Source organism: Bombyx mori, chromosome 26 (genome assembly GCF_030269925.1).
Source record: "Bombyx mori chromosome 26, ASM3026992v2".
NCBI classification, from domain to species: domain Eukaryota; kingdom Metazoa; phylum Arthropoda; class Insecta; order Lepidoptera; family Bombycidae; genus Bombyx; species Bombyx mori.
In genome coordinates, this window is record NC_085132.1 from 3765187 (window position 1) to 3975521 (window position 210335).

The 210335-nt window shown below is 37.3% G+C and overlaps 5 protein-coding genes and 1 long non-coding RNA gene across 10 annotated transcripts; 4 read left to right on the plus strand and 2 right to left on the minus strand.

Moving 5' to 3' along the window:
- Positions 1-3018: 3018 nt before the first annotated feature.
- LOC101740520 (protein phosphatase PP2A 55 kDa regulatory subunit) lies at positions 3019-49065 on the plus strand. Of its 3 annotated transcripts, XM_021352466.3 has the most exons (11): positions 3019-3246; positions 22328-22483; positions 31828-31982; positions 34915-35115; positions 36436-36572; positions 37866-38040; positions 38376-38439; positions 38782-38929; positions 39779-39985; positions 40933-41062; positions 42120-49065. In XM_021352466.3, the coding sequence occupies exons 2-11, from the start codon at positions 22348-22350 to the stop codon at positions 42243-42245; spliced, it is 1479 nt and encodes a 492-aa protein (XP_021208141.1). In that variant the 5' UTR covers positions 3019-3246; positions 22328-22347; the 3' UTR covers positions 42246-49065. The 3 variants fall into 3 exon arrangements, with proteins under 3 accessions (XP_021208141.1, XP_004933053.1, XP_004933054.1); XM_004932996.5 differs by lacking the exons at positions 3019-3246; positions 22328-22483 and adding an exon at positions 24940-25237; XM_004932997.4 differs by lacking the exons at positions 3019-3246; positions 22328-22483 and adding an exon at positions 24940-25143.
- LOC101740387 (cytochrome b-c1 complex subunit 6, mitochondrial) lies at positions 17347-23981 on the minus strand. The gene is made up of 3 exons (XM_012696194.4): positions 23757-23981; positions 19447-19492; positions 17347-17516 (listed from the first exon to the last, which is right to left on the minus strand). Exons 1-3 carry the CDS (start codon positions 23778-23780, stop codon positions 17356-17358), a joined length of 231 nt encoding a protein of 76 aa, XP_012551648.1. The 5' UTR covers positions 23781-23981; the 3' UTR covers positions 17347-17355.
- Positions 49066-49727: 662 nt separating the features above from the next.
- On the minus strand, positions 49728-89379 carry LOC101738280 (facilitated trehalose transporter Tret1). Of its 3 annotated transcripts, XM_062676301.1 has the most exons (12): positions 61805-61881; positions 61623-61714; positions 60434-60586; positions 58565-58767; positions 57722-57908; positions 57115-57279; positions 56382-56518; positions 55987-56079; positions 55420-55531; positions 53356-53470; positions 51591-51743; positions 49728-49815 (listed from the first exon to the last, which is right to left on the minus strand). In XM_062676301.1, exons 2-12 carry the CDS (start codon positions 61690-61692, stop codon positions 49788-49790), a joined length of 1416 nt encoding a protein of 471 aa, XP_062532285.1. In that variant the 5' UTR covers positions 61693-61714; positions 61805-61881; the 3' UTR covers positions 49728-49787. The 3 variants fall into 3 exon arrangements, with proteins under 3 accessions (XP_062532285.1, XP_062532286.1, XP_021208155.2); XM_062676302.1 differs by lacking the exons at positions 61623-61714; positions 61805-61881 and adding an exon at positions 89224-89379; XM_021352480.3 differs by having other exon boundaries at positions 61623-61876.
- On the plus strand, positions 83256-110926 carry LOC101740751 (homeobox protein slou). Its single transcript, XM_004932998.5, has 3 exons — positions 83256-83793; positions 104795-105114; positions 107232-110926. The coding sequence occupies exons 1-3, from the start codon at positions 83499-83501 to the stop codon at positions 107478-107480; spliced, it is 864 nt and encodes a 287-aa protein (XP_004933055.2). The 5' UTR covers positions 83256-83498; the 3' UTR covers positions 107481-110926.
- An 11424-nt stretch (positions 110927-122350) lies between these two features.
- On the plus strand, positions 122351-122964 carry LOC134201499 (uncharacterized). Its single transcript, XR_009976838.1, has 2 exons — positions 122351-122692; positions 122765-122964. It is a non-coding gene; the product is annotated as an uncharacterized LOC134201499 (long non-coding RNA).
- Positions 122965-197353: 74389 nt separating this feature from the next.
- Positions 197354-200466, plus strand: LOC101740893 (uncharacterized). Its single transcript, XM_004932999.5, has 4 exons — positions 197354-197551; positions 198474-198617; positions 199402-199611; positions 200149-200466. The coding sequence occupies exons 1-4, from the start codon at positions 197468-197470 to the stop codon at positions 200392-200394; spliced, it is 684 nt and encodes a 227-aa protein (XP_004933056.1). The 5' UTR covers positions 197354-197467; the 3' UTR covers positions 200395-200466.
- Positions 200467-210335: the final 9869 nt, after the last annotated feature.

The following is a 210335-nucleotide window of genomic DNA, read 5'->3' on the forward strand; positions in this document are numbered from 1 at the left end:
CCGAGTTTCTCGTTGGGTCTTCACAGTGGGTCGCGATTCCAACCCATGTGCTTAGTGCGAGTTTTTTAACGTTCTCGATAAAGTAAAGTAAACTCAAATTTGTAGGTACGTATGCGGTTGAAAACGTTTGCCTAAGTTAGGTCATATTTGTATGGAATGGGATCGTTTGCCTTCCTTTGCCGTTAGGGCTGCTGTTCCAGCTGCATACAAATTTGAGTTAACTTTTACGCTATCGAGAACGTTGCAAAACTCGCACTAAGCACACCGATGGTAGATTCTGCGAAGCACTGCTCTTGCTAGGGCTAGTGTTAGCAAATTCTCTTAGCTTGAGCTCGTGAGCTCGCCTGCTCGTCCGGGCGTATCTGAAATAGCTTCTTAGGCTACCAGCGAATAGGTAGGAATTAGAGGTGGCTAATATAACCAATAACCAATAAATTTACCGGTAAAAAAAATTAACACTTCTATTCGATAAATAAAATTACCCAAAACGGTTAAAAATACCGTTTACCAAACACACTGCGTGTAGTGGCATAGGCAATTATTGGAAATTATATTTATGCAAGTTTCAACTTTATTTCAACACGTAAGATTCATTTTCGCCTTGCAGATGTCTTCAACTTATCATGTAAAAAATATTGAATTTTATGATTTCATTGTATGCTCTATACCCCTCAAAATAAAGCACAATATTTAAGTTGGTGTATTTTACAGTTAATGATAATTTTTTTCGTTAAAAAATTGAAATGAAACGATATTTTTACCGAACGCGAAGATGACGTGATTGGTTGATTTTTTAAACGTAATATTTTGTTTGGTACTTGACATTTTGGTGGCTCAGTGCATCTTTTCTATTATTTTGGTAAAGTTGTGTTTTTGTATTTTAAGAGATTTGTACTTTGTGTTTGTGTGTTTTGACTTTGTTTTTGTGTGTTTGAGACTTTGCTTACTTTGTTGTTGTGGATTTTTAAATTGTATATCTAATTTAAAATGCCGAAACGCAATGCAGAAATATGGGATCATTTCGAAAAGTGCTAGTACCATTCAAGTTTAACATTAGCAAAATTAATTTTTCAACGAAAAGATTTACCGGTATTTTCAACCAATAAAAATATCGGTAATTTTTTTTATCAATTACCAGTTAACAGATAAATAAATTCAACCGTTAACGCCATCTCTAGTAGGAATATGAGATGTTTTGTTACACTGATATACATCTCGGACTAACATTTTGTGCTTGGTTTATTAAAATTGGTTCATAATCACAGACATGCATTGCATGCGTACCATTATTCATTAGGCCCGCAAACTGATTTAATTAAAATTAAAAATAATGTAATATTGCTTTACATAATTGTGTAAAATATAGTGGGGACTTCAAGAAAGGCCTTAGATTATTGCCTCGAAGTTCTGGTATTGTTGGCCTAGATTATTTACTCTAGCCCTGTTGTAAGCCCTCTCAGAAATGTATACCAGGGTCTTGACTTTAATTCAATGCAATTATATGAAGGTGAACACTCATTTTGGAACGCTATGTTCCGGTCATTCAACTGAGCCGAGTAAATAAATAATACTAGTTTCTAAAAACCTAATACCTATTTTTCTATTGTTAATTTGCTTAAAGAATTAAATACCGTTAGCTCCACAGTCTTCGAAAAACAACAGTGTTTAGACGTCAACTAGAAACAATGATTGACATAGTTTAACTTGTTTTCATAAGTTTAAGATCTGTCAAATATTCTTATAGTAAAATCTAGGTTTCATACTTCAATGGTAAAATCAAATGTGTTATAAACGTCATTATTTTGTTTGATGAACAAATGTTGGAGAAAATTTAACACAAAATAAATAAATAAAACTGGTCATGTTATTGACTTTTCTTGTATAGTAGACATACGAGCTCGTAGCTTATTTCATGGATTTCGATAATGCCACGGATACAGCCGTATCAAGGCTGCTTTTCGACCTTTTTTGCGTAAACCTGACGTGTGTGATAATAGTCCATTGCTGAGCCTAATGATATGTGAAAAACATTGTTATAAGAATCGGAATGTGGATCATAGATCAATAATATTCGAGACTGGGAGAATCAGGCGGATCTGAGTCATTAAGATCAACTATTCCGAATATAGGGTCATTTAGGGTCATGGTAAAACGTGGGAGGCCATGGCTGGGTTCTGTGACTTGGTCATGGCGCTTCGTGAGGCTGAGGAGCGCGAAAGGGAATGGGATCCCTCTTCGGCTCCTCAGCGCAGAAGGCGGGGTGGACGGCGCGTGCGAGAGGCCGCCGCTCAGCCCTCGTAGGGACTATCGAGTGCCGGGTGCGGGGGCGCCCGGCACTCGACTGTTGGTCCGGTGGTGAAGCGGTGCAAGGTGGCTCCTGTGCGCCGCTCATGGTGTGTCTCCCGAGACGAGGTTCTACGGGATTTTCCCGGGGATGAAATCCCGTCTTAACATCAGTACGGGTACCGCCTAAGGCGAGACTTTCGGCGCGCATCGCGGTACCGTAAGTTTCGTGTAGTCGGTGTGGTGGAGCTCGATGGGGTTTAGTCGGTAGTCGTTCTACGGGGCAAGTGCTTCGCGCGCCTTTTTCAAGGCGTAGTCTCCTGTGAGAAATTGGGGGAGGTGAAGGACCTCGGTCCTTCTCTTCTCCCCTTCTTCCTCTCAGGAGGCGCCGGAGTCCGACATAACCCGGTCCGTTACCCCCCCGTTAGCCGTAAATGGATTCCCCAAAAAAAAAAAAAAATGGTAAAAAAGAGGTGATGAACCAAAATCAAAGTGTACGTAAATTTATGTGACTATTTCAGTAGAGAAATGCGACGAGCTTCAGTAAAATTACCTATGGAAAGCGTTTGTTTAACGACGAAGGTAAGGGTGCTTGTATAGCAAAAAAATTCATTTTCCACAATGTTTAATATTAGGTCAATCACACAGATGGCGCTACTCTGGTCTCATCTCCGTTCAATAGCCTTTTGATATCAAGGTTCGCGCCACTCGGTTTAAGTAGAAGCATTCTGTAGATTTGTTTTGTATTTATTCACGCATTTCTGTATTGTGTTCCGTGGTGAATGCACGCGAATCAATAAATCGAAATTAATTCGTTTATTTAGGAGGGAATAAATAGTATTTTGTATATTTTAGACATTGTGAAATATGTGGACAAGTTTGTGTTGAAAAGAAAGTGATTTTAGGGATATTATTCGAGAGTTTATTAACTGAAGTTTGAAAATAATTTTTTGGCTCCAGTATGTAAGTATTTAAATTTTTTTATTTAACTAATAAGATTTTTTGTAGAATTTACTGGTTGTAATACTGTAATGATATTATGTTTTTTGTACGAATAAAATAAATACTTTTCGCGGACTGTTTTTTTTTTTTTAATTTAATGGTTCTACCTTTATAGGTACATATCATTCAATATTTTCTAATGAATAAATGTTTCATGAGTATAATGAATAATGTGAACAATTATTTTAATTTATGAACATTTTTAAATGTAAAAGAATTTTATTTTATTTTAAACTTATACTATACTAGCCGTACTCGCCCGCTTCCCTGGGCATTTAAAATTAACATTATTATTTATTGTCATTATTATTAGGGAGTCCAACACTCATATAAACATTAGCCTATCCATTAAGTAAATGTATTTTCAACATGGATACCAAGTTTCAAGTTAATCGGATGCATGGTTCAGTAGTTAAAACGGAACATCCGTAAAAACCACTGTAGATTTATATATTAGTATAGATTTGTACGATCAAGTTTCAAACAGCTTCATTGAGTTACCTACTTATTACGACATTGCATTCGGGGCCAACAGTCATGGCAACTCAACCGGTTTTTCATACCTTGTAATACCAACTACGTCTTGCATCCGGAAATGCAAGGAAGTCGCTTGAGTCTTTTCGCACGACTTATTACTGTAACATTTACGTTAAACTAATTTTTTTTTCTACCTAAGCTGATAGCCTGAGGTGAGCTCACGGGGCTCAAACCTGACGACGTCGCTAACACGAACCCTAGCAAGAGCCGTGCTTCGCAGAATCTACCACCGGATCTGAAACGCGACCCACTGGGAAGATCCGGCGAGAAACTCAGTGGGCTGTGTCTGAGGCTTAATTTACTCGTCGAGCCCTTCGTCACAAGCGTTACGCGACGGGTTCGGCGAGAACGATGACCGGTGATTGAGGTACCTAAAAGCACCGTTAGTGGATCGGGAGGATCCGAAATGACGTGTTTTGGGCGACGTCGACTGCTTGCCATTCTGTCCGCAGGATCGGTAGTTAAACTATACATTAAACGCCTATCGTTGGATATAGGAAAATATAGCTGCTAGTTGGAGTTTAGTACCGCGTATTAGGAAAAGCCTAAGTCCATTTAGGATGCGTGTGGCTGTTTGAAGATGATGATGATACAATAGTCGGAGACTTTGCTGTGCCGGGTAATCCGGTAATCCGCGTAATCCGGGTAATCCGCGGACAGGCAACAAACAGTTGTACCAGCATCCGTCAAACAGTACAGTAATGTTTCTGTGATACAAACCGTGAAGGACAATAATTTTAAATCTAGCACGCTTTGACGAATTACATTTAAGAAAATTAATAAAGTCGAACATTCCGGATCAGCAGTGGAGTGTTTCGGCTCGAAAAATGTGACAACTATGGTACAATCGAAATTTCGACTTCGAGTTTTAAGGGGACATTTACATTGTGATATCTAAATGCCGGTATTAAGATTTTACAGGTGAACAATAATCTCGATCATATTTCAATGCAAAAAAAAAGGACTTATTGGAAGGCAACTAATACGGAAATACTTCGTGTATCATCAGCCCTATATGTCAACGCACATTTTCTATATTAGTAACCGGATAGATCCGCTTATTACCAGTTTTTGATCAGTCGTGACTGCAGCGATTTATACTTACAACACATATGTGGTTGGAACGCAACATGCAGAAAAATGTTACGACTTTGTACGTACTTTTAAAAGCAGATTTTCAAGACCAGTGAGCTTAGTGCGAGTTTTTTAACGTTCTCGATAGCGTAAAAGTTAGCTCATATTTTTGTATGGAATGGGATCGTTTGCCTTCCTTTGCCGCTAGGGGCGCTGTTCCAACTGCATACAAAATTGGGTTAACTTTTACGCTATCGAAAACGTTATAACACTCGCACTAAGCACACAGATAATAAAGGTCTTCATTAAGGAAATATAAGTAGTAGAGCATTTTGGATTATAAAAATAGATATATGAGTCGTCTATTATCAAAGGTGGCAATCTGTGCATTTGGACAAAAAAAATTATTGATATGTCAATACAGATTGATTTGAATATAATCGTCTCCTTCAAAGAATACGGTTCCTGCATATATACCTGCATTAAATAAAGGTTAATACTTAACCTGTTATTTATCTAAGATGTCGTTCAGAAGAGTTTTGTGACTGCCAATGGAATACAAAGTCAATAATTCGTTTTTCTGATTTACCAATAATTATCCAAAAGTCACATTGCCGGCTTTGATAATAGTCGACTCATATTAACTATAAAAATGATTGTTATTAATAATATGCACTTCAGTGATCACGAAAACTAAAGTATTCGAAACGTTAGAAACAATGTAATGACAATAAAAAAGGCTAGATTAAACCGTCAAAGTTCATTTAATTAAATAATTACATACCTTACGTTCATAATCATTTGGGTTGTATTTTACTTGACTCCGATTTTTCCATTGATAAATTAGCGTTTTTTTAGCACGATTTGGTCAGCTTGACATACATTTATTTGTGTGACGGAATCTTTTTAAGTAATTTTCCCCAGACCATCGATAAACTTGAACATTCGCATTCGTATCAGGGACCGTTGACAACACAACAAATTTTATTACTTTGGTCTTCATTATCCTGAGCAGAATCACCAATACGATTAAAGAAATCCGCTTAAAGTTTAATTTTTGAAAAATATCATACCTAAAAACTTCTTCAGTTATTTGAATGGTACCCCAACTTAATTGAAATCCAATCAAAAACCTCGAATTCTTGATGCTGTTACCAAATATCGTATCGTATCGTATCGACGTATCGATTTTCCATTTCTTTTATAAATAAGTCTTTAATTTGTCATATAAGGACAAATAAATACTTCAAAACAATATATACAGTCCACGCTCATGTACCACAACGTAACAGTGCGGGCTTATCTGAAATAACCTTTTAGACTATCAGCGAATAGATAGAAGGAAAAAAAGGGTTCCTGGTTAAAATTCAGAATTACAATCGGGTCGGGTCAGTGGCAATTTAGGTAATTCAAAGTGTACACGTGAATGGCACGTTTATACATTCGCCGTTTTGAGCGTTCAACACGTGGGGATTGATAGGACGCATCAAATTACACCTTATATAAGAATAGGAAGTACGGTGCTACTTATACCTTACTTATACCTAACAATGATTATATCTTCTGACTCAAGCCTCACGCATTATACTCTCAACTTAAAGCTTCCATATTTGAAACTATACCAAATAGGGATTTCTTATCGTGAACATTAAAGAACTTACGTGCATTAAACGGCCGTCTGGTGTAGTGGTAAGTGACATGGTCACTACACAAGGGGGTCGCGGGTTCGAATCCCGCCAAGGGAAGATATTTGTATGATAAATATAAATGTCTTTTCCAGGGTTATGGATGTATATTAAATATATGTATGTGTATAATAAAAATCTTACATTTATATCCGTTATCTGGTACCTGTAACACAAGTTCTTGACGAACTTATCACGGGACCCGTTAACGTGGCGTGATTGTTAGTAAATACTTATACTTATACTTATTTGTCATAAACTGTTTTTGTTTTATATTTCTGTGTAGTAATTTATTTAGGTGTTTGACCCTTTCTATTCGTCTTCGATTTTCGTATAAAACTGTAGTGTTTACTTCATGATCTAGCTTGGTTGTCTGGCTTTCGTTATCTTATTGAAAGCCTTCTTCTTCATTATTCCCTTATCCCACATTAAGTGGGGTTCTTGCATCATGCTGTAATAGGGATTCGGCATGATTTTTACGACTGGCCGTCTGTCTGACTTCAGCCTTGCTAGGACTATATCTCCGGTAGTATTCCAACATGCCGTATGGAAGACCTTTACTGTTTCTTCATTTGACGTTTCTTTTACATCTTTACGTTTTTCATTCTATTTATCATAATCAGCTTTTGATTTATTATATGTATAGTATGTTAGTATGTATATTGGTATATAAATGAGTTACTTATATATTTCATATTATATGTAAATGATATATATCTGTTTATTTTATGTATATCTTTTCTTTAATAATGTATTGTCTATAGTACACCGCAACATACCTGTTATATTTTTAAATTTTCCAGAATTTCTGTAAATTAAACGGCTGTCTGGAAGAAATCGCTTTTAGCGATAAGACCGCCTATTGTACAAATGTATCTCTGATCTGCTTTTTGACTGTTTTTTTAATGTAAATTGTGTTTTGGTGTGCAATAAAGTGTATCCTCTCTCTCTCTCTCTCTAAAAAAAAATTAAAAACATCAAGTGTTTATTAATAGTTTTTTTTTCGTATTTTCATAGTAATATTGAAACGATGTTATTGCGAGAATACTTTTTTTTTTTTTTTTTTTATTGCTTAGATGGATGGACGAGTTCACAGCCCACCTGATGTTAAGTGGTTACTGGAGCCCATAGACATCTACAACGTAAATGCGCCACCCATCTCGAGATATAAGTTCTAAGGTATCAGTATAGTTACGACGGCTACCCCACCCTTCGAACCGAAACGCATTACTGCTTCACGGCGGAAATAGGCGGGGTGGTGGTACCTACCCGTGCGGACTCCCAAGAGGTCCTACCACCAGTGATTACGCAAATTATAATTTTGCGGGTTTTGATTTTTATTACACGATGTTATTCCTTCATCGTGGAAGTCAATCGTGAACATTTGTTGAGTACGTATTTCATTAGAAAAATTGGTACCCGCCTGCGGGATTCGAACACCGGTGCATCGCTACATACCAATGCACCGGACGTCTTATCCTTTAGGCCACGACGACTGTACTGTGAGCAATATAGAGGTTACAAAACTCACGTGCCCGCGGTCCGCTAATAAGTGAGTTTATATGAATTGAAAAGTCATCACAACGTAGCGTGGGTCGTGTTCGCACGCGTGGCTCAGGGTTGGCGGAAAACGAGACAATAATTTATATATAAAACTAGCGACCCGCCCTCGCTTCGCTTCTGAAACTGTAATTTATTATTGATTTCTTCACTATTTAATGGATATTATTATAAATATAAACCTTCTTCTTCAACCACTCTATCTATTAAAAAAACCGCATCAAAATCCGTTGCCTAGTTTTGAAGATTTAAGCATACATAGGGATATAGGGACAGAGAAAGTGTTTTATACTATGTAGTGTTTTCAATTCTACTACGGTCACAATAATTATATCGATGCTAAATTTCATCTATCGATTTTTATTTGTGAAGCGTGAGATTGGAGTATGGGAGGGTTATCAAAAAAATATACACAAGCCCAATGTAAATAGTTTGTATATATTTTTAAATAAAACCAATCTGTATTTTCTCACCGCAAACCATGAAAATTACAATGAGATGCTGTAGAATTTAATTGAATAGGCAAAGGCGAAGCAGTTACATTCTTTTAGCTTATATTTCTTTGTCTTCTCGGTCTTTTGATTATCTTTTTTCTTTTTTTTGCGTGATTTAGTGTTTTTTTAATTTGTTCAATAGAAGAAAAATAATGTAACCATATATCATGTAACACATAAAAGGAAGCATAATCTTTAGGCATCAGTAATTAATGTCGAATCTCGAATACACAAAAAGAATACTAGTCCCAAGTAGTTTGAAGCTAGACGAAAATATCACTTTATTTTAATATTTTAAATGCATATATTGGTATCGTGACAATTCTTAGACGTGGCGCATATTATGCAATTTAAAATGTAATGTTATAAAAATGATCTTTAAATAAAAAATTAGAATGTCGAAGATAAATATGTTATACAATAATAATTGAAATGTCATGAGATGAATAAATTTATTCAGAGTATTGATGGTGACGAAACTAGACTTAGAAAACTAGAAACTAGACTAGAGTCCGATTTTATTCGTAATGTTGTGTATTTTTTTCGAAGGCTGTCGAGCTAACTGCGGTCCGAGTTATTGTGGATGGAAAGTTTCTATCTATATTTTTTATGTTTGAGAATTAGTAAATGGTGGCCCGGAGGCCTTTCCAGATTTACCAGGACAGGTTCAATCTACTCTCAATTTAATTAAAAATACATTGACGCTTTAATATAGGGTTTTTATTGTCATATTGACTCTCGATGGATACAGGTAGCCCAAAATAGAAACAAATAGAAGGACTTGGAGGAGGCCTTCACCATTTTTTATGGGTTCCTGCCAAAAATTAGAATAGAAAAATAAAATTATTAAATACCTATTTACTTTGTAGTTTAGCAGGAAATAAAAGGCTTTTTATTTATTTAATTTATTATCGTATTATGGATACTCAGCCATCTATAAGGACTGCTTGAGGCCTCACCCAATCCAGTGTGCTCATGCAGCCAAATCCGGTTAGGAGACTCAAGAAAGGCCTAGTACAGGGAAGCTGAGCATTGGCTCGACCTCTCGCCACTCACCTACCTGATCACCTCTCGGCGACTGATCGCAGGTCTAAGACGTAAAATATATATGTATATATATCTACATACATATATACAATTTCCGAAGTTTCGAATACTTAAAGTTTCGGTACGAAAACGCGAAGATGTTTGATAAACCTTCCCGATTTAATCTAGAATCTTCGCGTTTTTGTAAAATAAATCAATGTCCCGCGAAAAATTAGTAAAATTCTCTCTATCTTTAAACTTTACTGGTTGTAAAACTCTAAATTTTACTGGTGGTAGGACCTCTTGTGAGTCCGCACGGGGAGGTACCACCACTCTGCCTATTTCTGCCGTGAAGTAGTAATGCGTTTAGGCTTGAAGGGTGGCGCAGCCGTTCTAACTATACTGAGACCTTAGACGTTTCTCAAGGTGGGTGGCGCATTTACCTTGTAGATGTCTATGGGCTCCAGTAACCACTTAACACCAAGTGGGCTGTGAGCTCATCCACTCATCTAAGCAATAAAAAAATAATAAAAATATCTATCTTTCTCGTGATGATGTTAGATACTCTCATACGATAATAACATACACTGCTGCTATTCGGTTTCTTTTATCCCATAGATCTGTTACTAAAGTCACTTGGTTTAAGTGGCTACCGGAGCTCATAAACATGCCAATCCGAACGCCGCTGCCCACTTTAAGACATGAGGGCGAAGGTTCCTATATCAATGAGCGACAATAGCCGGTTTCGCGGCAAAAGCAGGCTAAGCCGCGCGACATAACGCTGCAATGCTATCGTGCTGTGAAAGGGCAGTAATTTTTTTATTTATTGCTTAGATGGGTGGACGAGCTCACAGCCTAGTGTTAAGTGGTTACTGGAGCTCATAGACATCTACAACGTAAATGCCCCCCACCTTGAGACATAAGTTCTAAGGTCTCAGGTATAGTTACAACGGCTGCCCCACCCTTCAAACCGAAACGCATTATTGCTTCACGGCAGGAATAAGCAGGGTGGTGGTAACTACCCGCGCGGACTCTCTAGAGGCCCTCCCACCAGTCCAAAGAGGTCCTAAATATTTCAATTTTAGATGTAGAAATTTCATACCAGCGTGCTTAGTGCGAGTTTTTTAACGTTTTCGATAGCGTAAAAGTTAGCTCATATTTATATGGAATGAGATCGTTTGCCTTCCTTTGCCGCTAGGGGCGCTGTTCCAACTGCATACAAAATTGGGCTAACTTTTACGCTATCGAGAACGTTAAAAAACTCGCACTAAGCACACATATCTTGAGTGTACTTGGCGCAAAAACTACACAGAGAATTTCCACGATCAAACCGTAAGAATAATCAAAAGACTAATCATAATGAATATACCCATTTTAGTAGAACGTTAGGACGATTAATGTATATCTCGTTAAGCTATCGGTCACGTAGGCACATGTCAAATGTTATAAGATCGATTAAAAACGTATTAGCGTTACATTTAACGGTCTAAAATATATGATAATGTTGAGAGAAGAAACTTAAGTATACATTATGTGTCCTACATTCTTGTATTGCGTAGTTTTTCCTTTATTTTTTTCCTATTGCGTCTCATTTCGTGCGTACTTCAGACGCTTGTACAGTCTGGAAAAAGTCTTGAAAAAAAAAAACCCAGGGCCATATCGTAGTGCAATTTATCAATAGTGGATCTACGCTGTCCATCCCACTCGAATGCACGCAAATAAATAGACATGCTTTAACAAAAACAGACTTCAAATAGAAGACAATATTCCAAAACAAATTAATATACACTAAAAACAATAATTATCGATTTTTTTTTCCTACCTATACTGAGAGCATTGAGAGGCTATTTCAGGGTAACCTTAACTAGTAGGTGAGCTCACGGGGCTCAAACCTGACGACGTTGCTAACACGAACCCTAGCAAGAGCCGTGCTTCGCAGAATCTACCACCGGATCGGAAACGCGACCCACTGAGAAGATCCGGCGAGAAACTCAGTGGGCTGTGTCTGATGGTTAATTTACTCGTCGAGCCCTTCGTCGAGAACGATGACCGGCATCGAAATCGGTTGAGTTATTCATCTATTGGTCGCGCACGTACTTAATGCAAATTTAAGACTTATATGGTTTTCTCACAGATATCATTATCAGAACTGGGCTAAATTGGGACCACACGGGAAGCGCTAGCTTCCTAATAAAAAATAATCATCAAAATCGATTCACCCAGTCAAAAGTTATGAGGTAACAAACATAAAAAAAATATATTCGAATTGAGAACCTCCTCCTTTTTTGAAGTCGGTTAAAAAGTGACAATTCGCTTCGGCTTAGCGGTTTTTTCGAAATACCATTAAATAATCTTAATTCGAAACAAACCCATTTTGTTCTATAAGACATTAAGTGGTTATAGCATAGACGTAAAATGTGCGGCTTAGAATGATCCTATAGGCTATAATAATAACACATGATGGATCGTACTCACAAGGTCGTTGACCTTGCGCCAGCCTTGAGCTGACCACGTATATGAAATAAGTACACGCATGCAATTTTCGCTTCCGGGTAAGGTAACAACTATGTACCTACTAACTCCGTCGGTGTTTTGTTCCGCGCATTTGTCGCCTGTGGCACAGTGCCAGATTCAGTTTTGACGCTGACAATGTACGTTGTCAATGAAAATTAGTTTCGCTAAGTAATTTTGCGGTATTTGTAATGACAGGAGCTGATCGTGTACAATGTTTTTGTAGTAAAAAAATAGTACTAATACATCGTCTTCTCGCATTAAAACTGTATAATCTTAAAACTTACTAATTTTACAGGAGAGTGTTTTAAAGGTTTAACATGTGATATTTTTAAATATTAATCATCTTTGCAACGTTTATTTTTATTTTTTACCAGTTACATTATTTGTCTTTTAAAGTAAGATAAAATTATGTATTCATTTTGTTAATAGAAGTCAAAGCATCGTAAACTAAAAAAAACTAAGCTCTTTTGACAGTATTTAATTTATTAGAAAAATACTGGTGATACCAAAATAAATGATTCCGCATAATAACTCAATTTCGAATATTTTTAGAAATTGTACACTTTTAATGCGAAAAAACCACATGTCTTAGAATATAGCATGACAATATAGCAATGAACAACGGCTTGGCTGTGTTCTGGGCACTACTGATCTGCATGAGCGACGGTGATCACATACCGCCAGGGGGGTCGTCTGCTAAATAAGAAAATAAACAATTTCTACAATACTGAAGATGATTTCTTCCTTGATTTGAAAAATTCACAGTAATTTAATTTATTTAAACACTTCGATACGATTTATTTAGACAATACTATCTACTTCCCTACCTGCTTCAAAACAATCGTTGACAACATATTAGCGCCATTTATAAAACGCTCTTGAAACATTTATCAAACAACAAGGAAATGTATAAAAGGAAATCCATCATGCACTACTGACTGTCACTTCTCTCTAACCAACGTGACCTTGGAATTTGCAGTACAAACCTACAAACGAAAATGAACCATAATTTCATCTACAATCACGGTCCGAAATACAATGTACATTAAAAAAGAACATAGCAGTTTAACAATTACAAGATTAACGATGTGAGCTGTATGTATGCTATTTAAGGTGCATATTCCTTTGTGACGCCAGAGTGAACTTGGCCCAATAACTCGACAATGTCACGGTCGCGAACTGACCGTGACGTGGTCGGTACTGACGTGAAAAATGACCGACTTTAATTTAAAAAAGACAAACAATATTATAAATGTAGACACAGCATTATTTGTCTTTTTATTTAAAAATGAAATCGTCGAAGTATGTTTGCCATCTTCCGAAACATTTTATTTATTTAAATTTGATTTTTTCATTATACCTAGCTTAACTTAAAGCTAATAATAATTGTATGTATTATTATAATGAAATTGTTAAAATTTTGGTGAATATCAAATCTTAGGAAACATTATTAATTTTTTTCATGTTACCTTGGTTATTTTGTTTGCTACTAGATGTGCGCCGTGGTTTCGCTCGCTTTATTTTCTTATTCAGAAAAAAAATATCCGTTACATTTACAGTGTGCTTAGTGCGAGTTTTTTAACGTTCTCGATAGCGTAAAAGTTAACTCAATTTGTACGCAGTTGGAACATCACCCCTAGAGGCTAACGTAGGCAAATGTTCCATCTTCATACCCATTAGAGTTAACGTTGACGCGATCGAGAACGTTAAAAACTCGCACTAAGCACACTGGTTAAAGATGTGCTTGCGTTTTTTTTCTCCTTCCTATTCTAGTAACCTCGAGGGGCTATTCTTTTTTTTTATTGCTTAGGTGGGTGGACCAGCTCACAGTCCACCTGATGTTAAGTGGTTACTGGAGCCCATAGTCATCTACGACGTAAATGCGCCACCCACTTTGAGACATAAGTTCTAAGGTCTCAAGTATAGTTACAGCGGCTACCCCACCTTTCAAACCGAAACGCATTACTGCTTCACGGCAGAAATAAGCGGGGTGGTGGTACCTACCCGTGCGGACTCTCAAGAGGTCCTACCACCAGTAATTCTAGATTCGCCGAGCTAGTAGGTGAGCTCACGGGGCTGAAACCTGACGATGTTGCTAACACGAACCCTAGCAAGAGTCGTGCAGGCCGTGCTTCGCAGAAGTGGTTCACGAAGGAAGTGTGTCACGTTTCCGATCCGGCGGTAGATTCTGCGAAGTACCTACTCCTCTTGCTAGGGCCAATGTTAGCAACACCTCCGGTTGTTACAGCAACACCACACGCTAGGGTAACGCTGATATAGCCTCTCAAGGCTATCAGCATAGGTAGGAAGAAAAGTCAATTGCGTCACCATAAAACGTATTATATGTTAATTCAGATTACAAACTATCATTGTCTTAAATTTAATTCTCAACCGTTCCCTCATTTTTTGTGCTTTGATTCAGTTACAAACATACAAAATTACACATAATTCGTATAGATGGTGTTGAGCGGTCGCTCAAACACACTATGATGTTAACGACCTTCGAGATCTAAGACTAACTAGAAGGCATGTTCGTTTTGCGGCAGAAATAGGCCGAAGATAACCGTACTCTCCCTTGCTGTCTCACAATTAGATGCTAGGCTAACACTGCGAAAACTAATTTCACTAATGGCAGGGCGTATTGTCAAGCCAAACAATCACCACCCCGCCTATTTCTGCCGCGAAGTAGTAATGCCTTTCGGTTTGAAGGGTGTCCCAGCCGTTGTACTATATAATTAAGGCTAAGACCTCAAGGATCCGGTAACAAATCAGCACCAGGCGTTCCGTGAGCTCATTCATCCGTCGTTATACTAAAGAGTACATAGATATATTTGGTGTCACGAATTTAGGACCGTTACTTACGTGTCTACTGATAAAACGTAATTAAATTAGGGTGACCAATTTGTCTAAAATATAAAATTTATTATTATTTATTTTCACATTAACAAAATTTTGTTTCGTATTTTATAATAAGACGTTAAAGTAATAATATTTAACTTTTTAAGAAGATATACGTATAGTTAGGTAATATATTTAAAAAAACCAATTCACTTATAATTTCTATGAGGAAATAATTATATTTATAATAATTACCTCAAGTCTATGTCAAATTTCAAAATGGGTGTCGACGGTATACTAATATATAAATCTACAGTGGTTTTTATGGATGTTCCGTTATAACTACTGAACCATGCATCCGATTGATTTGAAACTTGGTATCCGTGTAGAAAATACATGTACTTAATGGATAGGCTAATATTTATATGAGTGTTGGACTCTCTACACCAGTTGCGGGGGCGTTAATGATGAGAATGTTTATGGGGGTGAGAAATAATAATGTTAATTCTAAATGCCCAGCGAAGCAGGCGGGTACGGCTAGTAAATTTATAAATGTGAAAGTGTATTTGTTTGTTTGTCCTTCTTTCACGTCGAAACGTAGCAACAGATTGACATTGCTTTTTTAAAGTGATATTTTTAGTTCAGGGGAGTGGCGCAGGCTACATTTTATCCCAAAAGACCATCTCATTCCCACGGGAAACTACACTGACATTTTTCCTTGACCATGCGGGCGAAGCCGCGGGTAGCAGTTAGTAATAAATAAAGTGAAATTGCTTAATTCTCTTATTCTCGACCTTAATGGTTACCCTAAGTTCATTAGATCTCACGAAGTAGGTCGGGATCGTCAGAAATGCCGTCCATAATGGTCCACACGTCGGAATGTTAAAGTATGGCTTTATCAATATCGGCGGTTACGACTTTCCTTAAGTTACAACGCACAATATTAGAAGGGCTTCGTTTATAGAACGACATAAATCGCGTCGTATTTAAGGCTCAAATCTCTGAACTCTGTTGCTGTATACTTTGAATGAGGTCTTCATATAATTAAGAACCTTTATTCGTACTATATAGGTATAGAATACTATAATATGTGTTATTAATGGGTATGTGAGTTATGGTTATTTGTTTGTTACGCATTCACCACATCTGATGACATTTGATGCCAAGTACACGTTGCCGTGAAGGATCAGAGGGCTGAACACAGAGCGCCGTGGCGCGTGGCATATTCAATTTGTTCAAACTTAATCAATAGCGCGAACCCTAATCCAACACTTGATATTATCAGATCGCTACTTTACGTATATATGACCATGTGCGTCACTTTTTTTCCTACCTGTGCTGATAGCCTTGAGAGGCTATTTCAGCTTCTCCTTGACGTGTAGGTGAGCTCATGGGGCTCAAACTGGAGGGTTGCTAACACTGGCCCTAGCAAGAGCAGTGCTTCGCAGAATCTACCACCGAATCTAAAACGCGACCCACTGAGAAGATCTGGCGAGAAACTCAATGGGCTGTGTCTATGGGTTAATTTACCCTTCGTCGCAAGCGACGGATTCGGCGAGGACGGTGACCAGTGCTTGAGGTACCTAAAGGCACCGTTAATGGATCGGGAGGATCCGTAATGACGTGCTTAGGACGACGTCGACTGTTTACCATTCGGTCCGCAGGATCGAGTATGTGTGCGTCACGTGAAGCTATGGTAACCGTGGAAACGGTGCTGATGCATAAAAAAAAAACATACTCGCAAGTCATAGCGCCGTATATTCGGCCCCCCGATCTTTCATAGCATCGTGTACTCAGCCATAAATGTAGGTACATCCCCACGGCGCCATGTAGTTGGCATTAAATGTGGTAACTGTGTGTTTATCGCTCATCATAAAATTTTGTATAAACGTCAGGCATTTTTGTAGAGTCACGGCCCACTTGATGTTAAATAATCACGCCATCAAAACGTGAATGATGTCACCCCCTTTAATTCGAAGTCGAAGTCTCAATTGTATAAAGGCTGCCACCGTCTTTCGAACTGTATGTACCAATGTAGATTTAACATGATGGTGGACGGCACAAGACTGCGTGGGAGGTCTCCAACCAAATCAGAACTGGGGTACGAGATAACTTAACGAAAGCAGTGGAATGGCCTCGAGCGGGGAGGAATCGCAAAACGGGTAAAATCGGCCTCCTCCAAGGCTACATAACGATCACTAACAGACTGTCTAAAGTGAAACCATTATAATCGTATGCTTTACGTACACTGCTGATTTACCTCTCGTAGACTTCCAGAGCGATAAATCAAAAGCAGCCTGCGTTATGTTGCAATATGAAAGAAAAAAAAAACGTTCAAAATTTCATGCAAATTTAATAAAAGCCTTATCGCCGACGCAATGATCTATGGCTTCAATTAGATCCACAGTTTCTTGGTGGCACGTCTCCGCTGTGTAAGTCTTAGACTTGATTCTGTTCTGACACTCCTTTAGCGTCATAAACACTCGTCTTACGTCACAGTTCTCTGAAAATAATACCAAAGTCTTCAAGAGCTATGTGAACCGTCACTTGACCAACGGAGCGGATTTTTAATAGGTACGCTTTTATTAGCTTCAGACGTATGTATGTATGTTTGTAACGGAATTTTTGAACATGATTTTGACCCCTTTCAAAACGTCGGATTAACCCGAAATTTGGTGTACTTATTAAGGACCGATGAAAATTCGAAAATAAAAAAAAATAAAAAAATTGCAATTCAACTAAAAAATTAAAAATAAATAATAGTTTAAAAAAACTAACAAAATACGCTTTTATAGAAAATCCAACTAAAAAATAGAAAAAAATAAAATAATAAATTTGAATTAAAAATAGTGTAAGACCTATACTACTTTTAACTTACACTATTTTTGATTCAAATTAATAAAAAAAAAATCAATTTTTTTCTTTGATTTTTTATAAAAGCGTATTTTGTTAGTTTTTTAAACTATTATTTATTTCATTTGCCTTCAAAGTAGCTTTTGTCAGTGACGATAACATTTTTGCCTCATCTCATGGTAGGCGGCATATTAAGACCCGAAGTTTTGATTGCATTGCATAAAGATTGCCCATCCTTGAAATAGGAACACCTAAACGCTTCACATTAACGTAAAATAAAACGAATTACAGTATTGAAAGGTTGCCAGCAATGTGCAAATCGCCAACAAAGCTGTAGTACTAGTAACGCATGATAATGATTATCATCGATCGATCTGTTGCCAATTATTTATTTTGATACTGTGCCATCATCGGTATCGAAATCGGAAAGTTGAACTTTCGTCAAATGAAAATAAAGTCTGAAATAGTAAGACGCTAAAGCTACGTTTTCAAAAACATCCATATCAAGTCAATCGACACGTATTCTTACGAGTATTTATTGCTTAGAGCGAGCTTACGAACGTCTCATGTTAAGCGGCTGCCGGAGCCAACAACTTAGATGTAGCTACCTCACTTGAGACACGAGGTCATAGTTTCAATTGAAGGTGGAAAGGCATATTTTATAATCAAAACATACAAAGAAACTGTGTTTTTTTTTTAGTTTAATAATATTTATTACTAGCGACCCGCCCTCGCTTCGCTTCGGAAACATTAAATTTTATTATTGATAGCTTAGTCCCGCGATGTTACCCGCGGCTATTGTCGTACCGCGAGTAGCCTAAGCTACTTCTTATATCATCAGCTACCTATCGGTGAAAGTCTCGTCAAAATCGGTCTAGCCGTTCCAGAGATTAGCCGGAACAAACAGACAGACAGACAAAAATTGTAAAAAATGTTATTTTGGTGTATGTACCGTATATACCTGCATGTAGTAAAAAGCGGTTATTTCAATATTACAAACAGACACTTATATATTTTATTTATATGTATAGATATTCATAGTATTTAATTAGTAATATAGAACCCAAATAATTTCTCGCCGTATCTTCTCAGCGAGCATTGATGCGGTGAGAAAATACCGCGAAGTAGGTGGTAGATTCAGCGTAGCGCATCTCCATATAGGGCTAATGTTAGCAAGTCTTCCCAGATTAAGTCCTGTGAGCTCTCTTACCAAGCTCAATTACTGATGGTAGGACCTCTTGAGAGTCCGCGCGGGTAGGTACCACCACCCTGCCTATTTCTGCCGTGAAGCAGTAATGCGTTTCAGTTTGAAGGGTGGGGCAACCGGTGTAATTATACGAAGACCTTAGAACTCATATCTCAAGGTAGGTGGTGGCATTTACGTTATAGATATCTATGGGCTCCGGTAAACACTTAACATCAGGTGGACCGAAGCTTGTCCAACCATCTAAGCAATAAAAAATATATACTAAGGATACATAGTGGGGAAGTAATACGGTATTCGAGAAGGTATACCAGGATACAGATTACAAAACTAAATTTAGTACGTGTACCCTGCAATATAAATTCTGAATACATACTTTCCATGCATATCCCGCGTTCCTTCGTCAACTGATCTGTGGCGCTCTGAAATACGATGAGAAATATTAATAAAGGCAAAAAACTCCCATTAAACTTCAGCGCGATTCGGTTGGAATCGGTTTGGATCGGTCTCGTTTAATTAATTCGCGACTTACATACCTTTTGTAGGACGAATTTTTGCGTTCGACCTCTAGTCGACTTAGCGTTACATTTTAAAAGAAAAAATGAATGGTTTTTCTGATTTTTCCTTAATATTCGTATATTTATATAGGTACTAGCTGTACCCGTCCGCTTCGCTGGGCATTTAAAATTAACATTATTATTTCTCATCGCCACAAAGATTCTCATCATTAACGCCCCCGCAACTGGTGTAGGGAGTCCAAAACTCATATAAATATTAGCCTATCCATTAAGTACGTGTATTTTCTATATGGATACCAAGTTTCGAGTCAATCGGATGCATGGTTCAGTAGTTATAACGGAACATCCGTAAAAACCACTGTAGATTTATATACATATTAGTATAGATAAGTCGTGGATAATGACTCGTGTTTTATTTAGACATTGTAAAGGTTGTAACGCCATTATAAAAGGTAGGTAATGTCGTGAAGAAATACCGCTGTAATAAGATCTTGTTTTTGATTCTTTTTGAAACGAAATGTGATAATTTGGTTGTTACTGTTATTCTCTAGACTCAAAGACGTGCGGTTTGAGAGACGTGACGTTGGTATGAAAGGGTGGCACGTGGACAGAATCGACATTCAAAACGAAATTATCGGTTTGTCTTGTGCTCTTGAGAGTTATTTTACTAAGAGAGTACTTAGCACATTAGTCGTGCGCACACGGATTTTGTTACAAGGCAGATTTTTTACCTGTTGTTCTTTTTTTGTGTATCTTTTTTTTTAGCTCGCAATGTGTATTGTGTGTCTAATAAATAAATGAATAAAAATATGACGCAATTTATTCTTTAAAAGACTATTTTATTACAGTGAACACAGTTCCACCGAATATGAACTAAGCATCCTTGACGCTGTCCATATTGGCTTAGGTATAGGCCGGTATTCCTTTAAACCGTGGTTTTATTAGAAACTGGTCAAACGCAGCTAGAACTGTGACTAAACAATAAATGAAATCAGCTATCAGTTAAAACTATAAACATGCCACTTATTTACGTTGATAATACTATAACAGAAATTTCCTCTGAAGTATCGACAGCATCACACATGCTTGATACTTATTTCTGCATCCATGGGACTTAAATCCCTGTCAGTGTCCATAATTTTTGTTCTAGAACTATTAATAGTTTTATTAATTATTAATAATAGGCAATGATGCAGTTTACGTAAGTAGCTGATGTAACCATCGTCATAACAATAAAGGAAAGTTCACACGAAAAAGAAAATGTATCCGAGTCGTGGGATTAACATATAATTATAATCAGTTGTATTAATGAAGTCACAATTTAAAACCGGAAAAATTGCGGAAAAAACTGCTTCACACGATAATTATACCGTCTTGAAGGTCAAGAAACCAAAAAAAAATGTTTTTTTCATGAATTTACACAACAATGTGACGTAATAATGCCTAAGAGTTCGCAAATTAAGAAGCTAAAACGACATAACTACATATTTACGGTTGAGATAACAAATTATTACCGGTTAGTTTACCTCCCGCATATCATGGGCGAAACTGACAAAGAAATTACCTACTTCGGTAGGTAGGATATTAGATAACTGTATGATCCTGGTAGGAGCCTGTGCCTAATTAGGACATTCTTCACGAGCGTATTCTTTGAGATACACTAAAACGTATTTAATCAGCCAGATTCCATTTTTTTCTTCCTATGTTGATAGCCTTGACAGGCTATTTCAGCTTCTCCTTGACGTGTAGGTGAGCTGACGAGGCTCAAACCGGGAGTGTTGCTAACGCTGGCCCTAGCAAGAGCAATGCTTCGCAGAATCTACCACCGGATCGGAACACGACCTGCTGAGAAGATCCGGCGAGAAACTCGGTGGGCTGTATCTATGGTTTAATTTGCTCGTCGAGCTCTTCGTCGCAAGCGACGGGTTCGGCGAGAGCGGTGACTGGTCCTTTAGGTACCTAAAAGCACCGTTAATGGATCGGGAGGATCCGTAATGACGTGCTTAGGGCGACGTCGACTGTTTACCATTCGGTCCACGGGATCGGGTATGTAATTACCGACGGCCGCGACAAAAGGGTTTTCATGTCGTGCCGCCTTCTCGAAGTGCAGATTCATTAAACCCAAGGTCCGGTTCACGTTTATTTGTTAACTAAGACAGCATTGCGAGGATCCCGTTGCTCGGACTCTGTATTGAATTAATGCCACGATAGCATTAGTACATCGGCCGCCCTTTAAATCTAAACACATGATTGCTCCGAGACACAAACAGTCACGAAAATTCTAACACATTGCTAACAGCCTTTGAAGTCGTCATGGCCTAAACTCTAAAGGATAAGACGTCCGGTGCATTCGTATGTTGTAGCGATGCACCGGTGTTCGAATCCCGCAGGCGGGTACCAATTTGTCTAATGAAATAAGTACTTAACAAATGTTCACGATTGACTTCCGCGGTGAAGGAATAACATCGTGTAATAAAAACCAAACCCGCATCTGCCGTGAAGCAGTAATGCGTTTCGGTTTGAAGGGTGGGGCAGCCGTTGTAACTATACTGAGACCTTAGAACTTATATCTCAAGGTGGGTGGCACATTTAAGTTGTAGATGTCTATGGGTTCCGGTAAACACTTAACACCATGTGGGCTGTGAGCTCGTCCACCTATCTAAGCAATAAAAAAATTAAAAAAAGCCTTACAAATTTTCTAATACAAATTTTAACGGTGACAATTAATTTTGTTCTCAGATCCAGAATGAGGTATTGAAATGGCAACGACAACAATGGTTGTGTCACCGTTAGCAGCGCAGCCGTCCACGAAGAACAAACGGCGCCTTTTCGCCGAGGCTCGCCAAACGAGTCTTCAAAAGCTCAGCATTATATTCGATCATGGTCACAAAAACGGTAAGGACGTATTGCGTATATCTGATAAAAGTATGGTCGAAGGATATATTGTGACTGCCGATCTCTTGGTCTAACTCTTCACATAAAATCGACTTGGGACGAGCCATCAGATATCTTCCTACCCAATAGCGTACAGTGAAGCAACTCTCCGGATTTTCGTGACACATAAGTCAAATTGATGGGATTACCGTCCGCGCTAACACACACAAACACACAATATATCTATTTCCACTCCACAATTTAGCTAATTTACAAGTACCTATACTTCTAAATGCATTTGTGTTAAAGGGACTGGAGCCTAAACTGGATAACCCTGTAGTTCAGGATTTCAGGCTAATTTAATCCGCTTGTCTTATAATACTAGGTTCAATCTTCGTGGAAAACCACGCATATCCTCACCATACAAACAAGGGTGGCTGATCCAAATCATTCAATTAAAATAACGAAAAATGTGATCATAGTTTAGAACGACAGAGATCGTGTACTTCTTTGCATACTAGGGTTAAGTATTTAACACAACGAAACTCTGCCCCCAGAGAGATTACGGCAATCCATAGACATCAAAATGTATGTGGTCAATGCTGCTACCCACAATGAGACACAAGTTACTTGTAAAACCGTGGGCCCATGATCAACAACAGAAAAAGGTAGAAAAAACATACGAGACTTTAGGGATGAGACATACTTGCAAAATTGAATACCAGGGCTTCTTAGTACTAGTACGCAAAAATACTAGGGTCAAAAACCAGGTTTTAAAAATACTTGAAAGTATACGTATGTACTGCTTGAGAGGCAGCGGTGTTTAAATTTGAAAATACTTGCATAGGAATTCAGCCCGTATTTCACGAGCAATAACGAGCAAAATCCGACTTCAGCACAAATACTTTTATACTTGCAAGTATTTTTTACTCGTACCAGGGCGCCGCCGCGCCGCCGTACTTCGAAATTAAAACCTGGTAGCGTAAATAAGCTTCATCTTTACGAGACTTGGACGTGAGAAAGGCACTACCTCATCGTGCTATTAGATTAAATTTTATTCAGATGTGACGATTAATGTTATGAACTACCTATCGCCATATTTTAAACCAAATCATGCTACGGATGCGGGCAGCGCAAACAAGCAGTCCGAACCTTGAATTGTGGCGAATAATGGGATAGGCTTATGTCCAGCAGGCGTCAGGGCTGACAAATAAATATAAAAAATAATGTACTAATAGAATGATAAAGTAGAACTAATAGAATAATGAAGTAGAAATAATAAATATCGACTTACTGAACTATACATATCAGCACTCATGGTGGTGAAAATGCCGTCAAAATATATTATGCAAAAATGTTAAATTACACGTAATCTTTGTATGTATACTGTATCAATCTTGTATTCTTATACTTTTTAAAGTGTCACGTTTGACAATGTAGTAAAAATTTGAACAAATATTAATAGTTGTGTTGGGAACTGCTTTATGTTGGTGATACTGGTCAGGACATTGGGTCAAAGTAACTGGTAAGTGGTAAGTAGTTAAACAGATACAAGTAGAGCGGTAAAAACGGTAAAGAGGAGAAGATGTATGTAAGCCTAGAAAAGAAATTTAAAGAAACACCACAAACAATTCCCAAGAACAGTTCAATTTATTTACCTACTTGAATAAATAGGTATGTACTGTTCTATGCTATTTATTTATTCAGACGAAAATAAATGGGTTGCTTAAAAAATTTAAAATCCTAGATGGCAGCACTAACGTCTATAATTCAAACGATCAAAAATGTATTCCGAACTGTTTTGCGAGCAAACGTTAAGTTTTGACAGAATGCATCAATGTTACCATGTTTAATATTTACTCACCAAAAAGTAATAATTTACAACTACATTGGCAGCTGATTTCGCAGTCTCCTTATTATAAAAGTGGTTATCCGACTCCATAGACAACATAAAGTGAATCTCGCTACCTACATTAAGATATTAGATCAACAACTAAATTGCCTGTAAAAATGATTATCCCACAATTTAACATAGAACTAGAATGCTGTTGAACAGAAATAGGCAGAGCGGTGTTTTCAACTCACATGGACACTTAAAATACCCAACTAAATGTACTGAATATCGGAATTCAATGGAGGAGCAGAAGAAGTCAAGTAGGGAAAGAGATTAACACCCAGGCCGATGCCTGATGTTGGGAATTCTGTAGACTATTATTTTTATTTAATTTTGAGATTCTCTGGGCATACATTGGGGAAAAAATGTATGTATTTCGTAAGTTAGTAATGAATTGAGACCATTTTGAATAATTTTATAGAACGATTTTGTGTTCTTTGAGAATCATGCTATATAATACAATACAAGTGTTCTATAACTATTTTTAAAATATATATTTATTATTGACTAAAATTATTTTATTCAAAGTCATTATCTGAAAAAAGTTGGAAAGGAAATTCGACATTATAGTAGTTTTTCTACCAGTGTGTTGACAACACAGAATACTGTAGTAATAATTTGTATGTGTTTCTGACCGCCATTGCTTTTTTACCGATGTAAATCTTGAAATGATTGTAATCCGTTTTCATCGACAAATTTGTGTGATGTTTTAACAAAACATTTAAGTGATTGTGTACTAAAACTATCGAACTACTTAAAGTTTTTGTGCTGGGCTTTGTCATGGCCGGTAAGTGGTGACTTTTTGCGCCCGCTAGTCAAGGGCGAAATCGGATTTGGAAATCGCAATAAGTCGAAGATGTTTTATCGTTCAAACTCTGACGGTAAATGCAATGTTATTGTCATTAGCTTGGTTTTATAATTGTATTGTTTACGTATTTTGATTATAGCTTGTTGTTTGACACTGTTTGGTTATCACTACATAAACCAATATTTTAACCTTTTTGCTCATATTTCATAGTTTGGTCAGTTATTCTCATCAAGAACGGGTCGTTGCTATAGACCTAGTGTATCTTTTACAATTGAAACTGCGATTTTAATGCGAGAAAGCTGGTTACTAACAGACTAACAAAATCTTGAACCAGATGATCGCAAAAGCATCGGTGTTATTCATAGTTAGCAACAAATGACGCACATTAACGGGTATAGAAATGGAAATAGACGCTTAATAGACGCGATCTGAAAGTTAATAAACGGTTAGCACGGTGTAAAATACGTTAAGTAAACTTTTTTAAGTAGATTTGATGTTCAAATGATGCGGTTACCCAACCAATTAACTGTCGTTAGTGTATTTATTATCTTTAGTATTTCAAAGAAAAAGTAGGAATAGATATATGTAGAAAAGTGCCTAAATCATTTGCTGTTATTTGCCATTGAAACAAAAGCAGGTGTAAATCCAAAGTAGTTCAATGAATTATTATACAAAAATAATTTCAAACTTGATTTTTGAGTAATGTTACTAGTTCATAGATAATTCATCATCTAGTGTCAAAGTAATGAGATAAGATTACAAATATTTTTTTCCCTTTTTTGTTCTCAATCATATAATAGTAAAAATTACATAATTTGAAATAGAACAGGTACCGGTTATATTTATTTTCATTTTAGTGTTATAGTCTAACAGAAACATATGTTGGAACCATTGAAATTGGCGTTTCTTTTCTGTAGTCTTTGATTGTAACTGCGACTAGACAACTTAGACAAAAGAAGCTTGTATCTGGTATTGGTGACATATATGTGCAATAATAACGCTGTCCATCAAGTGGGCGTTCTGTATTCAAAGATAATAAATATAAAATGGATTTTAACTGATTTTTTTGATAGTCGCAACCATTGTAAATGATGAAATGTATCTTAATGCAACATATCTCTCTTATTATTAGGTACTTTGTCTTTGTTTCTTTGCCTCGTCTGATAATACAGTGATAAAAAAATGCTTGCTCCTTTATAAACACACTTCAGACAGAATTTTCCTATACCACTTATATACATACCACTACAATTAAAAGTCATGCAAATGTTTTGGGCCGTGCACTAAATAAAAATATTGATTTGTCATTGATTCTCAAAATTATACTACACATAAACAACAGTTAGATAATGTTTTAGATTAGGGGATAAACAAATTGATTAAATTCTTTAGGTCAGTAGCTAATTAATTTCACAAAAAAATATAGAACAAGAATTGTTTCCTATGATATGAACATTTGAAATGTTGATTCTTCTGTTCATAAAAATTCACATATTTTCTAAGTCACTAATGTGTACATAAATTGTAAATATATAAAATTGTATTTATCTGTACTTCAGTACAATAGTACCTGTCATGGCTATGCATATGTTAGAGATAATGACAAGTTGTTGCTTAATTACCATTAGCAGCTGAAACAGCAGACTAGAGCCACTTGATAATTTGTACCTAGAATTGGATTATGCGTGTTAAAATATATAAAACAAACAAGAAATTGGAATTTTGACCAAATTTAAAACATCCACATTTTTTAAGCCAAATTCATCCTTATGTTTTCTTGGTCTCAAATTTTGGATTGTAAATTTGGCATGAAATCTTTGTCCTGCTTAAGATAGTTATTTATTGTAATAAATTAAGAAAACACGATTAATTTTTCTTCAATTTAATAAGTGATACAGAACCCTCTGACACACCTAGTTGATAAATTAACTTAAACATTATAGATACATTATTTATCTATAAATAACAGGAAGTACTTTTATACAAGGATATGGCATCTGATTGACATTCTAAACATACATTCTGTTCTTGGTGTTATGCCAAATTAGATCATATCATGCTTTTATAAGTTTTCCTTCACAAGGTATAACAATTTTCACAATGATTATGTATGATCTTTATGTACTTAATATTTTATTAAACGTACAATAAAGTTCAATAGAAGTACGCTGAAGATAAAAATGCAAATTGGCATAATTTTCAAATAAATTTTTGTTTGTAATTCTTTATTTTCACAACTAATATTATGCTCGAATTTTTAAAGTAGTATAACATGTTTTTATTGTATAAGCCAGTATTATACTAGAATAACATGTTTTAAATTTAGAAAATAGGCTTTGGCTGTATGATTTAGGTTGAATTTTTTTATGCATTATAATTTATTCAATGTACCACAATGTACAACATCTATTTTATTTTCAATAACGTTGCAGTCTGCATCCCCTTTCCTGGATGTCACTACACCTTGATCCTTTGATCATTTGGATTCATTATTCTAATTGTTTTAATTGGAAGACATATAACTTGAATTACTTAATGGCATAGGGTAGGCATGTGTGAATTTTCTGTAATATTTCGGAGATTATGTCCGTAATATAATTCCTTGAATTTATAGGAGCTTTGTTTAAAAACAAACAAAGATCCTCTATATACCCACATTCGTAACTATGAAAACCAATTTTTGCCTAAACATCCTGCAAAATTCCTATACTGAACAGCTGTGATCTACTAATATCTCTTGACATCTTGGTTTAACACAAAATTTATTAATTATATTTGGTCCCTGTATTTGTAGGTGTGCCTGATTTCAATTACGACAGTAGTTTACATAAAAAATCTCAGCTTATGTGCATTGACAGTTCTCACTTAATTCGATTATCGGGACAGTCAAGGCATGAATTCAAACAAAATATTAATATAAACTCAAATTCAAAATTTTAGATAAAATTATTAATAATAATATACTAATTATATACAGTTATACCATAACATAATAATAGTCCACCCATCTAAGCAATAAAAAATAAAAATAGAAATAAACAAAAGCAAATAGCTACCTTGTATAATATAAAAATATAAACTTTTATATAAAAAAATTTTAATTAATGTATGTTTGTCCTCTATGCACTTCTAAATCATTCATCTGATTGTGACGAAAGTTTTAATATTTTTTATAGCACTATCAAAACTTCATAAAAGTTTAAGTTTAAAAAAAAACAATGTTTTCATACAATTCACAGCGGAGTATAGCCGGGTCACTAGTAATTAATAAAAAGAAGAAAAACACCAAGCTTTTTTTATTAGGACTTATTAATCTAGGTGCCCAGCACATAAAATAATTTTATTACTACTGGAGAAATTAAATAATTTTTTGCGTTCCTCTGAATTTGTCCACGAGTGTAGTAAAAATCTCTACTGTACATTCCACTACATAGTAATGTTGTTAATAGTTTTGAACTACTTTAGGTAAGTTGTACAATATTTTATTGCCTTCTCTTACATGTATAAAATTCTTGAGACCTGGCTAGTGTACAGATATTATCATCTAGTCTATAATATTGCTGTATAGACATTTAAAATAAGTTCAAAGATAATATGAATTAAAATAAATCCATTAAACCTATTTCTGTAAAAATAAAATTATTTTTGATAGTTGTAAATAGGCAGCTCCATTCTGTGCTGATATTAAATTGTCTAGTTTAAATCAAATCAAATCAAATCAAATCAAAAAATTTTTATTCAACATAAATGAAAGTACATACTTGTTGAACGTCAAAAGAACTACCGCCAATTCACAAGAACTAGCCTCCGTCCTGAGAAGAATTGGCAAGAAACTCAGCGGGCATTAAGGGTCCGTCCCGCTTTTAAAACAGGCACCCATGACTGCTATGCGGCAAAAATAGGCCGAGTGATGGGCGCCTCACCGCCAATTTTTATGTAAATTATAATTTTAGCGGGTTTGAATGGTATTGCATATTGTTATTTCTTAATTGTTGAAGTTGTTTATGAATACATGCTTAGTACGTATTTCATTAGAAAAGTTAGTACCAGCTTTAAAGATAATATAAAGATTTAAAGCTGCATAGTCGCATTGTTCACACGCGTTCCCCCGGACGTCTTATCCTTTATGCCTAGACGACTTCAAAATGGTTCGTGATGGTCAATGGTGAATTTATGCTAGAGGCAGTCAGGGCGAGTGCCCAGGGCGGCAAAATTTTGAAAATGAAAAAAACTTTTTGTGCCTTATCAAGATTGCTCAATATAATTAATTAATTTTATTTATTAACAATTTTCTGTTTAATTGATAATTCAATTCATCCGTTATTCGCGCCCAGTAGTGGCATTAAGTTTAAATCCAGTCATGGTGATAGTTGAGTATTTTCTTCCTAATTGCTCTTCGTTTCTGGCTAAGTGCTTTTCAGCCATTTCTTGTTTTCCGCTCCGCTTTGTGGGGAACGAAGTTCAAATCTAAGTTCTTACGCCTCCTATTATTTTGTAATTTATTTCGATGTTGGATCCGATTCAAATTAGCTTTACTTAATTGCCTCGACGTCATGGTTCAATCTTTTCCTGGTCGACGCTTCAATCATGGCTACACAGGAATTTCAGTGGTGGAAGTGAGCCTGAATATACGTGCGCTTTCGCATTATTCCTAACGATCGTTTAATTTTATCAATTTTCGTATTTTTTTATGACACGAGTTTCATACTACACATTGATAAATATTAGTTCAGAAAAAAAAGCAACCGTCTCAGTTTTTGAACAGCAGTAAAAGTTATATTATATTCACTTGCTAGTCACTGGACTTTTATCTATTAGGCCACAGAAAATTCATTACTAGTGTATATAGTCAAACCATTGAAACTAGATTTATAGTTTAAGTACGGAATGCATCTGAATGAGTACATTATAATTGTCAGCTATTTATAGCATTCAATTACACGGCCGTTTCATTTGCACTTCTTTCGGAATGCGTCACATGTCGCTGTGCCTATTGTACGTGTTTCATTGTTTTAAACCACCCTACAAAACGCGCACAAAAGAGTATATAGTATTACCGTAAGAATATACGCTTTTATGTGTATGGTATAACGAAATTGATGAGAAAACAGGTTGGGAAATGCGACTTTTAATCATCATTTACCTTACAGGCATGCCTTAAAGCTGTACAGGAATAGTGTTCCTAAAATATATATATATATTGTAAAATGTGCATTAATCTCAGACTTACTATGTCGGAGTGTTATTAATAAGTTTTAGTTCAATGAAAATGTTAAAAAAGAAAGAAGTGCCCTGGTATTCAAATCGTCGTATAAGGATACAGGATAATATTGCAAATTGGAGGCATTCATCGTGTCGTCAACATTGGAATACACTATGTGACTGTATGTAGTTACCATGATATGAAACTATCAAATATGTAGTAGCTTCTGGTATTATAGTGTATTGATGGTATATTTTGTAGTGACCGTAAATGAAAAAAGTACTAAATGAAATTAAATGATGGGGTAACACTAGGTACTAGTTTTGTTGAGAGTAAGAATAGTGTTGCAAGAACCTTTTGCGCTTTCTCATATGCTCTCAACTAACATTCCTTCGTTTTAAATTACTGATTACCGAATTTTAATGTGACTAACAGTTTTGTATTGTGTGACCAATAAAACAGTAGAAAATGTCAATATGTTGATATTGTTTTTAATTTTCTATCTTTATTTTCATTTTAACATAACATGGATTTTGGAGGGAATTAAAATTTAATTTTTATATGTAAACATAAACGTTTCCCTTTAAAGTCTATGTATATAAATAACATCATAGTTCCTTTTTATAAATTTATATCTTAGCATACATTGCATTTACAGTTTTATCTTTACTAACATCTATTGATTCCGATATAACTAGTTTTAAGTAGTAGTTGAATAATTTTAATTATTATTTAAAATTTGGTTTTGCATATTTATAATTCACCAGTATTTAATGTATAATTTTAGGTAAGTTAATTCAGTTGTCCACAAGTAATATAGTATCATTGAGAAATTAGCTGGTTTATTGCCCACCTGATATTAAATGGTTACTAGACACTATAAATATCATAATTTGAAAGCCACCACCCACTTTGTGACACAAAGGTCGACCTTTCAGTTGTATTGAAATAAAGAGTAACCTGTCTTTAATTAGACCTCAGTGTAGGGCATTTGGATAGACCCTACACTCAGTATTGGGTGAACACTGGTTGAAGAAGGTAGGGCTTAAACAACTATTATACTTTCACTAATGAAAATTGATATTATTTCAAGTCGATTGTATTTTTATTTTTATTGCTTAGATGAGTGGACGAGCTCACAGCCCACCTGGTGTTAAGTGGTTACTGGAGCCCATAGACATCTACAACAGACGCGCCACCCACCTTGAGATACAAGTTCTAAAGTCTCAGTATAGTTACAACGGCTACCCCACCCTTCAAACCGAAACGCATTACTGCTTCACGGCGGAAATAGGCAGGGCGGTGGTACCTATCCGCGCGGAATCACAAGTGGTCCTACCACATATAACATTTTAAAGAGTAGAGTAAACAAGCTACTGTGAATTCCTTTTCAAAAACAATTCTCTAAAAAGGGGGGTAGAATGTCCTAAATGTAACAGTGTACGTTTTTCTTGTTCTAGGCAATGGTGGGGAGACGACGTGGTGTTTTAGTCAGGTGAAAGGCACCCTCGAGGATGACGTGACGGAGGCCGACCTGATATCCTGTGTAGAGTTCAACCACGACGGCGAACTGCTGGCCACCGGCGATAAGGGCGGCAGAGTTGTTATATTTCAGGTAATTTTACTGGTACTGGTATTTTACTGGTGGTAGGACCTCTTGTGAGTCCGCGCGGGTAGGTACCTTCCACCCTGCCTATTTCTGCCATGAAGCAGTAATGCGTTTCGGTTTGAAGGGTAGAGCAGCCGTTGTAACTATACTGAGACCTTAGAACTTATATCTCAAGGTGGGTGGCGCATTTACGTTGTAGATGTCTATGGGCTCCAGTAACCACTTAACACCAGGTGGGCTGTGAGCTCGTCCACCCATATAAGCAATAAAAAAAAAACAGGTAATATACCTGACATCATATTATTATATCATATATCATTACAGAAGGAGACTCGAACACGAGTAGGTGACACTTTCTCGATATGTATTGTGGTTATTAGTGACTGATTGTATGAAATCTTTATGGCTAGTATAAAGTACCATACGTTTTGAAACTATTAAAGCGTGTGCCTAGCCGACTTAACCTAATAGGTGTATGGCTCTAATAAAGAATTAAAAAAAAATTAATTAAAAAAAAAAAAAAAAGCGTGTGCCGTCTTTTAAATTAAATTTTGATTGATACCAGCTTTATCATCGTGTAAACAGCTGAAAGTGAGAGTCATATATTGCATGATAATCGCATACGATAATCTCGCCGCTTGTATTAGAGAACTTCAATTTTTTTTTCTTCGTGCATTTGTTATTGTATCGACACCAGACGAGCTTGTATTATACGTATGTAGATTATGCTAATATTTAACACTCTTTGTACTAATTTTAAAATCGTGAAGTTTTTAGTCTCGGTTGCATTGATAAAACATGGGTTCCACATCAAGTACTGATGATACTGGAGTTGAAGTTGAGGAATATAAAAAAAAATTATTGACGATACCACTACAAAACCGACAATGAGGTTATATAGTAGGAGCAATAGCCAGATAAAGTATATAAGATGCTCTGGGTTGAAGCGTGCTGAATACATTTAAAATTGATTGCGTATCTAATCATAATGTATCAAAGCTAACATTTACATAACAATGACTGTATGTTGCTGGTTCGTGAGCAAACCTGGGTTGTTGAGAATTATTCTTATCTATATTATGTTTTTTTTTTATTGCTTAGATGAGTGGACGAGCTCACAGCCCACCTGGTGTTAAGTGGTTACTGGAGCCCATAGACATCTACAACGTAAATGCGCCACGCACCTTGAGATATAAGTTCTAAGGTATCTCAGTATAGTTACAACGGCTGCCCCACCCTTCAAACCGAAACGTATTACTGTTTCACGGCTGAAATAGGCAGGGAGGTGGTACCTACCCGTGCGGACTCACAAGAGGTCCTACCACCAGTAATAACGCAAATTATAATTTTGCGGGTTTCATTTTTACTACACGATGTTATTTTCCTTCACTGTGGAAGTCAATCGTGAACATTTGTTAAGTACGTATTTCATTAGAAAAATTGGTACCCGCCTGCGGGATTCGAACACCGGTGCATCGCTACATACGAATGCACCGGACGTCTTATCCTTTAGGCCACGACGACTTCAAAATGTAATTTGGGTTGAATTTTTGCAAGTCGAAATAAGTTGTACAAGTGAAAGTTTTTGAATTCAAGTCAAAGATTAAACACACAAATTCTTGTTTCAAATGATTTGATATGCCACTTCTTATATTCAAAGGATTTAATTTTCTGCGTTTTGTTATAAGATTTTAATACGAGCATCTTGTTCAAATTTCTATCGTTTTTTTTTTTAAATATAATCCATTCAAATAATATGCCATTCTTAAATAATTCGAAAAATCAGGTTTTGTCCTTTAAATCATAATCCGTTGGTGTGTAAAAAAATGTGTTAATGAGAATGCTTTGATGGGAATATAACAAAAACATTCTCTAGAGTAACAAAAAGCATTATACCAAGTTCCATTATCATCCCATGGATGTTGTAGGAAGGTATAGAGGGCAAAAATTCATTGGTGTAGATACATAAGACTAACATAAGCAGATAACAAATATTAATTTGCCAAACTAGATACTACACATGCTTGCTTTTTTATAAATATATTAAAATTCATTCGGTGTGATAAACGGTAGTAGAATAAGACTTTTAGACAGCAATATTGAGACGTTATTGTGTGAAACCTTCACACTACCCACCCGTCTTAAATTAGGAGGATGGTTATATTACTGCATTGTACCCTGCGTGAAAAATTATTTTCCTTACTATTTGTTACTAAGTTCTTGTTCATTGTAACAACAAAAAAACGTTGATAAAATAAATATACAACTACTTGGTAACGATGTGATCACGATAGTTTTAAATCAAGATAAATATTTACGACACGAACGTCGGAAAACGTCGTAAAGTCGATTCTTTGAAGTGAACGCGTGTAGTAACTATTTTTAATTACGTTATCCGTCATCTCTATGAAGGAGGGCCACTGAATTTGAAAGCATTTTTTTTTGTAAGATTATTTCTTCTATTACATGATAATAATATATGCTAGTTGATATATTTACGATCGATTTTCTACAAATGTTGTATAGCTTATTTTACATCAATCACCCCGGTCACCGTCCTCGTCGAACCCGTCGCTTGCGACGAAGGGCTCGACGAGCGAATTAATCCATAGAAACAGCCCACGGAGTTTCTCGCCGGATTTTCTCAGTGGGTCGCGTTTCCGATCCGGTGGTAGATTCTGCGAAGCACTGCTCTTGCTAGGGTCAGTGTTAGCATCACTCCGGTTTAAGCCCCGTGAGCTCACCTACTAGTTGGGTTACTGAAATAGCCTCTCAAGGCTATAAGCTTAGGTAGGGAAAAATACAATCTTGGAAAAATAATTTACGTAGGTCAAAGCACAATCGAAACAGTACCTATAGTGAATTAAAAAAAAAAACAAATTTAGTAGATGAATACATTTTCTCCACATAATTTATCCTTGATATAATTAAATTTCAGAGAGATCCAGCATCAAAGCAGTGTGTACCCAAAAAAGGAGAATACAACGTTTATTCGACGTTTCAATCCCACGAACCAGAGTTCGATTACCTGAAGTCCCTTGAGATCGAAGAGAAAATCAACAAGATCAGGTGGCTGAAGAGGAAGAATCAGGCCCATTTCTTACTGTCCACCAACGATAAGACTATTAAATTATGGAAGGTTAGTGCATCCCTGTGAGTTTCTCTATATAGCATGTTAACGTGTTTATAAAAAACTAGCAAACCGCTCCAGCTGCGCTCGGGTCTTTAACAAAATTTTCAACGATATTTGACGTTGTTTTATTTTTTTAAATAAAAGAACACTTATTGCGGCATAGGTAACTATATTAGTTAGACATATGCTGTCGCGACACTTTTTGTAAGTAATTATGTTTTCTACAAAGTCGTAGTACATTATTTTATTCTATCACCAATAGTTTTCGCAGGGCACGCGATGTAAAGAATATTTTGGGTAATCTCTTTACACCTTGAGTTACATTATTGGAGTTTTAGTAAAGTCCCTAATTTTTTTCAAAAAAGATTATTATAGCCTATGTCACTCGGGTATAGTGTAGCTTCCAAACAGTGAAAGAATTTTTCAAATCGGTTCAGTAGTTTCGGAGCCTATTCAATACAAACAAACAAACAAATCTTTCCTCTTTAATTATTAGTATAGATTAGTATAGATAGTATAGATAACAACTCCATTTTAAACACACACTAGAGAATAGTTTCTAAATTGGTTGTCGGGATAATATCAGTTCGATTTCAATAGGGCAATTTATGTTTTATTGTGTAAAATTTGGACCTTGAGATACAATGGTAATTGCAGAATAATGTTTGTTTACAAATGCTCGTACTTCCGTTTACGTCATAGATCGATGTTGATGGATTAATGCGACACGAGATAAACGTTTTAACTCACTTAGATTAATCGAAAAGTACAATAAAAGTTCTGGTTTTCTTTTTTTCGTGATTCAATAACAATAATCCTCATCACAGCAGCCTAACATGAAATTATATCCATAATTGAACAATTGTCTTCTTCTGTAGATAGTCATTAAGTATAGAGAAGTTCTTTGTATTCATGGGATTCATGTGGCCTTGTGAAAAATGCTGTCCTCCAGTGAATGGATGTTGATCGCTTAATAATTAGGTTAAATGTCAGCTCAGCTTGGTAGCATTAAAAAATAGTACAATCTGTGTTTTTTTAGTGCTTATATGGGTAGACGAGCTCTCAGCCTACCTGCTGTTAAGTGGTTACTGGAGCCCATAGACATCTACAACGTAAATGCGCCACCCACCTTGAGATATAAGTTCTTATGTAGTTACAACGGCTACCCCACCCTTCAAACCGACACGCATTACTGCTTCACGGCGGAAATAGGTGGGGTGGTGGTACCTACCCGCGCGGACTCACAAGAGGTCCAACCACCAGTAAACAGTGTGACAGGAGGAGGCCCAGAAAGAAAAGGAGCTAATGTTTATTTGCTGTCAACAGGTTTCGGAAAGAGACAAGCGCGTTACCGGATACAACACGCGCGAGGAGGGAGGGCGGCCGCGCGACCCCACGCGGATCACCTCCCTGCGCGTGCCCACCGTCAGGCCGGCCGAACTCATGGTAGAAGCTTCACCCAGGTACACAACCCCCAATCAATCAATGAGAAAACGAACCAAACTTGGAATTTTTTATGAAAACTAGTGGTCCCGCAGTAGTCTAAAACCGACTATAATTAATTGAAATTATAAGTTGAACATTATTATGGTTCTAGTGTCAAAAACTTATACGTTTAAAGGTGAACAATATTAATCTATTCTCAATTTTACTGCAGACTTTAAAAGATAAAAAAACTTTGACAATAAACACCGAGTATATATAAATGTATGTGTTATGTCAAATACACGGTAGTGTGTGTATTGTTTTTTTTATGAACAATAAAAAAAAACAGATTTTGCACTTTTTCTCTATATTCTGTATAAGTGTGAGAAATTTCGTACTTCTCCATCCGCTTTTCGTAAAAACGGGTACAAAGTTTTTGTTTCACTTATTAATATATAAATAAGTTTTCTATTAAGATTATTCTATTTTTATACGTCGGAGAGCTACCTATCGATCAACCACGTGTTGAATCGTCAAACACATTCACGTGAATATGATTAAAACAGCCAGAAAGATAAGCATATTACACACAGCAGTAAACGTACTGGAACATTAAATAATAATAATAATAATTTTCATAATATATCGTGAGATAAAAAGCAACCTTATTAAAACTGAAGTGGTCAATAAAGCAAAGTAATAAAACGCGCTATCTGCACAGGCTCAACCACCTCAGTTTGTTCAGGGAAGATAAGCGTTGCTAATTAAATGAAACCAGTAGTGTTTAATTGTCTGGCTGACTTAATGACAAAAGATAGGCTTCGTTTTGTTAAAATCTATAACTACCGCAATACCTTTCTCTGCAGCAGAAGCATAAAGTCTTATGCATTTTAAAAAGTTTTTTTTTAGTTGCTTAGATGGATGGACGAGCTCACAGCCCAGCTGGTGTAAGTGGTTACTGGAGCCCATAGACACCTACAAAGTAAATGCGCCACCCACCTTGAGATATAAGTTCTAAGGTCTCAAGTATAGTTACAACGGCTGTACCCGCCCTTCAAACCGAAACGCAATACTGCTTTACGGTAGAAATAGGCAGGGTGGTGGTACCTACCCGTGCGGACTCACAAGAGGTTCTATCACCAGTAGTAACCTAGTAGCTTAGGTAGTTCCTAATCTTTCTCTTGAGGACAACTTCTTAACTGATTTAGATTAGTCATTAAAATAAACATGATTCCAAAATCGTTGTAGGATATTATCATTAAATTTTTGACATTCGCATATTATAGTACTTTAATGATTAATGTTTTTTAATTTAATTAAATTAATTTCAGACGGATATTCGCGAACGCTCATACGTATCACATAAACTCGATCTCTTTAAATTCTGATCAAGAGACGTACCTGTCGGCGGACGATCTGCGCATTAACCTGTGGCACCTCGAGATCACAGATCAGAGCTTTAACATTGTCGACATCAAACCCGCCAATATGGAGGAACTCACCGAGGTAATAAACTTGAGGATCTTATTAATAGACGCGAATATCGACCCCTGAATGGTAAGTGGTTAGTGTCGTTTGTGTGCCAGTACCTGTACCAGTACACACTTGGTATTGTGAAGTCTGCGTTTAAGGATGACGTGATGAGATTGCAGGTTTTAGGCCATTTATAATAAATCAATGACAACTGCACAATATTATCCATTATAAACTACCTTTTTTACATGTTTAAGTCGGTAAATAAACGATGCCCATTGATTAAAGACTAACGGAAAGATTTGGTGATATTTGATAGAAATTTATTTTATAAAATTTTTGTTAAATTATTTTTTGGGATTTTTCAGGTAATAACGGCTGCCGAGTTCCACCCGACTGAATGCAATCTCTTTGTATATTCTAGTAGTAAGGGTGAGTGCAATATTGATGTAGGAAAAATTATAATAAATCTATGTGCATTGGCAACTCGACCTTTTTTTAGCCTTTCTTAGTCTGCCTATTTATATGTAAAAAACCTAGACCAATTGTGAAAATTTAGCATTTATTAGTTTAGTTTATAATTTAGCAATAATTATTTAAAAATGCTGTTTTTAAAAAAAATTAAATGGATAGCACGAATAAGCATGAAAGTAAACACATTTAAATATTTTATTTATTTACGATTTTTATTTCAAAAGTATTTAAAAAGTGCGCTAAATGTACCGTCTCAAATGAATGATTTGGCTCCCAATTAAGTACTCCCGCGTGTTGCAGGCACCATCCGGCTGTGCGACATGCGCGCGGCGGCGCTGTGCGACCGGCACGCCAAGCTCTTCGAGGAGCCGGAGGACCCGCACGCACGCTCCTTCTTCTCGGAGATCATCTCCTCTATTAGTGACGTCAAACTCAGCAATTCCGGACGGTGAGTGTTTCCGTACTTGATTACGTCAACCCGTCCTGGTGAAACTGGAAAGAACACTGGGCCACCAGTAATCCTTCAATCCTAAAAAAAATATCCTGGCTGAGCCTTTGCTTGCCTAACAGTTCTGATGAAACTGGAATGACCTCCATTCCACCAGTAATCCATCAATCCTAAAAAAACCCTGGCTGAGCTTTTGCTTGCCCACCTATCCTGGTGAAACTGGAAAGGCCCCCGGGCCACCAGTAATCCTTCAATCCTAAAAAACCCTGGCTGAGCTTTTGCTTGCCCACCTATCCTGGTGAAACTGGAAAGGCCCCCGGGCCACCAGTAATCCTTCAATCCTAAAAAACCCTGGCTGAGCTTTTGCTTGCCCACCTATCCTGGTGAAACTGGAAAGGCCTCCAGGCCACCAGTAATCCTTCAACCTAAAAAAAAAACCCTGGCTGAGCTTTTGCTTGCCCACCTGTCCTGGTGAATCTGGAAAGGCCTCCGGGCCACCAGTAATCCTTCAATCCTAAAAAAAAAACTTGATTACGTGTGAGTGTGCAAGGCCTCACTTATCGACTAAAAGATACGATAGATTCTGGAATTGAATTAGTGATCATAGTGAGACATGTGGGACATCTCTAACCTAATATTGTCTCAGATCATCTATTGATCGTTTATTCATTTGAAAACAAAGTTTTGTGTAATATGCAAAAATTATTCATAAATAATTTAACTGATTAAAACATAGTGCAGTGCAAACTCGGTAGTATTGAATTCATAAGAAGTAGCTAAACATATCTTGTATTTTAATTTCTTTGGTGGTAAATAAATTTTTATTTCAATTGAGTAATTACTTTTTAGGTACATGATGTCACGAGACTATTTAGGTTTAAAAGTATGGGATCTCCGTATGGAAACGAAACCTGTAGAAACCTATCCCGTACATGAGTATCTACGTTCAAAGCTATGTTCGTTATATGAGAACGATTGTATCTTTGATAAGTTCGAGTGCTGTTGGAGTGGGGACGACCAGAGGCTGATGACCGGCTCCTACAATGGATTCTTTAGGTACCTTGACTTGTTATTATTTATTATATAATAATAATAATAATAAATATTTACTAACAATCACACCACGTTAACTGGTCCCATGATAAGTTCGTAAAGAACTTGTGTTACAGGTACCAGATAACTTAAATAAATGTAAGATTTTTATTATACACATACATATATTTAAGATACATCCATAACCCTGGAAAAGACATTTATGTTTATCATACAAATACCTTCCCTTGGCGGGATTCGAACCCGCGACCCCCTTGTGTAGTGACCATGTCACTTACTACTACACCAGACCGACATAAAAGTATATATACTCATTAATACACTACTTACTTATATCAAAAGGGAACTGTTCCCAAAGACAAATGTAGATTGTGGTAGTTATTCATTGCTAACTTTTATGACTGAATATGTGTATTGAATTTGAAATCTTCATACTGTTGTGTGCTGGGGTTCACGATAAATAAAAATTGTACCGAAATACGAATTAAAACTGTATTAGCACTTAGAACACTCACAGAACATTTTAAAATTCTTAATTAACTTCTTCCACTTCGCTTCAAGTGATTCATTCGCTGTTTCGTGTCGAGTAGTTCCGATTACTAACTGCGTGCCATCTCTGCAACGCTTTTATAGTCGATACGACATCCCTAGAATCGTCGAGAACATTCCTTACATGTCGAGTGCCTTCGACGTGTTTTTCCGATATCTGACAATAGATGGCGTTGCACTTCTCGAGCGTTCTAGATGCTACTAGATCCTTCGATATTCGTTCGGCTATTCGGCGATAGATGGCGTTACTCTTACCGGCATTCCTTAGTATAAGGTCATTGACATTAATGGGAAGGGGGATTTATTGTGAATTGCAATGATTACCTACTATTGGATTAATTATTGGGCACACGAACCTAGTTTTATTTGATTGAGTGTGTGACGAATCTGTGTCGGAGCAGGATATTCGAGCGCGGGTGCGGCGCGGGCCGGCGCGGCGAGCTGACGCTGGAGGCGTGCCGCGACGCCGCGCAGAGGCCGCGCCAGCCGCTGCGGGCGAGGCGCGTCGCCGCCTCCGCCAAGAGGAAGAAGGTACGCGCACTCACTCTCTCTCACTCGCTCTTTGTAGCGCATTATTTGTCTGTTGTTTCTATACTAGATTTCAGTCTTAGTCTTTCTTTGATTTGACTTTCAATCACAACTCAAAAAAATTTCGTTCTTTGTCCTAACGTTTATACTAGGTTTTTCCGGTTAATTATTCACAAAAACGAAAATAAAATACCTTTTTTTTGGTATAAAGTTTGCTTTTGTGATATTTATAGTAATAATACTCATTTTTCAATTTTTTTAAATTTTATTTAATTTTAATACTTTCAAAAAAAACGCGCTAAGAGAGTGGGGTGTTTACGTTTACACATTGCCACTAGATTTCACTCGAGTCATAAACAACGATCAGGTGTTTTTTACAAGCCCAGAAAAACTTAAAATGTCACGAAGCAAACTGTTTCATGCCATGTATTTTTTTTTCATCTAATTCCGATCTAAAATATCGAAATTTTATGCTTTGCAATCAAAGTCAAACTTGGTGTTGACCTGTGTTATTCATTAGTCCCGACTGTATGCGCTGCTGAATGTGAGATTTAGATAGGAAGAAATCACCGATAGTTATTATATCATATACGTTTATTATATACTTCGCTAACAAGTAACTAATTCTATCTATGTATTTTGATGTGGTGTGTACCGCTGTATATGAGTGCCGAGCGTGTACTGGCGCTTTATAACTACGGTTTGAGTAAAGCGATGTCAAAGTGCTGATGTGAATGCGCGCGTGCCCTGTACACCGACTAAATAAAATCATAATTACAAATTACCCAGTAGCGTAAAAGTAATTTGTTTTTTATCCAATTCAAACATGTACAGTAATTATAATGTTTATTTGTAATGTTTACTGTATGCACTAGGTTTGTGTTCCTAATTCTTCTTTCCTTCTGCGGGCCCACTGGAAGAGATTTCAACATGAAATAAGTAGTGCCCTTATTGTCGTGTTTCTTCTAATAGCTGTGTATACAAAATATATTAAATAAAAATAAAATAAAAAAATTATATTTTAAACAATATTAAATACTTTTTTAAATCTCTCTCACAGGACGAAATAAGTGTAGACTGTCTAGACTTCACTAAGAAAATACTTCACACTGCGTGGCATCCACACGAGAGCATCATCGCGGTGGCGGCCACCAACAACTTGTTCATATTCCAAGACAAGTTCTAGCAGCCCTTTAAACGCTTAGCTCAAGCCCTGCGGATGCCCTGTAAGTCTACACTGGCCTTGAATAGCATTGCACATGTGACAATATCCACCTTTGGGCCTATTCTAGTCCACTCCGGGATAATTATTAGTGAAAACGCCTGATGCCAACGTATGTTTAAATTTTAGAAAAGCATTGTCACAATAGTATACCAGGAATCCATGCTATTCGAAAACGGATTTAACAATGTATACAAATATCGTTTCAAGCTAAGCGCTTAATTTAGCTTCTGGTATGTGATAAGTATTTTAACGAGGAATAGTGTAAACTGCGAATCGGTTTTTAAATCTCGAAAATGATTATAGCTTTGTCATTTTCAACAACGCTGTTTCCACTGTGACGTCCATTCCGCCCGCTGTATTACTTATATACATTACTGTGAACACTTGTATTGTATAAACGCAATGCCTTAGTTACAGAGGCCAGTGTCATTAATGTCGAGTTATAAAATAATTATGGTGGTTGTCGATGAAACTTTATAATTAATTGCAAATGTCTATTTATGAGAACCTTTCAAAATTTAAGCCTTTTTTAAAAATACGTTTACATTTGACATTTGAAGAATAAACCATGAACTTTGAATTATCGATAATCACAATGAAAGTGAATTTGTTTAATTTTGTTCAAACGTATTGAATCATTCAAAGTCCAATGTGATTATTTTTCTTTTAAACCTAAATCCGATAATGCTATCTAACTAATTGAATTTGCTAGAATTAATTATATAACTTGTAACGGAAAGCTAGTCCTAGTCTATTGTTTTCATAAAATGCAATTGTGATTTGAATGTTTACCTCACAACGTTTTTATCGCCAGCCACTATAATTGTCGCAGTGTAGATATATTGTGTGTGCTTATTGATATTTACAAAACCTACATGATTGTATTTATTCTTTTTTCGTAATTGCAAAACATTAACAATTGAAGATAAGAATATTGATATTCTTTTTTTAAGTTAGTTAAATAGAAAATTGTGAACAAACTTAATACCAGATTGAAAGTCTAATGATCAGGATGACTTTTCAGTTTAAAAAAATAATATAGCCTTGTAATGGTTACCTATTCCCTGCCAATTAGTATTAAACGTGTAATATTTAATATGGTACAAATAAGCAATAATGTGCTTTAAATATATATTAATGCAATATCTAACTATATAATCATCAGATGTATCGCAGTATCGCGTGCACACAATATATCGATACAATGTAGGAAGTAAGTCAATAAAAAAAAAACTTCTGATATAATTTATACGCTTTTCATACTTCATACATAAGGTTCTAAGCGAATAATTAAGTATTTATTATGAGAAACATACAATATAAGGTGACACGTTGACCTTATTTATATGAGATTAGTTAGGAATATATCAAATGGTGTCGATATTACAACTAAAAATACAGGCAGACATTTGTAATGTGTGAAACACTAAAAACATTTCTAGTGTGCAAAGAATAATGTACCTTAATAGTTTGGAATACAAATTGTTTTAATATGATGTGGAATAAGTCGATAACATTATGTTTGTTGAGATGCAGGTATCTTACTCTTTATACATCACCTAAATCTTGAAATTCACTTGAATTTTACTGGTGGTAGGACCTCTTGTGAGTCCGCGCGGGTAGGTACCACCGCACTGCCTATTTCTGCCGTGAAGCAGTAATGCGTTTCGGTTTGAAGGGTAGGGCAGCCGTTGTAACTATACTGAGATCTTTGAACTTATATCTCAAGGTGGGTGCATTTACGTTGTACATGTCTATGGGCTTCAGTAACCACTTCACACCAGGTGGGCTGTGAGCTCGGCCACCTATCTAAGCAATAATAATAAAAAAATGTATTGTTTCTTCACAAATTACAAATGTCTCAAAATGATTGAGTATGTATGTATGTATTAGCAACACTTGTTTTTAACGAACCGTACAGGAAGATCACACAAAATTGTCCATTGTAATAAAGCGAGAGTATTAAATACAAGTTAGATATAAAAATGTATAGTTTATAATAAAAAAATGTGTAGAAAATGAAATGAATTCCAGCGTAATCATGTTGATTGTTAATGTCGCGTAGTCTCAATGAAATATGTAATATAAAAAAACTGTAATCCTATCACGGTCTAGTAAATGAAGCGAAAATTGTTTTTGTAACTTTAACACATTCAAATGTTGACCTCGGAGTCGTGATGATTCAGAATTGTTTTAATACCGATTCATGTAGCTTCGTTGTCTGTCTTTCCGACTTCGGCTCAACGTACTTATAATTTTCAGATTGATTATGTTCAAGGAAATATAATGGTCTCATATCTATATACTATATTAGAACGTATCGAGTGTTGAAAGGCTATTTGTTTTAAGCGACATTACTTGCAACATTACAGGAGACCCATTTATAGTATAAAATTTGGATTTTTTTAATAACAAATCCTCTATCTGTCTATCTATATATATAAAAATGAATTGCTGTTCGTTAGTCTCGCTAAAACTCGAGAACGGCTGGGCCGATTTGGCTTAATTTTGGTCTTGAATTATTTGTGGAAATCCAGAGAAGGTTTAAAAGGTAGATAAATATGAAAAATGCTCGGAATTGATTAAAAATAACAACTTTGTTTTTCCTATGATGTGTCCCCCGTCAGACGTATTTCTTTTGTTTGTTTTCAGTTTATTTTATACAAACGTTTAGGTCTTTTATTTATCGACTGAGGCACTACGAAGTCTGCCGGGTCAGCTAGTTTAATGATAAAGATAAATGTCGCTTAATTAAATAGCCTTTCATCTCTCTGTATTATAATTAGAAATGTTCAATTTGTATGTAAAAACCGTGGGTCTACAAATCCGATGTTGTGTCGCGTTAAACAAGTCTCGTGTTTATAGAAAATACGTTGTTATTGTCTTGCAGACGAGCGAAATACTTTTATACCAGAAGTACGTAATCAAATAACCTCGATGTGATTATATTCAAAACAATAGTTTAGCGATTCGTCGTGCCTTGGGGGTGTAACGTAATAAAGTTTATTAGTTTTACTGTTATTTCTGTTCCTCTAGTGGAGGGGGCTTGGGGGGGTGTGGTATACGACCCCAACCACCGTCCAGTCTTTGATCAGCAGTAGGGAAACTGTTATTAAAAAATGAGACCGGTAGTGGGTTGGACCCATCCCAATACTGTTTGTGTACAATAAATAAATAAACCCAATTTAATGGGTTTTTTTAAAACACATTTAATCGCTGTCCAGCAATTTATATGAACGTTTTTGTATTTAATTCCTCAACGTCGACAAAATATTTGATTTGATGCTGTTTTCTCACTAGAGGCACAGAATTGCAGAGAAATTCGTGATAAATATTTTTTTAAACTGAGTATTTGTGATTGTTTATTTTTTTTTTAATCTTGTTTATTGATTTCAATGAAATTTTGGGAGTTTTAGTTCGTCTTGATGGGTTTGATCATGGTAATATCGTTTTGACTTGTAATATATTTACAGCTGTTTCTTTTATTCTTAATAAATTGAACGTTTACTGTTGCTAATTGTTGCCAAATTAATTCTGCTCGTGATCTTCGCTCGTTTATTTCCTAAATATGCCTTATTCAGTGCTAAACCTGATCACAATTGTTTAAGTTTGTTTTATAACGAACCTGTTAATGATTCAGCTTGAGCTAAATTATGGCTTAATCTTTGTGGAGCGCCATCTGTAGTAAATTGAGGGTAATTAAATTTGAAAAATTCATGTAAACGCCAACAAGGGAACTCAATTGCATTAAGTGTGAACGCCTAGATGACGAAAACCATTATACCTCCATGGTTTACAATATTACGACCACCTAATTCACGTGTTTGCTGTTAATTATTATGGTTTCATTAAAAATAATATAAAAATTAAAATGGTATAAGCGTTTTTAATTTCATTATACTGAACAGTGACTTCAATATTCACATCATCCAGGCAAAGTTTATGTCGAAGCTTTTTGCGAGAACGACACAGCGTCCTGTCTTCATCCCCGCAAAATACTTCTATATTAATTAATATACATAATTCTTCAAGAAATGGTTTCCAAGGATTGTTCTTGAGTTCTAACCATAGCCTATATGGACTTCAGAATGAATAATAAGAAGAGAGACTAACTTTATGGAACTGTTTCAAATGGGGTGGCATGCTCACGGTGGTGCACTTTAGGCATGAAATTACAAAATATGTTTTTTCCTAGAACATTGACTTAATATACTAAATATATATTAATATATGTATTTCATTACAACAGCGAGTTCACGAGTTGTATTAATTGGCATTTTGATCATTACATAGACTAGATCTTTACGTCGGCAACGAACCCTTTTGCCACTTTGTACTTAATAGGGAAATGAAAAAAAGTTTAAAAAAAATGTAATTGTGTTCCATTTAGTCTTCCGCTTTCTGAATAATAGTTTCAAGCCATTTTTTTCTTGCCACATGTTCAAACCAATCAAGTTCGCAACGGGATAGATTGGGCATAAACAACGTACTGTATGTGAATAATTAATGTGATTTTAGTTCTTTTTTTTTTAATTTGATTATCTGTACCTATCTATTTAAGGAAGCTTTGTAATGAAACAGTAATGTTATAAATAAATGTAAATATAGTATAGTAACGGAGGCCTGAACAAATTGAGTATATAAATAAATAAATAATAAATATTTTGTCACAATGTAAGTAGTTTAGGGTCAACCGAATGTTTTGCTCCAAAAATCCGCAGTGATCTACTTGCGGACGATCCTTAAATGATATAGATAAAAAAAAGTGTGTGTGTCCGCTCCGACGCACGACTGGAGTTTACTGGATATAAAAAATTAAACGAAACAATACGAGAAATAGTTCTATATTACGACAACACGATACACTACAGATTATTAACAAATTAACGAGACACAAAACAAACGACTAACAAATATATGAAAATACAATAATGAGAGAAACGCGCGATCAGTACGAGGCTTTGTGGCGGACTGCCGGCGCAGCAGCCCGGCGTCACCTGCGATAACGCATTTCGTGTGACATGCGCAATCAGGCGCATAACGCATTTCGTGTGACATGCTAGTACGATTTTGGTCCCCATAATTTTCATACCCCGGGCCTATATATGTAAATCGATTCTAAAGGAGTAAACTCCAAAAAAAAAAAATTAATTATTTTCCGCCAACGATTAACGCGGTTTGTAATGTCAAATGTGCTTTTTTATTGTTTTATTTTCGCGTTTCATGCCTTAGAAATACACTATAAAACTTAAAAAAAATAGGACCTATAAAAACTGTAAGTTTTCTTTACCACGGTAGAAGATTGTAAAGATTATTGTTTTTGTTTATTACAAAACTTTTCCCACCTAATTAATACAAATATGATTATGTTGGTGTATTTCTAACAAGGGATCGTTGTCGTTTTGTGGACTTTAAATAAAACCAGCTGTTTATCATTGAAGTTATGTCATTTTCGATATTACAAAGTATCTTTGCAAAATTCTTATGGTAGGTCATGGTAACGGACGCGTGTGCTTTTAAAAAAAAACCTACAACATGTAATCGGGCACTTCCAAGTTTTTTTTTTTTTTTTTCTGTCTTGGTTATTATTAGTCTTAATGTTTCATTTTGTTAACGATCGATTCTGTATAATAGGTTACGTGTTAAGTTTTTCTTTTTGTTCTCATGTAAAGGGGCCGGCTCAATTCCTTTGTAAATTTTTAATGAAATTATTACTGATTAGTTACCGACTATATGACATATATACATAGTTATTCTTATCGCAGCTAATGTCTTGTGTGTGACCGTTGTTTTAAATTCACGATCATTCGTTTTTTGGACATTACGGTCTTAACATGCTTGAAAGAGTCAATTTAGCGTAAATATTAAATTCGAGCTTTTGCGCTACGTTCAGCGTTTACGAACGAACTAAGAATAGTAATAAAAATGCTTGTGAAGCAACAAAAGTGAATACGGAAACGGAATTGAGTGACCCCTCGATGGATATCATTGTAAAAAAATTAATAATAATATCGTGAGCTCTGTATAATGTGCGAGCGTGAACGGAATGTGTGAGAGAAAATTAGAGTGAGAATTTTAATGTTAAGTCTAGTTTATAGTTAGGCAAAGGAATAACTGTGAGAGAACGCAGACAGAGAAATCAAGTGTTTTTTTTTTTCTTTCCTGCATCGGGGGATCAACGGAGCGTTGCTTGTTAAATGTGATAGTCGCGGTAAGGAGTTGTTGTGGGGTCGGTGACGACTTGTATGTGCTAAGTGTGAAGTACCTCGGGCGATTGTTGACAACGAAAACACGTGCTGTATGTAGGCTGTATAACGACACGCTGTTTCGTGCTGCACGGTATAGAGATGAATCGTGTTTTTAATGCGTGTACCGTCAGCATAAAAATTAATATAAGTCTATTGGTTTATAAAGTATTATAAATTGAGTAGTAGTATTATAAAAAATATAAATATGGGAGTATAAAGGTTTGTCAATTTTGTTAAATTGAAATCTAATAATTGCTACTTATTTTGTTGACGGTCGCATATGGACATAAAAAGCTGTATATGTTGCTTTTTCGTGTTCTCCTTGCTAAGATATGGGAGATGATAGCGTAGAAATATTCTTCAGATGCTTGTAAGAATTTGACTATAAAATTTTGGTCACATTATTTTTGTATCGTTCAGTTTGTTACGTACGTGCCATGCTTCGTGCAGAATGGAACAGCTGTCGGGCGAGCCCAAAAAGAGTTGTTGTTGAATCCAAAATATTTCCTATAATAAAAATTTTTATATCTGAATTCCGTGTTTTATTTGGACTTCAGTTAAAAAAGCATTATTAATCCTACAAAAAAGTGTGAAATGTTGTGAGGATGCTTGTGACCCAATCATCAGTAAACCGTTGAACAGATTTAGATGGAAATTGACACATATCCTAAATTTAGATTATTTTATTCCAGTAGATATTATTTTATTCCATTTAGATTATTCTATTACGCACGTACTGTGCTATAGATTATTTTAATCAAATTTTAGTTCCGAACTCCATTGACAGATGGCACTACGTTAACCATAAAAACGTAATCCCGATAATGTTAGAAAATAGTTAAATCATAATGTTATTTTAATTTGGCAGAATTATGATTTTAGTATTGAATATCTCATAAAATTGCGTTTGCGTAGTTTAGATTGCGCTATGATTCCATAACCCTAATTTTAGTAGAATTAAGGTTAAAGCTTCTTTGTTCTAAAGAAATTAAAGGTTGGTTATTGTGATTAATGTGATATTAATGTAAAATTCTTAGATATGACCGGCCTTTTGCTTCGTTTTGAAATTTTAAGTAAAGTTGGTGATTGTACAATCACGGACAAGCATAGTATAGGACAAAAAAGCAGAGCAGAGGACACTGGTAAGTCTCTCCCGGTGAAGATCATGGGGTTTAGTTTTACAAAAACAAAACAATTCATCAAAGACATTTTATTATTTACAAACATGTGGTGAATGAGTACATCTTGGTCGTGTTCAAGCGCCTGGATTACCTTGTTTCGTCCTGTGAAACAAAATATTATTCAATTTACACGCAGTAATACGAAAAAATATTTAAAATGTATCTGGTATTATCTATATATATTTTATACGTATTTAAGTAGGGATGACTTTTTGGCGGGAATGCGAGGAGTGAGGTTGTGTGATTTGTTTTATTTTGTCTATTTAGTGTTTCTTCAGGTTTAAATGTGTAATAACGGTGATTTATTAACTGTTTAATATCTGTGAAAGTGCACAAATGTGGGAAAAAGAAACAAAGCCGCTGGACGTAACTTCTCGGGATCCTCCAAAAAGTCCACTGAAAAAATATCAGTAAATGACCACCATTTTACTGAGATTATATTTCATCCTATATCATCTTATCTCATTTAATTTAATTTCATCCTAGTTGATTAATGCCTCAAATTAATCATTTTTGTTTCATTTCATTTCACTCCATATTATAAATTTTCATAAAAATACGAATATAAATTAAAATAAGACGTGACCTAAAGATCTTAGTTACCAGGTCATAAAATATTAAAAAAATATTTAAGTAGTATGTTACAGTATGTATTTTTATCAGTCTTTGGTAGCCAATAACACGGAATCTTTATTGGTCTCTGGTAACCAATAGAATCCTATTTTTTGGGAATTGGGAGTTATTCCCAGTTATTATAATTATTTTATCGAGTTTCAAAGCGAGCGCAACGGTGGCAAATAAATTATGGACGAACGTTGTTAATGCTGTAGTAGAGGTCTAAGAAAGATGACCCTCAGTATGAACTGTAGATTAAATATATTAAAGCCAGTTCGTAAAAAAAAAAGTTTAAAAAGTAACGAAATACGCTTTTTCAGAAAATCCAACTAAAAAATAGAAAATAAATTTGAATTAAAAATAGCGTAAGAAAAAAATAATTTATTGTAAAAGAGCGTGGGGTGCTTTTCAGGATATTATCAAAATAACCCTTCTATTCTTAACTGTTCATAAAATATTTATAACTACTGATACCATGCACCCCACGCTTTTTTTACAATAAAATCATTTTTTCTTACACTTTTTAATTCAAATTTATTAAAATTTATTTTCTATTTTTTAGTTGGATTTTCTGTAAAAGCGTATTTCGTTACTTTTTTAAACTATTGTTTATTTTTCATTTTTTAGTTGAATTTCAATTTTTTCATATATTAACTTAATATTGTATAGTCATCACTCCTTAATAAGAATACCAAATTTCGAGTTAATCCGACGTTTTAAAGGGGTCAAAATCATATTCAAAGATTCCCTTACAAACATACATACCTACGTCTGAAGCTAATAAAAGCGTATTAAAATAACCTTGAAACAATCAAGCCTTATTATTAAAAATGAACACGAATTCATTATCGGCTATAAAACCCGCAAAGTGTATGCACAATAACTTTACCGATGGCATACTGTGAACACGGCTTGTCTATTCGTGTCGCGAAGTCATTGCGTTACCCAAACTAATATTCGTATCCTCAACTTTCAATAGTTCAAAGGCTTTGCCAACATATTTTGAGGTTAGTTTTTCACGGCACTTTTCGTCTGGTTACATTTTATGAATCCCACACGACTGTTCATTGTGTTTAGTGCGAGTTTTTTAACGTTCTCGATAGCGTAAAAGTTAACTCATATTTGTATGGAGTTGGAACAGCGACCCTAGCGGCAAACGTGGGCAAACGTTCCAACTCCATACAAATTTGAGTTAACTTTTACGCAATCGAGAACATTAGAAAACTCGCACTAAGCACACAGTTCACATAACGCAACAATACCTATTATTGAGCAAATCCTGTATCTCATCGAACGTTTTCCCTTTCGTCTCCGGCAGTAGGGCGACAGAGAATATGAACCCAATCCCACAGCACACAGCTAGGATCCAGAAAGCGGTGTAGATGCCGTAGGAGGCGGCCACGTCGCGGAAAAATCTGCCAAATGGTTTCGCTAGTTTAATTTTTCTTTTTTCTTTTTTTAACTGGTCCCGTGATAAGTTCGTAAAGAACTTGTGTTACAGGTACCAGATAACGGAAATAAATGTAAGATTTTTATTATACACGTACATATTATTATAATTATTATATACATCCATAGCCCTGGAAAAGACATTTGATATTTAATTTTATCATACAAATATCTTCCCTTGGCGGGATTCGAACCCGTGACCCCTTTGTGTAGTGACCATGTCACTTACCACTACACCAGACGGCCATTAATTGTTTCAGTACTGGTGGTAGGAAGTGTTTTAAGCCCGCACGAGTAGGTACCACCATCCTGCCGTGAAGCAGTAGTGCGTTTCGGTTTGAAGGGTGAGGCAGCCGTTGTACTGTAAAAACTGAGATCTTAGAACTCATGTCTCGAGGTGGGTGGCGGCATTTACGTTATTGATGTCGGTAGGCTCCGGTAACCACTAAAAACATGGACGGCCGTGAGCTCGAACTAAGTAATAAAAATAATGCAATAAAGCCATCATAATAGTTAATCACACACCGACAAAAAAAAAAAGTGTGTGTGTCCGCTCCGACGCACGACTGGAGTTTACTGGATATAAAAAATTAAACGAAACAATACGAGAAATAGTTCTATATTACGACAACACGATACACTACAGATTATTAACAAATTAACGAGACACAAAACAAACGACTAACAAATATATGAAAATACAATAATGAGAGAAACGCGCGATCAGTACGAGGCTTTGTGGCGGACTGCCGGCGCAGCAGCCCGGCGTCACCTGCGATAACGCGGCCGCGCGTTGGCTCCTGATTGGCGCGCGCACGCATCACGCAATCAGGAGCCAATCAGGCGCATAACGCATTTCGTGTGACATGCTAGTACGATTTTGGTCCCCATAATTTTCATACCCCGGGCCTATATATGTAAATCGATTCTAAAGGAGTAAACTCCAAAAACAATATAATTCGCACTTCTTGTAAGGAATGCTAATTAGATTAAATGTTAAGCAATTTAATTCGAAGCCATCGAGGCCTGAAACTTCAATGTCTTACGGTGAAAGCGGTATTATTTAGTAATGTTTATAAATCACTTAATACTAGTTGTGCCGTGAGCTCCTTCGCCGATCTACAAATAAATAAATAAAAACTACCCACCCGGTCACTATTTTTGGGAAATATTAATGACTAGCTGATCTTTAGTTAGCTGGCTTTATGAAAATGTTATATTGCTTTACTTAGCATCTTCAAAGATGAATATTTGAAGTGTGAAAAAAAGTTATTAAGTTATTGCGTTTTGTTCGCTTTACATTGAAAACAATGCAATTAGTAAAAAAAGAAACAACAAAACATATAGTGAGATTTTTTTTAAATATTCACTTGTGTGGCCAGTTATCGTCGAATTAAATATAAATATAGTATTAAAGAATTAATTAAATTAAATATTAATTAAAGAAGCCTCTAAAAGTAACATTTTTTTTAAGCCTGGGGAATGCATTTACGTATACCAGGTCGAGGGGGGCAGTATTAGTGATTAATAATTAGTATAATAATTATTAGTATTATTATTAGTAGTAGTACAACGAACCTGGTCCATATGAATCCAGCGAGCCAGCACATGAACGAGCATATCCCGCTGGCGAGGCACTTGGTTTTCAATGGGAACATTTCGGCCACTAAGATCCACGGCACCGGACCAACGCCTAAAACATATTCTTAGATGCACAATTGTGTTATGGTTTAGTAGAATTGCATTGAAGGACAGCTAGATGGTCAGTTCTGGCAAGATAAGTACTTGGTGGTAGTCTGTACCATGCGGTCCATGCCACCCATGATCGAACACAGTGGAAGAACGTCACATGTGGTCGCGATTCTCAGCAGTGAGGAGACGATATAGAAGAGAAGCATTGAAGAAATAAGTTACACTTCGTTCTGATTACTCAATGTAACCATTTCGGCAAAGCGGCACGACACGAGAACCCTCTCATTGTGGCCGCCGGTAACTACATTGCTGATTCTGCGAACCGAATGTTAAGCAGTCGACGTCGCCCAAAACACGTTATCTCGGATCCTGCCGATCCACTAACGGTGCTTTTAGGTACCTCAAGCACCGGTCATCGTTCTCGTCGAACCCGTCGCTTGCGGCGAAGGGCTCGGTGAGTAAATTAACCCACAGACCAAGCACATTGAGCTTCTCGCCGGATCTTCTCAGTGGGTCGCATTTCCAATTCGATGGTAGATTCTGCGAAGCACTGCTTTTGCTAGGGTTCGTGTTAGCAACGTCGTCAGGTTTGAGCACCGTGAGCTCACTTACTACTAGCCCGTTGACGCTGATATGGTCCCCTAGACCATCAGCTTAGGTAGGAAAAAAAACTCAATATTAATTAACAAGCAACGTTTAGATTGTGTGTTAAATTGTTGTGTTCCTGAACGTGAGTTGGAATTAATGTTCAGTGTGCTTAGTGCAAGTTTTTTAACGTTTTCGATAGCGTAAAAGTTAACGCCAATTTGTATGGAGTTGGAATGTTTTCCTACGTCTGCCGCTAGGGGCGCTGTTCCAACTCTATCCAAAATGTTAAAAAACTCGCACTAAGCAAACAGATAGGCAATACCGTCTTTACCATAAGGGCACACGGGGCCCGTGCCCAGGGCCCCCATTCTCAGGGGGCCCCGAAGGACCGACAATTTGGTTACCAATCGTAGTCGAGAGCGGTCATATTCGCAGCTTAAGAGAATAAAAAATGAATTGCGAACAACAATGTTACAAGAAAGGCTGAGTAATTTGACAATGATGGACATAGAAAGTGATGTCCTTCAAAAAATTGACTTTAAAGATATAATGGAATATTTTGCTCAACAGAAATCCCGAAAGAAACCATTATCGTAATCGTAACCAAAAAACCAGCAGCATTCTAATACAATTAATATTATTATATCATACTGTATTTGATTACCTATAATAAATGGTCATAGCCAGTAAAAAAATGTTATTATAATTACCTTTTTTTACTTTCCAAAAGGGCCTCAAATTCTTTTGTGCCTAAGGGCCCCAGCCTAGTTTAAGACGTCCCTGCAGATAGGTACTTTACGGCGGTGAGTGTGACAAGTTCACATTTTCAGAGTTAATTAATGAAGAAGCGAGATTGTTGAGCGATTAAAAAAAAACATACATTTATTAACAACGTCTTTTCTTATATTTTACTAAAGTACCTACGTACTTAGCTCGCGTCTGTGAGTTGCTCGTGTCACTAATCCGTACACAACTAATCGATCTGTCGATTTATCGGTGCGTAGCATTACGAGCCAATAAAGAAATAAAAAGCCTTTGTCAATAAAAAAGTGTCTTATAAAAACAAAATTAAATCAATGTGATCTATGGGATTAATTAACTAACAATTGTGTTTGTTGTTTAATATTAGGTAGTATTTCCACTTGCAAGAACCACCCCTCGGGTAAAGGCCTCTTCTAAGGATAGCCAAACTTCTCTAGATTGGGCAATCGTAACCCAGTTTGTAGTTGCCACTTTCTTTATATCTTTTTCCCATCTAGTATATGTTTTCCTTTCTTTCTTTTTCGTAGTGGGCACTTACATAATATAATTTTTTGTAACGTTTTAACGAGCCAGAGTATTAATCATCAATTGTTTACTTACCTAAAGTGAACAATATCATATAAACAATTAGACACAGCAGCGGAAGGAAGGTCACGGATGTGACGTCATATTTATAGTAATTGTCCAGAAGGGCGTAAACGCCGATTAAGGTCTGAAAATGAAAAAGAAACCAAAAAATAATTCTTCGGTATTTCTTTTTTTTTTCGACATCCGATAAATACTTCTTTGTTATTTTCTTTCCGATATCGGATTATCGATTCGGAGTAATTTGTTAGATAATAAAATGAAATTCGAATAAATACTTCTTCGTTATTTTCTTTTCGATATACGATTATTGATTTAGAGTCATTCGTTCGATAATTTAAATGAAATAAAGCTTTATTGGTCTAAAGTCAGTTACATTAGTAAGTTAGTAAGCGTTGTTACTAAGTAGGTACTAAATATGTCTCGTATTCGGATCGTTATTTCGAAACACATTATTCTCATTCTCTATCTACACTCTATGATATCTTCCACTGAAGTCATGCAACGTCCGGTTAGAAAGTTAACTCCTATAGAATTTCAAATCATAAAACTAGCTTTCAGACAACCGCTTCAAGTCCTTACCAGAAATATAGTAAGTCCAAGCGAAGTAGTCCACATGAGAAGTTTCCGACCCAGCCGATCCACGACCATCGGAGTCACACAGCTCGTCGCCACCTAACGAGTTCCAATACATTCTTCATAACCACATAAATATACAGTTTCTCGCCGGATCTCCTCAGTGGGTCGCGTTTCCGATCCGGTGGTAGATTCTGCGAAGCACTGTTCTTGCTAGGGCCAGTCTTAGCACCACTCCGGTTTGATTCCGTGAATTCACCTAGACGTTAGGGTGAAGCCGAAATAGCCTCTCAAGCCTCTCAAAGCATAGGTAGGAAAAATAATAATATACAGGGTGCGTTTTGTCCAAAAAGGATTTCAATTGTCACTTCCTACAAGCTAATTAGAGACTACTTACACACCTGAACGACTCCCATGATGATAGTTCCGTCGGACGGAGAGATCTTAGTGCCGACCTTCGCCAGTAGCTCCTCCATGTAGAATAACAGCACGTCGATCCCGGATAACTGCAGCAACATCGCCAGGAACACGCATATACCTTAAACCAGACGAATCTAATTACAAAGATGTAATGAGTCGATACTGAAAACGAGGGAGACATTTCAAGTATTGTTACGCCGTTAAGAGTAACGCCATCTATAGTCGAAGAGCAGAAATGAAATAACTAGTAAAATCGGGAACGCTCGATACGTACGACACCATCTATTGTCAAATTGCGGAAACATCAGGAATGTTCTCGATAATTCTTGGGATACCGTATCGACTGTAAAAGCGTTCTAGAGACGACACGAAGGTAGTTAGTAATCGGATCTACTCAAAGTGAAACAGCGAACGGATCATCTGAAGCGAAGCGGAAGAAGTGAATTACGAATCGTAAAGTCGTTCTGTAAGTGTTATATATATAGAGTTTAATTTGTACTTCGGTGGAAGTTTTATTTATTCCGAACCTCAGCGCGTAACAATATTAAGGCTCATAGAACACAATATATTTCACGACATTTTCAAGATAAGTTTACATTTATACAAGATCCGAATAATAACATTCGGACCGTCAGTCTACCGAGCAATATCATCCGCTCGGTGGAAGATCTTCCCTTTGTCTTTTACCTCCAAATACACATTGTGAAATCTCACCCAATGCTTTAACGCTTCCTCTGCTGGCCCACAAGTCGCTAATTTTGGGTTCCTCCTCGTATTCTCTGGCTATCATCGCCTGTAAGCTATCCAATTCAGGTTGCACTTCATCTTTGGTCTTTCCTCGAAGCTGTTGCAGCACTGAGGATGCCTCTTCAAGACGACCTGGAGAGATAAGCGTGTACGAGGATCTTTATTTTTAGGAAAGAAAATGAATGCACCGTTGCCATTATAATCTTGAGAATTCGGATAAAACCAAAAGTTTTACTGATGGTAGGACGTCTTTTAAGACCGCACGGGTAGGTACCACCGCTCTGCCTATTTTTACCGGGAAGCAGTAATGCGTTTCAGTTTGAAGGATGAAGCAGACGTTGTACTGTATAAACTGAGACCTCAGAACTCATATCTCGTGGTAGGTGGTGGCATTTACGTTGTAGATGTCTATGGGCTCCGGTAACCACTTAACAGGTGAGCCGTGGGATCGTCCATCCACCTAAGCAATAAAAAAAGATTTTAATTAGAAAGCACACACAAAAACTAAATACGTCAATAGCTGTGACTAAAGTAATAAAATTAAACAATATTTATTTCTAAAACAGTGACTAACCTTTGAACACCAAAAAGAACGGTGTTTCTGGTAAATACCAAGAAAACGGTAGATATAACAGGGATATAATTCCACCACAGGCTGTGAGGCCCCAATAGCTGGTGAAAGGACCGATGGCGTAGGCCAACAAAAAGCCGATATTGATGAACAACAAGAAAAACGCGCTCAGAGCTCCCCGGATTTTGTCCTGGAAAACGCAGAGCTTTTTGTTAAGCGCCCTCGCAAACAGCTTGCTACCTGTCATTCAAGATTTGATTAATAGGTGGCCTTGGCAGTTACTGACTGATAAATAACATTGGTTCATATACAAATATCCGCTGCACATTTTTTTTCGTTGCTTTTTCGTGAACGTGACTTCACTAGTTCTCACGAGTAGACTATCTTTATTCTTGTAAACATGATTCTTTAGTCAAAGCCTTTGCTTCAAATATATCTTTTGGTTTCATGAAACAACCAAGATGTTCGCTGGAAACGGGGTAATAGTCACTGAGTTTTGGGTCAATGAACCGCTATTGCCCACCAGAGTTTACTGGTGGTAGAACTTATATTAAGTCCACACGGGTCTATCTCTCTACTCACCTCGGCAATTTCTCCTATGGTGGTAGAACTTATATTAAGTCCACACGGGTCTATCTCTCTACTCACCTCGGCAATTTCTCCTATGGTGGTAGAACTTATATTAAGTCCATACGGGTCTATCTCTCTACTCACCTCGGCAATTTCTCCTATGGTGGTAGAACTTATATTAAGTCCACACGGGTCTATCTCTCTACTCACCTCGGCAATTTCTCCTATGGTGGTAGAACTTATATTAAGTCCACACGGGTCTACCTCTCTACTCACCTCGGCAATTTCTCCTATGTAAATAGGTACTGTCGCAAATTGCATGGCAGTAGCACAGCCCCAGGCCAACCTCGCGACGTACAACGTTGGCAAGTTAGTTGTGACTCCGGCGAGCAACCAGCCCAGTAGTAGGGGCACGTTCGATCCCATAATCAGCCATCTCCGGCCAACGTGCTTTGACAATGGCACTGTGATGAATGGGCCTGTAATTCGAAGGTAGGGTTTCGATGTGAAAACGTCTTTAGGACTGCTAATATTTAAATCAAATCAAAAAATTTTTATTCAACATAAATGAAAGTACATACTTGTTGAACGTCAACAAGAAGTACCGCCAATTCACAAAAAACTAACCTCCGTCCTGAGAAGAACTGGCAAGAAACTCAGCAGGGATGTCTTTTTTTTTAAATATTAGATTAAAAAAATTTAAACATTAGTTTTTTTTTAAATATTCATTTTACAATGAGTATTATAACGTAACAAGTATTGCAATAATGCAATCTTCTAGATAATGATTGACTTTATAGTAAGCCTTATTGCACATATGTTCTTTAACAGTTTTCTTAAACCTATGTATATTCTGTAGATTCTAAACATCTTGTGGGATTTTGTTGCACAGGCGCACAGACAAACACCCGAATTGATTGGTATTTGATGAAACGAAAAAGCGACTCTAAAACAGATAAGATAAGGTTGCGGAAGAATGAGATAGAAAGCTTCTGAAAGTCTTACTTCAACCGCTTGTGAATTGCAAACATTTCTTTTTTTTTACGTACGTAAATGTTTGTATGAACTTTATGCAGGGCTTTTTTCTTTCTTTAAGACACGCAGTGAATGCTAGCTTAGGATACTTACGCATTTATTCAATAAAAGTGCGAATACGAATTATGTAGGTAATTACATGAAACACAGACGTAGCTCGCAAGTTTTCGGACTTAAAAAAACATTCTACGTTTTTAAAATATCAAGTAATAACACATTGTTTTTTTTTGTCACCATAAACAGAATATCTGTATAATTCGTAAATCATTGTGTGTTTTATAGAGCAAATAGTAAAAACATTTCTAATAACATATACGATTTAAACTACGTGTATTGTATTATTCTGAACTGATATAAATCTTAGAGCCTTCAACTGTTTGTTTATATACGATGTCCTTCCTGTTTATTTTACATAATCTGCATATTCTAGCGTAGATCGAGTAATATTGCTGCACGATTTCACGCAATATAAAATTTATCACCTTCTATTAGATCAGGTTTAAATGTCACAGTAAATTCCAAGTAGGTACATAATTTACCCAATACATTTATAAAACCTAACCTATGACTTTGCATTTGTTTCTTCGTGCACTCACACGTCATCTACGATAGGTATTGAGTTTTTAAGGTATAAACAGTAAGTAGTATTTGAGAGCTCAGAAACTGTAGATTAGTTTATAGATAAATATATCTCAATCTCATTAAGATACTTATTATTATACCTATATTATATTTATTATACCTATATCTAAAAGCGCGGGGAAATGAGACGCCAGAAGTTTCAGAAGAAAATGGCGACCTATATATAAAAAGCGCCAGAAGTTACAGAAGAAAATGGTGCATTCTTGCGATAGTCTCGCGTAAACTTAACTGATTTTCGCTTACTAATAAGCGATTTCTGCCGTGAAGCAGTAATGCGTTTCGTTTTGAAGGGCGGGGCAGCCGTTGTAACTATACTTGAGACCTTAGAACTTATATCTCAAGATGTGTGGCGCATTTACGTTGTGGATGTCTATAGGCTCCAGTAACCACATAACATCAGGTGGGCTGTGAGCTCGTCCACCCATCTAAGCAATAAAAAAAAGAAGATTATAAACACTAATTTCTCACCGATCAATCCGCCGAGAACGAGCAGAGAGCCGATCCAGGATTCTTGCTGTAGCGTAGGCTGTTCTGGCAGTGGGGAGTTGGGTCCTCGCAACTGTGGCAACACTGGTGATGTCCATCCCATTGACATGCCGGTACAGAGGCTGCCGTAGCTCGCTGGAGAGCCAAAGGTAGATACTTAGTATTATTCGTAACATGTGAGGTCTTTTGGGTGTTAACGACAAACGGAAGATCTTCTACCGAGCGCAGGACCGGATTTAGAGGTCTGAAGGCCTCAGGGCAACAGAGGAGCGGAGGCTCCCTGGCCCCAAATTATTTTCCAAATAAAATTAACAATTTTTTTCAGTCGAGTTTTCCAGTAAACAGTTAATTGTGGAACCATGTATTCTCTTAATAGTTAACAAACATACATAAATATAATCGGAGACAAGAATTTTCTGAAATTAAATTTTAGTGTTACGGTAACGTTAAACAAAACAGCGAAAAAAAGAATATCGAAAAAGAAGGAAAATATGTTTAGGTACTACTAGGGCTTACTTGTTGGAATTTGAAAGATATTTTTCCAAAGTCTCTATTGTGGGTGCCCTCCGTTTGTGGAGGCCCCGGGGCTTTTGTCCCGATTATCCTCCCCAAAATTCGGCCCTGACCGAGCGGGTGTAATATTTCAATAGACCGACGGTCTGAATGTTGATGTTCAGATTTTTTTTTCAACGGTGGTAGCCTAGTGGGCTATTCCTGCTATGCCTTGACTAACCTCTGAGCTTGTGCTAAGCACACAGGTGTCCAATTTTACAAGATTGCCCGAGTATGCTCCATCAAAAGACGCAGCAAAAATAGATATACATAGTATAATTAAATCAAAAATACAGATTTTATCCACATAAATAATCTTTTAACAAAAAAAAAAATTAGGGTTAAGGTTAATTTAGCTACCGAGCACAGATTTTTATGTTATGATCTTTATGTTATGTTATAATTATGTTATGTTATGATTATGTTATGTTGATTTTTATGTTATGGGTTTGATCATATCAATGCAACGTAAGGTATTGAACTGATTTTGTTATTTTTCTTTGTTAGGACAGCTTATATGAACGCGCAATAATACTACGGTAATAAAATCATTAAGTGAACTTCGAAATTTTAATTATTTAAATTTGGACGTATGTTTAATTGGATATTAAACTCTTACCCAAAGAAGCCACTAAATACTGCCTCCATTGCAATCTGAATTGTTTGAGGAAAACATCGAAGAACTTCATTTTAAATTAACGAATAAATTTACTAAAAAAATCATTAAATTATTTTAAAGACAATTAAATTGTACTTTGAAATGAAAATTATTAATATGTTTTGTACACATTAATGAAAAACTTTGTTTTATTTATTCATTTAGCTACTTTATTCGACGTGTGTGTACGTCTGTACCCATTCCGTATACAATAATGAACGATGCTTAGTTCTGTGGCGATACAATCCAGTGATCACATTGTTTTTCTTATGGCAAGAAGTTAATTGAAACTTTATGTTTCACTTAAGGTTAATGTTAGTCAAACGTTCGGATTTAAAATGAAGAAATCCTTGACTATTTAAAGAATCCATTAAACTTTTTGTAGCAATCACTTTCTGTACCTCATTACGACTATTTATTGACTATAGTCCTAATAACTTTCAGTTTTTTTCTTGAATATTCGCGAGCCGTAGACACAATTAATTCGTATTAACTAGTACATTATATTATTTCCGCTATTTAGAGTACTTCGTAACCACGGACAACGTAGGCATTAACTCTACAATGATAATAAAACAATTAAATTAGTTTTAAATTATTTTTAGTAAATTCATTGCATTTTTACAATAATATCTCAATGGTTAAACTCGTTAAAGATAGTATGCTTCTTGTTGATATTAATTTTTTTGTTGTATACACTGACAAACGATGTCACGGCCCGCCTAAACTAATAAATTTAACAACGTAAGTAGCAAAGTCAACAATGTAAAGGACGCACCCACCTCGAAGTATGAGCTTTTAATTTCAGTTCTACGGTACAACGGCTGCCCCACTCTTCAAGCTGGAACGCTCCGCTTCGTGACGGAGTAGGCAGGGTGATGTTAACTAGCTGTGCCGACTCAGAAGACTACCTACCAGTAACCTGGTAAATTACGACCCGGTGAAAATAGCTGGGTCACGTTCGATGCAGATCTACTACTCGTGTATGAAGAAGGCGTTGCTTCATCGGCGACTTCAGACCGTAGCTACCACCATGGGACAGTGGTTCCAGAAGTGGCGCATCGACATCAACCCCACGAAAAGCACAGCGGTGCTGTTCAAAAGGGGTCGCCCTCCGAACACCACGCTGAGCATCCCTCTCCCGACTAGGCGCGTCAACACCTCCGCCTCCGCTATTCGCCCAATCACGATGTACGACCAACCCATACCGTGGGCCCCGAAGGTCAAATATTTAGGCGTCACCCTCGACAGAAGGATGACATTCCGCCCCCATATAAAGACGGTACGCGACCGTGCCGCTTTCATACTAGGACGTGTCTACCCGATGATATGCAGGCGAAGTAAAATGTCCCTTAGAAATAAGGTCTACAAAACTTGCATACGCCCCGTCATGACCTATGCAAGTGTAGTGTTCGCTCACGCGGCCCGCACTCACCTAAAATCATTTCAAATTATTCAATCCCGTTTTTGCAGGATAGCCGTCGGAGCCCCGTGGTTCGTCAGGAACGTCGACCTCCATGACGACCTGGATTTAGAGTCCGTCAGTAAGCATTTGCAGTCGGCGTCGATGCGCCACTTCGATAAAGCGGCACGACACGAGAACCCTCTCATCGTGGCCGCCGGTAACTACATTCCCGATCCTGCGGACAGAATGGAAAGCAGTAGACGTCGCCCAAAACACGTCATCTCGGATCCTCCCGATCCACTAACGGTGCTTTTAGGTACTCCAAGCACCGGTCACCGTTCTCATCGAACCCGTCGCTTGCGACGAAGGGCTCGACGAGTAAATTAACTCTCAGACACAGCCCACCGAGTTTCTCGCCGGATCTTCTCAGTGGGTCGCATTTCCGATCCGGTGGTAGATTCTGCGAAGCACGGCTCTTGCTATGGTTCGTGTTAGCAACGTCGTCAGGTTTGAGCCCCGTGAGCTCACCTACTAGTTAAGGTTACTCTGGAATAGCCTCTCAAGGCTACCAGCTTAGGTAAGAAAAAGAAAAAAAAGCAGGTGGCAACCGGCCGCACTGGAGATGGATTGTGGAGGCCTATGTCCAGCAGTGGACAGTAGACAGGCTGAGATGATGATGATGATGTTTTTATTAATGAATCTTCCTTTTGAAGATTTAGATTTACGTACACTGAGAAAAAAAAGCTTGTGTTTCATAATCATTGCTGTTGCAATCACCGTATTTAGTTATAATAATTTAAGGACATTTTTTACAAAACGTCCTTCACAAGTACAAAGCAAGCGCGTTGTCCTTAGTCACTTGCGAACTATTAAAAACGCACTTAAATTGCATTATTAGACTTTAATTGCTTTTAAATATACAATTTATCAATCAACGAAACCAATGGAGCCTGTCCGCTTCAATACAGACAACAATCTCTTTATGAACTCTTTATTTCTTGAGGGATAAAGTTTAAATTTGAGTGGTGGATTTTTTTAAATATATCTTATTGTGATTCACTCTTTAGTTTATCGGTTTAAGAGTGAATTTTGATTGTAAATACGCTTAGAAGTCAGGAGAGAGAGATCAAGGATGTGAGCGAGGTAATAGTAAGTTGTATCTATCTAATTTTATAGTAATGTTTCGGTTTTTTTTTTCCTACCTAAGCTGAGAGCCTTGAGAGGTTATATCAGCGTCGCCTTAACTAGTAGGTGAGCTCACGGGGCTCAAACCTGATGATGTTGCTAACACGAACCCTAGCAAGAGCCGTGCTTCGCAGAATCTACCACCGGATCGGAATCGCGACCCACTGAGAAGATCCGGCGAGAGACTCAGTGGGCTGTGTCTGAGGGTTAATTTACTCGTCGAGCCCTTCGTCGCAAGCGATGGGTTCGACGAGAACGATGACCGGTGCTTGAGGTACCTAAAAGCACCGCTGTTGGATCGGGAGGATCCGAAATGACGTGTTTAGGGCGACGTTGACTGCTTTCCATTCTTTCCGCAGGATCGGGAGTGTATGTTTCGGATGAATGAATATAATTTATCTTCACCTGGTCTATAAAGTTGTCAATATTAAGAATGACTGATCGCTTCACTGATGTTCGGTTAGAATCGTTAGGAACCGATTGGAGGAGTTTCCTTTGACCTGCACGTGACAAAAAGCGTTTTCTCAGGTACTGTAGATTTGATTTTAAATTTTACACAAAACCGTATGCTCCATAGGGAATGCTCTGATTCGCCATAGGGATTCGAGATGATCCCCTCACCTCCTTTTTACCATTACATTTCCCGCCACTTGAGCAGAGAGCTATGACATGTTCTTCTTCAAACGACACCTGCGGAGAGTACTCAATTTAGATCTACACGACGGCCTAAATTTAGTACCGATAAGTAAGAATCTTAAGGAAGCGTCAGAACGCTACTTTGAAAAAGCAGCGCGGCACGATAGCCCTCTTGTCGTGGCCGCCGCTAATTACCTAATTATCCGACCGCGACGCGGCAACGCAAGCCGCCGTCGCCTGAAACATGTCTTGACGGATCCTCCGGATTCACTCTCGGTGCTTTAAGGCCTCTCAAGCACCGGCCACCGTCCTCGTCGAACTCGTCGATCACGACGAAGAGTTCAACGAGCGAACTAACCCATAGATACAGCCCACTGACTTTCTCGCCGGATCTTCTCAGTGGGTCGCGATTCCGATCCGGTGGTAGACTCTGCGAAGCACTGCTCTAGCTAGGGCTAGTGTTAGCAAATTCTCTCAAGTTGAGCCCGTGAACTCACCTACCCGTCCGGGTATACCTGGAATAGTCTCTTAGGCTACCAGCGAATAGGTAGAGGAAAAAAACAAATTTCGATGATTTCCAAGATTTAAGTACTAAATTAGAAAAAAAAATCTGTCTTGGAATTACGCTATGCGACAAATAATTATGATTAATAAATATACATAAATGTATCATACCAACAGTTAAGTTTAAATCTATGGACACCAACATTGGGGTGTCATCCAAGTTGGCAGACGCGTCATTTTAACACCATCTAGTGACACAATGAGGCACTATTTACCGTCGCAGTGTTTTTGGAAAATGTTAAGATTAACAAAGTGTCCAATAGATGGTTTTCACGAAATACCCTAATCATCGATATATTATTATATAGTTTATTAATTACATGAAATGACTTTATTTTTCTGTAATTGTTCGCTTTATTCTGATTTTGTTCTTTCGTAGAAAAAGTATATTTCGTTTCGCATCACGAATTGCATATTTTATCAGTGATTCTCAAACTTTGGAAACATTAATTTATCTCGTATTGATACCGATTGTCGATGTAGTATACGTTCCCATTGAATCTCAATCATTTAAATATTTAATCTTGCTGGAGAGTTTTTATAAATAATTTTAGCTGTACGACGACGCTTCTTGAAGTTTCAGCAAATATGTTTATTTTTCCCACTTTCCGGGCGACTTCTAAGTTTTTTTTTCCATAAATCGTTATTTGAAATTTACGAAAGAAAAAAATTAGGCATGCCATGCCATGAGCTAGCCGTTCTCAAGGCATACGCATAAAAGAACAGTAATTAATTTTCGCAAACGTATTTTGAATAGATAAAAAGATGAAAACAACATTGCTTTAAGACTTAATTCCATTTCGATCAAGGAAGGGATTGATCACATAGACACACAGATTTGAAAACGGAATTGTTAATTTGTTCTATTTTTTTTCGTAACCAGACGAACGTATTTCGATCCTGGACGCATTCAAAACTCTGTAACGATTTCCGGGCCTTAACTTTTTTTCGTCACCTCCAGCGGGCGCTGGCGTAGTTTTGTTGTGGATTTTGTATTCTGTATCAGATCCGTGTGTTTTTGGTAAAAAATCGGTTGCTGTGAGAGCATTCACTAATTGTAGGTACGTTCGGATTCGTTGCGGTGCATTTCGTGGTGACGTGTCGCTGTCAAACTTAATTTTAAGCTTAGTATAATATAATCATTTTCCGGAACGTTTTACGTAGTTACTTTCAATGTTTTTTTCTTAACTATTCGCTGGTAACTTAGGGGACTATTTCAGATTTGCGCAAATAGGTTTTTTAAATGAAAAACTTAATTTGATTATATAAAATAGGCGATTTCGTAGCATAAATTTATTCTTTCCGGGCTTCACCTTCAACCTGTAGGGAAAAGGAATTAAGTCGCATAAAAATAACTACCTAAATATCTTATATCATATCAACAAACTGTTGTGTGTTATATAGGCCTTAACTTGGGTTGACCTAATTTACAATACGTATTGTGTTCTACCAGGTATTCATGCAAAATTATTTCACAAATTACCATTAACTTTGTGAATTATGGGAAGAATTAAAGTTGTTAAATGACAGGTGCTGGTTTCAAAGCCTCCAAAATAAGTTTCTTAGTGAAACTAATATCTATGAAAGTTTGTTTTCGTAGTGGTCATTTCGGAGCTTTGCTAGGAATTATCGCAGTGTGTTACTAGGAGGCACCTAATAAAATTAACTTCTTTCTTGACGATATCCACGGATCTTTTTTGGAAAACGTGGAAATGATGTCTATAGGGTCCACATCCCTTAACGCTGGTGCGAAACTCACGCGGAAGCTGTGAGCACGAAGACGAATTTATACAATAGATCTTAAGGATCTATTGTATAAATTCAGTTAAAAGTCTCAGGTAAACATCCGCCCGGTCCTTGAAACAGTATTATGAGATAATAGAAAAAATTTAATTTGCGTAATAATTGGTGGTCGGATCTCTTGTGAGTCCGCACGGGTAGGTATCACCACCCTGTATAGTTCGTCCGAAAAGCAGTAATGCATTTCGGTTTGAAAGATGGGGCACTTTGTAACTATACTGAGACCTCATTATACTCATATCTCAAGGTGGGGGCCGCATTTACTGGCTCCATTAACCACTTAACACCAGGTGGGCTGCGAGCTCATCCAACCATTTATACAGAAAAAAATAATATAAAAAAAATAAGTTAAAATTGAAATCAAATTTGTGTATTGACAGAACGTTTTAAAAAATGACGATTTTGCTTAAATCACAGTAACATTAAAAAAATCGATGTGTCGAATCGATTCTAACGCTTGTCACCGGCTTAGTAAACTACTCTACAGATGGCACTGCTTGGGCCTTTTGATAGCGCTTTCAACGACCCACTAATTAGTTCGTGTAAACACGTGTGAGAGTTTTATACAACACCATTGTTGATTAAATTAGATTTAACGAGTGATACGGGAATGGTTTTGTGAAATAAAATTGGTTTCGGATTTTAGAATGTGAGATGCGATAGGGATATTCGAGTTACACTCATTCAGATTTTTGATTCGTTTGCTTTGCGTTGAGCGTAATTAAAATCGATAAATATAAGATTAATACTAATTATGACAACCAAATAATGAATATAAATACATAACATTATTCTATTTTCTCCGATTTTCCCGAGACGTCAATATAACTAAACTACTTCGATATTTCTGCAGTATTCAAAAGTCGACGAATAACAGCTAAGTCGTCCGAAATTAGGAATAGTTTAAAGTAATAAAAATGTAGCAAAAATTTAAAGTAAAATCAAACCCGCAAAGTTATAATTTGCGTAATTACTGGTGGTAGGACCACTTGTGAGTCCGCGCGGATAGGTACCACCGCCCTACCTACTTCTGCCGTGAAGCAGTAATGCGTTTTGGTTTGGGGGGGGGGGGGGGGGCAACCGTTGTAACTATACTGAGACTTTAGAACTTGTATCTCAAGGTGGGTGGCGCGTCTACGTTGTGGATGTCTATGGGCTCCAGTAACCACTTAACACCAGGTGGGCTGTGAGCTCGTCCACCCATCTAAGCAATAAAAAAAAAAGTAATCGAAAAGTAGGGAATTATATAAAGGTAATTAAAATAAAATGGTAAAATTACTATAGTATAAATTATTTTAACAAATTCTCGGCTTTGAAAATAGTATCTATGATTATTCGAGTCAAAACTCGATTGTTTATTACTCGTATAGTTTGAAGGGCAAAGTCGCATCGTGGGCTGAAAGGTTGGTAAGCGCTACGATGATTGATTTCCATGTTGGATCCTAAGGGCACGTAATAATATTAATTAGATACTACGTACCTAATATCTACGTAACTTTTCATAAAAAATATATTAGGTATATTAGGTATACCAGGATATCGTACACCGGCACGGTTATCACTGTCTCGTCATACAGTTTAATAATAGCTTAAAAAATAAAAATATAATATACATTATAATATAATATATACATAATTATAAAAAAATTGTACCATAACATAATAATAAACTGTGAGCTGATTGCATACGGTTTAATAGCAAGGTTTAAATTTGGTACGAAATCGAAAACTTTCGAAAAGCTAGCGGGCAGTGCGTTGGTGTGACTCAACGCACTGCCACTGGTTGGTGTGGTTGAAGTCGTCGTGGCCTAAAGGATAAGACGTCTGGTGCATTCGTGTTGAGCGATGCACCGATGTTCGAATCTCAGGCGGCTACCAATTTTTCTAATGAAATACGTACTCAACAAATGGTCACGATTGACTTCCATGGTGAAGGAATAACATCGTGTAATAATAATCAAACCCGCAAAATTATAATTTGCGTAATTACTGGTGGTAGGCCCTCTTGAGTCCGCGCGGGTGGGTACCATTACCTTGCCTATTTCTGCCGTGAAGCAGTAATGCGTTTCGGTTTGAAGGGTTGGGCTGCCGTTGTAGATGTCTATGGGCTCCAGTAACCACTTAACATCAGGTGAGCTCGTCTATCCATCTAAGCAATAAAATAAAATAAAACCCTTAATCTCTTTATGTTCACATCAATCGCTGTGAGCTTAATAATTGTTTACAAAAAAGTAATATTAAAACTTCAAATGTCTCCGACTGTTAATGTTTTGCTAAGAACATTTAAAACAGATTTAGTAAGGCTTTGAAGGGTGGGATACTCATTTGTAGAATGAAATCGAGGCATCGAACTCGACTAGCCAATTCAATAACTATATAGGTTGTAACCTCACCTATTAGGATAGGTATGTCATTGAAAAAAATGCGATTAATTCTGAGGAGGCGATAGACTCTTCTGACCCACGCCATCACCACTATGCCGTTCGGTCTATTCAAGTTACTCTTCTTGGCCTTATCCTACGTCATGCGGGATCGACGCAGCATCTCCTCTTATCATGCTGCATACGAATCTGGTAGCTCTACGACGGACACCAAACGTCCTTCATGAGTTATAAGCTCCACATCTGCCATATGTGCTGCTATACAAGTTATCTATGTGAACTAAACCATTGTGACTCGAAAAAAAATTAAATCCAAATCGCTAACGTTGTCATACGCATAAACCAATTTAGTATACAAAAACCAAGATTAAGATTTAGAAAATCATAACATAAATAGGTAAAATTATTAAATTAATTACTTAAGCATTGTTTTTCTAGAACATTTGAAACTCAAAGGATATCAAAGATAGTTAAAGAATACGACGCTGGCTCATGATCGGAGGACTCTGTTGCCTAAATTAATATGCTTTGAAATTAATTGCAATAGATAATCTATGGTGCACCGAGAACTGAAGTGATATCGAATCAAAAAATACCTATATTTTAGGTTCATCCAAAGACCAATAATTTTACCACCATTTCGTGAATATGAGTATGTTGTGTGTGTGTGCGTATCTATGGGTTATTCGTAGATTATATTCGTGCTGGTCGTTCTTATTATGTAAGATCTTTATGCCGTGTGTTAGATTCGTAATAAATAAATAAAATAAAAACATTAAGGTGCATACTGTTTATTCTCTTATCTATCGAGACGTACACATAATAAAAATTTCATTTACGTTCATATCTCTCTTTTATTTACCTTATTTTTTATATTTTCTATACAGGTATCCATAATTACATAGTTTGGGTAATTACTGGTGATAGGACTTCTTGTGAGTCCGCACGGATGGGTAGCGCCATTAGGTTTCGGTTTGAAGGGTGAGGCAGCCGTTTTACTGTAAAACTTAGAGACTTAGAACTCATGTTTCAAGATAGGTTAGCATTAATGCTGTTAATGTCTATGAGCTCTGTTAAGAACTTAATACCAGGCTGCCCGTGAGCTAGTTCAGCCATCTTAGAAATGCAAAAATGCAATCAGGAACACAAATTGTAACAACACGAACTCAATAATGACGGATTGACTTTTGATGTCCGGAAAACGAAATTGTCTACACGTCAGCAAACATATTTTTCTTTATTTCCAAAAAAATAAAAGCAAAACCGGTTTCACCGGTTAGTACAATCAGTTACCCGTGACACCTAATTTGTGTTCAATTTGAAAATTTTAATAAGCCGTCAAAGCGTTCCAGGAATAGTTATAACTAATTATATTCCGTTTTCAAGCAGGGCGACAATTGACAAATGCGTTCCGTGCCCGAACGATACATACAATTAGCAAAGGAATGCTCTCGAACACGGTCCTGCTGACAGCGCGCCAAACGTCAAACGTCACTTTTCGGCGGGAAACTGAACTTTTTCACAGACACAATAAAGGTTAGTTTTCATTCGTAATTACTATATAAATTGAGTGTTTGTACAGCGAGGGGGTCCTATTTGGAGAAGTCTTTGTTTGTGGGGATGATGATAAATCATTTTGGGCTGTCAGGCGTCTGGTCGGATACGTGTGACAAATTACCCGCGCGCCACCTAGCGGGGTGGGTAGTTCAACTATTTTAGGGCCGTAATGGGGACAAACCTTTATCCTACATGAAAAGTATACCATAGAACTATGATCGATGTCTTTTGAACGATCTTTATAAAACTAGAACGCTAAATGTGTTGAAATCTTACTTACTAATTACTGTTACAGTAATTGTCTGGATCTGGTTTATACTTTTTTACAATATAAGTTCTCTTTTATTATTATTTATGTCCTGACAACTAGACTTTTAAGGCAAACAAATTCTCATTTACAATAAGTGCTTTGCCATGCCACAAATAGGTCCATTACATTGAAGATTACCAGTAGGATTTTGTTTTCTATTTCAAAAATAAATATATTTCATAGGGTATAATGTGTATTACAATAATATAACATTATTTAAATTCTACAACTATGTATTCATAAAATTATGATTAAAGTTTACTAAATTTTGATTCATTGTTTCACGTCATTCGTTTAGAGAAAATAACAAAAAATCGATGATTTTTCGTTGTTGTTGTCAAACTTTTAAGGCACGATTTAGAAAAACATTTTCTTTTGAAGTAAGATTTCTTGATGCCTCCTATATCTTTTCGAAAATTCAATTGGGTTACTTTTGCAAGGTTAGCCTATGGCGCCTGTGATAACTTATCATCAGATAGTATTATTAATTCCCGTTCCTTACATTTAAAAATCGAATGAATCGTTTGACTTTTGAAAATATTGCTACTAGAATTATGAAGTTATTAAATTCGTTTTTTTCATTCAAACCACTCGATACTGATTTCAATAAAATATGTAGACTTTAAATTTAGTCTTGCATGTTTTTTTTCTGTACAACAGCGAATTAATATAAACCATAATTTAAAAGTACCTACTATTACTAAAATTCCGTTCAACAACACGAACGAAGACGCAAGCTAATTTTAGTGTACACTAACAGAGCTATAATGATCCAATTCAGTTTCTGAACGAACATATTAAGCGTGATTTATCTCTTGGAACGTTCAATTAAATTAGGAACACATCGTTTATTATGATTTCTTTGAGTTTATAAAAAAAAAAAAATGTAACTAAGGAACAGATTTAAATGAAATTAGACTTAAAGAATACAATATTTATTAAGTGACGTTACAATGTTTGACTATTGTAAAATAACTTTTTGGATTGTACATAAAAATATGTTTCGAGTCTGGTTTAATAACATATTATTTTTATTGTGTTTTAGGCCTATCTGCTTCACAAAGGATCTTTTTACGAAGCTCAGTGTCGCGCAGCGAGCTATGGAGAGGGCTATGCTTGGTATTTCTCTACGAGATCGAATCAGATATGAGGAGATCCGTAGAAGGACCAAAGTTGCTGACATAGCCCGTAGGATTAGCAAGCTGAAGTGGCAGTGGGCAGGCCACATAGCGCGTAGATTGGACGATGGGGCAGAAAGATCCTCGAGTGGAGACCACGTACTGGCAAGCGCAGTGTGGGACGGCCACCTACGAGATGGACCGACGACCTGGTAAGAACCGCTGGGTCACGTTGGATGCAGATGGCAACGGACCGGCCGCACTGGACATGAGTTGAAGAGGCCTATGTGCAGCAGTGGACAGTGGACAGGCTGGGAGGCCTATCTGGTGATAAGTAGTCACCGTCGCTCATGGACATCACCAATGCAGTGGGACAGGCAAGCCGCGGCCTATTTCAATTTTATAATTCTTGATGATTTAGACAACCGTGGTGGAATTATATGTTCGGTAGAGCAATATCATTCCGAGTTTCATTTTTGACTATAATAAATGGAGAATGAAATTATTTTAGACAATTTTCTTTTTATTGCTCTTGTAGATGAGCATACAGCCCATCTGATGGTGAGTGGTTAACGTCGCTCATAGACGTTAGCAATGCCAGGGGAATAATCAAGCCTCAGCCTTTTTTTTTTCGGGCCGGGGGCCGAACCTCCTACGAGGTACCCGTGCCTAGGGAGCGCGCGGGGTATGTGGGACTTGACGATCTGCAAAGTGTTGGGAGCAGACCGCGGGTCCAAGGAATTTTAGGGCTCCCCCCTGGAGCGGAGGTCGCATTGCCACGCGTAATTCGCAGCGAGCGCCTCCGCTTCCAGGTCCCAAATCAAGCCTCTGCCTACCATAATTATATTGAGTAATTAAAAATGATAATCTATTCGATTATTATCTGAAGATGTGCCACTCCGAGCAATCAAACAATCTCCATTACTTCCTCAAGTTCTAATTTACTGAATTATTCGGCCTAACCCTTGTTCTAATTTGTAAAACCTAGGCACGTCATCTTAAGAGGTTCGAATATCAGGCGGCCAATAGGCCAACTATAGATCTTTTTTGCCACGTACGATACGGCTTTGGAATGAGCTACCCTCCGCGGTGTTTTCCGAGCGCTATAACATAACGTTCTTCAAAAGAGGCTTGTGGAGAGTAGTTAACGGTAGGCATCGATTGGATTCTACCCCTGGCATTGCTGAAGTTCATGGGCGACGGTAACCACTCACCATCAGGTGGGCCGTATGCTCGTCTGCCTACAAGGACAATAAAAAAAACATAATAATTAGGTAATTTATTTTATACATTATTATTATACTGAAATGTTTCGAATAATTTCTTTTTTTTGGAGTGAAGGATGACGTTTTTTGACGTGTGCAATGATTTATTTTTATTTTATGACTTAGTGATTACCTATCACTGATGGTAGGACCTCTTGGGAGTCCGCACGGGTAGGTACCACCACCCCGCCTATTTCCGCCGTGAAGCAGTAATGCGTTTCGGTTCGAAGGGTGGGGTAGCCGTTGTAACTATGCTGAGACCTTTTATATATATAATTTTTTAATGCGATCATTTCTTAACGGAAACCATGTATCATCTGACAAGAAAACACTGCGGTTATTTTATTGTTGGTATATTTTATTAGCCCATTTCCCGAGTGCAATCATGTGTGTGTAAGCACTTTTAAAAACATTAGCATGTCTTAATATTTTATCGAGTAACGAAATTAACGCTTTAAGATAAACAGAGCACGTTTCGAAGTAGAAGACAGAACCGACTGAATTTAACTATCGTATATTCAGGAAAATGAACTCTAAGCACATTCGAAGAAAACTCTAAATCATATATCTATCTGATCTATAACATCAGTAACTATACTGAGATTTTAGAACTTATATCTCAAGATGGGTGGCACATTTACGTTGTAGATATCTATGGGCTCCAGTAACCACTTAACACCAGGTGGGCTGTGAGCTCGTCCATCCATCTAAGCAATAAAAAAAAACTTGTGGCATGGAGGCCTTTCCAGTTTCACCAGAACAGTTGAGCGTGCAAAGGATCAGCCAGGAGGGAAACAATGAAACTCTTACTGCTGCTATGTAAGGTTTGTATAGCCGCAAAGTTTCGTTACAAGCTTTGAGAATTTTTTGTTTAGACATAAATCAATGCAAAATTATAGAGATATATAGGTATTAACTTTAATTCGGTGAATGAATTGACCAATATCGGTAATATTATTAATTTTTGTTTGCTTTTTCATAATTTCAATTAAATTTCGAGGCTTTAATGAATAAGAAAATTACGTAAAACAAAAAATAATAATACTATGCCTTGTTTTGATGCTTTGTTATTGTATTTTCCGAAATTGACACGTTTCCTTGTTCTAAACGCTACAGCGCTGTATATCTGTGGTCTGCGAGTAAGTTATTAAAATTCTTGGCTTCCATTTGTGTGTGACAATTTGTTCGGGCGGCGTAATATGTCTTTGAATTAGTTCAGAGTCGTTCAGTGATGGCTCGTGAATGCAACACAGGGGGTTTGATGAGCACGGCGTTGCGAGTTCGAATTATGAGATGGTCTTTTTCACTATTTTTGTAGCTTGTTACGCGGTGAGCGGTTTAGTGGTTTTAAAAAAAAAAACTTTATTTTAATACACACTGAATTTATTTATCCTTTAAAAAAAACTAATTACTGGTGGTAGGACCTCTTGTGAGTCCGCACGGGTAGGTACCACCGCCCCGCCTATTTCTGCCGTGAAGCAATAATGCGTTTCGGTTTGAAGGGTGGGGCAGCCGTTGTAACTATACTGAGATCTTAGAACTTATATCTCAAGGTGTGTGGAGCATTTACGCTGTAGATGTCTATGGGCTCCAGTAACCACTTAACACCAGGTGGGCTGTGTGTCCACACATCTAAGCAATAAAAAAAAATGAAAAAAATCTGATGTTACACGGACAGAGTTAAGATGTTATAAGCTTGAAGATTGATGTCGAACTTCTAAGTTTCAAGGAGAAAGAGAATTTATACGCGAATAGTATTTACTAAACAATTAGTAAATGATAAATGAATCATTTAGACTGTGAACCTTATTGGTAACAATATTTAGGATCCATAACGACACAATTAGTAAATGACAGGATATTGCTAATGTGAAAGGAATACATATTTACTAATGTTCTAATTATAAATGAAGATTTGATGTAGGTACAGTAAACAATATACATATGATTTAGTAACATAAGGTAATAAGTTTGTTATATAGTGACAATCATTTAGAAGTTAACAACTAAGAGTTTGAGTACATTATGTGTTTATGAGAATTGATATATGACTTAGGTACTAGTGTCAGGGGCATAACATAACAAGCTGCACGGTAATTTTCCTTTTTTATTGGATAGATAAGCTCACGGTCAATTTGTTGTTAAGTGGTTGCTGAAGCCTATGGACATCGACAACGTCATTACTGCCTCCTCCTCGCGTCGTTTCCCTCATTACTGAGGGTCGTGACTCCCCCTGCTGCATCAGTTTCTCCCGTACGATTTCCGTCCATCTGCTGCGATCCTTAGCTTCATGAAGGGCATTGTGGAAGTTGATGTTTAGAGAAGATCGTATTTGGTCCGACCATATCGTGGGAATGCGTCCTCTGGGACGGCCACCTACCTAATTACTACCACCTACCTTGAAACAAGAGTTCTAAGGTCTCAGTTTTTTTTAAATTACAACGGATGTCTCACACTTCAAACCGCAATCCTTTCTATGATCTATGCGAAGTAGGCAATGTTAGTAGTTTCTACCCGTGCGGATTCACAAGGCGTCCTATCACCTAATCAGAATAATCAGAAACTAAGTCATTGTTACTAACTAAATCTTTTTTTACCAGAAAAGGTATTTTCGTGTTTTTTTTTTTTTTAATCCGTGCAACAAACAGAATCATCAGTAATGCACGCATCTCGATTTTTAATTGGTCTCGGGACGAGGAGGCATCCCGGATTTTTTTTTCGGATGAAAACTTTTTAATTAACGCCAGCGACAGCAGGATCGTCAGTTTTTACGTAGCACGCTTGTTTATTAATTAGTGGAATATTTTTTTTCTTGATTTTTTTTCTCGCCTGAATTTTCGCGAGTTTTTATTTTTGTTAATTTCTAATTAATCAAGTTTGTTTTTAATTCTAGTTCGAAATTTGACTTTGCGGATTTCGTTTTTATTCGTTATAAAATTAATAAGGAGCTGTACACATTAAGCCATTTAAACATTGTAAATAGATAATAAATTTTAAGTCTTTATATTTAGGTTAAGAGAACGCTGTTTGTTCCTCATTATGTTTCGTTGTTACCTGCAAAATCAATTGCATCAAAAGTTTAGTAATATTATTTATATAGTACAGAAAATTAATATTATATATTACATTACAACTTTACTTTTACATTATAACTTAGACTATATATAGCTTAGACTATAACTTAGACTATATTATAACATAAATTAAATTAGGTACGTATATAATGATGATATTACTTATATTACTATTTACTGGTAGTATGACCTCTTGTGAGTCCGTACGGACAGGTACCACCATCCTGCCTATTTCTGCCGTGAAGTAGTAATACGTTTCGGTTTGAAGGCTGGAAAAGCTGTCGTACTGTTAAAACTGACCTTGGAGCTCATATCTCAAGGTGGGTGGCGGCAGTTACGTAGTAGATGTCTATGGGTAACTACTTAACACCAGGTGAGCCGTGAGCTAGTCCACCCCTGTAAGCAATAAAAAATAAACCATGATTTTGATAGCAAGTGGAATGTTGCATTGCTTTTTATTTGTAACTAAGAATGCTCATCCTTATCTCCCTTAAAGGTAATGTATTTCAAGTTAGTGGCGTCAGTTTCCTCCTTCGTTGTGCTTACATTAAAATGTGAACATGTCTATGGCAAAGAGAAAAGAATAAAATCAACATGGAACAAGTATTGGGGTCTCAAGGATATTTTTAAAGGTAATCTACCCCAAGCCATTAGAAATAAAGTCATGAACTCGAGCCTCTGGCCATGTTTGATATATGGTTGCCAAACGCCAAACGTGGAAATTCACTGCTGAAACAAGAAAAAAGATAAGCGTCTGTCAGAGAGGACTCGAACGAAGCATGCTAAAGATAAGGAAGCTGGACAAAATACGACACACTAAAATAAGAAATATAACTAAAGCAACAAACTTACTGAGTTACACTCAAAAATTGAAATGAAAGTGGGCGGGACATGTTGCACGACTAACTGATCACAGATGGAACAAAAAAGTTACATTCTGGAAAGGTCCCCTAGGCAAAAGAACACCGTTGTCTTAAGCATGTCTTATCGGGCCTTTTTGGCTTTTAGGCACTCTAAGCTTCGGTCACTGTGGCGGGTAGCCATCATACAACGCAAGATAATTGACAGATGCCTGAATCTCGCTTACGACATTTTCAAGATAAAGCGCATATATACAAGTTCCGAACAACAACATTCAGACCGGCGGTCTACCGAGCAAATATCATCCGCTCGGTGGAAGATCTTTCCTTTCGTCGTAAACTCCCCAAAGTCACTGTTCTCAGACGTGTAATCTAGTCCATTGACACAGTTCAGACAGAGTTTCTCGTCGGATCTTCTCAGTGGGTCGCGATTCCGATCCGGTGGTAGATTTAGTGAAGCACTGCTCTTGCTAGGGCTAGTGTTAGCAAGCCTAGGTTGAGCCCCGTGAGCTGACGCACCGAATCGTGTGCAACTGAAATAGTCCCTTACGCTACCAGCGAATAGGTAGTGAGCACAAACAAACGTGTGGCACTCGGGAACTGCCGCGGTAAAGCTATTGCATAGCATTTTTTATCAACTTATGCAATTATAATTAGACATTGATAATTTAATATTAAAACAATAATAAAACAAGACCGCACTATATTAAACATTAATAAAAGCAAAACCTTAACTGTCTCCTTCACACTCATAAGCTAGACCGCGCGAGAGAGAGATGGGCAGACTTTTCATGATGCGCATGCAGTGTGACGTCACGCCACGTGCTTATTCACAAATACTACACAAGCGCAACGTGTGAACGTGTTGAACGCGAACTACATGGTAGGCGGAGTGAGTGGTGTTAGGTTTTTTTCGTTACGGAATTTCATGATTCGGTCGCCGCGCTCAAGGCCGTGATAAAAGCTATGCAATAGCTTAAAAAAAACGTTGCTAATCTGTGACGGTAAGTTATCGGAAGTACCGCTTGTTCGGTAACGTATTTTTCTATTTAATTAAACTTTCAAATTGAAATCGTAATTCGAATCTTTGTAGCGCCACCGAAACGAACCCCACACTCTACATCCCGCTGTGCGAGACTCGATCACAGAGCGGGACTACAATCTGTTTATTCAACGCAGCGTTGTGTGGTCAGCCCTTTATGTTTTTAAAGATGTAAGGTTAATAGATATGAGAGAAAAAAGCAGATATTTATGTTATCTGTATTTTTATTAAAAGACCTACGGGGTATACCATATTTGAAAATAAAAAGAACAAAATGTATGAACTCGGCTTGAAATTATAGAAAACCAATGTCAAGTTAGTTAATCTATGCTTTTTGATGTTGAATGTGCAAAACATATCTAAATAGACTACATACTCATAAATGTCCTCTCAGTCTATACTAAAATAAAATGTTTTCATTCAATGATATTTTAATATTGTGCTTAGAATTTTAGAATTCTATAATTAAAATTCGGAACTTCGAATTATGTGATATTTTAGTTCGAATAATCTATGGTGTAAGACTTTTTGGCGGGAATTCTAGTTACGGAGTTGTGTGATTTTTTTAATTAGTTAATTCATTGTTTGTTCAATTTCAACATTAATAAAAGGGGCTTATTAACCCTCGATCACTTGTAATAATAGTGCACAAATGTGTAAAAGCGAAACAAAACCGATGGCGTCACTTTTCGAGTTTTTCGAGCTCTCAATATTTATTTACTATTTTACCTAGCGATATATTCATTTCATTCATCCAAATTCGCTGTCTAATCTTGTTCCGTTTAATTCGGTTTTATTGCATTAATAATAAATTTCATTACACTTTTAATACAGCAGACATATCGATCTTTGTTACTAAATACTTGGCTGTATGGGCTGGTTATCTTGGAATCATACAAAAAAATGTATGGCCTGAACACATAAACACAATCAAGTCATCTATGTATGAATTGGCACTGATCGATAACATGTGAACGCACTTCGAATCACCTATTTCAAATAATTATGCCTTTTGAGTGACTTTGAAATCGTCATTACCCTACCACCCGCTTAATACATTTATACACCGACAATTCTCTTAATACATCTTTGTAATTAAAGGTGCGTTTTATGGGATCAGCATCAACAGTTCGATGTTTTTAATTGAACTTCAGTTAAGTTTACTCCATTCAAACGGCTGAAGAAGTTTTTTTTGTTATGTTTTTTTTTTCCAAATTTTAAAACTATTTAAATGGTTCTACTGTAGAGTTGCAAATATGTCGTTTAAACCAAATTACCTTTCACCCCTCGATTTGTATTTTGATTATGCAAATTATAATATTGACCGGTTTGGGTTTTTTATTACACCATGCTATTACTTCGCCGTGGAATTCATTCGTGAGCTTGTGTCAACCGCGTAGGTGAAAAGTCACAGCCAAAAAGATAAGACATCTGGTGAATACATATCGAGCGATGCGTCTAGACTTTTTTTGGGATTGAAGAACCACTGGTGGCCGGGAGGCCTTTCCAGTTTCACCAGGAAAGGTGGGCGAGCAAAGACTCAGCCAGGAGTGGTGGGATTTGCTAACAGCTGCTCGAGCGCCTTCGATAGAGACCTAACAACTCAAGAGCAGCTGCTTCGCTACCGGATCGGAATCGCGGCCCGCTGAGAAGATCCGGCGAGAAACTCAGCGAGCTGATGCATGGGTTAGGAAAAGATCAGGTTCCACCGAGATGCGACTTCACTATGCCGGCAATCGTATCTCATAGCCCGGTACCAAATCTTTCATATAAAACACAGTTTTTAGTGCTTATCCTTTAGACAGCTATGGTTTTGTAATTTAACCGTTAAATTAACTGGTTACCGAAACTCATAGATTTTTTTATTTATTGCTTAGATGGGTGGACGAGCTCACAGCCCACCTGGTGTTAAGTGGTTACTGTAGCCCATAGACATTTACAACGTAAATGCGCGACCCACTTTGAGATAAGTTCTAAGGTCTCAGTATAGTTACAACGAATGTCCCACCCTTCAAACCGAAACGCATTACTGCTTCACGACAGAAATAGGCAGGATGGTGGTACCTGCCCGCGCGGACTCACAAGAGGTCCTACAACCAGTAAATAAAATAAAAAGTAATAATATCATAACATGAATACCACCGCCCATCTTATCAAAGAGAACGCGCGACTGCTCTGCTGTAAAAATATCCGGGATGACTCTATCTACCCGGGTGGGCTCACATAACGCCCAATTACGAGTAAATTTTGGGCTACCTAGTCGATAAATCGGTTTTACCGGCTAGCGATAACTACATAATAAGGTCCGAAAGTGTGAACAGTCCTGATGTACCAAATGACAGAATACTGGTTGGGCCACTCGTCTTGGAAGCGACAGAAAACGTGACGGAATTTAGGCTTCGTCCGTCAGATTGTATTGATTTCTACAGGGTGTTCTTTTTCATAAAAAAAAGTCTCTATATCGATATATCTATTGATGTGTTAGAGCTAAATATGCGCATCAATAAAATTGTTTATTGTGCAATATTTAACGATACTCATAAAAACGGTCTTTCGTGGTAATTTCAGAGATTTTCCTTTGTATCACAATTGTTAAATTTCAGATATGCATCGAGGACGGCGTTTTGTAGAATTAATACAATTAAACAAATCATCGTTGTCAAACCAAAATCTGCTATGTGCACTTTTTGAAATTTTTACTTTTTGACCTTTTCGTATAGTTCACAGCCCTGTGTACCGTATAAAAAAAACTGTTATGTGTCTATAGCTTTAATATTTATCTTATATACTCTATAATACTTTTCATATGATATAGTTCTTAAAAATTCACCTTCATATAAAATTTTATAGAAAATGTTTTTACTCGTTAATTCAAAGTATAGTTTTTGCACATAGCAGATTTTGGTTTGACAACGACCAAATATTGTTTGCGAAAATGCCCGAGCCCTCACGAAGAGGATTCATATAGTTAAAGTTACTTTTTTTTTTTTTTTTTTCAGCGTAACAACACCCTGTATTTAAACAGATCTAGTTTCATCAGAGCACCGTGTCCAAACACAAATCGTGCGCATCATCGGCAGCCATCTCTAAATGGTAGATCTTTAGCTGCGATTAGCGTTTTTAATATAAAACTAAAAAGGGTTTTATTGTAAACTCTGAAGGAAATCGTTCTGTCGTTACGTAATGTTTAGCAGCATCATTGATCTTTTAATGCAATATGGCACTTTGTAAATGTAACGTTGAGGTGTGAATTCGTTAACGATTTCCGTAATTAAATAAAGTTAATTTTTTCTATATTCAATTTGAAATTGATCGTACATGTTGTATGTAGAATGTAACAAAAACCCAAAATAAAATAAAACCTAGGCATAAACTTGTCTATGTTCGTTCGAAAAGAAAAAAAAATACAAGTCGTAAATTATCTTTAGATTAATACGCGAAGGAAAAACTTTGTACCCCTTTTTACGAAAATTGCGCGGACGGAGGAGTATGAAATTTCACACACTTATAGAGAATATAGCGAAGGAGTGCCGAATGGTAATATTTTTTTTAATTATGCATTAATAATACATTAAATCAATAAAAAAAACGTTACACATACTACTATGTATTTGAAGCACACACGCATGCATATTATTTATTTATTGTCAAACTTTTGTTCTTGACGTCTGTGGTCAAATTGAGAATACATTAAATATTGTTTGTCTTTATTAATATTGTTCTTTAGTGTTGTCTTGGCGAAATTTGTGATTATAGAAGTATAAACTACAATCATAATAGTGTACAAATTTATAATTTCAATTAATTATAGTCGAATTTCGACTACCGGGCGACCACTAGTGTAGATAGTTTTTTTTAATTCCACAAATATGAAAAAATGATCGAAAGTCTAAATTCGTATGAAAGCTGTTCTCTGATAGAAAAGTTCAGTGCGAAGGTCCGGCGCGGCCTCTACGCAAACACGCTAATGGCGTAAATCGCTCGTGGCCACACACCGAAACCCATTAAGTTCAAAACTCAATAAACATCATTGTTCCAACGCTTAACTAGGAAAATAAACCGGCGCGGCCGCCCGGGGCCGCTTTAGCCCGATCTCCAGCTCGCCGCAGCCTCTAATATTCATAAGTCAATTTCCTGGACCATTAATACGTAACGAAGTAGCGCAAATGGCCTTATCGCTTGTGCGCGATTACTTGCTCGCCGCTCTCTTACATAATTCAACGTATTAAACGAAATTGTTTAAACCTTATTGCTCGATTACGTTTCTCCACCCCGGGCACGCCTCGTTTCCCGCCGCCAATCGGCTGACGTGCTCTAGTCGGGCCCCGCTTCGTTCCCGTCCCCTCCTTCTAGGTTCCCGCCCGTTTCTGTTCCCGGTTTCAGTCGGTGTCGCGTTGTGATATTCGAATGTTGGCCGGGAACAAACGCGTCCGCACCGCGCCTCCCCAACTACGGATTACAGTGCGAACTTTCGAGGGCTCATCGTGTCTCGCGCGTCGTTACCGTTTCGCTAATTGACTGCTAACTTCATGTGTGTTGTGAATGTGTTTGATGTCAGCGGATAGACAGTCGCGCTGTGTTCGGGTCAGTGAAAAAATTGTGATGAACTCTGAAACCGAACTGTTAAAATAGACGTTGGTATGACGATGCTCGCTATGGCTCGGGGATCAGAGGATCGTAGGGTTGAAGGGCAAGCGGAGAGCGAGCCTGAAGCTGAGGCGAACGGAGAAGTGGACGTCGTGGGGGTGGAAGAGGCCGCGCCTGTCGACTTGACACGACGCTTGGGCCTCACCAGACCTCCGGAGAGACCAGCGATAGCGTTTTCCGTCGAGAACATTCTAGACCCCAACAAGTTCACGGGAAGGACGGAGGGTACATTGAGATATGACGACCAATACTGGAGACAGCAGTACGACAGGGAGGACAGTGATTCAGGTAGGATGGAAATTTATTTTGAAAGTCAGTTAATGCTCGTTACGTCGAATATGAAAAATATACAATTGTACAGTTAACGATTTTTTAAATGATAAATCATAATGTTAATTTTAAATTCGCTTCTTTCTGTTCTTTGTTTTCGTTTTATCACTGAAATAACTAATTCTTATTCAATTAATTTATTTGTTGTTTGATATTTTAATTAATTAATATATTTACTGACTGCGCATTTAATGTAAATAATTTTGAATAATATTTGCAGTCGACCTGGTAGAAACACGCTGTTCTATAAAATAACTATCAAGTATCAACAACTTTGTAAACCGTGTTTTATCTAATAAAGTTTGATTTGATTTGATTTGATTACGGTATTAAATTGAAAAGTTTTTTGGTCTTTTCCATTTATTATCAATAGCTTCAAACATTGTTTGTTAATTTAGTGGGATATTTTGTAAACTTATGTGGATATATGAATATATGGACAATAGATAGAGCCAACCTTTTTAAAAAAAGCTTTTCATTGTGTTTATTTTTATATTTTAATGTTTCTTTTTGACCAATTTTGTGAATTATAATTAATATTAATTAATAGTAATTTGTACGTTCGCTTGCTTTTCTTTAATATAATATAGAGATGAGCATTTTTATTAGTTTACCATAGCCATTCGTTATTTGACTTTTAACCTGTTTTTTTTTAAATAAAATTGTCATAGACGCCGTGTCACACAGTTTGTTCCATTTCCTCACACAGTGGTATAATTTCACAAGTTGTATAAACTTGGCATCGTTAATCAAAAACGATACTTCAATTGTAGAGCATATATGTGTAATCTGTCATATCCACGACATTAATTACAAAATTTAAAAATAATTTACTAATAATTAAATCTTTTTTACTGGTGATAGGATCTCTTGTGAGTCCGCGCGGGTGGGTACCACCACCGTACCTATTTCTGCCGTGAAGCATTAATGCGTTTCGGTTTGAAGGGTGGGGCAGCCGTTGTAACTATACTTGAGACCTTAGAACTTATATCTCAATGTGGGTGGCGCATTTACGTCGTAAATTTCTATGGGCTCCAGTAACCACTTAACACCAGGTGGGCTGTGAGCTCATCCACTCATCTAGCAATAAAAAAAAAGCTAAATTTACGTTTTAATCTCGCGTATAGGACAGTTTTCGTGGTCACTGAAGACGATTATTCGAGAAATCGGAATTAAATTGTAAAGCAGTTGCAGTTACGTCTAGGATTCACGGTAACCAAAGAGAAAGTTATATTGCGTAATGTAACAATATCTTAATATGTATAAACAATACCTTAATTCTTTGAACGAAAAAATAATTTCCAATTTAAAATACAAATAAATAAGAAACGATTTTAATGACTACTGAAAAAAACTATGATTTTATCCTTATATTTTGTATAGTTAGATATTTTTTTTTTGTAAAACGCAATTTTCTTGGGTTTTATGTTCACAGTTCCATATCGATGCGACGCGACGCCTGAAAGGCAAACGTGACTAAGCGACAATGTGTGAACCTTACAGTAGACTAATTTAAAGTTGAAATACCTGAAAACAAAATTTATTTTAACGAATCTAGCTGTACTAGAATCTAGCTAGTAGCTGTAGGATTGAAACAATTTTAATAGACCTAGAAATATATTTTTTTTGCGCATCGAATATGGTTATTGCCTATCATTTATGTACAAATCAGTTATTGTCGCTTAGTCATGTTTGCCTTTCAAGCGTCGATATGTTCACAGTACTGTATGTTTTCCTCTAGGTAGTTATATGGCAAGAATCTTAAAGTTAAATCCATGGGTCTCAATAGCCCGTATAAATCATGAGTCTGCCAGCTACCCGCAGCAGTAGTACCCTAGCCTTAGATTCTGTTCAAACTTTAAAGATATTTGGAAATACTGAAATAACGATCCATGAAAACAGTCAATTTACTTGAATTTTAACGGTCAAATTGTGCAAAAACTCTGATTAATTCGCCGACATAAAAAGGTGACGGGTATTTTAAATACTATTTTAAAATAGTTGACAATTTATATTGTAAGTTTTTGTGCGAGACTATTATAAAGCATAATGGTGGTGTTTCTGTATATTTAAGGACACAAATAACTTATTTACGACCACGATATTTTTAAATTACTTTTTAAGGAACACTTACTGGTGGCCCGGAGGCCTTTCCAGTTTCACCAGGACAGGTGGGCGAGCAAAGGCTCAGTCAGAAGAGGTGGAATTTGCTAACAGCTGCCCGAGCGCCTCCAAAGGAGACCTAACAACTCAAGAGCAACTGCTTCGCGAATGAATCTGCTACCGGATCGGAATGGCGACCCGCTGAGAAAATCCGGCGAGAAACTCAGCGGGCTGATGCATGGGTGATAAAACGAATTACAATTCTAATTATTTCTGCTGCGAAGCAGTGGTGTGTTCCTGTTTAAAGAGTGGGGCAGCCGTTATACAATTGACTACGACCTAATGTCTCAAGGTGGGTGACTGCACTTACTTTGTCTATGGGCTCCGGTAACCACTTTACACCAGGCGGAATGTGAGTTTATTCATGAAACTAAAACTCACAAAATAAAACGCCTCTTAGTTTGTTTGTAATTTTGTTTGTTTCAACTTCACATGGAATGTATCAGATTGATTTTGATCGGATATAAACTTACTAAGAGACGGCTCCGGAAACGATAACCTCACACCCTGTATCTTTATATTTGTACATGATATTTTTATACAGGGTGTGAGGTTATCTTTATTCACTCATTCACTTTTCACTAGTGTTTGTTGTTAAGTATTCCTAATGTTTCTAATCTTTGTTGCGGTACCTATAAGGACTATTTTTGTTTAGTATCATCATCGTAAATTTAACTAATGGGTCTATATATTTTATATTATTAAGAGCACAAAGAAGCGCGTCTAGTAATATTTACTAGTAATATTGAAGTAAGAAATATATCAAGTGTGAACGATTTGTTTTTGAACGTGAAAAATCACTTGTTATTGACTTCACTTGTCTGGTTTCGAACGCTCCAGTTTTTTTTGTTTTTTTTTTGTACATAATCAGCCTAAAGTTAAAGCGAGCGTGACTTTTTTTTTCGTAACTCAATTTTTTTTTGTTGTTGATCCATTATCTGCAACTGTAAAAAGTTTTAGTTTAAAAAAATGATAATCGTCAATATACAATGACTAATAAATAAGGGGGGATTTTTATAGGATACTAGCCGTACTCGCCCGCTTCGCTGGACCTTTAAAATTAGCATTATTATTTATTGTCATTATTATAAGGGAATTCAACACTCATATAAATATTAGTCTATCAATAAGTACATGTATTTTCTACATGGATACCAAGTTTCAAGTCAATCGGACGCACGGTTCAGTAGTTATAACGGAACATCTGTAAAAACCACTGTAGATTTATTTTTATTTTTTATTGCTTAGATTGTTGGACGAGCTCAAAGCCCACCTGGTGTTAAGTGGTTACTGGAGCCCATAGACATTCACAACGTAAATGCGCCACTCATCTTGAGATATAAGTTCTAAGGTCTCAAGTATAGTTACAACGGCTACCCCACCCTTCAAACCGAAACGCATCACTGCTCCACGGCATAAATAAGCAGGATAGTGGCACCCACCCGCGCGGACTCATAAGAGGTCCTACCACCAGTAATACCAGTAGTACCTATAGATGTGTACATAATAATATGTGCGTATTGTGTTGTGCTGTGGCTTTTTTTTGTGTAAACTTAAATTTCTTATTTTCTCTTTTTTTTCCTTGGTTCACTCTCTACTTATATGTGATTTTGATTGTAGAAATATGTTTGGTCATTATTTTAGCTAATTTTTTTTAAATATTATATGTTTACTGCTCGTTTTCAAAATAAATAAATACATTTAATTTATATTTACATTTTATAAACCTATATGATGATTTGATTGATTCGTATCTCGATTAGTATCTTGGTAAAGGCTTAACAAGTGAGTGAACTTGCTGCTCAGGCCTGTCTGTTGGATAATGGTTACGGAAGATTTTGAAAATCGAAGAAAAAAATGTATCACCTTGAGATATAGGGTGTTGTTTTAGTATATCAACTAGTATAGGATTTTAGCATCAATTGCATTAAATAGCATTACCGTACCATTAAAAATCGAAATATGATATTATATTTACTATTATTTATTTATTTATTACTATATAGTATTTGTTCGTGAAATATAATTGTACTTTTCTTTTACTACGATGTCATTAACCCTCTCAGGGCTGAGTTTATTTTCACATATTTTGCAGAAATTTGTAAAGGATTTTTGAAATTAAGTAAGTATTATATAACAAATTAACTAAAAAATAATAATATAAAACTCAATTTTAAATTCAGAGCATCATAATTTAAAATGGTTATTTATAAATGTTATTTATTAACTTTATTAAAAACGTTATATACTTACTCGCTAAGACACGTCCATACAAGTCTATAATACCTATGATTTATAATCAAATTGCGCGCAATAGTCGGTATTTTGATGCTCCGCACTTTATATGCATCAATAGAGAGTCGATCTATCGACGGTGCGCTCTCAAAGGGTTAAGTATATGTAGGAATGCTGTATAACAGAGCTATTGTTTAAGTTAAATTACTTTTGACATATAATGATAATAAAAACGCCGGGCTAAGGCGTGAAAGTAGTTTTTTTTATTGCTTAGATGGGTGGACGAGCTCACAGCACACCTGGTGTTAAGTGGTTACTGGGGCCCATAGATATCTACAACGTTAATGCGCCACCCACCTTGAGATATAAGTTCTAAGGTCTCAAGTATAGTTACTACGGCTGCCCCACCCTTCAAACCGAAACGCATTACTGCTTCACGGCAGAAATAGGCAGGGTGGTGGTACCTACCCGCGCGGACTCATAAGAGGTCCTACCAACAGTAATTACGCAAATTATAATTTTGCGGGTTTGATTTTTATTACACGATGTTATTCCTTCACCGTGGGTGGGAGTCAATCGTGAACATTTGTTGAATATCTACGTATTTTATTACAAAAATTGGTACCCGCCCGAGATTCGAACACCGGTGCAACGCTCAACACGAATGCACCGGACGTCTTATCTTTTAGGCCACGTCGGCAAAGTTTTAATAACTCCGAATTATTATAATAACGAAAATCTTAAAAATAGCATTTAATAAAATTTAGGTTGATGCTGAATCTGGGCACCGATTATAGGTATCCACTTAATTCTTACACAGTAAGTACATCTCTGCTTGTGCGTTTCATTAACTTTGGTTTTCTTGTGTGTCGCGTGTTTCAAGTACATAGCTACTAAATGTGTTAGCTCTTCAAACGGGATCACTCGTTACGAACTTAATATAAAACAAGATATGGCTTTTATAAAATAATAGTCCATTGAGTTTCTCACCGGATCTTCTCAGTGGGTGGTAGATTCTGCGAAGCACTGCTCTTGCTAGGGCCAGTATTAGCAACGCCTCCTGGTTTGAGCCCCGAGAGCTCAACTACGCGTTAGGGTTACGCTGACATAGCTTCTCAAGGCTATCAGCATAGGGAGGAACAATTCGTCTTGTGTCCCTTTTTATAGTTCATAACATTTGTCAAATGATATATCCACAGTAAAAAAATCAGGTAAATCAAACGGTGTATATACATATATACATAGGTGTTTAAAAGTAGCTAATCACATATTAACATTATTTGTAACAAATTGAAAGAACAACTTATGACCGTATTTTTTTTTAATTCACTCATTCGAACGAGTCATCGAATAATAACAATAGAATTTAACTTATTGACTTCCTTCAAAATTGATACCAATCCACTAAAAAATAAAGTCAAAAATACACTGGAGGAATTTTGTGATCGACAATGTCACGAACACGAACTGAATGAACAAAAAGCAAACCTGACAATGCCCGATGAACGGTATTCAGTAATAAAATATGCATAAAAACTTAATAAACTTGTTATCTATTGTAGCGGACGTCTGGGACAGAAATGAATTTGATTAAAAAATGTATAGTGGATATTTAAATGCATTTTCAGTTCCGTTAAGTTGGAAAATGTCTCGACAATAGTAGTACCTTATGCACTTATGTAATTCCGACAACGTATCAGCGGAATTTGATAATGATCGGCGAAATAATTAAGATGTAAAAGCGTAACAAAAGTGAATTATTGGAAAATTAACAGAGCCTATTAGTCCGAGAGGCGTCAATGCCGCAATGGATGAAATTGACCACGAAAACTGTAAATTATTCGAAATCCAATAATATAATGGCAATAATAAAAATGACGTAAAATCGGTTTTAATTATGTGTAGATCCCGAGTAGGAAACCGAAGGAAATACTATTCGTAGAGTTCTTAAACACAGCGCCTATGTATACAATACGCCTCTTGTCAAAGTCAGTCGAAGTTAAACCGAAATAACTATTCTTTTTATTTAAACTGAAATAACGATGCGACGCTATAAATTCTGTTGCAAAACGAAAATTGAATTATCGACGCTCTTGATTGCGACAAATCATTTTATAGCTGCCTCTAAGAAATTAACAGCTGTTAAAAAGATTTACTTAATTTTGGACTTTTCTAATACACATTAATTAGTGTTGCACAATATATTTATATCATATCAAATAGAAAATATTTCAAAAAGGAATAATTTTTTCTTACATTATATACAAAAAGAAGATAGCCGCTAGTGGCGGTTTTTACGGCCCAAACCATTAGTCGTTTAAGGATCTGGAATGAGAAAAATTAAAACCCGGGTGGACAACGAAAGCTTCTTAAGGTCGAATTTTGTTTCCAAGAAACCGTTTTCTTCCTTGCCTATGCTGATAGCCTTGAGAGGCTATATATATATCCCCTAGCATGCAGGTGAGATCTCGGAGCTCAAACCAGGAGGTGTTGCTAACACTGGCCCAGAGGAGTGTTTCGCAGAATTTACCACCGGATCGGTAACGCGACCCACTGAGAAGATCCGGCGAGAAACTCAGTGGGCTAAAACAGTATTACATTGACTATAAGAACAATCATCAGTTAAATCGAAATGCTATATGATGGTAGTCTCGTCAAAATATTATATTAATTTATGCCTCTACGAGATATATGTACTGTTATTAATTTATGTTTTGTTGAATTAACAAGAAAAAAATCAAGAAAAAATAGTAAAATGAACTAAAATAAACTCTAAGCCTAATTATTATCCTAATTATTACCTATATAATAAATAAATTATCCCTGTTGCTCGCGGAGAAGGTTATATGCGAGACTTGTGGTATGTCTCAGAACAATAAATAGCACACACAGTGTTGGAACGCTACTCAAAATTCGACCGTAATCACTGATAACTCAAAATTTAGATTTATTTAATGTGTAAACACTTTCTCGTCAGTTTTAGTATTCTTATTAAATTTAATTTTTATTAAAATGAAAAAAAAAATTCTATTTGTCAATTATAAAACAATTGACAAATAGAATTTTTTTTTTTACTGCCCTTGTAGGCAGACGAGCATACGGCCCACCTGATGGTGAGTGGTTACCGTCGCCCATGGACTTCAGCAAAGCCAGGGGCAGAGCCAAGCCGCTGCCTAATGTACAAGAACTGTTCTATCTTTACCTATTTGATTTAGATATCTCATATAATTTCATACATAACCAAATCAATCAACAAATCAATAAGTACGTCAATAACACGTCGATTACATTATTTTGAATGTGATTTGTCTAGATGAGGCAATCTAAAATAAGATAGTCGAGAAAATGTTCAAATACGCAGAAAATTGTATGAATTGTATTGTATTGTGTTATCAAAAATATTACTGGTGGTTAGGACCTCTTATGAGTCCACACGGGTAGGTACCACCACCCCGCCTATTTCTGCCGTGAAGAAGTAATGCGCTTCGGTTTGAAGGGTGGGGTAGCCATTGTAAAAAAAAAGAGTTCGATATTCATCTATTTATTCACAAATGTCTAGTTTTCGAAATAATAATATGCACATATCTATTACTGTAGAAAAAAATGTCGTTTGTTTGTATACGTAGGTACGTACGAGCGAGGAAACAGTAAAACTGTCAACAATGGCAGCTGACGCCACGCCGCACGGCCGGTCGGTCTAGATTTATACGCAAATTGATTTATACGAATACTATCATTTACTTAATAAACGTTCATTCGGTTGAATAAACATTAAATACTACTGTGGCGTTTGTGAACGCACATTTTTATGATGCGTAAGCCGGAACGCACGAGATGCGAAAAAAAGAATATAATCTGTGACACGGGACCTTTTTACCGCCGAAAATTTCAAAACGAAAAAATTATTTATAATGTGTTTAATAATTAATATAATATAATAAGTTAGAATTGTTTATGCCGCTACAACAATAAAATTTCTATTGTTCCAACTGTGGTGTTAATTACATAAAAGACGACTTTACTGCGAAATAAAGAAGGGACTCTAAGAACTCCCTCACTACTTTAAAGCTAATTTTGGTTGTGGTTTATGTTACGAATTCATAATAACACATTAGTAGTATGCGTTTAATTTGCAATGAATTTTTTTTTTCAGTATGTAACCAAAGTTTTGCGATACCATAATTCCAAAGTCAAGTTTATGAAAAAAAATATCGAAATACTTTTTTTTCGTTCTGGGAGGTTCCAAGTTTGAAAATGTGACTGTTAACTTCATATTAATTTTACACTAGTAGCATTGATGCCTTGAATACAAAATTTAACATGTAGGCGGCGCCTTTGGTCTGCCCTTGACATTACTGACGTCCATGGACGACGGTAACCATTCACCATCAGGTGTATACTCTTCTGCCTACAAAGGCAATAAAAAAAACTAAAATTTGTCAAAAAACTCAGTTGTTTCCATGAGTAAAGTTGCACGTCGAACTTTCTCGACGAGAACGGCGTCTTGTTTGTAAGTAACCGTTTTTCAATAATTTAAATGCTTTATCTTCCATCTATTTACCCAAAATGCTTAAAAGAGAACATTAATAAATCTTAAACGTGTCCATTTTATTATGATGTCCGACAGTTCGGCCATTACGATCGTATCCCTCACACGCCCTCTATTGCGCATAGTTCGCTGAATTCTCGTGTATTATCGACTGGAAAATTGAGATAAAACACGTTATTTTAAGGTGATAAAAGTAATAAAAATAAACATTTGATATATCGAGTTGAATCTTTCGTCTGGTTAAATAATTTTCTATGATATAGCATATTTTTTTTGTAGTTGGTAGAATAGCTACCTTGCCTTACGTACCTTTGGCCCGGTTCTCAGATAAAATTATAGATAAAAATATATATCTTTATTATTATTATTTTTTGCATAGATGGATGGCCGAGCTCACAGCCCACCTAGTGTTAAGCCCATAGATATCTACAGCGTAAATGCCGCCAACTACCTAGTTACAACTCATATCGAGTTAGGACTAGCTCTGTCTTGGATCTATAAATCCTGAAAATCTAGCAGCGAGGACTCCGCTTGCAACAATGCTATGTATGAGAATATCTGGGCGGCTCAGTTTAAAAAAAAATACTTGAAATGCTTCACTACACATAGGTATCCTTTAAGCTTTATAAATAAATAGTCACGCAAAAATATATTATACAAATAAACAAATAAATGACAATTTCATAACCGACTTTTAGATCATCCAAAAAACCGTATAATCGTTTGCAAGAAACCCTACAAACGTTTTAAAAAAAAAACTTTCCCCGATACGAACCCGCAAAACTCCGAAAAATGAGAGAACGTAAATTCTCAGTTTGAACGGCGAACTGCTATTGGACATCGTTCGACAGAGACGAGCAGATGAACGTGCACGAGTTAGACAGAGATGGTCTCACCCTCGGCCCGAGTCCCTTTGCGCACCAATCCGTGAAATTAGACTCGTCTAAACGAATCTAACGATTATTTTATTATCCCTTTTACGCTAAGATTTGTTCCTTGCTCACTCAAATAAAAATAAAAGGTGAATAAGGCGTTGCGAGGGTCAAGCTTAGGATATAAATTTCCTTGGCGTTTAGGGTTAAAATTGGCTTATTTTTCGGTCCTTTAAGTCCGACGCGTTGGACGCGATCTTCGAGTGTTTTGGTTTGGATTTTACGTTTGCCTACGTTTCAGAATGTTTGTCAAATCGATACTTTTTTAGATAACTTGAATGCCAACCTTAAGCTATATCCATAGCGCTTGACTGCATCGCAGTATTCTGGTTTTCGCAAACCGCTACACAATAAAATACATTGATATATTATTAAGATCTTTGTAATATTTCTTAACCTCCTTAGAGTACCGTTGCATTGAGTTGGGTGTATGATAGAGTTCTATATTTATTATAAATTAATTAAAATTTTCTATTTTCACGACACATGACGATAGTGTAGGTATGCTTAAAATTACTCTATTCTATAATATATAATATTTCTAAATGACCTCAATAGATAGGCTTTAAGTACCTATCGCAACACGAATGCTGTATGTACCCATTAATCAATATTAATTTAAAAAAAAATGTTTTCAGAAAAACAAATATTAGACTATGTACAAACTACTCTATACTATTTTCGAAATTTCTTGGTCACTACGCAATCAATCGATACATATAATCGATATTCATGAAAAAAGTTAAATTAGTTCAAAAAAAAAATTAGTATATTAATTTAGCGATACAATGTCGAAATACGCACAATTTAATTCCTAAACGAATACAATTCCCGACTCTTACAGCAACAGTTTGAAAGTATTTATAACATAAATCCTTTCGGTTTCCGGTACCGGAGCGGTTGTTAACGACGGGCTTAATGTTGGCAACACCGCTTCGACTTTTTAATTACAACCGAGAAATTACGTGAAAACGCCTCCAACTTTCGTTCCGTCGAATACAAATTGCTTGGAAATTTTCCCGCCAAATAAAATGTTACTGGTAACATTTTCTTGTTTAATAATTATTTATTGTTCGTTTATCGAAAAGTATCATAAATTTTGGAATTCGACTGTCGATAAAAGCTACGTAGCAATTAAAATCATTATTTACGCATAAAAAAATAAAAGAACTGTATGACTTTAGTACATTGATAATTTTTTGATGAATAATCGAAGACAGAGAAGTTGTTAAAAAAAAGTTTATACACAGCTAATTACAACTGCTTGGAGTGAAATAATATAGAAAAGGGTCGTAATGTCTCTAATATTTAAATTCAAAACTTTAGAGATTTTCATCTTATTTAGAATCACTACTATTTAAAATAATCTACCACGCTTTTCATGAAATGTGAAAAATCATTGTATAAGAATCGAAGAGCGTCTGTAATGTAAGATGGCCGCGAAAGTTGAAAAACTTACATAAATACTCAGTACATTCTAGAATAATAATATTATTCTTCTTTACTCTTCTTCTTGTATTTTCAACTTACAATTATGAGGCTTTTTATTTAGGTACGTAGGTAAGGTTTATTTGTAGGTATTGATAATAAATATTTTGAAAAAAAAGCAAACATATCGTAATTTCTTTATGAAATTATTTTTTACTGCTGGTAGGACCTCTTGTGAGTCCGCGCGGGTAGGTACCACCACCCTGCCTATTTCTGCCGTGAAGCAGTGATGCTGTTTGAAGGGTGGGGCAGCCGTTGTAACTATACTGAGACCTTAGAACTTATATCTCGAGGTGGGTGGCGCATTTACGTCGTAGATGTCTATGGGCTTCGTTAATCACTTAAAACTAGGTGGGCTGTGAGCTCGTCCACCCATCTAAGCAATAAAAAAAGGTATATATTATATAATACCAACAAACATTTCGTATCTCAATTCAACTCAAGCGGACCGCTAAATTTAATGCCTACTTCGTGAATCCTACTTTGAATCTTCTGTAATAATAAATTAGTTGTAAAACCCTCACGATACATTCGTACGTACATAGCTGAGAACAAGTCCTGCTACATTAACGGGATCACCCGTACAATTCTCCTTCCAAATTACACATCTCAATTTTCTTCATTTAACAAATTGATGGGCCCGTCCGTCACTTTCGAGCAATTTACCACCTTATCGACAAACGGATCGGGCCTAAAATCCCTTAAAGCCATTCAGAAAACGCTTACGCCCAAAAGATAAGGTTGAATTTTGAGATACGTTTCGCGTTACGGAATTTTAGGTCTTAATACTAAAGCGATAAAGGCTGTGATTGCTTGTTTATTGCTGATCGGGGTGTTCGGAGAGTTGGAGGGTGGTTGCGGTCTAAGTTTGTAATTAATAAAGCCCTCTCGATTACAAGTGCCTTTCCGCAGCGGGCGTCCGGGGTGAATGTAGATAAGCCTTTCCCGGATTCTGAGAGCCAGCGTTGCAGATTTCATAGTTAAGCTTCTAATATGTTGTTTGAGCAATTGTAACATTATAAAAGAATTCATATTTTAACGATTGTGTTATTACTTAAAGGAGTTGTTTATTATACAGACTAAGTTTTTTTTATTTATTGCTTAGATGGGTGGACGATCTCACAGCCCACCTGGTGTTAAGTGGTTAATGGAGCCCATAGACATCTACAACGTAAATGCGCCTCCCACCTTGAGATATGAGTTCTAAGGTCTCAAGTATAGTTACAACGGCTGCCCCACCCTTCAAACCGACACGCATTACTGCTTCACGGCAGAAATAGGCAGGGTGGTGGTACTTAACCGCGCGGACTCACAAGAGGTCCTACCACCAAAAGTAATTAGGACTTAGAAAGGCTAAAGTATATTAAATCAGACGGAAATCATCACCTTTTTTTTCCTACCATGCTGATAGCCTTAAGAGGCTATTTCAGCTTCTCCTTGACGTGTAGGTGAGCTCACGGGACTTAAACCGGGAGTGTTGCTAACACTGGCCCTAGCAAGAGCAGTGCTTCGTAGAATCTACCACCGGATCGGAAACGCGACCCACTAAGAAGATCCGACGAGAAACTCAGTGGGCTGTGTCTATGGGTTCATTCACTCGTCGAGCCCTTCTTCGCAAGCGACGGGTTCGACGAGGACGGTGACCGGATCATCCACTGCAAAACGCTGAGTTTGAGGATTCATTTCTCTCGGAAACAGTCGTCAAGGGAAGTTTATTCTAACTAGAACCCATTCTTCCATTTTAGCTTGCGGCCAACCAGAAGTTAAGTAGTTACCAGAGCCTATAGAAATGTGGTTCCGCCACCCATCTTGGGCTTGAGGTCTATATCTCAATTGTGTAATAATTAAGGAAATTATAATTGTTATAGGCTTGTTTTTTGTTATACAGTATTATTAATTTATCGCGCTCCTTTATCGTACTATTTAACTTATTCGTGTAACTGATTAATTACGTACAATAATTGAAAGGTTGGCACCTGACTGCCAATAAGTTGTCATAAAAAGTCATCGTGTATTTGTCAAAATAAATTCATTTAAACCACTGAAACCTAATATGATTTAAACGAACGAATTTCCCATTGTTTTTGTTTTAAATCTACAAACGCTTGGAACAGAATAATCTGTTGGTTTTTTTAAATAATTAATTGATTTAAAATTGAAAATCAATTAAAAAAATAGTTTCACAATAAATCCAGAAAAAAATCGAAATTGATCTATTTCTATCATCCACGATCGAGAAAAATTTAAATAAAATAGTTAACTCGAACAGAGTCGGGAAATATACTTCGTTAAAAAGAAGAAAAAAAATGTAACTCAGTACACAAGCACAAAGCTGGGCTTACGGCATAAGCTCACGCGACATGTTGCAAATCCAAGCGGGCTTCGGCGCAGCGGTCGCTCTATATATAATGCTTGTTCTATACTACAAACATACAGGGTGTATTCAAACAGAAAATGAAAGTAGGTGATAATACTAGTGACCTTTAATATAACAACACCACCTTTTCTTCGGTTTTCGTGAGTGGTGAACACAAATGAAACTACCCACGTTTTCAATTAATATATTGCCATGTAAGTCACCGGTGCCCTACGCGGCGCATTGAAGTAATTATGTCGATTTCTCTCCTCAATTTTCTTACTAAAGCGCCGGAATATCTAGAAGACTCTGGAAAATACGAATTCGAAGATACCTATTGAGAATGAATCTATTTCTAAGAGACTTGAAAGACTATGGACTCTACGTAGAGACTTTCAGCCAGTGCGTATGAGTCTTTTCGAGGCAAGATTGAACTTTTTACAGTGCGTATAAGACCTCATAGGCCTCACAAAAGTCTGTCATTGAATATACATAGTCAGGTCATAAATTCTGTCACATGTTTAATGTAAAATAATTGAAACAAGTTTATTCATTATGTAACCATTCATATACCAAAATGAACTTAACAAAACATAGATTCTTATGACACTAAAGTTTATTCAAAATGACCTCCGTGAATTTGAATACAGGCCTTCAATCTGCGCGGCCAGTCGTCTATCACAGCACGAACGAGGTCCATGTCAATATCGGCGGCTGCCTTAATCAAGGATGTCTTGAGTGACTCCAAATTGGGATGAGGCTTTGAGCACGCCTTTTCCTCCAAGTGTTGCCATATCTTGTAATCTAACGGATTCAAATCTGGACTGGAGGAGGGCCAGTCTTCGTGCCGGATGAAGTCGATTTCACGCGCCGCCAGCCAGTCTTGTGTGCTCTTCGCTCTATGAGTTGGCGCCGAATCTTGTTGGAATACCCAGTGCCTGTTTTTGAACATGGTATGAGAAACAGGTACCACAAGGTTCGTCAGGACTGTATTTTGATACACAACTGCATTCGTTTTTACACCTTTCTCACAAAAATGTACCTCAGTTAAGCCCCAATAAGAAACTCCCAACCATACCATGAGCGAGGATGGAAAATGACCTCGTTGGACACGCGGAATACGGTTGCTCGCTTCTTCACTACTGTGTGCGTACACCTTATCATTTTGTTTGTTGTAGCTCTCTTCTACGGTAAAATTTTTTTCATCCGAAAAAAGAATTTCCCGATATTTTTTTCCCGCGTACCGCTTCAACAAAGCGCGGCATCTCTTCAGTCTCATGTCAATTAGACGAGCATTCAAACGATGTCCTGTTTTTCTTCGATATGCCCGAAGCCCTAAGTCTTCATTTAACACCCTTTTCACCGTGGTTCTGCTTAACCCCATCTGAAGGGCCAACAGTTTCTGCTTACGTTTGGGATTTCTTTGAATTCGCGCCTTCACAGCTTTTATCACTGCTGGAGTCCTAACAGACCGAGGGCGACCACTTCTTGACCTGTCATCTACACTAGAGTCTTCATTGTATCGTTTGATGGTACGATAAACGAATCTTTTGGTTATATTAAAATATTTCAGTATGTTAAAAATTTGAATTGGCGCGTAACCGCAACGATGCAACGCAATAACTGCAACACGGTCTTCTTTAAGCGTCCACTCCATGTTTAAAAATGAGTAAAATTCTAAATGTATACTATTTTTATTTTCATGAACAATTCGAAATTCGAATTCAATAAACTTTTTTGTGGCCAGCATTCTAAAAGAAAAGTTTTTAGTGTGACAATACTTATGACCTGACTAGGTACATGCCGGTAGACACAGTGGTCTCCCGTACCGAGCGAAAGAACGCGGTTCTATCTCCCGCAACAGGATAATGGCGCATGACACTTTTGAAACGGACCAAGTCATTTTTTTCTACCTATTCCTACTATATTCCTATTATACCTACACGTATTAATATATAGATAATGATAGATAGATGTTAAGTATAAATTAAAGAGTAATAATGATTTTGAACCAAAGTCAAAGGTTCCGTTTCTTGAAAATCATTTCATGTACCCGTCCATGTTTATCTTAAACTAACTAGGTACATTAAATCTGTCTTCAATTAAAAATAATCACACGTGATACTAATTAGCAATCGAAGCGTCGTTTTGTAAGTGACTCAATTAGCTTACTATTGATAGTTAAGAAGGTACAGACGGACAAATGAGATACTGAATGCTCGGTTTGTTTGTATGAAGCGATTAAGCCTGCTTTATACTAGTGTTGTAAAGCTATGGTATTTATAGCTAAAGCTATTTATTGTTCTTTTTGTTTATATCGACGCTTGAAAGGCAAACGCGATTAAGCGACAATAACTGCTTTGTACATAAATGATAGACAATAACCATATTCGATGCGAAAAAAATATATATTTCTAGGTCTATTAAAATCATTTCAATCCTACAGCTACTAGCTAGATTCTACTACAGCGAGATTCGTTAAAATAAATTTTGTTTTCAGGTATTTCAACTTTTTTTTTTTTATTGCTTAGATGGATGGACGAGCTCACAGCCCACGTGATGTTAAGTGGTTACTGGAGCCCATAGACATCTACAACGTAAATGCGCCACGCACCTCGAGATATAAGTTCTAAGGTCTCAGTATAGTTACAACGGCTACCCCACCCTTCGAACCGAAACGCATTACTGCTTCACGGCGGAAATAGGCGGGGTGGTGGTACCTACCCGTGCGGACTCACAAGAGGTCCTTCTACTGTAAAGTTCACGCATTGTCGCTTAGTCACGTTTGCCTTTCAAGCGTCGATATTATTAATGTTAAATATGATTAATTCACTTACATAATAAAATGTCTGATGACGTAAAAGTGTGTTCCTTTTGCTTACGCTTGGGACTTAGCTGATTCGATATTTATTTCTGAACTTTAGGGAATGGATGTCATCCAAGTAACACGTAAGTCGGTCTAAGAAAAATACACAAACAAACACACAAACAAAATCCAAGTCTCTGAGTCTGAGATTTAGAATATTTATAATGTTGTAATTTTCATGAGCAAGTAACTAAAGGAAAAAAAAAGTTTGCAAAGAAAGTATTGTAAGCTTTGCTATTAAAGTTTATAATTACTTAAAAATAATGTAAGTATCTGAACTCAATCTGAATATGAGAACTTAGTCTAAACGCGTGGGGTTTCAATTTTTAGTTTATAATATAAAACTTAGAGATATTGTTAAATGATCACAAACATTAAAACAGTAGGATCTATTTTATCGGTACATAGAATAAAAGTAATAAAATCATTGGTCTTTATAACCTCGATTATCGGCAGGCCTGTGAGCGTCTTTACCAGATCAGAGCAGCGGGTAGGTGAGCGTCCGCGTGATCTTTTCCCATCAACCAGACGGTTTAGCGGTAGGCAGCAGCTTGCTGAAGTCCATGGGCGACGTAACTACGTGGTGGGCCGTATGCTCGTCTACCTACCTACAACGGCAATAAAAAAAGACCAACTACAATCAGCTTTAAAAAAAAAAAAAAAATTGTTAGCTATAAACCAACTTTCTGATTAGCTTGTCGTGGAAGACATTCCTTGAAGAACATTTATTTGAAAAGGCGAAATGTACGCGTCTCAATATATCCTTCAACACGACATCTGCTTGTAATTTCATCGCGCTAATTCGTGTAACTTCGAACTGGACTCTCACCTTTATTTATCATTCTATAAATTCACCGGATATTCGATCTTAAACACCTCACATAAAATTTAAAATGGATTGTATGCTGTAATAGTGTTTGCATGTGTGATATTTTCGTATTTTACATTTGTCTTTTTGAGCAGTAAAATTGTAATTTAATATATTTTACGATGTATTGAAAGGCCGATTACGGTTTTTTTTTTGAAGCCTTGGAATTTCAAAGAACTAAAGTGACTAGAATAATTTCTATGATTTATATTATCGTATGTACTAAGATCAATGTAGAAATGCTTTTCAGTGGCGAAAGAGCAAGTATCACGCGAATAAATTTAAAATAGCACACAGAAATCGATTCATTTATTTCAGTTAAAGCTATGATTAGATTGTTGAAAAAACGGAAAAACTAGTAATAAAATGAGGCGAATCAGTTAGTGTGACACAGACCGCGAATTTAGATAACACTTTTACTATTCGTAAATTTTCAGTAAAGTTAAAGTCTTTCATATTCTTTCATTTCTTATTCTTTTTTGCCTTTCGCGGTTGAGACGGCCCTAGGGGCCGTGAAGCAAAGATTTTTTTAACAGAAATCTCCAAACGCTTGAAGGAGGTTACACGTGATGCTAAGGCTGGCTGGTACTTTGCACAGAGAGTGAGTCTGACTGTCCAACGAGGCAACGTAGCCAGTATCTTGGGAACTGTGCCTCCTTCAAGCGCATTGGAAGATCTGTTCTACTGTGTGAGTTAATTTATGTTAAATTATTTTGATTTGACTTTTTGTTAATCTATATATATATATATATATATATATATATATATATATATATATATATATATATATATATATAAAAGAAACTCGTGTTAGTTACACTATTTATAACTCAAGAACGGCTGAACCGATTTGGCTGAAAATTGGTGGGGAGGTAGCTTAGAACCAGGAGAAGGACATAGGATACTTTTTATCACGCTCCCGTGGGACGCGACATAAATTGTGGTATAAAAAAACGCAACTGATATGGAATAACAAAATGCAACTGACAGCTAAATGTAATGTAGTCTATGGCTAATTATAGTAGAATTTTGAAGTTGACCGGTTGATGTGTTTGTTTTGAATTTCTATTTATTGTGCCGAGATAGGTAATCATTAAGAAAGCCATGCCGCGACCAGCACGATCAAATATTTCCCGACGAAGCCGTAATGCAACTAGGATTCGAAACATTGCGAGTGAAAGTACTGAAGGAGAATAAGAAAATACAATAATAATAATACCAGCTAAAATACATGGCCAATAAAGTATCATTAAAATACGTTCTATTTTAATTTATATTAATTATCCAAATAAGAAATTGACCATGATAAAATCAAAAGTCTGCTCATTTATTGCCTTTAAGGCGGAACAAAGTTCGCCGGGTCACCTAGTAATAAAATAAAAGCTTGAATATAAAAAAAAAAAACTGTTTGTCACTGGAATCAGATATGATTCCAGTGACAAACAAACGCGATAAACGGTCGATAACTAAACAGTTAATTTTTGATCTTGATTCAAAAAAAAAACTTATAACCTTATCTGTCTTATAGTGTAGATTTGATGATAGCTTAGCGAATGAAAATTGTGTTCAACTTAAATTCACGAAGTGGAATGTTTAGTTTTATTTTCGATTTTTGTTTTCATAATTAAAATAATTTAACCATTTAACTCTCGCGTTAGTTATTATCATTATATCGTTTCAGTTATTAAAATAATTGTGAACCGTGTTATTGTTGTTTAAATGTTTACTTATGACACCCGTAGTCGTCCGTCGCCATGATTAAGTACTGTGGAATATTCGAAATGTCGGAACTAGTGTAAATATAAAATAATTGGAGATTAAGCCGTATAAACAAAATAGTTAACAAAAAAAACGCCTTAAAAAACAATTCCAAAACAAATTAATATGTATTAATAATTAAAAAAATAATTGCGTATTCTTCTGTTAATATAAATTAATATGACGATAATGATGTAATTTAGTTACAATTAATGTTATTTTTTGAGTCGGTGTGTCGGCAAAAAGTAACTTTAATTAAGTACAATAATTGTTTAGCGTCAGTTCTAGGTCAGAAATATGTTTTTTTTGTTCATTATTAATACTTTTTTTTATTGCATAGACTTCTACAGCGTAAATGCCGCCGCTCACTTTGAGATATTAGTTCTAAGGTCTCAGTATAGTTACAACGGCTGCCCCATCCTTCAAACCGAAACGCATTACTGCTTCACGGCAGAAATAGGCAGGGTGATGGTACCTACCCGTGCGGACTCACAAGAGGTCCTACCACCAGTAGAATATATTATATAATATTTAATATATAAATATTTTGTATTACGTCACATTTAGATGTCACAATGTAAATTTTGCCAACAACCTTGACAAGTGAGGTCTAAGTTTCAATTGTATAGGCTGTCCCGCTCATAAAAACGGACCACAGTAATTTTTCACGACATAAATATGCAGGACGGTGGTCCTTACCTATACAGACTCACGAAACTACCGCCAATAGAAATTTAAATTTTTGTTGATCTGATTTTTATTACACGATGCTAATCGACCATCGTACAAGTTGTTCATGAACAACAGCTAAGTAGATATTTTATTACAAAAATTGGTAGGTGTCTGCAAGATTCGAACACCGGCACTGTCGCGTCCTACAGTATACCGGGCGTCTTATCCTTTAGGCCAAGACGACTTTGATAATTCTGCATGTATTCGGATGGATGTGCTCATCTGTATCATCAGCATTAGCCGCGATATCTAAGTCATTTACTCTTAAACCTGTCGCCACCCTTGTATTCCTGTCGATTTTTAAAACATAAATACAAATTCAATCTCAATAATATTTATGTATCCTGCACGCCATTAGCATTCGCGTTTTACTCATTTCACTAAATACAAAACTGTCGTGTCGTAAATTCATATTTTAATGTTTCCTGGCATTGTAAATTTGCTGCCGATGTTGCCACATTAAAAATTAATAGCCGTTTCCAAACTATTTTGCAGCGGACAACACTCGCGCCGCCGCCGAGAAGGAAACGGAAACATCTATTATATCATGTGGGAAACATGAAAATTTTTATGAAAATTTGAATATGAGGAAACTATAAAACGCTTTGATTTACGTGTGACGAGCGCCGGACAGATTGGTCTAATCTATTAAAATAACTTTTTTTTTAATATATATAATTTTTTAATGCGATCATTTCGTAACGGAAGCCATGTATCATCTGACAAGAAAACACTGCGGTTATTTTATTGTTGGTATATTTTATTAGCCCATTTCCCGAGTGCAATCATGTGTGTGTAAGCACTTTTAAAAACATTAGCATGTCTTAATATTTTATCGGGTAACGAAATTAACGCTTTAAGATAAACAGAGCACGTTTCGAAGTAGAAGACAGAACCGACTGAATTTAACTATCGTATATTCAGGAAAATGATCTCTAAATAAATTCAAAGAAAGCTTTAAATCGTTTGACATCTTTCGCATTTAAGACTAAACGATATTTCTCTTCAACAGTCAAAGACCATCTGCAACACTCTGATATCGACGGAGACGATGTGGAAACCGACGACCAGACATCGAACATGGACGACGACATCCTTACGCAGTCCGACCTCGACGAGAACGGAGATCCAAAAAGCCCCAACAGTTCCTCATCGAAGAAAAGCAAGAGTCAAAGCAGGGACGCTAAAGGTGGCACCAAGCCGAGGAGAGCCAGAACCGCCTTCACATACGAGCAACTCGTGTCCTTGGAGAATAAATTTAAGACAACCAGATACTTATCGGTTTGTGAGAGGCTCAACTTAGCGCTAAGTTTGAGTTTGACCGAGACACAGGTGAGTTTTCGAAGGTACCTTATGGTTCACGTGAAGCTATGTTAAAAGCGTTTCATTCAATATTACAGTGCCCGACGATAAATACCCCACATCGAACTTTGGAAAGAGACAATCGACGAACTTCGGCTTCGTAGAGCGCTATCTCTGTCGCACGAAACACTAATACTCCGATATCTGTTCACACTACCGCAGTGCTTTATCAACTCACAAACATCACATTACTAGTGTGCGACAATGATAATTTATCTCTTTCTAAACACCGAAGTGCAATATTTATCGACGGGTACTGTATGTAGTTTTCTTTGACCGTATCTTAAATATCACAGAATGCTACTACTAATAAAATGCTATGCAAAATGTATTATCAGTTTCGTGCGTACAGATACTATGTAAAAACGTTACCTTGAAGCAAAGCCGGCAGTGATTGGGACTTCGCAGCGATAAGCATTTCTACAATGGGTGGCAATTTAAGAATGACCTTCTATACATTGGGTCATTTCTTTTCCGTTAGATTGGTGAACTGGTTCATGACCAATAAATAAATAATGAAAATATAATGTTGAGTGGCTATCGGAGTCATCAACAACCCAAATGCCGCGACCCACATTAAGATATGAGTTCTAGTCATAATAAATAGAGTAGCGATGCCACCTCGTGGTGCCAGGCACAAGACAACTTCGCACCAGCAAACACGTTATGACCGAAGATTTTCAAACAGTATACCTACACAACTATCGGAATAATATTGGTGAAAGCAACACGTCACATGACAGAAGCAGGCCAGACCTAATCGTTGGTAGCCTAAGGGGCTATTCCAACTTCACGCGGATCGATAGGTGAGCTCTCGGGTTCAACCTGAGAGAATTGCCCACCCACTGAGAGGATCCGCGAAGAAACTCAGTAGGCTGTGTCTATGGATTAGTTCACACGTCGAACTCTACGTTAGAGTCCACGAGCTCGACGAAGACGGTGACCAGTACTTGAAGAGCCTAAAATCACCGAGAGTGGATCCGGGGGATTCGACATAAAATATTATATCACTCAAGCGACAGTGGAAATCGTCTTATTATCAAAATATCAGTCTAATTGCCCAAAGTAGTCCGTCATTTGCGATAAATAAAACATGACAGATATTTAAAAAAAAAATGTAAAAATCTTCGCTGTCCAAATATACTTCTGATACAATAGGCGACCTGGTCGTCCTGAGTTGCTCACACAATTCTTCATCGTATTTAAGTTCATAGACAATCTTATATTTTATGGCATAACGGAACGTAGCTTGGTGTTATTTAAAAAGTTGAACCTTGCTCGTGGCTGTAACGCTTGTGAAACTTTTGCCTATGATCATAAAATTCTCGCGGCAATCATTTCAGTATAGCGGCCCGTAAATATATTATGGTCCCGTTGAAACCGTGAACGTCTGTCGCAGCGTATCTTTTATTTATTTTTCCGCTCCTGTTTGTATATCTCGTAAATTACTTAATGTTTAATAGTCATAAACTAGGATGATAGATGAGGGGGGCCAATATGGATGGTTCCCCGTTAATTTATCGGTTATTAACGAGGGGTTAATGTATTTTTGAGTCGTGCAGATTGACTTATTACGAGTATTGAGACTAGTGGTCCCGCAGTAGTCGAAATTCGACTATAATTAATTGAAATTATAAGTTTGAACATTACTATGGTTCTATTGTCAAAGACTATTTATTATACTTCTATAATCACAGATTTCGCCAAGATTACACTTTAGACAAATATTAACAAAGACAAACAATATTTCATCTATTTTCAATTTGACCACAGACGTCAAGGACAAAAGTTTGACAATAAATAGTATGCATGCGTGTGTGCGTCAAATACATGGTATGTAGTGTGTGTAATGTTTTCTATATTGATTTAATGTATTTTTTATGCATTGTTTTAAAAAATATTAGCATTGTGCACTCCTTCTCTATATTCTCTATAAGTGTGGGAAATTTTATGCTCCTCCGTCCGCGCAATTTTCGTAAAAAGGGGTACAAAGTTTTTGGTTCACATAATAATATATAGATGTAAAAAAATCGTAATATTAGTGCGTTTTAAAATACAAAAGTTAAACTAAATATTTTTGTTCGCAGGTCAAAATATGGTTCCAAAACCGTCGAACAAAGTGGAAGAAGCAAAATCCTGGGATGGACGTGAATAGTCCGACTGTCCCGCCCCCTCCAGCTGGAGGGTTCCCTTCGGGTCATTATCCTGGGGGGCTATTATACTCTCATGGAGTTCCATACCCGTTCACAGGCCCTGGGCCCTACGCTCCATACTTCCACCACCTCGCGGCCAATCATCACCACACACATGGAAGCCTAGGGCATTCTCACACGTGATTGTGGCAGCGCCCAGGGTCCCAGGATCCTAGGGTTGACAAAGACAACGAAAGTAGTTGCGGACTTCCTAATTAGTGCAACGAATAAGAATTCTGAGCTGTGGAATATTTATTTATGGCAATAGTTTAAGCGGACTCATGTGAAAAGATAATGTTGTCTATGGAGAAAAATCGAGAGGCAGTTGTAAAAGTATAAAAATTAGAATATATTAATTTACAGATTAATCAAATCATTTCAAAATAATTCATTAAATGTTAAGACTGATGTTCATTTAAGACACCTGTGCGATTTTAAGATGATCTTGAAAAAAAAATCCTTTACCATTTTTAAACTATAAGTCTACAGTTTCGTCTGAAATCTGAAAGACCACTCGGACCCTAAGCGATTTGTCACACAGAAGAATATGCTATGAAAATTATAACTATATTTGTTAGGTCATCGATACAACAAAGTGCCAAATACGCATTATTTTTCAATGAGAACATTTAATTGATTTTTAAGAACACGTAATGGAAATCATCGTAAATGAAGTTTTTGTCTTTATCTTATTCTAGAATCTTGGCCGTCGTAATACGTAAGTTTGGAAAATAACTAAAATTGTGATATTTATTCATTAAGATATGAACGAAATTTGTATTAATTTAATAATAAGTAATTTTGTTTTGTGATTTAACTAAAAAAAAAAAGTTTTCATTATTTCGTTCCTTCTGTCGGCCATTTTAAAAATAAAATGGCGCCCACATAATCGCCGCCTCTTAAATCAGGTTTACGTATAAAGAATTTTATGTTCAGAAATTTGAATGTATTCCGTGGCAAAGAGGTCAAAAGCGTTTATTCAATAGGATAATTCTCATACGGAAACTTAATGGAGAAACGTGATGTTTGTGCAAAAGTCAGCTATATTTTCAATACACACACTACGAGTATTCTATAGGTATTCTACCACGAGTTACCTATTTAATGAGTTCAGGATATTTCTTTACTTTATTTTTTTAATTTCCTACCTATGCACTGGCAGCCTAAGTTCCAGCTATGCGCGGACAGAGGGTCAATGTCCTTTTTTTTTCCTACCTGTGCTGATAGCCTTGAGAGGCTATTTCAGCTTCGCCCTAACGTTTGTAGGTGAGCTCACGGGGCTCAAACTGGAGAGTTGCTAACACTGACCCTAGCAAGAGCAGTGCTTCGCAGAATCTACCCCCGGATCGGAATCGCGACCCACTGAGAAGATCCGGCGAGAAACTCAGTGGGCTAGTCACTGTCCTCGTAATCGTAATCTGTATGGAATTGGAACAGCTTCCCTTCGTTTGCCGCTAGGGGCGCTGTTCCAACCCCATACAAATTTCAGTTAACTTTAACGCGATCGAGAAGTAAAAACACTCGCACTAAGCAAGCTCACAGGGCGGGAAAATATTGAGAAATCATTAAATGTGAGAAATCGTGGTAAGAACCGGTTAAATATTAAAACGTGTTCTGTATATAGCCGCTTCAGATTACAATTAATTAATCAAATCTGAATACATCGTAACATCGCTTACAAATAGCACAAGCATTTTTAATACACGCATTTTTAATTAATTGTTTTATATTATGTAATTTTTGGTTGTGTAATTTATTCATGTAATTTGATGTAATTTATTTAAATCCATTAGCGGTCTGTCAGTGTACTCATGACCGAGGCGTTTGCAAATTTCAAAATATTGAAAAGATATTGCAACTAAAAATAATGGTAAGAATTAATTACCTACCCAGTAATGTTAATAATGGAATATGTAAAACAAAAACACCACTATAATTTTGCTTTGACACTGATTTGTTTATCTTTCGATATTTTTTTTATTATTGAAAAATTAGCCTTTAATTGATGGGCACGTAGACTGCGAAAATGCAAATATCTAGATTATTGCCTGGTTTTATACCAATCCAATATACCTATATAATATACAAAATCAATCCCATTTCATTTTATCACGGAACACACTTTAGAAGCTGTTTAATAATAATTTTAACTCTCTCTCTCTCTCTTCGATCGGTTCCTCACTGCTGAGGATCGTGACTCCGTCCGATTTCGTCAACCAACTGTCTCCATCCATCCCGCCCTGCAGCCCGGTGGAGTGCGTCGCTGATAGGTATCCCCAGTTCCTCCGCTATTTGGTCCGACCATCGTTTGGGACCTCTACCCCTAGGCCTTTTTCCTTCTATTTTACCGGGATTATATATTTTTATTATATAATTTTAACTAGGCCAACCAATTTGTTTAATTTTGATTTAATTTGAATAATTTATTTAACGAATTTTAGCGACTCATTTCTAGGAATGGCTTTTTTTTAACTAAGTTGGTTCAAGGTGTATTTTTCTTAGTAATCCCGCACATGATTTACTCATAATTTCCTTGCCTGTACAGACTAAACGGAATCATGCTTGGTCATTCTATGCGCATAAATAACACAAGTAGCCTGTGCATATAAAAATATAATAAAGTACCTGAGTTCTACTTGAATAGAATCAATTTAAATCCAAAGCACTGAAGTATGAAACCTATGATTCGAAGCCATCGTTGACTTATAACTCGAACTGTCAATGTTACTAAAAGGACGGTATGTCTTTGATAATAATTATTATAGAAGCAAAGGGATTTACATTAATTATGACGTCACCACTGCCCCATAAAGCAAGATGCAGTATTTTTTTGTACGTAAGTTTTTTTATGACTTTTTGAAATTATGGGAATCCCTAGTCTAGACTATGTAGGTATAGGCTGTGTGCAGTTGCAAAAATGTTTAGATCAATTACAAAATCACAGCTTTTTGTATAAATATAACACCTTTTTAAACATTTTGTCAAGTTTTATTTTTTTAATAATTGTCTATAGTGGCCTATCCTAGCAAATATTAGGTATTCAAAATCTATTTATTACCTATCAAATTTTGTTTACTTTCGAGGCACACTCAATATCAAAATCAGATTACTGATGAGATTTCTACTGTATGAATTGATTTATGTTAAATTATTTTAATTTGTTATTTATTAATAAAAATTATGTCAAATCAGATTTTAAAACGTTTACTAATATAACACTTTACCAAATTGTCACATTGTCATTTAGAAGACATACGAATAGTTTTAAATACATACTTTATTCTGCAGAGTGCTTCTATAGTCTATGAATCTGCTCTTCTATTGTCTCTGGATTTTCTAAGCTGTCAAGTCATCTTCACTTCACTGTTTATGTCAAATACAAAATGTAAAAATGTATTAGCGACTCTATTCTTTTATTAGTATCAGTCGCTGTTAACCTCATAACGGTTGTAAATATGTAAATAATTTAGCTGTAAAAACCTATGTAATTAATCTTATTACTGTTTAAGTATTCGCTGATGTGATGCTCAATGCTGTAAATATGTATTTAAGTAGCGTTAACTTGATGTTGATAAAAATAGTTTCAAGTTGATGGTTGTTTTATTATTTGGGTATCAGTACTTAAAACCTTATAATATATAATAATAAGCCTTTTATTCCATACAAATAGTAGGTTGCATACATATTTTAAATATAAAGAAGAAAAGAGAAGAAGAAAAAAAGTACTGATGCTATTACACGTGTTTCACTTAATTTGCTTCCCTTCTCTCTGCCTTCCGTCTCCTTACAAAAGTATAAATCTAAACAACGTTTTAAAAAAATAAACTTAAAACCTTAATCTAAGTAAATTGTGTAAGCCTTAGTAACTTACATATTCTGTAATTTAAGACGGGAAAAATTAAAAAACATTTGCCTGTTGGCTATCTGGATCAAGATGCCTATAGAGCTACCTAAGATCTGAACCTTATAGTATACCTACATAAGCAAGCTATCTGTGTGTTCGCTCACGCGGCCCGCACTAACTTAAAATCATTCCAAATCATTCAATCCCGTTTTTGCAGGATATCAGCTTAGGTAGGAAAAAAAAAGAAGAAAAAAGCTATCTGAACACCCATAGATATAAACATCCAAAGTAAGAAAACCTTGTATTGTATGGAGACTAGTTGAAAAAAAAGCCTGCTATAAGCAGCATATCATCCTTAGAAACCCTCAAAAATAGCGCAGCGTAGCCAATCGTATGATGCGAATGTAGCAGTTCTCAACGAAATCAAGTGTATTGAGTTAAAGAATTTAATATAATAAGTTTTGGCGCTATATTTGAAATGACATCACTAGCTACGGTGGCGCCGCCTTAATTATTCACTTTTTCAAACACTTTTTTTCATAGACCAGTGCTTTTTTTAGAGTCTGCTCCTTACTTCTACCCTCCATACGAATACAAGTCGGAAATAAACGAACCATTTTGAATTGTTGTTGATAGAAGCGTGTTTAAGCCTTCCCATTTAGAGCATTGAGAAAGCTACGATCAGAAAGTAAATTAATATGAACAAATTATAAGGCTGTGGCGAATAAAATAAAAAACGACTAATCAACATCTTTGACAGGAATTCTCCCTCGATATTCATATTGTAATTTGGAGCAATTCAGCAATTATTATTTGAGTACTGTTACGTCATATTGCCATTGGTAAACTAGGCGTCGTCTAATGTCCTAAAGGAAAATGCGCTCGGTCTATTTGCATAGTGCGATGCGCTCGCGTAAGTACTGGTGGTAAAGCGTATTACGGACACGCTCAGTGTATGTAGGTATAGGCTGTGAGCAGTTGCAAAAATCAATTATAAATTCACGACTTTTTATATACACATATAACACCTTTCTTAATATTTTTCAAGATTTCTTTTTTAATATTTTTTATTTTTATTACTTAGATGGGTGGACGAGCTCACGGCCTACCTGATGTTAAGTGGTTATCGAAGTCCATAGACATCAAAAACGTAAATGCCTTCCACCGAGCGGGTTATAGCTCGGTAGACCGATAGTCTGAATGTTGTTCCGAACTTGTATATATTATGCAAGCTTATCTTGAAAATGTCGTAAGCGAGATTCTTCAGCCAGGAGGGAAGGGACTTGCTAAAACCCGCCCGAGTGCCTCCGGAGAAGACCTAACAACCCAAGGACAGCTGCTTTGCGAATGACCCGAATAATTAGATCTTTAATATTTGAATATCAAGTTTTTTATTTTTTTTTATTTATTGCTTAGATGAGTGGACGAGCTCACAGCCCACCTGGTGCTAAGTGGTTACTGGAGCCCATAGACATCTACAACATAAATGCCGCCACTCACCTTGAGATATGAGTTCTAAGGTCTCGGTATAGTTTCAACGGCTTCCCCACCCTTCAAACCGAAACGCATTACTGCTTGCAGACTCACAAGAGATCCTACCACCACTAATACAGTATACCCGTTAGTACAATATCCCCCTTCTACGTATATCTACCTCATGAATACGCATGAAGAGATCAAAATGTTAAATGACGTCATCATTATTATGTAATACGTATATAGACAAAAACAAAGACAGTTAAATAGGTTTTTCGTATGTGCTTGTTAACCATTAAAATATATCCTTTTTTTTTAAATATATATATCAGAAGTATTTTATTGGCTATTTTCCCATCACTTTTCTTTTTTTTTAATTACAATGATTGTATAACTCATTCTCTGAACAGTAATATTGAATGCCATCAAATTACTATGTCCTAAAAACGGCACATAAAATGTCATAAGTCACACCACCCGAGAACGCAATATATTTTTGACTATAACTGTATTGATATAGTGACATTAAAGGCTTCTCTGAATTGTCAGATGATTATGAATAATTAATGCCAATCTGTTTATTACAGAATATGTTTCAGGCCTAAAAGCTTAATGTCATTTTGACCTTTAACTGAAAATAGAGTTAAATATTATTTGTATCGTAAACACCGCGCGTAATTTCTATTTTAGTTCATGCTTAGGGCGCTCAACGTAATGGAAAGCAAATTGTAGGGGAGAGGTCAAAGGTATTTAAAACAAAATGAGATTTTTTTTAGAGACTATAAAACTATTCTAGATACTGTTTAAATTTATATTCCCTTGTGTTATTTTTTAGTAATTAATGGAAAGATCTACGCTTTTCAAGGTAATTGAAGTCAGAAATAGTATATGTGGAGCAGTTAACTCAAAGATGTCCGATAATATGGTACTGCTTTTGTCATTCTATTAATGTCATGTTATTATTTTTCTAAATGAGTGAACGAGCTCACGTTCCATCTTGTGTTCAGTGGTCACCGGAGCTCATCAACAACGCCACCACACAACTTCAGACATAAGTTCTAAGTTTCAGTCTCACTATACAACGCCTGCCCCGCCCTTCAAACCGAAACGCATTATTCCTTCACGGCAGAAATAGGCAGGGTGGTCGTACGGTGAAAATGAGATCTTTAGAAACATTCTATCTCATTCTCTCACAAGCTAAACCATATAAATGCATATGTTTGTCTCCTTTTAGGGTCGCTTTTTGAGTGTCTTTTCCCTTTTCCGAGATTCAAATAACAATAGCACTAAAGACATTTTCATTTAAATAAATACGCGTCGGCTAAAACGGGCTAGTGATAAAAGGTCGCATCTTCAGATAAACAAATAGCCTAATATAATAAATAACTCTCCAGAATCTTATACAATTGCTAAAGTGCCCAGTGCGTATGGCTTCAAAGTCAAAACCCTCCAATATAATAAATAATTCTCCAGCATCATATACAATTACCCAGTGCTTGTGGCTTCAAAGTCAAAAACCTCTTCACGATTGAAATTTCAATTTTTATCAACATTTATCAAGATATCAATTTATTCTTTTCTGTCTCTTATATAAATAAACTATTATTACCTATCTATTGGCTTAAAAAAACGTTAAAAAAACGCAAACATAACACAACTAGATATTCCGTCGTTTAGAATATCGATACAAAAGGCACGAGTGGATTCGTAGCTGCGTCGCGGCGTCGCTACGAAAAAACTACTCAATTAAAATGTACCGCTCCGTAACACGTGATTGACACCCTCCAACCCATCAAGATTAACTAGCTAAGAATGTGTTGAGGTATTTTTTCAGGATTCGTTCAAGGGGAACTGACGCTCGCTGCGGCGGCGGCGCGCTTTGATCGCCTCGCAAACATGGCGGAGGGCCATCTGTCATTTTAATTGTACGTCAAAAAGTGTCGTTAGCTTGTAGATTAGAGATTCCTGGGCAGAAAGATGACAAAGGGATCGCGGTTACAAGGGCTAAGCAATTGTCGCGCGCAGATTATACACGGGCGAACTAGTTTACAGTGAATCTGGTGTTAAGTGGTAACCCGAGCCCGTGGACATCAATCATGTAAATGCCACTTTGAGACATGAGCTTCAAGTCTCATTATGCTTTAGGCCACGACTTAATTTTCTCTGATGGCGTCTTGTGAGTCCACACGGATAGGTACCACCAAAAAGTTGGGGCGGCCCAATAGAACTTAGAGACTTCGAACTCATTTCTCAAGGTGGCTGAATTTACGTATTTGGGTCTATGGGTTATATACAACTTAACACAGCCTGTGTCCTTAGATCGCTCAGCGGCTTTAGAAATAAAAAAATAGAAAACACCTTATTTCCCATTAAAATACAGCGTCTTTAGGTGGTCCTAACGCCGACCTTATCCTATTCAGACAACATCTAAGTGAAATAAAGCAAGCCAAGCCAAAAGCTAAGCAATTACTTACATACATAGCAATATATGATGTCATGATGCTATAATATCACACATACGGTGCATAACGTTACTTATGCAAATTATGTAATTTTTCAGGAGAAACGTTGGAAAATTCAACATCTTATTATATAATTCTTATATAGTTCTGCTACGCTATAGAAATAAAAATGATACCTAATATTTAAACTACAACTTTAAACTTCATCAGTAAAAGCAAACATCTCTCTTGTCTCACTAATAACTATTAAAACATGTATTTTCTCATACTAAGTTAACAAAAATTTCATAAGTGACTTTACAGCACCGTATGTGCGATATATAAAATAAAAAAATTCAGAGGTGTCAAGGGACACCCGGATGGAACGAAGTTCCTTTCGATTAATTAGTGAAGGAATTGTAATTTTTTTTTTAAGTTATAATAATAAATTACGACATTATGAAGAAGAAAAAAACAATACTATGAACTAAATTACTATTGTTGAAACGCTATCTCGAGAAACTGTACTCATTACGCGGACCAATCGGATACGAGCAATGTCACGCGATAAGCGCTTACACGTTGATTGGTCAGAATGACGGATCTAAAAAGTGTCGAGACAACTTTTCGTAAGAATTTTTTTCCGTCTAGCCCCCTTTCACAACGCGCGATAAGGAACTTCGTTCCAAAAATTCTGATTTTAAACAGCAACATGATATATTGACATGACACTACGTGACACAAAGTAAGCCAGGCCCGATTCTCGATGTTGTCATTGTATTTTATGCTGATTGTGGCTTTTTTTGTAACCAATAACCAGCTACCCAACCAATGTTGAACGGTCACCAAATCTCATGGACCAGAAATTTCACATTTTTTACTCTATCACCGGTAGGTAGCCTAAGACCAGCTAACCCCGGATGGGTAGGTGAGCTCACGGGCTCAACCTGAGACAATTTGCTAACACTAGCCCTAGGAAGAGTAGTGCTTTGCAGAATCGGAATCGCGACCCACTGAGAAGATTCGGCGAGAAACTTAGTGGCCTAGAAATTCCACACAGCCAACCGATACGTACTGAAAAATTAATGACAGTAATTTATTCTTGTTAAAAAAAAACATTTCACAGTTTTTTTTTAGTTTTTTTTATTGCCCTTGTAGGCAGACGAGCATACGGCTCACCTGACGGTGAGTGGTTACCGTCGCCCATGGACTTCAGCAATGTCAGGGGCAGAGCCAAGCCGCTGCCTGCCGCTTAATACTCTCCACAAGCCTCGTTTGAAGAAGGACATGTCATAGCGCTCGGGAAACACCGTAGAGGGGAGCTCATACCATAGCCGGATAGTACCTACGTGGCAAAATTAGCAAAGTAGTAGTAGTAGTTGTAAAATTAGTAATTAATTTTGTTAATTCGTGCTATAAGTTTAAAATCTTATGTTTTATTTGTGTTAGATGTGAATTTTATTGTTGTTTTTAGCGAGTTGTTAACATATAAATAAGTATTGTACTTTACATGTAACAAAAAAAAATATCCAAGTTTTTTTTCGTACAATGCTTTAAATAAATAAAATCAATATTATCTAAGAAGAACAACGTCTCTTTACTACTATTGTAAATATAGATAGATGGAAAACTATTATTAAATTAGATATATCGTAAATAAAGTACCGGTGCGTGGGCGCGCCTAATGTTATTCAATATTTATTTTCCAATTAACTCTGAGACTGTATAATAGATATTTTTATTCAAGAACACGTAATTTTTTAGAGACTTATAATAATAAATATGAAATCATTTCTATTGCTCTAAATCATTCGACGAGTTGAGAACCAATCTGGTATTAGGTTGTTAAAGAAAGCCCATAGATATTTTAACCCGAATATCGCCACTCACTTTGAGACATGAATACGAGTCGATTCTCAATTGGGTTATCTCAAATCCTTGTAATGCTACTGTACTAAGTTTCATCATCGGACGAATAGCTTAGGAAATTATAGATATCCATCACTTAAATTTGTTAAATGATTTGTATTTTGTTGCTGAGAACGGTAAACGACCTGTTGTTAAGTGGTTACCGAAGCCTTTAAACATCATTAAGTGAAAGTCGCCAGAAAAGGTACCCACCTTTAACCATGAGGTCTAACTCTCTACTGTATAGTAAAACTGTTTGACCAAACTATTTTGGGAAAAATGGGCATGATTTTCCAAAATAAACCGATACCTCAAACCCACAAAGTCATAGCATACTTTGAAAATCCTTTATCTAGTTTACTTCCTATTGATCCAAACTTGCTTAAGAATCTATAAACTTTGCTGAGTTAACGCGTATCTAAGATATCGATGCTTTCGAGAATGTATGAGTACGTTGCGGCAGACATCGACAGGACAACCCCAGCGCGTTGCGATTCCGATCCGGTAGCTGATTAATTCGCGAAGCAGTTGCTCTTGAGTTGTTAGGTCTCCTTCGGAGGCGCTCGGGCAGCTAGCAAATCCCACACCTCCTGGCTCAGCCTTTGCTCACCCACCTGTCCTGGTGAAACTAGAAAGGCCTCCGGGCCACCAGTAGTCCTTCAATCATAAAAAAAAATCGGCAGGATTAAGGTTACCTAACGAGTTTATAAAACGCTCTACAATCAGCATAATGTTACTTTGTTTCAATCAATAATCCTCCTGTAAAAAGACAAGGAATCGTAAACGCCCTAAAAGTAAATTAAGAACTATAATACGATGCCTCCAATGAACACTACTCTAACTCAAAATTTTGAAATTTTCGTTTTTCACGCTTCACTATTTTAAAAGTATTACAAATTCATTATTAATGGGGTTCGAAGCAAGAGTAAATCAGCTAGTTACACAATAAAAAACCATAAAATCTTTATTATTGCAGATATGAGTCGACTATTATCAAAGCCGGCAATGTGACTTTTGAACAATTATTGGTAAATCAGAAAAACGAATTATTGACTTTGTATTCCATTGGCAGTCACAAAACTCTTCTGAACGACATCTTAGATAAATAACAGGTTAAGTATTAACCTTTATTTAATGCAGGTTTTGAACCGTATTCTTTGAAGGAGACGATTATATTCAAATCAATCTGTATTGACATATCAATAAAAAAATGTTGTCCAAATGCACAGATTGCCACCTTTGATAATAGACGACTCATATATTTATCAACTTTTTTCGTTTAAACTCTCCTCCTGTAAACCTACGAATTTGGAGTTAGAGTAGTGTTCATTGGAGGCTTCGAATTTACCTTTACAATTTTAATTTGGTTAAATTAACATCGTCCATAATTAATGCATATAAAGAAATCTTCAATAGAGATTCTGATCGCAGGGAAATCGCTTAAGACGTTCAAAAGCGGAACTTAAACCGTTTGTAGCGAACGGACTTCAAAGCCGACCATTGACATATTGACGATACTCGTTTTGAACATTTTCTACGCTTTATTATGGTCTTTATTTATGTCTCAATTAACGAAAACGCTACAGTGACCAAGCGTTTTAGAAACTACTAGAATGCTCTCTCTATTGTGTTATGTTATGCCCCTCACACTAGTACCTAAGTCATATATCAATTCTTATAAACACATAATGTACTCTAACTCTTAGTTCTTAAGTTCTAAATCATGTTACTATATAACATACTTATTTCCTCATGTTACTAAATCATATGTATATTGTTTACTTTACATCAGATCTTCATTATGAATTAGAACATTAGTTAATATTGTATTCCTTTCACATTGGTAAAATTCCTTGGTAAAAAATTGTGTCCTTACGGATTCTAAATATGTTTACCAATAAGGTTCATAGTCTAAATGACTCATTTACTTATTGTTTAGTAAATATTATTCATGTATAAATTCTCTTTCTCCTTGAAACTTAGGAGTTCGTCATCAATCTTCAAGCTTATAACATCGTAACTCTGTCCGTGTAACATCAGATTTTTGTAAAGGATAAATAAATTCAGTGTGTATTAAAATAAAGTTTTTTTTAAAACTACAAAACCGCTCACCGCGTAACAATTGCGAATTCCTTCTCGTACCAGCATTTTGCTCATTAATGCTTCTCATTTTGAAGAGTAGGCGACAACACCAAATCATATGAAGAAAAAGAAAAAAGAAAAAAATCGGTTGTCTGGAAAGTCGGTTTACTGACGATAGTTGAACGTGACAACGTCATAAGAAAATACTGATGGAATGGTTTCATTTTTCAATTATCGCAATTATCGTTGCTATAAACAATTGACACCACATTCACTTTTCACTGAACTTCATACTTGACGAAAACATGTAAATGTATTACTGTACAGCAGCTGTCCACGCGGATGCATCGCTCGCATCGCCTCAGAGCGAGGTAACGCCGCATGAGTCATGTTTTTTCGTGCGTGCAGCCGGCTCCATCGAATTATAAGACGCTGTCACATCAAAAATTAATAATTTCAAATTGTAGAAAAAAACGACAAAAGCAAAGCGATGGCCTATGAAAATTCAACGTCAAGGCGAGATGAATTGAAATGACATTAACTTATGACAATCACAATTATTTTACGGCCAGCTTGGTCAACTGAAAACGAACTTCAAAGAAACGCCAAAGAGACAAGTAAGTAATCAAATATTAAAGTCATTTGATGATACTGAAACTCAAAACATGATCTAGGATGTGAGATGTTTTAATTGCTCGGCTATTAATGTTCTAGTAGGATGACCATTATTAATTGAATGATTATTAATTATTTTAACATAATTTAATTAATTAGAAAGCTGGATATAGATAGATTTAAATGGGTTTTTTTTATTGCTTTGAAGGGTGGACGAGCTCACAGCCCACCTGGTGTTAAGTGTTTACGGGAGCCCATAGACATCTACAACGTAAATGCGCCACCCACCTTGAAATATAAGTTCTAAGGCCTCAGTATAGTTACAGCGGCTACCCCACCCTTCAGATCGAAACGCATTACTGCTTCACGGCAGAAATAGACGGGGTGGTGGTACCTACCCGTGCGAACTCACAAGAGGTCCTACTACCAGTAAAAATGATATGTTACCTATGTTATACGGTGTCAATCAAAAATATGTTTATTGACTGAACAGTTCAGGGATAAAAATAACTGGATGTATAAGTGAGCGCGCGGGCGCAACCTGAGAGAAATGCTAACACTGGTCCTAGCACGGCTTCGTAAAATCTACCACGGGTTCCGAATCGCGACCCACTGAGAAGATCCGGCGAGGAACTCAGTGGATTGTGTCTATGGGTGAGTCCACTCGTCGAATTCTTTTGGCCGCTGGGGATTACATATCCGATCCTGTAGACCGAATGGTTAATAGTCGACGTCGCCCAAAACATGTCATTACGGATCCTCCCGATCCATTAACGATGCTTTTAGGTACCGGCACCGGTCACCGTCCTCCTCGAACCCGACGAAGGGCTTGACGAGCAAATTAACCTATAGACACAGATCACTGAGTTTCTCGCCGGATCTTCTCAGTGGGTCGCGTTTCCGATCCGGTGGTAGATTCTGCGAAGCACTGCTTTTGCTAGGGCCAGTGTCAGCAACACTCCGGTTTGAGCCCCGTGAGCTCACCTACATGTTAGGGCGAAGCTGAAATAGCCTCTCAAGGCTAGCAGCATAGGTAGGAAACAAAAGAACTTTTTGTCGTAATCGTATGTACTGACAACAAAAATTCTTTATTTAACTGTAGTCTTAAAGTCGCCGAAAACGACGCTCAAAGATTCTGTAATGTACAAAAAACATAAACACACCAAACTGTGTATTCGCATCGTATAAAAAAATAGTCACACGTAAATCCAAAAAAACATGGTTACCCGAATATCAGAAGGCGGTCACTGCGCGTTTACCCCACGATAAACTGAAATATATCGTTTTCGTTTGGACGCTTTCGACAACCTGCAAATGGCAATTAAAAATGACAAATGGTATGACTTATGCCGCGTTGAAGCGACTTGTTATGCCGTGTTGATGGTGACAGGTCGCCCGTTACGATCCACAAAGAGCTCTCTGATCTTCCTACTGACGTCGCGGTCGTATGAAATAAAATGACATCTCGGAAACAATCTGAGTAGTTGTCAAAAACACGAGTCTTCGCCTTGTCTATTTTATAAAGATTCATTTATCTCTTACATATCTAAATTTCGATATTTTTTAAAGGTTGAATAAATAAATAAAATATCACGGCGCCATTTTTAAGTGCTCTTAGTTTAAAGTGATCAGAGTTCTATTAAGGATGGGTCAAGAATTCTAATAATGCATCCAAGTTTGATTGACAAATGATCGCAATATCACCCTTGATGACAGTGGAAATCTTACAGTTTTTACATACATACTGTTTTTTTTTCAGGAAGAATATTTTGAAAATACATTCGACTAACAGGCTGAGCTAAAATATTGCAATAAAACAAATAAAGTAAGACATATGAATTTATTTTAAATTATTTTCAAACTACTTTCTTGTTTGGCTGCTAATTCATAGAAATTAAAAGTTTCGAAAACAATGTGGATTTATTGAATTGAGGAATTCTAATTGCACGCATCTCTTTGACATTAAACATTAATTAAAAAAAAAAACTACCACTTAGAACTGATACGGGAACCTGATAACCCCAGTAAAGAAGAGCACGATTTAGTCGCCTCAAATGATTACGCAATAAGACGTTTCTAATTTTACAGCCCGATTTCTAAACTGGAACCCAGTCTGTTTTTTTTATGTTCTTTACTTGCGACAGATGAAAAAAAAAACACCAGTTTGTCGTTTATATGACGCGTGACGTTTGTGCTTCAAGACATGTCAACCAGTATATTAAAAAGCAATAAAGTTTACCGCGAATATAAAAAATATAAAATAATACTCGAGCACTTACATGAGTGAGTCCGCGTATAATGGCTTATTTTAAAAGATGATAAATAATATAAATTTCTAGGCATAAATAACAAAAATTTCTAGGCATCCTTTGCGCGGGACGTTTTTTTGTACGTGTAAATTTCGTGCCACAAAAAGATAACATTGACGCGACGAAAATTTTTGGTTGTTTCTTAAAAAAACAATTAATAGTTATCCAAAGCAAGAATATTGTTAAAGGCAATCTCAAAATAAATTAACGCCAGTAATTTTTATTGACCTATTTTAAGCCTGCATTTTTAACGCATGGTTTCTGATCTAAAATACGGGTAACAATTAAACCAGACCTCCTGTCTCAAAATGGGTAGCTGCATCCACGTTTTTATTTCGATGGCTTCAAAACACCACGTGGCTTTTGGATCTATTTATCCAATAATAATATAATACAATAATACTTTATTTTCCCATTTATATGATATAACTATTACCAGCGGTTTTACCCGCCTGGTTAAAGAAAAAGTGTCAATTAATATTACTTAAGTGCTCGTATTTTTTCTAAAGCTAATAAAACAGTTTCCAGTGGGAATGAGAAGTTTTTTCGTGGTAAAAGGTAGCTTACGTCACATTCTTGACCTGAAACTATCACTTTTAAAATATCACGTCAATCTGTTGCTTCGTTACAACGTAAAAAAAAAGAATAAACAACACGCACAAGCAAACAAAAGCAATATTAGTAAGTAAATATAGATACACGACGTGATAAGTAAGAGACATTACAATTAAGTCAAATAATATTAAATTTAAGGAAGGAAAGAGAAGTCGAGGAAGATTGCCAACCAGGTGGACGGACATTATCAAGGAGGCCACAAACACCAGCGTCCCGGGCGCCATTAAGCAGGCCGAATGCAGGCAACATTGGAGGAAGCTGGTGCAAAAACTGGACCAAGGTGGTCACGACCCTCAGTAATGAGGAAACGACAAAGAAGAAGAAGAATATTAAATTTAAAGACTAAATTCGCATGTCATAAAAATTATAACTAAACAAAAAACACAGTTAGGATGTTTCATTCAAAATATAGCATTAATGTGTTACTTCCAAAATGAATTGCTGATGTTTACGAGAAGCTTTTAACGAACTAATAACGTGACATCAAAAGAGATCCCGTTTTTAATGTTAACTTATGTAATTTTTTAAGCGAAAATATCATAATACTTTCGATTTAAATGGCGTTTTAAAAGTGATAGAGCGTGTTGTTTACGATGATCGGTCTCGCCGCTAAGTGGACGCTCCGGTTAATTGACATAGAATTGCCAATTTATTTTTTGATATCCGCGCTTATACTTCGGACGTATCTGCGCCGTACTTCCCTAAGCGATTTCGAAGTTCTATTATTAATTTATGAATTCAAATGAATTTTAATGAATGAATTAATTACATTTTCAAATTCAAATGAATTATTTTTCAATCATGTCTAGTGTAATTCTATAAATTATCGTCATGTATTAACTTCATCACAGCTACGCACTTCTTGAATCTTTCACTTCATCAACGAGGGTTAACTGGAAGAGAATGCATGCATGGCATTAAGTTCGCTTTTGTACACTATTTTATGCAACAAAGAATTTTCATTCATTCATTTATTCATTCATTCATAGTTTTGTTTATTTATTGCATTTCATACAGATTAGGTTTACTATTTTAGGTTTTTTAGGCGTTAGGCTTAATAGGCATAGAGGGACAGCGCGCCGTGGGCAGAACACCAGCCAGATAGTCAGATCTAGTAAGAGAAGCATTTGGTGGTAGTCTGTATCATGCGGCCCATGCCACCCGTGATCGAACACAGTGGAAGAACGTCATATGTAGTCGCGACCCTCAGCAGTGAGGGAACGATAAAGAAGGTTTAATACATTGGCAGGCTTGTTGCCCATGATATTCGCGACTAGTGTGCTAAATTTTTTTTTTTTTATTGCCCTTGTAGGCAGACGAACATACGGCCCACCTGATGGTGAGTGGTTACCGTCGCCCATGGACTTCAGCAATGCCAGGGGCAGAGCCAAGCAGCTGCCTACCGCTTAATACTCTCCACAAGCCTCGTTTGAAGAAGGACATGTCATAGCGCTCGGGAAACACCGTGGAGGGGAGCTCATTCCATAGCCGGATGGTACGTGGCAAAAAAGACCTCTGGAAACGCACTGTGGATGACCGCAGTGGCTCCAGGTAGTATGGATGAACTCTACTCCGGTGGCGAGCGGTGCGATGGTAAAAACGAGATGCCGGTATCATCTCGAACAATTCCTCAGAGCACTCCCCATGGAACATACGGTACAGAATACAGAGGGAACCGAAGTCCCTCCGCAGACCCAGAGGCTTTAAGGCTTTTTTTTTCTAAGTGCGAGTTTTTTAACGTTCTCGATAGCGTAAGAGTTAACTCAAATCTGTATGCAGTTGGAACAGCGCCCCAGCGGCAAAAGTAGACAAACGAAGCACCAAATAAACAAAATAAAACAAATTACACAACTTCACTCCTCGCGTTCTCGCCAAAAAGTCCCTAGTTTTTTTAATGTGTAATCTATACAGATTAGCTTTGTCTGTCAATCAAAATGTTTTCGAATAATCTGTTTTTGGAATAACGAATTACAATGACGCTTAGTGACGTCCCAGAAAAACAAAAGGGCGACCGAATACGATCCTAAGACACACGTCTGCGTAGCAATAACCGTAATTACAGATTATAAGGCTGAATATATATTTATATCCGTGAGTGCTTTGCACAGTCGCAGTGCATGAGGTGTGTCGCGATCAAAGCCGAGAGAGCTCTCGTCCCGTCACGACTGTAATGGAGGCAAATTTACATTTAATTAAATATAACACGTTAGTCGCTCGAGATACACGGTTAAGGTGCTGTTTCGATATCATTTTTATTTAGCGTTTGGGTATTATCACGGAATAGACCTTATTAATCTATTCCGTGGGTATTATTACGTGATCTCTGTCTGTCTTGCATTGTAGTAATATCTAGTTCTATACAAATTCTATAATGTTTTATATTAAAAGATATTATCGTTCATATCGGTTCATACTGGTGGTAGGACCTCTTGTGAGTCCGCGCGGGTAGGTACCACCCAGGCGCAAGGTGGGTGGCGCATTTACATTGTAGATTTCTAACACCAGGTGGGCTGTGAACTCGTCCACACATCTAAGCAATAAAAAAAATAAAAAAACATAGGTACTAATCTTTTTTTTCGAGTGGGATGTCGCACAGTAGATTGCGCATGGCGACGCGTCGCCACACCGTACACACTACTGCATATAGACTGTATATATATACTATCATATAGCGTGGCGACGCGTCGCCACGGCATGCTTCGCCACGCCAGAAATCGGTTTTACGTGCGGCTATAGATGTTTCACATCAAAAATAAACATCGTGTTATCGTTAATAGGTGGAAACGTACCTTAACAGCCACATTCGTTCCGTACCGCTTTCGCTACATTTCCTTCTCATTCGTGTCGAATTAGAACGGGACACGAGATATGTTTCGGAATAATTAGTTACCGCGTACCTACCTACTACTTTAATTATTGTACTATAATAATATTCAACGTGATTTAGATCCGAACGTATTCGTGACACGTGTACAGACAAATAGTTTTGTTACGACAGTCCCGAATTCGCTAAGACAGTCATCGGGTGCATTTATTTCTGTGAATACTTTTTTAGTTGTTATAAAAGGTAACCAAGGGTCGATGTACAATATTTACTGTCTTCTTCTTTCCTTACATTATCGTTTCACCTACCACTGGATCGGAATCGCGACCCACTGAGAAGATCCAGCGATTTACGGGACCCTCCCGATCCATTAACGGTGCTTTTAGGTACTTCAAGCACAGATCACCGTCCTCGCCGAACCAGTCGCTTGCGACGAAGGGCTCGACGAGTAAATTAACCCATAGATACAGCCCACTGAGTTTCTCACCGGATCTTCTCAGTGGGGGTAGTGTTTCCGATCCGGTAGTAGATTCTGTGAAGCACTGCTCTTGCTAGGGACAGTGTTAGCAACACTTTCAGTTTGAGACTCGTGAGCTCACCTACACGCCAAGGAGAAGCTGAAATAGCATCTCAAGGCTATCAGCATAGCTAGGAAAAAAAGAGAAACTCAGTGGGCTGTGTCTATGGGCTAGTTCGCTTATCGAACTCTTACGTTATATGGTAACTCATCGACATAAAAAATATCGGCTATACTGTACAAAATTACAACTCAAGTCATTTGCAAATATATCTGTTATGAACATTAAAACATAAAAATTTTGAGTAAACATTATAAAATAAATCACAAACATTTTACGTAATAATAAAATAAACATATGAAATGAATTTATTTTTAGAACGATATGACACGATTCATAAATAAATTAAAAGTCGTTCAGGGTCATGTTCACGGTTATCCCAGGGTTGGCTAATTTAATTAATTATAAACCTGTTGGAAAAATAATGATGAAATTATATAAATTACGTGCCTTTTTAGCTTTAAGATAGAAAAATACAAGAAAAAAAACGTTTAAGAAGTCTTTATGTAAATTGATTTCATACCTAAGCCGTGGATCTCAAGGAATTTATCGAATATGGTCCCTAAATAAGTAAAATACCAGTTACCCGTAATTGAGTATTCAGTTCTTTTATAAATCGCTCTGCGTTTGACTTTAGTCGAAGCCCTTAAGATTACATTGTTAGTCCGTCAACGTTTTTATTTAAAATACACCTTTTCACTCTGAGTGTTTTATTGGATGATTTTATTTCTAGATTTCATTTATTTCTAGAAATGTTTGCATTATGATAAAGTACAGAAAACAAAATAAATTACATGTAAATTTAGATAGAATCAAAAGGAAGATCTCTATGGTCAATGAATTTCGTAATAATATGGTTGAAATGTTGTCTCAAAAAGCAAAGGCTTCATGATCTTACTGCCTGATGACATTAATACAACACATTTTGATAACAAGAAAAACTGTAAGAGTGACCTTGAATAAAAAGTTATGATGAACCTTCATAAGGCAATTTTATAACTAAAACGTGCGGCGGCATTCAAGCTGCTGTCTATGGACTACGGTCAGAGGTTGCTTTACCTATGAGGCAGGGTGTGGGCGTAGCGGTGTCAGGAGGCACCGGCATAGACACTTTCAATGAATCTGTTACATTTGTACTTATTCCGTTGTGACCGTGCGCTCACTAGAGGACGCCAGGGTATTGATTGAATACGGGCGTTATATGGGCTAGAGACGCTTTTGGCTACGGTAACCCCATTACGCCCTGCATAGGGAGTTCCTTCACCTATCTAAGGATTGAAAATTTTGTGGTATTATGTGGAACACTTATCTCAATCATACGTGCGATACAAAGTCAGAGACCTTTCGTGAGATGTCGGAAACAACTGTACAATGACGTTCAACCTAATCGGATAAATGACGCTTTAAACAAATAAAGGCTTATTTAGCAAATCATCTTTTTTTTTTTTTTTTTTATTGCTTAGATGGGTGGACGAGCTCACAGCCCACCTGATGTTAAGTGGTTACTGGAGCCCATAGACATCTACAATGTAAATGCGCCACCCACCTTGAGATTAAGTTCTAAGGTCTCAGTATAGTTACAACGGCTGCCCCACCCTTCAAACCCGAAACGCATTACTGCTTCACGGCAGAAATAGGCAGGGTGGTGGTACCTGCCCGTGCGGACTCACAAGAGGTTCTACCACCAGTATTATTTTAAATGATGAACTTGATAGCGTGAAAAAATCGTAACCCATTGGAAACGAACCGTATCTAAGACTTCATTTAAAGCTGAATATTTAGACGGAGACCGTTTGAACTTAAGCTTTTAAAAGAATTGTTACGACGGCTGCGTACGCGTGCACGAGAAATTGACTACAGAATTTTTCACACATTCAGATATTCATTTATTTCTCTATACATTTTCATTAACTGTAGTCGACATTGATGACATTTTTTAATAAATATAGACTACTGCATCTACAGCAACTTAAACATTTTAACGTAGTGTACTTCTTTGGTATAGAAATAGCTGGTGAAACTAGGATGTCCCGTCGAAGCTACTAGCATAGCAAAAAAAGTATAGAGAGCCGAGTAATAGGTGTTAATAATAATAATAACTCTTTATTTATATAACACCTTAATATGTACACAGTAAAGTAATAAAACAAAAGTCGGTATATAAATCGGCGGCCTTATCGCTGAAAACCGAGTAATAGGTGTTCAGTTAGAAAACTTTGTATGGTTTTAACTTTTTATCCTTTCCACAGTTTCGTGTCTGCTCAGCGGACTTCCCACGTTTAAGTGCTCTATGGTCATGTCAGATCTCATTATTAACTTATTCACAGACGAACTCTTGCGCAGCCTAGTATTGTACATGCTACATTAAAACCAGAGATTGGAATAATGAAATTATTAAAAGTCGAGTGACAAGAATCACCGGTTGGACATTTTATGCCGGAGCATATGTTTACTGCACAACTGACGCTGGCGATACTACTGGTAGTAGAACGTTCTATAGCCGTAAAAATGCAAACTCAACCACATTCTCCTTTTTCACCAAATTGTTACGCGCTGAGGGTGCGGGATAAATAAAATTTCACTAAAGTACAACTTCAAAATTGTATTCAACACTTAAACACTTCACAAACACTACAAAACATTCAACAAACACTTTAAAACTCTCAATTCGATTGTTCCGCTTCGCTTCAGGTGATCCGTTCGCTGTTTCGCTTCGAGTAGTTCCGATTAGTAGACAAGCTAAAACGGAGTCACGATCCTCAGCAATGAGGGAAAGATGGAGAAGAAGAAGTTCCGATTACTGCCTGCCATCCTTACAACACTTTTATAGTCAATACCTCATCCTTAGAATTATTGAGAATATTCAACACATCTCTAGTAGTAGTTTCCGCTATCCGACAATAGATGGCGTTGTAATTCTCGAGCATTCTGGATCCTTCGATATTCTTTACTATTCGGGTTTGATGGCGTTACTCTTACCAGCGTAACAATAATATGCAGTGAGTGATACACGATCGCATATTTCTAGTTGGCGTACGGTTTCGCGGCATAAAATACGTCATTAAATCCGCATGAGGGAATCGTTTCTACTGATTTCTACTCTCGAATAAGAATCAGAGCCGATTTAGCTCTGGAAACACACAGCTACACATAAATGGCTAGGAGACTTTTGGCGGTAACGGGAAGAGTAAGGTTAAGTGATTGTATTATGAAACAAAAATATTTGTTTTGTTTTCTTAATTTGATCTATTATATTAAATTTATTTTAGATTTATATACGTAATAACGGTGACTTATTAGCCGATTTAGCGACTGTGAAAGTACTTAAGCGTGAAAAAAATAAAATCTTTGGAAGCAGTTTCTCAGGTACTTCAAAAAGGCCATTAAGGTCTCATTAAATTTCGATCATCTTATTACTATAGACATAATTTTGTTTAATCTCAAAAACCATTCAACAATTTCGTTCCGTCGCAAATGTAACAAAGTCGTTTTGTTTACTTTTTTATTTAATTAATTAGTTTCAATGAAATTTCTTTATAATTTTCATGTTAGTATCATTTGTACTCCTTTAAATACTGGTGTCAATCAAAGGGGCATGAAATCATTCAAATTTAAACATCTTTATTTTGAATATCCCCAAATCTAACTATTGTATCTAAAGTTGTAATATTTTGACTAAAGAACTAAAATCCAGGCATATTAAAAAAAAACCTTTTCTGTTGACATTAGGTGACATCACATTGTGGTTGTTACGGATTACTCATTTAATATCACGGCATGCTTTTTTACCTTATGTAAGCTAAAACAGGACGAATCCAATAGCAAACGACCAATTTTAAAATATAAACACCGAATTTATTTCATAACATAATTAGTTACGTATCGCCCCATCAATTTTCGCCATTATTAGGCGCCCAGTGAAGCGCGTAATTAAAAAATAGATCATCGTCGGCTATTTAACATCACAATGGTCGCATTAACGAAACTTCGCGCTTCTGTGTTCTGAATTATGATTTATTTTCATTTTAAAGTTAATAATTGAACGGTATTACTCATATGCGAATTATTTAAACGAGCAATTCTTGTATATTAATATATATGTATATAATCTTTTCGAACGATTTTCTTAAAATTTAGTATACAGGGGATTTCGGGGGCGATAAATCGATCTAGCTACGATTTATTTTCAGAAAATGTTGTTTTATTCGTGTTTTCAATAATCAACTCTTCCCGACATCTATTGGCGAATAATAATACTATTTTTCTTAATTGAGGGCAACTAACCGCTTTAAAGACACAACAAGATGGCGTTATAAAAAAAAAAACCGGTCATCGTCTAGTGCGAATTAAAGTCATGCTACGTACCATATTAATGGTGCTACAAACGAATGTTATTATTACGTTGTTTTTGGAAACTGATGCAGAAGTCTCGTCTATTTCCCAATTTAAGTAATATTTCAAGTTAATTTCTTAAAATGGACAGTGCCATTTTATTATTAAAATCGGGTAACCGGGAGTCAGTAAGCGCGTTCGCTGTTCTTGTCTATAGTTAGATACACAAAAAGCCCAAATTCGGAGTCTGAAGTGGAATAGCTAGTGCCTTCATGAACGTTTGCTTTCCAATAGATATTTGGTAGTCGATCAGCACTTTCCTTTCAGCACAAAACGAGATCAGAGATATTTGGTGTTACCGGAGTCTATAGTCGTAAAGTTTTAAAGATGCCGGCATCATTATGTCCTAATCATCCCGATGACAGTTGTATCGCTCTTCGTGACGGTAGCGAGCCCAAAATAGGCAGGATAGCCCAGTGAAAACATAAGACAATGCCAAATTTACCAACGCAAAAACGACTGGACTGGACTGTATACATCGACAAAAATCCTGTTATAAAACTAAATAAGCGAACAATCAATTGAGACAACATTTAAATTTTAATACAAAACAAGAAGGGATTTCGTTACATTTAAGTGTATTTAAAAACTTATTAGAAGTATGAGACTAGAACGGTTACAGAAAGATAATTCGTTCCGCCATCCGCCAACAAAAGCCAATCCGCTATCCCGACAGCTAAGCTATAACTACCCCCAATATCTCGTTCTAGCGTATTAGCCGCTCACTCAGTCGTGTGATTAAAAATTATGCATTCGAGGTCGAACGTTCGCCGAGGATAGACGTGTGCGTGCCACGTGCACAATTATTGCCATAAAGGATTCTTTAGGGGTTTTTAAACGACTATAATAGATGTAGCGGCGTGTACAAAGTTTTATTATCTTAAAGGGCTTTTACATAGTTTTGAAGTTAGGATTTTCTATTGACAATATTAAGGCGATGAAATTATTTTTTGAGTAATTCATCCATTTTCAATTTTTATAGAGTAAAAGTAATCTCTATCATAACTGTTAAAACTATTCGATTGTGTGATACGCGTACCATATACAGTACATAAATACACCATATACATAAATACACATACATACAGATTATAAATCTAAATCTATTTTAAACTTCGAAATATTTTTACTGTAAAAACTTGTAAAAAGAAAGTTAATACAATCGTAACCGCTTCGGCTCTTTCGTGTCCACGACAAAAGAAACGTATTCTTTATCCGCAAAAACTCCATGTAAATTGCATGCGAGGGGTGCCGCGGCACGTATCGAGCTGGTTCCCAAGTTTCGAAGTGGGTGTTCAGCCGTGAAATGGGACCCTCTTACCGTATATAAGTCGCGACGATGTTGAACAATTGGATGTTTTCCGAAATGGATGGTTAGACGATTTCGTGCTGATCACGTTCGAGGCTTCAAGCTAAGTTTTGGATAAATTTCAGTGTTAATAACCAGATGTCGAATGCCAGGTATTTCAGATTTTCCAATTGAATCAGTTGCAGGAACCCAAAACTCCTATACCAAGCGGACGATTTGAAGAGCATCATTGATGAATTAATCGGCGAATAGGAAGATTTTTTGGAGAGTCAATTTTCCTTCATTAACTGTGAAATTTCCTATCGACCTTACATTTTAGAGTATTCTGTAAATTATCTGCATTATGTTGAAAGACAAATACAGTGCCGCACAAACGTATAGGCAAAATGTATGATGAATAAAGCATGTTTAAAAAATAAAATAAAATAAAAACTTTACAATAATGTGCGAATTAATTGTGCCCAAATAACAAATATCTGAACAGAATGTTATTATAAACGTACTATTCAAATAGAACACATTAAATAGTGATGGATCATCAAACTAACAATCAACTATGACTGATAATAACTTTTTTTTTTACATAAAATAAAACAATGACTGCGACATATCGATTCGGTCCCCTGTCCTGAAAGGAATTAATAGACAACCCTGTTAATGTCGAATGACAGCGCGTTCAGATTTTATTGCGGGACAGTCTATAATACTCGTAGAGATTCCTTAAAAACTGAAGGCACTTTCATGGGATTGACTCTCAGATTTTGTACCAATTAACAACATCGGTTGGGGTATCAGCGTGTCTGCCAAACTAACCTAGTGGCTTGGGCGTTCGTATTCCTCATTACTGAAGGCTTCGATTTGGGGTACCTTGGAATGGGTAATGTACGCGCTATTGTCACTTGTAAGCCGATTTAACCGAAATATACAAACATACTGGTACTGTTCGGAATGTCTATAGTAAGCTACTACAATATCTTGCGATCAGTCGTCTGTTGGGGCTTTTTTGGTAAGGAAGAAATCGTTAAACATTAGTCTATGTATTGGGAGCATTAGGCGGAATATGTCGGGATTAAATCTACTAAAGTACCCTATTGTTTAAGAACCGGTGTCCAAGCCTCGACTGCAATGGACAAATGTGGGTGGGAAAGGTGACTTGCTCTACTCCGACCAGTTTTATCCGCTAATCGGTCGGTGGCGCCACGACCAGCGGGCTATTCGAAGTCTGCCTAGATGATGCCACCAAATCGATATTAAACTGGACCTAAATTGATATGTGTAGAGCAGCTTTCACGTTGTCTTATCAAGTCTCCCTGAATTAAGAGTTCGCATCAAGGATCGTGTTCAGTGGCGAGCAATTGGAGAGGCATATGCCCAGCAGTGGATTGCTATAGGCCGGTGATGATGATGAAGGTAGTATCAACTAGTATAGTAATGACTGTTAGACCGTGATTAAAATATAAGAAATCGCCAAAAGTTTTCCTGAACATCAATCATTTTTTTCAGCAATTCTCTGACAGGTACGATTGCGCACAGGGCCGGAATAAGAGACGGCTATTGAAACCTATTCCACGGTGCACGAGCGGCTTTGTGATGCAGATAACCTTAATCCGTGTCTGTCGGCGACGTGTCAACACCAACTGTACTCCGACGTGGGTACAGTTATGGATATAATAATTTTGTACAGTCATGGATATACAAAAAATATATATAGATTTTTTTCGCATTGATGGGTGGAAGAGCTTACGGCCCACCTAGTGTTAAGTGGTTACCGAAGCCCATAGACATCTACAACGTAAATGTCGCCATCTACCTTGAGATATTAGTTCTAAAGTCTCAGAATAGTTACAACGGCTGCCCCACCTTTCAGGGGGAAACGCATTACTGCTTCACAGGCAGGGTTGTAGTATCTACCCGTGCGGACTCACAAGAGGTCCTACCAGTAATTACGCAAATTTTAATTTTGCGGGTTTGATTTTTAGTACACGATGTTATTCCTTCACCGTACGTATTTCATTAGAAAAATTTGTACCCGCCTGCGGGATTCGAACACCGCTGCATTGCTCAGCACGAATCCACCGGACGTCTTATCCTTTAGTCCACGACGACTTTAAAATAGCCTTGAGAGCCGAAGGGGCAGTTCAATTTCAGCGTTTTGGATCTGGTCGTGTGATGTCAGTGTTGCATAGCCACTATCTGATCTCTTCCAGTAAATGAAAAATCCAAAATGAGCAGTAGCCTTCACTGTGTATTGTACCAGCTCCCACAGACACAGTCCACTGAGTTTCTCGCCGGATCTTCTCAGTGGGTCGCGATTCCGATCCGGCGATATATTCTGCGCAGCACTGCTCTTGCTTGGGCTAGTGTTAGGAAATTCTCTCTCAGGTTAAGGCTGTGAAGTCACCTAGCCATCCGGGCGTGGCTGGAATATCCTCTTAGGCTACGAGCGAAAAGGTAAGATATAAAACAGAAGTAGCTGCACTCATTGTGAAACCATTCTGACTGAAAAATAAGTACGAGATGAAATCAATATAATATTACTTGTTCATTTTAGACTACGCCAACGAAACTATAAAACCATAAAAACAAAAAAAAAAAACATTGAATATGCTTGACGATTGAGAATTTTGAAACTAAATCGAATATTTATTGTAGTGCTATCCATATTATACCGTCCCAGGGGTTGTAGCTAGCACGAAGCAAACGCGAAAGGATTATGAAGGGCTGAGATAGCAATTTGCGGCGTACTTAATTACAAGATAAATTAGTATGTAAATTAATAGCTCGAAGCTCGCTCCGAGCGGGTAAATACCGCACGTTTGCTTTAATATTAGTCGTTATTGCTGCTCCATGAGCGAAATTGGCGCTTAGATGTATAACTATCTACGTTTATTCTGATATATGTATGTGCTTTGTGTTGAATGTGTGAGGGAAACGTTTGTATGGCTGAAGCGGCAATGAATTCAAACGTAAATCGAAAAGGATAATCAAAGTAAGATTTTTTCTATTGCTTAGATTGGTGGAGGAGCTCTCGGCTAGTCTTGTTTTAAGCCGCCACCGACCTTAAGTTGAAGCTTGACCCTCAGACACAGCCCATTGAGTTTCTCGCCGGATTTTCTGAGTGAGTCGCGTTTCCGATCCGGTGGTAGATTCTGTGAAGCACGGCTCTTGCTAGGGTTCGTGTTAGTAACGTCGTCAGGTTTGAGCTTCGGGAGCTCACCTACTAGTTAAGGCTACGCTGATATAGTCTTTCAAGGCTCTCAGCTTAGGAAGGAAAAAAAAATTAGCTTGAGCTTTAAGTGTCAGTTTTACAGTACAACGGTTACCTCGCCTTTCAAACCGAAACGTACTATTGCTTCACAACAGAAATAGGTAGGGTGTTCGTACTTACCTGTACTCAAACAATAACCTACCACCAATAAACCAACTTCATTTAATGTAACTTCAAATTTTTAAGCAATTCCATTACCGAGGCACAAAACACTATATTTATACACTGCACCCTTCAATTTGGTTCACTTCACTCGTCTCAGAGAAGACTTCATGCTTCTCGTGCTAGACAATGGTGCCAACCATTTTATAAGATTTGACAATATTCAAACAATCGCTACAACAAAACAAAGTAACGTATGGTACTCGTACCGTTGAAATAAAAAAAAAAACACCGTAACTTTAATAAAGAAGATTATTGGAGCTTAACTTACATTTACTTAGTATTATTTTATGATGATAATGAAAAACCTAGTCCAACAAACTGCCAGACCTCAGGATACTGTTAGTTCATTCTGTGTGAAATGAATCGTAAACGTCTAGCAATATTTTTTATAGAAAAATAGACTTTATAGAAATAGGCTTTAGTCGTTCGTGACTACGAAAACTTTTTTGGGATGCAGTTCTTTTTTTTATTTAGTTTTATTGCCTTTGTAGGCAGACGAGCATACGGCCCACCTGATGGTGAGTGGTTACCGTCGCCCATGGACTTCCGCAATGCCAAGGGCAGAGCCAAGCCGCTGCCTACCGGCCTTATAGGACGATGCAGAGGGGTACCCTAACCGGGAAAAAACGTCCGTAACGTAAGATTTTTATTAGTAATGCATTCACGTCATCTCGGATCCTCCCGATCCACTAACGGTGCTTTTAGGTACTTCAAGCACCGGTCACCGTTCTCGTCGAACCCGTCGCTTGCGACGAAGGGCTCGACGAGTAAATTAACTCCCAGACACAGCCCACTGAGTTTCTCGCCGGATCTTCTCAGTGGGTCGCGTTTCCGATCCGGTGGTAGATTCTGCGAAGCACGACTCTTGCTAGGGTTCGTGTTAGCAACATCGTCAGGTTTGAGCCCCGTGAGCTCACCTACTAAAGTTAGGGTTACGCTGAAATAGCCGCTAGAGCTATCAGCTTAGGTAGGAAAAAAAAAAAAAAAAAAAAAAAAGTAATGCACACAGTGTACGACTTAACTTTGTAATAACGTACAAAAAATATCATATTTTTTTATCATTCATTGACCACGATCTCAGAGTGTTCGTTTGCGCAATACACTAACTCTTGTGCAAACAACCGTGAATGAAGTGTACCACAATAAGTTCGCAGGTTATCGATTGACCGTGGGTTGTTGCGAATCCTCCAGTTTTATTTTCTTTAAACCTCGAATAGAACTTAAAATTCATATTTTTATAATAAGGAACTTAGTTCCTATCCGGTGTCCCACGATATCACACATCTTTTTTTAATTACATCATAATTTTAATTTTTATTAAATTATAAAAAGTATCATTGTTTTCACCAAAATGTTTAAATAAATAACAAACAATTGACTATTCTTACTTATTTAATATTGGAAGTACACTCTAAATAATTAAGGTAACCTCTTACCCATTATTTGCTCAATCATCCCCTTAAACCAAACAATCACTCTGCAGTTAACTTATAAACTTCATAACGAAGGGAGGAAAAGATTAATTACATAAATTATATTTGCACAATACCAAGTAAAAGAACAATATATTTGTACTAATATTAATAACGAATTGATTCCGCAATCAGCGGCCATGTTTATTTAGCTGTCAAATTTTGGCGGTAAGCGCACGCGCGGCACGTGCTGTCATGTAACGTTTTAATCGAATAGACTACGACTCCGAGGCTGAACGCCAAGGGGTAAGTTGTATAATAGTTCTCATGATCAGATCGAAATAAATCTTTATTAAAAATAAGTTACGTGAACAGATTCTCACGAATTTTTTTTAAGCTTATAGGGATCGAGGACTTCACATCTGAGGCCTAAGGCCTGAGTAATAGTTGAAAACAATGGGCAACATAATCATTAAAGAGAGAATTTCAATACGCCATTATAGCATTTTTACTGGTGGTAGGACCTCTTGTGAGTCCGCGCGGATGGGTACCATCACCCTGCCTATTTCTGCCGTGAAGCAGTAATGCGTTTCGGTTTGAAGGGTAGGGCAGCCGTTGTAAATACTTGAGACCTTAGAACTTATATCTCAAAGTGGGTGGCGTATTTACGTTGTAGATGTCTATGGGCTCCGGTAACCACTTAACACCAGGTGGGTTGTGAGCTCGTCCACCCATATAAGAAATAAAAAAAAATAAAAAACTTATCTGAAAAGTAATAGTCTGAAAAGTAGAAATAAATATATGATAATTAATTATATTCGTCACTATCACACAAAAGCGAACAAAAATCATATTTTGACCGCAAAAATCCGCTTTCGCGCTAATCAAAAACAAGGTTTGGTTGTAACAAAATACGAACGTAACTATCGAATTCGTAATTATTATAAGAGTATCGCAAACACGGGACATCAAAATCACAATTTCATAACAGATTATCATCATGGCAACGTGGTGTGCCTAGAGGGGGGGGGGACGAAAGTATCAAATCGCTATTTGACGTGAGATTGCGTCGACAGATAACTCTGTAGGATAACGATCCCCCTTGTTTATTTGATTAGGTCGGTTTTTTGTCATCTCCCCTCACTGAAGATCGGTGTTTTGTGTGTACCGTTGCGGTTTTAATGTTATAGTTATCGATAATCGTAATGGGCATATCGATTTTGTTTTAGGAGTTTTGCGACATTATCTGAGGAAAGTGATCGATTTTTAAATCTCGTTCTTTAAGTGAGTGCTTAAACACCACGCAGCTTACTTTGAACATTGAGTTATCACGAACAAGCCATAGATTTACCATAGCGTTTCATCGTCCTAATATTTATTTATATATTGTGATTTTTACGGTTTCAGATCTCAGCTTTAAATCAGATGGAACCTTGAATTGAGTTGACTTGAATTATCAAAAGCAATTAATATAGCAATTTTATGTTCACCAACAAAATAATATAATATAATCAAAAAAGTTATACATAAATCACGAATACTAGACTAGTTTAGACGAATTTGACCGAATTATATGATAATTATAACCTAACCTAACTTTTTCTTTGATCTGTTTATTTGAAATAACTTTCAGAGAAAAAGGTTTCATTCTGCCATCAAGATAAGATCGAATCTTTTGGATCTGATGTCGAGAATTGTCTGGGCAGTTTCTATCAACAAATTCTCGAAGGCACATCGATTTAAAAAAAAAATAGTATTGATTTTTTTATGTTTAGATCTGGCACACTATCTACAAAACTATTCCTGTATCACGCAATATTTGTACTTACACTATTATAAAACAATTAAAACAAATTATCCCGACAACTTGACAGCTAATTAAAACGCTTCAAGCCTAAACTCATTGGTCGCCATTAAAATTCTTGTTCGAATTTCGAACGATCATTGTTCGCGCCCTAATCACGTTTTGTTTCGCGCTCTGCACTTGAGCGATAACTTTGACGTTCCTTTAAACATAATGGAATAAAGAAACAGTAAACTGGCCACCCTCTGTAGGGGAATAGGTCGTAGCTTTTAATAAAATAGGGTCTAATAGTTTTGATACTTGAAATATTAACCGCTATCACTGATTGTTCAAAATAACCTCTTTTTGTTTCTAAGGAAGGACAAAGCTAATTAGAGGATAAAAAGTGTAAGTCTTATGGACTTAATTGTGCAAACGCTCGATATACATGTAATGTCGATTAGGTTGGATTTGGTTTTAAGATTTACATATATAGTATTGATCTCCAAACTAAGTAATAAACCAATTGGTATAGATAGACAAAATTAAATGACTATACTACTCTTGTGTTTAGTGGTCACTGAAAGTCCGCAACAAGATGAATTCCATTCTCTATGTGAATGTCTTCGAAGTTTCAATTAAATATTAAAAGTTTTACATTTAACAAACTAACCCGACTCCCTGCGAATCACAAACACGAGAAAAACTAGATGGAACCTAGACTCAAAATACAAACACTTCGGAGGAAAGAACTATTAGCCTTTTCAAGTTAAAAAAAAAGATATTGCTTTTTTTATATTTACAAGTCGTCATCATTCGTCATTATCAAGTATCAAACTAAAAAAGTCGCACTACACAGTATAGCCCGTAGGTAGGCACCATTCAGAACGAATCACCGTACAAAATGATATTATTTGTAACGTAATCCGCGAACAACTAACGCGCGAGATTGATATTACGCTGGGGTGATATTGACATTAATTTATATGGATACGGTTTAAAAATGTATAATGGTCGGGTGGCTGTTGCTAATAAAGACCCATGGGGCGCCATTTTGCAGACGTTCGGATTTTCGCGCGTTAGAAATTATAGCAGTTTTGAAATTAGAACTGACCTTGCTATTTCGTTATAGTTTAAAATAAAAATAATGTAACATAATAATGTCTGTTTAAATTTTGAATATTGCATTGATTATAAGTATGAATTCTAAATTTGACATTCACGTATAAAATAATTAATCTATTTGTATGTTTAAAAGAGTAATGTAATCATTAAATTATCTATATTTATATTTAGAAAAATACGTATTATTTTTTTGATCAGTAAATACACCGCGTTAGAATTCGTTCCTTATTTAATATATATATCTAGAATATAGGATAAAGATAGCGGTAAGACCGACCAATGTACTTCTTATTTTTTGAATCCTTTTTGATTCTAGATTGACGTAAAATAAAGCAGAGACTAGATAGAGTAGAGACTCAACTCTACTAATTGCATTACCAATATAAAACAAAAAACCATATTGTGTTGGTATTTATTTTAGTCTTATTAGTTAGTTAAATAATTTTATTTTAAATCTGATCTCAGACAATTCTAGTTTGGAGCAAATGATAGACAATACCTAATGATTTTTACACGGTGAAAAAAAATCCCTAAACGAAAATATCTGAATATCTAAACTACGTAAAATTAATTGATATTTTAATGTAGGTGGTCGATTCTTAGGGGGAGGGTGATGGGAAGATGTGCTCCGCACTAAACGCTTCACTTTCCCCCCTTTGCCTTGTCATGAGTTCTGTCTCATGCGAGGTTTGGACGTTGGTTGTTGAGCGACAGGAGGTTTTAGTCAGTTCGACTCTGACATACCCCGCCCAGTATCCCCAGAAAAAGGGAGGTGGTCGATTCTTAAATCTTGTACATATTATGATTCAATTGATCATGCATCACACCGTGGTCATAAAACAATATTAGTTTATTGTATGCGGATTCACTTCTAACATTCATACGATTTTTTAATTTTTAACCTAAATATGTTAAATCCGGTCTGAAATATTAACATCTTAAGTTTTTTTTTTTGTTTAGGTGGATGGACGAGCTAACGACGGTCTACCTGGTGTTAAATGGTGCTTAGTGGCATCAACAATATAAATGCCGCCGCCTTGAGATATAAGTTGTAAGTCTAAGCGGGAATGGGCTCTAACCCACATGGCCAGTATCTGCCTTACGGTAGACTAAGAAATACTTCTTTCTCGTGCGTCGATGATAACAACAATTTGATTTAGTAAAGGAAGAATATGAAAATAAATCGAAGATGTTCCATTTAAATGGAATGCTCACTGAACTGGTTTAGCCCACTGAGTTTCTCGCCGGATCTTCTCAGTGGGTCGCGGTTCCGATCCAGTGGTAGATTCTGCGAAGCACTACTCTTGCTAGGGCTAGTGTTAGCAAATTCTCTCAGGTTAAGCCCGTAAGCTCACCTAGCCATCCGGACGTAGTTGGAATAGCTCTTTTGGTTACCAGGGTAAAAAAAAGTTTCTGCTCTATTAGACTAATTTGGTTTTCTTTTGATTAAAATATTGCAAATGCTTAAAAGTAACAGTTACTCGAGTCCCAAAAAAAAAAATTGTAAACATTAGTCATGATTAGTGAAAATTTCAACATCATTCTCCACATTTAGCAGAACGTTAAACGGGTGCTACCTCCAACATAAGGGAGCATAAATCAATTGTCAATTTCACAAAAGAATCCTAATTTAAATTTAATAAAAAGCGATTATGCAAATAAGCTGATTCACGTGTCCGTATACGAATCAATGTTAAACAAACTGTTAAATAGCGTGTAAAACTTACAGTCGTGTCGCGCGAACGGACAAACAAAAATAATTTTATAATGCGACTCCGAGCTGTGTCATTACATTGAAAATCAACTGCGTGTGTAATTCGAACAAACGATTCGAAAAGTTAATGTACCTAATTTGAATTCGCGGTTTTGACGTCTTTATTCAAATATTTGACACATGTCAATTCTGACATGCGTCAGTGGATGCGTTAATTTTGGATTGCGTTCGCAAATATTAAGTAGATACGTATGTATGTCCAGCTTAAATCTTAATTCTTCATTGAATTATACTTTAATTTTCCTTCAAGACATCACTTTCTCTTACTATTTACTACCTTATAATAGTTGGCACACTTGACTGAAGAATTATTTAAAGTTTCGTTTTTTTTCTCTCTGACTTCTCACAAATTGCCTAAGAATTATTAAAAAAAAACCTATTGCTTAGATGAGCTCGCGGCTCACCTTGTGCTCAGTGGTTACGGAAGCCTTTACGTCACATTGATACACGGCCGAAGTCTCAATTGTATAACAGCGATGCCGCACTTCTAGCCGGGAGAAGTCTACTTCGCAGCATAATAAGCCAGGAGGCCTCACTGCAAGTAATAATACTAATTCGTATATATATATTTTAACGTAAAACGTATTACCATTAGATAATTGCGGGACTCGTGAACAGTCTGAGGGCTCGTTAACAAGATCCGTGCGATAAAAGACCCTATTATCTGAAGCGACAGTAGCGAGCGCTCCCGAAGGGCCTCCATTATACTGTAGTTGATTTATCGTCACTTTGGGAACGTAGGTGTCGTGTTTTAGTCGCTTACGTCCTTATCAAAATTAGCTAACTTGTATTGGATGAAAAAAATATAATTATAATGTCTTAGTGGTTTTTTTCTTCCTACCTATGCTGATAGCCTTAGAGGCTATTTCAGCTTCTCCTTAACGTGCAGGTGAGCTCACGGGACGCAAACCTGACGACGTTGCTAACACGAACCCTAGCAAGAGTCGTGCTTCGCAGAATCTACCACTGGATCGGAAACGCGACCCACTGAGAAGATCCGGCGAGAATTTAATTTTAAATAATATTAATTAAAAATGGGTATATTAAACAGAAAGTTGCGTAATACTAACATTCAGAATTAAGCATGCAGATTTTAATCAAAGAACGCCGAACCAACCATGAGATCTTTGGAGGAACTTAAGAGATCTTCACAAACATCATAATACGAACTTACTTTAAGAGATCGATTAACTATTTATGCATAAAGCTCTATAGCTTCGCAATAAGTCTATTCGTTGAGTTTTTCATACCGCTATTAGTATTTCGCCATAATCGAAGAAAATAAAACATCTATTTCTAATCTATTTAATTCGATTCCCTGAATTCCATTTTATGACCAGCGTCAGTACGGCACGAGTTTGGCCAAATTACTTGAACAAATAAATATATGCATGATATTTTTACATGAGGCGATTTTTTTGTTGCTTAAATGGATAGACAAGCTCACGGCCTAGCTAGTGTTAAGCGGTTACCGTAGACATTAACAACGTAAACGCCGCCGCCTTAAAACATGAGTTCTAAGTACTTTTTTTATTTATTTTTTACTAGTGACCCGCCCTCGCTTCGCTTCGGAAACTGTAATTTATTATTAATTTCTCCACTATCTAATGGATGTTATTATACATATAAACCTTCCTCTTTAATCACTCTATCTATTAAAAAAAACCGCATCAAAACCCGTTGCGTAGTTTTAAAGATTTAAGCATACATAGGGACAGATATAGGGACAGAGAAAGCGACTTTGTTTTATACTATGTAGTGATGATTGAAGTATTACTGGTGGCCCGGAGTCCTTTCCAGTTTCACCAGGACAGGTGAGCAAAGGCTCAGCCAGGAGAGGTGGGATTTGCGTTTTACAGTACTGCGAGTGCCCCGCTCTTCAAGCCGAAACGCATCACTGCTTTATGGTAAACTTAGATAGAACGGTGTTACCTACCCATGCAGGCTCACAGGACGCCCTACCACCAGAACATTTACTCGGTTGTCCGTATTAGGTAGGTATGTAATTTACAAAAGAAAGGAAAACAAACAAATCCATCGTCTTGCTTGGCCGGCACGTGTCCATGCAATTTTCCCCCTTAGTGAACACCCCCATTAGGATTCCCTTAGGATTAGCGGAATCAATGAGGTGGTCGCGGCCGGTTGGCTGTTGTCATTCCCTAGCTACGAGTGCGTCACTCCTGTGAGTGACTGAGCATTAGATGAAAAAACAAAACACTAATAACAAACTAACCAATCAGGGCAACCGTTGTAACTATACTGAGACCTTAGAACTCATATCTCAAGGTGAAGTTTTATTGCTAGACAACGTAAATGCGGCACCCACCTTGAGATAAAGTTCTAAGGTCTCAGTATAGTTACAACGGCTGCCCCACTCTTCAAACCAAAACGCATTACTGCTTCACGGCAGAAATAGGCGAGGTGATGGTACCTACCCGCGCGGACTCACAAAAGGTCCTGCCACCTTAATTCAATAATTAAATAATAAATATAATATAATAAATAAAATAATTAAATTAATATTGTCAGATAGGTAGACAAAAATACATCAAATAGCGTCGAATACAGATTGTTTACCGCGAATATGGTCGTATCGGACAATGCAACAGGGACCTACACATTGATTTATTGCAGGGCCCACCTGTTAACGCTGATTGTAAGGGCCACAAATAATTACAACGATATAATTCTCTTAATATAGAACTGAATTTCGTCTTATCACGTATAGGAGTAAAATACTTTGTTTTGAATTTGTTGATACTTTATCAGAATGGGAATTCCCCTAGTTCACTTTTTTTTTTTAAATTATTGTTCTAGAAGTCCAGGCGCTATCATGGTACTACTGTGTTAAGAATGTTCCATTGACATCTAAAATGCTGTCAACTAGCTCCAGGCATGAGGTCGAAGCGTCTGTCACCCCTCAAAACTATCCCTTGATTAAACTATATGCAGGAAACTTTCTCATCACTAAAAAAATATTGAATCTCTATATATTTCCCTGCTTCGAATGAATAAACAAGAAAAAAGTAAAATTGAATTGAATAAATTCATACTAACACTTTCAGTTCGTGAATTTCATGAGAACGTCAATTCACCTTGTAAGTATCTTCCTTAAGCAAGCAATTTTAGTATCTAATTAACAAACGAAAAACTACAATATAATTAACGGTAAATAAAACTGCGCTTGTATAACAACTGATCTCTAGCTGGCCAGCATCGTTTGAATTCGATAGCTATTTGACTAGAGCCAGGGCAGTATTCAGGAGTAATGATATGTATAGCTCTCAAAGCTAGCAGGCTAAAGTGGGAATGGGCCGGTCGCATCTGTTGAACCAGCGACGCCAGGTGGGGGAGGAAAGTCTTCGAGTGGATGCCACGGATGGGCACCAGGAGCGTCAACCAGGTGGACCGACGACTTATTGCGCACGACGGGATGTCGTTGGATGCGGAAGGCGGATGACCGTATTCTGTGGAAGGCATTAGGGAAGGCCTAAGTCTAGCAGTAGGCAGATAAAGGCTGATGATGATGAATAATGTATTATAATTAAAATAATGTTGGAAACGATCACTAGACCTGTCGTGCTGTATGGATCTGAATGTTGGGCGACGAAAGTAAAGAGGAGTGCATGCGGCAGAGTTGCGAATGTTGTGATGGATGTGTGGAGTGACATGAATGGACAAGATAAGGAATGAGTACATCAGAAGAAGTGTGAAAGTAATTGATAAATTAAAGAGCGGACGGTTATCGTGGGTTGGACATATGATGCGTAGAGAGAAGATGCATGTGACTAGGAGATGTATGGAAATGGTAGTGCAAGGTAGAGGGGGAAGAGTTCCACCGAACAAGGCATGGATGGAGTGTGTGAATGACGATATGAGAGAGAGAGAGAGGAGTGAGTGTTGAGATGACGGCTGATAGAGAAGAATGGCATAGGAAAATTCGCTGTGCCGACCTCACCTAGTAGGATAAGGTGGAGACAAAGAAGAAGAATTAAAGTAATGTTGGAATACTTTTTTGCGCGCCCTTAATCGTTTGAATGCGGAATATTAATTTAACCCTTTGACTGCCATGTAGGTCACATGTGTCCAACGTAGCGCACTGAAGTATTTTTTTTATTGCCTTTGTAGGCAGACGAGCATACGGCCCACCTGATGGTAAGTGGTCACCGTCGCTCATGGACGTCAGCAATGCCAGGGGCAAAGCCAAGCCGCTGCCTACTAGCCAAGTCCCTGCCTACCAGCCAAGCCGCTGCCTATTTTCCTTGTTGCCTATTTCCTATTTGCCTAATTGTGTCGATTTATGTTACTAAGGCGCCTGAATTGCCTAAATTTACCATATTTTATAATATTTTGGTCTTTTAGATCTTTAGGAAATCCCAGTGTTAGAATAAAAGAAGGTCTACTAGAAGTAGATTAATTCTCATTATCTTCGGATTCGTCTTTTCCAGAGTCTAACAGATTTTCCGGCGCCTTAATTGACAATTTGTGCTGTATTGATCATTAATCAACGTCATAGCTTATCTTAGTTACGTTAATTACCTGAATACGTCCCATGCACATCCGAGAGCTGCTATTCTGAGTGTTTGAACAGGCCACCGCAAGTGAGTGTAATCGAAGATGGACGATCTTTATTTGCTTTCGCGTTGACATAGGAAAATTGGTTTTTAAAGAGTTTACGCGGTGTTAACGCTACGGAAAAGGAATCACTAGATTTTTAATAGTTTCGACCGATAACAGATCGCGGTGGTATATAAATTCTGCAGTCAATTAAAAATTTTACGCAACAATGCTTAAAGAAAAATTTCGAAGGTTTTTATTTGAATTTTATCAAATCCGTCACTAATGTAATTATATGTATCTTCCAAACGATTGGACGGTATTGTAGTTTTGTTTTTGACTAGTTTATCAGGAAATAATATTTCAATTAAAAATCGTTTAAATAAATTATTTAAATTAGCGTTTGGGACGTCTAACGACAAAGAGAAGATCTTTCACTGAGCGGTCGAAATTGCTCGGTAGACCAACGATCTAAATGTTATTATTCAGAGCTTTTACCTTTATATGCAAGCTTATCTGGTGGTAGGACCTCTTGTGAGTCCGCGCGGGTAGGTTCCACTACCCTGCCTATTTCTGCCGTGAAGCAATAATGCGTTTCGGCTTGAAGTGTGGGGCAGCCGTTATAACCACCTAGTCAGGTCATAAGTATTCTTTTAGAATGCTGGCCACAAAAAAGTTTATTCAATTCGAATTTCGAATTGTTCATGAAAATAAAAATGTATACTTTTAGAATTTTACTCATTTTTAAATATGGAGTGGACGCTTAAAGAAGACCGTGTTGCAGTTATTGCGTTGCGGTTACGCGCCAATTCAAATTTTTAACATACTGAAAAATTTGAATATAACCAAAAGATTCGTTTATCGTACCATCAAACGATACAATGAAGACTCTAGTGTAGATGATAGGTCAAGAAGTGGTGGCCCTCGGTCTGTTAGGACTCCAGCAGTGATAAAAGCTGTGAAGGCGCGAATTCAAAGAAATCCCAAACGTAAGCAGAAACTGTTGGCCCTTCAGATCGGGTTAAGCAGAACCACGGTGAAAAGGGTGTTAAATGAAGACTTAGGGCTTCGGGCATATCGAAGAAAAACAGGACATCGTTTGAATGCTCGTCTAATGGACCTGAGACTGAAGAGATGCCGCGCTTTGTTGAAGCGGTACGCGGGAAAAAAATATCGGGAAATTCTTTTTTCGGATGAAAAAATTTTTACCGTAGAAGAGAGCTACAACAAACAAAATGATAAGGTGTACGCACACAGTAGTGAAGAAGCGAGCAACCGTATTCCGCGTGTCCAACGAGGTCATTTTCCATCCTCGCTCATGGTATGGTTGGGAGTTTCTTATTGGGGCTTAACAGAGGTACATTTTTGTGAGAAAGGTGTAAAAACGAATGCAGCTGTGTATCAAAATACAGTCCTGACGAACCTTGTGGAACCTGTTTCTCATACCATGTTCAATAACAGGCACAGGCACAGTTCAGTAACAAACACAGGCGCCAGCTCATAGAGCGAAGAGCACACAAGACTGGCTGGCGGCGCGTGAAATCGACTTCATCCGGCACGAAGACTGGCCCTCCTCCAGTCCAGATTTGAATCCGTTAGATTACAAGATATGGCAACACTTGGAGGAAAAGGCGTGCTCAAAGCCTCATCCCAATTTGGAGTCACTCAAGACATCCTTGATTAAGGCAGCCGCCGATATTGACATGGACCTCGTTCGTGCTGCGATAGACGACTGGCCGCGCAGATTGAAGGCCTGTATTCAAAATCACGGAGGTCATTTTGAATAAACTTTAGTGTCATAAGAATCTATGTTTTGTTAAGTTCATTTTGGTATATGAATGGTTACATAATGAATAAACTTGTTTCAATTATTTTACATTAAACATGTGACAGAATTTATGACCTGACTAGGTATAGCTTAGAACTTATATCTCAAGGTGGATAGCAGATTTACGTTGTAGATGTCTTTGGACTCCAGTAACCACTTAACACTACGACTCTAAGCAATAAAAATAAAATAAAATCTGAATAATGTCGTAAGCGAGATTCGAACATCTGTCAAATATGTTGTGTTCTATGATAGCTACCGCCACGAGTCTAAAGTTTTCAGTCCTTTGACGTGGTGTCTGTTCCATAGATAATAAATTCTCAGTACTAGTCGGTCGAGTTTGAACAGTCCAGTAGCTAAACGATTTTTATCCGACAAGTCACATTGGACACCGTAAGAGCTCAGAGATTCAATAACAATTACTTCACACTAAATACTTTTATGAATCTTAAAGTATTAAGCAGTGAAAATGAGTTATTTATTATAGTAAGCGGCACGTAAGTTGGCAAGGTTTTGGTGTAGTGGGGGTAATGTCGCGCATAGTGCACATTGCAACAAAAAAATGTTCACTTTTATTGCCCGCATATAATTTTATTTTATTATGTTTTATTTTTTATTTGCCATAATTTTTTTTTTATTGCTTAGATGGATGGACGAGCTCACAGCCCACCTGGTGTTAAGTGGTTACTGGAGTCCATAGACATCTACAACGTAAATGCGCCACCCACCTCGAGATATAAGTACTAAGGTCTCAGTATAGTTACAACGGCTACCCCAGCCTTCGAACCGAAACGCATTACTGCTTCACGGCGGAAATAGGCGGGGTGGTTTGTTTTTAAGCTTGCGTGTTTAGAAGAAAGTTAAAGAAAAGAGAGGAATTCGTGACGTGTATTAGGTGTTATAAATAAAATACAATTAAAAGTAAAAAAAATTATTTAAAAAAATATACTTAATATTAAAAATTATATGTCGCCGTCATAACTATCATTTTCTAATAGTGCTATCCCTTGGATTAAATTTATGGTAGCACCTGAGCTGGTGGAAGGAGTTGGCTCCTCATCGTTGACATAACGAAGAGTCACTGTCGTCACTGGCGTAAATAATAAAACGCTCAGTGACTGAATCGACTATATGGTAATTGGTATTTGGTCCTGGCATTGCAAACAAATTTAAAAGAATAACACTCGTAACAAAAACTAAATTTAAAACAATAATAACAACTCGTAACAAAAACTCAATATAAACAAAGGGTTCCTACAATTTAGTAGACGCAAGTGTAATCAGGAGCGAACGGAACGTGGACGCGGTGCGGGAGGGGAGGGTCGACTGACTCACCAATCGCGCGCTCGGAACGGTGCTACGTCTTGCCCCGCGTCCCGCTTGACAACCAAAGAGACCAAAAAACGAATTCTCGACTCTTGCCAAGTTACGTGCCGGGGACTATACATAAGTTAAAAGCACCGTGTATGCTTTCTCATTATTTGATATGCGAATTTTAGTGCAGTGCAAGATATTATAATATTATATAATTTACCATTCATTCATCCATAATTCAACTAATAATTAAAAAATCCATTTATTTTCAATGTCGTCCCTAAGAAAATCATTTAAGTGATAATAATTTTCACTAATAAGATTATCTTTTAGTTTTATCTTAAAATCAATTTATATACTAGTTAATTTTTATTTTCGAACTGTATTACTTATTTAAAATGCCGTAATAACGCAGAAGTGATTTGGTAGATCGGCAAAGGTTGATTGTCACCAGAACGGCGATTAAATAATGAATCCTTCAGCGTGGAGCACGCGTCCGCTCCCACATACTGAGAGCGAGGACAAAAACAAACTCGCCGGATTAGTCCTTACACACACATACACGGGGTGATACTTTTCAAACAAAAAAAAAAAAATGATGCTCTAAAAAGATTGGGTAGATTGCGGTAGGCAGCGGCTTGGGCGGTAGGCAGCGGCTTGGGCGGTAGGCAGCGGCTTTTGCGGTAGGCAGCGGCTTGGCTCTGCCCCTGGCATTGCTGAAGTCCATGGGCGACGGTAACCACTCACCATCAGGTGGGCCGTATGCCCGTCTGCCTACAAAGGCAATAAAAAAAAAAAAAAAAAAGATTTGGCTAAGCTCGAAATGTATTTAATTAATAGCGTCATAAAAAAAAACGTTTGTAATTGTTTACGTAGCAATTATATATGAAGACTAGCGACCCGCCCTCGCTTCGCTTCGGAAACATTAAAACAAACATGAAACAAAAAAAAAAAAAAAATTAAAAAAAGTAGCCTATGTTCATCAGGGACAATGTCGGCTTCTAATGGAAAAAGAATTTTTCAAATCGGTCCAGTAGTTTCGGAGCCTATTCGAAACAAACAAACAAACAAATCTTTCCTCTTTATAATATTAGTATAGATGAAGACGACGAATAACTTTACTGGTGGTAGCACCTCTTGTGAGTCCGCGCGGGTAGATACCACCACCCCGCCTATTTCTGCCGTGAAGCAGTAATGCGTTTCGGTTTGAAGGGTGGGGCACTGATAGCACTGAAACTTAGAATCCATGTCCTGAGGTGGGTGGCGGCATTAACATGGTTGATGCCTATCGGCTCCGATGACCGCTTAACACTAGGTGGGCCGTCGGCTCGTCCACGTCTTAGCAATAAAAAAAACAATGAAAAATATAAATCATAGTTTTGTCGACTTGTTTGTCTAATCGTGCCACACTAATCAGTATAATGGCTTAGCTATTTTGAATTTAAATTTTCAGCGATATAATGAAATGTTACCAGGACGAACTCATTCTACTACTCTGTCAAAACACTGTGATAACTACATAACAAGGTGAGCCGTAAACTTATCTACCCATCTAAGTCAATAGAATTCATCGCATTTTGTTGATAGAACTAATTTCAGCAGTCTTGTTTGTTTGTTCAATTGAGTTAAAATTCCCCGCAATTCCGTTGGCACTTTCGCAACGTTTTCTGGCAACATCCATGTCTATACATGCGGTTTCGTGGATTTTTTGGCGGGAACGCGAGGAGTGAAGTTGTGGGATTTTGTTTTATTTTTCAGGTTTAAATGTGTAATAATTTAAATGTGTGTATTAATTGTTTATTATCTGTAAAGTGCACAAATGTGGGAAAATGTAACAAAGCCGCTGAACGTAACTTCTCGGGATCCTCCAAAAAGTCCACTGAAGAAATCTTAGTAAATGACCACCATTTTACTGAGATTATATTTCATCCCATAGGTATATCATCTCATCTCATTTCATTTCATGCCATGTTTCATATTAATCAACTTCATTTCATTTCATAATATAATTTTTATTTAAAAAAATTTTCATTAAAATTAAAATAAGACTTGACCTAAAGGTCTTAGTCACCAGGTCATAAAATCCCTTATAAAAAAAAAACATGCGGTTTCGAATTACATTGGTCTCGCGGATCAAAAGAAAACGAAACAAAAAGATGCACCCTGTACGTTTCACTCCCATTTAAATTGATACAAATTAATCCTTTAGCGATGCGCCCCTCAAGAAAGAAATCCCATTACGTTCAGATTCGATTAACGTTTTAGCGGCGCGCACCCCTGCATCTTACCCCGGTCCGGTCTACCGAAATGCCGAGACTAGTGGCCATTGTGCCCCGAGAATCGAATCGGCTGCGAATGAAAACTAGTTACGTCGGATTTTATCGATCTGTTATACCTACCGAATTGAGAAAATACCTTTTTAAAAAAGATTTTATTGATTAATTAGACATATAAAGATTTCACGACGACAAATGACGGCAACCGTGCCGTGTAGAATTAGAAATAGGACTGACTGACTAGGGAGGGGATTGTTCTCTAATAAAGGATCATAAGTGCTGATGCTATTCGGGAAAGGTGATGATGAAAGCAAAGCTAGGAACCAGAGGGTATCATAACAAATCGGCTCTCCGAATTCAAATATCGGATAACGTTTAAACGGCTGTACAAAAATAATTATTTCTTTATTATTTAACTAGCTGAGCCGGTAGACTTCGTAGTGCCTCAATCGATAAATTAAAGATCTAAACTTTTATATAAAATAAACTTAAAACAAACAAAAGGAATCCGTCCGACGGAGGACACATCAAAGGAAAAACAAAATTGCTATTTTTATTTAATTCCGAGCATTTTCATATTTATCTACCTTTTAAACCTTCTCTGGACTTCCACAAATAATTCAAGACCAAAATTAGCCAAATCGGTCCAGCCGTTCTCGAGTTTTAGCGAGACTAACGAACAGCAATTCATTTTTATGTATATAGATAGATATATATTATTACACTTCGTTTAATATTTGCATTGGCGGACTTACTAAGACATTCTCTACCGGTGAACCAAAATTAGTGCAGAGTAAATTATAGTAGATGCATTGAAATATAAATAAAATTACCGATACCTAATTAATTTAATAAGGAACTTCGTTCCAATAATAATTTTGATTGAATATAACATAATATTATTATGATTTGAAGCGACTAATAATTAGACTGGGTTTTATGGTGTCGCGCTCATCAGCAAAACTTCATTCGATTCATTATTAAACATTCTTCAATGATTAGAGAAGATACTATGTAGCATATGAAACAGGGAATACACTACCGTACAGCAGACAAAAGTATCCTAAATGTTAATAAAATTACCGTGACGCAACAATACACTGTAGCTAGAATCTTCCAAATTATAAGTAATTTGCATGTTGAAGGAGTATTCTTGTCTGACCCTTAACCTTATTTCAACCAAACAAATTTCAATTTCCCGAAATTTAATTAATAAAATGGAATAATTCTAGTATTTTTTTCAGGCAATCTAAACTAATCACAACGCATAGTATCATATGTAGCTAATAACCAACACTCGTGTGTTTCCTATGTTCAACTCGTCGTACATTTTGGCGCCAAATGACGTCCTCTTAATGAAGTTAGTTGTGTTATGCCGTGCTTTAAACAATTTTAAGCGGTAATTTAAAAAAAAACGTCTTAACCAAGGGCGGATCCAGGGGGGGGGGGTCATGGGGGTCATGACCCCCCCCCTGAGCTGGTCCATAGGTGGACCACATATTGAACATAATGATTTTAGGACACAATATATTGTTGCTCCTTATATTGCTCCTTAATTAATTTAATATAATATAATAACTTTGTATGATGGCAAATGTTTGGGAACGAACGCATCGAAAATTGGAATTTTACCGCGCCACACTCGCACGCGCTTGTCGACTGCGTAACGTCTAGGTCTTTCTCTACGTTGCGCAGACTTAAATCGTGGCTAAGATCTTCAATGGTTGAAGATCGCCTAACCGGACTGGCACTTCTCCACGTTCATAAAAACGTACCCATTGACGTAAATGACGTAATAACGCGTTTTGGGAGAAGACGTAAAAGAAAAATTGATTTTGTTATTTAAATATATGTATTTTGTCTGTTTCTGTTTTGTTTGTTGGAAACCCTTGTCGTACCACTTTTGCGGAGTTTTGCGTCATACCCCTCGACATACCTCTAGCTGTTATGACAAACCGTTCACCACGGTTATGGAATATAAATAAGCTGCTTCATTCCGGGCGTGATCATTTACTATAGGAGGGCCCTGCACTGCGTCCCTCTCGATACTCCCTCGCTCTTACATATCGAGGCGTCAGTGTGCCGCATCGCGCTGACGGGACACCAGCCGATCGTCATCGCATCCGTCTATCTCCCCCCTGACAAACCCCTCCTGAGCAGTGACCTCGAGACGCTGCTCGGTATGGGGGACGCGGTCATTCTGGCAGGCGATTTAAATTGCCACCACACTAGGTGGAACTGCCATCGCACGAATGTGAACGGTAGGCGTCTCGACGTGTTCATAGACGACCTCACATTCGAAATATTCAGCCCCCCGACCCCCACGTGCTATCCCTACAACGCCGCGCGTCGTCCGAGCACAATAGATCTGGCACTGCTGAGGAACGTAACTCTGCGCTTGCGCTCCATCGAGGCAATGTAAGAACTCGACTCAGACCACCGACCTGTCGTCATGCAGCTCGGTCGCCTACTTAACCGCGAACCAGATACGAGGACCATGGTGGATTGGAAGAAGCTGGGCACGTGCTTAGCTGACACCGCTCCACCAATCCTCCCCTGCGGCCCGGATTCAACTCCATCCCCCGAGGACACAGTCGAATCCATAAACATCTTCACTGATCACGTCTCGACCGCGATCATAAGATCTTCTAAACAAGTCGATGTGGAGGACTGCTTCCACCGCATCAGACTTTCCCCCGAGCTTAGGGATCTCTTAAGAGTCAGGAACGCGGCAATCCGGGCCCACGATCGATATCCCACGGATTCAAACCGGGCTCGGATGCGTCACCTACAGCGGGAGGTCAAATCCCGCCTAAGCGACGCCTGAAATGAAAATTGGGATAGTTACTTAGAAGAACTCGCGCCCACTCACCAAGCATACTGGCGACTAGCTAGGACCCTCAAGTCCGAAACTATCGTCACTATGCCGCCTCTTGTACGCCCCTCAGGCCAACCAACGGCTTACGATGACGATGACAAGGCAGAGTTGCTGGCCGATGCACTGCAAGAGCAGTGCACCACCAGCACTCAACACGCGGACCCCGATCACACCGAGTAGTCGACAGGGAGGTCGAGCGCAGAACTTCCCTGCCGCCCTCGGACGTGTTACCCCCCATTACCACTTCCGAGGTTAAGGAGGCGATCGATAACCTGCAACCACGGAAAGCTCCCGGATCCGACGGCATCCGCAACCGCGCGCTTAAATTGTTACCAGCCCAACTAATAACGATGTTGGCCACCATTTTAAATGCTGCTATGACGAACTGCATCTTTCCCGCGGCGTGGAAAGAAGCTGACGTTATCGGCATACACAAGCCGGGCAAACCGAAGAACGAAACCGCGAGTTACCGCCCCATCAGTCTCCTCCCGGCCATAGGCAAACTATACGAACGGCTCCTTCGTAAACGCCTCTGGGACTTCGTCGCGTCCAACAAAATATTGATCGACGAGCAGTTTGGGTTCCGCGCCAGACACTCGTGCGTCCATCAAGTGCACCGCCTCACGGAGCACATCTTACTAGGGCTGAATAGGCGGAAACCCATCCCGACAGGAGCCCTCTTCTTCGATATAGCGAAGGCGTTCGACAAAGCCTCGAACAACGGGACCTGTCCCTCTTGTGGCTGCGCGTAGATCACGGGGGTTGTACCCGAGTCTACGCGTGCCTGTACAGGTCCCACAGCAGTGATGCAGGTTCAGCTCTGATAGAGCATGTGCAAGAGGGGACTAACCGCGTGCTTGAGCAGTACCCATCTGCGGAGGTGGTGGTTCTTGGAGACTTTAACGTTCACCACCAAGAGTGGTTGGGGTCCAGAACCACTGATCTCCCGGGTCGGGCTGCCTACGATTTCGCCTTGGCCTACGGCCTCTCCCAGCTGGTGACACAGCCCACCCGTGTCCCAGATATTGAGGGGCACGAGCCTTCTCTGTTGGACCTTCTGCTGACCACCGATCCAGCCGGATACAGTGTGGTGGTCGACGCTCCACTTGGATCGTCTGATCACTGCCTTATCCGTGCTGCCACACCACTCTCTCGTCCTAGTCGTCGAACGACGACCAGGTATCGAAGAGTTTGGCAGTATTTGTCAGCAGATTGGGATGGATTGCGTGAGTTTTACGCATCCTACCCATGGGGGCGGTTCTGCTTTTCCTCTGCTGATCCTGACGCCTGTGCAGACCGTCTTAAAGACGTGGTGCTCCAGGGGATGGAATTGTTTATCCCCTCCTCTGAAGTGCCCGTTGGGGGTCGCAGCAGACCTTGGTATAACAATGCCAGCAGGGATGCTGCAAACCTCAAGCGGTCCGCATACGTTGCATGGGATGATGCTAGGAGACGTCGGGATCCTAACATCTCAGAGGAAAGGCGGAAATATAACGCCGCTTCCAGGTCCTACAAGAAGGTTATTGCCAGGGCGAAATCGGAGCACGTTGCTAGAATTGGCGAGCGACTGAAGAGCTATCCCTCTGGGAGCCGTGCTTTTTGGTCGCTCGCCAAAGCTGCAGAAGGTAACTTTTGCAGGTCTAGTCTCCCACCACTACGCAAGTCCGATGACAGTCTGGCCCATAGTGCGAAAGAGAAGGCTGACTTTCTGGTCAAACTCTTCGCCTCGAACTCGACTGTGGACGACGGGGGTGCCACACCACCGAACATCCTCCGGTGTGATAGTTCCCTGCCGGAGATCTGCTTTACACAGTGTGCAGTCAGGCGGGAACTCCACCTCCTGGACGTCCATAAGTCGAGTGGGCCAGACGGCATCCCTGCAGTGGTTCTAAAAACGTGTGCCCCTGAGCTGACGCCTGCGCTAACGCGTTTGTATCGCCTCTCTTATTGCACTAACAGGGTTCCGTCTTCATGGAAGACCGCCCACGTCCACCCTATCCCCAAGAAGGGTGACCGGTCGGACCCATCGAGCTATAGGCCTATCGCGATAACTTCCTTGCTTTCCAAGGTGATGGAGCGAATAATTAATATACAACTCCTGAAGTATCTGGAGGATCGCCAGCTGATCAGTGACCGACAGTACGGTTTCCGTCACGGTCGCTCAGCTGGCGATCTTCTTGTATACCTTACTCACAGGTGGGCTGAAGCCTTGGAGAGCATGAGCGAGGCTCTTGCTGTGAGCCTTGATATCGCGAAGGCCTTCGAGAGGGTCTGGCATAGGGCACTTCTGTCGAAGTTACCATCTTACGGAATCCCCGAGGGTCTCTGCAAGTGGATCGCTAGCTTTTTGGATGGGCGGAACATCACGGTCGTTGTAGACGGTGATTGTTCTGATACCATGACCATTAACGCTGGCGTTCCACAAGGTTCGGTGCTCTCCCCCACGCTTTTCATCCTATATATCAATGACATGCTGTCTATTGATGGCATGCATTGCTATGCGGATGACGGCACGGGGGATGCGCGATATATCGGCCATCAGAGTCTCTCTCGAAGCGTGGTGCAAGAGAGACGATCAAAACGATGTGTCTGAAGTGGAGAACTCTCTGGGGCGAGTCTCCAAATGGGGTGAATTGAACTTGGTTCAATTCAACCCGTTAAAGACACAAGTTTGCGCGTTCACTGCGAAGAAGGACCCCTTTGTCATGGCGCCGCAATTCCAAGGAGTATCCCTGCAACCTTCCGAGAGTATTGGGATACTTGGGGTCGACATTTCGAGCGATGTCCAGTTTCGGAGTCATTTGGAAGGCAAAGCCAAGTTGGCGTCCAAAATGCTGGGAGTCCTCAACAGAGCGAAGCGGTACTTCACGCCTGGACAAAGGCTTTTGCTTTATAAAGCACAAGTCCGGCCTCGCGTGGAGTACTGCTCCCATCTCTGGGCCGGGGCTCCCAAATACCAGCTTCTTCCATTTGACTCCATACAGAGGAGGGCCGTTCGGATTGTCGATAATCCCATTCTCACGGATCGTTTGGAGCCTCTGGGTCTGCGGAGGGACTTCGGTTCCCTCTGTATTTTGTACCGTATGTTCCATGGGGAGTGCTCTGAGGAATTGTTCGAGATGATACCGGCATCTCGTTTTTACCATCGCACCGCCCGCCACCGGAGTAGAGTTCATCCATACTACCTGGAGCCACTGCGGTCATCCACAGTGCGTTTCCAGAGGTCTTTTTTGCCACGTACCATCCGGCTATGGAATGAGCTCCCCTCCACGGTGTTTCCCGAGCGCTATGACATGTCCTTCTTCAAACGAGGCTTGTGGAGAGTATTAAACGGTAGGCAGCGGCTTGGCTCTGCCCCTGGCATTGCTGAAGTCCCTGGGCGACGGTAACCACTCACCATCAGGTGGGCCGTATGCTCGTCTGCCTACAAGCCTACTCTGGCACAACGGTTTGATATACAAACTGTATAACATGGGAGTGCCAGACAGACTCGTGCTCATCATACGAGACTACTTGTCGAACCGTTCGTTCCGATATAGAGTCGAGGGAACGCGTTCCCGCCCCCGTCACATCACAGCCGGAGTCCCGCAAGGCTCCGCCCTCTCCCCGTTACTATTCAGTTTGCATATCAATGGTATACCCCGGTCTCCGGAGACCCATCTGGCGCTCTTCGCCGATGACACCGCCATCTACTACTCGTGTAGGAAGAAGGCGTTGCTTCATCGACGACTTCAGACCGCAGCTACCACCATGGGACAGTGGTTCCGGAAGTGGCGCATCGACATCAACCCCACGAAAAGCACAGCTGTGCTCTTCAAAAGGGGTCGCCCTCCGAACACCACGTTGAGCATCCCTCTTCCGTCTAGGCGCGTCGACACCTCCGCCTCCGCCATTCGCCCAATCACGATGTTCGACCAGCCCATACCGTGGGCCCCGAAGGTCAAATATTTAGGCGTCACCCTCGACAGAAGGATGACATTCCGCCCCCATATTAAGACGGTACGCGATCGTGCCGCCTTCATTCTAGGCCGTTTCTACCCGAGGATATGCAGGCGAAGTAAAATATCCCTTAGAAATAAGGTGACACTCTACAAAACTTTCACACGCCCAGTCATGACCTATGCAAGTGTAGTGTTCGCTCACGCGGCCCGCACTCACTTAAAATCCTTCCAAATTATTCAATCCCGTTTTTGCAGGATAACCGTCGGAGCCCCGTGGTTCGTCAGGAACGTCGACCTCCATGACGATCTGAACTTAGAGTCCATCAGTAAGTATCTACAGTCGGCGTCGATGCGCCACTTCGATAAAGCGGCACGACACGAGAACCCTCTCATCGTGGCCGCCGGTAACTACATTCCCGATCCTGCGGACAGAATGGAAAGCAGTCGACGTCGCCCAAAACACGTCATCTCGGATCCTCCCGATCCACTAACGGTGCTTCTAGGTACTTCAAGCACCGGTCACCGTCCTCGTCGAACCCGTCGCTTGCGACGAAGGGCTCGACGAGTAAATTAACTCTCAGACACAGCCCACTGAGTTTCTCGCCGGATCTTCTCAGTGGGTCGCGATTCCGATCCGGTGGTAGATTCTGCGAAGCACGACTCTTGCTAGGGTTCGTGTTAGCATCGTCGTCAGGTTTGAGCCCCGTGAGCTCACCTACTAGTTACGGTTACGCTGGAATAGCCGCTCCAGGCTACAAGCTGAGGTAGGAAAAAAAAAACCCTGATAATGCTTCTCTGGATGTCTTCAAGAGAAGATGACAATATGTACGTGTAAATGTACAAGTTATTATGTTTTTCAAGTGTACAATAAAGAATAAATATTTTTAAGTACAGTACTTACGTACATTAATAAAATACCTACTTTTTACTTGTATCTATTGTTATCAAAATTAAATTATAAGTTCTTGACTTGACCATGACTATGTGACCCCTCCTGGCACCAAAGCTGGATCCGCCCTTGGTCTTAACAGTGAAGTATCCGTATATACCACATAAAATAGTTCGCTTCTTCTTGAGAATTCTGAACGGAAACCTAATTATGAATCATGAAATTTACGAACGAACAAAACAAAAAAGATCACAATACAATTTTATATCGGATTACTATCGTTCGTCAAAATAGAACGGCGCACATGGGTATAATCTATGTAGGTCCTTTTTCACTCTTCACTATCGACGTTCACAAAGCATTCAATCTAGGCTCACTCTTTGTGCCGGTACCTGTAGAAACGGAAACTAGATTGAACTAGATCGAATCTGTCGATTTCGATTCTCTTGCTAGTTCATTAGTTTAATTCATTCAATAGACTATGAATTAACATAGCACAAGAATGCCACAGCCCTTTAATGTTTAATAACAATTCTAAGAACTACATACTTTTTTTTTAAATTTCATGTCATTCAATAGAACCGCGTTTTTTTATTGACCTTATAGTATTGTTGACTTTTTAAATAGTTTACAGTTTTTTTTTATTGCTCTTGTAGGCAAACGAGCATGCCACCTGATGGTGAGTGATGGTGAGTACCGTCGCCCATTGATGTCAGTAACGCCAGGAGCAAAACCAAGCCGCTGCCTACCGTTAAGTCTATTTTTCCCGTGGTCGCATACAACTAATTGCGTCGCATGCATTCGCCGACATTTCAATGTTGTACTTTTCTTTATTTTTTATTTATATGTTTCACGTTTACCGATTAAAAGATTTAATGAGAATCGATTTGGTGTCCAATCTGATGTTTCTGGATTCAAGGCTCAGAGCGCATAGGACAGGGATAATGCCGTCCCTCGTCTTAGGATAGTATGATAATAATATGTCAATTTTGTAATATCGAGTATCCCGTGTAGCGATTTTTTTTAAAAAATCCTACCTATTCTAGGAGCCTGGAGGGGTTATTCTAGATTCATAGAACTAGATATATTTTTTTAATTGAATAGCCTAAGGCTTATTGTGTAGACGAGCTCTGAATATAATTACTTTAACGAGTGTTCGCCAAATAGTAAGAATTCGATTATAGTGACTGATATTTTCTCTTTTGTTGTATTAATACATTCTGGCTTTTTTTAAAGCTCGTCCATAGTTATGGAACAAAAAAAATATTGCTCGACAAACAGACGAAAAATGGTACAGAAATGTTATATCTGAACCTACTTAAATGTACATGAGCTTAATTAATTAAATTAAAAATATAAAATACGCCTGATATTTAATTGCTATTCATCAAATAAACCAAAGAGTATAAAAACTATGAAATCCTATACGTAACAAACCTGTTTTATTCGATTCAATCGTAGTACAGATTAAAAAAAAAAATAAAAACATCGTTTAAAATATTTAAAAATCGAACACGTAAATGCCGGTATGTTCCCGCCAAAGCCCGAAATGCGTTTGTAAAATATTCACGTGTAGTTATTCCGCGCGGCCGACCGCGGATAACCGTGGCAGATTAAACTATTAACAAAATGGTTGCTCAACGTTTTCCACGCGATTCGGATAACGCTTCGCATAGTTTAACTCGATGTTCGAGCTATACGAATGTTAAATAATAATGCAATGAATGTTTACTGTAGCGATTTGATTTTTCCCTAGAATATTTTACACACGTGTATCACACTCTTTTTGAGTCGTAACATTGAAGTTTCATCTGGACTCTTATTAGAATAACAAAAACAATCAAATACAATTGAATATGCAATTTCGAAAAGGGCACATGTCGCATATTTTGTCAAATACGTTTTTTCATATACGTGTAGTTTTGAGGCTTACCTACACCCATTTTATAATAATTCCAGTGATTTTCAATTGCTAATTAACACTAATATATATCTCAAAAGTTATTATTTTAAATTTTACACTGCTTTAGAAAATAATCAGTTCTTTTCATTTCCTAAACATTTTACATTTTCAGAGATGTGCCCGTTTCGAAATTGCATATTCAAATATTTTTTTTGATTTTCACAAAAAAAAAGACATAGAGCATCGTTTTTTTTTTAAATACAAAAACTATAATTTTACGCAACATTTTTCTGTTGTAACAAGAGCGTTTCCGAGGGAAACTAAATAAGAGTGACATTCAGTAGTCACGTGCCTAATCCCAATCGTACACGTGCGCTACACAAAATGGCTAAAGTTCCAATTATAACAGGTGATACCTGCATTATAAATACGGACGGAGGGTTCCGTGAATCCGAAATTTAATCTTAAATTCACGAATAATACGGAACCGTTGATTTGTAAAATTTAAATTGAAAGGGTTGCGCTTTTGTCTGGTGCACTTTTAAAAGAGCATCTATTTTTATTAATTTGATTTAACTTCAGGGGTTAATTTAGGATTTCATGAAATAACAGAAAATATTACATATGTACATAGCTTTGTATTCGACCAAAGGACGACAATATGGTGTAGAATATTGTCATATTATCCATATATCCTTTTTTGTCTTTTCATATAAGTGTGCACGAGGTCACGCTCCACTGCTTTTGAGTGGTTACTGGAACCTTGGGACGTGAGGTCGAAATTTTAATCGTACCAACAACACTTCCTAGTCTTCATATTGAAATAAAAGACGCGGCAGAAATAGGCAAGATGATGGTGGCTGTCCATACAGGCCTACAACCGTATAACATTACTACTTATATATACTTAAGGGCATTTATACTTAAATGCTCTTGAAGCGGCAGTATCAGTTGCAATGGGACGATGGCTATCCCGCCCTTTACAAGAAATCAGTGATACCAACGTTTGTGATTTTAAAATATGTTTTAGGACCAATACAGTAACTTTACTGATTTCTGTCAATACAAAATTAAAATTAAAAATTAACAGTAAGCAGCGGCTTGGCTCTGCATTGCTAATATCCATGGGCGACAGTAATCACTCACCATCAGGTGAGCTCTAAGATCGTCTGCCTACAAGGATTACTAGATGATGAATAAAACAACATTTTCTGAAAATAAATCGTAGCCAGATCGATTTATCGCCCCCGAAATCCCCTGTATACTAAATTTTATGAAAATCATTGGAGCCGTTTCCGAGATTCAGATTATATATATATTAATATACAAGAATTGCTCGTTTAAAGGTATAAGATAAAAAAAAATTCAAAACGCTCTGATTTCACATTTCTTAGTTCTAAATGCAGCCCGTGTCATCTTTTAATAGATCTTAAAAATTTATTAATAACAATATATTCGGGGCATAGATTAAACATGTCTACGTACATAATTAGGTAGCAATAAATGTAATGGAGTTGGTGTAAACGAAGCGATCCGGTAATGGCGGCGCGGCGTCGCGTTATCGCGCCAATTATAATTCACCGCACAAATGACGGTGCCATTACCGGCCGCTCGTAACCGGCTTAACTATGTAGCCGGATACTGTATTACCGTCAGCAGAACAAACCGTAACTAATAAATATAAATAGTAAAAATAAGCAGACCACTTGATTCGCGACCGCTCAGTACGATTCTAACGAAGCACACATTTTTACTATACTATTCAGGCCACCGAATTTTAAGTAAAATAAAAACATGCTATATTGACGAACTTGAATAAAAAAATCAATTTTATTACTTTATCCCTTACCTTTATTATATATGTAGGATTGATAAGAACGGAACTTAAGGAAAAGAGTTTAGAACGATGCGTTAAGATATGAGTGAGAAAAAACGGTATAAAAAGGGGACAAGGATCGTCAGAGAAAAGCAAGATGGCAAAGACGATTGATTGAATGAGCAAGACGTAAAAAAGTTGTCAATTAATTGTTAACAGATTTGAAAATAGAACAATAAAAGTGCAACAATAATGGAATAGTTTTGCGCCACGATCCCAATCTATATAATACGTGAAGCAAAAACTTTGTATCCCTTCTTACGAAAATTGCGCGGACGGAGGAGTATGAAATTTTCCACACTTATAGAAAATATAGAGAAGACGTGCACAATGCTAATATTTTTTTAAAATAATGCATAAAAGATACATTAAATCAATAAAGAAAACATTACACACACTACATACCATGTATTTGCGCACACACGCATGCATACTATTTATTGTCAAAATTTTGTTCTTGACGTCTGTGGTCAAATTGAGAATAGATTAAATATTGTCTTTATTAATATTTTTTTATAGTGTAGTCTTGGCGAAATTTGTGATTATAGAAGTATAAAATACAATCATAATAGTGTACAAACTTACAACTCCAATTAATTCTAGTCGAATATCGACTACTGCGGGACCTCTAGTTCTACTTATTATCTATTTAAATTGACTTATAATAGTAATAAATGTAATGTAAATATAATAGTAGTGAAATAAATAAATAGTAATAAAATAAATGCCATTGACACAAACGATACGGCCACAATTTTTGAAATTAATCGGATATTTTCAACTTTTTTTTTTTATTGCTAGATGGATGGACGAGCTCACAGCCCACCTGGTGTTAAGTGGTTACTGGAGCCCATAGACACCTACAACGTAAGTGCGCCACCCACCTCGAGATATAAGTTCTAAGGTCTCAGTATAGTTACAAAAACAATGTTGACAAAAATATGTTGAATTCCGTCACATAGATGGGCCACGCTAATAAAAACGTGTTAGTTAATAAAAGTCATTCTCAAGTCACAGTCAGTGAATAACATCGAAAGAAATAAAAGAAATAGTCTTTTTATTAATTTTCATAAAGCTTTAAATCAATCGTTAACTGTTAATCATATCATAACTGTTAATCAATCGTTTATGTTTTGTACATTGAATTGTTAAGATTAAGTTTAAATTAGCTTTTTATGTGCAGATTAAATATTTTTAATTTAATTTATAAGTCACTATATTGTCTATCTATTACGTTATTCGGGTCCCCGTTACATGTCGGTCTGGGGACCGGCGAGGGGGGCCTAAGAAGACGACGTGCAAGCTGCTCTGCACGCGTTTTACGCAAGAGCATCCGGGTGATGGGAGGCCGGCTATCCTCGACCCACGCTGGTTCTGACCCAGCGGGGTATTCCGTAGGATAACTCACTCTAACCGGCACCATCTAGGCGGGCTTCGGATAGCCTGCCGACCGAGAGGGCTGGTGGTCGTGGAGCCTACGACCGCCGGTCCGGCGTCCCGAGGGGGAGGGTGATGGGAGAGATGTGCTCCGCACTAAACGCTTCGCTTTTCCCCCTTTGCCTTTTCATGAGTTCTGTCTCATGCGAGGTTTGGATGTTGGTTGTTGAGCGACAGGAGGTTTTAGTCAGTTCGACTTTGACATACCCCGCCCGCCATCCCTAGTGAACGGCGGACGCCGGCGATTTCCTCCTGACAAAAAAAATCTATTACGTGTCAGAGACGAGAATGCTTTCCAACGTGGCACCGTCACAAAACACGGCCACACAATCAAATAAACCGGACAATGTTTGATAGAAGAATATTAATGTAACTGAGAGCTGTTGAAGTCAAATCGGTGTTGCAAACTTATCGTTAATTAATCGTTATTATTAACATTTCCTTAAAATTTCAATCGTTACGATACAGTGTCTATTTGCGTTTGTATCTAACTTCACCTTCGCAGGAGAAGACCTGGACGCTCTGTGCACACTTGGCGACCATAGAAAGCAAGATGAGGACTGCCGGCATGATGCTGGAGTGATATGACGGAGCAAGCACAAGACAGAGAAGTGGAGACAAGTGAAGGCGATATACCAACGGGGTCCCTATGACTACAACAACAACAAGATATTTTTTTATTGCCTATTATTATATGAATGTTGTCCCCCACCTTAGAGATGAAGTCGTTTTTTCCCCTACCTATTCGCTGGTATTCTAAGGGGCTATTCCAGCTACGCCAGACGGACTCAATTCAACTCATTTCGTTATCACAAACGTGACGTTTCAAATAATGTTATTTCTTTGTCTTACCTATGCTGATAGCCTTGAGAGGCTATTTCAGCTTCTCCTTGACGTGTAGGTGAGCTCACGGGCTCAATCTAAGAGAATTTTCTAACACTAGCCCTAACAAGAGCAGTGCTTCGCAGAATCTACCGCCTAATCGGAAACGCGACCCACTGAGAAGAGGAAAAATTGGTTGAACTGAAGAAAAATTTGCCTGTGGGATTCGAACACCAGCACAGTTGCATCGCTACATTTTTTATTTTTTTTATTTTTTTATTGCTTGGTTGGATGGACGGGCTCACAACCCACCTGGTGTTAGGTGGTTACCGGAGCCCATAGACATCTACAACGTAAATGCCGCCACCCACCTTTAGATATGAGTTCTAAGGTCTCAGTTTAGTTACAACGGCTGCCCCACCCTGCAAACCGAAGCGCATTACTACTTCACGGCAGAAATAGGCGGAATGGTGGTACCTACCCGCGCGGACTCACAAGAGGTTCCTACCAGTAATTTCGCAAACTAAAATTTGCGGGTTTGATTTTTATTGCACGATGTTATTCCTTCACCGTGGAAGTCAATCGTGAACATTTGTTGAGTACGTATTTCATAAGAAAAATTGGTACCCGCCTGCGGGATTCGAACACCGGTGCATCGCTCAACACGAATCCACCAGACATTTTATCCTTTAGGCCACGACGACTTTCATTTAACTATCTCATCTAAAATCATCTAACTTCACCTATAATAACCAATTATGACGTCAAAGAAAATCCCGCTTCCCTGAAAAACATAATCAGAGTCTAATCATTCCAAAAAGCTTCTGCTAATAATACCTTTATAAAAAAAAAAACTATAATCGACGATAAAGCTGTGTGTGTTTCTGTTGCCAGTACTCCGGGGGTGGCGTCGGGGCCAATTCTCCCGTTAAACAAAGCCAAGCCAATTATTATTAAATATTCGCGAGGCAATTTATGCTTGCACAGCTTAATTGTCCACTAGCACAATGGCAACGTATGATCTCCGAGTTCCTCAATAATTAATATATTTATGTAAAACCTAAATGAATATTTGTTTGGTGGCGTTGTGTGCGCTTAAGCGTCTGCTATCGGACCAAAATAATATTCAATTGTTATTAGTTCTATGGAGTTAGAACTTCTATGGCGTTTCTTTGTCAAATGTGTACCGCGCGTGTGGTTATAAAAAGTTTCATACATAATATATGTAAAGAAAAACATTTTTTATGTAATTTTTATATAAAACCTTTTTAGTTTTAAAAACAAAAGGATTTTTCTTATATACATTGACTGAACTCTCTGTCATTGATAAAAAAGACGAGTTAAATTTTATTTAATTCAAGGATACCGTGTAAAATAATTTGTGGAAAATAAAGACTTTAAATTAATGTTGCTTTCTTAATATTCTACGAAAAACGCAATAAGTCTTTTTTTTTTTTTTTTTTTTTTTTATTGCCCTTGTTGGCAGACGAGCTTACGGCCCACCTGATGGTGAGTGGTTACCGTCACCCATGGACTTCAGCAATGCCAGGGGCAGAGCCAAGCCGCTGCCTATCGCTTAATACTCTCCACAAGCCTCTTTTAAAGAAAGACATGTCATAGCGCTCGGGAAACACCGTGGAGGGGAGCTCATTCCATAGCCGGATGGTACGTGGCAGAAAAGACCTCTGGAAACGCACTGTCGATGACCGCAGTGGCTCCAGGTAGTATGGATGAACTCTACTCCGGTGGCGGGCGGTGCGATGGTAAAAACGAGATGCCGGTATCATCTCGAACAATTCCTCAGAGCACTCCCCATGGAACATTCGGTACAAAATACAGAGGGAACCGAAGTCCCTCCGCAGACCCAAAGGTTCCAAACGATAAAACGATCGATTTATTATTGCTTAGCCACTTTTAGAATATTCCATATCATTATATATATTTATCACTAGTCATAGCGGAGTGTTTTTAATTGCTTTCATGGGCAGACGAGCTCACGGCCCAACTGGTGTTAAGTGGTTACTGAAGCCGCTGGACATCAACAGAGTAAACGCCGCCACTGGCGCCTTGAGCCAGTACTAAGTCTCAGTTTTGTTTTTTAAGTGCGACTGCCACAGCCATCAATCCATAATGCATTACTGGCTTACTATCAAGGCAGAAGTGGTAGTATCTACCTAGTAGTAGTGTGAGCGTCGTGAGCTCATGAGACGTCCTACCACCAGATTAAAGTGTGCCATGGTTTTATGAGCTATTATTCTCTCAGTTTTACTCTCATTAAATATTTTTTAAATCATCGTGGCTTAGGGTAAGACACCCGGTGTATTCATATCAAGCGATGCAACTGTGCTGGTGTTCGAATCCTACAGGCAAGTTTTTCTTCAGTTCAACCAATTTTTCTTCTTCTCAGTTCGTTGCGTTTTTGATCCGATGGTAGATTCTGCGATCCGAAGCACTGCTAAGAGCAGAGTAACAAGAGTTAGGGCTAGTGTTAGAAAATTCTCTCAGATAGGGCTCGTGAGCTCGACTATCCGTCTGCGCTGAAATAGACCCTTAGATAGAATAACAGCGAATAGGTAGGGGGGAAAAAATCATTTGTTTAACGCCGACGACCTCTGTTAATCTATTAATAAAAGATAAACTGTGAAATGTTTAACAATCAACTTTTAAAAATAAACTTGTATTCTAAAACGTCATACATTATCTATTCTTCTCAGCGGGTCGCGATTCCGATCCGGTAGTAGATTCATTCACGAAGCAGCTGCTCTTGAGTTGTTAGGTCTCCTTCGGAGGCGCTTGGGCAGCTGTTAGCAAATCCCGCCCCTCCTGGCTGAGCCTTTGCTCGCCCACCTGTCTTGCTGAAACTGGAAAGGCCTCCGGGCTACCAGTAATCCTTCAATCCTAAAAAAAAAACTTGATGTATATAATATTTACTGGTGTTCGGGCCTCTTGTGAGTCCGCGTGGGTAGGTACCACCACCCTGCCTATTTCTGCCGTGATGCAGTAATTCGTTTCGGTTTGAAGGGTGGGGCAGCCGTTGTAACTATACATGAGACCTTAGAACTTATATCTCAATGTGGGTGGCGCATTTACGTTGTGGATGTCTATGGGCTCCAGTAACCAATTAACACCAGGTGGGCTGTGAGATCGTCCACCCATCTAAGCAATAAAAAAAAAAAAATGAACTTACATAAGCTCAATTGGACGAAACAAACAAAATATTGCCAATAACAACCAATTAAAATAATCTCTTACATTTATCAACCTATGAAAGCGATTTAAAATAAACGAGATGTCATAAAACCAACACCCTGCTCCTTAGAGAGTTCGAACAGGGAATCGAACCGACTCCCCGCTGGTACTTATTCTAAATGACGGGCGTTTACATCACGCGCATATGGCCCGTTTTAGGGAACAAATGAAAAGTATTTTTTTAACTTTCGCGACTAACTAACTAGATACCGGGTAGGTAGCACCGCCCTGCCTATTTCTGCCGTGAAGCAGTAACGCGAAAAAAAAAAGGGTGGCGCATTTACGTTGTAGATGTCTATGAGGTCCAGTAACCACTTAACACAAGGTGGGCTGTGAACTCGTTCACCCATATAAGCAATAAAAAAAAAATTACACAGACCACTGCAATGCTTAACGGGCTCTTAACCACGAATTTCACTATCAATAAATTCCCAATAATTCGGCGTATTTTGCAATCACCGCGATCTAGAGTAGACTGTCAGATTGACAAACCAAGGGGTGAAAAGCTATTTGATTTAAAACCCTCTCGTCGTGGCCGCCGGAAACTACATACATACCCGATCCTGCGGACCGAATGGTAAACAGTCAACGTCGCCTTAAACCCATCATTTCGGATTCTCCCGATCCACTGTCGGTGCTTTTAGATACCACAAGCACCGGTCACCGTTCCAGTCGAACCTCGCTTGCGGCAAAGGATTCTGCGAGTAAATTAACCCACAGACACAGCACACTGAGTTTCCCGCCGGATCTTCTCAGTGGGTCGCGTTTCCGATCCGGTGGTATATTCTGCGAAGTACTGCTCTTGCTAGGGCTAGTGTTAGCAACGCCCTCAGGTTAGAGCCCCGGGAGCTCACCTACTGATTTGGTTACGCTGGTATAACCCTCTAAGGTTACTACCAGCTCGGGTAAGAAAAAAATGGTTTAAGCGACATTTTTGCAACTTTACAGGAGAATTATTTAAAGTTTTAAATTTGGAAAAAATATCATAATTTTCAACATACGAGTACTTAATTAAAATTATCTATCTTATCTATATATATATAAAAATGAATTGCTGTTCGTTAGTCTCGCTAAAACTCGAGAACGGCTGGACCGATTTGACTAATTTTGGCCTTGAATTATTTGTGGAAGTCCAGAGAAGGTTTAAAAGGTAGATAAATATGAAAATGTTCGGAATTAAATAAAAATAACAATTTTGTTTTTCCGTTGATGTGTCCCCCGTCGGACGGATTCCTTTTGTTTGTTTTAAGTTTATTTAATACAAAAGCTTAGAGGTCTTGGCACTACGAAGTCTGCGGGGTCAGCTAGTTATTATTATAATTATTATTTCAAACATTAATCTGTAACAAGCTTTACGGCCCAACAATCCAATTTCTTGTTCGTTAATAATTCTAATCTTTATTAATGATCGATTACCCACTACGATTTGCTGTGTATTATCAGAAAAACAAATACCAGTAGTTCAAATCTTGATAAATTATACAGTATAATTTGGAAATTCATGATTAATAATACTGCTTATTATTTTATTGTACGGATTTGTTACTTCAGTGTGGATGTCGATCGTAAGCACGGAGGCGGCTCGGATGCTTGGATGAAATTACTGGTGGCACGAATTTTTTTAATCTATTTTACACATACGGACAGCCGTTGTAAATATTCTGAGACCTTAGAACTTATATCTCAAGGTGGGTGGCGCATTCACGTTGTACATGTCTATGGGCTCCAGTAACCACTTAACACCGGGTGGGCTGTGAGCTCGTCCACCCATCTAAGCAAGAAAAAAAAACATACTACTCGTATTATGTAACTGGTTTTCACCAAGCTCTTAAAATTCCGAAATATCAGAAGCTAAGCTGATGTTACACATAATTGCTGATGTCATTTTTATTAAACTCGTAAATGCTCACGGCATGTGTGGCTAAAGCTTACGCGAGTGACGACAAACATATTTTGGTTTCCGTGAACTTCGCTAACGGCTTCGCTTCGCTTTTTCTCTTTACCGGTGGTAGGACGTCTTGCCCGTACAAATGGTCAGAATAGAAGAAATCCCAAACCAAAAGGGCTTTAACGTATTTCCTTTTAAAAAACCTTCGTCGTCCTAAGAAGAATCGTTAAGTAATTGCGCTTGATTTTCCTAACTGATTTTTTTTTTGTGCAAAATCATCACAAAACACCCATTGACTCAGCTTATGAACTTTGTTTTCCACTAAACAATACTCTACTTCCTTACCGCTGTATATACATATTTCTTGTAGGTAAATAGGCATATATATCACGAGGCAATCGTTTCTGCACAACAAAACTAAATTAACAACGATTAATTAGGTAATATTCAGATGGAGATTACCCCACAAATCAAAGCCCCGAAGGGGCTCCCATTATACCTACCTGGCAACATAAGGGTGACAATGCTACCGACTTAGAATATACCGCGAAACGACAAACTTAAACAATCAACTGCAAAATATAAAATTGACTTTAATGTAATACAGATAAGTGTGATAATTCAATGTCTTCGCAGCAAAGTTAAATTGGCAAGATATTCGCCAGTTCATTTAGGAAAATGTTGGCAAGCCTGCTTAAGTGTTGCACGTTGTTAAATTAATGAGCCAATCTCAGCAGGTGGGGATGCCACCTCTAATTTTACAAGGTGGTAATGTGTTTTGAAGGTTTTGCTTTTGTTTGGTTAATTAAAGGATTTTTTCAATACTTTGGTTGTTTAAATGTATGATACGTAATAAATGTGTGTTAGCTATATGTTTAACAAAGACAATCTGAAAATTAAATGTAAATTTCATGAAGTTTGATTTTATTTTTTATAATCTATATGTACAACTAAACAAATTAATGTGACATTCAATGTACCTAGTCAGGTCATAAGTATTGTCACACAGTAAAAACTTTTCTTTTACAATGCTGGCCACAAAAAAGTTTATTGAATTCGAATTTCGAATTGTTCATGAAAATAAAAATAGTATACATTTAGAATTTTACTCATTTTTAAATATGGAGTGGACGCTTAAAGAAGACCGTGTTGCAGTTATTGCGTTGCATCGTTGCGGTTACGCGCCAATTCAAATTTTGAACATGCTGAAAAATTTGAATATAACCAAAAGATTCGTTTATCGTACCATCAAACGATACAATGAAGACTCTAGTGTAGATGACAGGTCAAGAAGTGGTCGCCCTCGGTCTGTTAGGATTCCAGCAGTGATAAAAGCTGTGAAGGCGCGAATTCAAAGAAATCCCAAACGTAAGCAGAAACTGTTGGCCCTTCAGATGGGGTTAAGCAGAACCACGGTGAAAAGGGTTAACACCCTTTTGAAGACTTAGGGCTTCGGGTATATCGAAGAAAAACAGGAAATCGTTTGAATACTCGTCTAATGGACCTGAGACTGAAGAGATGCCGCGCTTTGTTGAAGCGGTACGCGGGAAAAAAATATCGGGAAATTCTTTTTTCGGATGAAAAAATTTTTACCGTAGAAGAGAGCTACAACAAAAAAAAATTATAAGGTGTACGCACACAGTAATGAAGAAGCGAGCAACCGTATTCCGCGTGTCCAACGAGGTCATTTTCCATCCTCGCTCATGGTATGGTTGGGAGTTTCTTATTGGGGCTTAACAGAGGTACATTTTTGTGAGAAAGGTGTAAAAACGAATGCAGTTGTGTATCAAAATACAGTCCTGACGAACCTTGTGGTACCTGTTTCCAACCAAAAGATTCGTTTATCGTACCATGTTCAATAACAGGCACTGGGTATTCCAACAAGATTCGGCGCCAGTTCATAGAGCGAAGAGCACACAAGACTGGCTGGCGGCGCGTGAAATCGACTTCATCCGGCACGAAAACTGGCCCTCCTCCAGTCCAGATTTGAATCCGTTAGATTACAAGATATGGCAACACTTGGAGGAAAAGGCGTGCTCAAAGCCTCATCCCAATTTGGAGTCACTCAAGACATCCTTGATTAAGGCAGCCGCCGATATTGACATGGACCTCGTTCGTGCTGCGATAGACGACTGGCCGCGCAGATTGAAGGCCTGTATTCAAAATCACGGAGGTCATTTTGAATAAACTTTAGTGTCATAAGAATCTATGTTTTGTTAAGTTCATTTTGGTGTATGAATGGTTACATAATGAATAAACTTGTTTCAATTATTTTACATTAAACATGTGACAGAATTTATGACCTGACTATGTATATTATTTCACCTGACTGTTCTCTTTCGCATTCCGACTTTAGGGAAACATTATTTTTCAATTAACGTAAAGGTGAACTAAAAAAAATCCATAGCTTCGTCAATACCTAATTATAATAAGACAGAAGCATCTAGAGCCTCTAAAATCAAACAAGCTCTAAATACAGTACCCGGCAATAAACACTGCACATCTAACATCACCTATGTGACGTTTATCAAACGGTCGCCGGTAGTATGGCCCAAATAGATACCGAACTGTGAATATTACGAAGCCGAAACTAGACGATTGTCTCTATCCTAAGGTCGATGGGCGATATTTATCGTCGGGTACTGTAACACAAGGAGTATAAGTCTGTTACGTTTCGTTTGAAATAACAATCAGCAGTTTATAATTCGCCACCCCCCATTGTAACGGCTAGTGGGGGTGGCGCGACCTACAAATGTGGCAATTAGCCGACCCAACCCTGAATTAATGATCGTCAGACCGTGATTAAGACGCGAACGAAGACGTTCCCTTATTACGTATCGAATAAGCCATTGACTTCGTCGTAGGGTTACTATAAAGTTCTATGAGAATTATGTTATTAACCAAAAGTTCTATGAGAATTACGCTATTAACCATAACTCTATTACAGCTACCTATGCCTTAATTTACCCTGAGAGAGAGAGAGAGAGAGAGAGAGAGTTTTTTGGTGTACAATAAAGAATACACTCTTTCTTTATATACGGTAGGCAGCGGCTTGGCTCTGCCCCTGGCATTGCTGAAGTCCATGGGCGACGGTAACCACTCACCATCAGGTGGGCCGTATGCTCGTCTGCCTACAAGGGCAATAAAAAAAAAAAAAATTATTGTACACCAAAAAACAAATAAACAGTGCGATACATTAAATACAAAAATGTACAATTGGTGGTCTTATCGCTAAGAGCGATCTCTTGCAGACAACCATCAGGTGGACAAGAATCATTTACAAACGAACTACGCGCAGTGTACCAATCCAGTGAAATACATATACATATATGTTTTCAACAACCCTGCAACAATATTCTCAATTCATGCTATGCTTTGAAAGGAAGTCGTCAAAAGAATTCGTCATAGCCTTATAGACAAGACGCCCGGTGTCTCGTATCGAATGTGCCGGTGTTCGAATCCCGCAGCCAGGTACAAAGCTTTGTAATAAAATACATAATTGACGCATATTCAAAAGTGACTTCCACGATGAAGATATATACAATAATATAATATAGAAAGCCTTTATATTTCCTGCAAACAGCAATAGCAATAGTCACATTCCAAAAGATCTTAAAGCTAATTTTTGTTATTTTCGAAATCCCCTCCTCAATTGAAGGCTTCCTCTAACGATAATTAGGCATCCCTATTCTGGGCCACCGATACGATGATGGAACAATAGCATCGTGTAACAAAATCGAATTCCCCATAAATTATAATATGCGTAATTACTGTAGGTACAATTACGGTGAAGACCTCAATATGGATGTTGGAATTCATATTGCGGCATCAAAGGACTGGACAATTCAATAAGCCCGTTGACTGCCATGGGAGTCACTACGTGGCGCACTGAAGTCATTATGTCGATTTCAGTTACTAAGCGCCTGGATTGCCTAGCTTTGCCTTCTTAAATTTTTTTTTTTTTATTGCTTAGGTGGGTGGACGATCTCACAGCCCACCTGATGTTAAGTGGTTACTGGAGCCCATAGACATCTACAACGAAAATGCGCCACCCACCTCGAGATAAAGTTCTAAGGTCTCAGTATAGTTACAACGGCTGCCCCACCCTTCAAACCGAAACGCATTACTGCTTCACGGCAGAAATAGGCAAGGCGGTGGTACCCACCCGCCCGGACTCATAAGAGGTCCTACCACCAGTAATTACGCAAATTATAATTTTGCGGATTTGATTTTTATTCGGTACACGATGTTATTCCTTCACCGTGGAAGTCAATCGTGAACATTTGTTAAGTACGTATTTCATTAGAAAAATTGGTACCCGCCTGCGGGATTCGAACACCGGTGCATCGCAAGATACGAATGCACCGGACGTCTTATCCTTTAGGCCACGACGACTTCATATTGCTATCTGTATTGCTATCAAGCTATGGCGTTCAAACGCAATAAGTCCTCGGGGAGGCGCTTTCATTCCGTATCAGTTGGGCGCTTTGATAAGTTGTACGGGTATTGTCTTATTTGTTCTGTTTAGAGAACTGTTTGTTTCTACACCGAAGCTATTAATACCGAAATCGGGTATATTAAGTGTGTACCGGAATCGTGAAGGACGAGAACAATTTGCGATAAATGAGAACATTAATCAATTGGTTTTATTTTGTATTACATAAATCGTTTTCCCGCATTAAAACTGTATAATCTCAAAACTTACTTACAGGAGAGTGTTTTAAAGGTTTAAAACATGTGATATTTTTTAATATGAATCATCTTTGCAACATTTATTTTTTATTTTGTACCAGTTACATTATCTGTCTTTTAAAGTAAGATAAAATTAAGTAATAATTTTGTTAATAGTAGTCAAAACATAGGTAAACTAAAAAACCTAAAACTAAAGTACGCTCTTTTGACAGTATTTATGAGAAAAATACTGGTGACACCAAATTATAACGCATATTAAATCAATTTCGAATATTTTTCAAAATTGTACCCTTTTAATGCGAAAAGACGAAATATTCATTTTTATCCACCTACCTATTTGCTGGTAGCCTAAGAGGCTATTTTAGCTACGCGCGGACGTGTAGGTAAGCTCACCGGCTCAACCTGGGAGAATTTGCTAACACTAGCCTTACCAAGAGCAGTGCTTCGCAGAATCTACCACCGGATCGAATTCGCGACCCACTGAGAAGATCCGACAAGAAACTCATTGGGCTATTTCTATAATATTAAATAGGACAATTTGGTATACGATTTGAAGTCCTCGTGGTCTAAAGGATAAAACGTTCGGTGCATTCGTATTTTGCGATGCAATGATGTTCAAATCCCGCAGGCAGATACCAATTTTTCTAATTAAATGCTTACTTATCACATCTTCTCGGTTTACTTCCACGTGTCTTAAAAGTCACACTCGCAAAATTATAATTTGCGTAATTATTAGTGGTAGGACGTCTTGTGAATCCACACGGGTAGGTATCACCACCACCCTGCCTATTTCTTCCGTGAAGCAGTAATGCGTTTCGGTTTAAAGGCCGGGCCAGCCTTCTTTCTCTAAGAACTTAAGTCTATGGGCCCCAATGACCACTTTACACCAAGTAGGCCGTGAACTCGTCCAGTTTGGCAATAAAAAAAGTTCGCTCTTACGTCCCGAAGATCGCTTCTTTCTAGTTGCGGGTCTCTTGACTTCAAAACAGATGATCTGCCGAGATGCAGTTTGAATTCAATGGAATTCTTTTAAATTCTTGCCTAAGAACTTGCAATCTTCTGCGAGCCGCGTACATCCTTAAAAAAACCGAACAAACACTACACAACCCGTCCAATTTAAATGCGATTCAATATCAAGGGGGCATTACAACCCCATCACGAATTGATTTGCATTTACATAACAATTAATCTAATCTCTAATCTCGTCGAATTAAAGCTTGAATTCGTTTCCCAGAACACGTTTCCGCCGGTATATGTAAGTTTGCTTTCGAAACTCAATCAATTTACAAGTCATGTTTGACCAAGGACCCCTCTTGGTTTCGATTCGCCATGGTATGTCACGAACCGATAAACTTGGCTCGATTTGACGTGATTCTTAGAAACAGACATTTCCAACGGATGTATAAACTAGCTGTTCGGAACCGCAGTAAAAAGTTTAGTTGCAAAGCAACAGCTGTCATTTATATTTTTATAATTTTTAAATTTTGTTTCTAAAGTCATTAAGAATAAACTGACAGCCATGAAAGTTGCATCATAATTTTATTTTATTGTAAAAATCTTCCTCCTAACAAATCCAAAGAAAGTATAAATATCTAAATAGGAAACCGTCCGCTACACTAGCATACACGAATAACTTAGTTTTTTACCATAAAACTAGAAAATAAGGTAGTAATCCTAGCTCACCATATAGGTAAGAGTGTTCTAACTCATTAGAAGACAATATTATCTGGCTTCTTTATTTATCAAACTAAAATTCTCATTTTACCTATATTTCTTGTTCATCAAAAAGAAAATTTAAAAATACTCTCACCTCACATTTAGTTTCCACATTCGAGCTACGAAATTTTTTTACTCGATACTTCACGAATACCGGCGAACACTTAAAGCAATATCTCATCACTCCGAACCATGTTTCTTTCTAGAAAGAACTTCATCTACATTGTGCGTAAATTCTCTATGAAACAGACCGTACAAAGTCCTCGACATATAAGGCTCGGTCCCGCGTCTAAAGGATCTCTCTCCGGCACATTTGCATGTTAAGAATCCTGCGAGTGATACTGAATAAAACATAAGCGGCATGTGTCTAATGCAGCCATCTTTTATTACTGAGACGAGCGACATTTCTAGAAACATCTGTAAGGTCTCCGAACGACACGAACATAATACGATTAAATCTAAAAATAAATGTCTTTGGGTGGATTTTTCTCGTCATTTAAACTCTGTTTGTTGTCAATACTGACTGACTCGGTAGCGCTGTAGTTATCGCCCCTGACTGTTGCGCTGAGGGTCGTGGATTCGATTCCCACATCGAGCAAACATTCGTGTGATGAGCAGGTTTGTTAGCTCTTTGTGTGGGCGTTTATTATCTATATATGATAAAAAAAAATATTGCTTAGATGGGTTGACAAGCTCACAGCCCAACTGGTGTTAAGTGGTTACTAGAGCCCATAGACATCTACAACGTAAATGCGCCACTCACTTTGAGATATAAGTTCTAAGGTCTCAGTATAGTTACAACGGCTGCCCCACCCTTCAAACCGAAACGCATTACTGCTTCACGGCAGAAATAGACAAGGTGGTGGTACCTACCCGTGCGAACTCACAAGAGGTCCTACCACCAGTTAAAATTGAAACGTATTTAAGTATGTACGTCAGTCTCTGGTACCGATAACACTAAAAATCCGAATATGAGGTCAGATAACCGTCCGTGATTTGTTTATCCCGGATTAAGCTATTATTTTTACGGTTCAATTTCGCATTTTTATTGTCATTATTATTCGAGGTTTTTACAGTTTTCGCACTCACGGAGGACAAGTGATTCCTGTCATAGAATCATATACATCTGTCAATATACGGGGTGGAAGATGACGCTACTACCTAGATCACCACTATCTTATCTATCCACCGACTTGGATAGAAATCCATTAACGGTACTTTTAGGCACCACAAGCACCGGTCACCGTCCTCGTCGAACCCGTCGCTTGCGACGAAGGGCTCGACTAGCGAATTAACCCATAGACACAACCCAATGAGTTTCTCGCCGGATCTTCTCAGTGGGTCGCGTTTTCGATCCGGTGGTAGATTCTGCGAAGCACTGCTCTTGCTAGGGTCAGTGTTAGCAACGCTCCGGTTTGAGCCCCGTGAGCTCACCTACACACGTTAGGGCAAAGCTGAAATAACCTCTCAAGGCTATCAGCATAGGTAGATAAAAAAACGATAGAAAGAGAATTAAAAAAAAAAAAAACTTTTTTCCTAAAACTCTAGTTCTTCAGTCGCCGCCCTTCGCGTAACTACACACAGGTCGCACAAATTGAACGACATACTTCTCTCGTTTCCATCCTCTTAACTCTATCCGGCACTTAGTAATTTCGTTTAATCCGATATACAAGTTTTAATACCCGGACCCGCCCGCCCCGCGGCTACAAAAAGGGACCTTGTTAAGTGTTAAGTCCTTGAAAAACTGTGCACTTTTTCACACGCTGCTATCCGAAACGGGTTAGACAAGATTCGATGTGCGATAAAGACGATACGATATATCGTATATATAGGTATATAAAAATGAATTGCTGTTCGTTAGTCTCGCTAAAACTCGAGAGCGGCTGGACTAATTTCGCTAATTTTGATCTTAAGTTATTTGTGGAAGTCCAGAGAGAAGGTTTAAAAGGTAGATAAATATGAAAATGCTCGGAATTAAATAAAAATAACAATTTTGTTCTTTTTGATTCCTTTTGTTTGTTTTAAGTTTATTTTATACAAAAGTTTAGGTCTTTTATTTATCTATTGAGGCACTACGAAGTCTGCCGGGTTAGCTATTAGACAATAAATATATGATTATTTTTTACCATCATTTAATAAATTGATTTGTAACAATCGTACGATACATTCGCTATTCAATGTAACCAGAGCGAATTACAAATTTAAGCTTCTATCCTCGTCCCTACAACCGTCTTACTTTAATTTACGGAATTAAAAAAGGACGCCGGTAGACTTTCTGTGTGCAAATAAAAATTGTTTATAACATTTTGTACCAATGAAAGAAGATTATAATAATATGTGTACTAGTTAAAGATTTTCGTTTCATTTTTTGTTTATGAATGATGGATTACTAGTGGCCCAGAGGCCTTTCTAGTTTCACCAGGATAGGTGGGTGAGACCGGCTCGGCCAGGACTGGTGGGATTTGCTAACAGCTGCCCGAGCGCCTCCAAAGGAGACCTAACAACTCAAGAGCAACTGCTTCGCGAATGAATCTACTACCGGATCGGAATCGCGGCGCGCTGAGAAGATCAGGCCAGAAACTCAGCGGGCTGATGCATGGATTAGGTTGCACGTCAAACTCTTTGCCTGTTCCTAGCGTTAGAGCTGAAGGCGTCACGTTTTATGTCACTCAAGCAAATACTATGTAGCAGTTTCATTGCCATTTAGGCTCAGTGTGACGTGCGTTATTCATTTTAAATTATGTCTTCTTAACTCTCTTGTGAGTCCGCGCGAGTAGGTACCACCACCCTGCCTATTTTCGGCCGTGAAGCAGTAATGCGTTTCGGTTTGAAGGGTGGGGCAGCCGCTGTAACTATACTTGAGATCTTAGAACTTATATCTCAAGGTGGGGGTGGCCCATTTACATTGTAGATGTTTATGGGCTCCAGTAACCACTTAACACCAGGTGGGCTGTGAGCTCTTCCACCCATCTAAGTAATAAATAAAAAAACAACACCAGCCAGATGGTCAGATCTAGTGAAAGAAGCACTTGGTGGTAGTCTGTACCATGCGGCCCATGCCACCCATGATCAAACACAGTGGAAGAACGTCACATGTGGTCGCGATCCTCAGCAGTGAGGGAACGATATAGAAGAAGAACTCCATAGTTTCTGTGAGCATTGAATGTTCGTAAATAAACACGTATGAGTACGTCTTAGCAAGATCACATTTATTCCTCGTGCAAGTAAACGACAAATGTAGGAAGAACCCTTAAGAGTGTGTATTAAGATTATCGTATGCTGAATTCATCTCGAGAGGTAAATGATTATTTGGCTTAAGCGGAATTTTTGCAACTTGCAAAACTTATTAATTCCTATAGTAATTTGGAATGAAATAATTAACAGAAAATATACAGTGAATAGTTATGAAGCATACCAAAAAGACGGTTTGTAATATCGACGGGTTTAAGGGACATTTTTGCTAATTTTCAGGAGAGCCGAATAAATTTTAAAATATCGTAAGAAAAAACTTCTTCAGCTATTTAAATGGGGTAAACCTAATTGAAATTCAATTAAAAACATCGAATTGTTGGTGCTAATACTAAACAAAAGGGACGTTTAACTACAAAGTTAAATGTCGCATTTAAAAAACCTCTCACCCCTATATGTATTATACCTACAGCTATTTGCCTGAGTGTATATATGAATAATCAGTGAAACCTACGATTGTTACAATTAAGCTGATTGATTACTTAACATTCTAAATTATATAAACATTCACTTCGTCCTCATTCTCACGTCGATCGACGCGAATCATACTATAACACTTGCGAATTTACAAAATCAAATATTCAAATAATATATTTCAAATAATATAATTCAAATAATATATTACCCAAAAAAAACGTTCTAATACAATTATAAATTTAAAACTCAAAACCGGCAACAAAGTGCGGAAGCGCCGCGTCTATAACAATGTTATTTTTCGCGCACAACCCGCAAGCTACAAAGAAACAAGCACGAACTTGGGAGGGCAGGAGCTGCAGTCTGACTCCGATACAATAGGGGACGAATAGGGATGGAACTTAACAAATCATTTATACCCATGCCTTTAAATTTTAAAAAATAATAACAATTTTACGGCGTATTTTGGTGACAGTAGTCTAAACTGTCTATAGAGCAACAGTTAACAATATATATAATTATCTCAGTATTATTATGAAATAAATAAAACGAGCACGTTTGAACTATAAAACTGGCACTTAATAATGTCTAGGGTTGTTGAAAATATAATATAAGGAAATACACTACGCAGCAGTTTTACGGTGTATTTTGGAGACAATAGTCTAAGCTGTCTATAGAGCAACAGTTAACAATATTTATCTGAGTATTATTATGAAATAAATAAAATAAGTACGTTGGAACTGTTAAACTGCTACTTAATAATGTCAAGGGTTGTTGAAAATATAAGGAAACACAGTAAGCAGCGGGAATTGAATCTGAAGACTCAATTACCTATATATTATAACTATCTAAGATTAGTAGTGGTGATTCTTAACACGATACTACAAAAAATCAAGTTTAGAAAATGTATATTTTATATTTGCACGCAATGTATTACAGTTAAAACGATATGTTTTTTGTGCTTGAGAAGTTACTGGTGGCCCGGAGGCCTTCCCAGTTTCAACAGGGCAGGTGGGCGAGCAAATATCGCCTCGACGACCCGCCGGTCGGGCGTCTTCGGGGTGGCGCCGCGTGTCTGGTTGTAGTGTTGACCGCGGGAATTCCCCTACTCTGACCGGGTTTTGACCCCGGACGGAGATCGGACGTCGGGTGTAAGAGTGCAGGGGAGTCGTTTAGTGGGTGGGCGCTAAAATTCCTTGGGCCCGCGGTCTGCTCCCAACACCTTGCAGATCGACCCCGGACCGAAAAAAAAAGAAGAAATGTGGGCGAGCAAAGGCTCAGCCAGGAAGGGAAAACGAATTAACGCGTGAGGTTAACAACCTCATGAAACGCGGAGGTGCGGTTCACAGTTGCATTCGCGTTACATTGCCGGTTCAATACGAAATTACAGAAGCTACAACTATTTTTACTTTAATAGATGAATTTGTTGTACCTTTGTTTTACTCACTCTAACCGGCGCTATCTAGGCGGGCTTCGGATAGCCTGCCGACCGAGAGGGCTGGTGGTTGTGGCTCCGACGACCGCCGGTCCGGCGTCCCGAGGGGGAGGGTGATGGGAGAGAAGTGCTCCGAACTATACGCTTCTCTTTCCCCCCTCTACCTTTTCATGGTTTGGAAGTTGGTTGTTGAACGACAGGAGGTTTTAGTCGGCTGGACACCCACATGCTCCGCCCTTTATCCCCAGTGGAGGGCGGAAGTCTGGCGATTTTCTCCTGACCAAAAAAAATACCGTTGCTTTATTGTTTATTCCCGTTGCATTTAAACTTACTACAACAAACTGATTAGTAATGTGGCGATAGTGGCTTAATAATAAACCGCATAAAATCCATTATAGCAACATATATTATTCGTACAGTTTAATACCAGCCCTAAGTGTCTAGCTCGTTACCATTCATAATTCAGTGGGAAAACTCTTCGTACGTTTTCCCATTAGAAATTTTATGAGGTTTTTATTGCGATGGCTGCCGCCTGCCGCCGAAGCTCACCCGCGCTCCGAACTCTGACAGATCACGGACGCTAAAACCGAAAATACGCGACGTTTTATTTTGTTTCTCGCTTAAACTATGTTACAGGTTTAAAATATATGTTTTTATGTTCTGATTTGTCAGCCGTGAGCTTTTCAGTATTTCATTTAAAAAGTGGTTTGTTAATCAAAGATTTACCTGGAGACTGTCGAACACTTGCAATCAAAGGAGTGGTTCTCGCCATAATTCTTAAAACGAGGCTTATAGGGAGTATTCAAAGGTAGGCAGCGACTTGGCTCTGCCCCTGGCATTGCTGACGTCCATGGGCGACGGTAACCATTCACCATCAAGTGGGCCGTATGCTCGTCTGCCTAAAAAGGCAATAAAAAAGGCAAAGTTGTTGTCTACTAGTTGCGACGTATTTGGGTCACGGACGCTTAGATTTTTTAAATACTCAATGGCTTCAAATGTCAAGGGTACTCACTTACTTATTAGTATTATATTAATACGTGAAGCAAAAACTTTGTATCCCTTTTTACGAAAATTGCGCGGACGGAGGAGTATGAAATTTTCCACACTTATAGAGAATATAGAGAAGAAGAGCACAATGCTATTTTGTTTTTAAATAATGCATAAAAGATACATTAAATCAATAAAGAAAACATTAGACACACTACATACCATGTATTTGACGCACACACGCATGCATACCTACTATTTATTGTCAAACATTTGTTCTTGGCGTCTGTTGTCAAACAGAGAATAGATTAAATATTGTTTGTCTTTGTTAATATTTTTTATAGTTTAGTCTTGGCGAAATTTGTGATTATAGAAGTATAAAATACAATCATAATATTGTACAAACTTACAATTCCAATTAATTATAGTCGAATTTCGACTACTGCGGGGCCTCTAGTTAGTATTATTAAGCAATTTTATAACACCTAAATAAAATCATGAATAAGTCATTTAAACTATAATGGTTCAGTGAAATGTTTACCGATTCGCGTATGTATTTCTAGAGGGCTAATTTTGCGAAAAACGTAACGGGCACTATTTACGGTTGGAAACTTAATTTGTATTTTATATCGTATCAAAGATGAGAATCAGGTGAGACGGTGTAAGTATATTCTTTGTTTGTAGGCGACAGTTCTATTGTGAATTACTCGTATGGTTTGATGCTGCCCAGACATCCAATGTTGTATCATTTAAATACGTAATATCACTAGCTGTACCCGTCCGCTTCGCTGGGCATTTAAAATTAACATTATTATTTCTCACCCCCACAAAGATTCTCATCATTAACGCAACTGGTGTAGGGAGTTCAACAATCATATAAATATTAGCCTATCCATTAAGTACATGTATTTTCTACATGGATACCAAGTTTCAAGTCAATCGGATGCATGTTTCAGTAGTTATAACGGAACATCCGTAAAAACCACTGTAGATTTATATATTAGTATAGATTAATCATGGTAATACATCATTTTTTTCCAAAGATCTTCCTTTTGCCGTTGACCTCAAAGAACATAGTAATATAGTACATGAGTACATGTAAGAAAATTTGGCGTTTTATTTATAGATAAAGTTTTCTGCCGCCAAAAATACAAATGAATATGTCTGCGGAGACTTAGATGGTTTCTGTTATGATCCAGCGTCTCATCTATTAACCACTCTATGGTTGAGTAGAGGCACTAAACACGAGTCGGGAGCAAGCCGACTTGATTACATTAAATTTAGTCGGAATTGGTCTGCGAGAATTGCCAGGGAGAAGTTTCTTTATAATTTCGTTGCTATGAACGAATGGTTGCAAATATTCATTAAAAATGTATAATACTTATAAATAATTCATCGATTTAATGTAGACTAATCATAGCGAGATACTAGTGTGCTATTTTTATCTATACTAATATTATAAAGAGGAAAGATTTGTTTGTTTGTTTGTTTCGAATAGGCTCCGAAACTACTGGACCGATTTGAAAAATTCTTTTTCCATTAGAAGCCGACATTGTACCTGATGAACATAGGCTACTTTTTTTTATTTTTTTTTTTATTTTTTTTTTGTTTCATGTGTGTTTTAATGTTTCCGAAGCGAAGCGAGGGCGGGTCGCTAGTTTTAGAATAATTAGAATCTAAGAGCGAGATAACAAGTGTATCCGCTAAATTAACGTAATAATTTTTTTTAATAATTTTTAGAGTAGCCGACTTAACCTAATAGGTGTATGGCTCTAATAAAGAATGAAAAAATAATAGTAATTAGAATCTGATGTGTAGTCTAATCCAAGCAATAAAAAAAAATTGAGAAGCTGAAGGCACTGGTTTTTGTAGAAAAAAACAAATAAAGAAAAATGAAGAGATCAGTTACTTAAAAAATAGTAGGTACTTCGTTTAAAGGTGATATTGTTAATGTGGGGTCCGTTTACTTTAAGGCCTGCTACTCAAAAGAATTAATAGATTTTTAATTTGGTTACAATAAACAGTAATAGTAATAGTATAGTCTAGACAGGCAATAAGTTTTCAGAACACATTTTGATTTGATAACAAAATTTGTAGTTTCAAAGCTAAATTGCGTTTTAAGGTTTTTAGAAGTTTTAGAACAAAAAAAGAAAAGAATATACATATATTAACCAATTGCACGATAAAATTCAATTAACCAGTATTGACTTCCACTAAAGGGTGTGTGTGTGCCCAAAAACGCAATCACATCAGGTGTCAACCCTAGCGACAGTGACGACCTCTATTAATTAAAACGTTGTGTAAACCGAGCTTTATCGGCTGGCCGGCCGCGGCACCCAATTAGGCTGACACAGCTACGTACTCTGGGAAAACTTTTCCGACTTTTTTCTTAATTAATAAAACAGGGCCTTCAAAATGAAAACAAAAAAATAATATTTATGACATGAAGGCTCTTAATTCCTATTACATATCTCGGTAACTAGACGTACATCCTTTTAAAATACAAATTTTTTTACACAATAACTAACGCTCTATTCAAACAAAAAAATTTTTTTAATGATAAATAAATAACCATAACTTGTTATTATCATAAATAACGTTTTTTTTTTAATAATTAGCTTGAATTTATTCTCCATTCTCGTCTCCAAATGTGAAAAAGGAACCAACTAAGCTACATAAATTAAAACATATAATTGCTGTTGATAGCGCGTATCGTAAGCCCATACTACTAACCTGCTTATTTCTACCGCGAAGAAGTTAGGTGTCCAATTCAAAGAGTAGGATAGCTGTAATACTATAATTAAGACTTAGACCTTACATCTCAAAGTGCGGCATTTATTTGTCTAACCCAAAAGAGCATGCCATACCAAAAATAGCTATATAATTGTATAAAGATAAAGGTATATTAATAAACTAGCAGTTAACCGTAGCTTCACATGCGTAGTCAAGGAACAGATCAGCGTAGTTTCTCATGGGAATGAGATGTTTTTACGAAATTAAAGATAGGCTATGTCATCGCCAGTAGGGCCATATTTTCACATACATAAAAGTCTACGGCCGTCTGGTGTAGTGGTAAGTGACATGGTCACTACAGAAGGGGGCCGCGGGTTCGAATCCCGCCAAGGGAAGATATTTGTATGATAAATATAAATGCTTTTCCAGGGTTATGGATGTATATTAAATATATTTATGTGTATAATAAAAATATTACATTTATTTCCGTTATCCGGTACCTGTAACACAAGTTCTTTACGAACTTACCACGGGACCAGTTAACGTGGCGTGATTGTTAGTAAATATTTATTATTTATTTATTTATACGATACGCCTAAACGGTGCGCATGTTATCATCATCATCATGTCATCACATTATAATTTAATATCAAAATTCGACAACGAGCTACATGACTCTATCAATACTTATTAATAAAGTTTATGTTATACGTTATTATTAATACGTTATTTTACCAACTATATACAGTCACATGCTAATTCAATATTACAAACATTCGAACCGAATTTACTGAATAACCGATTTATAGATTGGATGATGATGATGAATTAATTTATCCCTAATGGGAAAAGCAAAGGACTTTAGTCCATACAGCCAGGTCTTGTTCTTAGTAATAATTGGAGAATTTTTGTAGTTTTAAAAGTCGAAGCCACGTCTTCATTGTTCTTGATCGTAAGGCCGAAGCCATGTCTTGTCTTATTGTTGTCATGTCTTATTATTCTCGGTCATAAGGCCTAAGCCACTTCTTCGATGTTTTGAATTGGTCGAAGTCAAATTTTATAGATTGGATTTCAACAATACGTACCACAGTGTAATTTTATCATTCTTAATTTTGTAAAATTCTCCGTACGTGCCAGTTCGAACGCAATGTTTCGCGCCAAAAATTATGCGGCTTAACGGCTCCCGCGTAATTTTGACAAACGACCGTTCCGTTCTCGGCAACAATGGCGCGTGATCGATTACTCAATTATAAAATGTTTTATGAAAGCAATACAGTTCTATTCGTTACATACGTTTATAAACGATTTGCGAATAATTTGAAGAAAGAAAGAGTATTAATGACAGTGGTAGTTTTTATTCATTTGTATTTTCAATTTTAGATTCACGATTTAAAAAAAAAAACTCTCGTTATCGATATAACCTCTTTTGTCTTTTAACAGATTGTAGTTTACTGGAAATTAAACCGAGTAGGTACTTGTTTAACGGTAGATAAAATATTACGGAAATCAAACTAAAATGAATCTTGAAACTTAATAGATTTTATCTAGATTAAGGTACCGAAACAAATATTCGCGCGTCATTCTACCTACTTCAATTACCGAACAGAAAGACAACGTCATCGTATCTAACAAAGTGATCTTCAGTTAATAACATTCAGGTTGAATACGGAGCAGACGCTACGAAGTATACTTCAACGCTATAACTTGTCATAGTAGCGCCATTCATCAGAACGGGAGCCGCTAAACACTGCTCGCCGCGCCAGATAACCGCACAGTTAAACCGACAACAATGCCCGCTCGCACTCAATAAAAGATGATAACACCATGAAATATGAACTGATGACACCCCTCACCGGGATTACTGCCAACACATATTCTGTGGCTTTTCGTTCACTGCTAAAATTCATTTTTATCTAAACCATTAAAACACTTACGACGTTTTAGTTCTGATCACGAGCTAAACATAATGAAGTGGAGGACAACGAAAACAAACCGCAGCCATTGCACGAATACAGCCAAATTTCCCAAGGAAAACAGTGCCAAGTTACAACGTTTTGGAACGCGACTCGAATGGCGCGAAACAAAAGCGCGGGAACCGACGCCATTGGCAGAGGAGATGGGCGGACTCCCTGATAATATGGCGGAAATATTACGAACGGAGGAGGTATTCAAGCTGCAACGGGAGGACGGGAGGGCCTGTCGGGGTGGCAACCCGGAGAGGTTAATTACCCGCCCGGCCGATAAGGCAGCGGCTCGCTAATTACGTACTTATGGCGGACTGAAATTAAGTTATCGTTGGCGGGAAAACGACGTTCACTTTGTTTGCGTTCCGTTTTACGGATAATGTGTATTCTGCGGTGCTCGAGAGTAATGGAACAAAATTGGCCGCTATTCGGCTTTATCTTTTATGTTCTAAGTAGAGGGAATGTCTTTCCGAGATAATGGAATCATTGTTCAAACACGATTCGCTCTCGGGACTCTTTTTTAATCGTTTAACTTAATTCTTCCTTTGTTTTATATTCAAATAATCTTGTTGAACAATAGTAAATCATTTTTCGTGAGTACCTCTCCTCGTACTATCCTGACATTAGAAATTTCTGGATGAATAATAAAGAAGAATTGTACGTCAAAATTCGTGGCAAAAGTACTTTCTTATTATACAGTTACTTGGTTTTATGAAGTAGATACTTTAAGTATCCACCGTCAAATATACTGAACGGGCGCAAACAACACAACTGGCAGCTGAGCTTCCAAATAAAACGCGATAAAATAAAAAGATGCCAGGCGACAAAACCTAGACACTTATAAAGTTCAAACACATGTAGTCTCTCAACAAGTAAATTTTGGACCTTAAGCCATAGTCATAGAGAGGGACCAAACAAAACGAAACGCAAACGTAAATTTGTAAGTTTATACATATTTACCACAGAAGCGGCTCAACGAGAAAGATCGCGGGATCCGTTCCCCGGTTTTATTTTTCCAAGCTCTAAATGGAGTCGGTGGAGCATTTAAATAAGCCTCGACGGCTGAAGTATGGTAATGTTAGTAATACGCGGAAAGAAACCGCGCGAAAGTTCAGAACAGGCGCCATTTTGAATACGATCTCAAGATGGAGTGGCATTAAATATTAATACAAAAATGTTGCCGCGTTGAAAGCGAAAGGAATGGGACCTCGTTCGGTTAATATGCGATGAGATACTATGTATTTATTCGTTTGCCTTATGCTTTACACGAACGAGACTGATTTCGAACTTAACTGAACAAATTTTACCTGTTATCATTTTTTTTCTCATTGTCATTGAAAGCAGACGAGCGCACGGCCCACCTGGTGTTAAGTCGTTACCGGAGCCCATAGACACCTATAATGTAAATACCGCCACCCACCTCGAAACATGAGTTCTTCCCCTCTGGGGAAATTCTAGTCACATAAATAGAGTGTTCATTGCACAAAAGCAATGTGTTCGTGCCATGTGCAATATTCATCCTCTGACTTCTTGTAAACCATTCTTCCAAAAACATAATATTTTAACTGTACCATCCATATATATACAAGAATGTTGTTTGTTTGTTAAAAAGCACCCACAATTATATAAATCGTGTGGCGAGTACTGTCAATTTAATATAAGATACCCTACTAAACTAATGTTACCAAGTATAAATACTCGTTACTACCATACAAACTGTTATCCTATGACTATCAGAATATTTAATAAGATACCAAACAACATAAGAGATCTTCCACTAACTCAATTTAAAAGAAAATTATATTTATGGCTAATAGACAAGGCTTACTATAGTGTGCAAGAATTTTTAAATGATAAGTGTTGTACATAATAAAATATTAGAATAAGAAGTGATAGAATGTAAAAATAGATAGATTTAGTAAATTTTGTGTTATAATTAATATAAAAATAAATTAAATTTTCGCATGCCTAAACAGGCGAAATATATGAAACTATGTCCTATATCTTGTAAACTATATTTCTGGCGAATAAATATTTTCTTTCTTTCTTTCTAAGGTCTCCGTTTTTGCATCTACAACGGCTGCCCCACCCTTCAAACCGAAACGCATTACTGCTTCACGGTAGAAATATGCAAAGTGGTGATACCTGCTCGTGCAGACTCACAAGGCGTTCTACCACCAGTAATTACGCAAATTGTAATTTTGCGGGTTTGATTTTTATTACACGATGTTATTCCTTCACCGTGGTAGTTAATCGTTAAGAAAAATTGTTAAGTATTATACGTACCTATTTCATTAGAAAATTGTGCAATATTATGCAAAGAGCGACTCTTAAGTTTAATACAATCCCTAACAAAAAAAAATTATAATTATTTTATTATAGTTTAACTTAAGAACGAAACATGACAGTGATTTATTTCACGAAACTAAGCAATGCGTTAGAAAAAAGATAAGCCAAGGAATTTATTAATAGCTTGTCTGTGAACTAAATAAAATCCATTAATCTTTCACAAACCATAACAATTAATTAACAAAACATGTAAAGAATGTCGTATAGTTAAAAACTGATGCCATGTGTCCCCGCTATCAAAGAGGCCGTTGTTTTTACGATATAATTAAGAACAAATTATTGGTACACAAAAACTATTTGTCGGCTCCTGTTTTTAGTTAATCTGTGGTTCAGTCGCCCGCGTGAAATAAAAATGGCGGTCTACTGTAATTGCAGTGTACAGAACCTATAGAAAATGCAACTTTATTTTTTATTTTTTCTCGTTTAAAATACCAAATAGGTGAACCAAGCCGCGGCTCACTTTGTGGCAAGTGATTATCGAAGCCAACGGTACAACTTGAATGTCTACCTTGCAACACAATAATTACACTACCACAACTAGAAAAAAACGATGAGTGAGCAACAAAGAAAAAAAAACTGAGTTCTTAGATGCCTTGAGTGTGACAATTGTCTCACCTCGGTTGAGGAACTATCGAGTTACGGCAAGCGAGCGAAATTTTACCCGAACTAACAATATCGATTTCTTTAAATTTTAACGATTCGGAATCGAGAAAGTTTCAACACAGCAACTTATGATACTGTAAATATGAAAGAACAAGAAGCTATGTCAAACCACAATCGAACGAATAATTAAATAAAGTATCAAATTAAATGCGGGAGATATGCGACTTAACGACTATATTCTATCTCATTATCTCGCAGGCTAAATTAAATAAGTTGATGCTTATAGTTGTCTCTTTCTAATGTGAAATTTCGTTTGCAAAATAAATTTTCAATAATACGCTATCCCATACTAGACTAATATAATTTTAATCGAATGAATTATTTAGATTAAAATCATTGACATTATAATAAAATAATAATGTATTAAAAGGATCCCTAAAACTTAAGTTCAGAACACACTCCACAACTATGTTACGTTTCGTTGCCCGTCTGGCGCGTTGCACTAAGTGGCCCGTGTTGTCATTACTCCCACAGCCTACTAATTAGTTTCCGTTCGCAGTAAATATACCTAATATACTAACTAACGCCTTTGAACACGCACCGTGAAACGGAACGTACCGCTCGAACTAAGCTGTCAAATGCGAACGTTTGATCCTTTTGCCGATTATGACTTAATTTGTAACTTTTTTTTGCAGTTAAATGGAAAACACATTATTCCTGAATATTTATTGTCGTAATAACATGGCTTATGTATATAATGATAATATTAAATAAATACATTTCATCAATGTAGTCTAAGTCAAATTAAAAAATTAATATATTAAAGATTAGGTACTCAAAAACTTCTTGTCGGATTTTGATAAAATTTAAATGCCAATCACATGCGAAGATTTAAAAACAAAAAGAATAATCAAAAGCAAAATTTAATCGAGTTTCGAAACTCCTCCTTTTTTGAAATCGCTTGAAAAATGAAAGGAAAATGTCATTCATAGATTCAAAAAAAAAAAAAAATACCTAATCCATATATGTATTTAACTTATTACCTTACACTAATGTCATTCGACGTAATACCAGCATATTTTCTGATGTTAGGACGAAAGATTATTTATCGTACGTAGCCGTAATGTAATGACCATGTTTGTCTAGTACATTTCCAGGGTTCATTTATTCGTATCTCATCTTAGAAAATACAACACGATGTTTGTACAACATGATTCTACACGTGAAAGGACAATGCCCATTTTCTATGGGCGTTTGGGCCCCTAAAAAAAGTTGTCCTGTGATGATGGTTTTAACTTAATCTGATAGACAAAGAAATATCGTTTTATATTCAGAAAACGATTTTTATATTCTCACCCAGGCTTTAGAAAAATCTGTTTTTTTCTGCAGCTGAAATTAAGTTGTTAATTGTTTTCTTTGAAATCAATAATCGCTCTCATAATTATTTACAGTATTAAATAAGTTAATTGTGGTTAATGTTGCTAGAAATAAGCCCTTACGTACATTTTATTATTATTATATCCTCATAATAATAATAAAATGAAATGAAAATCCGGAAGCCGGCAACGATATTGTTGTTGTTGTTTTTAAATTCACCAATAAGCAGGCAAAGAGCGTAGCCTATACAGCCTAGTCTGTAGAAGTTATATATTTTTATGTCAATAAAAAGCCGGTGTATCTCTTTTTATTGCTTTTTGGGAGTTTTGACGTCAACTCGATGAATACCACATTGACTGAGCATGAGCTTCCGCAGACCTTTTATACACAATATTACAAATACAAATAATACAAATTACACAATAAACTATTAAAAAAACATTAAAATAAAAATTCAAGTGACGCTTCACTCGGGTTGCTGCCAAAACTCGCTGATCATATATAATAAGAATAGAGTAATGGTAGGCCATTGATATTTTTACTAATGGAATCATTAATATCTAAAAATATTAAATAATTCATGGTTTAAGTAATAATTATTATTACAATAAATATTGAATTGAACAAAAATAAACTAAGAAGCCTGTGAATTATAAGCATTAGCTTTTTTTTTTAATTTGTTGTTCAAGTCACAAACAACTCTTTCGTTTGACAGCATATAGGTTTGCTATAAGGCTGTATAGATTAAGCCCTTTGCCTATTGGCGAATTTAAAAACCATGGCATGGATAGTTTTGGGATGTTATCAATTAAGTAATTTATTTTTTTGGAAAACAATGCCAGGTTGAAAGAAATGTTGATACATAAACTAAACAACGTGAAAAAATAAGGCATAGTTTTTCAAGTACAAATAGTTTTGACATAAAGTTGGCCCACTTTTGGGCATTGTCCTTTTCTCACCGCTTAGTCTAAGAAAAAGTAGTCTATGCCCGCTAGAAACATTTCGAAAATTGGAACGTTTTTTTTAAATCGAAAATGGCTGTCGGCTACAGCTTATTTTTGTTATTTGTCAATATTATTCACGAACGACGAAACTCACTCTTTTTACTAAATAGATAAACTAGTTCACATACCGCTTGATTTTAAGTGGTTATGGTAGTCGAAACTGGAGTACCACTAAGACAAAACCATAATACATGAAGTCAGAATCTCAGAGAATACGCGTCATTACTGTGCTTTAGATGGGTGGTATGAGCCTGTGAGCTTTTACCATCACAGTATTTTGATTATAGAACGCTGCTATACATTCTCCCTTTTTTTCCTACCTAAGCTGATAGTCTTGAGAAGTATGTCAGCGTAACCTAACAAGTAGGTGAAGCTCACGCGGCTCCAACCTGGCGACGTTGCTAACACTAACCCTACGAAAGAGCAGTGCTTCGCAGAATCTACCACCGGATCGGAAACGCGACCCACTGAGAAAATCCGACGAGAAACTCAGTGGGCTGTGTCTGTAGGTTCGACGAGAACGACGACCGGTGCTTGAGGTACCTATAAGCACCGTTAGTGGATCGAGAGGATTCGAAATGACGTGTTTAAGGCGACGTGGACTGTTTACCATTCGATCCGCAGGATCGGGAATGATATTCTCCCGTGAATCTCTCGCCTTACGACACTTACATGAAGAGATGTTATCGCTTCCATACCGAACGTACAATCATAATACTTATTCTAAACTAGCTGACCCGGCAGACTTCGTAGTGCCTCAATCGATAAATAAAATACCTAAACTTTTGTATAAAACAAACTTAAAACAAACAAAAGGAATCCGTCCGGCGGGGGACACATCAAAGGGAAAACAAAATTGTTATTTTTATTTAATTCCCAGCATTTTCATATTTATCTACCTTTTGAACCTTCTCTGGACTTTCACAAATAATTTAAGACCAAAATTAGCCAAATCGGTCCAGCCGTTCTCGAGTTTTAGCGAGACTAACGAACAGCAATTCATTTTTATATATATAGAGATACATAGATATTGAAATGTATTCGGCGCTCAAATCACCGTCAACATATCCGATAATAACCGTATCATATCAATCAGTCGTCCAGAAACAATCAATTAGAGGACGATCCCCTTTCAATTACGAAGCGAGCGCTGTAATTGCCTTCGCGCCACGCCCGTCTATACTCCCGCAGTAATGGATATACGATCGGTTTTGTATCCGAATTTCTTGTTACACTTATACGTGGTTTCCGAGGTATATAATGTTTTTAAATTACTTTTTTTTTATTGCTTAGATGGGTGGACGAGCTCACAACCCACCTGGTGTTAAGTGGTTACTGGAGCCCATAGACATCCACAACATAAATGCGCCACCCACCTTGAGATATAAGTTCTAAGGTCTCACGTATAGTTACAACGGCTGCCCCACCCTTCAAACCGAAACGCATTACTGCTTCACGGCTGAAATAGGCAGGACGGTGGTACCCACCCGCGCGGACTCACAAGAGGTCCTACCACCAGTAATTGCGCAAATTATAATTTTGCGGTTTTTCATTTTTATTACACGATGTTATTCCTTCACCGTGGAAGTCAATCGTGAACATTTGTTGAGTACGTATTTCATTAGAAAAATTGGTACCCGCCTGAGATTCGAACACCGGTGCATCGCTCAACACGAATGCACCGGACGTCTTATCCGTTAGGCCACGACGACTTCAAGATTCGACTTACATAGATTATAAGTAATACTAACAAAATGTATTGTTTTTATTGAAACTTAGATATAGATCTTTAATCTATATATATAAAAATGAATTGCTGTTCGTTAGTCTCGCTAAAACTCGAGAACGGCTCGACTGATTTGGCTAATTTTGGTCTTGAATTATTTGTGGCAGTCCAGAGAAGGTTTAAAAGGTAGATAAATATGAAAATGCTCGGAATTACATAAAAATAACAGTTTTGTTTTTCCTTTGATTTGTCCCCCATCGGACGGATTCCTTTTGTTTGTTTTAAGTTTATTTTATACAAAAGTTTAGGTCTTTTATTTATCGATTGAGGCACTACGAAGTCTGCCGGGTCAGGTAGTAATTAATAAAAAAACCTTTCTGTATTGTTTAGGTAGGTTTTCTGTATTGATTGCGATAGATTCTCCGAAGCACTGCTCTTGCTAGGGCTAGTGTTAGCAAATTCTCTCAGGTTGAGCCTGTGAGTTCACCTACCCGTCCCGTCGTAGCTGGAATAGCCCCTTAGGCTACCAGTGAATAGGTAAGAAAAAAACAAAGAAAAAACATAGAAATGAGAATGGTATTAGATATCTTATAGGAAAGGTCAAACTTCTATCAGTACTAATATTTAAAGGTGAAAGCATTTTTGTTCGTCTTTCATTCACGTCGAAATTAAGCAACAGATTGACATAATTTTTCGCTCATAAGGTTGACGTTGTCTACATTCTATCCTGAAAAAAAACCTCGTATTTCCACGGGAAACTAGGCTGACACTATTTAACATTGGCAACAAAGTTCAACATGAATTGTCCGGTCACCGTCCTCGTCGAACCCGTCGCTTGCGACGAAGGGCTCGACGAGTGAATTAGCCCATACACACAGCCCACTGATTTCCTCACCGGATCTTCTCAGTGGGTCGCGTTCCGATCCGGTGGTAGATTCTGCGAAGATTCTGTTGCTAGGGCCAGTGTTAGCAACACTTCCGGTTAGAACCCCGTGAACTCACCTACATGTCAAGGAGAAGCTAAAATAGCCTTTCAAAGCTATATAGCATGGGTAGGAAAAAAATGAATTGGTCAGATATGTTAATAACGGCCAGTATTAAAACGACTGATATTGTGACAGATATCGAAAGATTAGCTATCCGATTTTTTTTGGTCGTGGTATTTGTCGTGGTTCCATCATTGGAGGCGTAGTAGTTCCAAGAAATCGATCTCTTTCACACAATTAGTTACAGTTTCAGAGGAGCCAGACTGGAATTGATACGTAACAACTAAATGTAGGTAGGTGAGTGTACCAGGCTCAACACAAACCGGGAAGCGTGGCGATTGCTCGTGAGGCGCATAACATCTGCCCACAGCAATGATGCTGGATGACGACCACGACCGATCTAACAAGAGTGATACGACATACGAAAATGTAGGTACCCATACATGTATAGTTCAGTAACGTAAGGTTTGGGTTACATCAAATTCATCGTTGCAATATCGATCGAGAATGCCATTAATTCTGCCGTTGGTAGAGTAATGGACGTCATTGTTCTCGCAGATGCACGTTTATCATCACGTGGGATCGTATAGCGTATTATTTCCTTTAACGCATTCAGGACGCAACTGCCAATTACATATAAATAATGAATTAAAAAATATACTAATTTTTTTTTTATTGCTTAGATGGGTTGACGATCTCACAGTCCACCTGGTATTAAATGGTTACTGGAGCCCATAGACAACGTAAATGCCGCCACCCACCTTTAGATATGAGTACTAAGGTCTCAGTATAGCCAATCGTGAACATTTGTTTAGTACGTATTTCATTAGAAAAATTGTTAGCCGCCTGCGGGATTCGAGCACCGTTGCATCGCTCGATATGAATGCACCGGACGTCTTATCCTTTAGGCCACGACGACTGTTAAATAAAGAGATTCCGAATAATGTAATGAAAATAATAATGTATCCTATTAAATAAAACCATAAAGATGATACGAAAACTTTTTAATGTCACGAATGCGGGGATTTGGCCAGGGGAAAACTGTCACTGACAACTAAAAAGTTACCAGACAAAAGAGTTTATAAATGTATGCGCTTTACAAACTTTGTGCAATAGAACATTTAAACTTTATTTAAATGTTTTTTTTATTGCTTAGATAGCTTGACGAGCTGACGGCCCAACTGATGTTAAATACTCACTAGGACCTATAGAAATCAACAAGTATTTTTAAAAAGTACAACTCAATGCGGATCTCACCTTCTCCGCGTTAAGACAGACAGACACAAATTAAATTCTATTGCAAAATCATTTTATTGTACACAAGCGGCGCGGCGTAACTATAATAGTTAGACATATGCTGTCGCGACACTTTTTGTAAATAATAATGTGTTCTACAAAGTTGTAGTAACTACATTATTTTATTCTATCATGAATAATTTTCGCAGGGCACGCGATGTAAAGAATATGTTAGGTAATTTTTTTACACCTTTTGTTACATTATTGGAGTTCATTGGAGATCTATTGGAGATCTATTTGAACCTTATTAGTAAGGTTCCCTAATTTTTTCAAAAAAGATTATAGCCTATGTCACTCAGGAATAGTGTAGCTTCCAAACAGTGAAAGAATTTTTCAAATCGTTTCTTTAGTTTCGAAGCCTATTCAATACAAACAAACAAACAAATCTTTCCTCTTTATAATATTCGTATAGATAACATTTTTTCTAATCATACAATCTTAGTCGCGATAACATAAAGAACGCGAATAGAACTGTGTGCTTAGTGTGAGTTTTTTAACGTTCTCGATAGCGTAAGAGTTAAATCAAATTTGTATGGAGCTTGAACGTTCGCCTACGTTTACCGCTAGGGGCGCTGTTTCAACTGCATACAAATTTGAGTTACTTTTACGCTATCGAAAACGTTAAAAAACTCACACTAAGCACACTGATTCACAACAGAGGTGAATAAAAAAGTAGTTACAACTCATTTATCTTAATCGAAGTGTCATTCTAAATCTAAAATATCAACGCTACGTCATTTTGACGTTACAAGGACGAAGTTTGTTGAAGCGATGTTCCTCGGAGTGTAGTGGTAGGTGGTAGGATGGTAGGTCGCTGGTACGATGTACCCATTGATTGCCGTTGCCCTCGGCGTGGCGTTTGTTCTGCTACTGCTGGCTGTGAGATGGCAGTGGCGGTCCTATAAGGTATGGCGGTTAATTAATATGAGTTATTTTAATCACGTTCCTTTGAGATTTGAATGGTGGTAGGACCTCTAGTGAGTCCGCGCGGGTAGGTACCACCACTCCGCCTATTTCCGCCGTGAAGCAGTAATGCGTTTCGGTTTGAAGGGTGGGGCAGCCGTTGTAACTATACTTGAGATCTTAGAACTTATAGCTCAAGGTGGGTGGCGCATTTACGTCGTAGATGTCTATGGGCTCCAGTAACCACTTAACACCATGTGGGCTGTGAGCTCGTCCACTCATCTAGGCAATAAAAAAAAAAGATCGTTTCTAAGAAAAGTTTATTATAGATGAAAGGTAGAAAAGAATATAAAATATTTACTTTGTTGAACTCAGAGACAAAATATGGTGGAAGAGAGTAGGCTGCATAAATAAATAGTAGATAGTAAAATATAATGTCTTGTCAGTTCACCATGATAATGTTACAAGATATCGTTAGATTTACATATATCAAAATCGTAAAATAAAATATTGAAATGGTAGGTAAAAATTTGATGTTAATGTAAATTTTATAAAAACGTTTGTGTTTGAAAAAAATAACATGGTTTACAGCTAACTCGAGTTTTGCCACATACCATCATGTTCTATGATGAATTTCCCCTTTTCGGTATTTCACACCACTATGACGTGTTTCACTATATTTTTTTTTTTTTTTTTATGATTGAAAGAGTACTGGTGGCCCGGAGGCCTTTCCAGCTTCACCAGGACAGGTGGGCGAGCAAAGGCTCAGCCAGGAGGGGTGGGATTTGCTAACAACTGCCTGAGCGCCTCCGAAGGAGAATTTTACTATAAATGAGGGTTGTCTAGAAAAATGCTTTTGAATTACATTTTTGCTTTGAAAACATTATGATAATTATGTACTGTAACTACTGTGCATTGTAACTAGGTCGAACCAGAATGTCAATCGTGCCAAGCTCAAGTGGTGCACCGGCTCTGCCCTCATCACAACGTCGTGCAGGGGTTCCGGCTGGAGCAGAAGGACAGCCTCGATGAGCACCTGGATGTACTCACCAGAAAACTTGCTGACAAGGTATATACGAAGAATATTATTAATTAATACGGTTAGCGTGGCCATGTATGAAAATGGCAGAGGGGGAAGAGGTCAACCGAAGAAGACATGGATGGAGTGTGTGAATGACGATGTGAGAGAGAAAGGAGTGAGTGTTGAGATTACGGCTGATGGAAGAGAAAAATTAGCTGTGCCGAACCCACCTACTGGGATAAGGTGAAGAAAAAGAAGAAGAATACTGGACTACTTTGTTCTGACAAAGTATACTTAGTTTAAATAATCATGAAGAAGACAATTAGGAATCAGCTGGCGCTCGGGGTCAACGTCCTCGTGACATACGACTTCACTATAGATTACGGCTTCACAAAATAAGAACTTACTAAAAATAATAGAATAATCATTTATATTTTTTTACCTGACACAATTCTAGTTGTTCTATTATTTCTGATCAGGGTAGTTTCACTGCAAATATCTTATTTAAACACCACCTTACGAGGAAATACTTGATTATTACAGTGTGTTCTGGAGCCCAAATGCATAGGATAGAACACATCAAAAGCGTTTAACCCATAGACAGCACACTGAGTTTCTCGCCGGATCTTCTCAGTGTGCTTCGGATCGGGTGGTAGATTCTGCGAAGCACTGCTCTTGCTAGGGCCAGTGTTAGCAACATTCCCGGTTGGAGTCCAGTGAGCTCACCTACACGTCAAGCTGAAATAGTCTTTCAAGGCTATCAGCATAGGTAGAAGAAAAAAATCTAACCCTCGTTATATTATACACACTAATTTTACTATTTGATCTCTAGGAAGGTCGCCTCCGCCTTTCCAAGTCCAAGATCCGTGAGACGCAAAATGAGATCGACAATCTCCACGCCATCGACTACGACGTGCGCCTGAAGTACCGCGAGATCATGGAGTCGCTGAAGAAGGACTTGATGTATAACGAGAAGGAGTGCAAGAGGCTGCAGGAGCAAATCGAATGGGTGTCCCGGAGGCGGGCCGAGTTGAAAGATGAGGTAGCTACTGTTTCGTAATTCCTATTACGCTACTGCTTGATCTTTTTGCTGTTGGCATTTTCCAACTTTTTTTTATTGCTTGAATGGGGGGACGAGCTCACGGCCTACCTAAGTGGGTGGTTACCGGAGCCCATAGATATCTACAATGTAAATGCCGCCATCCGCTTTGAGACATGAGTTGTAAGATCTCACTTTTTACAGTAACTCAAACCTGATAACGTTGCTAACACGAACCCTAGCAAGAGCTGTGCTTCGCTGAATCTACCACCGGATCGGAAACGCGACCCACTGAGAAGATTCGGCGAGAAACTCAGTGGGCTATGTCTGTGGGTTAATTTACTCGTAGAGCCCTTCGTCGCAAGCGACGGGTTAGACAAGAACGATGACCGGTGCTTGAGGTACCTAAAAGCATTGTTTGTGGATCGGGAGGATATTCAAGAGCAGGCAGTGACAGAAGCAACTCTTTATCCCGATAAAACGCAACGCGGTTTCGTTGTTTTTGTTGTACCAAATATTTAGTTCTGTTTGGGGATGCAGGTGCGACTCGGTCAGAGACTGTACGGGGAAGCGGCCGCGGAACTGGCCAGTAATTTATCTGAACTGCAGCGAGGTCGCGGCCAAGATTACAAGATAACAGAGAAGCCACACGTCCAGCGCTCAGTCACCGAGCTGCGTCACAGAAAGGAGCCGCATCTACCGCGACCGAACCCGGCTGCGTCGTTGGTGATAAAAACGTCACCACCGCAGACGTCTGAAGCGATCGTCACGCATTTCGACTCGTAACAAAAAAATGTGACAAATTTTTATTTTTATTTTTACAATGTATTTATTAAATTTATTTGCGACCTTGTCATATTTCACTAGCTTCATTTATTAAACAAGTATTCAAATATAAATCACGTGTAAATAGCTTTTTTTATCCAAAATGGCGGTAGTAGTCAAATGGCCATTTAATATCTATTATAAATAACAAATATATATTTTCAAGCCCTCACAATCGTAATTTCTGCTTCAGGGTCTGTATCATCATGAAAGTCACGTTTTTTTTTATTGCTTTGATGGCTGGACGAGATCGCGGCCCATCTGTTGTTTAATGATTACCGGAGTCCATACCGGAGGAGTTTTACTGGTGGTAGGACCTCTTGTGAGTCGCACCATAGTTACAACGGCTGCCCCGTCTTTCAAACCATGGCAGAAATAGGCGGGGCGGTTGTACTCACACCGTGCTGACTCACAAGACGTTCTACCACCAGTACGCCCAATTCTAATAAGCACAATTCTTACCCACATTCTTCTACTGCTATCAAGTTATCGATAAACTTATCAACTGTCTGTAAGCTTCAGACTTTATAGGGTAGGCTGAGGTAATTACGAATATTATTTATAAGAAAACTAGAATACGTCAATGTTGATTTTTTTTTGTTTTCAATAAATTCATATCACTAATAAACACTGAAATTCCTTGAAATTTGGAATGAATTCCTTTTACTAGTTTTTGAATTTACTGCAATTTAGTCTACCAGTTAGGGTTCAGTGGCCCCAATATACGTGAAACTCAGGAAAGCAACAAAAAAAATGCTTTAGAGCAAAACAATGAATTGTCCGCCATCGGTCCGGCCCCTTTACATCTCTCGTTAATTCCGAGGGTTAAAATCCCCGAAAAAGTGAGCACTTGCCTTGTTTACAAGGTTTTAGATTTTAATTTAGATTGGGGTTGGGTTTCGTTCGCTCACGAAGAAGCTTAACCGACAGAAAGTACATGCTAAATTAGCATTAGTCGCGTCGCGTTAAGGCACTTCGTTTTCGCTTGGGGTGTATTCCATGAATCCATTAAATTCGCATTCGTATGTGATCACCTAATACAATATCATCAAGTCCGCGCCCGGGGTGCTTTGTGAATAATTTCTCGGCAATCTGCTCCCGTTTGTATCGGATTTGTATTCTTATAATTTCATTATGATTGCTGCTTTAGTTTGACGGATCAATCAATCCAGGACGCCTGTAAACGATATTAGATTATGACAATTTGAATCTGTTGTTCTAGATAAGTGTATGCAGAAGTGTATCGACCACTACTTGGCTCACTCTTGCCCTCGAGTTCCATATGAAGTAGCAATGGTAGAGTAGAATAATACATAAATCCCGTGCATAATTGAAACTTTATTAATTTTAATTAGGTACATATTAGCTATCAAATTTTACGGAAATATTATGTAACTGTTAAAAGACAAGCTAATATGTTACTTTAAGGAAAGATAATATTAATCCTTCTTGTCAAAGTCCGATTCCATATATCTGAGCATAGTGACTGCTACCTTACATGAGACTCCCCCTAATGGAATCCTCGTCTAAAATCAATAATAACATTAATAACGAATTAGTATTGCCAGGTAAGGAAAAAAGGCATCTTATGTCTTCGTAAGTTAAGTGTCAGGAAATAAATTGTTCCCTTTTATAACTAAATCGTTTGTTTGTTCGTGTTCGATGGGTGCTTTGAACTGAATTATCTGGTTTGAAGGTTTCTGTCATAATGCTGTCAACGTCAGGTAGGTGAACGCTGCCCTAGACACGTCCTTACGGATCCAGCAGATCCTTTGCATTAGACGCCTTCAGCTCTAATAGGGACCCCGGTAACCGTACTCGTCAAACTCGACAAAGAGGTCGACGTATAACGTAGGCTACGTAGCCTGTCTATTTCTACTATGAAGCAATAATGCGTTACGGTTTAAAGGTTGGGATGTCGTCATTTATTTATGGTAATAAAGCCTTAGGACTCATTTTTTAAGGTGGGTGGCGGCATCTACGTTGTTTGATGTCTATAAGCTCCCGTAACAACTTAACACCAGGTGGCCTATGAGAACGTCAACCAATTTAACCAATAAAAAAATTATCTTAAAAGATCCTACAGGTCCGTATTACTATAAGCCCTAGTATCATCAAATTAAAGTAAAATAACAATCAACGCAATTCGTACAACCCACAATTGAACATAACGACGTACTTCGCACAAACAAATAAATAAATCTAATGCAATCTCATTTAATGAAGTGTTTGCGTAATAAAATAGTTTAATTAGAGGGAGCGCCGCATCTGTCGCTAGTTTTGTATTGTCGACATTTGTCCCGGGGCCGTGTGAGTGGATCAACGTACATACATCTCGATGTCTGTCAGTTCTTTTTATTAGCCATAGGCTTCGACTGGGCATACCGCAGTCTAAAGCGGAATGTTTATAGTCTTCTAAGGTTCCATTTAAATATCCGAATCTCAAAGATAAAGTCGGTTATGTAATTTAGGTAATCATAGAATATAAGGTATCTTATTATTATACCTTTAAACGAGCAATTCTTGTATATATATATATATATATATATATATTTCTAGTAGGTGGCCGTCCCACACTGCGCTTGCCAGTACGTGGTCGCCACTCCAGGATCTTTCTGCCCCATCGACCGTCCTCTCTTCGTGCTATGTAGCCGGCCCATTGCCACTTCAGTTCACTTCGTTGGATGCAGGTGGCAATGGACCGGTCGCACTGGAAATCTATTGGAGAGGCCTATGTTCAGCAGTGGACGGCGATAGGCTGAAATGATGATGATGATGATGATGATGATATATATTTATATAATCTGAATCTCGGAAACGGCTCCAATGATTTTTATAAAATTTAGTATACAGGGGATTTCGGGGGCGATAAATCGATCTAGCTACGATTTATTTTCAGAAAATGTTATTTTATTCTTGTTTTCAATAACCAACTTTATTGATATCTTCCCGACATCTATTGGCGAATAATAATACTATTTTTCATAATTTCAACTAATTGCTTTAAAGACACAATAACACTAAAGCTGTTTCAGCAGATGGCGTTGTTAAGCCGCTTATAAAAAAAAAAAAAACCGGTCATCGTCTGGTGACTAATTATTTCAACTATAGTCTTATTTTCTAAAGCTGTTCTCGTATAAATCGATAATTGGGATGCTTACTAATTTTCGGCGGATATTAGAACATCGTCTTGTTCGCTTTTGTAACAAAATGGTAAAGTAATACGCCTTGAATTAATTCATGAGAGTACCTACCTAGGCATTTTTATAATCTCTTTATGACTCTTTAGTCAATAATTATTATTTCAAGAACGAAGATCGCGTCAGGTGCGAGAACCGCGCACGAATTTCGTCTGCAAGTTAAACCCTCTCAAAACTTTATAAATTCGAGACGCACACATAATACTTACATTACTTATTCACAAACGTACGTTTCCACTGAAATTACATTCGATCAAGCAAATTTAGGCTTTATCCGCTTGTCGTAAGCATTAACACGAAATAAACGGTGGACATTAAAGTAACGGGAAGCTTGTGGAGTTTTTTTTTTTTTCGTTAATGTAAAAAGAAAAACGCCAAGTTTCAGGGCGGGAGCTCAATTTTTTTCCCTCCTTAATGCGCTTATTACGAGGGAGCTGGGACGGAACAGTGCGGTGTTGGAACTTCGTAAAATAAGTTTTGTTTTTTCATTGTCTCCTCCTCCGCTTTTAATGTTGATTAATACGAACCAAGCGAGTTTCTGTGAAAAGAGCAGGCCTGTTAATAATTTCGCTGTTACGACATATTGTAAGTACACGAGCAATGTGTAATCTTTAAACCAAAAGGCATTCCGGCACTAGGGCCATTCTCATATTATTTGTATGACACGGCGAAACGAAATAAGGAATTCTAAAGGGCTAATGCAAACAAACAAAAAACATTGAAGTCGTCGTGTAGTCTAGTCAACAAGTTCAAAAACGTGTTAAATAGACATAAAGCTCCTAAAAATATGTACGATAGCTCATTGGATGCGGAATGATGTCTACAAAAATGTTTTTTAAGGGCTTATTAGCACATAAAAAATTGCGATTGTTATAAACAAAATAAGATTTAAAAAAAAAGGAATTTGGTTTTTCCTGAATAATTTCTAAAATAATGATATTTAAGGAATTTTGAAAAAAGATCCTGAAAGAGGAGGAAATTTCCAATAAAAAAGTCCCAACTCCCGGAATTCTATCTCTATTATTTATAAATTTTTTTTAACGCTGAAAATAGGGCTCCGCGAGGTCGTTACGGCATAAGCGCGCCGTCTAAAAAACCGGTATATCACCTAAAATAATTTTTTTATAGTATTAAATAACAATTTAAAAATTTGAATAAATTTTGGTGTAATCTAAACACTTGAACGAAAAAAACCTCGGTGAAAAAAAAATTTTATATCGATTTTTCAAAAATTTACACCATTGTTAATTAGCTAATTTTTTTCCAATCTCTGTTTTTATAAATTACGCTATAAAAGTTTAAATAATTCATCTAAAAATTTTTCCCTTCGTGGAGCTCTTATCATTTAGGTACTTAATAAAGTAATGCAAAAATTTTTTTTAATCTTTATTATTTTGATCATTATAATTTTTTTTAATTAACAAAAAATGAAATTTCTAAAAAATGTTCTGATAACAAATTTTTTTCAGTAATATCTTATTATTGCTGTTTTTGTATCTACCGTAGGTAATAATTAACATTGAAAAAAAAATTGTACGCTATTTGTTAAGAAATTGTTTATAAACAAATAGACTATTTAGGGATTTTTTTTAAAAAAAATTTTACCGTCTTATTGAATAGGTAAAATAATGATTTAAAAAATTTTTTTTTTTCCTAAATAAATTTTTTAATTGTTTAAAATCGTTTTTTTTCATATTTCAATTGCTTAAATAATTAGTTAAGAAATTATTTTTTTCTTAAAAATCATCATTGACTCTTTTCAACGGATTAACAAAGAAATACATTTTTTTTGTAAATAATTTCATTGTTTATTAACTTAACAATTGTTATAAACAATTAATATTAATCGTTATATTTTTTTCGAAAACTACAAAAAATTACAAAAACAACCATTATATCAAAATATAGAAAAAAAATTGTGTATTTTTTACAGCATTTTTAGATCTAATATATAAAATTCTCGTGTCACAGTTTTCGTTGCCATACTCCTCCGAAACGGCTTGACCGATTTTGATGAAATTTTTTGTGCTTATCCGGTATCTATGAGAATCGGCCAACGTCTATTTTTCATCCCCCTAAATGTTAGGGGTAGTCCACCCCTAAAATTTTTTATTTATTTTTTAGACAAAATTTTTAATTTCTATTTTTTTATGATACAACATACAAAAATACATACAATCCTCAATTTTCACCCCTCTACGATCAACCCCTATTTTTTATTTGTTAATTATAAACTTTAATTTTTTTGGCAAGTCTTTATTTTGTTTTGTCATGACTTAAAATAAAAAAAATCATATTACTCTCAATTTTCACTCTTATACGATCAACCCCTATTTTTCCATCCCGATTAATATTTTTTTTATTCTATGCACAGATCCCCAATAAGGTTGCAAGATGGCAATCAAATATTATAATTGTAGTACGATAAATTCTTATTCAGAGTTTATAATTTCAAGTTCCTTTAATTATGATTTTTTTTAAATTGAATTTGATCTCCCGCCCTCGCCGGTCCACTTCTGATCAACTATCAATCGATCAGCTATCCCCGCCAGGTGTCACCACTCATCCAGCAAACATCACGTAGTAGGGATGAGGACGAAGCCGGTCTCCTGTCTTACTTACTCACTATACATCATAGATTATCATATATATTTGAGAGCTATACAATACTATACCTTTTTCAGCCACGTTTTTTTGGTTTTATTTGTGTATCAATAGTATGTTAATAGGTCTGAGAATCGGCTACTATCTATTTTTCATACCCCTAAGTGAAAGGGGTTGTCCACCCCAAACATTTATTTTTTATTTTAATTTTTTGGATATATTTTTTTCTACAGTAGAATTACCCTAGAAATCTTATTTAAGGCAACACAACGTTTGCCGGGTCAGCTAGTATTATATAATAATGAAATTACAGCCGTTACATAATTTGTCAAGTTATAAATTGTTATAACTTTTAAACTATAAGAGATACGGTAAAGGACATTCAGGTCATTTTTAAAAAGGATTTATTTATCTTTAAAGTAAATTCAAAATCGATCCTGTAACTATTGTTTATCAGTTGTTATAAGCATATTTGTTTATAAAAATTTAAGATTTTTTTGATATTTTTTGAAATTTCATAGCTTATAATTTGTTGAATAATATAGATACAGCTACGGACCCAAAATCTTTTTTGTTCTATGATAAAATATCTTTCTAATTTCTTAGTAATCATAGAAATATATAATTTTGTTCAAATAATATACTAGTTTTAATTTATACCTACCTCATTTACATTCTGCTATCGATCAGTTTTAATTTATTTATCAAATGCTTATGACAACTGATAAACAATAGTTACAGGATCGATTTTGAATTTATTTTAAAGATAAATAAATCCTTTATAAAAAGATCTACATGTCCTTTACCGTATCTCTTATAGTTTAAAAGTTATAACAATTTATAACTTGACAAATTATGTAACGGCTGTAATTTCATTATCATATAATATCTAAAAATGCTGTAAAAATAAACATATTTTTTCTTTATATTTTGTTATATATTTGCATTTTTGTAATTTTTTTGTAGTTTTCGAAAAAAAATATAACTATTAATATTAATTGTTTATAACAACTTGTTAAGTTAATAAATAATGAAATTATTTATAAAAAAAATGTATTTCTTTGTTAATCCGTTGAAAAGAGTCAATGATGATTTTTAAGAAAAAAATAATTTCTTAACTAATTATTTAAACAATTGAAATATGAAAAAAAAAACGATTTTAAGCAATTAAAAAATTTATTTAAGAATTTTTTTTTTAAATCATTATTTCACGTATACAATAAGATGGTAATTTTTTTTTTTAAAAATCCCGAAATATTCTATTTGTTTATAAACAATTTCTTAAGAAATAGAGTAAAAAATTTTTTTTCAATGTTAGTTATTACCTATGGTAGATAAAAAAACAGCAATAATAAGATATTACTGAAAAAAAAATTTTTTTCATAACATATTTTAGAAATTTCATTTTTTGCTAATTAAAAATAATTATAATTATCAAAATAATAAAAATAATAAAAATTTTTTTGCATTACGTTATTAAGTACCTAAATGATAAGAGCTCCACGAAGGGAAAAATTTTTAGATGAATTATTTAAACTTTTATACCGTAATTTATAAAAACAGAGATTGGAAAAAAATTAGCTAATTAACAATGGTGTAAATTTTTGAAAAATCGATATACAATTTTTTTTTCACCGAGGTTTTTTTCGTTCAAGTGTTTAGATTACACCATAATTTATTCAAATTTTTAAATTGTTATTTAATACTATAAAAAAATTATTTTAGGTGATATACCGGTTTTTTAGACGGCGCGCTTATGCCGTAACGACCTCGCGGAGCCCTATTTTCAGCGTTAAAAAAAATTATAAATAATAGAGATAGAATTCCGGGAGTTGGGACTTTTTTTATTGGAAATTTCCTCCTCTTTCAGGATCTTTTTTCAAAATTCCTTAAATATCATTATTTTAGAAATTATTCAGGAAAAACCAAATTCCTTTTTTTTTAAATCTTATTTTGTTTATAACAATCGCAATTTTTTATGTGCTAATAAGCCCTTAAAAAACATTTTTGTAGACATCATTCCTCATCCAATGAGCTATCGTACATATTTTTAGGAGCTTTATGTCTATTTAACACGTTTTTGAACTTGTTGACTAGACTAGTGGCCTAAAGGATAAGACGTCCGGTGCATTCGTATCTAGCGATGCACCGGTGTTCGTATCCCGGCAGGCGGGTACAAATTTTTCTAATGAAATACGTAGTCAACAAATGTTCACGATTGACTTCCACGGTGAAGGAATAACATCGTGTACGTAATAAAAATCAAACCCGCAAAATTATAATTTGCGTAATTACTGGTGGTAGGACATCTTGTGAGTCTGCACGGGTAGATACCACCGCCCTGCCTATTTTTGCCGTGAAGCAGTAATGCATTTCGGTTTGAAGGACGGGGCAGCCGTTGTACTGTTACAAGTGAGACCTTAAAAGTCAAATGTCTATGGGCTCCAGTAACCACTCAACACCAGGTAGGCCGTGAGCTCGTCGAACAACCTAAGCAATAAAAAATTTAAAAAAAATTCGCGAGCTTTTCCATCGTTGTGTCCAGTGCCTTATAATACACATCCGCAGTAATGCTAGTGTCATTTGGTAAGAACACGGAATAGATATTTATCTATTCTATAGAATTCTATAGTTTCTTACCCACGGAATAGATATTTATCTATTCCGTGGGTAAGAAACTATCATGAATTATACCGACACTGAATTATCGGCGATCGTTCAATTCGTGTAAGACCCATTTATCAAGTTTTTTATCTTGTTAATTTGACGAAAATAGACCAATGTTGGTTTTGATGCTGTCCTTGAAAGTTACTGTTAACTCAGTGATAGATCGAGTATCGCCATCTTCCCCTATCGCCTTTAATTCGTTGTTATTCGGGATTCATTTATTATCATTTTTTTTTGGATCAATGAGTTCTAGTCGATAACTAGTCGTGCATTTGTTAGCTCTACTAACTCACTCCGTACATATCGCTAATGTTGCGAGCCGTGCGATACTGTGGACCGAATGATAAACAGTCGACGTCGCCCTAAACACGTCATTACGGATCCTCCCGATCCATTAACGGTGCTTTTAGGGACCTCAGGCACGGGTCACCGTCCTCGCCGAACCCGTCGCTTGTGACGAAGGACTCAGCGAGTAAACTAATACACAGACACAGCCCACTGAGCTTCTCGCCGGATCTTCTCAGTGGGTCGCGTTTCCGATCCGGTGGTAGATTCTGCGAAGCATTGCTCTCGCTAGGGCCAGTGTTAGCAAAACTCCCGGCTTAAGCCCCATGAGCTCACCTACTCGACCGGTTCTGCTGGCATAGCCTCTAAAGCCTAACAGCTTAGGTAAGGTAAAAAAACACAGCATCAAATGTAGTAAAAACAATACACTAATCAATTACGAATGATCGATTTTGGAATTCAGTTTAATTTAGAAATTTATTGCCATAAACGTAAATTGTAAGTAGGTAAAAGGGTAGACATTTGAAGTTTCGAATACCTACTTAACAATTTTCATGGTCACGAATGAGTTCCTTGACTCCTCGGCTACGGCTCTTCCGCGAAATGTGTTGTTCAGACACATCATTTACTTATTATCGTACCTTGCAAGACGAGTAGATACTTTTGAAGGACAAGGCTATAAAAATATATGTTAAAAAAATTGCTCATTTATTAAATTTCAATTGCTATCTATATTTTGGCTCTTTTGGTTGACAATGTTGCCGACCACTCTGGTCTATTTTTGAACCGTTGGAAATAATACAAAATTACAACAATAAATGAGAAGTTAAACCTTAAAGTAGTATTAATTACGTCTCCTACTCGGGATAACCTAAAAATGTTAATGCTACAATTCAATTACCAAATTCAATGAAGTATTTAAAAATTAATTTTTAAAATCACATTACAAAAAAAAAACTTAAAATCAAAAAAAGTTTAATATAGATCAACTTCAAAACGACCCAGTTTAGTATTTATTAAAAACAAAAAATCCCTTTTTTCTCTAACTATTTGCTGGTAAAAAAAAAGGATCGATGCATTAGAAATGTGGTGCTGGAGAAGGATGCTCCGTATATCTTGAACTGAGCATCGCACCAACGCCTCGAT

What these genes read in the sequence shown, in the direction of transcription:
- LOC101740520 (XM_021352466.3), top strand. Translation starts at nt 22,348, where the DNA reads ATGGCAACGACAACAATGGTTGTGTCACCGTTAGCAGCGCAGCCGTCC. An exon ending in ATGGTAGAAGCTTCACCCAG is followed by an intron (nt 36,573 to 37,865) that starts GTACACAACCCC and finishes AATTAATTTCAG; the next exon opens with ACGGATATTCGCGAACGCTC. An exon ending in ATATGGAGGAACTCACCGAG is followed by an intron (nt 38,041 to 38,375) that starts GTAATAAACTTG and finishes GGGATTTTTCAG; the next exon opens with GTAATAACGGCTGCCGAGTT.
- LOC101740387 (XM_012696194.4), bottom strand. Translation starts at nt 23,780, where the DNA reads ATGAGTGCTGATATGTATAGTTCA. An exon ending in GTGCTGATATGTATAGTTCA is followed by an intron (nt 19,493 to 23,756) that starts GTAAGTCGATAT and finishes ATCGTATTTCAG; the next exon opens with AGCGCCACAGATCAGTTGAC. An exon ending in ACGCGGGATATGCATGGAAA is followed by an intron (nt 17,517 to 19,446) that starts GTATGTATTCAG and finishes TATTATTTTCAG; the next exon opens with AGAACTGTGACGTAAGACGA.
- LOC101738280 (XM_062676301.1), bottom strand. Translation starts at nt 61,692, where the DNA reads ATGAAGTTCTTCGATGTTTTCCTCAAACAATTCAGATTGCAATGGAGG. An exon ending in CGTTCTCGGCGGATTGATCG is followed by an intron (nt 58,768 to 60,433) that starts GTGAGAAATTAG and finishes TTCGAATTACAG; the next exon opens with GCCCATTCATCACAGTGCCA. An exon ending in GTTCTTTTTGGTGTTCAAAG is followed by an intron (nt 57,280 to 57,721) that starts GTTAGTCACTGT and finishes TTATCTCTCCAG; the next exon opens with GTCGTCTTGAAGAGGCATCC.
- LOC101740751 (XM_004932998.5), top strand. Translation starts at nt 83,499, where the DNA reads ATGACGATGCTCGCTATGGCTCGGGGATCAGAGGATCGTAGGGTTGAA. An exon ending in CAGGGAGGACAGTGATTCAG is followed by an intron (nt 83,794 to 104,794) that starts GTAGGATGGAAA and finishes TCTCTTCAACAG; the next exon opens with TCAAAGACCATCTGCAACAC. An exon ending in TGAGTTTGACCGAGACACAG is followed by an intron (nt 105,115 to 107,231) that starts GTGAGTTTTCGA and finishes TTTTGTTCGCAG; the next exon opens with GTCAAAATATGGTTCCAAAA.
- LOC101740893 (XM_004932999.5), top strand. Translation starts at nt 197,468, where the DNA reads ATGTACCCATTGATTGCCGTTGCCCTCGGCGTGGCGTTTGTTCTGCTA. An exon ending in GGCAGTGGCGGTCCTATAAG is followed by an intron (nt 197,552 to 198,473) that starts GTATGGCGGTTA and finishes CATTGTAACTAG; the next exon opens with GTCGAACCAGAATGTCAATC. An exon ending in CCAGAAAACTTGCTGACAAG is followed by an intron (nt 198,618 to 199,401) that starts GTATATACGAAG and finishes TTTGATCTCTAG; the next exon opens with GAAGGTCGCCTCCGCCTTTC.